The sequence below is a fragment of the Colossoma macropomum genome, unplaced genomic scaffold (assembly GCF_904425465.1).
Source record: "Colossoma macropomum unplaced genomic scaffold, Colossoma_macropomum, whole genome shotgun sequence".
Taxonomy (NCBI): Eukaryota; Metazoa; Chordata; class Actinopteri; order Characiformes; family Serrasalmidae; genus Colossoma; species Colossoma macropomum.
The window spans coordinates 29,328,348-29,581,779 of NW_023494800.1; the positions used below are offsets into that span (position 1 = coordinate 29,328,348).

The 253,432-nt window shown below is 40.4% G+C and overlaps 5 protein-coding genes across 8 annotated transcripts; 3 read left to right on the top strand and 2 right to left on the bottom strand.

Annotated features, from left to right (window-relative positions):
• Positions 1-28,591: 28,591 nt before the first annotated feature.
• On the top strand, positions 28,592-50,469 carry tbca (tubulin cofactor a). The gene is made up of 4 exons (XM_036588034.1): positions 28,592-28,762; positions 41,419-41,524; positions 44,131-44,217; positions 50,181-50,469. The coding sequence occupies exons 1-4, from the start codon at positions 28,710-28,712 to the stop codon at positions 50,259-50,261; spliced, it is 327 nt and encodes a 108-aa protein (XP_036443927.1). The 5' UTR covers positions 28,592-28,709; the 3' UTR covers positions 50,262-50,469.
• An 11,742-nt stretch (positions 50,470-62,211) lies between these two features.
• otpa (orthopedia homeobox a) lies at positions 62,212-69,333 on the top strand. Its single transcript, XM_036588692.1, has 3 exons — positions 62,212-62,248; positions 62,679-63,103; positions 68,803-69,333. The coding sequence occupies exons 1-3, from the start codon at positions 62,212-62,214 to the stop codon at positions 69,331-69,333; spliced, it is 993 nt and encodes a 330-aa protein (XP_036444585.1).
• Positions 69,334-83,445: 14,112 nt separating this feature from the next.
• wdr41 (WD repeat domain 41) lies at positions 83,446-109,608 on the top strand. Its single transcript, XM_036587846.1, has 14 exons — positions 83,446-83,627; positions 83,862-83,952; positions 88,051-88,166; positions 92,158-92,206; positions 93,168-93,296; positions 93,474-93,536; positions 96,178-96,289; positions 96,423-96,485; positions 98,357-98,458; positions 99,345-99,529; positions 100,163-100,284; positions 100,913-100,998; positions 104,242-104,378; positions 106,749-109,608. The coding sequence occupies exons 2-14, from the start codon at positions 83,905-83,907 to the stop codon at positions 106,887-106,889; spliced, it is 1,353 nt and encodes a 450-aa protein (XP_036443739.1). The 5' UTR covers positions 83,446-83,627; positions 83,862-83,904; the 3' UTR covers positions 106,890-109,608.
• Positions 109,609-122,784: 13,176 nt separating this feature from the next.
• Positions 122,785-205,150, bottom strand: pde8b (phosphodiesterase 8B). Its single transcript, XM_036587956.1, is given in 24 exon segments — positions 122,785-124,014; positions 129,980-130,064; positions 130,066-130,110; positions 131,098-131,265; positions 132,833-132,971; positions 135,838-136,055; positions 140,006-140,204; positions 140,288-140,417; positions 145,076-145,133; positions 147,540-147,704; positions 150,765-150,841; positions 153,058-153,135; positions 157,256-157,307; positions 158,377-158,431; positions 158,526-158,614; positions 160,218-160,358; positions 162,145-162,223; positions 163,159-163,247; positions 165,358-165,415; positions 165,665-165,724; positions 167,156-167,253; positions 167,255-167,347; positions 174,190-174,246; positions 205,005-205,150. Coding segments are annotated over 24 exon segments (2,376 nt in total). The 5' UTR covers positions 205,038-205,150; the 3' UTR covers positions 122,785-123,904.
• A 3,110-nt stretch (positions 205,151-208,260) lies between these two features.
• On the bottom strand, positions 208,261-242,062 carry aggf1 (angiogenic factor with G patch and FHA domains 1). 4 transcript variants are annotated; one of them, XM_036588643.1, is made up of 16 exons: positions 242,003-242,062; positions 241,850-241,916; positions 240,467-240,847; positions 239,122-239,221; positions 237,726-237,922; positions 235,461-235,601; positions 232,607-232,810; positions 225,151-225,565; positions 223,093-223,195; positions 221,740-221,791; positions 221,265-221,366; positions 219,655-219,826; positions 217,694-217,773; positions 216,564-216,691; positions 211,417-211,516; positions 208,261-208,977 (listed from the first exon to the last, which is right to left on the bottom strand). In XM_036588643.1, exons 3-16 carry the CDS (start codon positions 240,809-240,811, stop codon positions 208,789-208,791), a joined length of 2,328 nt encoding a protein of 775 aa, XP_036444536.1. In that variant the 5' UTR covers positions 240,812-240,847; positions 241,850-241,916; positions 242,003-242,062; the 3' UTR covers positions 208,261-208,788. The 4 variants fall into 4 exon arrangements, with proteins under 4 accessions (XP_036444536.1, XP_036444537.1, XP_036444539.1 ...); XM_036588644.1 differs by having other exon boundaries at positions 208,758-208,977; positions 240,467-240,821; XM_036588646.1 differs by lacking the exon at positions 225,151-225,565 and adding an exon at positions 228,349-228,418 and having other exon boundaries at positions 208,758-208,977.
• Between the last annotated feature and the right edge of the window lie 11,370 nt (positions 242,063-253,432).

The window sequence follows — 253,432 nt, forward strand, 5'->3', positions numbered from 1 at the left end:
CTCTTTTCTTCTAATACTCTCTTTTCAATCTCAGCATGGTCTCAATTTTCATCAGTATTCTTCTGCATGATGCCAGTTCTCTCTCTCTCTCTCTCTCTCTCTCTCTCTCTCTGACACACACACACACACACACACACACACGCCGGCTGGTTTGGATAGTATGTAGTGTATGTATACATATATGTGGCATGTGTTTATGTTTGTGTGTAGTGTATGTGTGTGTAAAATGTAGTGTACTGTGTGTGTAGTGTGTATTTGTTTCTGTAGTGTGTAGTTTATGTGTGTGTAGTGTGTAATGCACGTAGTGTGTAATGTGTGTGTAGTGTATATGTGTTTATGTAGTATGTAGTATAGGTAGTGTGTAATATGTTATGTGTGTGTAGAGTGCGTAGTGTATTTGTGTAGAGTGTGTATGTGTTTATATAGTGTGTAGTGTGTGTTTCTGTAGTTTGTAGTTTATGTAGTGTGTAATGTGTGTGTGTAGTGTATATGTGTTTATGCAGTATGTAGTGTGGGTAGTGTGTAATATGTAGTGTGTGTGTAGTGTGTGACTGTGTAGTGTGTACATGTTTATGAAGTATGTAGGGTAGGTAGTGTGTAATGTGTTTTCGTAGTGTGTAGTGTATTAATGTAGAGTGTGTGTAGTGTGTATGTGTTTATGTAGTGTGTAGTGTGTGTAGTGTGAATGTGTTTATCTAGTATGTAGTGTGTGTAGTGTATTTGTATGGGATGTGTGTACTGTATATGTACACACATCCCATACAAATATGGGTTGGGGGGGGGGCTCGCTGCTCACTGCTCACTGCTCACTGCTTTCTTACTTCAGTAATTCATCTTTCCTCTCACCCAGGAGGCTCAGAAGAGCGAGTTAATTACATCTCACCATGCTGCATCGCTTCATTACAGACCACAAACTCTGCTCCCGTCTCCGAGCAGGACCTACAGAGGGCAGGAGTGGGCGAGAGAGACGCTTTTGCTGACCACAATTAGCCAATTACTTTTTACACATGCTCCGGTAAAACTCTAGCTCCTTATTGTTAACAAAAACGAGTTGAAACCGAGTTCTCAATTTAAAACGCAGTCTGAGCGAGGTTATTCAAACAGGTTAAATAAAGGTAATGAAGGAGCAGGTGAAGGAATGGATGGAACCTCAATGAAGCAGCACTGGAACAAGAGCCAATCGGTCCAGGAGGACCAGCCTTTAGAGCTTGTACTTCTACTATTTTATCCCAAGATCTCCACATTCTTCTGTTTGTGTAGCTGATGGATTGAAGGTGTGTTAGATACCTATGTCCATTCGACTTGCAGAATCTCTTGCAACCGTTAAGAAGCTCAAGACCTCAGCTCTTCCAAGACCACTTGATCATTCGATCCTATTGACCCACTGCATCATAAATGCATCAAGGGCTTAGGTCAGAGCTGGTTTATGAGGAGGCTGGCCACTTCTTATTTCCCCCGTTATATCAAAAACAGGACTGCAAAATAGCAGAGGGCGCCCACAGCCAAGTCCTCAATGAATGGAGCTCAATGGCTATTAGAAAGTAGAAGGATGTATTTCAGTAAAAAAACAAAGAAAACTCACCTGTATGTTTCCTTTTTTCTACAGCAAACGGGTTTTGGGCAGCAAGACACCAACATTACTGCTACTGAGTGCTGATTGGTTGGCGAGCGGAGCAGCTCATTGGCTGTTCGCGCTCAAAGACGTCATGAACGTACATGAGGCGCCGTTTTAAACTCCTATAACGGAGTTTAAAAGCTCTTAAAAATATAACAGCAGTGTTAAAATGTTTTATGCTGCTCTGTGTTCAGGAAATAAAAGTATTCTTTTACATTAAAAATGTTTAAACATTTATAAAGTATGATTTTGCTCAAATGCTCCATATTAACCCATTTATTTTGGACTCGGGGGCGCCCTCTAGTGTTTGAGAAACCCAGAAGACATTACCGAGTGTAATTCTCCTCTCTGCAAGCTCTCTGGGCTCAGGTTGACCAGCAGAGTATATTTCTTTAAACTTCTTTTATTCATCTATATTTCTTCGCGGCCCGTGTCCCCGCTTCCGCTCACCTCTTTTACTGCATCACATACAAGACTACTCAATAAACATAATTCCATGTGTGACACTGATAAGTTCTTGTTGAATGACAGCAGCGCTAATAATGCACTACATGGGCTAAAATTAGCGGACACCCAAACATCACATCCATATGTGCTTGTTGAACATCTGGTTGAACAACCTTTAGTTAATATAGAGTTGGTCCCTGTTTTGCTGCTATACTAGCCTCCAATCCACTGGGTGCACCTTCTAACATAGTTATGTTGTAACTGAAGTTTTGGGGAGGAACATGCCCTCCTTCTTCCAATCTAACACCCTGTAAATTCCCATCCTCACTTTCCGTTCCCATGTCAAAGGGTCCGCAATCCCCACCGCCTCCCCGTTTCTTAGTCCTACATCAGTCCTGCTGCAGCTATGATGGGGATCTGGCCTTCTAGCTACAGGCAGAAGCTGCCCAGAACTCCAGCCCAAGTTCTCAGAGTTCTCCTTCCTCCCTCAATCAGTCTTCCCTCATACCACCACCGCCATGTTGAAGGCATGGTCTGTATTCACAAACTATATTTGGGAACATGGCAGCTGACAATTCCAGGTCATTATTCTCCTGGACCAAATCTTTGAAACTTGATGCATGAGTCATCACTCCAGAGAAAGTTTCCACTGAGTCCAATGATGGTGTGCTTTACACCACATCAGCCAACGCTTGGCATTGCACTTGGTGATAGGCTTCGGCCATGGAAACTCTCTCTATTATGATGAACAGGTCTGGTTGTGACGTTGCCTCCAGCGGTAGTTTGGAACTATGTAGTGAGTGATGATTCTGAGGACACATGATTTTTTATGTGCCTCAGCACTTGGTGGAACTGTTCCTAGAACATAGATGTTTCCACAGCACTGACCGAAGCAGCTCTACCTGGGCAGAAATTTGACACACTGACTTGTTGGAAACGTGGTGCTCTATGACCGGGGCAGTTAAGGCACAGGCTTGCATTACAAGTTTTCCCATTCATATTTCAACTAGTGAGCAGTCTCCTCCTTTATAACTGAAAGCTTTAGTGCAAGTTCTGCCAGGGAGACTCCAATGCTACATCATTCATTACTCTGACCAATCACAAGCTTCCACCTGTCTTTAAAATGACTCCACTTACACACCTGCTTTACTGCTTTCGGATGCTGACATTTCGTCGTTCCCCTCCTTCCTCACAACCGCAACTAGTTGGTACCCGCCCGGTCGCCCAGGGGGTAGGCTCCGCCCCCTGCCGTTTCTGTATGGCAGGATCTGTGACGCTCTACACGTTTGAAGATCCGGACTGACGACAGGGCCCACGCCAAGGACTTTAACTTACCAAAAATTGTTATTTATCGAATTGTTGAATATTATCAAGATCATTTTTCTTCCTTCACGTTCGTCACTGGAATCTTTCTGGTAGAACTTAAGTTCAGCATATGTTTACATTTTACATTCTAACATACTGTAGTTGGATGATTATACTGGAATTCTTTTTTTCCAATTTCAATTTTGATAAAATTTGTGGATTTGTCACATTTGGTATCAGTTAACTCACTCTTCACAAACTCAGCGTTTTCAAGCTAATAGGTTCAATGTGAAATGTGACCAAGCTCATAATGTTAGCTGAGGTGAAAAAGATGATTAGCACTTGTAGTGTTCATTTTGAACCTTGACCACCAATGGCTGTTTGTGGTCTCTGGGTCTGGGTTTAACTTAATGCAGTAATGGACAAATGATGCATAGCAGTGCCAGAAGTTGCTGACTGTTGGTGGCGGTGCGAGCGCCTTCAGTAAAAACAAAGATTTTGAGTTTTTGGACACTATGTTGTTAGACGTAGACATTGGTTCTGCGGATTGTTGGCCAAATGACTTCCTCTTGCCATATTTACTAAACCGGATGTAATTTGTCCACATCAGTTAGTAGGGAACTTAGTTGTGCAGTGTTGATTTATACTGATTTAACGGATTTTAACTACACCCATAGGGCCCACGACCAACTGTAGCCCCCAATACCCACGAGCAGGTTAAAGTGCCCCTGCCTATGACAGTGCCACACTGAATGTGCAATTCAGTGCAACCTATTCTCTTTGTATATGGAGATTCCATGGCTTGAACTGGGTGCAGCTAAAATAGCCAAACCCACTAATTAGAAGTGGACTATACTGCAAGAAGTCTTTCATCTAAGTTTTACTGATATGGCAAGAAATATTCTCGACGTGACCTCTGTGGAGGCCTGCATGCTGTCTAACACCTCGCTGTCCACCAGAGCATACCATTCTATTGGTCACTGCTTTCCTATTGAAAATAGGAAGGTGTGTCAGCACCTTAAAGTAGCTGAAAAGGTGTCTAGATATGTTTGGTACCTTGTCCTTGTACCTGGTCCTTATCTCACTGTGGAGGTCTGTATCTCAGTGTAAGTCAGTCTGCTCCCTGTGATCCTCAGAGCAAATCGGCTCAATAGTCATTTTGATTGCAGTGATTTGGTTAATTAGATCCAATCAGCTGCGGCCATCGATCCCGTCCCCTCCTTCTCTGGATCGGCTCGATCAGGTGATTGACAGCTGGAAAAAAAGCCTCTGGAGCTGTGGAGTGCCAGTAAAACTTCTCAAGTGCATCCTTCTCCAATTTTCTTTACTTGTGTATGTTTTAGTTTAAAGCAATGGTTACACCAAAAATCAAATTGGCCGATCTTGTGCAATCTTACCCCTAATGTAATTGATCAGCAATGACATGCTTGGTGTTTGAAGTTTGCCTCTTTAATGGGGTTAGTGCTAGGCTAGACTACTGATTTTAGCCATGCACTGTACCTGCTGTTTTTTATGTGTATACCCTACCTGTACCTCTCAAAACATTCTATTACCATAGAACAAGAAAACGTAGCTTCAGTGATGTGAACCACTACTCTAATAAAGCATTTAAAGCTATATAACTGCTAACAGCAATTTTCTTTGGAATTTTGAACCTGCTAAACATGAGTGAGTGAGTGAGCAAGTGAATTTCAACCAATTTCATGGGATGCTTAACATGTAACAGTATCTCAGTCATCAGGCAACATATTCATTAACATTTCATGTAATAACTTTCTGTGAGGGAGGTTTTAGAGGTGGACGTCTGGTTCCTATCACCACCACTGTGAACAGACTCTGTAAGTTTCTCTAGAACAAAGCATTTCAAACCAAACCAGTCTGAATGACTCTGTTTCCATCTGAGGTTCAAAAAATGATTAAAATCTCCAGAGAAAATGGGATTCCTAACAACCACCTGCAAGATCTGGTAGACCACCAAGCCTGTCCCCATCAGATAAACAGCACTGAAAGCAAAATTAAGGCCTCATCATCACTGAATGTGTTTGATTACTTCAGAAAATGCTAAACCAACTTATAACACTGAACTTTGGAGGTGTGGCTGCAGAAGCTGTCATGTGTTTTTTGACCCTGAACAATGAATACCTTGTACTTAATGGCTATTTTAACTGGACATTAAATAAATGAAGGGTATCTGAGTTCTGCACAGTGTTGTATGTATGGAAGTGTTCTAGGTGGTGGAGCACTGAGCTGTGGAATAGCCCTGTCTGCTGCTCCACTCTGATATCTGACTGGACGCCGGCGGGTATGTTTCCCCACCTGTCGTTGCCGTGGGTGACGGCAGTGACCCGAGCGAGGCCCGGCCCTCGTGTGTGTGACGGAGCTTCACTGAGTTTGTGTTTCGAGTCTTCACACTGAGACTGCAGGGACATCAACACTCTCTCTTTCTCTCTCTCTCTCGCTCAGTCTAAGTCACCAAACCCCGGGGAGCCAGTAGGAGCCTCTTCACTGGCTACTGATATTGTTTTATTTCTCACACAGAAGTAAACTGTCATAACACATCAAATTATGTCGGCGGTCTCCTTCTTAGGAAAAGAACGAGTGAGCTGTCTGCAGTAGCTTAGCAGACTGGACTTGCTGGTGGTAGCAGTTCCCCACATACAGGAGACAAGTCACTGCAATATCATAATAACTCAAATGAAGTGACAGTGAATAATGAATAGTGAACTGTATTTAATACTATAAATCTTCAGATGCCAAACATGTCTTGGCTGATCCATTACATTTATAATAAAGGGGGATATACTATGTGGCCAAATGTATGTGGACACTGCTAATGACTGAGTTCAGGTGTTTCACCCATTGCTAACAGGTGGATAAAATCAAGCACATAGTCTTGCAGTCTCCATAGACAAACACTGGCAGCAGAATGGGTTGTGCTGAAAAGCTCAGTGACTGTAAATGTGACACTGTCATAGGATGCCACCTTTGCCATAAATCAATGTGATATTTTTTGTCCTGCTAGATCTGCCCCAGCCAACCGTAAGTGCGATTGTTGTGAAATGAAAGCATTTAGGAGCGACAATAGCTTTGCCACGAAGTGGTAGACCACACACACACACTTCAGCACAAGAACTGTGCATTAGGAGCTGCCGAAATGGGTTTCCTTGGCCTAGAAGCTGCACACAAGCCTAAGATCACTATGTGCAATGCCAAGTGTCAGCTGGAGTGGTGTAAAGCACACCACCACTGGGCTCTGGGGCATTGGAAACATGTTTTCTAAGCATTTGTGAGGTCAGACACTGATATTAGATGAGAAGGTCTGGCTCTAAATGATTCAAAAATGTTCACAAGAGCATGCCAGCTCTGTAGGGGGTGATAATGACGCATAAAATTTGATGTCATAACTCTCAAGAAGAACATTGCATAAAAATATCAAGCATGCCGTGAAGCTGATTATTATCTAACAAAGCCACAGTGGCAGCTTGCAAGTGCTGCTAAAGTCCGATTTCTGCCAGAAAATAAAAGCTTATGCTTGCTGCCATGAGGTTGTTTGCATTGCCACGTCTTCTGAGGCGTCCACAAAGTCCTGATCAGTCCTGAGTTTTCAGAGGTCTACACCCTTGAGAGTTTTTTTTTCTAAAAGCTGTTTCCAATCACCAAAAAACACAGTTCTTTGTATGGATGGAAGGCCAAAACACAAAGAAGAAACTACGTTTTTTGCTGTATTGTAGCTGATATTTGAAAGCCTCTGTCGATGCAGTGCTCAAAACTGGACTTGCCAGCTGCAGTGACTCCCGACTGAGTCTTTAGACCCTGATGTTTTGCTGTTAATTGCTTTTATTTCACCAACTGAAGGAATGAGTTGAATTAGCAATGGGCTGAATTGAAACCGAAGGGCCCTGTGGTGGAAATAGGGATTGAATTGTATTGTTGTGGGAGCCGATCGTTACACTCCCAGGCTGGGAGAAAAATCGCCTGCACTGGGTCTTTGAAAATCCCCTTATAAACAAAGAAAAACCTACCGATTCCAATCTCGGTTCACTGCAGTTGTGCATCCCTGATTGTTAATAAGTGAGTTTATCAGAGATTTCTTTTCCGTCCAGCTCTTATACTGACCAGTCAGTCAACCTCCCTCAGTATTTATGTTTCGATTTACGGTGTTGATTTTTTACAAACTGTATTAAAGCTTTCCAACTATTTTAAAGCCCGACATGTTTTTCTCAGAAACGTACAAAGTTCAAATAGCAGCCACTGTTTAGCCAAGAGGTGCAAATGACTCACAAATGTGAGTGACACGATCTCACGCTGGGTGACCTGCTCTTCAGTCTCCAATTAGCAAACCAATCTTGAATGCCTTTGTCCCTTCCTCAAGCAGGAAACATGTAGATCTATACTAATTGCTGAATATAATCGAAGGCAAAGAGGGAAATAACACGACTCTTCACTTATTCACTGTTTGGGTACGACTTAATGCTTACGCTACATGTTTTACAGTTCTTTACAGACGGAATAACAAATATGACATTTGTAGAAGCCTGATTACCAGAGGCCAGAACACACTGACCAAGAAAACAAACAAACAGAAACACGTACTTGCTTGCTCTCAGTGGTTCTTCCTCATGTTCTTAAGGAGTTCCTCCTTTTGAGTCTTGGTTCCTCTCAGTAGTTCTTCCTCGTGCTCTTAAGGAGGTTCTCCTTTGAGTCCTGGATCCTGTTAGTGGTTCTTCCTCATGCTTTTAGAGATTTTCTTCTTTAGACTCTTGGTTCTTCTCAGTGGTTCTTCCTCGTGCTCTTCTGGAGTTTCTTATTTTGCATCTTGGTTCCTCTCAGTGGTTCTTCCTCACGCTCTCACAGAGTTTCTTCTTTTGAGTCGTGGTTCCTTTCAGAGCTTCATCCTCATGCTCTTAAAGAGTTTCTCCCTTTGAGTATTGGTTCCTCTCAGTGGTTCTTCCTCATGCTCTTAAGGAGTTTCTTCTTTTGAGTCTTGGTTCCTCTTTATAGTTCTTCCTCATGCTCTTAGGGAGTTTCTTATTTTGAGTCTTGGTTCCTCTTTATAGTTCTTCCTCATGCTCTTAGGGAGTTTCTTATTTCGAGTCTTGGTTCCTCTTTATAGTTCTTCCTCATGCTCTTAGGGAGTTTCTTATTTTGAGTCTTGGTTCCTCTTTATAGTTCTTCCTCATGCTCTTAGGGAGTTTCTTATTTTGAGTCTTGGTTCCTCTCAGTGGTTCTTCCTCATGTTCTTCTAGAGGTTCTCCTTTGAGTCCTGGTTCTTCTCAGTTGTTCTGTATAGTTCCATATAGAACCATTTCATGCTTACATGGTTCTTTGCATGGTGAAATTGTTTCAGATTGGTGGGGAATGTGCTGTATATGGCTCTACATAGAACCTTTTTAAAAATGGTTGCAACTGCCAGAGGAAAATGATCAAATCAGGACTGTTTTCTCTGTGGTATCTAGGTAGATACAACCGAGCGAGCCCTCCCATTGGTTAGTACTTCAGGAGTTGAACTGAAGCCCTCACATTAGATCAACTTCCAACATAATTAAGAAGTTAAACAGTCACTCTAGTCCTTCTGAAAGTTCTAGATACATCACTGACTGTTAATAAGCAAATTGTTAGGAATGTTAAACAGCAGCAGCAGCAGCAGCTCTATACCACTCTTTAATGAAAAGGGTCACTGTCAAACTGATACAAGCACAAACACATGACAATATCTGTTACAAGCTTCAAATAGAACACATGGAATGTCTTTTACAAACTGTAAATGTCTGTGTTTAATCTAGAACAGCTAAAATAATGTTAATCTAACACTAATATAACACTAGAAAACCCATAGAGGTGCTAACAGAGGTGTTTTTGTTCACATTTGTGGCCTGAACAGATGCCCTAGTCATGGTTCACAGTCATAGAAATAGAGAGTTTTAAAGCCCCTTATTTAGGCATCATTAAGAAAAAGATGTGCAAATTAAAATGAAAAAGGGAAAAAGAAGCAAAAGGAAAGAAAGAGAGAGAGCTCCCCTAAAAACGAGAACCCTAAACAGCCAAAGTGTGGATCGATGCCGGACCCCGAGCAGTATCTCTAAAGGTGAACGTTCTAAACAGCTCTTCCTGCTTGTTACCAAGAGTGGTCTGGATAAGGGCAGAGAGAGAGAGGGAGAGAGAGAGAGAGAGGGAGAGAGAGAGAGAGAGAGAGGGTTCAGGCAGCTGGGTTGTTTCAGTAATAAAGAAGGAGAATCAATAGGGCATGCAGTGGAGCCAAGGTGCTGCCATTCATCACTGCATCTCCCAGACTCCCATCATTCATCAAACTCAATGAGGCAGCAAATAGGAAAATGACTATTTGTATCAAACACATCTGCACTCATCCACCCAGGTATTTCATTCCCATTAACTCCCACGCTAAAATACGCTCACCGCCATCACAGCGCACACACGTGTGTGTGGAGAGAATTGTCTTGTGCATCTGTGTGTGTGTGTGTGTGTGCGTGTTATGTTTGTGCTGGTGCTTGTAGAGAATTATCTGCAGAGGAACACTTTTATGGGAGGTCTGTGTGTGTGTGTGTGTGTGTGTGTGTGTGTGTGATGTTGTTTTTGAGGAACACTTTTTTTTACGAGCCCCCACTCTCTTAAAACCGCCCCCTCCCCGTCCCCCCTCCCCCTCTGTCCTCACCCCATAATCTTTTATTGGCTGTCATTGGAGGACGGTTAGTGTACATCTTCATCTGACTATTTCCTCTCTCTCCCTCATTGTCTCTCTACCTCTCTCTCTCTCACACTATTTCCTCTCTCTCTCTTTCTTTCTCTCTCCTTTTCCTCTTTACCTCTCTCTCTTCCCTCTCTCTTACTCTTTTCACACTCTCTACCTCACTCATTCACCTTTTTCCTCCCTCTCTCTCATTTTCCCCTTCTTCGTTATCTTTGCCTATATATATATATATATCCTCTCCTCTCTCTCTCGTCTCTCCATTTTCTCTTTTTATCTCATATCTTTCCATCCTCTCTCTCTCTTTTCCATCTATATCTCTCTTCTCCCCTCCATCTCTTCACTGCTTCACCCCCTCTCCATCCTCTCTCTCCTTCTCTCTCTCCTTCTCTCTCGCTCTCTCAGTGAGCTGCAGGTAAGATGGAGCTGGCTGATGCTTCGCATGCAAATGGCGGCCCCATCATCATTATAGCCTAACGCCCCATGAAATGGCGGGATCGTTATGGCCTGCTCAAAGTGGACGGGCAAACGAGCGGGCGATCCTTTACTCCAGTGAGTGGAAGAGGCTGAGCTCTTTATGGCACTCAGCCCCTCCTGAGCTCACATTACAATAATATACAGTGGTGTTCTCATGACAGCACTGCGTGCTTTACATTAGGCCTGCTCATCTGATATATGTGGAACATCTTCAGAACATATAAACAGACCTCATATCTGTAGGCCTTAGTGGCTAAACGCTAGCGTGGAGCTCTGAGAGGCAAAATAAAGTTAAAACATAAATCAACCATAAACATCAGAATTTACTACACAAAAATGTCAAAACCAAAATACACCCGCTAGTGTTTGTTATTCATCAACAATACTATTACTGCTACTACTGCTACTACACTACTACTACACTACTACTTCTACTACTGCTACTGTACTACTACTACTACTGCTACTACACTACTACTATTACTACTGCTACTACTACTGTACTACTACTACTGCTACTACACTACTACTATTACTACTGCTACTACTACTGTACTACTACTACTGCTACTACACTACTACTATTACTACTGCTACTACTACTGTACTACTACTACTACTGCTACTACACTACTACTATTACTACTGCTACTACTACTGCACTACTACTACACTACTACTTCTACTACTGCTACTGTACTACTACTACTACTGCTACTACACTACTACTATTACTACTGCTACTACTACTGTACTACTACTACTGCTACTACACTACTACTATTACTACTGCTACTACTACTGTACTACTACTACTGCTACTACACTACTACTATTACTACTGCTACTACTACTGTACTACTACTACTACTACTGCTACTACACTACTACTATTACTACTGCTACTACTACTGCACTACTACTACTACTGCTACTACACTACTACTATTACTACTGCTACTACTACTGTACTACTACTACTACTGCTACTACACTACTACTATTAATACTGCTACTACTACTGCACTACTACTATTACTGCTACTACACTACTACTATTACTACTGCTACTACTACTGCTACTGTACTACTGCTACTACTGCTACTACTACTGCTACTTCTACTACTGCTACTACACTACTACTGTTACTACTGCTACTACTACTGCTACTGTACTACTACTACTGCTACTACACTACTACTATTACTACTGCTACTACTACTGCACTACTACTACTACTGCTACTACACTACTACTATTACTACTGCTACTACTACTACTGCTACTACACTACTACTATTACTACTACTACTACTGCTACTACACTACTACTATTACTACTGCTACTACTACTGCTACTGTACTACTACTACTACTGCTACTACTACTGCTACTACACTACTACTATTACTACTGCTACTACTACTGCACTACTACTACTACTGCTACTACACTACTACTATTACTACTGCTACTACTACTGCTACTACACCACTACTATTACTACTGCTACTATTACTACTGCTACTACACTACTACTATTACTACTGCTACTACTACTGCTACTACACTACTACTATTACTACTGCTACTATTACTACTGCTACTGCTACTGCTACTGTACTACTACTACTACTGCTACTACTACTGCTACTTCTACTACTGCTACTACACTACTACTATTACTACTGCTACTACTACTGCTACTGTACTACTACTACTACTGCTACTACACTACTACTATTACTACTGCTACTACTACTGCTACTGTACTACTACTACTACTACTGCTACTACTACTGCTACTTCTACTACTGCTACTACACTACTACTATTACTACTGCTACTACTACTACTGCTACTACTACTGCTACTTCTACTACTACTACTACTACTGCTACTACTACTGTACTACTACTTCTACTACTGCTACTACACTACTACTATTACTACTACTGCTACTACACTACTACTATTACTACTGCTACTACTACTGCTACTGTACTACTGCTACTACTACTACTACACTACTACTATTACTACTACTACACTACTACTATTACTACTGCTACTACTACTACTGCTACTACTACTGCTACTACACTACTACTATTACTACTGCTACTGTTCTACTACTACTACTGCTACTACTAATGCTACTGTACTACTACTACTGCTACTACACTACTACTATTACTACTGCTACTACTACTGCTACTGTACTACTACTACTACTACTGCTACTACTACTGCTACTTCTACTACTGCTACTACACTACTACTATTACTACTGCTACTACTACTACTGCTACTACTACTGCTACTTCTACTACTACTACTACTACTACTACTGCTACTACTACTGTACTACTACTTCTACTACTGCTACTACACTACTACTATTACTACTACTGCTACTACACTACTACTATTACTACTGCTACTACTACTGCTACTGTACTACTGCTACTACTACTACTACTACACTACTACTATTACTACTGCTACTACTACTGCTACTACACTACTACTATTACTACTGCTACTACTACTACTGCTACTACTACTGCTACTACACTACTACTATTACTACTGCTACTGTACTACTACTACTGCTACTACTACTGCTACTTCTACTACTGCTACTACACTACTACTATTACTACTGCTACTTCTACTACTGCTACTGTACTACTACTATTATTACTACTGCTACTAATACTGCTACTGTACTACTTCTACTACTGCTACTACTACTGCTACTACACTACTACTATTACTACTGCTATTACTACTGCTACTGTACTACTACTACTACTGCTACTTCTACTACTGCTACTACACTACTACTATTACTACTGCTACTACTACTGCTACTGTACTACTACTACTACTGCTACTACTACTGCTACTACACTACAACTATTACTATACTATTATACTACTACAGCTACTATACCACTACTGCTGCTATTACAACAGCTCTTACTGCTATGCTACTATAACAACTACTGCAACTATACTACTACTACTACTGCTACTGTACTAATACTACTACTACTGCTACTACACTACTACTATTACTACTGCTATACTACTACTATGTCTACCATTGCTGTTACTACTACTGCTTCTACTAATAGTAATACTACTGCTACTACTGCTATTACTTCAATACAACTATTATTATCACTGCTATTACTGCTTCTACTACTGCTACTACTAATGCTACTGCTAATACTGCTACTAGTACTATTGCTACTACTACACTACAACTACTAATACCACTACCATTAGTATTAAAGTACTATTATTATTTTACTACTACTGCTACACTGTGACTACTAATAAAACTGACTACTACTATAGTACTCTTACTACTGCACTACAGTGATGACTACTGCTACTAGTATATATATACCATAACATTAATCCAACTTTTGGTTTCTGTTTTCTATATTTATTGTCCATTTTATCAGCTCCACTGACCCTATAGTTTCACTTTGTAGTTCTACAGTTACAGAATGTAGTCCATCTGTTTCTCTGCATACTTTGTTACCCTGTTCTCTAATGGTCAGGACCCCCACAGGACCCCCACAGAGCAGGTACTATTTGGGTGGTGGGTCATTCTCAGCACTGCAGTAACACTGACGTGGTGGTGGTGTGTTAGTGTGTGTTACGCTGGTGCGAGCGGATCAGACGCAGCAGTATCAAAAATATCCAGCCAACATCAGGAAGTAATAATTCTACTATTAATACTTCAACTACTACTACTTAATACTACTTAATACTAATGCTAGTAATACTACTAATATTAATATTATTGCTACCATTAGCAGTAGTACTACTAAAAGTTATTGCTACTACTTTTACTACTATTAATATTGCTACTATTCATACAATTACTAATACTACTAATAATACTATTAGTACCATTACTTCTTTTATATGATAGAGGTTATGATAAAGGAGTTCAGTGCTGGAGTCAGTATAGCAGCTGGACTGGGCAGCCTGAGTTTGGACTCTAACGACTGTAGCCTATAAAGATTTCTCTCTCTCTCTCTCTTTCTCTTTCTCGCTCTCTCTCTCTCTCTCTCTCCTCGGGGAGCAGCCGGCAAAGTCACCGCTTCCAGGAACAGACCTTTCAAATTCATAAAATTCATAGGATTTTTCACAAACGAATGAACACAATTTTCTCCCAATTTCCTCATTATGCAAATATGCAAAATATCACATTTAGGCCAATTACAGAGCCGCGCGCTCCCAAACCCACCCGGCTCGGCCCATAATTGCAGAAACTATCAAATAATTACGCCGGCTAATTGGGAATATTTGTGACAGATAAAACAAATTCTCGCACAAATTACATTTCGTTCGAGGAAGCACTGCGCACCGCTGAGTTTTCCTTTTTTTCACCCAAGTCTAATTTATCTTACATAATGAACTGAACTGAGTACTTGTTATCGAATTTGAACAATTCATATGTCCGTAATGTGGAATGATGAAATAAATTAGAGGGAAATTTATACAATATTTTCCTGATCTAGTCTCGCTCTCGCCATTCACAGGAAAAAAAGCCTGCATGGAGGCCTGAAAAACTCACCCACTGTCCTCTGTTTCTTTTTCTTTCATCTGAAGACTTAAGGTGAAGTGGGATACTTTTTGGGGAACATGACCACCTTTAACTCAGCTAATTTGATTTCACTTAAATTAGTGCTTATATAGATTCTTTGATGTATTTGATTTGAAAAATGCAACTAACTAGCAACATCTAACAAATGGTCACATTAGAATGTATATGTTATTCATGTTCATCACACATATAAAAACATCTGACTCACATCTATTCACATTCAGCACACAAACAAATATTTATTCATATTTATCACACAAAACAAAATCTAATGGACTTTTAATCATATTCATCACACATACACAATCTAACCAACACTTGTTCATATTCATCACACACAGCAACATCTAACAAACATTTATTCATATTCATCACAGTGTCATACAACTAACATGTATTCATATTCATCATGCATACATAAACATCTAACTAACATTTCTTCATGATCATCACACAGCAACATCTAGCATTTATTCATATTCATCACACACAGCAACATCTAACTAACATTTAGTCACATGCATCACACATACAGCAACATCTAATGAACATTTATTCATATTCAGCATACAGCAACATCTAACTAACATTAAGTCACATGCATCACACATACAGCAACATCTAATGAACATTTATTCATATTAATCACACATATCTAGTGCACATACTATTTTGCCTTACAACACCCATCATCAACATTCCATATAAACTCAGAAGACTCGTGTAGGTTCACTGGTGGTTCTGGATAGTAAATAAAATGTCTATATTTGTGTTGTAGTCATGGCGACCCCTGGTTCCTATCACCACCACTGTAAAGAAACCTGAACACAAAACCACTCTGAATTACTCATATTTACGTCTCAGATACTGAGTTATGGAGAAGTTTTGAAGTATCTGGAATTCTCCTTTAACCAACTCAACAGTTCACTTTAAGCACTGTGTTGCTATGTTGTTATGTAAACAGAATCTGGGTTGTGTTGGTCGGACAGGTACTTTAGGCCAAATAGCCGTACAAACTTTTAAAGATGCTGCTCATGTTGGGATGTCTGTCTGAGCTTCAATTCGCCACCGTGGCCCCTAACTCATTTTAATGGCCAAATTAGCGAGTTCTAATCTGCTAGAATTTAATTGTAATTAGCTGAGCGGCTGCTCGAGGTTCCAACATCGCGCCCACTTATTAAGAGGTCAATTTATTATTTGTTAAGGGGGTTGTGTGAAATGAAAGGGGCTATTTTTCAAATCTCCTCGCCCTTTAACCGTGTCGCGCTGTTTGTGGGAGTAATTATGAACTCGCTTTGAGTCTTAATACGTGAATAATGCGGTCAGTAATGACTGCAGCGCTGACGCTAATGCTAACAGTCAACTGTACAGAGTGGCAGAAATGGATCTGTAGTACAGTTTAAGGGTTTGTTTGCTCAGCTGCAGTGACAGAGGGTCGGCTAAAGGGAAATCCCACCCATTTTTTTTTCCAAATTCAGGCCTAATTCAGAGTGGTTTGGTGTGAAATGGATCAGATGTCTTTACAGTGGTGGTGATAGGAACCTGGGGTCGCCATGACTACAACACAGCTATAGACATTTTATTTACTATCCAGAACCACCAGTGAACCTACACGAGTCTTCTGAGTTTATATGGAATGTTGATGATGGAAAATAGTGGAAAATCTGAAATAATAAGTTTTCTTTGGGGACTATTTTGCCTGACAGCGCCCTGCATGTATCCCTCCACCATGAATGGAGTTTAAGTTCTCTAAACTATCATAAAACAGTGTCTCAGTCATCAGACAGTGAATTCATAACCATGTCATGTAGGAACTTTCTGTGGGGGAGCTTTTAGAGGTGGACGTCTGGTTCCTATCACCACCACTGTGAACAGTCCTGACTCAGTAGTTAGTTTCAGTTTCTCTAAAATGGAGCATTTCACGCCAAACCACTCTGAAAGACTTTGATTACATCTGAACCATTCAATTATACCAAAACCTTTGAAAAAGTCGGTGGGGTTCCCCTTTAAATGACAGCTCCCGCGTGAAACGGTCATTCGGCCTTAATAAATCTCATCTTTGAGATTTGCCACCGTGCGCAGTCCGTGCGTAATTCTCCAAATTGAGTTTAATTCGGGGCTACTAGCCGTGTAATTTCGTGCTCTCAAAATATAGTCCTACCGCACTGACTGCCTGCAGAAGCGTTGCACACGCACGTGGGGGTCTGGCTGTGTTCTCTGGGTCAGCGATGCACTGCGCGCTGCGTTTCCTCGACAACATGAAGCGGACATCATCTGCGCGGCTCTCTCTGTCTCTCTCTCTCTCCTTTCTCTCTTTCTCTGTACTCTCTCTCTCTCTCTCTCTCTCTCCTCTCTCTCTTCTCTCTCTATCTGTCTCTTTCTCTTACTCTCTCCTCTCTCTCTCCTTCTCTCTATGTCTTCTCTTTCTGTCCCTCTCTCTCTCTCCTCTCTCTCCCTCTCTTTCATTCTCTCTGTTTCTCTGTCCCTCCTCTCTCTATCTGTCTCTTTCTCTCTCTCCTCTCTATTTCCTCTCTCCCTCTCCCTCTCTCTCTCTCTCTCTCTCTCTCTCTCCCTCTTTCATTCTCTCTCTTTCTCTCACTATCTCTCCTCTCTGTCTTTCATTCTCTCTCTTTCTCTGTCCCTCCTCTCTCTGTCTCTTTCTCTCTCTCTCTTTCTCTCTCTCCTCTCTATTTCCTCTCTCCCTCTCCCTCTCTCTTTCTCTCTCTCTCCCCTCTCTCTCCCTCTTTCATTCTCTCTCTTTCTCTCACTATCTCTCCTCTCTCTTTCATTCTCTCTCTTTCTCTGTCTCTCCTCTCTCCTCTTGCCCTCTCCCTCTCTATCTCTCCTCTCTCTGTTTCTCTCTTTCTCTCTCTCTCTCTCTCTCTCTCTCTCTCTGGATGATGAAGAAGGGGATATTGAGTGACTCTATCTTCCATCCAGGACATACCAGCGGTGATTGATGGAGGACAAAGTGGGAACAGCAGGAGGGGAATGGTGTGGTGGTGGCAGTGGTGGAGGTGGGGTTCAGAGGGGGGGGGTCCACCACTGTCCGCATGCGAGTTCGAGTCTCGCGAGGCAGGACCAGTCTGTGATCTATTTGTGTGAGTAATCAGCACCACTCCCCCCTCCAACCAACCCTGCGGCCCCACCATCACCACCCACCCCTCCCATGTTTACTCACTGATTCTCTCCAGCAGACACCGACACGCTCCCCTTCACCTCATCTTCCGCCGAATATTTATCGCCATCAATTGTGCGACATTAGAACAGCACGCGCTCCGGGGAATCGATCCTCTCCGCTCAGGACAGACGGGGTCACGAGCGCTACAGCGGCCCATCACACTGCAGTGGGCCACAGCTCGGCTCTACTGCTGAAACCTGACGCTCTGGTTAAAGGTGCAGTGTGTAAGATTAGCCACACTGTTTTACGTCACCGCTGTGTTCCGTGATTACATCTGGTTAGGGAACAGAAGTGTCATTTGTTACTGTTTATAACGAATTTAAAGAAACTGTGCTACAACCCCATTTCCAAAAAAGTTGTGACACTGTGAAAAATGTAAAAACAAAAATGCAATGAAGTGCAAATTATTTAAACCCTATACTTCACTGAAAATAGTACAAAGACATTTTATTGTTTTTTGAAAAATATTTGCCCATTTTGAATTTGATGCCAACAACACATTTCAAAAAAGTTGGGACGAGGGGGACAAAAGGCTGGTAAAGTTGTGTAATGCTAAAAAAACAGCTGGTGGTTGATTGACAACAGGTCAGTAACATGATTGGGTATAAAGAGCATCTCAGAGGCTGAGTCTTTCAGAAGTAAAGATGAGGAGGGGTTCACCACTCTGTGAAAGACTGCACAATCAAATAATGCAACAATTCAAGAATAACGTTTCTCAACATAAAATAGCAAAGAACTTTTGCTTTTCATCATCTACGGTACATAATATCATTAAAAGATTCAGAGAATCTGGAGAAATCTCTGTATGTAAGGGACAAGGCCAAAAACCAGTATCTGCTGGCCATTTTTGGGCCCTCAGACAGCACTGCATTAAAAACAGATATGATTCTGTAGTGGAAATCACTGCATGGGCTCAGAAACACTTCTGAAAACCACTGTCTGTGAAAACAGTTCATCACTGCATCCACAAATACAAGTTAAAACTCTGCAAAGAAGAAAGCAAATATAAACAGGACCCAGAAACACTGCCACCTTCTCTGGGCCTGAGCTCATTTAAAATGAACGGAGGCTCTGTATTATAAGACTCCGGATGCTAAACTGACCTGCCTGCAGTCCAGATCTGTCACCCACTGATAACATTTGGCACATTATGAAATGAAAAATACGACAAAGGAGACCCTGAACTGTGGAGCAGCTGAAATTCTGTATCAAACAAGAACAGGAAAATATTTCACTTTCAAAACTACAGCAGTGTCTCCTCAGTTCACAAACACAGAGTGTTGTTAAAGAAGAGGTGATGAAACACAATGGTAAACAGGCCCCCGTCCCAACTTTTTTGGAACGCGTTGTTGGCATCAAATTCAAAATGGGCATATATTTAAAACAATAAAATTTCTCAGTTTCAACAACTGATTTGTTGTCTTTGTGCTATTTTCTATTAAATATAAGGTTTAAATGATTTGCATATCACTGAATTTTGTTTTTATTTACATTTTTCACAGCGTCCCAACTTCTTTTGGGGTTGTACTTTTTAAATTATTATTTTGTCCTATTAAATGACTCTGAGGTGTTTCTGGGACGAAGTGCAGTTTGCGGCTGTCAGTGCAGCCGAGTGAAGATGAAATTACAGCAAGATCAGCAATGACACAAGCATAAACAGCACAGAGCTTCAGTAGAGATGACACTGCGGCTAGAATTTGCCATCACCACTGGACAGGTAGCAGAAGGCTAACCAGCTAACAGGCTAACGCTACAATAATAAAAGACAGACTTTAAGTGTTACTTAAAAACAGAGACATATAAAGAAAAGAATGTAACTTACATGCTTGCTATGAGCTAAAAATGTCTAACATTATATTTAATCTAGAGTTGAAATAAAAATCTCCCGTATTGCTGTGCTAACCCTGCTAGACGCTAACATAGCTACTGTGGTGAAAATATGAGGAGTGTTATTGAAGCGCTGGTGTAAAAACAGATTTCTACATTAGATATAGCTGTGAAAAGGTAACACTGCACGTTTCTTCACCTGTATGTGACTCTCAGTGTAAACACAATTAAAATATTTAAATGAAATAACCTTATTAGCATGTGTAACGATTCATCAGAAACCAGACGCTCGCAGATTAACAGGGCAAAAGGGGTTTTAATATGGCTAGGCAGATGTGTGGTCAAAAAGCAGGCAGAAGGTCCAAAAACACTGATCAGCAAACACAGGCAACAGTACAAAAGGGCAAAGGATTCAAGGAACGAATCAAAGGTCAAAACGTACATCAAACAACACTCAGACATAACGCTCAGTATGTGGTGGAGAAGCAACACCTCGCAAAGTCAGTCAGTATTCAGGTGAGCATGACCGCTGATAGGAGCGCAAGATCTCATCAGAGGTCATGTGATTTCCCATAGCATTGTGGGTAATGAAGTCCGTTGTGTTTTCCGAGTCGAAAGGAAGTTGCGTCGTCACGTGATCTTCCTGAGGGTTCTGGGAAATGAAGTTCATGTTGTCTTGTGACAACTCATGACAGCATGAGTTATTCATGTAGGCTATAAATAGAACTAAAGCAATCAGGTTCTGATTATGCTAGAAATATGAGCACACAACTATTCAAACATCCCAACAATAAAGATCATTTATAGTTTTATTTATTCACATAATTCTATCATGTTAGGATGTTATAAGCATTGGACGTGTTGTCTGTTGGAAGGTCTGTCCATAAGTCACTCAGAGTATCAGGAGGTGCAGGAATTAGGTGGATCTTTTGGTGATTTTCTGGTGTTTTTATTAGCTTAGAATGGCTGTTTACATGCAAAGATTTTTGATCTGATTAAAAACACTCTGATTGTAGATTAAGACTGAGGTGTTTATATCTATAAGTAATCAGATCCAAAATTACATGCATGCATAGAGAACCACTTAGTGTAGATGCTACCATGACAACCAGCATCAGGTGAGTCCAGTCAGAGTGAGAGATGAGCAGCAGTGAGCAGTGCTTGTGTTTTTAATGACTTTAAAATGATTTCAGACTCAGGAAAACGTCCTTCACATGTCCTTATTAAAGAAAGCCGAGAGGAAGACATTGTGTTCTGGGACACATAAGCTGGACGTCCGTCGCACCGCCGTCTTTTAAAGTTGCTTAAACGGTTCTCTGCATGGTGAAATGGTTCTACAGATTGATGGGCAAATGTGCTGCATATGGTTATTTTTGAAAATGGTTTTATGCTGAAACCAAAAAGAGTTCTTCTATTGTCACAAGCTTGACATCCTAACAATAGCAGAACCCTTTTTGGTGGTAGATAGAACTGTATACAACATATTCTCCATCAATCTGAAGTGCTGTTTCACCATGCATAGAACCCTTTGAGCATGCAAATGAGTCTATATAGAACCATTCATGCTTATATGGTCCTTTGCATTGTGAGATGGTTCTTCAGACTGATAATGAATGTGCTGTATATGGTTCTTTTTAAAAATGGTCCTATACTGAGCCAAAAAGAGTTCTATTGTCACAAGCTTGACATCCTAACAATAGCAGAATGCTTTTAGGTGCTAGATCCATGTACAAGGTACTCTCTATCAATCTGAAGTACTATTTCACAAAGAACCATTTAAGCACACAAATGGTTCTATATATAACTCATGGTTCTAAATAGAAACATTGCCTTTACTCTGCTTTGAAGATACCCCTTGAAGAACTATCTAAATGGAACCATTGCCTTTACTCCCCTTGAAGATACCAGTTGAAGAACCATCTCAATAGAATCATTGCCTTTACTCCCCTTGAAGATACCAGTTGAAGAACCGTCTAAATAGAACCATTGCCTCTACTCCCCTGGAAGATACCCCTTGAAGAACCATCCAAGTGTGTACCTTTACAAAAAACATTTGAACGGTAATGCCCATGGTTCCATAACCGTTTCCCTTACTAAAGAACCCCTGAGGAACCATTTTTAAGAATGTATGAAACGTAGTTCTATCCTTACAAAATGGGTTCTTCAAGAGTTCTTTAGTAAAGGCATTCTTTGAATGGTTAAATGGCTCTTCTTTATGATGGGAAACCTTTAAATGTTCTTTAAAGACCGTTTTAAAAGTGGTTCTAGACACCTCAAAGAAGGGGTGCACTATTTTTACAGTCATAGAACCTTTATGTGATACAAAATAGAACCATTTTTGCTAAAACTGTACTCAAGAACTCCACACAGTTCGAAGCAAGCGTGTCTTGATTTAGGTGTACCGCTAGCACTATGCTAATTGGTGCACATAAGCTTCCATTGTTTGACAGCTACGTTGGTCTTGTAGCTCCAGTGCTAAATTTGAAGAAGCAAACTTCAAACACCAAACACGTCTTGTCTGATCAGCTGCTCTCAGGGTGAGGAGTGAAACTGTGTAGAAGAGATTTTTCATCAAACTATCGCTTTAAAAGTTTATTTACAGGCTCCAGCACATTTCATACACAGACGCAATTCAAAGTATTCACAAATAGAAGCAGAAGATGCATAAACATGTATACATATATGCATATATATATAAATATATATAGAGAGAGAGAGAGAGAGAAATACACATGTGGCAAGAAGACTTTTTTAATCAGGATTTAAAAATAGCTAAAGTATATCTGAAGATTAGTAAACAGATTTAATGCAAAATCTGTGAAGTGAAGATTAGTTTCTTTCTCCACTCTGGACAGAGTCGCTCAGAGGGCTGGGTCCTCTATTTCAGCTCCTGGACAGAGCGCTCAGAGGGCTGGGTCCTCTATTTCAGCTCCTGGACAGAGCGCTCAGAGGGCTGGGTCCTCTATTTCAGCTCCTGGACAGAGCGCTCAGAGGGCTGGGTCCTCTATTTCAGCTCCTGGACAGAGCGCTCAGAGGGCTGGGTCCTCTATTTCAGCTCCTGGACAGAGCGCTCAGAGGGCTGGGTCCTCTATTTCAGCTCCTGGACAGCGCTCAAGTGCTGGGTCTCTATTGCAGCTCCTGGACAGAGCGCTCAGAGGGCTGGGTCCTCTATTTCAGCTCCTGGACAGCCGAGCGTCTCAGAGAGAGCTGGGTCCTCTATTTCAGCTCCTGGACAGAGCGCTCAGAGGGCTGGGTCCTCTATTTCAGCTCCTGGACAGAGCGCTCAGAGGGCTGGGTCCTCTATTTCAGCTCCTGGACAGAGCGCTCAGAGGGCTGGGTCCTCTATTACAGCTCCTGGACAGAGTGCTCAGAGGGCTGGGTCCTCTATTTCAGCTCCTCATTATGATTAATATAATTATTAGCTTTTTCTTTGCTCTAACATATAAAATTTCTTAACCCATAATGCTTTTTGGTGAAGGGGGTTAAAGTCACTCTCTCTCTGTCTGTAACTGAGAGGACGGCAGGTCGGTATTAGAAACATCTGCCATATATATCTGTCATATTTCCAACTTCATCCTTTTGAGATGGAGAGAAAGAGAGTAAAAGACAGAAAGGCAGAGAGAGAGAGGGTGAGAGATAGCGAGAAAGAGAGAAAATGGACAAAGACAGAAAGACAGCGAGACTAAAAGACAGAGAGATAGAAAAAGAGAGAGGAGAGAGAGAGAGAGAGAGAGAGAGAGAGAGAGAGAGAGAGAGAGGGCAGAGACAGAAAGAGAGACCAAGAGAATATGAGGAGAGAGGGAGTAAAAAACAAATATATAAATAAATAAATACATAAATAAATAGAAGGGGGTGCCGATCCCCCACCTCGAGGATCCAGCAGATTCGGCCTCCCCGCGCGCTAATTGACCGACAGTGTTCACACACACATTCACACACACACACACACACACACACACACACACACACACACACACGTCCGCACTAATTTGCTATTTACTATTCCGCGAGTAAGCCGTAGCGCCGCCCCCCTCCTCACTCGCCACCGGAGCCATCCACCAGTTATAAATAAATAAATAAATAAATAAATAAATAAATAAATAAAAAATAAATTAGCGGCTTTGTTTGATAATGAGGGCGCGAGGATTCACACTCGTTCCCCTCCTAGCCTGCTCGCGCGCTGCACGAAAGGAAACGGAAGCTCACGAGCCCTTGTTAGAGTTTACAGATCAGCAGCCGGGCCTTCACATCAGGAGGGCTAAACAATGTAAACGAACAAACAAACAAATAAACAAATAAACAAATAAATGATCAGATTAGCTCTCTAAAAATCCATACATTAACGAATTAATGAATTAATGAGTGATCGATTAAGCAAGCAACCCAATATGCAAATAAGGCAAGAGATAACCAACCAATCAAACTGGAGAGCTTGAGCGCGAGCTCTTTTTCGGGCGCCGGCGGTTCTTCAGCCTCCTGAGCTGCTGTTTCATTATCAGATATTTAATTGAATATTAGCAGAAAGGGTCTTTGTTAACGCCAGACATCACACACACACACACACACACACACACACACACACACACACACACACACACACCGCGCTATCCCGCTCCGCTATAATCAGCGCCATTAGGGCTGCATTACGGCGCGCGCGCTCGGCCAGCGCGTCCCATGTAGCTTCTGTGTTTTATTTTTCCAGCGCGCGCTAATCAGCCGCTCTCATTACGGACGCTGATTAAAGCGCTAATTAGAGGCAGCAGCGGCCCCGCGCGACGCGCGCGCTCAATATCAATTAAGGGCCAAGCGGCTTGCGCGGGCGCTCACACACACGCGCCTCTGCCTGCTTGATAGTGCCACTTATTGGTTTGGAAAAGTAGGAAAATACCAATAATCAACAGTCGTGTAGGGAAGAGTGGGAGAGGGGGAGGGAAACAGAACGAAAGAAAAAAAGAAATAGTGGCTAAGAAAAAGAGAGAGAAACAGTATATTGAGACAGAATGAAAGAAAGAGAAAAAGAAAAAATAAAGAGAAAGAGAGAACAACAAAAGAGAGATATAATGAAAATATAGAGAGAGATAGGAAGAAAGAAAGAAAGAAAAGAAAGAAAGAAAGAAAGATTTAGTGAAAAAATACAGAGAGAAAAAAGAAAAAGAGAGAAAAATAGAGAGAGAAGAAATAGAGAAAAACATACTGTGAGAAAATGAAAGAAAAAGGGAGAAAGAGAGATAAAAAAAGACAGAGAGACACAGAGAGAGAGAAGGAAGGAAGAATGAAAAGAAGGAAAAGAGATTTGGAGACAAAAGGAGACACACTGAGAATTATAGAAAGAGAGAGAGAGAGAGATACACGAAGAAAGAAAGAAAGAAAGAAAGAAAGAAAGAAAGAAAGAAAGAAATGCAAAGAGTGAAAAGAGGGAGATACATTGAAAAAGAATCACGAAAAAAGAGAGAAAGACAGAGATGGGGAGAGGAGAGGTGGAGTGAAAAAGAGCAAGTAGAGAGAAACAGAGTGAAAGAAAAACAGAACGATAGAGGTTCAGAAAAGGACAGAAAAAAATAGACATATTGAGAGAAAATGAGAGAAAAAAGAAAAAGAAATAGGGAGAAAAAGAGACAACGACGAAAGAAAAGAAAGAAAAAAAAGAAAGAAAAGAAGGAAAAAAGAGGGAAAGAAAGATTCAGAAATATAAAGAAAGAGAAATGTGAGAGAAAAAAGAGATACACTGGGAAGGAAAGAAAGAAAGAAAGAAAGAAGAGGGAAAGATTTAGAGAAAGAAATATAGACAGAAAAGCAGAGAGAGAGAGCAATTGAGAGAGAATTAAAGAGACAAAGGAAAGGAGAGAGAGAAATAAAGATTAAGAAAGAGATATAAGAGAGGGGGATTAAGACAGAAAGAAAGAAAGAAAGAAAGAAAGAAAGAAAGAAAGAAAGAAAGAGAAAAAAGAGATACATTGAGAATGAATTACAGAAAGAGAGAGAGAGAAATAGAGAGACAAAGAGATGGGGAGAGGAGAGGTGGAGTGAAAGAGAGCAAATCAAAGGGAAAGAGAAACAGAGTACAAGAAAAAATAAATAGAGGTTGAGGAAAAGAGAGAAACAGAGAAAAATAGAGAAAAACACTGAGAGAAAATGGAAGAAAGAAAAAAGTAATACAGAGAAAGAGAGATAAAGAAAAGAGAGAGACGAAGAGGAGAGGAAGGAAGGAAGAAAAGACAAAAAAAAGAGAAAGAAAAAGATTTAGATACAAATATAAAGAGAGAAGTTCAGAGAGAGATACAGAGAGAAGATTAAAGGGAGACTAAAAAAGGAGAGAAATAAAAGAGACAAAAAAGATAGATAGAGAAAGAATTAGAGAGAGAGAGATTAAGATGGAGAAAAGAAAGAGATTTAGAGAGAATAGAAACTAAAAGATAAACGAATGAAATCCCGTTTCTGACTCTTTTCTTTCAAAACTAATTTTTGTTCACCTTTTATACAGTTGTGGGGGCTGTACTGACCCCCGCCCCCCCCCCTTCTGAGGGGGGGTAAAGTGTATTAGACAGGCTAATATCTCCGGCTTTTTCAACTCACTTTTGGCTATAATGAATCGCATTAAGGCGTGACAGCTCTGAAATCCTACATCATTAGGTCGTTCCGGTAGCAGTGAGAATGAATAAGTATTCTCTCTCTCTCTCTCTCTCTCTCTAACCTCTTTAGCCTCGCCCAAACAGGAGTTAATGGCGACTGATTTTATTTATTTATTTCATTAGAGAAAAATCATCTCTTCTTTCTTCTCCTCCTCCTTCTCTTGTAAACGTGTCCGAGCGATAAAAGCAAACATGAAATAGGGAATGTAAGGAAGCCTAATGGCCTGTTAATCCGGGAATGAATAGCGTGTTAAGGAGAATTAAGGTAAATAATTCATTTTTCAGTAAAGAGCATCGGCCTTACATTTGGCTCCACGTGAGGCCAGAAAACATGCAGCACACTTTGCACACTCACTGGGCTGCTTGCAGAACATGCACATCAATAACACGTGCTAAATGCAGCAAGTAAGGCTTAGCATATAGCATATATGCCACATGCACTCTGACAGAGCTTCCAAAAGAATCGGTGCTGTAAATAAAGACTAAAACAAATCTGGATTTAATCTGCGTAGTTTAGACCTTTGGTTTATACTGTACAACAGCTAAATGATGAATAATGCATCATAATACACAACTACATACATAAGGTACAGACTGTAGTCCATCTGTTTCTCTGCATGCTTTGTTACCCTGTTCTTCAGTGGTCAGGACCCCCATGGACCCTCACAGAGCAGGTACTATTTGGGTGGTGGATCATTCTCAGCACTGCAGTAACACTGACGTGGTGGTGGTGTGTCAATGTGTGTTGCACTGGTACGGGTGGATCAGTTTTTAAACACTGTGTCCACTCACTGTCCACTCTATTAGACACTCCTACCTTGTCAGTCCACCATGTAGACGTAAAGTCAGAGACGATAGCTCATCTGCTGCTGCACAGTTTGTTTTGGTCATACTCTAGTCCTTCATCAGTGGTCACAGGACGCTGCCCACAGGACGCTGTTGGCTGGATATTTTTGGTTCTCAGTCCAGCAGCGACACTGGAAGTTTAAGAACTCTGCTGTTCCTGAAGAAATGATTCATCTTGTGAGCCTTTTCTAGTCCTGTATAGGCCTATTTCAACACACCTTTCATGACTTGCTAATAGGATCATGAATATGCAATATTCATATTATATATATATATATATGTGTGTATATATATATATATATATATATATATATATATATATATATATATATGAATATTGCATATATTATGTATATTATATTGCATATAATAAAGCTATCTGTGTGATTTTTGTAGCCAGGGTTTTAGTGAGCTGGTTTTCTTGCTACAAATCCACACAAAAGCGTTCACTGTTTTCCATGGGACTCAACAGGGATGCGCATGCGCAGTATCTCTCTTTCGCTGAGGTCGCATGGAAAGTTCGATTCAGTTTACAGAACCGAGTCTTTCCAACTGTACGTTTCGGTGAGTCGAACCTCCGATTGAACGATTCATTTTTACTCAGTGATGGGTTTACACAACGATTAGTGTCAAATTTATTCGCCTCCGCAAATTCATCAGCTTTATTCTCACCCCCACAATGACTGGAGGAGTCAACTTTATTCCCAGCTTCTCAGTGATTTGCTGAGTCGGCTCTTCTCTCCTCAATAAACTGGAAGCAAGCCACAGAGAGAAGTTTTGTTACAGTGCTGTGTTTTATGTTAGACTATTTCAGGATTTTTAAAATATTTTTTCAGCCTATAGCGTCCAGTGAACCTCAGAACATGATTTAGACTCATTTGGACTAATGAGCCGGTTCGCTCGGTTTATTGAAAGGAATCGGTTGAGTCGATTCGTTCTGGAGTGGGCTGCTCTGAGCTAGCAGGTCTGTACTGCTCACGGCTTTTTTGTTTTTCTGTTTATTTCACTAGTCAGTCACAATTCATTTCCAAAGTCCATTTTAACTATGGCAGATCCAAGAATACGACAGATAAAGATCAAGACTGGGGTTGTAAAACGGTAAGTGGACGAATGACCAGCGTTCTTTCAAACCTTCGTGTGGGTTAGCGTATGTGCTAGTTTTCCCACGCAAGGCCGCGGCTACACCGCGCTGTGAAGGGGCTCTCTTACCGCGAATAGGCGTGCTCTGACGGCAGCGCTCAAAATCTAGTCCGGTATAGCGGAGCATAGCATAGATTGAGGGCTAGAAGCGCGAAACCAGCCGTGCTTCTCTTTTATACCAGGCTGTCGGAGGATTAACGATTAATTTACAATGTACGGTATCAGCAACCGGACAAATAAACGTAACCTCCGTTAAAATGCTGCAGGTTAGCAGTTCGGTTAACGGTAAAAGCCAAGCTACTGTTTTGTAGCATTTCTTACCACAAGGCTTATCTTACAGACAAAGGGGAATTCCACCGATTTTCCAAAATTCCTGCGCAATTCAGTTTTTGAAATGTAACGGTTAAACAGTCATTCAGATTGGTTTGTGTGAAATGGTTCGTTGTAGAAAAGCTTCCAGACTCGGATTTTTTTCAGTGGTGGTGATAGGAACCAGGGGTCGCCATGACTACAGCACAAATATAGACATTTTATTTACTATCCAGAACCACCAGTGAACCTACACGAGTCTTCTGAGTTTATATGAAATGTTGATGATGGGAAAATCCGATAATATATTTTCATTGGGTGCCTCACAACACCCTGCATGCAACTCCCTCCACCATGAATACGTTTTAGACCAAAACTTTGTCACAAAAACTCCTGTAAAACAATATGTCAGTCATCAGGCAGTGAATTCATAACCATTTCATGTAGTAACTTTCTGTGAGGGAGCTTTTATAGGTGGACGTCTGGTTCCTATCACCACCACTGTGAACAATTCTGACCCGGTAAGTTTCTCTAGAACAGAGCGTTTTGCATCAAATCATTCTGAACCACTCTGTTTACATCTTAACCATGAAATTATGTGGAAAGTTTGAAAAATTTGGTGGAGTTTCCTTTAAATTTGTTCCATTTGTGTGGTGCAATGGCTGTTATCTGTCTTATGTCAAGCAAAAACAGATTAAGGAATCAATGGGCCTGTAAAAATAACAGCAGTAATAGATTATGGGCACTACGGATTTGATTAATTACTTGCATTGTTATCTAGCACCTGCTGTCTAATTAATCAGTATCACATGCAACGCCAAATCAGGAGAAGTGTAAAGTAAGTCACATTATGTGGTCAGTTAGGCGAAGTCTTAATGTCACCCAAATAAATTAGAAAAAAAAAACTTGTACCTTAACTGAAACGTCATCGTGTTTATTAGAGAAGTCTTCTTTTACAGCCTAAGTTGTAACATGATTTTCTAATGTCACACAGTAAGTCTCAAAATATGACCTATTGTGCTAGATGAACAGCTAATTGACTGAAGTTAGTTAGGTTTTACTGATTTAACTGTTATAGTATATTGCACTCATTTACACTGACAAGTACTTATTTCTAAGTAGGGTACTTTTGGACTTGGTATTGGCAAGTGCTAAAATATGTAAATGTACTCAACCTGGAAAAATGGTTTTGATGTATCCTGAGGAATTACTCAGGTTTGCTGAGTCATGGTCATCTTTTATGATCTCATCGCTAACAGCATGTGAGGGTAACGTAAATTGTTAATGGTAAACTAGAATGTTTTCCTGCAGATGTAAAAGGCTCTTATGCCACTGTATTGATTGTAAGTGTTGGATCAATCCACTGACGTCCTCTGTTTTGATAGTAGGGCTAAATCCAGGTATGCACTGTCATGCATGATGTTGATGATGATGGTAGGAGGGAGTAAGTTAGTATGGATCACCTGAGCTCTCCCTGCCCTTCTCAGTAGTACAGTAAAGAGAGGCAGGTTTGGAGCCTTGGTGAATTCCTCTGTAGATGTGATGGTTGTTCTGTCAGTGTCATCATCAGAATAGGCTGATGGCTGGTGGCGTTATCATAAGTAGCCTATTACATAGCAAGCTATGGTCCACGCCCTTGCAATCCCACAAAGCTCTTCCTCAATATGTTTTATAGCCTTTGACTGTTCAACAAAGCAGATGGACTTTAAACCTGCTTTCTAGCCAGCTGTTTTATGGGCTGTGCTGCGATGCCTGGATTAAAGGCATATGCCAGTACTTTTCACCCTGGTCTCTTTCTGCCAATCCAGTAGCGCACGATCAGTTAACGAAGGCAATCATTTTAACACCTTTTCCTCAAACTTATTAAAAGCAGAGAAAATCCATTGACTCAGTACGTACTTCTCTGTGCTTACTTTATTCACCCGTCACAATCGTGACATTCTAGCCGACAATTAATTGCCATATAAATAATTACAGTAAACACTGTAATAGACCAATTGTCCAATACATAGTAGCTCCTAACTGATGACAAACACGCATTCAGTGCTATTCACAATCAATAAATAAACATTACTCACCTCTGCCTGCTGAATGTGTTATGAACAAAAATCAAAAAAACACTCGTTACTCATCGCCGCCCTCTGAAGGCCGTCGCACCACGGTCGCGTCGCGTCACAGTATCCAAAAATTCAAAACCATTGTTTTTAATGGAAATACGTGCTGATACCCTGCGTCGACATGAGCTGGCGCTCTGTGACTCTGTGTTCAGTTTCTCAGCGTGCCATGCAGCATTTTTCCATTCCTACTTTAAATTAAAGCTATATGGAGACCACAGAAAGCCACAGTTGATCACATGTGGCTTAAAATTTACACAGAGAAAGGCAGCCTCTTAGGTAAACGTTCATCCTAGCCTTTTTTAGTTTGTATCTTTCAGCTCACAAACAGCCAATTTGTAAAGAAGTAGTAAACTGATAGCAAGTGAGATCAGTTATGCTGAATGCTTTATTTTATTCAGTTTATATGAGTACGAATATAAAAATAAACTGGAATCTGGTGTTTATCGGCTCTGCCTGCCTACGCTGCACAGCACGACGTGGCGCGTCTGGTGTGCGGTGGCCTTAAAGGTGTTTTCAGCAGACATCCGATAAGTGAACATTACTCTCCTCCGTCCTCTAAAGGTCAGATAAACAAACATTACTCACTGCTGCTTTAGGCATGTTATTTTAGTAGTTGTATGAAATAAAAAAGGACCATTAAATGGTTAATTGCAATTGTTTATAAAGGAAATTGTAAGCTAAAATTTCACGATTGTGACAGCTCTCTGTGAAGCCCATGACATGTCTTACTAAATGTGTTGTCTGATTTATATTATTCACCTGTTTTACCTAAACCCAACTGGTGAACACACACCCAGTTCTCATTCTGTTTGCTGCAACTTTAACATAGTATTGTGGAAGTTTTTGGAAATAATTGCAGTCAGCTTAAATAATTGTGATCAGGCGATTATGTAGTAATCGTGACAGGCTTATTCCACTTGAAACAAGCTCACTGTCCCCTAAAGGGGACGGCTGATTCTGTAACCCTGGCTCAGTTTGTACAGACAATATAAAGGCCTAGAAATTGAAGCTACCTCTGACTGCCTTAAACACCCTATCATTGTTCCAGTTCCAATTTGATTACAGAGCAAACAGGCCAAAAAAGCAAAACCATAAACGCAGCCCATCGTTTTCTGGAGATGCACCTTGACAGTAGAAGCCCGCACTATGTTCTCTGGGCTACGACTGATCCAAATGTCACAGAATGAAGGTTAACAAATGGATCTATCACAGGTTTCTCAAACTCCGGGCATGCAGAGATACAGCCCAATTTGGTTTGTTTGCTCTGCTCCAGCACACCTGATCCAGCTTATCAGCTGATTATCAAGTTTAGGTGCATTCACACGTAAGTTAGTGTGTAGAAGAGCAGTGAAACCTCTCACCTCACTAAGCTCTGCAAACAATATTGAATTTCTGCGAACTTTAGTAAACAGCTCTTTGTCTCAGCACGTTAGAACGTAGTATATACGTTACTAGAATTCATTAACGTTAAGAATTGTGAGCATTTTATCTTATTATATAATCATAATGAAACCCATTACCCATTGATAATTGCATCTTTGCTGTTCCAGAGTTGTGTTATTCTAGATAGATTCCATGATCGCAACACATAATGGGGAATTACATGGATTTTGTTTCTGATCGTCAATATTCTTAATCCTGCTTTACACTGTGCGATTACAGCGGTCTTACACGTTTACCACATGTCACACTGCATGAGAGGCAGCAAATAAAATTTAGGCCAAACTCTGTCAGACTGTGCAGTTATGCTTCATATCAGATTAGCCGATAAAGATTTTCTGGTGATAGATTTACGATGCAAGAAAGCTAATGTTCTGCAAGCGCTTTCTCTTTTTTTTGCTGAAAAAATAATGGGGTGGAAAAAAAAACCCCTCAGTGAAATAGTGCCAATGATTTGTCTGAAAAACAAGAATTAAATGGCAGTAAGAAGGAGAGGCTGGAGCTGTTTTTGGCTGGGGAAAAAGGCGACATGTTCATTCTCTAAAGTGAACCTGAGGTCAGTAGGCTAGTTTTTCTGTCTACTATGCAGTAGCTATCTCTGCTATTTCACTGCAGGTCCCTCTACATGTGAACTGAGGGCAGAGCCAGATTCATAACAATTCTTTAAAGCTTCAGATTCTTAAAGCTCCTGTCAGCATGGTTTGAAACGTTTACATTTTAGTTTTAATAGTAAATATGCCACAGAAAAAGCTTAACCAGCATTATATTCAAGAAATATGTATGTAAATCTCAATCTCAAAAAACTCAGAGCTGCTGCTGCTCAGAACTGTGGGTGTGTCAGTGTAAAATGATTGACAGTAGCGCCTCACGGGCAAGGCAAACAACCCGCAACACCGCCATCAGGGTGGCTCAGCCCACCCTGCGGAAAAATAGACCACTTCGCTTTTCTTGAGTGCTTTCTGAACAGTGAGGAAAAAGTGCGAAATGGAGAACCTACTGTCTGATGGTCATTTTAGAGATCTAATTACATATTATAGATAATTTTGGAGAGCTCAGCCTTTTATCCTAGGACAGTAGATCAGAGATATGTCTAAATATTTGAACACGTAGCACTTTACAGTCGTGGGCTGGAGGTTAGGGAACCAGCCCTGTGACCAGAAGGTCGCCGGTTTGATCCCCTGAGTCAACAGTATGTGACTGAAGTGACCTTGAGCAAGGCACCTAACCCCAGCTGCTCCCTGGGTGCCGTGGATAGGGCTGCCCACCACCACAGGCAAGTGTGCTCACTGCCCCTAGTGTGTGTGTTCACTAGTGTGTATGTGGGGTTTCACTGCACGGATGGGTTAAAATGCGGAGGTGAAATTTCCCCATTGTGGGACTAATAAGGTTGCAGGAAAGCACTGTGAGCCTTGGTGTTGGGGAAGTATCTAAAGTAGCTCTAAGCTAACAAATCAGTTTATTCCTACAGTTAAGGTGGACGGCTATCTATTGCACTCCCACAAATGAAATTAATCGCTTATGTTAGGCTACTGCAGCAGGTGGCTAACACAAGTAGGAAGCAGCATCTAGCTACGCTGAGACAGCACTGTAATAAACCTTCATGTCAAGCACCGTTAACAAATTTAGAAAAGTTTAAGTAACCTGTTTGCTGGGAGTTCGTTCATATTTTAACTGGTGACTGATAACTCTGATTGATACTTCGGCAAATCTGACGTCACATGCACCAAATTTAGCCCTGCCCAACTCTTAACTGAACAGATGAAAATGGCAGAAAAAAAGTAACTTAATAAATCTCTTAATTTTATGCATCATTATACCGTAATATATACCGAAACCTTCAGTCATTTTAATTATGCCGTGATATGAATTTTTGCCCATACCTCGTGCTACTGACTAGAACGCATGTAAATCACAAAATTATTATTCTGCTTATTTATGTGAAGTTAATCTAACATGTTGTTTAGTATGGCTGAAAAATGAATCGTTTTTATATCACAATCTAAGAGAGTGCGATTTACAAATCGCAAGAGCTGCAATTTAAAAAAAAAAAACAGTGATAGCCGACATCATCAAAAAGTCTGTCTTAAGTTTTAAGAGTAACGTTTATAACGTAAAATTTCAGAACTGTCTTCATAAGGTGGACCAATCAGAGGGAACTGAACCTCCATGTTTTGTGACATCACAACCACAACTTACTGGCAGTCTGGCTCACTACATTAAGGGATCAAGCCTCACGCTAGTAAAGGTTATTTTGGTCTTGTCCAAAAAAAAATACCTGGACCTTAATTTATAGAATATAATCACAGTTTAAATCGCAATTAGATATTTTATCCAAATCGTTCAGCCCTATTCTGTAGTGTTCTCAATTGTTGATGATTTAATAAAACCCGGAATTTTTTTCCCAGTTTTTATGTTTTGACCCCCCCAAATTATAATTTGAAATCATAGCTAAATAAAAACAAAGCAAGTCATTGTAATATGTAAATCATTTTAACAGCTGGCTTTGTGCTGGATGTCATCATGTATTGTTGTATGTGTGATTTGTGCTTTTGTCTTTTTGTACCTGCTCAGGAATCACAGCTGAAAACTGGCCAAATAGTGCTAAAGCTGAAAAGTGATGTCATGTTATGTTCATGGCCTTATACTGATAAAGATGGTATCAGCCAGCCCTAATGTTTATGCTCAGAGTTATTTATGGCACATCTGGCTGTCCTGTTTCTAAACCGGCTCCCTCTGTATTGGACTGGTCCTGCCGAACCTCAGGAAACTGGCCCAGCGTGACCCCAGACGCGAGACTCTGTAAAGTGCGTGTCCTGCTTGTTGTCCAGCTCTCTGTTATCACTGAGCAGTCGCTATTGATCAGATCAGAGCTGCACCAGCTGCTGTATGTTTTCAGTTCTTTAGCTGCTATAGATTTCCCTCAGCCTGAGCCTTCCAGAGAGGGAGCCGGGTCTTCCACCCCGCGCTCACATTCTCAAGAGCAGCACCTCCTCAGCTGCAGGTCACATTATTGATTTTGTCCACCTTTGGCTGGCGAATTGCTGAATTGCATTTCTTAATTTGTCAGGAGCGTAAGATGTGCAGGCTGATGGACTCGCTCATGGATTGTGCACGTTTTCCCTCTCTCCTCGCGAACGCTCTCTCTCTCTCTCTCTCTCTCTCTCTCTGTTGCTCTCTCTCTCTTTTCTCTCTCTTTCTCTTTTTTTTCTCTCTCTCTTTCTCTCCCCCTTTCTCTCCCTAATTCTCTTTCTCTCTTGTTCTCTCTCTTTTTTCTCTCGCTTTCTCTTTCTCTCTCTCTCTCTCTCAGTTCAGTTCAGTTCAGTTCAACTAATTTCAATTCATTTTAACTCAATGTTGCTTTATTGGCATGACAAATATTAGCACTTGTATTGCCAAAGCGTTTTGCGGGGAGTTTAAGAGAAAAGTAAAGAACATATATGCAAAGCAATAACAGATATAAAGCCATAACAGTTATAACAGGTGTTATAATATTAATAATACTAATAACAGCAGAATGTATGTGTTTTTAGGTATGTATCTCTGACATGGTGTGGTCACACTTTTTCTCTCTCTCTCTCTCTTTCTCTCTCTCGTAGCAGAAGTGTGCAGGTTTTGTTAGTCTGTTCTAGCTCATCTCGCTGAAATCTATATTTAGTACCTATTTTAACACTAATGAGCAGAGAGTATATCAGCCTTCCTTATATGTGTGTCATGTTTAATCAGCAATGCAAACTCCATAATTATTTTCATCGTACTCTGTGCTTGATGGTAGGTTTGGGTGATATGAACTCATGTATATCACAATATTTTCCTGCTTTTGGACCATAATGATTTCACGTGTGATCTCTATATATCAGGGCTGTCAGACTGTTGAAATAATGAACCTTGATTAATCACATTATTTTGCAGTCGAATTGCGTTTGTTTTATCTGCTCAGATGCAGGGTTCACTTGAAACTGAACGTGAAAATCATCTGATGTCAGCAGCATGGACAGTTTCTGGTTTTCTTCACCGACATCCAGTGAGAGCAGCCGTAGTTTCTTCTAAACAATGATAGCCACTAGCAGTGCGCAGCAGCTGGGCTTTAGCCTCAGGGTCAAGCTAGGAAAATATCATCGCTGTCCAGAGAAAAACAAGTATCTCAAATAGTAACTTTACAGTGAAAAAACATAGCCACGAAGTAAAGAAATTTGCGCACGATTAAAACAAAACGAGAGAATGAATGGTGACGAATAAAAGAAACGTGCCTACGACCTGGAAAACGTTCCCTCAAGTTAATTTTTATTTTTACCTCAATCCCCTCCGGGGCTCCGTGGTTTAATCACCAGTGTTGTAGAAACTGGAAAAGAACACCACTTAATATATGCAGACTTCTCTGCTTTGATGAACAGTGGTGAAGATGTTTGTGCACTGAATTTGATCATGATTCTTTAGCGCATTCAGTGCATGGTGATGTCAGATCACACCAGCTTTTGATTTGATTACTTTGGCATGGTTCAAAATTATTTTTAAAAATACACTACAACACAAACATGACTGCAGCACTTCAGCCATTTATCTGTACAGTGTGTATATTATGTAAAAATAGCCTAAGCTTTTTAGTGTTTAAAACAGCTTGACAGCTTTATTTTGGTCCAAAAAAACGAGCAGATGCTTGAACTGAATGCTGTTTTAATTGAGTATAATTGACTATAAACACTCCAGAAGCAATGCAGTGGAATCACTACTATCAGATCACGATGCATGAATGCATGTTTGCGCTGAAGGTAATAAGTAGTGAAGTTGCCTGTCCGCTGTTTAACATACTGATTGATTCTTTTAGCTGTGTCCATCCATAACTACTGCTGCTACCCTTCATAGTGTATCGTCGCGCAGCCTGACCCCAGCCTGTGGTCAGTCTTTTAGCCCAAGACAAAATGACAACGTGAAGACCCCTCTCACCTCATTCTCTGGCCTCCTCATCTCGCTCTTTTTCTCTCTCAAGCTTTCTCTTTTTCCTTCCACTCTTTCAGCCCTTCAAGGCTCAAATAAGCCTCATGTATTTTTATTTATTTATTTATTTGTGTGTGTGTGTGTGTGTGTGTGTTGTAATGCAGCTGCCCGATTCAGGCCTAGCTCAGCGGATGCCCTTAATAAAATGACAACAGTAATTTGCTTTTGTCACCGGGTGCTGCCGGCGGCTCGGGTGCCTCAAAAATACAGTATTAGAGGAGAGCGAATGTGTGTGTCGCCTCTAATTCTTTTCTCTATTTTCCAGAGAGATGCTTTTTCCATTATGGTGAGGGAAACCGTGCTGGCAGCCCCATTTAAAAGTCCAGCCCGGCCCAGCCCGGCCCAGCCCCACCCCTGCTATAAGGAGCCCCCCCACCATCCCGTCTCACCCGGGCAGAAATAAGAAATTAACATCAGCGTGGCGCGGTTTCATTAGCCTGTCCTTCAGTTTCACTGGAATTATTCAACACCTTTCGCCTTCGCCAGCCACCCCTACCCCCACCCTCCCACAACCCGTCCATCTATCTCTCCACCCTGCCTTCCTTTCATCTTTCCCTCACCAGCTCGTCTCCGAACAGGCGTGTGAGAGAGAGGCGGCCTCACCTGAGCATATGTGGAGTATTAAAGCGGCGCGTGTCGATAGAGGCCTGTTAAATAAAGCGTAATTGATGTAAAATATGAGTGAGAGTTGCGGGCGGATCTGCAGACCCTGCCGGAATGTGTCTGATTAATGAGGAAGAGCCTCACACGTACGCGCACGCACACACGGCTGATTTTATGAAAAATGAATTCCGCGACGCCATGTCATCCGGACGAGCGGCGGCGGGCAGACGGAAAAAGACTATTAGCCCGAATCATTATCAATAGTGATATTTTCAAACTCCATTACGACCATCGCTGCTCGAATTTATTCAATGCATTTAGTTCATTTGGCCGTAATTGATAAATAATCAAAATTTATCAATGTTCCCGCGGCCCGTTTTCAGTAACAATCAAGTAAAAGTGGCCCATTTGCCACCTGACTTAGTCCAAATTAGGGGCTAAATTGATGATCAATTAATCCTACAAGGGGCAGTACAGTGTGTGTGTGTGTGTGTGTGTCTGTGTGTGTGTGTGTGTGTGTGTGTGTGTGTGTGTGTCAGATAAATGGAGTTAAGAGACAGATTAGCGTAGCGATCAGGAAGTAAGTGAAGCGCTGCTGCTCTGTGTGAGCGTGTGCGTACCGTACAGTGCTGTGGCTAACAAGCATGTAGCTGTGATTGACGCTTGCAACAGACACAGATAAACGACAGGAGGAAGATGTGTAGCCTTCCAGTGCCTGGAATTTCAGCCTCTATGTGACTTGGATAGGGATGCGGACTGAAGTTTCATCCGGAGGGGGGGAGTTTTAAATACAAATCAGCCACATTTTAGCAAATCACAGCCACAGAGAGGGGATTTGCCGCTCTCAGCCACCCCCTTTTACCAGCATGAAAGGCGATTGACAGCCATGTTTACTTTAGTTTTTAACTGATGATAATTTTTCTTTTTTCTTTTTTTTTAATTTTCACAATTATTTTTCAAGAATTTACACTTCACCTAGATTCATTTAAATTTTGAATGATTCAGAATATAAAAAACAAATGTTTTTAATGAAGCTAAAAATGAAATACTACAAGGTAAAGAAATATCAGATGGTTAGATTAATATTATTATATTAACTAGGTTTTGTGTGCAATCTGGCAACCCTGATCAGGTTTCTGGCTCAGGCTGGACACACGCAGTACAGCAGCATCTTTTTAACCAGCATCTTAAAAATGAAAACGTTTTTTTCTGAACTGAAGTCATCAGTGAATCATAGGACCTCCAGTGAGTCCAGTGTGCAGAGCTACTGTGCGCTCTGCTGGTGGTGAGTTAGCATTCAGCTTTGCGTGGGCTCATAGAAGTGGTCCATCTGTCTGTTACTCTGTTTGCTTTATTTTTCAAAACATTTTAGATTTTGAATTTAGTTTGACTACTATGAAATATCTGGATACATACATGTGAATGGAGGAGCTGTTCACACCACGGATTATTAAAGGGAAAAATACAGAGCTTTTTATGTTTGAAAATGGCCAAAAAATGGGAATATTTGATGCTATTGTAATCTGACATTCCAGAAAAGTGCAGACGAATCAGTGATATCAGATCATGACGCCTTAAGTTTTAACATCCCAGGTAATGAGTAGGAAGGGTTACTGTTTTATATTAGACACATTTTTCAACCAATAATGTTAGTTTTTCTTCTTCCTGCTGAGTAGAAATCTATCTGTGATGACTAACCATCGTGGTCTTTATATTCTGATGTATGCCACATCACTATGTTCATTAAATTTTCATTATTACACGTTTTTTATGTTTCTTCAACATTCATTCGACAGTGCACTATATATTCATTCATTTTCATTACTACAGTTACTGTATCATAATTAAATATGACCTACCAAGGAGTGACATTTACGCTCTGTGTGGTGGTGGCCATAGTTAAGGAACGTAACAGTCCTATATTTTACTGCATTATGTGTGGGTGTGTGTGTGTATATATTATATAGTATATATATATAATATATATATATATATATAAATAAACGTATATCACATTAATATATCAGTATTAATTAATTAATTAATAACCTTTACCACTCATTTATGATACACAATAGGACCTTAGGGACTGTGTTGTACCTTTAAGGTTACATGTACATTATTTTAACAGAAATGTACACTTTTTAAGGAAAATAGGAAAGGAATATTGTGCACACTTATGAATTCACTAATGAATACACTAAAATATTCAGTCCACCAATAACAAAGCCTTATGGATATGTTATGACGTATGGACCTATAAAAATGCTCCAAAATTAGTAGAAATAAAACCTCATTATACAGCTGTACAATGAAGTTAATGATATTTTTCTCTCTTTCTGTATGTTTACTGTAATTTAGAGATGTTCGGTTCTGATTCAAGAATAATATGGAGATATAAAGAATAGCAGTGAGAAGCAAGTGAAGTATTTGATGCTTAAACTTCTTGAAAGAATGAGCTGGGCATCCAAAACATTGTTAAAAGAAAGATTGCAAAGATTGTTCCTATATATTAAAATTTGTACTTAAAGTTTTATTTTATTTTTATATGTATTTATTTTGGTGTACAAACAACGTCTGGTTGAAATAAATCTGTATTATTTAATTGATGTTAGTTATTTTAAGTAACATTTCCCAGTTTAACTGACCAAATTCACATCATGGCAACACAGTAATATTTGAAGATAAATCTGTAAATAATGTGTTTTTTTTTTCCCCTTTTTCCCTTAATCTGTATACTGTTGTCAGAGTAAGTATTTTAAAGCTAATTAATAAAATATACATATTTTCCATGTAGTGTTTTGTTGTTTTGGTTCACATTTTTAAAGTTTACAAGGAAAACATTAAAGTGAAGAGTTTCATCAGTTGAAACAAATCTCATTATTTTGTTTCAAATAAAAAGGCTGAGAAATTATAAATAATGGTAATGAGAAACGCACATCGACACACTGCGTTAACAAGGATTAGGTTTTTATAAAATGGCACAAAACTTTAATGTAGAAAAATGAGCTCCACAAACTTTTCTGCTGTACCTTATTGAACTCAGATTGATCTGCTAGTTTATATGAACGTTGTTTATCGGCGTGATGCTTATGGGCCTGTTTTGAGGCTGTTTCTCGTGAATTTTGACCATCTTTGTCTGTCTGTCTGCAGGTTGGCTAAAGAGGAGGTGTTGTATATAAAGGAGGCGAAGCAGCAGGAGGAGAGGATCGAGCGGCTGAAGGCCGAGGCGGGGGATGAGTATCTCATCAAGAAACAGGTCAGTGTTTCGGGCCGAGTGACCAGGTTTGGGGTCTCTGTGATATTTACTCATTTTTTTTTAAGAGTTTTGAAGCTGTTTTCATCCTGTGCCCCACCCCCAGCAGAAACCAGAACAGTGCAAAATGCTGCACAACTCAAACTCAAAAAACAATGTTGGAAAATATGTATACATTATGTATATCTGATATTAATCAGCTGGAGTGCTGTGAATAATCATGATTTATTGCTCCCTTTAAAATGCATTCAGCGGAGTTTTCCATTTGAGAAGCGCGAAGCAGAGTGTGGAATAGTCCAATTAAAAATGCATGAATATAAATAATGAAATACTGTTTGAAAGCTTTGTTAACAGCAGTTTATTCAGCGGCTCAGAGTTGTTCATTCCAGTGTTTGGTTAATGTTAGGAATGAAGGAAGTAAACTAAACTGTGGAAAGCTTGGTCCTCCCTGTAGTACTATCCATTAGTTGGATCTCTGACTTGAACTACGTTTTCACCACTTACACAAATCCTTAGCTTGTTTTACTGAGGATAGACAGTTAAACAGTTAATAGCAGTATAGTCTGTTCCTGGCTCACACTTCTGTAAGACTTTAATTTGGCAGTGGAGTGTAGAATTAGTGGAATGAGTCCAAATTAGTGGAAAGAGTCACACAATGAAGTTCTCATTAACAGTAATCAGATGAACAGAGAAGGTGGAGGTGTAGTGCAGGTATGTACAGTAGAGCCTGACCGATATTTCGGCCAGTGTTGGCATCAGTATTGGAGAACACAGCTGAAAATGACTGAGTTTCTCAAAACAAGAGGTGAAATAATTTGTCAAAAGTGAGTTGCTTGTGTTGTTTAATATGTCTGTGTCTAATTAAAGGTTTTAATTGCTTTATGAGCTAATGGGGGATGAATGGGGGTTCTGATGGGGAATACGATGATTTACACGATAGTAAAAGTGCATTTCTCCACCATAGTTCTTCACATCTCTCTCTCTCTCTCTCTCTCTCTCTCTCTCTCTCTCTCTCTCTCTCTCTCTCTCTCTCTCTCTCTGTATCTAATCTCACATCTGGACTGGATGCGGAAAAAGCTTTGCTTTGATGTGTGTGTCTGATGGTGTTACCTGAGACGTCCTCACACCAGAGGGGCCGATCGTAGGGCTGAGTGTGTGTATGTGTGTGTATGTCTGTGGTTTGCTGTGCTGGGTGTGTGTGATGGGTTTGCTACTGTGTGTGTGTGTGTGTTGTGACAGGTCGATAAGCCAATACAGCATTCACTCGTCTCTGAGAACAGCTCTGGGGATGTAACCCTCACACACGTCTCCTTTTGTATTTGATGGGTTACCCACACACACACACACACACACACACCCCGAAATAGGCCTGAACGGTCTGGTTAAAATATCAGTACCACATCACTAGGGATACACCAAAATGGAAATTCTCAGCTGGCACCACCTGTATTAGCTGTATAAAAGAATATATATAAATAAAATTACATTTAACTGTATATATATATATATATATATATATATATATATATATATATATATATATATATACCAAAGTAGCCCTACGCTTTTATATGTTTACAGTTAGCTTATTATTTATTATTAATTATGTTGTAAACATCTTAATCATTAATAAGCAGTTATAACTTGGACTGGGTTTTTGTTAATTTTTTACATTATTGATACCAATACTGTGGTATTGAAAACTCCTGAACAATACATTTATCAATACCTTTTTTCATCACAAATCAAGAGGGTGTGGCTTAAACCAGAAATGAATGTGAGAAACCAAATGTGGGTATATTCACTGACCACAGTGGACCACAGAGTGATCAAGCAGCGCTTCATTAATAACATGCGTGCAGAATTTAATTTAGACAGCCATCCAGCAGTCTAGATTATGAAACAAGCGCACCTATTGGCTTAGAGATAGTCCAACAGCCTAGATACTGCAATCTGGTATTGATTGAGACAGTATAGGTAGTATTGAAGAAATTCAGTACTGTAATATTAAATTTCGATACCCTGTACTAGTTATAACACACAAATAAAAAAAGGATAACTCTTCTCTACTTATATTTGGTTCACTGTTCCTTTTATAACTGCTTTTTATTGATTAAGGTGTTTATAAAATTAATAATCATTACTAAACTAATTACTATACATAAACTCTCTCTAATTGTGATTTTTCTTATTCGTATTTTGACTGTGATTTAAACTGCAATGTTTTTCTCTAAATTAAGATTCAAGCCTGTGTTTTTGGCCACTCGTTCAGGTAGTTCACAAGCTCTGTGTCATTACGTTCACTTTCCCCACTTAAGACAACATTGTTGATGATTAAAAACTCTTTCAAATTTCATTTTGAGTATTAAAAATGATTAATCTCTCAGCCCTACACAGAAAATAAGGGTAACTGGCTCGTTGTCAGCTTTGTGTTTTCTCCTGGATTGTGATCTGTTCCAGCCCGACGGTTTTCTTGTCCAGAACAAGCCTCATATTTTGCTCGGTGTTGTTTTAATGTTTGTGTAATGAATCTCTCTTCTTTCCTCTGTGTGTGTGTGTGTGTGTGTGTGTGTGTGTGTGTATGTGTGCGATCATGTGTGTACGGACAGATGGAGGTGCTGCAGGAGTCCAGAATGATGATTCCTGACTGTCATCGCCGTTTAGCCATGGCTCATGCTGACCTGCAGCAGCTCCTGGTGAGCTCTCGCACATTTTCTCACTTAGAAGGCGCACACAGGGAGAGGTTTCTGTTACAGTATTATGGGAATATTCCTTTATTCCTCGGTGCGGAAACTAAACACATCTACTCTGTACCAGATGGGCCGAGGAGTACATACTGGTCTCGTTAAGTCTCAGGAAAATGCATGTTTAAAACTGAAAGCACACAAAGGAGAGGTAACATTAGTACTGCACACCCATCATGAATAACATCAGTAGGAAATAATATTAAAGGTTTATTGCTACATCCGATTTCTTTTAGGGCCTGACCAACAGAGATGCACTGATACAGGCATCATCAGCCAATGCGGTGTCCGCTATTTTTCATTTACATATCTGCCGATGCATTAACATTCATACAACGTTGAAATTAGAACTAGATTCACCTGCATGAGTGTTAAAATGAGGTAAAATGAATAAAAATGCAGCTATTTTAGCGTGGTAACCCAGCGTCGTCCACATGTTCTGCTCTTCTGGACTTCGGTGATTGCATCATCATTGCTGATATGTTATTATATATTATTTTTTTAGGCAAATCTGCTGATACCGACGAGTTCACTATCATTGTGCATTCCTACCAATCAGTATAATGGTCGGCCAGTAATTTAAGCCACTGTTTTTTATTGCCATCATCAAAAATAACACTGATTTTAGATTCAGGTGTGATAAATGAGAATTGACAATCAAATCTATCAGTTAAGCACTGTTTAACTAAAAGTATTTGCATGTTATATTAAAATAATCATTTATATAAGCTGGCATGTGGTTATCAGAATTTTTAGCCCACTTTTTATATCAGTCACAAAATGTTTAATTTGGTTGGGCCGTAATGTCTAAAGCGAGTCGACCACTGGCCCGTCTTACCCTACATTTTGCCCTCCCATTGCAGACATTACAGATTGATGGATTGGCGATTATTTGTCTTATTTTATATATTTTTCAAATAACCAAAATGTGTAACCATAAACACATTATTGCTGCTCAAAACTGACATACAGAAAGCTACATTTATTATTTTTTACAGGTATTTTTTTTCCTAAATACATTGTGATTTCATAAGATTAGACAATTGTTATATTTAATTTTTTATATTTGCACATGCCCATTGGTAAGACTTTTTAGAGTGGGAGGAGTTTGAGGGCTCCACTCTTTACTTTTTCTGTCTTTTTAATGATGTGGATGTTCTTTTTGTTTTTCTGACCAATATTGTGACTGCAGTATAAAACGCAATACAAATGAAGGTCCAGCCCTGTTTTTTGGCCAAAAGATGAGAATATCCAGGACCACCACTGAGCATACTGTGCAAGACTGGCAGTTACATACAAATAGAAGCAAAGCAGTTGGGTTTCACTGTTGTTGATCTGTCTTTCCGTGATGAAACGTAATGAATTCCCAAATAATGATTACAGTGCGCATCCCTAGTTGTTAATTAGGCCGTGATCATAATTGCAGCTCTTACGATTTGAAAATTGCACCCTTTTAAATTGAGATTTTGATGTGAAAATGATTAACCTTTCAGCCCCATCTCTTCCCTGGTGTTTCCTCCTTAAAGACACATTTTAACAAGGTATTTGTAGAATTAAGTCAAAGTCAGGCTGTAGTCAGTCAGTTCGCGTTTTTGTCCTGAACTTCCTGCAGTTAAGCCTCCAGTTGGCTTATTTAAAACCTTGTCTGAAAAATCTTACCTGAGGCACACAGACACACACAGTTAAGAGGACCCTGTGATTAACCAGAAAGGTGTGTGTGTGTGTGTCCTGTCTGTCTGTGAGACATGTAGAGAGCAATGTCCACATGCTGTCTCTCCCTGCTACTTCCTCCATCCTGACATGCAGAGGAAGCGGAGGATCGGAGACAAGAGGGTTACGGTAATTAGTTGGGAGGAGGGTCATAGAACAGAGCTCAGGTGTGTGTGAAGGAGCATATATGTGAACATTGACAGTATGGTATACATTTCTGTGCAGAAGTCAGAGACTCGATTTCCAGTCCGAACAGCCATTAAGTACAAGTTATTAATTTTATCAGGAGAGATTTCTGAGGAGTTTAGATCTGATAATCCACACAAGTAAGGAAAGAGAAAGTGTGGTCAGGAGGGACAGGGATGCAGCCTCACTTCCTGCTCTAAAATGCAGGGGCGTGGCTACAATAAAGCTCTGCCTACAGACTAAACCTGTTTTGGTAATGACAAGCATTTTTGCATAGTTTTTTTTATTTAAAAATTAAACTCACAATAAATCTAAATCTTTTCACTTCACTTTAAATGAAATCAATTTTTTTTAAAGAAACATTTTGTATTATTTTTCAAAAGTGTAAATTTAGGGGTTAGGATTTGAAAATACTCTATAAAGTGTTCGGCCCTTAGCATTGTATTTCATTCTATTTAAGGCGGTGTCAGAATGAAAATATATATATATATATATATATATATATATATATATATATATATATATATATATATATATATATATATATATGTATGTGTATATGTGTGTGTGCGCGTGTGTATTATTATCTTTTTTAGTAAATTTTTTGCACTTCTGCTAATATTGGAGTTTTTATGTATAATGTCTTCCACTCAGCCCTGAACACGTTCACACACTTATTTAATTGCATACATCAACCAGTTGTGAAGGAGGACAGGATTTCTGGCCTGTTGCACTGCAGCAGGGAAGTGGCTGAGCTGACATACATCAATCACCACCTTCTTATCTGATGAATTAACAAATAAGAATAAAGCGGCTAATTGAACGAAGGCACTACTAAATACCACTGCACTATTAAATGTCAGTCAGGAATACACAGGTGAGCAAAATTGGCATCAAATGAAAATGCACTGTTTTGTACAGCATAAATATGAAGATGTTAAATCTATAGTCTCGAACAGGGGCTCACTGATTTATACCAGGAGCAGGGCTTGACCGATATGAGAACTCTGTGGCTGATACTGATTTAAGGGGAATGAAAATTCTAACGGCTGATTGATTTTTCTTATGTTTCTGTTATTTTAATTTTACATTCCAATCATTTTACTTAACAGTGCTTTACTGACCTGATAGGATTGTTCTAACTCATCAAACTTATAAATGCAAATAAACAACAGAAGCTTACAGTCTTAAATTACACACATGTTTTAGCACTGGGTGCAGAGCTACCCAGAATTCTGGCTTTGGTGTCTGTTAATTATTGCTTACTTTTCCTATTTTGTCAATTGTTCTCTTAAAGAAATAGGTTATTAGCGCTATACAGTCTTATATGAACATTTGAGTGCCCCGATCAAATTAGATGTTTTTGTAGATTTTTTTTTCTTTTTTTAATGAAAATGTGTAAAATGTTAATGGACAATTACTATTTCTTTGCAGAATTCGTAAAAAAAGGAAAGGCACAATTGCTGTTTATTTGCAGAATTCATAAAATTTTAATTTGCAATAACTGTTCATTTGCAAAATTGGTCAAATTTGAATGTACAATTACTGTTTATTTGCAGAATTTGTCAAAATTTTATGCACAATTACCATTTATTTGCAGAATTTGTCAAATTTTAATGCACAATTGCTGTTAATTTGCTGAATTTAACCTAATGGAAAAACTGAAGTTAACAGATTTTGCCAGTTTGTTGAACATAGCAGACAAAGACATTTAGCACTAAAATTTAAATCTGTTATTTAAGTATTTACTCTTTATATGAAGTATTATTTCACTTACAAAATCAGCAGAACATCTAATTTGATCAGGGGTGTTCAAACTTTTGCACCCTTCTGTAACATATATACATGCTAAAGTGTGAATCCAGCAATGCCACAACAGAAAAAGTCAGTAATTATCAACAATATTTTTGTCAACACTGATAAAACAGCGGGCGGCACGGTGGCGCAGTGGGTAGCGCTGTCGCCTCACAGCAAGAAGGGCCTGGGTTTGATTCCCGGCCGGACGACCGGGGTCATTTCTGCGTGGAGTTTGCCTGTTCTCCCCGTGTCTGCGTGGGTTTCCTCCGGGTACTCCGGTTTCCTCCCACAGTCCAAAGACATGCAGTCAGGCCAACTGGACATGCTAAAATTGCCCCTAGGTGTGAGTGTGTGTGAATGTGTATGTCTGTCTGTCTGCCCTGCAATGGACTGGCGACCTGTCCAGGGTGTATCCTGCCTTCCGCCCAATGACAGCTGGGATAGGCTCCAGCACCCCACCACGACCCAGAAGGATAATCGGTTTAGATGATGTATGTATGTATGTATGTATGTATGTATGATAAAACAGCGAGCCGTCAGTATCAGCCAACCGATATATCGATGGCAGCAAACTGAACGGCTGGACGTTTTCACAGATTCAGCTGATTTAGCTTTCCGTATGAAGGCCTGTGCTCTGATCGTTTCGGCTCACCAGCAGCATCGTCACGGCTGCTGGTCTCCGCCAGTGATCGATCAGCATTGACGTGACCTCCGCTTTCCTAACCCGCCATCACATCTGCACAGCGTGAGAATCGCAGCACACAAAGGCTTTTATTCCGCTTTGTTCATCGGATATTTTATCCTTTTTGGCAATCGTGCTTCACCAAAGCTGAGCTGATTCGTCGTGAGGTTAATTACGCGTGCTGTGAGCCTAGTTCGGTCATCTTCATCATATTAGGTCATAGGTTCATTTAATGTCTGTTCAAAACTGACCAATTTTCCAAGTTTCTTTGTGAGGTTTTTATCTTTTCAGAGCAAGATTTAAGATAATTCCAGTTTTTGTTGGGCAAGAAGGTATTAATGGAGAAGATCAAATCTATTTACAGTGATTTTCTGCCTTGAGATCTGATCACTTCACGCGCCCGACGTTCTGCGTGTTGATTTTATTAGAACCTAATTATTGACGTTCTGCAGCTTTCTCAGTCACTGTGGAATCAGCAGCTCTGCTCATTATTCTGGACACATCTGACATTTTTAACAGCTTCCTACAAAATAATTGAAATATTTGAAGTTGTAGCATCATAAAATCATTTTATAGTGGTATCTGAAATAAATTGGTCTTATTATTGAAAACAGTGATTCCAAACTTGTGTACTCATGTGTTTTCACACTAACATGTAACTGTAATGGTGCAATAGATTAACACCAAGGATTAAACTGATTAAACCATTTTGGAACCTCAGACATTTACATGTCATGCCTGTGGAACCTGTTCAAATAGTGATTTGTTGAATTACGTTTCTGTAAAAATGACCAAGTATTTGGTTTATATTATAAATGAATGTGTTAAACAAAATAAACATTTCTTACTGCAGCCCTTTAAGGATATTAACAAACATCAAATAAACATTACTCACCACTGCCCTCTAAATGTGTTAACCTCAAATAAATTTTACTCACTGCTGCACTCTAAAGGTGTTCTTAACAAGCATCTAAACATTACTCACCAGCGCCCTCTAAAGGTGCTATTACAAACATCACAGAAACGTTACTCACTGCTGCCCTCTAAAGGTTTTAACAAACATCAAATAAATGTTACTCATTGCTGCCCTCTAAAGGTTTTATTAACAAATATCAAGTAAACAAATGTCTCTCACTGTCGCCCTCTAAAGATGTTAAAACATCAAATAAGCGTTACGCACCGTTGCACTGTGTTAACTACAAATAAACGTTACTCACTTAAGCCCTCTAAAAGTTTTATTAACAGACATTAAATAAATGTTATTCACCGCTGCCCTCTGAAGGTGTTAACAAACATAGAATAAACATTACTCACCTCTGCCCTCTAAAGGTGTTAACATAAAAATGTAAGGTACTGTTGTAAAAGCTAACATCTGTGTAAAAATCAGTTCATCTAATAGGTGATAAATAATCAGGTGATTATGTAATAATTATGAGAGGCCTAACATCAGTCTAAGTCGTGTGGTGATGTCTGTATCATTGTGATATTCCCAGATGTCTGTCGGTGATGTCTGTCTGATTGGCAGGATTCTGTGTTTCAGGAAACGGAGGAGGATCTGGCAGAAACAGAGGAATACAAGGAGGCCAGAAGCATTTTAGACTCTGTCAAGCTGGAAGGATGATGTAAACACACAGCACACACAGTCCCGAGTGTCCATTCCATTTGTCAGGACTTGTTAAGAAGTGTCGATTCAAGCCAGATGTCTCTTCCTCCCTCTCTCTCCCTTTCTGTATTTATTTTTAACTCACGGAATGACGTGCCACCTGATCCTTAACGTTCTCTGATGATCAAATTTACACAAAACATCAAATAAACTTCCTTTCTTACGACACCGTTTCAGCGCCATTTGTTCTCATTTGCTTGTGTTATCAGGTGACGCGTTCTTGACTGACGCGGCCTCTCGGAGCGTTTCAGTGCGGTTGTGCTGCGCTCAGTTATTCTATCCCTCTATAGCGGGGCTGCCAAATCTGAACTGTGAGGACCTTTGAGTTGACCTGCCACAAGTAACCACAACCCCACTCACTCCTCCAATGAGAGAACTTACTTTTATACTGTGCTTAACTTTAAAGCTGCACTATGTCATTTTTGGGGGTTTTGGAGACCTCTCTGGTGGAAATGTGTAACTGTACGCCAGGGGCGGAAGAATTTTGGAGTGGGGGGTTCAGGATGGGCAGTATTTAAGTGTCGTGATATTTTTGAAAGGCATTTTCATGATATTCAATAAGCATCATGATATTTAGTTTTAAGAATTTTCCTGTAGTAGCACATATAAAAATACTCTAACAATAATAAAATTTAGTGATTTTTATTCAGTGTTTCAGAAAGTGGCGCTACTTTCAATTAAACAGGCCTAATTATGCTCATGTTGTATTGAAACATGAAGTTAATGTTCCCTAAGTACTGATGACATCCACAATATGCTCAGAAAATCTTATTGGGACACAGTTTATCACGATAACAGTGAAATATCACAACATGGAGAAGATGGAAAGTTTGCTCTGTGGGGGTCCTGACCGTTGAAGAACAGGGTAACAAAGTATGCAGAGAAACAGATGGACTACAGTCTGTAACTGTAGAACTACAGAGTGTAACTATACGGTCAGTGGAGCTGATAAAGTGGACAATATAGAAGCAAGTAGGTGGACCTAATGAAGTGGACAGTGAGTGGACATGTGTGGACATTCCTGTTTATGGATATCCACTTATTCAGTCTACAGCAGTTTAGCCCCGCCCATTCAGTCTACAGCAATTTAGCTCCGCTCATTCAGCCTACCGCCGTTTAGCCCCGCCCTTTCAGCCTATAGCAGTTTAGCCACACCCATTCAGCCTACAGCCATTTAGCCCCGCCCATTCAGCCTACAGCAGTTTAGATCCACCATTCAGTCTACAGCTTTTCAGTCCCGCCCATTCCGCCTACAACAGTTTAGCCCCACCCATTTAGCCTACAGCAGTTTAGCTCCGCCCATTCAGTCTACAGCTTTTCAGTCCCGCCCATTCCGCCTACAACAGTTTAGCCCCACCCATTTAGCCTACAGCAGTTTAGCTCCGCCCATTCAGCCTACAGCAGTTTAGCTCCACCATTCAGCTACAGCTTTTCAGTCCCGCCCATTCCGCCTACAACAGTTTAGCCCCACCCATTTAGCCTACAGCAGTTTAGCTCCGCCCATTCAGCCTACAGCAGTTGAGCCCCGCCTATTTAGTCTACGGCAGTTTAGCTCCACCCATTCACTCTGAAGTCATAAGGAGTGTTTCATCCCAGACTGCTTTCTGAATGAGGCAGCCAATCAGAACAGAGCTCTGTAACGTTAGACTGAAAGGCGCAGTAAGAACAATAGCCTGTTTATTCGAAATGGATAAAGAGAGGCTGGAAAAATAAAGTGAAAAATCCGTATAAACATGTACTGAGATGTGGAATACGGGCTCTTTAAGAAACACAAATAGGAGTGTGAGATCAACGCAGCGCTGTTAAAACCGGGAGGAAGCGGCGCAGAGGAGCGAAGTTTCTCCGTGTCTATTTCGGTCTCTGGCTAAAGGCTACATTAGCGTGTTTATTTGGCTCGTGCGCGGCTCCGTGTGTGCGCCACACAGAGAGACGTGCTGCCGCTCCGCGCCTTTAATTGATATTTTCAGCTTTGCTACATTTTCCAAACACGTCTCCTCGTTCTCACCTCTGCGCGAGGAGCTTGATGTGAACCTGTCAACCTTTGGCGCGTGGGGGATTAAAAAAATCCTGCGTAATCTGTCAGTTGATGGGAGAGAGAGGCTGTTCTCCCCCACTGAGCTGAGCTGAGTGGGACCTGAGCTGAGCAGAGCTGAGCTGAGCTGAGCTAAGCTGTGTGGGAGCGCAGAGACGAAAATACGACCAGCATCAGATCCAGCCTACCGAGCAGAGCCGGGCCTGTCCGCGCATGCGCACTGCCTCACACTCGCTTTTAGTACGCGTTAAATACACTCTTTAAAAAGATGGTTCTTCAAGGGTTCTTTACTGAAGGCAATGGCTCGATTTAGACCCGTCTGCATGGTGGAATGGTTCTTCAACTTGATGGAGAATGTGTTATATATGGTGCCATATAGCACCAACAAGGGTTCTTCCATTACAAGCTTGACATAACAGTAGCAGAACCCTTTGCGGTGTTCTATGGAACCATTTCTCCATGTGTTGAATGTGTTGTATAAGGTTCTGTATACACTCTTAGCAAAAAGGGTTCTATATAGTACTAAAAAGGGTTCTTTGGTTTTTAACAACAGTGGAACCCTTTTCAAAAAGGTTCTGTATAGAACCATCTACAGCACATTCTCATTCAATCTGAAGAACCCTTCCACGATGCATGGAACCCTTTAATCATGCAAAGGGTTCTTTGAGTCTTACAGTTCTATATAGAACCATTTTCTGTACTAAAGAGCCCTTGAAGAACCCTCTTTTTTAAGAGTGTAGAACCAAAAAGACGTCTGCTATAACAAGCTTGCCATTGTAACAATAGAAGAACCCTTTTTGGTGCTCTGTAGAACCATTTTCAAAATGGTTATACATAGAACCAGTTCACCATGCTAAGAACTATCTAAGCATGCAAATGGTACTACACTCTTAAAAAAGATGGTTCTTCAGTGGTTCTTTAGTGAAGGCAATGGTTCTATTTAGAACCATAAACTCTATATAGAACCACCTGCATGCTTAAATTGTTCCTTGCATGGAGAAATGGTTCTTTGGATTGCTTGAGAATGTGTTGGATGTGGTTCCAGATAGAACCAAAAAGGGTTCTGCTATTGTTACAAGCTTGCCATCATAACAGTGACAGAACTCTTTTATTTAGAACCACATTCAACAGATTCTCCATTAATCTGAAGAACCATTTTGCCATACAAAGAACTACTTAAGCATGCAAATGATTCTATGCAGAACTCATGGTTCTATAAAGTACCATTATCTTTACTAAAGAACCCTTGAAGAACCATCTTTTTAAGTGTAGATCTGTCTTTTTTTCCTTTTCTGATACCGAACAATGAATATCCTGCACCTGAACTCCGTTTTGACTGGAAACTAAAACTTTTGCACATATACAGTCGTGTGCAAAAGTTAGCGCCCCCCCGGTCGAATGACTTGTTGAGTGTAAGTAAGAGAACACATCCTCGCCGGAGAACGCGCTCCTGTAAATGAGCAGTTATTAAGTTGTGGCACTCTGTATGCAATATTTTGAACTGATTAATTAAGCAGTGATTGTGTATTAACCTTATTTTCGCTTCGAAAATCATCAAAAATGTCATTTTTCTGAGCACACTTTTGCACGACTGTATATGAGTAATATGTAACATAAATAAACAGCGCTGTGCGAAAGTCAGAGATCCCTAATTTATTTAATTCCAGTCAAAACAGTCATTAAGTACAAATTATTCAATTCTCAGCATCAGCAATAAAAAAAGAAACAACGTTTAACAGAAAATTACACTCAACCACTAAATATCATTTCAGATGTTTCAGTATTTAATATCTTCCCCTTTATTACAGCTTGCGTTCTTCTCAGGAGACTCACTTTTTCGGTGGTGTCTCTACACCAGATGCCCAGCACCACCAGATGTCGCTGTGGTGCACTACACAGCATGATCAATAATTCAGTGTAACAACTAATATATGTGTAGTTTTTTCTTCGTAACTAATATTGTTGTGCGTTTATTACATATGATAATGGTAGGCTCCCTATTTCTCGGGGCCCCTCAGCGCTCGTCTAACCAAGTGAGCAGTTAAACACACTCTGCGCATGTTCAACACGCTTTTGGTCACCACTTGTGGGGCCGATCACGTTGGCCCCATGCTGAGCGCAGCCAATAAAACATAATACATTTACATACGTCCAGATGTTTAGTAACATCGTTTTTTATGGTATGAGCATTGCTACGCAGCTAGCCACTGTTCCTCATCAGCTGTGGTAGCCACTCATAATAGCAAGGCAAAATAATGAGTTGAAACATAATAAAAGTAAAATTTTGTTCCAGACATTAGAGCAGAAATTACAGATTAAACGTTTGGGACACACCAGACAGAGAATTTCAACATCATTCAGTCTGGAATGGACAAAAACTGCTCCTTCAGTCCAGAGAGGTTCAAGAGAAAAACATGGCTGACTGTGAGTGTAGCTAAAACACTCATCTGCTTTCCTTGCCTGCCCTCGCTATGGTATCACTCGAATTCATTCATGGATTGGTGGACTTTGGTGGAGAGGAAAGGTTTTGACGAGTTTGTCCAGATGAAAGATCATCGTGCATCTTTTATTTTCGAGCACTGAACATCACTGGTGGGTCATTCTGCATTATTACAGGGCGAGTTATTCCTAATGCCCGGAAAGCGTGTTTCCCTGCTCTGATACATTGTTTTGGATATGTATTTGCAGACCGCAGTGATCATTTACTGATAGATGTCGTTATCATAGCACTCATATTCCTGCTTCCACCAACTCCGGCACCGTTACGTTAACTTGTGAATGTATGATTTTATTGATGAAGTGCATTTGTGTTTGATCAGGTTTGTATGTAGTTTCATTGACGAATCGGCTGCTTTCAGTTTCTCAAAGAATCTGCAGACACACCTCCAAAGTTCTGTCTTAGAAGCTGGTTGATCATTTTCTGAAGTAATCAAACACATTCAGTGATGTTGAGGTCTGGACTCTGTTCTGGATACTGTTGATCTGATGGGGAACCCTTTTTGAACTCTTCCTTTTAAGCTTTTCCTTTGACTTTCTATCCCGAGTGGATTATCATATCTAATCTCCTCAGTATAGCAGTGCTGTGCAAAAGTCATCAATCATGTATTTAATGTGTAGAATGAGAATTGAATGTTGAATATGGCTCATAAGGTGTTTCGGTCATTTGTTACCCCCACAGTCTTTATCCAGCTTGTTGAAATCAGAGCTGAGCAGGTTCAACATTACATTTTTCCTCTTTTTCTTTTTTAATATGAGCCCTGTTATCATTTTATTTTGGTGACACAGACATGATTTCACTCGTGCTTATATTTAAGGTCTTTACACTATATTATTATCATATTATTGCATATTATTACAGTGTTATTATACTGTTATTATACTATTCCTATTGTATAACAATCCTGAGTGTACCCCTTTTAGGATTGTTGTATAATGACACTTTATAAAATTTGAATATGTAAATAAAAGAAAGAGTAAAACTACTGTACAACAAGCACAGACATTAATTAACTAGTTCTTATATTTACACTATTATCAGTATTAATACTGTATTATCATATTATTATTACATTATTATACTATGTACTTGCTATTGCATTTTTATTATTTTATTATTACTGTTATTACACTATATTGCATTTATTGTTATTATATAAAAACACTGAATTTACCCTACTTGGTGGTCTACCAGGTCGTATGGGTGGTTGTTAGGAATCCCATTTTCACTGTAGCTGTTAATCACTCTTTGAACTCTTCACTTATTATGCATCTAGGCATATTACCATGTTATTATACTGTTAGTATGATAAAATAATGTATTAATTTATATAGTAATGTACTATATATTATATTATATATATATATATATATATATATATATTGGCAATTATATAGTGTAATAACTAGTGTAGTAACTACAAGTAGTATACATTACTAGAAATATGTGTGTGAATATATGTGTGTGTATAAATATATATATATATATATATATATATATATATATATATATATATATATATATATATATATTTAATGTATACTACTTGTGGTTACTAAGTTATTACCTTATATAATTGCTATAATATTTTTATTATCATATTATTACTATGTTATTATGCTATATTGCATTTATTTTATTATATAGCAATCCTGAATGTACCCAGACACCCAGTTCCCAGTTCCCAGATGAACAAAGCGGCCTAAACCCAGACATGGTCAGCTGCTTTTAAACACACTTTCTACTGGAAGGTAAAGATTCATTTACTCTGGACTGAATTCATAGCGCTTTGTATTTGTTTACTCAGCAAGAGCAGGGAGTCCTGAAAACGCTCACATTCATCCATTACACTCCTAACTTCCCTCTGATTGAAGCCACCTTTTCTGATTTGTGCCTCATTTCGGGGAGATGCTTCTGTCCGGGGAGGAATATTAATCGCCTCACTTAATTACTGATTTGCTTATGTTGTTTGATGTTGGTGGAGAGTGTATGGAATTCGTGTAATTGTTATTTTATGTTGAGCAAAAGCTCACTTACACTTATTTAATAGAGTATATATGCTTTACTGTGTCTCCAGTGGAGCTACACAAGAAATCAAACCCATTTTCCCCCATTGTGCAGCATCAGAACGATCTACAGGGGAATTCCACCCATTTTTACTTTTCCCATAATTCAGTGTTTGAGTGATTCAGAGTGGTTTGGTGTGAAATGGTTCAGATGTCTTTACAGTGGTGGTGATAGGAACCAGGGGTCAGTGAATTAATAACCATTTCATGTAGGAACTTTCTGTAAGGGAGCTTTTAGAGGTGGACGTCTGGTTCCTATCACCGCCACTGTGAACAGTTCTGACTCTGTAAGTTTATCTAGAACAGAGCATTTCACACCAAACCACTCTGAATGATTTTATATCTTAAATGTAGGGAAATTTTGGAAAAATGGACGGATTTTCCCTTTTTTAAAGCTCGGTGACTGAAAAACGCTGCAAATTTGAGACACATTTACATTCACAGCTTTAAAACGGACCTCTGCGCTGAAGCCTATAGCCTTTTCTTTTTAATCTACGTACATTCGTGTATTATGGCACGTTCATTTGTGCGCTTAAAGGGGAAGTCCACCGAGTTCTGGCCTTGAATGTTTTTTTTTTTTTTCAGATTTTCCACTATTTTCCATCATCAACATTCCATATAAACTCAGAAGACTCGTGTAGGTTCACTGGTGGTTCTGGATAGTAAATAAAATGTCTATATTTGTGTTGTAGTCATGGCGACCCCTGGTTCCTATCACCACCACTGTAAAGACATCTGAGCCATTTCACACCAAACCACTCTGAATGAGGGAATTTTGGAGAATGGGTGGCATTCCCCTTCGTCTCCTCGGCGGGCTGTGCGGCTCGCGGCTCCGGAGTGAGTGCTGCGGGTTCGGGCCTCCGCGCTCCGCACATTCCCGCTAATTATCGGCTTCACCCCCAAAACTCTCATTACGGCGCTAATGAGGCGCCGCGCGCTCCGTGACACCGGGCCGCTCCATCTCGTTAAGGAAATCGCTCCTCACTGCTGATTATTTTATTTGGGAGCGTAATTATATTTCTTTCGGATAAAGCACGGGCGCTAATCGAGTCCGCGCCGAGGGCAGCAGCGCCGTAATTGGCGCGCGGGATGCGGCCGCAGCTGGACACGCGCAGAGCGGACGGATGGACGGACGGCACCCTACCATTACCAACCACCCACCCACGCACAAAAGCGCGCACGTGCCCACACAAATCCTCAGCCCCGCCACTGTCACCGCCGCGCGCGTGGGTTTTTGTTTAAACGGGCGTTGCTCGCGGACGGCCGATCGATCCCGTCTCTCTCTTTCTCTCTCTCTCTCTCTTCAGAAAACCTCTAATTGAGGGAATGCAGGCCGCATCGTGTGTGCGCGCGCGTGCGTGCCTGCGTGTGTGCCAGAGGGTCCCAGATCAGTCTAACTCCCCCCACCACGCACCAGAGGGGGCATTGTTTGGGGGGGGGGGTGTTCTCTGAGCTCCGAACTGCAGTTGTGTTGTTGTTGTTTTTCCTCTGTGTGATGTTATTAAAAGTCACTCTTCATCTCGAGGGCGCGTGAAAATGTCTACTTTCCGCCCAGATGCGCTGCATTAACTTGCGGCGCGCGGATTTGTTTGTTTGTCTATTTTTATTTATAGGTGCCCTAAAGATTGATGCGGGCTTGTTAGCGCAGCGCGCGCCGCTCCACAAAAGATGTGACTCAGCTCTGCCTTTGATCCAGCCGCAATTACGCGAACCTCAGGAGCGCGCGCGGGAATGTGCCTCACGCAGAACTCTTTTTTTTTAAAAAAACTACAGAAGAGTCAAAGCTTCGTTACACTGTTATTAACAATAACATACAATAATAACAACAGTGTTCCTCATATATATATATATATATATATATATATATATATATATATATATATATATATATGAGAAACACTGTTGTTATTATTGTATGTTATTGTATGTTAGCTCATTTTTACTCTGCATCATTAAAAGTTGTTCACGTTTTATTTCAGAAAAAAACATTTTACGTTTATTTCTTCATTTTTTAATTTGATCGCTTATAAATTCATACCAGAGATAAACGGACGCGCTGTCACTCTGTCAGCCTGTCAGTCTGTCAGTCTCATCTCAATCAAACATTTCTTACCTAACAAAAACAAGCGAAACAACAGCGATTTCATTTAAAAATAACTGTAATTTTAATTATAATAATTCAAGCCAAAAAACTGATTCAGAAACAGCGGAGCTCAAAAATCAGCTAATCAATAAATGTTGCTTTAGGAAATTCAGTATTGATTTTTGGAAAATGTGTGAAAAAGTTAGTGCTGCTTTTGACTTCATTACTAGACTTTTATGGAATACTATTTATTTATCTATTTATTTATAAAATATTTCCTAAAATTATAGAATATTCTCGCCTCCGAACTTCTCCGAGTGAAATATATCGTGTAAAAATCCATTTAGAATTTTAAATGAAATTTAGAAATGAAAGATTGAAATGTATTTTTTGTTTTATTAAATTTTGTTTTTATTAAATTAAAAATGGTATTTCTATTTTTGCTGTGGTCGTTTATGTTGTATGACGTGTTAATGTTACTGAGCTGTTTGTCCTCTCGCGCGCGTCTTGTTTCTCCGCGCGAGCAGATTCCTCTCACGTTATTTTGAAAGCTCGCGCATTCCCCCCCCAAAACGCCTCTAATAAAATGTTTTTGTTGTTTTTTTTTTGTGTTTTCTCCTTTCTTTTGTTTCGCGCTCCGCGTGTTTTGCAGCTAATCCCGGGCGCGCGCAGCTCCACCGGCGCGCGGAAATTCAATTCTGTACAGTTTCGCACGAAGATAAACAGACAGAGTGAATGGATGAATGAATGAATGAGTGAATAAGTGAATGAATGAATGAACTGCATTAAAGGCAGCCAGTGCGTTTCCAGCCGGGGCCGCGCGCGCCTCCGCTCTAAAACCCATTTATTAGGGAGGAAAAAAATCACTTGTTCCGCCGCAGAAGATCCTCACCGCGCGCAGCGAAGAGACGGAGATTTAAAAATAAATAAATAGAAAGAAAAGAGAAAGAAGAAACGGCGCGCGCGGCGGTTTATAGCTTTGATGTCTCTGTGGAAGAGATTCGCTTAAAAGCTTAAACCGCAGCGCTCCCGTCGACAAAGCCCGGAAAACCGGGTGCGCGAGAGTGCGCGTGCGCCATCAATCAAGGAGCGCGGCGAGCGCGATCATGTAGCATCATGGTTATTGCAAAAAACTGTTCAGGCTGCCTCTGCGCGCGCACGAGAGAGAGAGGTCGGGAGGGGGCTCTCAAGGTATCGCGCGCATTTGCGCCGCGTTTAACCCCAAGCGAGCCCCCTTTTTCCTAATAATAATAATAATAATAATAAAAATAATAATAATAATAGTTAATATTCTTTGAGTCCTTACAACGCACGCGATGTGGTGTGCTGCTGAAACCCGGATGGGTGACGTATGTACTTTAGAGTGAAGTGAGTGCTCCGAAAACAGGAGAGCTCTTCGGTCGCGCGCTCCTCAGCACCAAACCGCGCCCACGTCTGACCCCCCTCCCAAAAAAGCCCCCCTTTTCTCACTCGGTCGCCTCCTTTGTGCGCCCCTCAAAAGGCTCCATTGACCCCCATTGAAAAAAAACGGTTTAGTTAAAAGAAGAGTCAAACACATCTCCCTCTCTCTCTCTCTCTCTCTCTCTCTCTCTCTCTCTCTCTCTCTCCCCCTCTCTCTCTCTCTCTCTCTCCCTGTCTCTCTCACACTCACTCTCTCTCACTCTCACTCACTCTCTCTCTCTCTCTCCCCCTCTCTCTCACACTTACTCTCTCACTCACTCTCTCTCTCTCTCTCTCTCCCTCTCTCACACTCACTCTCTCTCTCTCTCTCTCTCTCTCTCTCACACACACACTCACTCTCTCACTCACTCTCTCTCACACACTCTCTCTCTCTCCCTCTCTCTCTCTCACACTCACTCTCTCTCTCCCTCTCTCTCTCACACTCACTCTCTCTCTCTCCCTCTCTCTCTCACACTCACTCTCTCACACTTTCTCTCACACACACACTCTCTCTCTCTTTCTCTCCCTCTCTCTCTTTCACACTCCTTCTCTCTCTCTCACACTCACTCTCTCTCTCCCTCTCTCTCTCACACTCACTCTCTCTCTCTCACACACACACTCTCTCACACTCTCTCTCTCACACTCTCTCTCTCTCTCTCTCCCCCTCTCTCTCTCACACTCACTCTCTCTCTCACACTCTCTCTCTCTCTCTCTCTCTCCCTCTCTCTTTCACACTCACTCTCTCTCTCTCTGCCTCTCTTACAGTTCCTCTTTTAGACCCTCCGAGGGTCGTTCGTCGAAGGTCCAGTTTTGGGGCAGTTTGGCTCGTGCGTGTCGTGCACAGAAGCCCTTCCACTAACCCTCCCTACCCCGGCACCCCTCCCGAATTACGCACTTCATTTGCTCTCCTATCATTTACAATAAGACCCCCCCCACGCACCTCTTCCTCGCTGTGCCGGCCGAGTCTCTAAACAGCCCTAATTCATCCTGATCTGCTTAATAATCGCGATAAAAAGCGTATAGATTATTTTTTGGGGTGTGTGTGTGGTGTGGTGTGTGGGGGGTGTGGTGTGTTGGTGAAAGAGGGGGGTCTCTAATTACATAAGAGCCTAATGAGCTCGAAAATGACTTCCCCGGTCCGGATATGTTGTGGCCGAAGACTTGGAGGAAGAGGAGGTTCTCTTTGGCTGAAAAGGCGCTGGACACGATGCCGCTGGACACTGGAGTGGACACTACAACAGGAGGAAGAGTCCTGCTCTGTTCATCCTCCTCATCATCATCATCATCATTATACTAATATTACATGCTGGAATGTCCATCCGTTGATCTCTACTAACGCTCACGACCACAAACGCGCGAGCTGTTCACCTGCGCGTGCTGCTACAATCACGCTCAATTAGACGAGTGTGTTTTAAACCTTTTCTGAAGTTTGGAGTGATATAAAAAAAAGAAAAAAAAACACCCCGGATGAACTGGTGAAGGCTCCTTTGGTGAGTGGCTGCCTGGGCCCCGCTGACCGTGTCCGGCCTTCAACGCTGATTGGCTCTTATTTGAAGAAGCTCACGGGTTCATTCAACTATTAAGCGCCTCCCAGTTCCTCTAAAGGCCATTATAATGCAAGGGACCCTCCTCTTTAAAACCACAAACCGAATTTGCTTTCATTTAGGCCATCTATATCTTGTTTTTCCTTTTTTCATCCCTCCCTCCTCCTCTTTTTTCATAAGTCGTAGAGGGGTGCTTGGTGGGCTTTTTTTTGGCCCGAGCCTGTTCGGCCCCTGGAGCGGTGCGCGATGCTTTCGCACGCCGATCTGCTGGACGCTCGCCTCGGTGAGTTACCGGCCAACCCCGGTCTACAACTCTACTGTAAGCTGGAGGACTCTTATTCTTATTCTTACTGTTATTCTTATTGAGTCGCGCGAGCGCTGCTGCTTTTCTTTTTTTAACCTTCTCGTTTCGGGCTTGATGCAATCGGAGTGATTTAATTCATTGAGAAGAGTAATCATTATTATTATATTATAGAGTAATTTGATTTTGTTCTGATTTGATTTTGTTTGTTGTTGATCAGAAGAGCAAACACCTCTTTCATTTCTGCATGTTTTCTTTTGGATGCATTTGCGCGCGCATGCTTTTCTGTGCCTAAAACAACAAACAAGCAAAATGTACAAAAAAAAATTCTGCTTCTAACCGTCAAAAATACAAACGCAGCTGTGTCCCGAAGTCTGAGCCGAGCGCGTGCGTCTTTGCGTTTCTTCCTCAGGGATGAAAGATGCCGCCGCGGCCGAGCTGCTCGGACACAGGGAGGCGCTGAAGTGTAGGCTCGCCGGAGGAGCTGACCCCGCCGGACACCCCGGAGAGCTGGCGCCGGGCTCGGACGCGGTGGAAGGCGCCACGCTGCTCCCGGGAGACGACATCGGCGTGGTAGGCTCGAACGCCGCGGGAGTGCCGGTGAACGGGAAGGAGCAGGACAAGCAGCAGCAGCAGCATCAGCAGCACCAACAGCAACAGCAGCAGCAGCAGAACCCCAGCCAGCAGAACCCCCAGAAACAGAAACGCCACCGCACGCGCTTCACCCCGGCGCAGCTCAACGAGCTCGAGCGCAGCTTCGCCAAGACGCACTACCCGGACATCTTCATGCGCGAGGAGCTCGCGCTGCGCATCGGCCTCACGGAGTCCCGCGTGCAGGTGAGCGGCTGTGTAGGCTGGTTGAGATTCACTACATTCGCTACTTTCGCTGCATTATTATTATTATTATTAATATTATTATTATTATTATTATGCAGTGTGAAACTAACCCGAGCCTTATTGCGATGACAGGGGAAACCCACATACGGGTCCTTCCAGGCAAGCGTCTCAAATCGTTTTATTATTTGTAGTACAATAATAATAATAACAGTAATTATTAACATTGGCTAAATTTAAGTTCTTTAATTTCTACCGTGTTTGCGATTTTTTTGCGAATTAGCAAAATCTACAGCTCTGCAGTGAAGTCGCGAGGCAAATGTTTCAGCTCATATTTCTACATTCATCAGATTATTAAGGTTCACTACCCCTGTACTTTTCGCTACACGTCCTCCAGTATGAAACTAACGCACTGATCCAACCGCGAGTTGTAAGTTACGCTAATTCGCATACATTCGCAAACACGTTAAAAATTCAAGAATTTAAATTTGGCGAATAATAATCATTTGAAACTAATCTGAGCGTTATAGCGATGAAAGTGGAGATGCACATACGTGTCATCGAAGGCATAAAAACTTCTGAAATAGTCCTGAAATAGTTATTTTAATAATGGTCATAGTAATATCAATAACGATACGTATTATTTGCTAAATCTAAATTCTTGAATTTGATCGTATTTGAAATTTTTTCTTTCTTTTTTGTTATGCAAATTAACATCTTACATCTCACTCCGCGATCGAAGCGCAAGGCAAATGTTTCAGATCATATTTCTCCATTCTTTAAATTATTAACGCGCGCTGATCCACCCGCCAGTTGTAAGTTATGCTAATTCGCAAAAAAAAAACACGTAAAAAAATAAAGAATTTCAATTTAGCGAATAATAATCATTTGAATCTAATCTGAGCGTTAAGGCAATGAAAATGGAGATCCACATATGGGTCCTCGAAGGCATAAAAGCTTTTGAAGTAGTCCTATTATTATTAGTATTATTAGTATTAGTATTAGTATTATTATTAGGTAAATCAAATTCGCTAAATCCCTCAAATAATCATTGCACATATATATATATATATATATATATATATATATATATATATGTATTGAAGGCTTGTTGTCGTGCAATCATTACTTGAGGGATTTAGCGACTTAAAAGATGTAATAAAATGACAGCGCAATTCGGCGCGCTCAAAATAAAAGGAAGCAGTAAACAAATAAACAAAACCAACATCAAACGCAGCCATAGTTATTAGTGCAGCGCTGAGCTCAAAAATGACAATAATGATAACTCGTTTGCGTGAACTTAATTCAGTTATGCCGCACATTTCCGTTCCGACTCGAACATTTCACTGCAATTGATTTCAGTTTCACTGCAATGCAAATTCTCAGTTTTCAGTGAGCGAACTGCACGCTTTCCATTTTACGTAAACCAGTTACTCGAATGCAGCGCTATGAATGTGCTGGAGTGTAAGTCCAGCAGCCCCGTTGGGTCATTTTTATAATTCTGTTGCATTGCGCGCGAGTGAAAGAGGCGCGTGCCTAAAGCGATCACAGCATAAACACACAGATCCGCGTTAGATCGAAACGCTGTTCATCATCCAATCAGATTAATTTACTTGTTATTTTAATATTTATTTGCTTACTCGGATCAAATCGGCTCATATATTCATTCATAGCATCTCTTATCGCGCGCAGCTTCACAAGCCAAATGACCGCTAAATTACCAAAACCGTTATTACAGCCTAGACCCTTAAAAAAATGGTTCTTCAAGGGTTCTTCAGTAGACAGTGGCTTATTTGTATGGTGAAACGGTTCTTCAAACTGATGGAGAATGTGGGTTCTATAAATCAACAAAAGGGTTCTGCTATTGTTACTACATACAACAATACATAACAATGCTCTTAAAAAGAACGATTCTTCAAGGGTTCTTTAGTAAAAGCAGTGGTTCTATTTAGAACCGTGAATTCGGTATAGAACCATTTGCATGCTTAAAATGGTTCTTTGCATGGTGAAACATGCAAGATTCATGGAGAAAGTGGGTTCTGTAAAGCACCAAAAATGGTTCTGCTATTGTTACGATGCCTAGCTTGTTACAATAAAAGAACCCTTTTTCCAAAAAGGCTCTTTTTAGAACCATACTCAGCCCACTCTCCATCAATCCGAAGAACGATTTCACCATGCAAAGAACCAGTTCAGCATGCAAATAGTTCCATGAGGGAGTCGTGGTTCTAGATAGAACCATTCCCTTTACTTTAGAGGTGTTGTATCAATAGAAGAATCCACTTTGGTGCTATATAGAGCTATATACAGCACAGTCTCCATCAAGCTGAAGAACCATTTTACAATACAAAGAACTGTTTAAACATGCAAATGGTTCTATTTAGAATTCATGGCTCTAGATGGAACCATTCCCTTTACTTTAGAGTGTTGTAACAATAGAAGAACCCTTTTTGGTGCTATATAGAACCACATACAACACATTCTCCGTCAATCTGAAGAACCATTTCACCATGCAAAGAACTCTTTAAGCATGCTAATGGTTCTTTGAGCGTTCTTGTTTCTATATAAAACCATCGCCTTTGCTAAAGAACCCGTGTAGAACCGTCTTTTTTAAGAGTGTCGATTTTAGCGGTTTTGTTAGTATAGAAATCGTTAGTTTGCGAATTTTGTATATGTTATGAATTTGTCCTGACAGGTAGAGCCCCTCAAGCTCTTTTGCCGCGCGACCCCTCCAGCCCCCAGACCGAGGGTCACTTTTATCCCCATTCATTCTCAACCGCAATTTTCGTGTCTTAATAGCGGCGCAAATTGCGCTTTTTTTATATGCGCCAAATGACATTTTAATGCAGAAGGAAAGTGAAATGACGGCTGATGAGTGTCCAGCTCGCATTCCAGCAGCCTCGAGCTCATCAAACACGCACGCCCTTCTTGGGCGCGGCGCCGCCGTAAAAGCCAACGGCGTTATTACGCGCCGATTTCGGCATTGCTTATATCCGCGCGGGCTTATTAAGTTTCGTTCAGCGCGTGAAAATAATGACCTCCATAATTATCACCGGCGCTCGCGCCGCTGTTTTATTTACATTAAAACTCGATCAGTGGTGTGATGACCACCATCACCATCACCATAACCCCCAACTCCTGACCCCCACCTCCAATCCCCCCACCACCCCCACCTCTAGAATAAGCCTGTCAGGCTCCACGTCTTAATGGCGCGCGCTCCGAGAGCGTGCTCTGTCTTTTTTCTTCTTTAATAGTATGAGAAATTGCATTTTCTTTGTTCCTCTCAAGTGCAGTGCGCGCGAGGCCGGATTTCACGGCTGGTTGCGTGGGGGGCTCCTATAATATGACACCCCTCTCTCTCCCTCTCTCCCTCTCTCCCTCTCTCTCTCTCTCTCTCTCTCTTTGCTGGACCCCGAAATGGGCTCGTTAATCATCGCGCGCTCGGCTGCGGCCACGAGGTCTCTATAAACCTCGGGAAATAAACACCTCCCCCCCGACCGCACACCACCACCACCCCGCGTGCCATTTGCAGCCCAGATCTCTCTCCTCGCGCCTCACGGTGTGGAAGGCACGACGTTCCCGGTGAATAAGCTATGCGGAAGGCGCGCGAGGAGCTCGCGCTGACGTGAAACGAGATGATTTAGCTTTAAATGGTAAAAGCGCTGCACGAGCGCGCTAGCTCGATCTGTGTCTGTGTATCAGTGTGAGGTTCTGATGTTTGTTTAAAAAAACTGTAACGGCACCGAGAAGAGCGTCTTCCGCACTCATCGCCTCTGACAGCTCGGCTCCTAGCTTTACTCTGGACCGCATACAAACTAATAACATCAATAATAACGATAATAACGATAATAATGATAATACTAATAATAATAATAATCTCAAATGAGTGAACAATCTTTGCACTAGAGTCGGCTAATCGTCCATTCCAGAACAGATCGTGTGAGAAAGTTTTGGCACCTTTGGTTTTATCTGCAATTATTGTTTATTTGCTGAATGTAAAAAAAAATAATAATAAATAAATACATGTTTAAAAATAAAAATCAGAAAAGCATGTGCATTATATATATATATATATATATATATATATATATATATATATATATTTTTTTTTTTTTTTGTTGTTTTTTTGTTTTTGTTTGTTTTTTCCCTATATGTTAATTTCAGCAAATAAATCTAAGATTGTGCACTAAATTTTGCAAAACAAACAAACAAACAAAAAAACCCGTAATTTGGCCGGGGTGCTCAAACTTTTGCACGTACGATCCGATCTATAGCCGCGCTCTTTGATCGTCACCTAATCGAGCTGTAATATCATCACAGACAGCGCAGATCATACCGTGTTTACTGAACGCGGCTTTAAATTCAACTGAAGGAGGAAAAATATATCAAATTCATTTATTTCTGGAGTCCTCAGTGTCCAGACTCGAGATCCGATCATTAAGAGCAATAATAATACAATTGGATGTCACGCGCATGTCCATCTATGTATTCATAACAAATAGAATAAAATATAAATAATAAATAAATAATAAATAATTAAATAAATAAATAAATGGAATATCATTCATCAGACCATTCATAATCCTGTAGATGAATCAGTCATAACAGTGTTCACAGATTCAAAAGAGTGAGAATAATAATAACAACAATACTAATACTACTACTAATAATAATAACAACAATACTAATACTACCACTAATAATAATAACAACAATACTAATACTACTACTAATAATAATAACAATACTAATACTACTACTACTAATAATAATAACGCAGCTGAAAGCTAATAATAATAATAGTACAGAAGTGAACACCGTGCTTGTCCTCTACTCTGCTGAATATGAATATATATATATATATATATATAGATGTTATCATTTTCATTAATTATCTGCTCCTCCTTCATACATTAAAATTAAAACACTCAAATAAATAAATAAATAAATACATCAATAAATAATAAGTAGATAAATCAATACGTCAGATAGAGGCCAGACACATAAGGGCATTTTAGGCCTCCTATAGATAAATCAATACGTCAGATAGAGGCCAGACACATAAGGGCATTTTAGGCCTCCTATAGCCCCGCCCCTTTCCCTCTAAAGTATTAAAACGATCTTTTAAATGAACAAATAAATAAATAAATAAATAAATAAATAGGTGTCAGATGTGTAAAAGAGATTAATAATCGTCAAAAAAAAAAAAGTTCAGGAAAAAAATCAGTTCAGAATTAAAATTTAAAAACCATCTGTGCGCATCAGCTCACCGCCTGATCACCCCTCCTCCTCCTGATCAATGCACCCGATACAGAAATCAATAAATAACTGAACTAGTAAATATCAGCCTCAGATCAGTGATCGATTAATCAGCCCGGAGTTCACACGGTTAGATCAGTGTACAAGTCTAAGGCAGCTCTGCTCTCTGCTGTGTTCTCTCTTCAGTGTTCAGTGTTCCCTGTTCTCTGTTCTGCGTTCTCTGCTCAGTGTTCTCTGTTCTCTATTCTGTGTTCTGCGTTCTCTGCTCAGTGTTCTCTGTTCTCTATTCTGTGTTCTGTGTTCTCTGCTCAGTTTTCTCTGTGCAGTGTTCTGTGTTCTCTTCTCAGTATTTTATGTTCTCTGTTCTTTATTCTCTGTTCTGTGTCCTCCGTTCTGTGCTCAGTGTTGCTCTATGTTCTGAGTCTGATGTCCTCTGTTCTGTCCAGGTGTGGTTCCAGAACCGTCGCGCGAAGTGGAAGAAGCGCAAGAAGACGACGAACGTGTTCCGCGCGCCCGGCACGCTGCTGCCCACGCACCACGGCCTGCCCCAGTTTCCCGGAGCCGCCATGGGCGACGGCCTGTGCTCCTTCCACGCCAACGACACGCGCTGGGCGGCGGCGGGCATGCCGAGCGTGTCCCAGCTGCAGCTGCCCCCCGCGCTCGGGCGTCAGCAGGCCATGGCGCAGTCGCTGTCCCCGTGCAGCCTGGGCGCGGGCCCGCCGCCCAACTCCATGGGCCTGTCCAACATGTCGTCCAACGGCTCGAGCCTGCAGTCGCACCTGTACCAGCCCGCCTTCCCCGGCATGGTGCCCGCCTCGCTCTCCGGACCGACCAGCGCGGCGGCCGCGGCAGCGGTGGCGGCCAGCGGCTCCCCGCAGCTCTGCAGCTCGCCGGACAGTGACATGTGGAGGGGCACGAGCATCGCGTCGCTGCGCCGCAAAGCACTCGAGCACACGGTGTCCATGAGCTTCACCTAATAGGCCCGTCCGATCGCTCCTTCTCCCCGCCTCCACCTCTCCTCCATCACCTGGCCCTTCTTAAAGGGACGGTTCAGCGAAAATTCAAAATTGCACTTTTTTTTCTTTTCACTTCAAATGTACCTTCTTACAATAAGACGGTTCTTCACTGGTTCTTTAGTAAAGACGACGATTCTATACAGTGAACACTCTCTTTTGGTTCTATATAGCACCAAGAAGGGATCTGCTATTGTTATGATGTCAAGCTTGTAGGAGAACCCTTTTTGGTGCTATATAGAACCTTTTTTTTTAAAAAAGGTTCTACATAGAACCGTATGAAACACATTCTCCATCAATCTGAACTATCGTTTTACCATGCAAATAGCCATTTAAGCAGGCAAAAGATTCTTTGAGTGTTCATGGTTCTACATAGAACCATTTACTAAAGAACCCTTGAAGAACCATCCTTTTTAAGAGTGATAGTCACTCAGCTGAGGTTGGTGTCTGAAGGCTGCTTCAGTAGTTTTAGCACTAGAGCTACGAGGCTTTTAGCAGCTCAGTCCTTGCACTCTTGCTTCAAACTGTATCTTATATGTTTCTTATATTTTATTGTTTTATTTATTTATTATTTATTTATTTATTACCTGAAACAGTCATACTTTATCTTGACAAGACCATTTCCAACCTCACTTTACCCCTTAGCATTAAACAGGCTGCGTTCCTGCGCCTTTAAAGGGCCCATATCATGGAAAACCACAGTAAACAGTCCCTACAGTTCATATGTGGAAAGAGCTTCTGTGAAGTCACAAGAACCAGCTCACTTACATGTATTCACCTGTTTAGTTTATAGCAGTTTAGCCCCGCCCATTCAGGCTGATGAGGAGTGTTTCAGGCACAGTAACAAAAATGTGATAAAGAGTGGAAATCAAATGTTTTAAGAGGCCCTCAGGGGGGAAAATAAAACAAGGAAAATGTAGGATATTGGCCCTTTAAGACTGGCTTATGTACATGAACTCTGTTCTGATTGGCTGCCTCATTCAGAAAGCAGTCCAAGCTGAAACACTCCTTATAACTTCCTTTTTGGTGAGTGGGCAGAGCTGAACTTCTGTAAGCTGAATAGGTGAATATATGGAGGCTAAATTTGTTGGTTTTTGTGACATCACAGAAACAATGAATTCAAAACAGCCTGTTTTTTTCAGCTAGTTTCCATTTATGGACTGTAAGGACTGGAAAAGTGATATGATGAGCTCTTTTATTTCAAAGTGGTGAGAAAAATGTTGTTTTCCATGATATGGGCCCTTTAAGTAGACCTAATGGTTCTATAAGGGTTCTTAAGTAAAGGGAATGGTTCTATTTAGAACCTTGAGCTCTGTATTGAACGATTTGCATGTTTAAACGGTTCTTTGCATGGTGAAACAGTTCTACAGATTGATGGAGAACCTGTTGTATATGACTTTATAGAGAACATTTTGAAAATGGTTCTAGATAGCACCAAAAGGCTTCTGTTATTATTATTATAATGATGTTAACAATAGAAGAACCCTTTTTGGAGCTATAGAGAACCACATACAACACATTCTTCACCAATCTGCAGAAATGCTTCTATAAGGGTTCTTAAGTAAAGGGAATGGTTCTATTTAGAACCATGATTTGTGTATAGATCCATTTGCATGCTTAAATGGTTCTTTGCATGGTGAAATGGTTCTTCAGATTGATGGAGAATCTTTTTGAAAACGGTTCTAGATAGCACCGAAAGGGTTCTGCTATTGTTGTTGTAATGACATTTAGCTTGAAACAATAGAAGAACCTTTTTTGGAGCTATAGAGAACCAAATACAACACATTCTTCATCACTCTGAAGAAATGGTTCTATGTAGACCTCATAGTTCTAAATAGAACCACTGTCTTTACTAAAGAACCCTTAAGGAACTGACTTTTTGAAGACTATATTCGAGATTAGGGCCACTTAAAGGGCCCATGTCATGGAAAAATCATGGAAAACTAATGTTTCCGTTTTTTGGTACATTTACAAACAGGTGCATTAAACACAGCCACCTTAGAGCTGGAAGTTCCTCCATAATTCTGCCTAATATTTCTATAAACTATCGCTTTAATGGGTGGTTTTTAGAACCCAAGTTCAAGGCTGCTGTCAGTTGAGTTCCCATAAGCTTGGTTTAGCTACGTTAGCCTCTTAGCTCTGGTGCTAAAGCTAAAGAAGCGAGCTCCAGACGGCGAGCTCGTCTCCGGGGGTTTACATTTGAGAGAAGGGGCAAATTCTGTGAATGTGATTTTTCGTCGAACTTTCACTTTAACTGACCCCCCAGCGGCACCACGGAGTCTCAGGATGCGGATCTCCTCAAGCAATGCCAGTCAGAACAAAACAAAACAAAACAAAACAAACAAAATAAATATCAGAGACTTGAGTCGCGTGCAATTTAGGGAAAGAGGAAAAAACCTGAACGTAATGCTTTGTAAATTTCTCCTGTTTATTTAAGGCACATTATTTATTTATTTATTTACTTATTTATTTATTTCGACTGAAACTTTTATTTGATCGTTTGCAGCGCGCGCATTCTGTAGCGTTTGGGTTGAGAGAGAGAGAGAGAGAGAGAGAGAGAGAGAGAGAGAGACTGATAGAGAGAGAGAAAGAGTAAAAGAGAGAGAGAATGATAGAGAGAGAGAATGAGAGAGAGAGGGATAGAGAGAATAAGAAAGAGTAAAAGAGGGAGAGAGATAATTAAAAGAGTAAGAGAGAGACAGTAAGAAAGAGAGAGAGTATGAGAGAGAGAATAAGAAAGAGTAAGAGAAAGAGAAGGAGAGAGAGAGAGAGAGAGAGAGAGAGAGAGAGAGAGAGAGAATAAAAGACTAAGAGAGAGAGAAAGGGAGAGAGAAAGAATAAAAGAGTAAGAGAGAGAGAGGGAGAGAGAGAATAAGAGAGAGAGCAAGGAGAGAGAGAGAATAAAAGAGAGAGAGAGAGAGAGAGAGAGAGCAAGGAGAGAGAAAGTGTGTGTGTGTGTGTGTGTGTGAAAGAGAGAGAGAGAGAGAGAGAGAGAGAGAGAGAGAGAGAGAGAAGGCCAAACGGGCTGCTCAGCTGCTGGGAGTTTCTCTTTAGAGAAAAAAAAAAGAAAAGAAGGAGAAAAAGAAGAAGAAGAAGATTTTTTACAATAAGAAGGAGAATAAAAGAAAAACTCATCTTTAAAAAAGAAAGAGAGAGAGAGAGAGAGAGAGAGCAGCACTCGGACTGCATGTGCCGACGGGTGGAGGATTTGGGGGGATTTCTCATTTCTGATCTCTGACTCTGTTCTATGCTGTTCTGTAGGATGTTTGGTGTAGATAAAGCATTTCGGTCGGTTCCGTGATTTGTTCCGAGTTATTGTCTGTGCTCTGACCACCGATATCGATTTCTTAAATGTTCGACATTTTATTCTTATCGAGCGGATTTTCCCTGTTTATTTATTTATCTCTTTATTTTGTTTTTTGTTTTTGCTGAACATGTTTATATGATTGAATGTAATGACGAAATAAAAAAAATCATTTTCAGTATGTCACTCCGGGAATCCTCGCCGCCTAATTTGTCCGCCAGAGTCGCAAACATTCAGCACTGAAGCGTTTCAATACGAGCGGGTTGCCAGATTGGGAGAATTTGTACGGTCATTTTTGTAGGAGATCTGCATTCACACGTTGACAAACCTGAGTCTTGTGATTCATGCTGACTTTAAATTTCAGGCAGCAGAAAATCTGTGATTAAAAACAGCAACAAAAAACAGAAATGAATCTCATGACGTTGTGATTGGAGCCAAGCAGTGACGTCACCTGCCAAAGCTGGCCTCATGTTGCACACCAGCTGCGTCTGTCACCGTGTCCTCCCTTAACCAGGATGACAGTTATGGGTTTTGATTCACTCTTTATGCACCTTCATCATTTTCTGTTCTTCGATTCTTTTCAATTCAATTCTATTCTATTCAATTTGATTCTTGGACATGAACTTTTCAAATTAATAATTTATTTCTTTAAACAAACACCAAAAATTCAGCTATGAAAAGAAGAATTGAATAACGAGCAATAATGGTAATAATATATACACACAGTATAATACACACACACACATACATACACACATATATATATATGTGTGTGTGTGTGTGTGTGTGTGTGTGTGTGTGTATTATACTGTGTGTATATATTATGATGTTTGATGGGGTTGAGGTCAGGACTCTGTGAGAACCAGTCAAGTTCTTCCACAACAAACTGGTCACTCCATGTCTTTATGGAGCTGCTCAGTCATGCTTGAACAGGAAAGGCTCTTCCCCAAACTGCTGACACAAAGCTGGAAGCAGATAATATAAATGTCTTTGTGCTGCAGCATCAACATCAGCCTTCACTAGAACTGAGGGGTCTGAAAAACAGCCCCCACTCATTATCCCTCCTCCACCAAACTTTACTGTTGGCTCTGTGCATTCTGGTAGGTAATGTTCTCCTGACATCCACCAAACCCAGATTCATCATCAGACTGCCAGATAGTGAAGTGTGATTCATCACTCCAGAGAACACGTTTCCACTGCTCCAGAGTCCAGTGGCGGCGCTTTACACCCCTCCAGCCAACGCTTGGCATTGCACATAGTGATCTTAGGCTTGTGTGAAGCTGCTCGGCTGTGGAAACTTGTGGAAATTTCTCCTGTCCTGATGCACAGTTCTTGTGATGATGTTGCTTCAAGAGACAGTTTTGACCTCTGTCGTGAGTTTGTGTCATCTACTGCTTCATGGCTGAGCTGTTGTTGCCACTAGAAACGTCCATTTCACTATAATAGCACTTTATATAATGCTTTATACAGCACTATATCTATATGTCGCTGTTGTTGGAAGAAAACATTGTATCTCCAAAATGGTAACTTTACAGGAGAAGGAAAAAACATACTTTACTTTTAATGTAAGTCAATGGAACCAGACTTATTTCCAAGTCATTTTGGGTCATTTCTTTTAGTCCATTCATCATGAAATTTACACACGATGTAAAGGACAACAGGCATTTTCAAATTATGTCAAAAACTGAAAAACGACAAAAATGGAGATACAGGGTTTTCTTCCGACAACAGCAATATATATGTGTATGTGTGTGTGTGTATGTGTGTGTGTGTATATATATATATATATATATATATATATATATATACACATACATATAAATACACATATACATACTTGTGTGCGTATATTTCTCTATATGTATGTATGTGAGAGAGAGAGAGAGTGAGAGAGAGAGTTCTGATGATGTATTCAGATGAGTTGATGAGTTTTTTTTCTCCTGTTTCTTGCAAACAGATGTGAGATGATATTACATAAATATTATAATTTGTCTCAGTACCTGCCGGGTTAATTAGTTTGTGGAAATGCGAGGGGCCGCTCCTCGTTAGCTCATTTGTCACACGCCGACGGGGGAGGCGAACGCTGACCCGACACGCCTCACTTCCCTTCTCCCACAATGCACTGCGGCGGCGGCGCCATCCCGGTTACCTCCGATTCATCTCCCACAAATAAATGAAATCGGTCAATAGAGCGCTGGAGGGTGAATCTCTCTCTCTCTCTGCCTCTCTCTCTCCCTCTCTCCCTCTCTCTGCCTTTCTCTCTCTCTCTCTCGCTCTCTCTCTCCCTCTCTCTCTCTCTGCCTCTCTCTCTCTCTCTCTCTGCGTACAGGTTATGAATGAGGACTCATTTTTGCTGGGCCTGTTTGTGTTTGTGTTTGGGTGTGTATGTGTGTATGTGATACTCTGTGGTAGTGTGTATGTCTGTATATGTGCCCAGTAATCAATATGACACATACTGCACTACATTATCAGCCATCTGTATGAGACACTTCACCGCACTGCATTAACACTGTCCTCACAGCACCTCTCTGCACATCAGCGCTACAAACTCACAGCCTCAGATAAAACACTGAGGCCAAAAAATCAGGTTCCTCCTTAGCCTAACTGTACTTTTGGTGTCTGAAGTTTGCTTCTTTAGTTTTTGGGCTAATGTGGCTAACAAGTGACAGAAGTTAGCATGGTGCTAACTGCATAAACTATCATACATTTGCAGTCTCTACTAGACTGTATGACTCACAGTTACCTATAAACATGGACTAAAGCACATTAGCATAGCTAACAACATACACTATATTGCCGAAGGTATTGGCTCGTCTGCCGTCACACGCATATGAACTTGAGTGACATCCCATTCTTAATCCATGTCGGCCCACCCTTTGCAGCTATAACAGCTTCAACTCTTCTGGGAAGGCTTTCTACAAGGGTTAGGAGTGTTTATGGGAATTTTTGACCATTCTTCCTGAAGCGCATTTGTGAGGTCAGACACTGATGTTGGACTAGAAGGCCAAGTTCTTCCACACCAAACTCGCTCATCCATGTCTTTATGGACCTTGCTTTGTTCACCGGTGCACAGTCATGTTGGAACAGGAAAGGGCCGTCCCCAAACTGTTCCCACAAAGTTGGGAGCATGGAATTGTCCAAAATCTGTTGGTGCTGCAGCATTAAGAGTTCCTTTCACTGGAAAAACAACTCCTGAAAAACAACCCCACACCATAATCCCCCCCACCAAACTTTACACTTGGTACAATGCAGTCAGACAAGTACCGTTCTCCTGGCAACCGCCAAACCCAGACTCATCCATCAGATTGCCAGACGGAGAAGCGTGATTGGTCACTCCAGAGAACACGTCTCCACTGCTCTAGAGTCCAGTGGCGGCGCTTTACACCACTGCATTCCACGCTTTGCACTGCGCTTGGTGATGTAAGGCTTGGATGCAGCTGCTCGGCCATGGAAACGCATTCCACGAAGCTCTCTACACTGTTCTTGAGCTGATCTGAAGGCCACATGAAGTTTGGAGGTCTGTAGCGATTGACTCTGCAGAAAGTTGGTGACCCCTGTACACTATGCGCCTCAGCCTCCACTGTCATTTTACGTGCCGACCACTTTGTGGCTGAGTTGCTGTCGTTCCCAATCACTTCCTCTTTGTTATAACAACACTGACAGTTGACTGTGGAATATTTAGTAGTGAGGAAATTTCACGACTGAACTTGTTGCACAGGTGGCATCCTATCACGGTACCACGCTGGAATTGGACGGGGTAACAAAAGGCTGGAAGTGGTACTAATAAAAAACAGCTGGAGGAGCAATTTGCCTCTAACTCACATGACTGAGTATAAAAAGAGCATTTTAGAGGGGTAGAGTCTCTCAGAAGCAGAGATGGGCAACCTGTAAAAAGCTATGTCTAAAATTTGTGGGACAATTTCAGAAAAATGTTCCTCAACATAAAATTATGAAGACTTTGGATTTCCCACCATCTACAGTACATAATATCATCAAAAGGTTCAGAGAATCTGGAGAAATCGCTGTACGCAAGGGACAAGGCAGACGGTCAATATTGGATGCTCGTGATCTTCGGGCCCTCAGGTGTAAAAACAGGCATGATTCTGTACTGGAAATCACTGCATGGGCTCAGGAACACTTCCAGAAATCATGGTCTGTGAACACAGTTCGCCGTACAATCCACAAATGCAAGTTAAAGCTGTATCATGCAAAGAAGAAGCCAAATGTCAACACAATCCAGAAACGCCGCCGTCTTCTCTGGGCCAAAGCCCATTTAAATTGGACTGACGCAAAATGGAAAACTGTTCTGGATGAATCAAAATTGGACCTTCTTTTTGGAAACCACGGACTCAAGAGGAGAGGGACCATCCAGCTTGTGATCAGTGCTCAGTTCAAAAGCCTGCATCTCTGATGGTTTGGGGTTGTATTAGTGCCTATGGCATGGGCAGCTTACACATCTGGAAAGGCATCAATGCTGAACAGTATATAAAGGTTTTAGAACAACATATGCTCCCATCTATCTATCTATCTATCTATCTATCTATCTATCTATCTATCTGTCTCTCTGTGTGTCTCTCTGTCTGTCTGTCTAGTCTAATCTAGTCTGAGACTAAACTAACAGGCCAAGACAAACCTCCAGGTCATTAAGCCTGGTCCAGTTTAGGTCCAGATTGTCTGCATTTGGAGAGAGAGAGAGCGCTGCCACCACAGTGTCTATCTTAAAGTTGAAGTCCACTTTATGGACATATTCATTGTGTGTATGTGCAGCTGTGATGAAACAATAATAATAAATCAAAAATGAGGCGGCCCCACTGTCCACCTCTCCACTGGAATGGACACTGGGTTCTCCTTTGTTTTTGGGCACATATATATGTACATACACACACTTTATATATACGTACAACATGCATAAATGGAACTCATAGAGGAATTTGCAGTTGCCGTGACAACTAAAGCAGGTCTCAGGATATTGTTTTCCTGAAGTTCTGGATGTTGTGTTTTCATTGCTTATTGACATTGTTCATTGTTCATTGTTTGTTGTATATATAAATCATAAATCAATGTTTGTATGATGTCACAAAGGGCAATGCAATTACATATATCCACCTATTCAGCCTACAGCAGTTTAGCCCCACCCACTCACGCTGAGGCACAGAACGAGGCAGCCAATCAGATCTGAGGTCATTTACATATATCAGTCTTAAAGGCACAGTAACAAAACACCCTGATTTATTCTAAGAGTTTGGAGGGGTTGCAAAAACAACATCCATTACTACTACTACTACTACTAATATTATTATTATTATTATTATTAATAATAATAGTTTTTATCATTAATATTAGTATTTTTAGCAGTAGTTGTGGTTTGTGGTGACAGAGGAATTGCTAATAAATATATTGACTAAGATGCACTTAAATGAGTCTCTCTATTATGTAGCTCAAATTCATAATAATAAAAAAAATCCTGCATTTTTTCACAAATAGCCCCCTTTGGATACCCCACCTGTCCAGTGCTTCCCAGGTAACTTGTGTTCGAGACCCCTGCTCCACAAGCTTATGAGATAACAGACAAAACAGCAGAAGTGTAGAATTACATTTCTACACTTTCTGTGTGAGTGAGTGTCAGCGTAGTAAAATAATTCTGATTATTTTGCCTTATTGATTCGGTCAGTTAGTAATGTGTAGTGTGGACTATCCGATTTGGAGCTGGACTGGAAAAGCAGAGGGAGTTTAGCAGCTTTATAGCAGCACTATGTAATATTTTCTGATGAAGCTGAAAGAAGTAGCATTACTGAGTACTGAGAAAAAAGAGCACACTAGAATGTGGTGAGTGTGCACGGCTGCGAGTCGCCATGCAAAGCCTGGTATGATCATTTAAACGTCAACGGTACCAGGGACGGATTTGGCGGGAGTTTTTCGGACCACTTCATACGTCTTTACACATTAACGTCACATGCACAGGCTCGAAAAGAAGGTCCTACTTGATGTTGAGGTCTCAAATGTCTCCAAAATCAATATTATACTGATGAAGATATGATGACAATAGTGGACAACTCACTCACATCCCTTTCAACAAGTTTTGACTGAGTTTGAGTTTTCTTTCTACCCATCTGCAAAAGTCAGATTCATCCGCTTGTGGGGTCTGAAGCACAACCCACGTTACAAAACGGTCTTCCTCACGTTGTGTGCAATTGCATATTTCCACCAGAGAGGTCTCCACATCCCCAAAATTAACATAGTGTTGCTTTAACACAGCAAGGACCCTGGTCACCCGGCCGGGGAATCGAACCCCCTCCACTGTGATGCCCCTAATACTGAAGTACTGCTTTATAAATAAAAACAGACAATGCATTAGTGTGTAACTGCAAGATATTTCATCTGAAGTGAGATTTTTTCCAAGAGGAATTATTTGTGCCATGTCTTCCCATATGAAAGTCATCAGCATGCCTTTTACTGTAGTAGGCCTTGCAGGGGTAGTTGTCACAGGTGGGCTCAGTTTAGAACAGATTAGTCGAAAAGTGTTAAATCTTCTCTTAGACATGTTTTATGCATAAATGTGGATTCTGTGACTTTTCTGTGATTTTTCTTTACTTAAGCTTTAAAAACAAAAACTAGATTAAATGATCTTCAAGGAACTGAATTAATTAATAAATTAGAATTCAGTCTCTATTCTTGTCCTTGCTCTTTGATGAGAAGTAAACTTTAGTACAGCTATTCATTAGAAGTTTAACATGAAGTATAATGAGTGTGACAATCAACCCCACAACCAGATCCAGGAACATGTACTTGGATCAGCATGGATGCGTTTTCCCTGACATCACTTAATGCGTTTGCAAGATAAGTGAGACAGACTGTTACAATAATATGTATCGCGGCTGTCGATACAAAACCTTGTATCTCCAAAATGGTAACTTTACAGGGGAAGGAAAAACATACTTTACCTTTAATGTAAGTCAATGGAACCAGACTTCTTTCTAAGTCATTTTGTTGTTTGTTTTTGGTCCATTCATTGTGAAATTGACATGTTTATGTCAAAAACTGAAAAGTGACAAAAATGGAGATACATACTCACATTTATACAGTAGGTATTTAACCCATAAATGCATACAGGTTCTTAGAAATACAATATACACTCATCCTCTTTCAGCCTGTTCTGTTCTATCGGTCAGGATATATATATATATATATATATATATATACACCAAAGGGACATCACATCGTATGTCATATTACACTCTTATACCAGTGTAGCAGCATCTCCACCAGAGATTAAATCCATTTACTCCATCTATATTCATCTCTCTCTCTCTCTCTCTCTCTCTCTCTCTCTCCTCTCTCTCTGTTATCATTGACTGTGTATGTGGGTATTCACTGCATTGCTCATGTTTGACACTGTGTTCTCTCTCTGCACTGCACAATTATCACTGTACTCACTCGCTTTGACTTGTTCTCTTAGTGATATTTTTGAGACACACCGACTCTCTCTCTCTCTCTCTCTCTCTCTCTCTCTCTCTCTCTCTCTCTCTCTCTCTCTGCCCTTGAGCTTTTCTATTACCGTGTGGAAAGCACCTCAGCGGCGTGACAAGCACGGCGGATCGACACTAAATCAGAAATCAGTGCTGGAGCTCCGTCTGACCCGCCATGAAGGTCACACTTCTCACACAGCCGTCTCTATCTGTGTGTGTGTGTGTGTGTGTCAGAGAGGGGCCTGTGGGAGTGTGAGAGGACAGGAGCCGTGTGCAGTGACAGTAATCCTCAAATAGTTACTCTGCTCCTCATACAAACCATCACTCTCTCCATTCTCAGACAGACTACAGATTACTGCAGGCCTAGTGGAGGCAAAAAAAGCCTGTATTTGCAATGACTTATAGGGGAATTCCACCAATCTTTCAAAATTTCTACATAATTCAGTGGTTAAGATCTAAACAGAGTCATTCAGAGTGGTTTGGGTGTGAAACGCTCTGTTCTAGAGAAACTTACTAAATCAGAACTGTTCACAGTGGTGGTGATAGGAACCAGACGTCCACCTCTAAAAGCTCCCTCACAGAATGTTACTACATGAAATGGTTATGGATTCACTGCCTGATGACTGAGACACTGTTTTGAGAAGATTTTAACCTTAAAATGTATTCATGGTGGAGGGATACATAATATGCAGGGTGTTATGAGGCAAAATAGTCCCGCAAAGAAAACGTATTACTTAAATATTTCAATTCGTACAATTCGTATTATTTTCCCACTATTTTATCATCATCACTATTACATATAAACTCAGAAGACTCGTGTAGGTTCTCTGGTGGTTTTGGATAGTAAATAAAATATCTGTATTTGTGTTGTAGTCATGGCGACGCCTGGTTCCTATCACCACCACTGTAAAGGGTCTCTTCATGGAACCATTTCACACCAAACCACTCTGAATCACTTTGTTTACATCTTAAACAGTGAACTAAGGAAGATTTTTTTTAAAAAAATGGGTGGAATTCACCTTTAATTGTTTAACTTGGTTAAACTGAATGTCAATACAGTGACATTTTATCTCATCATTTCAGCTCTGTGTACTGTGATGGTCTCAGATGGTCAGCTGAAGTGTTTCTAGACTATTTCAGCCCAGTAGTCTGCACTGGACATCTTTTTCTTCTGCTTCCTCTGCAGCATCATTAGCTCATTATCAACCCCTTCATGAGCTGAATCAGGTGTGTCTGAGCAGGTGGAGTAAACTGAGCCTGCATGGTTGATACAGGCTGCCATCTAGTGCTCATAAGTGGTACTGCTTGACCTCAGGGGCTGCAGGGATCACTTCTGTAGGTTATTTGATTTGATAGTCATCATATGCCCAATCAAAATGATCATGTAGCACAGCAGATCATCTGTCTATAACATAGTGCCATGAACCTCAGTAGTTACCCTCGTTAACCTCTGTGAGACAGAGATGCTGTCTTTGTAATACATTTATTCATTATATATTCACTGTAAAACAGATTTTAAGCTGTTGCAGTAAAGCTATTTTTAATATATTTGCCTTCTACATAAGCTTTACCAGGCAACTTCTAATATATTTGAATAAATGTTTATATATTTATATTAAGGACATGCATAAAATGCTGCATATAAAAAGATCATGTTTATTTTATTTTCCTGCAAATCCCAGTACATCTCTATTTGGTAGGTTTGGTAGATTAATAGTATTTATTTAAAGGTGTTTTGGTTAAACATTCATACAGCGCAGTTTTAATTATTCACTAGCTTCTTTTTACTCATATGAAGATTCAAATGCATGAAAGCTCATTTCCAGCTACAGACCATATAGTCACCTATGTGTTCTGCTCTCCTTCTTATTTTCTGGCAGCATTATGTCAAAATGTTGACTTAGTATGTCTTATTAGACATAATTACACAATAACGGCTTACCTTCTTGTAATTTCTTCAGAGTCACTATTTTTGACATTAGAATTCCTTATTTTGAGATATTTATTCAAAATGTCAGGACAGTAAGCCATTATTTTGATACTATAAGCTGTTATTTTGAGATACTAATTCATACTTTCTAGAAAATAAGTAATTTGTTTTAACGTATAAAGTCGTTTTTCCAAGATAGTAAGTCAAAGGTCTGAGTCTGAGAAAGTAAGTAATTACTGACACAGAAAATCATATTTCAAGAAAGTAAGTCATTATTTCAACGTAGCAAGTCATTATTTTGAATATTAATTCAAAATGTCTAGACATTGTCATTATTTTGACATAGTAAGCCACTGAGATACTAAGCTAAAATTCTGAGAAAAATAGTAAATTTTGACAAATTTAGTCCAATGTTTGGGAAAATAAATCATTATTTTGGCATTATTCCAAAATTCATTATTTTTTTATACTAATTTGAAATTATTTCGACACAATAAGTCATTTTTAGATAATAATTAAGATTTTCTAGAAAATAAGTCGTTATTACAACACAGTAAGTCATTGTTTTGAGATACTAATTCAGATTTTCTAGAAAATAAGTCGTTATTACAACACAGTAAGTCATTGTTTTGAGATAATAATTCAGATTTTCTAGAAAATAAGTCGTTATTACAACACAGTAAGTCATTGTTTTGAGATAATAATTCAGATTTTCTAGAAAATAAGTCGTTATTTCGACACATAAGTAATTATTTTGAGATACTAATTCAGATTTTCTAGAAAATAAGTCGTTATTACAACACAGTAAGTCATTGTTTTGAGATAATAATTCAGATTTTCTAGAAAATAAGTCGTTATTACAACACAGTAAGTCATTGTTTTGAGATACTAATTCAAAATCTCTAGAAAATAACTCATTATTTCGACACTGTAAATCATTGTTTTGAGATACTAATTCAAAATGCCCAATAAGTTGTTCGAAACATATCAAGTCAAAATTTCAAGATACTAAATCAAATTCTGAGTCATTCTAAGTCAGTTTCGACGTAGTTGAAAGTCATTATTTCTACACAGGGAGTCATTATCTTGAGGAACCGCTCTGAAAGTTTGACCTTCTGCTGCGAGAAACAGAAAAAGAGGAACACAGTTTTTCTCCTCCCCTGTCTGGACTCAGAAACCGCAGCTGAACCTGATACTGAAGATATGAAGCTGTGCTTCAGAAGCCGCATTCGCTCCCGGCGTCTGTCAGCCGTGCTGTGTGTGAACGTGTAATATCTGATAAACGTTATGCTGAAATGCTGAGCATGTTAAAAGGGGAGGGGCCGAAACGTTGCCGCAGACGCAGAAACGCGCTTCTGCTCGTTCTCGGTTGTCCGCTCTACGCTTCCGTAGTCAGTCACATGAATGCGGGTTGTTGTGGTGCGGAGCCTCGCTAGCTCGACTGTAATGAGCCTCTGTTTTGGTCCTCCGCTCGTGTTTAAAGTGTATTTTAAAGGCTGGTCAATTCTACATTTTAGTCAGTCATTATAGTTTCTAAGACAGGGCGCCGAATGGTCAGGTAAGGACTGACCGAGGTTGGCTTCTTGTTCGAATTTTCCGTTCCACCGTAAATGCTGTACCAGTGACATTCTGTTGCCTGAGGCGTTATTATAGTAACTGCTGCACCATTTAAGGTGGAACGGGAAGTTCGAATGAGAAGCTGGAGAATTTTCCTAAGACACAATGTTATGACCGTCTTTCTGTGGGTAGCAGCAGCTCGGTAAGGTCTGGATGTGTTCCTGTGTTCTTTTAGGCTTTATATTCTGCCCCCTTTCCCTCAGTAAAGACCCTCAGTCATGCTGCGATGGATTCTCGGGGGTCGTGGCACTCAAGGCGCAGTCGAGGTGAGTGCAGAACGTCTGGAGAAAGTTCTAGAGAGGAGTTTTAGTCCTCTGATCATTCTTTAGTTTTTTAATTACTGTGGAATACTTCATGAAGATCCATGGAATGTCTGGAAATTGTCTTTATTTTGAGATACTAATTCACAATTGTCTAGAAAATAAATCATTGTTTCGATACAGTAAGTCATTATTTTGAGATACCAATTCAAAATGTCTAGAAAACAAGTCGTTATATTGACCTAGTAAGTCATTATTTTGAGATATTCAAAATTTCAGGAACTGAGTCACTGTTTTGAGAAAGCAAGTCATTATTTTGAGATACTAATTCAAAATTTCTAAAAGCTAAGTCACTCTTTTGATACATTAAGTCATTATTTTGGGATACTAATTAAAAATGTTCAGAAAATGTCATTATTTCGACAAAGTAACTATCGTTTTGACATGCTAACTCAAATTTCTAAAAAAATAAGTCATTATTTTGGCACGGTAAGTCATCATTTTGACATACTCAGAATTTCTAGACACTAAGTCACTGTTTCGACACAGTAAGTCATTATTTTGAGATAGTAAATCAATGTCTAGAAAATAAGTCACTCACCAATTAAAAACACTTATGATTAAAAAAAATAAAAACAGGCTTCAGAGTGAATCTGTAGAAACATCTGTCTGACTGCTGGGAAAACTCACAGATGACGTTGCTATGAGAACACGAGAAGATGACCAGAAGCACGTTCTGCTGGAACCTGTTTAACTACATAAAACATTCAAGCATCCAAACATCCATACTAAGTTATGAATATGAAGGATATGAATAAGTTAAAGGAACAGTCCAAATATAGTACACGTTTTGTTATTTTAATCATGATATTTAGTGTTCAGTATTACTGAAATGTATTTAATGAGGGTGACTCCTATTGGCTTCTTCAGTGGCATACCTGTCTAAGGTTTCCTCTCATGGGTGGGAGATCACAAGTTTGAAAGCTAATCTCGAAACTGTGTCCAAGAAGATGGTGCTTTATTGACAATATTTTCCATAAAGGTAATAAAAATCTAGTTGAAGCCTGTATGGCCAGAATACAGGCTGGAAAGTTATTAGGTGCTAATTTTGTGCTATTTTTTCAGCAAAAAGCTAAAATTATTCAATTCTAATTCACACATTAACCAAACGACTTTTGTTGGAACTGCTTTTGCTTGTAGTTGTACAAGAACATTTTGCGCCTGAAACCAGATGCAGCTCTGTGCCCTTCGGAAGCCAATGGAAGATCATTTTTACACCGTATCTTACTTTTGAAGCACGCATGAGAACCCAAGGAGAACTGAAATTGGTTTACAGAGATGTCAGACTAGGCCTGGGCGATAGGGCAGTATAACCGGATATTATTGATGATGGACAAGTAACCCAAGAGGCGTGTATGAAAGGTGATTATCGCAATATTGGGAAACTGATTGAGAGCTAGAGAGAACTAATTTACCATTAAACAGCTACATATTTAGGGAAATTGGGGTGTATGTTCCTTTAAGAAGTGTACAGGCATGCGTCCATATAGTCATTCCTTCTGTTTAGCGGAGAGAGACTGCACTTAAGCGTCTAGTTGAATTATGAAAACTGTGAAAACATAATAATACAGGGTTTTCCAAAGGCATCTGTAGCTGAACTCTGAAGTGACTCCACTATAATGATGGAAAGCATGCTCTTTTTTAATAGGTAAATCAGAGTGCATGGCTTTAGAAATTGCCTGCTGTCTGAAATAGAGGTCTGCACTCCCGTGGGATTCCCACTGGACCTGCACGACCCACCACGATATCTTGTGGCGCGGGACTAATTTTCACTGTTGTGGGCAGGAAACCAGCCCACGGCAGGCGGGAGCGCGATGAAGCAGGCATGAAGAGAAATCCTGCAAGTTAATACATAAATAAAGTAGAACAATCACTACATCATATGAGTCATTCTATGGAAACGTCCATCTTTGTGTCTCTAGGGTTTACGGATATATCACACCTGAAAAACATGTTAGGCTTACAATTTGTTTATATTTTAAAATAAAACAATAAGCTATTTTAACAATTACACCTTCTTGAGCCTCAATTTAGCAATATTGGTTTTTAAATCAATCATATAGAATTCACCACAGAAGAGCTCGTCCCCACAGCCATGTGTGAAGGCTGAGGCCACATTTTGAGGTAAAAAACATGTTTTTCTGTAATTTTAACTGCAATAATCTATACATGACTATGAAATATATGACTTCAATGACATAAAGAGAACAAATGCCAAATAAATATTATAAAATGTATAGTGAAAGTCCTCAGGAGTCGTGTCACTGGTGTTACTGCATAACAAAAAATCTCTTATTTTGAAATAAAAGTCACACTGATGACATCACTCGACTTCCTTTTACCTGTTTTCTGAGGATCTATGAGGAAAAGCTCATGGTGAGTCCACTGTGTCTTTCAGTTATCAGAGATTTTCTCATTTAGCTCATGATTTCATATGAAGCTTTTAGCTGAAGTCACTGGTGTGACCCACTTTATTCTGAGGTAACTGTGAAAAAATAGAACACAAATGGATTAAATTCCATATTTTAGTGGATATTCCATGATTGACAACATGTGGTTCGATGCTCTGTAGCAGCCAGTTTAAAATATATTTTTCATTAAAAATGTTTCTGATGTTTCCTTTATTATGTGTAACACCAATGAGGATCAGCAACACCCGTGACTCCTATGGAGAGACAGAAAAGTGGACGTTTCTGTAGAACGACACTTATAAACAATATAAAACGATGACAGTAAAACAGTTAAAACGAATGAAGTCACTCTAAAGAGCTGTGAAGCAGCCGATCACGTGAACAACACGCAGATTCTCGTAGCTCACAGAGACGGCAGGGCCTTCAGTCCGACAGCCACAGCTGCCCAGCAAACCACCAAAAATAACCACTCTGAGGTTTAATTCCTGCTCTGTGTTTAAATGGTGAATAAATGTCGTTTGGTAAAGCCACTGTGAGCCTGATGACCACGACTGCCGCAAATAGACTGTGTCAGATATTGGATGTCAGTTTGCCTGGACGGGACTGCGTGGGCGGGAACAGGACAAATGATTCCGATATTCTGTGGGAGCGGGACTGAAAGAATAATCCCGCAGACCTCAGGTCTGTAATTTCTCCAGAAAGGGGAGCTATTAGCACGCCAGTCATCATGAACCCACACCAGAAGGACCTGATCAATGCACATGTCTGCAGTAACATCTATTAAAACGACAGGTGAAGCAGTTTTCAAAATGTGTTGGGTTACTCAGTGTTATATTACTTAATACAGGGCTGTGAAAAAGTATTTGCCCCCACCTGATCTCTTCTGTTTTTGCTAGTTCGTCACACTTTGTTTCAGATCATCCAGCTAATTTTAATATAAGATAAAGACAACGCAAGTAAACACAAAACGCAGCTTATAAATGATTCTTCCATTTATTGAAGCTAAAGATTTATTCAAGACCTGTATCACCCCTGTGAAAAAGTAATTGCCTTTTGTCTTTTACAGCCCTGTGGAGGAGTTTTGGCCCACTCTGTTTTGCAGAATTGTTTTCATTTGGCTATATTTCAGGGTTTGCGAGCATGAACTGACCATTTAAGGTCCTGAGATGGGATTCAAGTCAGGACTTCGACTCGGCCACTAAAAAAAAACCTTAATTTTGTTCCTTTGAGCCATTGATAGGTGAACTTGCTTGTGTGCTTCAGATTGTTTTCCTGCTGCATATTTGAAGGATTTGCAGTAAACAGTTAATGTTTAAAAAAGCGCTTAAAGTTAAAAGAGAATAGAAAGCGGTTTAAAGCTGCAGCCTTGGGGGTGGGGTGGAGCGGGTGATATCATTGATAATAGCAATTATTAAAGAAGATGTTTAAGCATATTTTGCTGATCATGTAGATATCGCCCAGGCCTACGTCCTTGTTTAAGCCTCCAGTGAGGGAATGTGTGGGAGCAAAGAGAGCTAGCTAACCTGACCCGGCCAGGCCGGCAGCAGTGATTTCAGCAGACGTGGGCTGGTGATTGAAGCCCCTCTGCGGCTCTGATCCGTTTGTCCGTTGTGTGTTGTCTCTGCGGCTGCAGAAGAGCGCGGCGCTGTGCATCGGGGAGGAACAGCCCAAAAACTGTTTCACGGAGTTGCAGGTGCTGAAAGGACATTTTGACATTGTTCGATTTCTGGTGCAGATTGATGACTTCAGGTAAGCAATCCTCTCCTCCATTTCTTTCTCTCTCTCTCCTGCTCTCGCTCTCCCTCGCTCGCCAGCCCAGCCGACCATGTGATTGACAGCTAAGCCTGAGCTAGATCCTCTCCAAAAGCAAACTTACAGAGCGTGACAAGAGCTTAATCATCACAGCCGGAGAGAGCTTTAGAGCACGCGTATGTGTTTGTGTGAACCCCCTGCTTGCTTCTACCCCTCACATAACACCCATCACCTCTGTCCTGCAGCCCCCCGCAACCCCCTACCACCCCTCCCCCCAAACTCGAGATGCATTAAAACCTGGCCCAGCTGTAATGGTTTGTGTGTGAGTGAATCTCCTGTCTGGCTTGGTGTTTGTGAAAGTAATGGGAAGTTCAGTAGAGCAGACAGGAACGGATTCCACACCCGACTTCAATTCCAGCACCACCCAAACCAGCTCTCTTAAAATTGCACTAATAGCAGAAGTTTTAAGGACGAGTTCAGATATTTGTGAGGGGATCAGATATCAGACAACTTGCGTAAGGGAGGAGAAAGTCAAAGTGGAAAAACAGGAGTTCAAAGCTTCACAGAATCGTGTAACGAACGCCCCTCTGTACAAAAATTACTTCCAATTAACAAAGAAAATTACGTGGTATTGTTACGTCTCAAACAAGCTGATGGTCTCAAGGCATTCCACTCCTCCCATTAGCATCCAATGTATCTGGTCTGCTACTGATCAGTGGTCAGCAACGTGTGGCTCCCGTGCTGCATGCACCTCCTCTACTGCCCTGTTGTGGCTCCACAGCTGAATTAGAGTTGTAGGTAAAAATAAAATAATCCTCCTTTACAGTAAAATAAAGCTCTGCTGATCATTCAACACAGTTTAACAGTAAATGGTCTTAAACTCTGGAGTTAATGTAGAACTGCTAATTCACCCTTTAACCCTGAAGATCAGCACAGACTGCTGGTCACCATAGCAACACAGACACCAGTCTCGCCTAGCTAGTAGCTAACGAAACGGCAAAGAGAGAGATTTAAGACGAACATCGATAATTTGGAGACGAATGGACTTATTTGTGTTTCTAATCACTCCATCTGGTTTCCTGATACGTTTAATCTGCAAACTGAAACGCTAAAAAGTTGTGAAGCTGAAGTGAGTTTCTCATTCAGATTCTTCCGTTCCACCTTAAATAGTGCAGCACGTCCAATACAAGTTGTGTAAGGTGAAATGGGAAAATATGAACAAGAAGCTGGCGAATCAGAAGCGACTTCAGCCTCGTAAAAAGTCGCATGTCGAGAGAAATTTTACAAGAAAATAATCTGATTCTACTTCTGAGGAAAAGTTTCCTGTGGGAGATGCGAAAAAAGCGGCTGTAGCTGAGCTAAAGATTAAAGCAGAGCAAAGTAAGTCTGGGTTTTTGTTTATATTTTTTATTTTATTCCAGTTCATCAGCACACACTGAAGCATATTTACAGCCAAGATGGCAAAATGGGCATAAAATATTGAGGCTCCCAAGGTGGTTAGATTTTCGTTGAAAGGACAAATGGCTCTTCTAAACATTTGGCTTGCGACCCCTGATATAGACCATTTGAATAAATACAAATACAGTAGAAATGGTGTGTTGTTTGGCTGTGAGGTGAACTGCCCTCCAGCCGTCGCATTTGTTCAGTTCCATCAGCGGCACGTGAGTAAATTCAATGAAGGATTGGTTTGGATAAATTAGGTATTGGACAGTGACTGTAAATATCAGACCTCGTCCAGGAGAGATTTAGAAAATGGCTGAGTTATTATTTGTATTTATTCTAATGTTAGTGTTTCTGAAACAAATAAACACTTAGGGCCTAGATAAATATCTTTACATATCATTTTCTAAGATGCCTGTTATTGTTTGTTTAAAATTAAGAAGTGATTCCAGGCTTAAAATGTGTATCGTGATAATAAATAGCCTTATTAATATGATACCCATCCATTAAGTATGACGGCACCATAATCAGCTCAGTCACTTAAACATTCCAGTGCAAATAATGTTCTATTCCATACGATATTTTAAATACTTGGACAAAGTTAAAGCTCAGTGATGCCCTTGATCCTTTAAATGTAACAGTATTTTGTACGTATGATGTAATATTTTTTTAAAAAATAAACTTTAATCAGCCTGAGCAGAAACTACAAACGTAAGAAGAGGTTCCACACGATTGAAGACTGTTCTGACTGTCCTGCTGATTATAGTTCTGTTTGTGTAAAATCAGTTGTGACGGCTGCTCTAGGAAGCAGAACCTGAGCTGTTTTTCTAAGCGAATGGCAAACATGTCACTGTTAATGAAAACGAACAGCTGGAGTCTGAATATCAGTAATGGGGATCGACTTGGTCAGTGGCGAATTAATTTGATATTTTCTTAATTGAGAGAAACGGCCTGCAGCAGTAGCAGCCAGCTAAGTGATAAGGTGAGTATAGGAGGCTAAAGACTGACCTGTGGCTCTCGTGCTGAATTAGCTTTTCTAGAACACTCTCTCTTTTCCTCTCAGCTCCACCTTTCTCTCCTCCTTTTGTCTGTTTTGCAGTTATGAACACAAACTGTGGCTACGTTCACATTACAAGCCTCATTGCTCAAGTCTGATTTTTTGCTCAAATCCGATCTCTCTGACAGGATGGTTCACACTCGTTTAGGTAAGTGACTCAAATCTGTCATTAATGTGAACGAACCAGCGTCCTGAAATGACCCTCATGAGCACATCCTACTCAGTAACGTCACGTGAGTGAATCATGTTCATCATCAGTACAAACTAACGAGCAGAACGAGCTTTGCTGAGAAGATCATTAACTCTGATCAGCTCTCAGCTTCATTATTAGAGCGAGACGAAGGAGAAAAAGGTGAGATGAGCTGCTTTTCCACCGTTTACAGGCTTTAACTTCTGTTCGGCGCTGCAGCCATGGTAGTGCTAAATGATGGCGCACGCGCAGTGGAAAAAAAAGCACATGAATTCTGATCTCAGTCCTGAAAACAACAGATCTGAGTCACATTAGGGCAAAAATGGGATTTGTGCCACTTCAACCTGGTAATGTGAACGTAGCCTATGATTCTGTAGGCTTGTGAACCAACTAAGCCGTCTAGCCAGTAAGGTGTACTACACATCTCTGATTTCATATTGTTTATTCCGCACATACATATATATATGCATGCTCATGTTTGTGCAACTTACGAGTCAGACTACCAGACAGAACATTTCCCAGTACTTTTAATAGGCAGTCTGAGGCAGGAGGGCCTAATAAAAGCATAATCCGCCACAGGGCCCAGTGCGACTGGCCATCCTGTCCCCCTCCCCTTGTTGCACCACTGGGACTCCTTACAACCACTTGGAAGACCTGGTAGACCACCAAAACTGTCTAATGTGTAATTTATAGTTAAATATTCTGTACTGTACTGCTTTTTTCTTGACTCTGAACAATAAATAACTTGTACTTTAGAAGCTGTTCTGGAAGTCATATGAATGGTATGGTGGTCTCTGACACAGTCCTGTAGCTTTAACGCAATATACTACTTTATTTTGCGTTTTAAAACATTGGGGTGGAATTTGAACAAATAAGTCAAATGTGTGACAAAGTAAAGTGATTACATGCTATTACATATTTTAGTCATGACTGCTTTAATGTTATATGATGCTAAAGAGACATGTTCTCATTGCGTTTAGCTAGTTACATCATACAGACGGCACATTGGACATTATGATAATAATAATAATAACAACACATGATGTGTTATCATTATAATAACACTAAAAACAAACAAGTAGACACAGTAGTAGAGAGATAGACAACACTAGGCAGGACATATGGAAGGCCTAATGGAGTAGTTTAGGTTGTATGTGAGAGAAAATGTGGATATGTTTAATGATTAGATTTGAATGCATGAAGAGAATCAGACTGTCGGACTTGCGGAGAGAGAGTTCCGGATACGAGAAGCTAATTATGTTTAATATCATTTTTTTATTTCGTTTGTGCTTGTTTTTCAGGTTTGCGTCTGCTGGGGATGATGGGATGGTGCTGGTGTGGAATGTGGAGGTGGGAGATTTTGGATCGTATACTAATATTCATTGATATCCAAACTCATGGTTTGGAATTGGAAAAAATAGTTGAAATACAAGCAGCTGATATTGTATCTCATGTTATGTGAAATGTGCCCTTGTTTATAACTAAATGAAAATATTGAACAATTTCTCGAATGGGACAAAATGACATATAGAAATGATTAAAATGGGACAAAATATAGTTGGGTGGCTGTTTGTGAGGGCAGCCCAGATATATGTGTGGGAAACACTGGTATCATATTCCCAATGAGAAAATATGTAATATTGTTATTACTAATCACAGATGTTTACAAACTGAAAGGAATGGTTTAGCAAGAAATCACATTTGCACAGTTGTCCACTTGCCCCAGATGTAGTCAATCCACCAAGACATGTCTGGAGTCCAAATGCTTCCTTAGTTTTAGAGCTGGAGCTACAAGGCTAATGTAGCTAACAAATACTAGAATCAATAGTCACCCAAATATTTTCTGTAAATACATCCCCAAAATATCCCCGCATCTGGGTCTTCGTTAAGATGTTACAGACTGGTAGATGTGGTTTAGAGCATAGTATGACTTACTGAGGGCTATAAAATGATCAAAACGTCAGCATATAGCTGGATACTGCAGGCAGACACTTTAGACAGTGGGTGTTGTGCTGAAATCTGCCTCTCCTGCAGAAACTGGCTGCCCTTCATGCACATGCGTGTCAAATGGACACTAGATTACTTTCGCTTTGAATGCCTTTGTGTTCAGTCACTACAATGCCCAGCATGCACTGCGCAAATATGTCAAACACCGCCCCCCCAGTTTCTTTCACCTTCAAGATACATCATCAGAGGGGGATTTTATAATCTTTAAACTGAACGAACACCGTAGGAGGCGAGTTGGCATGTTTGCAACAGATGTAGCTCTACGTTTTTCAGCTGCACATGATTTGAACTCTGTGTGTTTCAGACTGGGGAGCGGCTGATGGAGCTACGAGGTCATACGCAACAGATCACGGCCATGACGTCATACACCTTCATCAGAGGAGGAAAACCCCACACAGGGCTTATAACGGCATCATCAGACCGCTCACTGAGTGTATCCTCATACTCGTACGCGTGTGTTAGGGGTGTAAAAATGCAGCTATGAACTGAGATTCATCACTCTGATCATGTTTTCATCACAGCCAGGCTCATGTATGTAGTCAGTGTGTTTTTCCAAGCAATTCTGAATTGTTTTAAAGCTGGCAGTGTGTGTTCCTTAATAGTGGTGTAGCTGTGGGATCCAGACACAGGAAACAGAGTGCAGACCGTATCCAATCTACAGTCGTCTGTGAAGGTACAGTGTATGATCTGATTTACAGTACGCTGTGTGATTTACTTTACTGTGAAAAGCTGCAGTGTATGGTTCAGAGTCCTCTGATAAGCAACCACAATCTGATTTGATCCACAGATCAGGTATATTTTAATGAGTTTCTGGTAATTTAAAGCCTCAGGGAACCTGAATCTAAGTAGGTTTATCTTATTCTTGTGCGGACACAGTATACACATATATGTACAAAGTATGTCCTGTGAATTTTTCACTGATTGACCAATGTATTTGGCAAAATTCTCCTCTTTCGATGCAAACTGGGCTTCCTAATAGACCCTTTTTACAAGATGCGGAAGTGTGTAAGCGCTGGGTAAAACAAGTTCCTCTTTTGCCTTTCGGACAGTTACTAACCTCAGAAACACAGGTGTTCATATCACTTCAGCCACCACAGAAAGGTGAGTCACATCTTTGTTATAGTTGCCAAGATTGAAATTCGAGGATGTGTCTAGAACTGTTGGAGAACCAAACACACAACAATGTGGAAGTCCAGACTAAATAAAGGATATAAATGATTCGTGGAAAAATTCCTTTACAGCTATCAGAGCACAGTAACGTCAGCTGACGCCTACAGAGTGATAAATCGATGGAGGTGAAAATAAGTTTAACCAAAATGCCAGATTAGCCATGTTCGCTGGAGATGCTGCAACAGCTCACTAACAATAAACTAGTTAAAGCAGCAAAAAGCTAAACACACACACATCCCAGCAGGGGGCGCATGCGTCGTCAGGGTCTGCAGCACCACTGTAGACGGTTTCTTATTTGCATTTATAATCACTCAGCTGGTTTCCTGATACGTTTAATCTGCATCGAGAAACTGTCAAAACACTAAAAAGTCGTGAGGCTGAAGTCACTTCTTGTTCGAATTGTCCCGTTCCACCTTAAATGATGCAGCTGTTACATACTAGCGGCTCAGGCACCATTTAAGGTAGAACCACCGGGACCAGTGAACAAACATCTGCTCTCCGCTGAGCTCTCGCTCTCTCAGTCGCTGATCATTTTTGAGGGAGAAAATGAAAACTGTTCCTCTGAAAGCGGCTGCAGCAGCAACTTTAAAGCTCGAGCTGCATTCAGTGTAACGTTAGACTGCAGCGCTGAAATGCAGACACAGAGGTTCTTTTCCTCTGTATCACAAAGTTTTTCCTTTATTAATCACACAAACTCGTTTTTCCTCTGATCATTGTCAGCTGACAGACCACTGAAACTGAGATGAGGCTGTTTTTGCTTCAAGCTCTAATACTTGAGTGAGCTGTACACACTCAACTCGTCATTGTTGCTGTTGTTATTGCTTTAGCGGAAGCAGCGTCACCTTACAATGACTACTTTCAGCAGAACAAAAACACGGAAATGTGAAAAGGGACTATTTTGAGTATCGCATAGGTAAGCAGTGTCCTCACTAATCACAAGGCTCGTTTGGGTTGTCCCACCCAAACAGCTTTACAGAATGGCCTCTCTGTGAAAACTAACCACTGAGCGAAAGCTAACCTAACACGCGTAACTGAGCTACCTCACTTCCCTCGCACTGTTCTCTTTAGTTCTGCTTCAGTGCTGTAGCAGGCTGGACCGAGGGCGGTCAATCATGCATGCTCATTAGAATATTAGGCCACACCCTCATAGTGTTTCAATAAATCCAACCAGTTTATTTTATTTCTGTTTCAATGTAAACTTCGCTGGATGTTTAAAATAAGTCAAAAGTTTCCTGGGAACCAGTACAAGTCTGATTCTTTATCGTTTGTCGTGATGTAAATGTGACAGAACCTGACCTTGTCCACACCTGCATCAGTGAGGCACGTTTCTAGAAGTTCACAAAGAGATCTAAGGCAGGTAAAAGTGGCCCAAAAGTGATTTTCTCACCAATTCGATTTCTTTGTTTGGCTGTTCACATTATCTTTTAAATGTGATCTGTATGCGACATCAGTCTGAACAGATCAGCTCCTAAACCGACCCGCATTCGCCAAAGTGTGAAGTAAACAATCACGATCGCCAACGAGCGCCAGTCGCTCCCGGAGGATCAGCTTCATCTTCACCAGCATCACAGGAGCCATCATGAAGATTCACTGACTGACAGCTGGACTCATCACCCAGAATGTGTTCGAGCCGTAAAAAGGGCGCGGTCACTTCTTTGGTTCGTGTCCTTGGATTCTGTAAACTTTGCTTTCAGACTTTTAACTGTTCTTTGGCGCTGCAGCCTCGTTCTCTTGCAGCCACGTTCGGCCATTTCTTCCGAAATCTCTTAGAACACGGAGGGTTTGGATACGTCTCATCAAATTTTTTGGTACAGAACCATCAGCCTAAATGTTTATGAATCTCACCAGCATGAAATTATGACGAATGTCAAGTTGGATTGACGTAAAAGTCGCATGAATTCCGATCTGGCTGTTCAGACTGAGTCACATTGCCGCAGATCGGATACGTATCATCACATATGAAAGTGTCTCAAATCGGAACTGAAAATGTCAGATTCATTGTGTTTATCTGTTGACACAGACACACAGCCACACATGTGTCACATATTTGTCTGAGGTGTGGAACTGTTCTGTATGCCTGTTGTGGACATTGAGTGACGCTCCCTCTCTCTGTGTGTACTAACGCTTCTTTCTCTCTTTCGTAGTGTCTGTTGGTGTTGAACGATGTGGATGTATGGCTCTCGGGTGGTAACGATCTGTGTGTGTGGAACAGAGACTTTCAGCTGCAGTGTAAAAGCGTACATCACAGAGATGCAGGTTCTCTTCATTCAGATCCTAAAAAGATTCATCATCAGCTGATGAGGTGTATCAGAGCATGGGAAGCACTAACCTCTACTCATCTGTCTGTCTGACTGGCTGTTTGTCTATCTGTCTGTCTGTCCTACTGCAGGCATCACTGCGATGGTGGAGTTACCCAAAAACTGCGTTGCTGCTGCCATGGACAAAGAGATTGGTATGTGATGTCAAAATCTTTGTTTACGTATTATTTTAAAGGGACATAGACATAATATTCCTTCTCAGACTGTTTTTAGTGATGTACGCCATCCAAATACATCTTTCTTTGGAAATCAGTCAAATTAATTCTTGTAGTCGGACACCGATACTTAAACCTGGGGTGCATTTTTGATAAATATCTGATTTCTAGTTTTGCTTGTAAGCACAAATATGAAGGGAAAAATGAAAAATTCTAAAATCAATTATTCAGGTAATCAAGTCATATTGAACTAGAGGTTTGTACAGGCTTGATTATTAATGCCTGAACCCACCACTTCAACCAAACATTACATATGCCTGTACCCACAAAACCTACACTGCAAAAAATATCTTAGCAAGTAAAAAAAACATATATGTAGTCAGTATATCTATTGTTTCTCTTTGTGAAATTTTTGTGAGAATATATTAAGATTATTCCATCGAGACATTCTCTAATTAAGGAATTTTATTTATGAAAGTGTCTTATTTCATTGGCAGATCATTTTACCTGTTTTGAGCATTATTTCTTGCAATAAACAAAATTATATTCACTCTTTCACTAGTTAAATAATCTTATAATATTCTTACAAGTCTTATAATGAGAAATATTAGATATGTGATCTACATTTAAGATGTTTTCACTTGCTAAGATGTGATTTTTTTTAGCATAGTGCTGTTCCTGACCACACCCGCCCACTTCGACCCACTCGTACTCGTCTGCTTAGGGCTGTGGTCCTTAATACACAGCCCCCGTGTTGCGGCAAAACAGCCTCCAGACCCACCGCACCTCCACACACCAAGCCCAAAATCAACATGTGAATGTTGGAAAATATATGTTAATATTTGTGCATTTTTTGGCTAAAAAGAACTATGAGAAATCACAAATAGCACCACACAACCAAACTTTATTCGCATCTTATATGTGTCAACATTATTTTATTGGCTAACTGTGCTACAAAGCATCAGCCAAAATTAAATTAAAGCCAAAATAGATATTATGCCATAACTTAACTTGAAAGCCAAAACAATGTTCTTGGAAAAAAAGCAGTTGGATTTTGAGCATAAATTATTTAGTGAAGGTTAATAAAGCTGCATTATGCGTTTCATCATGGGTTCAGTAATATGCAGCTTATTTGTAGCCAGTCCATGTCGACCAGGCACCAGGCTTGTTTGACTCAGGGTTGATTGACACCTGGCTGGGTACAATGCATGCTGGTTAGATTTATGCATTGGCACCACCACCGTGGCACAATGTTGTACACCATTATAATTTTTGGGAGTATTCATAGCCAGCTGCTGCCAGGCTGAGTTTAATGGCAACAGAGCTCAATCCTCATTGGCTTGAAGTTCCGCCCACAACCACAAACTGTGGTGATTACAGCGCGAAGCACGCTAAATTGTGTTGTGTTTATGGCTGTTATTTCCACATTTCATATGTCTGATATATGACCGCCGTGAGGGAGGGCTCTCTTTTCGACTCTTCCGAAAACTGTAACCGGCTACTCTCGCTGACCGCCAAGGTGAGGCACAGCATAGGGAAGTACTTGTTGGACTTCAGCGCTATATTTCTGCCACCAGTTACGTCACTTTTGTGCTCCATGTGTGAGGTAGTTCCGTTCTGTCAGCACCGGCTGATGTTTATTGTGGAAACTTATATCATGATAACGAAAAAAAATATGATTTCTTTTGCAGCTCTATGCTACATTGAACTCCATATTCAACAGTACTATAGTACAGTGAAGCAGAATTTGTCCAAGTGACTCGTATGCACTGTAAACCTCTAGAGAAGGTGGATTTGAAAATGTTTACTGTATTTTATCTGTGAAAATTGATTGTTGTTTGCTGTTTCAGTTATTTTTAAGTTAAACCTGTCTGAAGTGGAGATGTCAGTCTTGGCCATTCGCCACCTCGCTGACCACCAGGACACAATCAGAGCGCTCATCAGCATCAACGGTGAGACTACACGACACAGACTAGGGCTGTACGAAAAATTACCACAATAACAAAAAGTTAAAGTGGGACAAAACCAGCGGTTGGCATATTTCAGTGCCTAATGTACAATTTCTAGTTTGCTCAATTCCTAGTTTGCTGACTGGTCGAGCTCTAACTGATCAACAAATCCCCACGTCATAAAATAAGATAATCCTTTATTTGTCCCACAACAGGGAAATTCTCAGTGTTAGAGCAGCAAAGGGAGAGCAAGACAATCAAGAAAATAAAAGAAGTAACAAGAAGAGATTTAACAAGCATGTAATTAACTGTTAATTACTTAACAAGGTTTTACAGTTTGTTACTTGTTACTTTATAGACAGTATATATAATACTAAAAGTAAAAAATAAGAAAAAAAAAAAACCTCTATCCTTCACAAAAATTAACAATATAAAGGATTATAAATAAATAAATAAATACATACATACATACATAGATGCCTACAGGCCTATAGTCTGCCACACTACTTTGAGTGTTGAAGCCAGGAAACGTGGATATTCTGGCCTTCTGTCCAGAAAAGCCGACCCCATTATATAACAAAAAATAATCACATTTAAATCACACTAAAATATTGGTCAGAAAAACCGCAGTCAGATTTTTCCCCAAACGGTTTAACTGTGAATTGTAGAACTACAGATTGCTTCTGCATCTGTATGTATCTATTTAACTGGACAGGGAGTGTATGTACACACCATAATACTTAGGAAGCCATGACACTCATACAGGCTTCAGGAACAGTGTGTGGCTTTGCTTATTGTGCTGAGGAGATGATGTATTTCTTTGAAAAGCTGTTGTGCTTTGCATAGTTTGATTTATTGTGATGACTCGTCTTCTGCTCTGTATTCTCAGACGGCCTGTTTGCTAGTGGCTCTCATAACGGTGAACTCATCCTCTGGGATGCCGTGGATTGGACGATCCAGGCTTATGAGCTCATTCTGTGGGAGGAGCCAGCAGGAGATGCCCAACCAGAGATCAGAGTGGGCCAGCAGAAACAGACCGAGATGTCCATTCAGCACCTGGCCACAGATGGAGAGGTGGGTTGATATGTGACAGGACCAAATGGTAACACCTCCCCCCCCCACACACCTGGTTCAAGTGTTCACTGTGGTTATTTACCACACGGCTACCTGAGTAACAGGACGCTGTTACCAGCCCAGGCCTAGCGAGAAGTGTCTGTTGCGTGCCGAACTGTAGCCTGAGCAACTTTTTGTGCAGAAAAAAGAATCGTCAAATAAGGATGCATGCTCTTTCCATTGGCCTTTAGCCCCCCCCAGCCGCTTCCTGAGCCCACACAGAACATGAGTGGTCAATCTCTAGAACAGAAGAGAAAGTTGACCCGAATATTCACTCTACTCCAAACCCAGCCATAGATGCGGTGAGCAGCAGCGTATGTAAATTTTCATTGGTATTTTTACCATGATTGTTGTTATTCGCTTCCTAGGAGTTTTCTCAGGCTCTGATTTGCTGCTGCTCATTGCTCCTCCTACTTTATTTTCAAACATGAGACAGAATTACACATTTTCACCAGGTCTCCAAATCCCCAAAAATGACATAGTGTAGCTTTATGTTAGGAAAGTTTCAGCAGCTTCTCATTCTGGCTATGCTGTCGTTTTTGCTGTCAAGGATATTTTGAAATGATTTATGATTTGAAGTTATTTTTCTCGTAGCTGGTGGTTGCAGCAGTAGGCAGTGGCCTGTATGTGTATAATGCAGTGATGAAGATGGTGGTGGCGTACAGGAAGATTGCTCATGACTCTGATGTTTTGCATACCATGCTGCTGGACAACAGGTAAGCAGTTATTGTACTATATTAATATTAATGCATTGATCTGAAGCTCATGGTTTCTAATTATTGTTATACATCGAAGTCTGTATATATCGATGTAAATTTGGTCATATTTCAATAATGAAATGAAGGGTCAGTAATATGTACTCTTGAAGTTTTGCTCCATAAAGTAAAATGTTAAAGCTGAATTTCCATCTTTATAATTGCAATACTTCATTTTGTAAACAAACCAAATTTTAATGTCACCCCGAAATCAAAATAGACCTTTTTATCTTGTTAGTTCAAGTCTCTGTTCATATTAAGCACCATTCATCACATCATTTAAAAGACTAAATTCTTCTATCAAAATGCGATAACTGGTAACAACTTTAGACTTTATTTAGCTAAATTGACTTTAGACATCTTAAGGCAAATGAATTATAAATTGCTGATGAACAGTGCTGTTTTTTGTTGTTGAGCAAAGTAGAGAAAATTTCATTTACTACTGACATTGAAATGCTTTGGGATGATTTTCAGCTTTTAACAAAACTTGATACATAAAGCAATACATTATATAACGTGAGAACTGTCTGTTGTCTTTTTAAACCAGTGACTGTTTTGCTGATGTATTTGTGTTCTCTGTTGTGTGAAGTCAGGTGATGTCGTGCTCTGAGGACGGCAGTGTGAGGATCTGGGAGTTACAGGACCTCCCCCTACCTGCAGAGCCCGCCCCCTCAGGTGAGAAAATACATGTCTCTTTTTGCCTTTGTGATTCTCTGTCCTTGTTCCCTAACTACAGGAAGATTCACTCAAAAGAGGCCCCGAATATGCTGTAATAAATCTTGCTAGGACGAAGCAATCTGAATGAAACAACATGCAATGTGCTCCTCAGTAAATGTTATATGAGGTTTCATAGGCGAACGCTGCAGACGATGTTGGACGTCATAGATTGTGTCCTGCGACATTTTCAGACGCCATCCACCGTGAAAAGGGATCAGTGATCCCGTCGTTTCCAGTTTCCGTACCATCTTCTGAATAACACTTTTTGAGGGTACGTCACTAACACCATATTTCTTCCTGAATTCATACTGACATTGCTTAAATGAATTGGTGACCCAATAAGTTTGCACCATGAAGATGTGCTGCTTAACACTGTACACCACCATCCTGATGAGAAGTTGAGTGACTGAGTGAAGGGGTATGGCTCCGTTGCAAACAGAGGTCAAACGTTGCAACAGCTGTCCGGCCCCTACCTCATCGCTCCGACGCAAGGGCATCCCGGCTTGTACGAAGCTCCATATACTGAGGAGCACATTGCATGTTGTTTCGTTTAGATTGCCCCGTCCTAGAGAGAGTAATTATAGAAAATTCGGGGCCTCTTTCGAGTGAATCTCCCTGTAGTAGTGGGTCTTTTACTGGGTCAGATTCTTCTTAAGGAATGATTTTTTTCTCAGATGCCTAAAATGTTGGCACAGTAATGTGTGTGTATATATATAGACTATACTACTGTGGTATACATATATACACACACTGAAAATAATTTTTCCAATATTCTGTGAAATGCATGTCCACTGCTAGTTCCACCTTTCTTTCCTCTCTTTTTTCCTCCCTCTGCCTGCCTCTTGCTCTTCCCTCTCTCTCTGAGATTGATCCAGATGTTGGCTCTGTTCCCTCTTCACATCCATCACTGTTGTGGAGTGGAAGGCGTGTGCATGCGTGTGTATTCTCATCAATCAGCCACTTCACTGTAAACACTGCAGCTCAGAGTGCTCTGCTTAAAGCTGCTCACTCCACTGTAAACCTACAGCTCAGAGTGATCTGCTTAAAGCTGCTCGCTCCACTGTAAACGCTGCAGCTCAGAGTGCTCTGCTTAAAGCTGCTCACTCCACTGTAAATCTACAGCTCAGAGTGCTCTGCTTAAAGCTGCTCGCTCCACTGTAAATCTACAGCTCAGAGTGATCTGCTTAAAGCTGCTCGCTCCACTGTAAACCTACAGCTCAGAGAGATCTGCTTAAAGCTGCTCACTCCACTGTAAATCTACAGCTCAGAGTGCTCTGCTTAAAGCTGCTCCACTGTAGCTGCAGTCAGAGTCTGCTTAAAGCTGCTCGCTCCACTGTAAACACTGCAGCTCAGAGTGCTCTGCTTAAAGCTGCTCACTCCACTGTAAACACTGCAGCTCAGAGTGCTCTGCTTAAAGCTGCTCACTCCACTACGCTGCAATACAGCTGCAGCTCAGAGTGCTCTGCTTAAAGCTGCTCGCTCCACTGTAAACACTGCAGCTCAGAGTGCTCTGCTTAAAGCTGCTCACTCCACTGTAAACGCTGCAGCTCAGAGTGATCTGCTTAAAGCTGCTCGCTCCACTGTAAATGCTGCAGCTCAGAGTGCTCTGCTTAAAGCTGCTCGCTCCACTGTGAATGCTGCGGCTCAGAGTGCTCTGCTTAAAGCTGCTCAGTCCACTGTAAACACTGCAGCTCAGAGTGATCTGCTTAAAGCTGCTCAGTCCACTGTAAACACTGCAGCTCAGAATATTCTGCAGAAAGCTGCTCGCTCTACTGTAAACACTGCAGCTCAGAGTGATCTGCCTAAAGCTGCTCAGTCCACTGTAAACACTGCAGCTCAGAGTGATCTGCTTAAAGCTGCTCAGTCCACTGTAAACACTGCAGCTCAGAGTGATCTGCTTAAAGCTGCTCAGTCCACTGTAAACACTGCAGCTCAGAGTGATCTGCTTAAAGCTGCTCAGTCCACTGTAAACACTGCAGCTCAGAGTGATCTGCTTAAAGCTGCTCGCTCCACTGTAAACACTGCAGCTCAGAGTGATCTGCTTAAAGCTGCTCGCTCCACTGTAAACCTACAGCTGTGTTTAACTGTATTGTAAAAACAGGTATTATATGCTTTATCTAAGCAGAGAGGAGGTTTATTAAGAGTTTTTAAAATGATGTAACATCTGGTTGAGTTTTGATTAAGAAAAATTAACTCTTTGCTCTGTTTTGTTGTGAACATTTCACATTCCTTCAGAACACAGTGGTGCATGTCATATAGTCATATATAACACACTATATGGACATATAGGGCACTTACACAGTATATTTACAGGAGCTTTTATGAACCCCATTCTAAATCCATTAGCATTAGTATGGAGTTGGTCCCCCTTTGCAGCTCTAACAGCTTCCACTCTTCTGGGAAGCTTCTACAGATGTTGGAGAGAGTCTGTGGGAATTTCTGCCCATTCATCCAGAAGAGCATTTGTGAGGTCAGACACTGATGTTGGACGAGAGGGTCTGGCTCACAGTCTCTGTTCTAGTTCATCCCAAAGGTGTGTGATGGGGTTGAGGTCAGGGCTCTGTGAGGGCCAGTCAAGTTCTTCCACACCAAACTCCCCCAGTCAGGCCTTTATGGAGCTGCTTTGTGCACTGGGGCTCAGTCAGGCTGGAACAGGAAAGGTTCTTCCCCAAACTGTTCCCACAAAGTTGGAAGTGTACAGTTGTTCTAAATGTCTTGGTGCTGAAGCTTTAAGATTTCCCTTCACTGGAACTAAGGGTTCTAGACCAACCCCTGAAAAAGCCCCATATCATCATCCCTCCTCCACCAAACGTTACAGCTGGCACAGTGCACTTACAGTTGATGGGCAGATCTAGCAGGACAGAAATTTCACAAACAGACTTGTGGGAGAGGCGGCATCCTATAACAGAGCCATGTTTAAAGTCACTGAGCTCATCAGTGCGACCCTCTACTGCCAGTGTTGGTCTATCGAGACTGCAAGGCTTAATTTTATCCACCTGTTAGCGATGGGTGTGGCTGCAACACCTGAACTCAATAATCAGAAGGGGTGTCCCAATAATTTTGTTCTTATAGTTTAGCTTTATCTACAGTAACACACTTGTTGGATAAACAACTAAGTGTTTTTTTTTTTTACTCCTCCTCCTTCTCTCTCTCTCTCTCTCTCTCTCTCTCTCTCTCTCTCTCTCTCTCTCTCTCTTTCAGGGTTTTTTGGAATGTTTGGCACTTTCGGCCGGTCTGGTAAACAGACAGGTGTTCCTGTGAGGAAGCTTGTGGACGTTAGCGGTCTTCGCTCACTGGAGCTGATCGGTGATCTAATCGGTCACTCTGGTGCTGTTCAGGTACGTGTCCTGCCATACCATAACACTGAAGGGGTGAGAGGTGAAAGGTCTCCTCTGTGCCAAGTTCAGCACTCTGATTTTGGTCTTAAACGTGTTGTAGTCCGAACTCTGACTGCGCTGCTGCTATCAGGTATCTATTAGACGCTTTTATGAAGTATCTGATGTGTCTGCATCAGAAATAGCAAGCTGAGTAGGACTTATTGATCGGTCAGACACGTGTCAATATCGATGCGTTTAACATCGGCTTAATTAACGCAGCTGCCAGAGTGAAGGATGTGATCTACATGCGGCTCGACTTTCCCATCGATTGCCCGCCTGCTGATACTAAGCAGGAGAACACGCCAAAACCCACAGTGATCCATCTTTTGGAGTTAAAATGAGCTAAAGTTCAGTGAAGAAGATTTCGGTTTTGGGGAGCGGGGAGGGGGGGTTCACTGCAGCCCCTACTGGACAGAGATGGAATGGTCAAACTTGATCCATTAATGTACTAAATTACACCCCATCTGTAGTAGTGCAGGCTGAAGCTCAGCTGCAGTGCGCTGTATGTTGTTCTGATAAAACTTGTGATTGTATCGCTTTCGTTAAAATTCAGCTTTTAAATGTCTTTTAAAGTGAAACGTTCAGCACCTTCAGCAGGCCACACTGGACAGACACTCACAGGAGACCTGTGGATAAATCAATGAGCAGCAAACTAACAAAAGCAGCAGTTTGGTGGAGCTTCAGTTACCCTCGAGAAGCTCCATTGTAACTACTGTAATCCACGAGATGTATTAATGAGAGGCTACAGTCACAGAGAAGCTGAACCAAATACTCTAATTGACTGTATATATGAGATATATGATATATATACACTCACTCACTGTATATATTGTGACATCTGGTGAAAAAGGAGACGCAGGAAACATAGAGCTTTCAGGAAAGGCTCTTTTATTGAACCAGCAGCAGTGGAGCACCGCCACCAAGTACTGACTGAATTGGGGCAGAGCAGAGGGGTCAAGGATAACCATACAAACACCCCCCCCAATCAACCCCTTAGCTCAGCACCGATCCACACATATATCACATAAACATGTCAGTAATGTCCACATGACCAAACATGTATAAATTGAAGTCCCTCCGACCACTTTCCCATGATGCTCTGCACGTCCACAGCTGAATGAGCCAACAGCAGAATGCTACAACATATGTGATGTACACATACCTTGACTGTATATATGATATATACTCTGTTTGACTGTATATAGGAAATACATCGCTGCTGTTGGAGCAAAACCTCGTATCTCCATTTTTGACATAATCTGAAAATTCATATTGCTCTTTACATCGTGTATAAGTTTAATGATCAAATGGCCCAAAGAAACGGCCCAAAATGACTTTGAGAAAAGTCTGGTTCCATTGACTTACATTAAAAGTAAAGTATGTTTTTTCCTTCTCCTGTAAAGTTACCATTTTGGAGAGATGAGGTTTTGTTCTGACAGCAGTGATATACAGTCTCATTGACTGTATATATGATATGTATATATGTTATAGGGAACATGCAAACACTGTTGCTCTCACTGGACGTTCACTCTGTGGAAATCAAGTGATCAGATTCTGCCTTCAAAATAATGTTATTAAATTACTGAAGGTAAAAATACATTCTGATCAGAGAAGATTCTTTTGTCTGCTCATTTTTTAAGTGGAAACAAATCTGTCTTTAGGCCCAAATTTGAGCAGATTAGACACAAGCAATCAGAAACAAGTAAGTATTTTAACTGGTTGACAGCTGTAGTTAAATTAACACAACTGCAAAGCATAAGACGTAAAGAGTGGTGTGATTATAGAGAAAATAATGGAGGGAAAAAGAGGAACAGCGATTTTCCTCTTTGTCATTTATTTGTTGAGTTGTTTAGTTGTTTAGCGCCTTTTAGCCTGTAATTTGTGACGAACTCTACTTCAGAATATTGAGCTCATCTAAGTATTAATGATGTATTAAACACTTATTAGTTCTAATGCAAAGAACTCCAGAAGTCACCCGACACCGTCGAGAACCTACAGGAATTAAATGCTGCCAAGTAAAGTGATTAATTGATGCTCATTCATGCATGACTAGGTCATAATGAAGCGTAATGGACAGTGAATAAAGCTGGTTAGAAGTGCCTAATTTGGGCTTTATTGAATGAATAGCCTTTAAAAGACCACAATAAACCCCCAGTATGTGTCCTGAAAATAAAGTGGGGGGAATTCATTTAAATATATGCATCAACTTCACTATTTACATGTCTTAGACAGACATTTAGACACAGATTTTAGACTTACATCTTTTAAGATGATGAAAAACATGGATTCGGCTGTGTTTTCTGACCAGCACTGAACTGCTCTGTGCTGCAGATGTTTGCAAGTTTCGGCGAGAAAGGTTTGGTCACCTGCTCCGCTGACCACCTGCTCATCGTGTGGAAGGACGGAGAGCGAGAGTCGCAGCTGCGCAGTCTGGCGCTGTTCCAGAAGCTGGAGGAGATGCAGGGCCTGTAGAGGGCGCTGTGGACCAGAGCCGATCACTCATTTAACTCCATCTGGTTCTGGAGCTCCCAAAAACAGCCCGTCACACTTACCTGTGTCCCAGACGAACAGGTAAAGAACACTCCGGTTTACCAAAACGCAGCATGGCACAAAGAACCGCCACACATCACCATTAACAAAAACCCACTGAGGGTCAGTTCACAGTGGTCCTGTTAAAGGGGGAGTTTTTCAAAAAAAGCACTGTTTTAACCCAAATGTACTCAGCCAGCCAAGACATGGTGGGTGTTTTCAAGGTTGCTTCTGGTGCTACGAGGCTAATGTAGCTAAACATACTATATATGCCCTTATATAACAATATATAAGACAAATGGTTACAGCAGAACAGCAGAGTTTAGTTCCAGTGCTGCAGTGATGCACAGGATTTTGTACTAATCCTGAGTAACCAGGATTAGACCAATACTGGAAAACCAGAAAGTTTGTGATTAAATATCAAAATTTTTATAAAATACTCAAGTTTGACAAGCTAGATGCTCCTAATGTCGTTGAAGGCTGTACGATTCTAGCTCTTGTGGTCCAAAGTGGACATAATTTTTAAACTGATCTTCCCAAAGCTTCACAAATCAAACGAAGCTTTTACATTGTGTGTGAAAATATGGGCAAAAATTCTCTTTTTATGAGGGTTAGCATAAATGCTAATGGTGTTAGCTTCCTCACTGGCCACCTAAGTGAATTTTTTATGTTCTAAATGTTTTATTTATTATTTTTTAAATTAATTTTAAATTTCATTTGTAATTCTAAAAAACATCAACACCAAAGTATTTAGCTACATGTAGCAGCACTGCCATCTTTAGAAAGTGAAAAAGTAAAATTCATTATATACTTGGGTACAGTTGACTTTACAGCCTCAAACATTACAAGATTTTACTGGTTTTGTTTTGTCTGTTTTTGTTTATATACTGTTACTGAAATTAAGCATCCAAGCTGATTGGATGCAAGTTATCCAGCCAACCTTCATGTTTATGTTCTGATTTGGTTTATACATTTAACATAACATTTTGGAAAAACCTGCACTGTCAGAAACCAACCTAAGCAAGTCTACGCTTACGTTACCTGTTAGTTATGTTAGCCTCGTAGCTTCAGTGCTAAAACTAAACAAGTGAACTTCGACGCCAAACATGTCTCGGCTGATCGACTACATTTGGGATCAGCTGGGCAAAATGAATTTTCCCTGAGCTATTCTTCTACAGTTCGGTGGTGAGGAGAAGACGGACGCCTTCGAATACGAATTGTGAAAATGACCTTTTATGTTCTAATGAGCACCGAACGACTCCACACTGACTGAACCGAGAGTGCGAACTTTCTGATCCTGTATCAGCAACTTTACTATGAAATGTTCACAGCCATCCTGAGCTCAGGACACGATTCCTGCCTTACACAACCAGTATTTGCCTGTCGTTAAGATGTTTTAGCAGAAAGTTTGTCGTCCTTTTTTAAATATAGTGTGTTTTTAAGCATTAGGCAAATCATTTTGTACTCATTTTAATTTAATGTTTGATTGCATGTAGATTTGTGTGCAGAATTATTGTAACTTGTGTGAATGATTGATTTGAGAATCACATGCATTCTGAGATGTGTTTATTTTAAAGGGCCCATATTGTGGAAAAGTGAATTTCCTCACTTATTTTGAGTTTGTTTACATATTACATCATTGTTAAATCTACCAGTCACAGCTCAGATGTGGTCACTAATGTGCACTAAGGTTTTTTTTTTTGCCATGTCACACAAAACATTTACATAGTCTACCCATTCATCTTACAGACGTTTAGCTCCGCCCACTCAAGCTGAAGTTATGACTGTTTAAGCCAGGCTGCTTTCTGAATGAGGCACAGCCAGTCAGAAGAGAGCTCATTTACGTACATCAGCCTTAAAGGCACAGTAACAAAACGGCCTTTGAGTATGTAAGAATGAATTAGGAAATTAGCAAAAAACAAGTTGAACCTATGGAGAAAAATGTTGGATATGGGCCCTTTAAAAATGCTCGTTTGCACATTTTGGTGTCCACTGGAACGTAAACTGATTGTATTTTTTGTAAACAGTGTTAACTGCCACTGATTAAAGCCTGCTTTGTGAGGAGGTGCATGAGAGAAAATGTTATTGCAAGTTTCTTTTAATGTGTTTCACAAATACAACATAGTAACGCTTTAAAATCAGGAGCGGCTCCTCTGAAACAACAGCGGATTCTCAGACAGACGGAAATGAAAACTGAAGCAGGACTTACAGTCTGGGTTGTTTTTTTTTATACAACTGACAAAAATAAAAAAATAAAAATAAAAACAGGAAACAGCTGTGGCTGGCAATGTCAGCACTCCCCATTCCTACCCTTAATATTGTTGTTCTTGTTTATTAAAAAATATAGCTTATGTACATTTCTGCAAATACTATCGTTCTCGCTCCTAAAGATCAGTGTAAAAATACAGCGATTGGCACAGACACACGACCCGTACTTTCACTTCCGTCTTCAACAAAAATGAACATGTCTGACACCAGGTAGGGCAGGAAATGGACAGCTGGGTCCAAAATCCCCACTCTGTACTGACCAGTGGGTTGAATGAACCCTTAAGCGCCCTCTGGTGGTGAAGTTCCCCACAATCAAATGACCTCACAGTAGTTTCATCTAAAAAAAAAAAAAAATTACAGTTCAAATTACAGTACTGTTACACACCTGTCCTGCCCAACACAACCCTCCTAATAATAATAATAATAATAATAATAATAATGATAATAATAATATTAACAAAGCAGACGATAAACAACCAATATGACAGACGGGTCAGGTGACAGAACTGTGAGAGCATAAAAAGATGTAATAAACACGTGGTATCCATGGTAACATTCTCAGGAACCCCTCCGCTGGACCTTCAGAAGGTTGCGGAGATACTGGAGCGTTTAAAGCTATGAAACTAGGGCTGGCCTGAATAATTCCAATACTTTGTTAAATTGGCATTTGATTCTGTGTTCCTGTAGTCTACAAGTTTCAACTTCAAAGCAAAGGCCCTTAAAAAAATGACACTGTTACTTCATGGAAAATGTTAACATTAAATTAATTATAGCTGGTTTAGTTCAGGCATCCACATCACCTCACTTTAGATTACGTTCACACAGCAGGTAAAAGTGGCCCAAATCTGATTTTTTACTAGGCTGTTCACAGTGTCTTTTAAATGTGACGAATAAGTGACATCAGTCTGAACAGATCAGCTCCTAAACTGACCCGCATGCGCAAAAGATCAATGGTTCACTCATCCAGAGGTAAACAATCACAACTATGAACGAAGGCCAGTCGCTCCCGAAGGGTCAGCTTCATCTTCACCAGCGTCACAGGAGCCATCATGAAGCTTCACTGACTGACAGCTGGGCTCATCACCCAGAATGTGTTCGAGCCGTAAAAAGGGCGTGGTCACTTCTTTGGTTCGCGTCCTCGGATTCTTTAAACTCTGCTTTCAGACTTTTAACTGTTCTTTGACGCTGCAGCCTCGTTCTCTTACGGGCGCGATCGGAAATCTCTTTGAACGCGGGGGTTTTGGATGATTTCTAATATTTTGGTACAAAAACAGAAATGTTTATGAGTCTCAGCGGCTGATGATGTATGTGGAGTTGGATTGACGTAAAAGTCCGATCTGGCTGTTCAGACTGAGTCGCGTTGCCGCATATCGGATACATATCGGATTTCAGTATCACATATAAAAGTGTTTCTAATCAGAACTGAAAATGTCAGATTCAGTGTGTTTATCTGTTCACACAGACACACATCTGTGTCACATATGAAGAAAAAGATCGGATTTGGGCCACTTTTACCTGCTGTGTGAACAGAGCCTTAGAGTGCCACAAACTGCCTCAATTCAAAGCTAAAAGAGCAAAGAAATCACACTTCACAAAATCAGAAAATGCTCAGCGCACAATTTACAGTAAGAGGTTCATATGGAGGCATGAGGCGTTTGATAAGTGTAGTGATCCCTAGTGCTGAGCTCAACTCAGCCTCAGAAAACTAGCCAAATAAAATAACTCAATAACTTAAATAAAACCAACAAACTAAAATGAGCTAAAACTGAATCTGTGATGGTGATAAATAAAATGGTAACTCTAATTTGGTAGCATCTGTGTGATTTTTTTAAGGCTGTATTTGAACGGAAGGGCTACACCTGCGGCTTCTATATCAACGTACGGCACCCGAGTGAACTGCAGTAACGAACATAACATGAAACATTAATATTATTGTTTTAAGGCTGGTTTGCGAGTATTTGGAAATACCAACGGGTATTCGAAGACGCTGTTCAGGCCAGCCCTATATGAAACGGACCTAAACATTCACCTCCTTATCATGTGTCAATCATGACAGCACCATACATGCTCATATATACACACTCCTCTTCACATATTGGAACAAACACACTCGCACACAACACAGCCATCAGGGAAAGAATGACGAGGTAACCTGGGAGAGCCGGATGGTGTTGGCGCAGGGCAGTAGGCAGTCTTTGTGTCTGTGTATGAGAGAGAGTGCCTATACATTAGAACTGTGTTTGAAAAGATTAAGGCAAGTATGTCAAGTCTGGTGACGCGCTCGGGTCATCTGAAAAACAGTCAGTATTAATGCACACACACACACACACACACACACACACAATCACAGCCTAAAGGGGACAGAAATGAGAGCGTGGACTTACGAAGTGGGGACTCGGCCTCTATTAATGTTAAATCTCCTGCATGTGTCCAGAGGAATCTAATTGTTTCCTATTTTGTAGAGCTGGGCGATGTGGACAAAATGTTGGCAATAATTACCTTAGCAATGACAAATGTGGTAGTTATTAAGAATTAAACTAATACAATTCAATGCTAATTAAATACTGTGCATAACAGTAATTAACACTTTGGCTGCTGTTGGAACAAAACCTTATACCTCCATTTTTGTCGTTTTTCAGTTTTTGACATAATTTGAAAATGCCTGTTGCTGTTTACATTGTGCGTAAATGATGAACGGCCTAAAAGAAACGGCCCAAACGACTTGGAAAAAGGTCTGGTTCCATTGACTTACATTAAAAGAAAAGTCTATTTTTGCCTTCTCCTGTAATCATTTTGGAGATACTATTTTTTGTTTCGACAACAGCGACTTGTTGAATAACTTAATAAGTAACGAAGTGACACAAGATGGGAGTCTAAGTGATACATTTGTAAATGCTTGAGATTATCTACCCTCAACTCTTTAAGGCTGATGCAAAAAAGGGGGTATTTCCGCTATTTTGTCCACTCTTTTCTGCTAATAATGCGCTTTCTGGGGTGGGTCTGTTGTGTTTAAAACCAAAGTGGCTCCAAATTACAAACACATCATAGGTAAAGTGTTGACATTTTGTTTTTGTCCCATTCTGTATTGAATTCAAATCAGTTGTGTATTGATTAGAGCTGAAGTCAAAATATGCTCTGGCTCTGCTTAGCTTTTAGTAGAGAGAAAGAATTATTGAACTTGAATTCTTATCCAATAAGGACACAGTATCACTGATGCAAAGCACTAATCTTTTAAAGCAGCAAAATATACTCGGCCTGCTAAATGTGAGTGAGTTACAATCTAGGTCTATGAGGTGCTTCGCATCAACTTACAAGTTACTAACAGGGTTGGGCAAAATACTTTGAAAAAGTACTGATGGCTGAATTCTGAATACAACGAGTGCTACATGCACTCAATAATCCCATCATAATCGCGTTTCTGCAGTTATCTGATTATTCAAATAGTCATATAAACACCACGCTCCGTTCTAGAAATCCGATTAAGAAATCAGATAAAGATTGTGTAAATGTGCAAACAATCAGATTTCTCAGTGCTGTAAACTCTTACTCTGATTTCTTTCAGATTTCTCAGTCTGTGCATGCGCGAAAACAGGCGGCAGTACCGGAAATAAGCGAGCAGCGTCGCCGCAAGATGCAGCAGAAACACTTTTGGAGTGGCACTGAAACCATATACATGCTTGACGAAATGAATTATTTAAATATTCATCATCTTCTAGATGATGTTTGTTCATATTTTCAGGTAAAGTGGCGCAATGTTAGGTGCAGCATGAAGTTTTTGTCTCATTTTACGTCTCGTCTTCTGTGAGTTTACTGACTGGTTGTAAAGCAGAAATCTGATTACTGTCTGACTCATGTAGACCTGGAATTTCCCCTTATCTGATTACTCAAGAGCATGTAAATGTGTTGATCAGATTACTGACAATTCAGATTTTCTGCAGTTATCAGATTATTAAGTGCATGTAAACACACTCAGTGTCCTGAATGTATTCAGTAACACAACATAAAAACAAAAATATTCAGAAAACATTTAGAGTTCATTTTGTTAAGGCACATGGGAAAATCGTATTTTTCCTTTTTTTAAACTTAACACACTGTTCTCTGCTCTTACTGGTTGGCAGTTTTCTTCATGTAGCTAATTATTCTGTTAACGTGCTTCAGTAACACAGTAATAACTGATCATCACATTGATTCATCAGTCTATTCAGGCTTTAGCAGAGCTCAGTAACAGATTAATAACTGATCATCACATTGATTTATCAGTCTACTCAGGCTTTAGCAGAGCTCAGTAACACTGAGATTAATAACTGATCACATTGATTTATCAGTCTATTCAGGCTTTAGCAGAGCTCAGTAACACAGATTAATAACTGATCATCACATTGATTTATCAGTCTACTCAGGCTTTAGCAGAGCTCAGTAACACTGAGATTAATAACTGATCATCACATTGATTTATCAGTCTACTCAGGCTTTAGCAGAGCTCAGTAACACTGAGATTAATAACTGATCACACTGATTTATCAGTCTACTCAGGCTTTAGCAGAGCTCAGTAACACTGAGATTAATAACTGATCACACTGATTTATCAGTCTACTCAGGCTTTAGCAGAGCTCAGTAACACTGAGATTAATAACTGATCATCACATTGATTTATCAGTCTACTCAGGCTTTAGCAGAGCTCAGTAACACTGAGATTAATAACTGATCATCACATTGATTTATCAGTCTACTCAGGCTTTAGCAGAGCTCAGTAACACTGAGATTAATAACTGATCATCACATTGATTTATCAGTCTACTCAGGCTTTAGCAGAGCTCAGTAACACTGAGATTAATAACTGATCATCACATTGATTTATCAGTCTACTCAGGCTTTAGCAGAGCTCAGTAACACTGAGATTAATAACTGATCATCACATTGATTTATCAGTCTACTCAGGCTTTAGCAGAGCTCAGTAACACTGAGATTAATAACTGATCATCACATTGATTTATCAGTCTACTCAGGCTTTAGCAGAGCTCAGTAACGCTGAGATTAATAACTGATCACACTGATTTATCAGTCTACTCAGGCTTTAGCAGAGCTCAGTAACACTGAGATTAATAACTGATCATCACATTGATTTATCAGTCTACTCAGGCTTTAGCAGAGCTCAATAACACAGATTAATAACTGATCATCACATTGATTTATCAGTCTACTCAGGCTTTAGCAGAGCTCAGTAACACTGAGATTAATAACTGATCACACTGATTTATCAGTCTACTCAGGCTTTAGCAGAGCTCAGTAACGCTGAGATTAATAACTGATCACACTGATTTATCAGTCTACTCAGGCTTTAGCAGAGCTCAGTAACACTGAGATTAATAACTGATCATCACATTGATTTATCAGTCTATTCAGGCTTTAGCAGAGCTCAGTAACACTGAGATTAATAACTGATCATCACATTGATTTATCAGTCTACTCAGGCTTTAGCAGAGCTCAGTAACACTGAGATTAATAACTGATCATCACATTGATTTATCAGTCTACTCAGGCTTTAGCAGAGCTCAGTAACACTGAGATTAATAACTGATCACATTGATTTATCAGTCTACTCAGGCTTTAGCAGAGCTCAGTAACACTGAGATTAATGACTGATCATCACAATGATTTATCAGTCTACTCAGGCTTTAGTCGGAAGGTCAGTGTTTGTAAAGAAGCCGTTAGTTTCTCTTTAGAATTCATCTAACAAGCATGTTTGCTACATTCTGTAGTTAGCAAACAAATGTTGTTTTTTTTAATTCATTCTAAAAGTTCTCTCCTAATATTGTAAAAGGTAACTGCATCCTGAATACAGCTTTTTCAAAATATAACTTGGACTGAATACAGATACTTAGTTTATGTCTTCTGAATATGTATACGTAATACTTGTATTCCTTTACAACCCAACCCTGGTTACTAATGTGCTTGATATCCATTGCAAAACAAGCTGGGAACAACTGTTGTGTTCTGATTGGCTATCCACACATTCATGCGTGTACCCATGGTGCTAGATTGAAAAACGTGTGAACGGGTGAAGTTCACAGCGTCACAGTTTTAAGTTATTAAAGAACTTGTCTTTGAAGATTTCAGTAGGTAGTAAATGAGATCTCGCATTTTCTGCTGCATACCCGTCAAAGTAGGCCACAAAATTATAATGTGACTACAATAATCCTATCAACAGTATTTCAAAATGTATCATCAATACCGTAAGTGAAATGTCAAAATATGATTATCACCCAGCTCTACTATGAGCTTATTATTGGGTTCTTATAAATGGGTCTATTAGTTACACATACTGTTAGATTCTATGTATGGCATGATGATCACAGCTACAGTGAATAAAACTAGACCACGAGGTTGAAGTGGGAACCTCCTGGACACCAACTAAAGAAGGACATGAACGGTAAGGCACCTCAAAGACTGTTTGCTGTGCCTTTGGTCAGTTAAACCCATTTACATGTACAGACAAAACACTTTAGTGGTGAGACATTAAGCTATCCATTAGAGTAACGTACAGTAGAGTGCAAAAGTCAGAGACCCTTCATTCTTTTCAGGAGACTCACACAAAGAATCTGCAGACACACCTCCAAAGTTCAGTCTTAGAAGCTGGTTGATCATTTTCTGAAGTAATCAAACACATTCAGTGGTGTTGAGGTCTGGACTCTGGGGTGGTCAGTCCATTGTTCAGCTTCTTTGTTTGATGTGTCCGTCTCCTTTTCTCAGTGAGGTTCTTCTTGATCAGCTACACATCCTTTCAGACCCACAGCGCTGAGTCGTCTTCTCACAGTGGAAGGATGGACAGAAACACCTGTGGATGTTTTCAGATCTGAAGCAGCTTGATTTTCTCCTCTCTGTCTGACAAATGAATAACTTGTACTTAATGGCTGTTTTGACTGGAAATGAAATAAATGAAGGGTCTCTGACTTTTGCACAGTGCTGTAAATCACCTGTAATTAAGCTGCTAGATGAACTATAGCCCATAGTGTCATGTATATACATGTTGGTAGTTCTTTTTCACCAAAGGTGCTGGATCTCTACCAACAGGACTAAGTGTAAGTCCTACCATTCACCACTAGGGGGGGACAAGTGAACAGCTATTGTCTTTCTCACTTCATGCTCACTTTGCCCAACTCTAAACTCTACACTACACTAAAATGTCTACAGTTGGAATGGAGTTAGATAAAGGGGAAAAACAAGGGCAGAAGGCCTGAGCTAACAGCTCTCCTTGCCCTGCACCTCCACATTTACACCATGCAAAGACATTTAAAACCACGTTAGTTCCTCCGGTTGTGTGTTTAAGCCTCAATCAGATGCATATGCATATAATTGGAAGAAGATGTAACTGGGAAATGTTTCTTTTTCAGTGCATTATGCTCATCCTGGTTTAGCTGCTTCCCCAGATACTTATAAACATCTGGTATCTCATTTATAAACCGTGCATATCGTCAGTTTGATGTATAAACCTCACGTTAGCATGTTTAAACGCCTAGGACATGATTTACTGTATTTTTTCTTGGGCGTGAGATTGTTTGTGTGTTTGGAATTACTCATAACTGTGAGTATACAGAAACCTCTAGTGGTAGAAAAGTGTAATTGTGGGTAAACTCGCATTATCAGCTATGACTACTGTGCTCTGACACAGTCAATTCAGCCTGATAACAGAGTAAAATAAATACTTTGACTGAAATGAAGCAAAAAAGTACTTTAGATGAACAAAAGCAATAATTTTCGTCAATTTAAAATCTCAGAACTTCTTCCACTGTTTACAGTGTATAGATGAAGATTTAGGTTTGCAGTAAAAGTAAAATCATACAAAATGAACATCTACAGATTGACTATTGTGATGAACACAGTGGCTGACCGCTCCATGCCCAAAGCTTTGGCACAGTCGTGTTAGGCGTTTTAGCTTTAAATCCACGATTTCTATATCAGTAATTCAACGTAAACAAGTAAAATATTATTATTACTCATGAAGAATTGAGTTTTATTAGTTGGAATTATATTCTGACGTATAAATTCAGTCTGAGTAAACATGTCAAAAGTAAACATCTGAATTGAAACACTTCAGTAATTAATATTAAATCATTTTTGTTTAAATTGAATTATTTTGAATGAAAATTTAAGATTTAATTCTTACATGTTAAAAAAAATCTTACATGGAAAGTAATAAGTATGTTTTTTTACACTTTTTATCAGCTTTTTATCTGCTTTATCAGCTACTGGGGTCTCTTAAAAGGATCGTAATCATGCTCAGCATTTAGGGGTGTGTCTTTATGTAAATGAGTCTGGCTGTGCAGGAGCAGAGCAGTGTAAGATTCATCGTTCACTGCATACAGCTGTGTGCACGTTTGATAAATGCCATTTTTCTAGTGCGCACTGTTGGTTCTAATGCATATAGAACACGTTCTACACACGCTCTGATAAATGAGACCCTAGGAGTCCTCGAGAGGAAAACTGTCCATGCTCTCATTCAGCAGTGACCCACTTTCAGATTACTCTCACAGCAGGCCGAGCCTGTTTACACCGTGCATCGATCGGATCGCAGAAACCACGTTCAGAGGAGACGGATCTTCACCACATTTAACGTAAAAGTGGAATTTGTTTTCATTATCCCTTCACAGTTACGTGAGTGGAAACGTGTCTGTCTAGCGCTGACCAGCAGGTGAGAGAGTAAACAATTAATTGAAATGTGGATGCGCGAGGCTGGAGTTCCCCAAGCCAACAGCCTTCTCTCACTTTGGGCCGATGAGAGCGTCCAGGCCGAGCTCGTCGCATATCGTAACTGGAAATGAGTAAACAAAAGTGAAGTGGAAGCAACAGATGGTGGACGTGCTTTTCACACAGACAAAGAACAATCAGATCTCATCTGGTCACACTGGGGACGCATTTTAGTGAAAAGTGAAATGGAATCCGGGTGAAGTTTATCTGTAAGTTAATACAATGTGTATTTCGGAGAATCTCTTATAAACAAACGTGACTTCAGATCAGAATGCGTGTAGATCAAGATGTGCAATATGGCTGGGAATTGATCCCAAAACACTGATAGTCCTGCTGCTATCTAAGCGTTGACGCTGTCCTCAGGAGATCGTGAGTTCAAGCCCCAGTGATACTACAGCCATCCATAGCCGGGAGTCCAAGAGAGCACAAATGGCCTCCCCATCCGCCAGCGCAACGCTAGCCAGTTAACTGACGTAACAGAACTGGCGGTTAATGTTCTCCTTTGAGCGCGTTCAGCTGTCCAGTGACGCTGCGTTAGCGGCAGTTCAGATGATGCGATGGAGCTTCACTGGTCTGTGAGGAAGCCTGTAGTAGTTTTTACCCCCCTAGTGCTGGTGGTATCGTGTGATTGGGGAAGTCCTGACTAGTGGGTTGAATTGGATACGTCTAAATTGGGGGAAAAAAAAAATAATAAACCTACACCTGATTTATCTGAAGTGTGACCTTATTCACAAAAAAAAGCTTAAAATTAATTACACTATAAAATTGTGTATTTTGACAAAATCGCAGCATCAGGTGAGAATCAGGTGCAGTTCAGCCCGTTACTCAGCTAAATTAATTTAGCTAGCACTAGCTCTATAAACGTCCTGTCTCAGGTCAAATATAGACAATATTATACTCTGTTTTTGCCAGATGTTCTTCTTTATGCTACAGTTTTTGGAATAGAGATCAACTCTTGGAATCAGAGCCGCCTTTACAATCTGTGGGATCGAACAGCCCTGCTGAGATGTGTAGATAAGGATAATTGATGTTTGATGTTTACGATTTGGTGGGTCACAACTGGACTGTGAAAGGATCTGAGTGGTAAAGTTTGGGTTGCACGCTCCACAACACTGGATAAACACTGAAATCGAGACCTTTTGTGACCTTCAGGAGCGGCGAATCGGCCTCAGAACCGACCCGACTGTCCCTCTGTGAGGGCAAAATGCTGAATTTTGTATCACCTAAATCAGAAATATACTGCAAACATCCAACACATCACCCTACACCCTTAAAAAAAAACGTTCTTTAAGGGTTCTTTAGTAAAGGGTTAGGGTTCTATACAGGACCATTTCATGCTTACATGGTTCTGTGCAGGGTGAAGTTGGTCTTCAGATTGATGGAGAATGTGTAGAACCTTTCTGAAAATGGTTCTATATAGCACCAAAAAAGGGTTCTTCTATTCTCACTGTGTCAAGCTTGTTGGTTCAGTATAGAACCGAATACAGCACATTCTCCATTAATCTGAAGAACTGTTTCGCCATGCAAAGAACAATGTAAGTGTGAACTGTTTCCATATAGAGCTCAAGGTTCTAAACAGAACCAATCCTTTTACTAAAGAACCATTAAAGAACCATTTTTTTAAGAGTATAGGCCAAATGTGGCCAAAAAACTACACCGATTTGTCTGAACAGTGAGACCGTACACAAAATAAATATGTACTTTATTATGTAATACTAAATTAATAACATGCGTATTTGACTAAATCTGAGCTCTGTGCTATAATTTCTCCTTCAGGGATTTCTGTCAATGTCCAACTTCACAACAGTGACTATGAAAGGACACGTTTGTTGGCGGAGAATAAACTGATCTGTTCACTGTTTTGTGATGCAGCATGAGAAGCCATTAGTAACGACAGAGATCTGTTACAGAGGAACTTCACACTCTCCAGACCATGGGAGACTTAGAGCCAGAGGAACCTGATTAACTGGAACTAAACTAGGTGTAAAAATAAACGAGAACCCTAAACCACCTATTACAGACGCACAGGCGCTCACAGTGCTCGGGGGAACGTCAGTACGGTGCGCCGGAGGCGTCATTTAGATTCACACTCTGTCTATTACTGAATCACACAGAAGCACTGAAACAACACTTAATGGACTTACTCACTCACTCACTCACTCACTCACTCACTCACTCACACACACACATGGACAGGTTGCTATGGAAACTCTGGAAGCTGTGGTTCTCTCTCCCACACACACTCTCTCGGCTGGAGGACTGTGAAGTGTGTTACGACAGTGATTCGTTCTCTGTTTGTTGTGTTAATGAGACGCTGTTTAAAAATGGAGCCTCACACTTCAGCGTACATTCATCACCGAACCGTCTGTGGGGTACGAAGCCCATCGCCTGCGTTTTCCTCTGCTCGGTTTCTGACGGCAGTGTGTCACACATACTGACATTTTCACAAAACACTGGAGTCAAAATAATGACTTAGTATCTCATAATAATGGCTTATTATCATGAAATAATTCATAACTTTCTTGAAATTACTCATTATTTCCACATAGAATCTCAAAATCTCACCAAAATCAGTTATTTCAAGAAAATGTTGTTTTTTTTTCAAAATACTACATCAATATTTTAAGAAAATTAAGGTAATTTTTAAAAAATACTAAATCAGTATTTAGAGAAAATGTCATGTCAAGATGCTCTCAGTAGAAAAAATAAGTAATTATTTCAAGATATTAAGTCAATATTTCAATAATCACCACACTGGGTGAGGCTTGCAGGTTTGTTTGGGGCATTTGGTCACCAGACTACGCTGTCAATCCAGTTTGCAGCTGTAATCATAATAATTGCACTTCAAATCCCTAATGACCTCATAAATCAAAGGATCCAGTGATACTGGGGGAAAAATGCAGTGTCGGCTCTGGAACGTTATTGTTGAGCGCGGGACGCAACAAACTTTTTTCTATAAGGAAATCTGTTTAGATATTGACAGCAGAATGACGTCCCGACTTCAGGCATTTATTTACGTCATCATTTCAAGATACTAAGTCAATATTTCAATAAAATATTTTTTAAAAATAATGCTGTCAACATTTTGAGAAAATTAGTCATTTTGAGTTGCTGAGTCAAAATTCTGAAAAAGTTATTTGTTCATGACACAATACTAACTCAGTATTTACAGAAAATAAGTCACCATTTCACACTAGCAAGTCAACATTTTAACAGACTGCTGCCAGAAACGGAGAACCTCTATACGGCGTCTCTGTACGGACGGAATGGGCTTCCATAACGGACAGATGGAGATTCAGAGTGAAAAATAAATATATAATTTGGTCTCTCGTCACGCACACACACAAACTAACAAACCAGCTCACCTCTCTGTCGTCATTACAGTAAGTGTCATAAATACAGTTTCTCTGGAAAGTGCTCAGAAATCTACAGTAATCTTTGATATTTCTATTATTGATTCCACACACATTCTTCAAACCCTGATGGAGAGAGAGAGATAGAGAAAGATAGAGAGAGAGAGAGAGAGAGAGAGAGACAGAGAGAGAATCATTAGTGTACAGAAACTTCTGGACAGATCGTGGACTCCGGAGAGCGTGAGCTCCCCTGGAGAACGATGCAGATGTACGAGCAGCCTTCAGGAAACACTGAGGGGCTTTTCTTCACATGAACAAGCCTAAACACCCTGATTATATTCCCGCCAGCAAGCAGTAAACAAACAAAACAGTGTGGGATTTATCTGAGATCTAACTCCGTCTAGAAAGGTCGCCTCACTGCCAAAGCGAGTGCTGCCCAGCAGGAGACGTCCTGACCATTTAAAGGTTCTGTACGTTGTCAAATGTTGTTCTAGAACACTGCAGTGAGTCGTGTAGTCTGTAGTCGGTGTCATGGCCATATTAGGAACTCCAGGGGCCGGATTCACAAAAATGTTCTTAAGAAAAAACTCGCAAAGGTTCTTAAGACAAACACTAAGAAGTTCATTCGCACATATTCTCTAAGGTAATTATTTTTCTTCAGATTTTCTGAAGAAAATCGTCCTTGTTTTCTTCTGTAGACTATGTTGCATTTTACCTCGTAAACAATGCAAGATACACTCTGAATTTGTATTAACTGTTATTTCCCTTATTGGGTTGGGGGAAAAACATCAAAACAAGCAAGAACTCGAGGTGGTGGAAAAAACAGCGAAGAGGGAAAAAAATCCTCTTTAGAAAATACAATAATTATGAGGTGATGGCAGAAAGCAAGAGACCAGGATGGGCAGGAGTAGATAAACTGATACATTTAGATGCTCACCTTGTCAACTCTTACAGCCCAAGACAAGTGTGAGGCTGTCATAAGGTTAAGAAAACATTTAAGAACATAACATTTTCAAAAATATCACTTATTCTTAAAATGATTCTGAAGAACTTAGTTTAAAAAAAAGAAAATAAGAGAATTCTTAAGAAGTTATTTGAAGAACAGCAATTTTTGTAACTTTTTTCCTTAAAAATGAAGTTCAGCAAAAACACATTTAGAAAGATTTTCTTTCTTAAGACACTTCCGTGAATCCGCCCCCAGGTTCCGGATTTCTCTATGGGAAAAATGAATGGCGTTCTTGGGAATCTCTGCTGTGTTAAACAGAAAACTGGGTCCAGTGTACGGTTTTACCTCTGAATTCCTGAATGTCATTGAATTACACAGTCAAAATATGAATGGTACAAGCAAGCTAGCACTCCTGCGCACTAAAATGATGTGTATTAAATTCTGCTGTTAATCTTCAACACTATTATGCTACCATGTTTCCTATCACTGTAGAAAAGATGCCTGAGGCTCCTTTATTGTTGTGTGATCCTGAGAGCGCAGTTGGGATTAATAGGTGCTTATTATCGAATAGTAATCAGAGCAGCGTGACTGCTATATACTCCTATTTGTGTGTATTCCTGTTCGAAATACCAGTTTCATGCTAATAAAAGACAAGAGCAGTTAAATCAGCAGAAACAGCCTCAACTTTAAAGGATTAACCACAACACTGGATGAGACTTGCTGATTTGTTTGGTCGCCAGACTTATGCTGTCAATCCAGTGCGCAGCAGCAATTGTGACAATCGCACTTCAAAATCCTTAAAGGCCTCATAATTCAAAGGATACAGTGACATTTGGGGGGAAAAATGTATTTGGAACGGTTTTTGTTGATCATGGGACACAACTGTGGTTGAATTTCGGAAAAGCTTAATTCATTTTTCCCATAGGGAGATCTGTTTAGACTCTCCATGTACAGGCATGACGTCGACAGCAGACTGAGGACCCGACTTCAGACGTCTATAGCACAGTCAGAAAAACGTCACTGACACCCGGATCTGGTCTAATCATCTTGTGATAGTTGTGATAGAAAGGTAATAGAGGAATGGCTTGAATGTGAAAATAAATGTAAGTGTCGAGCTTCAGTACACACCAACACTCACTCCTGCTTCCTGAGCACGTTGTGCGACCCACTGTATGTAAATATCACTCTCTCTACATCCATTCATGTGTTTAAGTCCGACTGTCCTTTTCATAAAATGTAATACACTATCGGTCCGTACGGAACGATTTTATAAAACAGTCCTGTAGAACAACAGCGTATCAAAGAGAACCAGAGCTGGGCGCGAATAGGGGAAAAAGAAAGGAGTAAGAAATGTAGAGGAGGTTGGTCCGCTGCTAAAGTGCGCTTCATCTTTTCCTTCATGTTGTCCCCTTGTAACCGGGGCGATTGTCGTCAGGGGTGAGGGCATCGGCTGGGTGACTGCTGCCGAAGGTGCGCCCCTGGACTGTTAGCCTGCGTTTGGAGTAGGAACCTTCACGATCCAGCTGGCATTCTACCATCACAGTGGGGAGGTTGATTAAAGAGACACGCTACATTCAGGTCCCCGGCATGACCTCTGACCTTTTGGCCTCAGGAGGGGAGCGGACAGTCAGGGCTGGTCGGAGAGGTCACGGAGGGGGAGACGGCCGGAGGCTTTTACATTTCGTCTCGTCCAAACTCTTCCAGTACTTGTAGTTCTCTGCCAGGTGCTCCAGTAAGCCGGGCAGGCCAGCGAATGCTGATAGAGAGAGAGAGAGAGAGAGAGAGAGAGTGAGAGAGAGAGAGAGAGAGAGAGATACATAAAACTTAAAAACATTATTTATGTATCTATTATTATACTGAACTGGTTCAAAGTCAGAGCTGAAACAGGACATTTAGGCTAAAATCCTTTTGCTTTGAGTGACCCTACATCTTAATTATGATTATTTTATTAAAACTAATGATTGAACATTCCAAAACAATCATAACTCCATAGTTTCAGTAGTGAATGTTTCCATGTAACAATTTTAGCTCATTTTAAGCAGAACTTGAGAACGCAGCCAGTACATGAGTAGCAAACACAGCTTTCAGCAGTTTACACACATAAAATCTTCATATTTTTAATTAAAACACTAAAAAGTGCTGAAATGCAAAAAAATGATAATTCTTAATGTTCCAAACTGATTTTAAGACTTTGGGACACAATTACTTCAAAACAATAGGGTCTAACTGCTTGTCATGTGGCCATGAGGGACAGGGATGCAGCCTCACTTCCTGCTCTAAAATGCAGGGGCGTGGCTAAAATAAGGCTCCACCTGCAGACTAAAGCTGTGTTTCAGTAGTGACCTGAGTATTTTATGAATAAAGTGTTTTTTTATATTAAAAAATTGCTTTGAGTGACCCCATACCTTAATTATGATTATTTTATTAAAACTAATGATTGAGCATTCCAAAACAATCATAACACTACTGAAACTTTACCAAACGTTTCAGCAGTGACTGTTTCGGTGGTGACAATTTTAGCTCATTTTGAGCAGAACTTGAAAAATGCGAGCCAGTACGTGACTAGCAAACACAGCTTTGAACAGTTATACACACCTAAATCATCATATTTTTCATAGAAATACAAAGAAGTTTACTTAACTGCAGAAAATGTGTTCCAGTAGTGACAATTCTTAATGTTCCACACTGATTTTCAGATACTTCAAAACAGTGGGATCTAACTGCTCACCATGTAGCTGTAAAATACCCCCCCCATAGACTAAAACTGTGTTTCAGTAATGACATGAGCATTTTTGAATAGTTTTTTTTATATGAAAATATTTAAAAATGACATAAAAACTCCTGATAAATCTAAATCTTTGAACTTCACTTTTAAAGAAATCAAACCGATCTTTAAGAACAACACTGAAAAACTATTTCACAAGTGTAAATGTAGGGTATTTTATAAATGATGATTTTATAAATATTAAGATTATTACTATCTATATTCATGTCATGAGTGTAAAGAAATGATTATATATTGTTTATGAATATCTAAGGTCTGAATACTTGTTTTGTTTTTTTTTTTTACTGTGTTCAAACTGCAGTTTGAACTAATTCAGTAGAATCGTCCATTTAACAGGCCCCAATAAATATACATAGCAACTTAATCATTATCTAATACTTCAATACGCTCTTAGGATTGAGACCAACTAAATAAACCAATGAAATCAGGTGAGCCTCTTAGTGGATAAGATAGGACACACTTCACTCTAATACTCAATAACTCTGCTTGGTAGTTAAAATGAGGAGGTTATTGGGGGAAATTCTGATTGGGACAGAGCTTTTGGTGTTTTTGCACTGCAAAGCTGGAAATCTGAAGTTGTTGTGAGGTCCTGTAGCTCACTGGTAGAAGCCATGCCTCCAAAGACAGGAGGTTATTGGCTCAAATCCCAAACAGGAATGCTAAGTCATGGCTGCGAAGACATGAGATGCACATTAGGTGATGAGGAGGCCGGAGGGTGATAATGGGAGAAATGTAGACAGGACAGAACATTTCAGTTTTGGAATGTGTTTGTTTTGTTACTTTCACCAACACTGTAAAGAATCTGAGTCTCTGCGATCAGCCATTTCACACCAAACCACTCTGAATGACTCTGTTTACATCTCAATCAGTCTCAGCCAGTTATGCTGGGATTTTGAAGCCTTTGTGAAATTCCTCTTTAGGTCAGTATTCTATGTCGTCCTGACTGGCACCACAAAGCATGAGGAAGTGAGCAGTGTGTATGATAGAATATAAGTGTGTGTATTTTAAGCACATCCTATTGATTATATTTCGTCACTTCTTCACTGTGTCCTGACACCAAAGCATGGAAACGCATCCCCCCCTCGGTTTTAAATTTTCCGTGACATCAGCAGAAGATTGTGCTGACTGTAAATAGGCTTTGACTCTGGGGGGTGAACTCAGTGGGAAACTGGACAATTAGACCTTAAACATAGCCACAAACCAACATGACCTCTACAGAACCTAAAACAGCTTATAAACAACCCTGACACAGCTTATACACAACCCCAACACAGTTTATACACAGCCCTGACACAGCTTATACACAACCCCAACACAGCTTATACACAGCCCTGACACAGATTATACACAGCCCCGACACAGTTCATACACAACCCCAACACAGCTTATACACAGCCCTGACACAGATTATACACAGCCCCGACACAGTTCATACACAACCCTGACACAGCTTATACACAACCCCAACACAGTTTATACACAGCCCTGACACAGATTATACACAGCCCCGACACAGTTCATACACAACCCCAACACAGCTTATACACAACCCCAACACAGCCTATACATAACTCCAACACAGCTTATACATAACCCCAACACAATCTCAACACAGCTTATATACAATATCGACACAGCTTATACACAACGCCGACACAGCTTATACATAGCCCTGACACAGTTTATACACAACCCCAACACAGTTTATACACAACCCCGACACAGCTTATACACAACCCTGACACAGCTCATACACAGCCCCGACACAGATTATACACAACCCCAACACATCTTATACACAACCCCAACACAGCTCATACACAGCCCCGACACAGATTATACACAACCCCGACACAGTTTATATACAAACTTGACAGTTTATACACAACCCTGACACAGCTTATACAGAAACCAACACAGCTTATACAGAACGCTGACACAGCTTATACACAACCCCGACACAGCTTATACACAACATCAACACAGCTTATACACAGCCCCGACACAGTTTATACACAGCCCCCACACAGCTTATACACAACCTTGACAGTTTATACACAACCCTGGCACAGCTTATACACAGCCCCCACACAGCTTGTACGGAACGCTGACACAGCTTATACACAACCCTGGCACAGCTTATATACAGCCCCCACACATCTTATACACAACCTCGACAGTTTATACACAACCCTGGCACAGCTTATACAGAACCCAACACGGCTTATACAGAACGCTGACACAGCTTATATACAACCCCAACACAGCTTATACACAACCTCGTCAAAGCTTATACACAGCCCCGACACAGTTTATACTCAACCCCGACAAAGCTTATACACAACCCCAACACAGTTTACATACAGCCCAGACACAGATTATACACAGCCCCGACACAGCTTATACACAACCCCAACACAGCTTATACACAACACCAACACAGTTTATACACTAACCCAGCTTTTATATAAACACAGCTTATACACAACCCCAACACAGCTTATACACTAACCCATCTTACATAAACACAGCTTATACACAACCCCAACACAGCTTATACACTAACCCATCTTACATAAACACAGCTTATACACAACCCCAACACAGCTTACATAAGCACACCTCATACACCACCCCAACACAGATATATAAACACAGCTTATACGCCACACCAACACAGCTTATACACCACCCCAACACAGTTTATTTAAACACAGCTTATACACAACCCTGACACAGCTTACATAAACACAACTTATACACAACACCAATACAGTTTATACACTAACCCAGCTTATATAAACACAGCTTATACACCACCCCAACAAAGCTTTTTTAAACACAGTTAATACACAGCCCCAACACAGCTTATACACTAACCCAGCTTATATAAACACAGCTTATACACAACCCTGACACAGCTTATATAAACACAGCTTATACGCCATCCCAACACAGCTTATACACCACCCCAACACAGCTTATTTAAACACATCTTATACATAGCCCCGGCACAGCTTATACACTAACACAGCTTATATAAACACAGCTTATACACCACCTCAACACAGCTTATACACAACCCCAACACAGCTTATACACTAACCCTTCTTATATAAACACAGCTTATACACAGCCCTGACACATCTTATATAAACACAGCTGGTACACAATCCCAACACAACCTATCAACAACCCCAAAACAGCTTAAATACAAAGGCAAAACATGTTACACAGTCTCAACACAGCTTATACACAAACACAGCATATACACAACCCCGACACAGGTTGTACACAAACACAGCTTATACACAACCCTGACACAGCTTATACACAAACACAGTTTATACACAACCCCAACACATCTTATGTATAATTCCAACACAGTTTATATACATCCCCAACACAGGTTATACAAACATAGCTTATCCACAACCACAACACAGCCCATACTGAACCCCAACACAGCTTTTTGCATATGCAGCTTATACACAACCCTAACACAGCTTATACACAACCTCAACTAGCTTATTTACAAACACAGTTTACAACCCCAACACAGCTTAAGTACAAACACAGCTTATGTATAACCCCAACACAACTTATACACAATCACAGCTTACACACAACTCAAACACAACCTCTTCATAACACTTCCACAACCTATAAAACTAATGCCCTGCCGCACACACACTCACTCACTGATACACAAACAAACAATAAACACAAACAGACTCAGTCGACCTTTACTGCTGCTAACAGTCCATTTCACGGAATTTAAGTGGACAAGTCCCCTGATAACAAGTCTGGGAAAGAATCTCTCTCTCTCTCTCTCTGTATCCCTTTCCTTTCTCTGTCTCTCTCTCTTTTGTTCCTTCTTTTCGTTTTATCATGCTCTCTTCCTTTCCAACACTCTTACTGTTATGGCTTTCTCTCTCTCTCTCTCTCTCTCTCTAGGTCATGGTTCTTCTCTGAATGATTAATCCAAACACATGTATTCTGAAAGTGCAGGAGGCTTTTTTGCTAACTCTTCTCATCAAACAGCTCTGTTCAGGATCCCCCTCCCCAAACAACCCAAAATGCTAGTACTCAATGCACCTGTGCGAAAGAGAACAGCTCTCTCTAGCAGGAGAAGTGAAATGGGTATCTCATGGTTTGTTTTACATTAATGTGTCATCTGAGCCCTTTCAGAGACGCCCATGTTTGTTCTCAAAATATTCATTTTCTTCTTGATGAGAAGACAAAATCCAAATATTATTTCAGAGTAACAAAAACGATTCAAACGTCCATCTCTAGTGATACTGTAACAGGTGAGGGTGTTCTCTGTGTGTACGCTCTGTTTCCTTCTTCCCTCTCTCTCGTTTCTTTCCTCGTGCTCCCTCTTATGGCTGAGGCCGATTTGCTCAATTGGCCAAAACAACGCAGACCAGAGCCAATGGTGCAGGACACCCTGCACAGACTAGGGGCAATGGTTGTCCCCCAGTACTCACCAACCACCTGACTTTTGCCTTGGAGTCTCAGGGCTCTTATGCTTGGCCCACACTACACGATTTTTTGCCCGATTTTAACCCCGATTTGCCCCTTTGCGAAAGATTTTCGCAGTCTTAAGCGATTCTCCAGGTCGGGAGCTCGATCAGAAGTGACTGACAGCGCTGATGAGCTGTAGTGTGAGAGGAGAAACGAGTGAATCTTTAGCCCCCCGATCGAACTCTGGAGTGATCAGAGACCCTCCGATATTATCAGGCATGTTTGATATTTACAACAGCAGTGAGTGACTCAAATAGCCAGTCAGAGAAAGGTCACTTCAGTCACTTACTGTTGGCTCAGGGGTTCAAATCGGCGAACTTCCTGTCACAGGGCTGGTTCCCTAACCTCCAGCCCACCACTGTCCCCCAACTGTGTAGCTGCTTTTGTGTGTGTGTGAATGTGTGCTTACCGTCCCAGGCGTGAAACATGTCTGTGATGAAGTAGTCGATGAAAGAAATCTGGGATTTGGGAATGCTGCAGGTGTTCCGGTCAAAACACAGGCATGACCACAGGCAGCCCCTGCCTCTTTTCTTCATCCGTCTGTTAGACACAAAGACAGAGACCCACACGTGCTCAGTAGAGACTGAGGATAGAGAACACATGGCTCTTCACAGTGAGAAGAAACAAGTATTCAGACACGTTAATGCACTTCCAGTGCAGATGTCCACTTCGAGGTCAAAACTGGTCACGATATGAGTGCAAATATGTTATTCATCAGATTCATCATTGGCGTATCTGTATGAACAAGCTCATGACTGGTAGGAGTGCATTTGAGCAGTATAATTTAACAACCTGAAAAAATGCCTGATCTGCAGTTATCTAAGCAAAAGTATTATTAATAGGAATAAATGAAAATAGGAAATAACAATGTTAATAATTTGTTCAGTTAAAGTGGACGTACTCGTTTTACATGCACATTAGTATAAACAAATGCAACTATTCCATGTTCCGTTTAAAGGCATATCACGCTGTGCTTTTGTTTTATACTACTGACTCCGCCCCCAAAATAAACAACACAAAACACACCTACTGTCATACGCTGCATTAATATAGCGTTTAAACATGTTTTAGGAAAATGATCACATCATTCTACTGTCTCAAAAACATTAAGACATTCTGTTTATTTCACATTTTATTTTTCCAGTGGTCATAATTTTAATATTATAAAGTTCCGTCAGTAGGGGGAGCAGTGCACTCACTGCTCCATCTCAAACTCCACCCACAAGCACAGCCATTGGCTCACTACTGAAACATCTGTATGAATTAGGGCGTGCTTCATGTAAATGATATGTAAACGAGGTGCTGGTAGGCTGGCGCTTGATTTCACGCACTGAAGCTGATCAGTCTTAAAGGCGCAGTAACATTTTAAGGGGTAAAGAGAGGCTGAAAAACGTTCATGTCAAAATAGATTGTGCCTATTTTTGGTACCATATGAAGTCTCTGAGAGAAAGAAATACAATAAAAATGTAACGGTCCTTTAAAAACACTGAGGAAGGTTTTGATGTTTGTATATCCGTGTGTACGTACCTGAGCGAAGTACTCCTCTGAGATGCGACCGGCCCACTCGATGCAGAGCTCCAGGGGTCTGCAGGGATTTGCCACGTCAGCACATTTTATCATCATCCTCTTTATCAGCAGACGATTCTCCGGAGAGTTCCGCATGTTGGCCTGGCCCTCACAGTCACTGCCATCACTCTGCCACGGAGACACCCACACATACGGTTACACAAGAACAGAGCTGACAGTAACTGAATACATGTGACAGGGTTAATCAGGACAACGCCACCAAAAAAGCACAGTAATTAAATTACAGGTGTGATACAAAAACTGAGAGATTAGTAGCAGAATTAAATTAAAAAACACTCAGTGGCTTTCTTGACTGTGTTTGTCTCTATGAGTAAAAAAATCAGCCAAATGCTTTAAATATATACAGAGCATTATATACAAATAATATGAAAAATGTTAGTGACAGCTGCTGTTACTGATGTAAAAAAAGGTCAAAACAACAATAAAAAGTGTGATGTACTGTGAGAGCGCCCCCTGCTGTTTAACAGGGTGTCACCACTCCCCAGTTTCAGTCTCCATTTCCCAAACGCTTTAGCCGAGCGCGCTAACGTTACTCCTCCTAATAAACAGACGCACGTTCAGCTCCGTCTCCTCATTATTCACCACCATCACTGTAATATTTCATCATCAACATTAACACACGAAGGTAATCAGAGGGGCGGTGGAGATCGAGTCTGCAGCGTCTGAGATCTTTAAAACGCAGAGTTAGAAAAGAAAATCATCTCACAGTGAAAGCAGCGTTTTACAGTAGAAATAAATGGAGCTCATTATGCTGGTAGTGAACTGTGCTGCTGACTCAGCTGCCTAAAAACCATAGAATATACATATATTGCATATTTGCACTGTCCGTTTTGCACTATTGCTACTATTTGCACTTCTGGTAGATGCTAACTGCATTTCGTTGCCTTGTACTTGTACTGAGCAATGACAAATCTATCTCTATCTACTGAATCTATCTGTCTGTCTGTCTATCTATCTATCTATCAACCTAACAAAGATGGTTCTTCAAGGGTTCTTTAGTAAATAAAATGGTTCTATATAGAACACTCTTAAGCACCCTTTGCATGAGGATTCTCTGCATCGTTAAATGGTTCTTCAGATTGATGCAGAATGTGCTGTAGATGGTTTTATATAGAATTTTGAAAAAGGGTTCTATATAGCACCAAAGAGGGTTCTTCAATTGTTACAGGCTTGACATTGTAACAATAGAAGAACATATAGAACCCTTTTTTAAAAAGGTTCTATATAAAACCTTCTACAGCACATTTTCTATCAACCTGACGAACCATTTAACGACGCAGAGAGAGCTCTTTGAGTGTACATGGTTCTATACAGGACCATTTTCCTTACTAAAGAACCATCATTTTACACGTATGAGAAAATGCATGCTAAATGTGCCTCAATGCAGCCACAGCATGAGCTCACAGTCTGTTTTACAAATTCTATTTGTTCAATCTTAGCTAAAGAAGTCCTACGTGCAGTTTGAGGTTCTCTGTGCAGCCTTAATGAAATCTACACAATTAATGAGTCTACACAAACAGTCGCACATGCATTCAGATACACACACAACTGATGAATTAAGCCACAAATTTGTCATGTTTTCACACTAAACCACAGGAGAACGACTCGCTGGGATTTGGGAAAGTGACAAACTCCCAATGTCTCTCTCACAAAAACACACAAACACCCATCTTACATTAGAGCTGGACTCTTCAATGGCAGCCATGGGCTTGTTGATGCTGTTAACAAACTTGTTAACATGCTCAAAATGACGGGTCATCTCAGTGGCCAGCACCATGTCTATGATAGCCTGCCTCAAGGTCCGAAACTGAGTCCTGAAAGAATGAGAGAAAGAAAGAAAGAAAGAAAGAAAAAGAAAGAACAGTGATTTCACCCTACTTCACTCTGGTGGGAGAACAGTGGCAATACACAGCCTCTCACAACTTACTGCCTTAGAATATCACAATAGATGACACAAGCCATGTGGTCAGTTAGGTCAGGCAGTTAAGACAGTTTAACGGAAATCATTAAAACCAAATGTACATCATAAAATATGCACTAGGGTTGGGCAATAATGTCAATTTAGACAAACGATTATCGTCTCCAGAATTATCGCCAAGGGAACTCGAGTGGGCCTTTCAGTCACGTGATCATTTTATTGCAGCCTATGTAAGTGAACTGCTGCATCTCAGTGGAACAGCAAAGGAGAATCATAGCAGAAAATCTTAATTTGCAGTTATGTTATATTATGAAAAAACAGTTATGTTAGATGAAATAATAATAATAATGTGGCATGCGCCCGCCCCCCGGGCCCTGACGATGACGGCCATGAGAGCCGGCAGGAAGGCGGGGCCCAAACACAGAGCGGCGTCGAACCTCCGTGAGGGTGGCAGGGAGAGAGCTGCGAGTGTGGAGGGGGCGGAGCGCAAAGACGAGCTCCACCGAGGGACGCAAGTCACGCGAGTGACGGCGGGAGGAGGGGGCGACGGTGCTCCGCCGCTGGGCCCCGAGGTGACGAGGAGGTGGAGCAGTGAGCTCTCGTTCCCTCTTGGCTCAGTTTAGCTAGTGAAAGCCACTGAAAAGTGGCAAGCATAGCGTTGGTTTTGGTAAGTTTATTTTGTGTGAGTTTGAAGCAAATATTAAAGGAATGGCTGCTGCAAAAGTTTTTCCTGCCTCCAGCGTCCTCCTCGAGCCCGGGGTAGCGCATGACGTGCTACAAATAATTATTAATATTATTATGATTATAATCTTTAACAACCTAGACTGTTTCATACACAATTAACATTATTACACACCTCAGGCGCCGCTGTCTTGCTGAAGTACTTACGGCTTGGCAGCTCATACTGTGGATTCAAGGTTTGTATTGCCGCCTTTGGTGATTATCAGTTTTCTGCATAGACGACATGTAACACTTAACATCTAACGGTTCTCCGTGTTCGTCTGGTTGGAAACGAAATATTGCCAAACGGGCGCGGTAACACCCTTCTTCTGTACAAGCTCATCCATTTTTCACCGTCTAGGGAGACGGTCACATGTAGCGGAGTGTTTCATTTGCATATACCCAGCATTCTTTGCCAGACTGAAATTCTACATTCTAATCTTTTCAAGTGGCGTTTTAAAACGTATATTTGTAGTTAATTAGTTATGTTTGCGTGGTCTATACTTGAATGCCGTCTTTTCTGTTATAGCTTAGTTCTAAAATTCCAACCTACCATAGATTAGAATGCTTGTACAAAGTCAATGGTTAAATACAAATAACGATAATTTGCTTCATATCGTCACTGGTTGAAATTATCGCGATATTCGACAATATCGTTTATCGCCCCAAGGCTATTTATATGCACAATCTGACTTTTTCCCTGGATGATATTTGTTTACACATTTTGGTTTGATGTCAAAAATGTGAACGCTAAGCGAACCAAACTAAAATCGAACAGTGTATTGTTTTCTGCTTTGGTCGGGACCAAAGGAACCGAACTACAAATGTAAACACACTCTTGAGCTCATCTCACTGAAGACGTGGTTACTGCACCACATGAGAACACTCTTCTATATTAATCAGTGTAGCCTCTTTCACAGCTGCATGCGTCACGGAGCACTGTGGCGCTAACGTTCTTGCGAAGCACAAAAACAAGCTTGGTGCATGCCTTGTGCTGCACTGTAGCAGTTTGAAGGGCTGTCCCGAATACCATCTTTTGGGCTCTGGAGCTTCGGCAGTAAATGGCAGTGAATATTTGAATTCCGCCCTCTAGTGGGGGAAAAAGTTGCTCAAAAAATCTGCATCCAGCCCCAGTGTTGAAAGCACATCTGCAGCTTCATCTGCTGTAAAATCGAATCTCCAAGCTGGCTTCTTTCCTTGCAGAGCATGGCTTTGCTCCATCTACCAGGCCTGCTAGCCTCTCTTAGCGTCAGGCTAGGGAGTAACAGCACAGTGCATGCATGGAGGTGGTCTGAACTGAGGTATGATAGGCATAAACTGAGGACTTACTAAGGGTCCTGTACAGCAGGGCACTGTTTACAGCTGCGCTGGGAATACATGCTGTCCAGCACCACGTTAGAGTGACGTTCACTGCTTTGAGTGAGCAGGATTCAGGCGCCTGAGTTGAGATGGTACATATTTCCACATGAGGAAATATGAGGTTTTGTTCCCACAGCAGCGATATGTAGAGAAACTGCAGGCTGGATAATACACTAGAAATAGTCTAATAATCATATAGCGATACAGAACATGGTGAGCAAGTTAGCAACAGTCACGCATCAAGTTGTTGATCTGCTTCAAACAGTTAGCAGCTAGTTAAACAGCTACGCTCCTACTGCCGTCCATAAAAAGTTTATTTAAACAGTAAACAAACAATAAAGACATCTGTAGCTTATATGGTGGGAAAATGCAATGAAACCGCTTTCGCAACGTGTTTGTTACAAAAGAGTTCTGTGTATCACATGGTGTGAAACTGGCCTTAATCAGTCTACCTGGCTCACCAATGCATGCATGTTTTATTTTATTTGAAAGGTTTGTCGAGTTCTTCAATGTTCTCTTGTTGCTGGTATGTGTGAGGGGGCCTTACTGAAACTGATCCTGCACTTCCAGCAGGTTATTTCTCAGCACTAAGTAGAAAATAATGAAAAGACCTGCTTTTTTATGTTGGTCGTGGTAATCTGAAAGGAATTTTTATGACCGAGAGTTCGTGAAGGTCAGCGTACCTCTCCATGTTCTTGAAGATGTTGCACTTGCTGTCTCTGACGGTCAGCTGGAAGGCGAGTGCAGCGTGGTGGCTCTCGAGGACTGCCGTGTCGTTGTACAGGATGGCCAGTTCGCTCCCGGCATTGCACAGGAACGAGTTTGTCCGGCCCGGGTGGTCCACGTCGTGAACTGTCGCCGCTAGCAACGACGCTATCTCGTCTAGCTGGTCCAGGCTGCCCTAAAAACACAGCTCAGAGTTCATCTGTAGGTCCCACAGGGTAAAAAAAAAAACTATTCATAATAAAAAAAAAAGTATTCAGATACTGACAAACATTTTGCAGTGATCTATTTGAACCCCAGGGATTAACAGAGATAATAATAAGCTAAATATATACAAAATCATCATTTATAGGGTACTTTCTACTGGGAGGAGTCTGTCCCAAACCTTAACCCCTTATTGTTTAGTAGACTTAGACTTATAGTAGACTTATAGTTTGTAGGCGGGGGCCACATTTTAGCCACACCCCTTCATTTTACACCAAGAAGTGAGACTGCGTCCCTGTGGTCATGGTGAGCAGTTAGACCCCATTGTTCTGAAGTAAAAGTGTCCCAAAGTCTAAAAAATCAGTGTGGACTGTCAGTTAAGTCAGTTAAGAACTGTCACTACCGAAACACATATTTTTTGCAGTAAACCTTTTTTGTGTTTTAATGAAAAATGTTATGATTTTATGTATGTACACCTATGCTATGTTTGCTATTTATGTGCTGGTTAGCGTTTTTAAATTTTGCTCAAAAATTGTCACTACCGAAACAGTCATTACTGAAACATTTGGTGGTAAGGCGGGGCCTTTTTAGCCACGCCCCTTCATTTTAAAGCAGGGAGTGAGACTGCATCCCAGTTGAATCCAATTGTTTTGAAGAAAACGTGTCCCAAAGTCTGAAAATCAGTGTGGAACATTAAGAACCATCACTACCGAAACATCTATTTTTTGCAGTGAACTTTTTTTGTGTTTTAATGAATAATATTATGATTTGATGTGTGTATGACTGTTCACAGCTGTGTTTGCTAGTCATGTACTGGCTAGCGTTTTTTTGAGTTCTGCTCAAAAACTGTCACTACCGTAACAGTCATTACTGAAACATTTGGTAAAGTTTCAATAGTGTTCTGATTGTTTTGGTAGCGACAAAACGGAACGTTCAATAATTTGTTTTAGGAAAATAACATAATTAAGCTATAATTAAGCAAATACGTTTCAACTCTGACTCTGCTACATCCTTAAGGTCATTTCAGTCAACTCAGTTCACTACTGTATTCTGGCTAGTCTGTGTTGTATCTATATAAGGGCGCCTCAGACCCTCACAGCTTGCGTTCTGCATGTCTGTTCTCTGCTCTCATCATAAAACACACACATAAACAAATACCTGTACAGTGTAACACACATTCAACCATGACATCACTGCATGCTGACATAATGCCCAAACACACCAGGTGTCAGTATCCCTCAAATACGCTAATAACACAGCCAGATTTGTTTCTTCATGCTGCCTCAAGTATTACTACATAAGAGAAAAATCCAGAGTCATCAGCGTTGAACTCCTCATACAGGCCAAGACAGAATTTAATATCTGCAGATTCGCATGAGTAAAACTCAAAACATCTGAAATGAACTGCATGACCAGCAATAAAGAAAGACGCTGAATGAAGGAACCTTGAAACCAATCAAAACAATCACCCACTAAGGGAAATATTACAGCCGCTCTGACCACATAAATATGAATATACATACAGTATATGCTCCACTGACCGTATAGTTCCACTTTGTAGTTCTACAGTTACAGACTGTAGTCCATCTGTTTCTCTGCATACTTTGTTACCCTGTTCTTCAGTGGTCAGGACCTCCATGGACCCCCACAGAGCAGGTACTATTTGGGTGGTGGATCATTCTCAGCACTGCAGTAACACTGACGTGGTGGTGGTGTGTTAGTGTGAGTTGTGCTCATCTGAGTGGATCAGACACAGCAGTGCTGCTGGAGTTTTTAAACACTCACTGTCCACTCACTGTCCACTCTATTAGACACTCCTACCTTGTCAGTCCACCTCCAGAGGTGTTTAAAATCTCTGCACTGCTCTGTCTGATCCACTCAGACCAGCACAACACTCCAACACGGCACCACCACCACCATGTCAGTGTCACTGCAGTGCTGAGGATGATCCACCACCCAAATAGTACCTGCTCTGGGAGGGTCCATGGGGGTCCTGACCACTGAAGAACAGGGTAAAAGGGGGTTAACAAAGTATGCAGAGAAACAGATGGACTACAGTCTGTAATTGTAGAACTACAGAGTGAAACTATATGGTCAGTGGAGCTGATAAGATGGACGATGAATGTAGAAACAAGGAGGTGGACTTAAGTCATTGGTCAGTGTATATCTAGTGTATATCTACTATTGTAACATCTTATATTACATTCATATTGTATATCTTGTATCTCCGCAATGGAAACTTTATAGAAAAAGCAAAAAAACTGGAGTAACACTTTACTGAAGAGCAGCATTCAGACTACACAACATCTACATAAGCCTTCCATGGCAACTGACATAAACCTACCCAATCTTTTACAAAGGCTTATTCCAACAAGCGTCAGATGGCATAAAGGCTGCCTCTGTCCATTTTGGTGTCATTTCATCTGATCCAGTGCTAAGACAACTGGAATAAGCCTTTATAAATGTCTATAGCTGTATTTCAGTTGTCATATAGATGTTGTGTCGTATTGTGTGATCACTGCCCTAAAACAACATGCTACTTCCCGAATTACCAAATGTATGTTGATACACGTCTTATCCCAAGTAATTTTGGACCATTTCTATTGGTCCATTTATCATGAAATGACATTACTGGAACTTCGACTGGAGCTGGGTTTGGTGGATGAGAGAAGAATAGAGCTTTCTGGCTACAAACTATCAAGGAGGGTTTAATGTTATAAAGAACAATAGCTATGGTGATGTTTTGGGGCAGTTTATTCGCCAAAGGCCCTGAGAACCTTGTCCATGGCATCATGGACTCCATTATGTACCAGGAGATTTTTTAATAAAAATCTGGCTGCCACAAAAAAAAAGATAAAACAGTGATTCAAAATATGAAATAGTCATCATTTGTTTTCTAGAATGATGTAATTTTTTAATTTATTGTGGAATACTGAATATTCAATATGCTGTTGGGTGAATAGACAGTCAAGGGAAATTCACTATTAATTACTGTATTTTGTATTTGCCTGCGTTTCAAACAATTGGCTTGGTTGAATCTTCTTCACGGGCCGTGGACGTTTTGGTGGTTGGCTGTGTGGACTACAAGTTGCAAAAGGTTGGGAGCTTTAGGCTAAATTTACTTCAATTCAAGGTTAGATTTCAGTCATATTGATTTCATTAACCACAGTGACCTTTTTTACCGACTGTGCCAATCATTAAGGAGCAGGTATCTGTTACCTATATACTTGCTATTTCACCCATTTTATCTGTGCAGGTTCTGTATATTTTTGTAAGACAATTAAAGCTGTTGTTTCCAAATGATTTCTAGTGTTGTCATTGAGATTCACGCATGTGTACAGGTGAGTTTTATGAATCGGTGACTTTTACAAAGTAATACAGTACATCCTGGCTTAGTACATTATAATGTACATCATGTTCTAAAACTGCAGAAGACAGCTGATTGTTCAGCTATGTACACTTATGTTGATTAACTTAAAAAAAAAAAAAAAGAACCAAAATTAAAAGGCGATTTAACCTTGATTCACAACATTGACACAACCATAAATAAACGCTGAAATGCCGGCTGGAGTGCCTGACGTATAGCCCATAACATGGTACTTTCGTCTGGCCCATAACATTGCCGATGCAGGGTAAGTGTATGGCATGGCCCTGATTTGGCACACATCTGGCCCATTTTAGGTGAAGCTGAGGTTAAGTTCTTTGGACCTGATTTGGCCCAGACATGGCCCATGTAAGATGAGCATTTGGTAAATTTAATTTGGCCCGGATTTGGCCCATATATGGTTGACCTGTGGCTGAGTTAAGGCAGCCAGACTGACCCTGAGTCAATGCCGTGCATCAAGGCCAAATGTGGGCCATAACAGAACTGCAGATTTGGGCCACATTTGGCCCAAAAATTCATTTCTGTCTGGGGAGCAGTACCTTGACTTTGTCCTTGCGCAGGAAGTAGGCGGTAGCATGGAGGACGTCGGCAGCATGCGTGGAGTTGTGGTAGGAGTTCGAGGCGTGGTAGTTGGCTTCGATCATCTGCAGCCACGAGCGCAGCATCGCCTCCGAACAATTCAGAAACTCGCAAACTCCGAAATTAGCAAAGATCTTCAGCCCCAGATACGTCAGCGGCCTGAACAGACAATGGGTACAGCTCTGAGTGACTGACTTTTAAATACCCAAACACTCTCAAACACGATCTCTCCCTCTCTTTACCTCTTGTGTGTAGCAGCCTCCAGCTCTAGGATGCTGAAGTCCCAGTCTTCCTCCTTGTTCAGTATCTCTGCGATGGAGGCTGGCACGTCCGTAAGCGGCACTGGTACTGCCAACTGGCTCTGACTCATATCTGCCATATTACACACACATATATATGTACATATCACACTCAGTAATGTGCTATTTAAAGAACTGTATAACTGTTCTGCAACAGCAGGAACAATAGATAAATAATAATAATAATAAAACCTTTTGTGGTATTTTGCGCATAAAATATTCCTGTTGACGCCAGTTATATTTTTGTTTTTAGGCATTATTTAGACCAGTGGTTCTCAAAATTGGTTTAGAGCTCCCCAGATAGTCCACATTTTTGCTCTATCCCTCTATACCTCGGTTGGACCATCGTCTGGGGATCCCTGAAGGCTGGTTTGAGAACCGCTGATTCCAGTACTGAGCTCTGGTGTTGAGCTGCTGCCACTTTTATCTATTTCTAACAGCCCACTGATTAGGTTGCCACTCATATTCACAATCAGTACTGTATCTAGAACTTCCAGAAAAAGGTTCTCACAAAATTCATCCCACCCACTGGAAATCAAAGCATGATCGGTTGATTCCTCTGGCACTTCCTGATTATGTTGAGAGTTAATCTACTGTGTTAGGACTTCTCTTCAGCTCCTGAAGTCCTAACCAGTCAGAGAGTTCGCTTAGCTATATCTGTCAAGATGCCATGAAGATAAACAATTCCTGATTGGTCAATTTTTCCCCCTCAGCATTTAAGGAATGCATGCTTTTGGTTTGTATCCAAAACTTTACAATAAAATCAGAGTAGTACTGTAATACTTAAGTTGTTTTCACTCTAGTTACCACAGTGCCAGTAGCTCCCCCTGTGGACAATCTTGTAAAATGTGAGTGACTGAGTGAGTGAGTGAGTGAGTTACAAACCAGGTCCATTCGCGACTAAAGATTACAGTCATGCATTTTTTTTGTTCCCAGAAATCATTAGGCCTTTAATGAAGTCCCCTCTGCTGTAGCTAAATACTACAAAAAATGTTAAGCCTACAGAAATAAGAGCTTAAATCTGTTTCAGAGGAGATATAACAGTGAGAGGTGACCCAGGAACAAGTGTGAGGCTGAAATCAGCTTACACAATCGCTCACAATGCACCGTCAGAGCCCTCTGTACAGGATTCATAATAAATCACTGAATCACACGGCTAGTGGGGAAAAGCCACACCATCCTGCTTTGCTCACTAAAGCCTGTTTTTGGGACTGCTATGTTTTAATTTTAAACGTGTTGTTGCTCGTTGCATGAACAAACCCAGTAAAAGTGCAAAGTAAATTTGTTTACTAATATTTTTCTTCATTCTTACTTATTTTACTATGAATATTTCACAAAATATTTACACACAAATACTATTTCATGGTATTTCTTGATGATGAATTTTGCTTTTTTTTTTAAAGTCTCTTGCAGGACAGACATAAAACTTGTCTGAAACTCAGTAACAGTAGTTGCAATCTGCCCAACTGTGAAGTTTCATGAAGCAGCTCATCAAAAAAGTGTCCATATTTATGGGCGGCCATGGTTACTCAACGTAATCGATGTTAATATTAAGCATTAAATGTGTCAATGTTAGTATTTTAAACTGACACATCAATGAGTTTACATGCACTCAATAATCCGATCATACTCGGATTTCTGCAGTTATCCGATTATTCAAATGGTCATGTAAACACCATACTCCAATCTAGAAATCCGATTAAGAAATCTGATAAAGAGAGCTGGATTTTAGCTCAGTAATCAGATTTCTCAGTGCATGTAAACTCTTACTCTGATTTCTTTCAGATTTCTCAGTCTGCACACGTGCATACAGATGGTGGATGTCGCGAGACGCAGCAAAACACTGTTAGAGCGGCGCTGAAACCAAACAGGAAACGAAGGATTTAAATATTCTTCATCTTCTAGATGATGTTTGTTCATATTTTCAGGTAAAGCGGCGCGATGTGTAAACAAAGCCACAGTATGAAGTTTGAGTTTTACATTACATTTATGTCTCGTCTTCTTCTGTGAGTTTATTGGCTGGTTGTGGTCTGATTACTGTCTGACTCATGTAGACCCAGAGTTTCCCCATTATCTGATTACTCAAGTGCATGTAAACGTGTTGACTGGATTACTGACCAAATCTGATTTTCTGCAGTTATCCGATTATTGAGTGCATGTAAACACACTCATTTACTTTTCTAAAATCTGATTTCTAAAACGTTGCAATTCAAATAACATGCGTCTGTTGTTTTCAGCTCCATCAAAGTCCCTGCTTCAGTTTTAAAAAAATCATGGCGGCTGCAGCAGAGGGGGACTCGGCTGCGGAAGAGATTTCGCAAAGTTTCCAAAGGCCCAAGGCGTCTAAAGTTAGTACTTCAAATTAGCACAAAACAAAAAGGTGGTTTATACAGTGTGCAAAGTTTCACTGGGACACCACGGCAGCACTAGCACGATGCACAAGCACCAGAAGAGAAGACACACAGACGCTGTTCTGGATGATGGACTGCCGGTGTTGCAGCCGATTCAGTTCCTCCTTAAATTCACGCTCCCCTTCACAAATCACTTCAACTATGGAAAGTGAAAACTTTAGGTTGACAGAATAAATAATAAATGGCTGCACATCGTTCACCTTTACTGAACCTTCACTTTCCGTTGTTGCAGTGTTGCTTGGTGATTTAATCTCTGTTTAGTGACCGTGAGTCCCTGAGGACTTGATTTGTAAAGGGACACATGAATTTGAGGTGGAACTGGGTCAAATGCTACACTGAAAAAGGCAAAACCAACATGTTTGTCTATTCATGTTTATTAAATGTCCATTACTAGGGAGAGCTTTACTAAATCTGTCCTTGTAGCTGCTAAATACACTCATTATTAAAGCCATAAGGTCGCCTGCCTGTTACCTGAGAATTTCCACTGAATAAGTGTTGGAGAACGTGTTTAGGCCAGAATCTGGGCTTATTCTGTGTTGATGGTGCCAGTATGTGTGCTCCTGTACGTTGGGCATACTGGGACATGCACCTTACCTAATTCCTTTATTTATGGCATTATTTTAAGCACACTTCTTTGTATAAGGTTTCAGTTTGTTGTTGTTGTTTGTTGTTAAATGGTCAATCTGATTTTTTGGAGTAAAGTTAATTGTTTAAATTATTCAACTAATTGGTAAATAGTCGACACATTAATTGATAGAGAAATAGTTATTAGTGGCCCTACAATATATGATTACTTTTTTAAATACATAATTTTATATATATATATATACACACATATATATATATACTCATGTGACCTCAACAAACTAACATGTTGGACAACCATCCAGAGAAGAAAAAACTTTATGTAGACAAAGATTCATCACCAGCGACTGATCAATAATTAGCTCATACAAAGCAGCCTCAAGTGCAGGGACCAAAAAATGCTGTTTGTGCTGGCTGTTTTTGAATGACAACACATTTTCAGCTAGGCCTGTGCTGGGTAGGGGGGGTGCAGGGTGACTCTCAGAGGGGATTTTTCTCAAAACAGTGTCAGCAAATGGCCTCTTTCACATTTTCTGGTTCTCCTCAATCGTTCAGTTTATAACTAAAATGGTTCCAGACGGCTGAAGTGACATTATGTTTTGAAACCAAGTCCAAGCTGGAGGTGTTTATCTGGTCTTCTGATCAAACTCCCTGATAAAGGTCAGCAGGGACGGGCCCTACTGGGTGCCAGGATGAGTGTAGGTTTAAGTCAGCCTGGATTCTGAGAACTGATAAAGATGAACGCAGTTATATTACGCTGTATATTCTCACATCGTATTACGATGGTTGCAGTGTGGTTCACTTTAACTGCATTCATTCAACCACAGGCAGCCTATTGTGCAGGCACCAAGCCCACCCCAACCTAATCGCTGAGTATGTTCAACCACAGCAGCTCAGCAGCCACGTTCCTGAATCAATCATTTATATTTTATGAGCAAAGACGTGATATTAATGTAGAACATCACATCACTCCACAGTTTAGTTATGATCGGGTAAGGGAATTACTACTGTCAGCGGAAAATGAGTTGTTACCGTAACTGGGGTCTGTTACCATGGAAACTCAGTTAAATGTTCAGGCCTATTTTCAACTGATCAGTTTCAATGATGGGCATAAACATCTAAAAGGGGGTGGTGGAAAAGGAGGCGCTCCTGATGGACTTTGTGTTGTTAATAACAAGTTTTTCATTTTGTCAATCATCTGAACCAACTAACAAACATGATCATCACTAACATTTTTGTTAAAAAGCTAGCTCAACTACCGAGCCAGTAGGGGGCATAACAATACACAAAAGTGAGAATTAGATTCGATACAGAAACATTAATTAGATACTCTCTTTGATACATTAACAATAAGGAGTGCCTTCGGTTAACATGGTAACGTTCATTAAAACGTTATATTATAAACGCATAATATTTGAAACAAATTTTGTGTTCTACAGTGTCTAACCACAAGCTAATGTGGGCCCCAGGCTAGCATACTAGTCACCATAAAACAGTACAATACAATACGATGCATCACGATATGTTGCATTGTTATACTCCATCTAGCCAGCTAAGCCTAGACTGTGCTAGCATTAGTTCTACATTGTTAGCCTGCTGTTCATATTCTACATGGCTGTTAAGCTTGTTAACATAACGTGCTGCTTTCTTTTGTTTTTAAGGTGCTTTGTGTCTGTGTATACTAGCACAGAAGGGTCAGATCAATGTTTGGGTTCTGCTTGTGTTGAAAACTTACTCTGAAAGGAGCTTTTGGAGAAAACATACTCGTTTCCCGAGAGACGTCGGAGCCCATCCTGAGAGAGAGAGAGAAAAGAGAGACACTTGTATGAAATAAAATAGTTTACCACATTATATAAACATTAACTTTTAAACTCTAACCACATCCACTCAGCCTGCAACTTTTATTAATTATTGGATTAGTTGCTTATTATTCAAGCTTATTGTAGCTGTATTTTCTTCTAGCTATTATTTCTTTTTTACATATTTTTACTATTTTTACTGTGTTTATTGCCTTTATTTTTGTTCATGTTTTCTAATTTTAACATCTCATAACTTTTAGTTATGTAACTTTTATTTTTACTTTTGCAATGTCTGTTTATATCACTGTATTACTGTCCCACTTGACTACGTGGCAAATGCAGGTCACCCTCAATGTAGTTCTCAAAAATAAAAGTTGATTGATTAAGTTTACTGATTAAAGTTCACATACTGGTCACTTATTAGTCCATATATGGAAAAGGAGGCTGCAAAAAAAACTGACATCACAAAAAACAACACATTTACATATATCTGCCTCTGCAGCTCACAGCAGTTTAGCCCCGCCCATTCATATTGAAGATGTAAGGAGTGTTTCAGCCCGGACTACTTTTTGAATGAGGCACAGCCAGTCAGAATAGGGCTCATTTACATACATCAGTCTAAAAGGCACAGTAACAGAAACAGCCTGTCTAATTCTAAACAACAGAAAGATGTGGAGAAATGGCCATTTAAAAACAAAAAAAATCACAGAAATATGTATGTATTGGCCCTTTAACTGCGTCTGTGTAAGTAAGAAGCTGTAACATCCTGAAAACAAGTTCCATAACTCCAAAAATAATGACCTGTGCTCCAAACAAAACCCCTGTGACGAGCTGCAGGCTTCGGCTAATGGGAGCTAACATATACAAACTCTCCAAACACACACACGCGGTCCAGCTGCAGCGTCTCCTGAGATTTTTTTTTTTAACTGTGAGAGTGACCTTCAACCTCCATGCAAAGGTCATTTGGGGAAAGGTTGCTTGAGTCACACGCTCGGTGCATCTCCAGCAGTTTTGGACTACAAACTAATAAACCTCTAATGAACTTTCTTGGATCTGCGACTGGGATCACAACAGCACAGTGTCTGCTTTTGTTGGGCTGTTGAAGTTACTCAGCTTCTCATAAGGGGCTGAAAACAGAAGGAAGTGCCAGCTTGGCAGGATATTTTTGGATGGTGGACCATTCTTGACCCAGCAGTGACACTGAAAAAACTAAAAACCCCGGCGGCGACTACTAAGTGGTGCACCAGTCTAAATCACTATTGGATTTATACTTCGACAACAATTTTAGCAGGAAAATAAAATGTACTATAAACCTTTTAGAATATATTGCATAAAAATATGTCTGTTCTGATACAGGGTGAGGGGTAGGTATGTTGGGCTACATCAAACAATCATCACCTGTCAACTCTGGCCACACGTTAGACAGCCCTGGTCTAAGTGTTGACCTCATCATCAGGAGATCGGCTTACTTTGAACACAAACTCCAGTACCATCTACAGCCTGTAGAAATGTAGTGTGGGGCAGTTTTGAGTTGGTGTTAACCACTACACCATCCAACCTTTAGAATGACTGAGCTATGCCTTAGCAAGCCACTAATGCTTCTTAGAGCCCAACAATATGTTTGGATGCTTTTAGCCGTAGCATCACATTCCTGAACGTAGGGTTTCTTAAATACCATTTAACCTTTAGAGCCACAAGCAATTCCTTGGTTTTAGCTCAGAGTGGATCCATTTTCGATATGCAAGCGTTGCACATCTTTTTTAATATACTACAAGAAATATGAACACATCAAAGAGTGACATCTTTTGAAACACAACATGTATAAACGCCAACAGGTCTTATGAAGCTCTGAAAAAGAAACTGGAGCCTAAACATGCTTTTTCCAGGTAACAGTGCAAACGGTCTTCATAGGCACTTTTTGTAGAGGCCAACAGGTGGTGCTATAAGCTTCTTCCCTCTGCAGTCTGCTGCAGGATCAGGCAGCTTAAAACAAGGATATACTGCTGGTCATTCCCACTGGCTACTGAAAGTAATGACACTGATAATGTGTAACACAAGGTTTCATTAGCTAGACTAAGTGCTGAACAGACCGAAAACAATGAAAATGTGTGTGATTTTAATGAGCCTTTGTGGCCTAAATTTGCCTATACAGTTGAAAGTTAGCTACAAGCTGTAGAGAAATAATTCAGCAGTCGTCTTTTCTGCTGACGGCTCAAGAATCTAATGCATTTGGCCAAATCTCTCATGAAAATGGCTCAACTTCTGGCAGTCATTTTAATACAGCATTCACTGGACTAAAGAGAAGAGCTTTACTGGTGGGATCACTAATGATGCCAACACAACTGTGGATTCTTAATATCACTGATTTTGTAAGCAGAACACATATTTTATATGACTCACACTCATGAGTCCTCCAACAAGGTCATTGGTGTGGGGGTCATCCTCTTTGGAGCCCAGCTGTGGTGAGTAGAGTTCTGTTGTGCGTAAAATCTCCAAAACACGGTCCAGGGCTTCGGCAACTGTTACCGGGCTACTCTCCTGTGCTGCGTTTATGATGTTTATCACCTACAGAGAGAGAGAGAGAAAGATAGAGAGAGAGAGCTTTACTTGGACAACAGTGTAAAAAAAGAGGTGAACTGCTATTGTTAGTGTTTTCTATGGTTTTTCTAGTGGTTTCTGTCTGTGAAGTTTGACTGGGCTGTGAGCTGGGAGATTCTTCATAGCAGTAGTGGAGTCTGACTGGGCCGAAAACCAGTACAATTCTTTTTTTCTTTTACAGTGGGGGTGGAGTTTGACTGGGCCGTGAGCCGGGACACTCTTTACGGTGGAAATGGAGTCTGCTAGCCAGGAGATTCTTCATAGCGGTAGCGGAGTCTTACCGAGCTGTGAGCCTGGACACTACAAAGTGCAGTCAGGGGAGAGTTTTCTCCCTGCCATCTGGGGAACTGGGTATACATTTCTGTATGTTGTGTTTGCTGTGGATTTGTAGTGCGGCTGGAACTGTATTGCATCCTTGGGCTTAAGAAAGGCCCTACATAAACTTATGATTATTATTATTATTATCTTATTATCTTCCTCCCTAAAATGCACACCCTCACACACAAATCCACATGAACATACAGGCATGCACATTCACAAGAACACACACACACACCCCCTTGTACAGAACAACAGCCTCTGTGAGTGGAATTACGTAATGTACTTACACACGAAGATATGATCTAACATCAGTTTCCTTGCTCATGTAATCTAATTGATAAAGACATTACAGACAGAAACTAGATCTGAGTGTTGTGTGTCGTGTATCGTTCCAGCAGTGACTGAACGCTGAACACACACAACTCATTTATTAATATGAACTGCACAGAACATGAAATGTGTTCCATCATCTTTTTTCTGGTTTGTTTCCAATTTAATTTTGCACCCTTGAAGCTGGGGCGAATACTGACCTCAGCACTGTGCCAATGTTCTGCCAGCAAATTCTGCCAAAATTAGGCCTGTATTTAAATAGCATTATGCCAACATTCTGCCAGCAATGACAGTGTTTAACTAACATTATGCCAACATTTATCCAACATTAAGCCAACACTCTGCCGGTGTTTAGCTAGTATTATGTCTGTGTTTAACAAGTATTATATCAGTGTTTAAACTGCATTATGTCTGTGTTTTGCCAGCATTATGACAATGTTTATCTAGCATTGTGCCAATTTTTAAAAAAATTATGTTTAAATAGCATTATTTGCTAACATCCTGCTAGTTATCTGACACGCACAAACCCAACTAAACTCAAACTACTCCCCCAAAAACTCAACACAGTCATACTATGTTATATGTTTGCACACTAGTATGTCATAGATGTCAAAATCATTCTGGCATTGCCCTCATTTTAGGAGGGGCTGGTTACAGGCGAAGGGGACAGCTGGGAAGCATTCTGTCCCAGAGACATCGCTATAAGTGAGGATGACGACCACCGACTAGCTGACTTCACTGTAGCTGCCATGACCACAAACGATTTCTGACCGTGCATTTAACCACCTAGTTCAGGGGTCGGCAACATGCAGCTCTGGAGCCACATGCGGCTCTTCTACTGCCCTGTTGTGGCTCCACAGCAGAATTAGATTTGTAGGTAAAAAATAAAATAATTCTCTTCTGCAATAAAGTAAAGCTCTGCTGATTGTTCAACACAGTTTTAACAATAAATGGTCTTAAATGCTGGAGTTAATGTGGCCTATAACTGCTAATTGACCATTTAACCCTATAGATTGGCGCAAAGACTGCTGGTCACCATAACAACGCAGACAACAGTCTAGCTCCCGCCTAGCTAGTAGCTAACAAAACGGCGAATGGACTTATTTGCATTTATAATCACTCCAGCTGGTTTCCTGATACGCAAAGACTGCTGGTCACATAGCAGCGCAGACAACAATCCCGCCTAGCTAGTAGCTAATGAAAAGGTAAAGACAGATTTAAGATGAACATAGATAATTTGGAGATGAAGGGACTTATTTGTGTTTATAATCACTCCAGCTGGTTTCCTGATACATTTAATCTGCAGTGAGAAACTAACAAACACTAAAAAGTCGCAAGGCTGAAGGCAGTTTCTCATTCGCCAGCTTCTTCTTTGAATTTTCCCGTTCCACCTTAAATGGTGCAGCAGTTACAATCTGGCACCTCAGGTACCATCTGAGGTGAAACGGAAGATTCAAACAAGAAGCTGGTGAATGAGAAGCGACTACAGCCTCGTAAAAAGCTCAGAGACATTTTACAAGAAACTGTTCTACTTTTGTGTTAAAGTTTCCTGCCGGAGATGTGAGAAAAGCGGCTACAGCTGAGCTAAAGCTTAAAGCAGAGCAGAGTGAGTCTGTTTTTTGTTTATATTTTTTATGCTATACTAGTACATCAGCACGTTCTGAGGCATATTTACGGCCAAGATGGTAAAATGGACATAAAATGTTGTGGCTCCCAAAGTGGTTTAATTTTTATTGGAAGAACAAAACGGCTCTTCTTAATATCTGGGTTGCCGACCCCTGGACTATTTAAATTACAGCAGGCTAATTAACCACAGTTCTACCTTTTATAGACATCTAAATTGAATGGTTGAACATCAATTCCTCTTTTGTATGCTTTATTACCACGTTTATCTGTACTACTTGTTTATTTGCTACAAAAGCAGCAGCTTATGCTAGGAACTGGTTCAGCTAAGTTCGCACAATCTGCAAAAAGAATGGAGCAATGTAATGCTATGTTTACATGCTGGTGCCCCCATTAAAATAAAAATAACATGAATACAATATTGATTATTTCCAAAACTCTCATCAGGGAAGTCCACTGTTAATTGTAATCATCATCGAATATCTGGTTTATTCAAGAAACACTTAATTCAATCAGGTGATGCTGAAGGAATTTAAGAAATCCATATGATGGCTGGAGGTGACAAGGAGAAAATCTGAAGCCACACTTTGTTCATCAAACCAGCTCACAAGTTAAGATAAGACAACTATTTATTCCATGTTACATTTTTACTGTATTTATGTTAATTAACATTTATTCTAATGATGTACAGTGACTTCACAAGCAAAAAAATAAGTTCTTAGGAGCACAGTTACTGTATACGTGTGACTGTACCTTAGTGATTGGAGCCTCTATAGTCATAGAGTGAATTCGTGCCATAGAGGAGTATCTCCGGGTCTGCAGACTGGGGGCTAGAGAGAGAGAGAGGGAGTGAGAGAGAGAGAGAGAGAGAGAGAGAGAGAGAGAGAGAGAGAGAGAGAGAGAGATTGATTAAAATATACTAATGACTAATGACATAGGTTGCAATATACCACTTCTTCTCAGGCAAAAAACACACTGTACCAAATCAGATCATCCGATTGGCCAGCATCTTTGATCTGAAGCTGGGTCTGCTGTATATAATTTCTCATATCTAAGGCAGCCACTGTGAGCACTTGGATTTTTACGCACTCTCTCTTGCAGACCTTGGATTGGATTGGAGTCCATTGGTATAACTAAGAATAAATATATATATAGGTTTCTCACAATATATATATATATATATAAAAAGATTTCTAAACTGATTAATAAATACTTTATATTCTAAATATTAAATATAATAAATATTTTCAAAGTATGATCAAGTTCATAAAAAAACAATGATATTTTGATATTTTAGTTCAGTTCATTTTTACAGAAGATGCCATTAATTGTTGACGGCGCTGATAATTTATACAGTTTTAGTTGTTACCACTAAAAATACACTAATATGTCTGTGCCTTATTAACATTAAGTAAGTATTCTACACACATTACACTGTTAACAATGCAATTAATCAAGAAATAGGAAACTGTCAAGATAGAAAGTGAGAGACAGCATGAGAGAGAGCGGGCGAGAGACACAGAGAGAGACTAAAAGAGAGAGAGCGAGAGGGATATAGAGAGAGAGGGATAGAGAGAGAGAGAGGCTGGTCTTTAAATAGCCACTCTGCCTGCGTCAGAGAGTGCTGAGGCAGTGGGAGTGCTGATGTCATCACCGCTCACAACATCACTGAGAGAACTCCCCCCCCCGCTCACGCACATATGTGTGTGGGAGTATACACACACCCACGCATACACACACATACACACACATACACACACACACACACACACATTTCCTTTCATGCGATTTTCACTATGATTAACCCTCCTTACTCAGACACACACATATGGCTTGTTTTTATACAACGTCAGGACATGATATATATATATATATATATATATATATATATATATATATACACACACACATACACACACACACACACATATTTATGTATATATACATATATATGAAGTGGACACATATACCTCCACCTCCTTGTTTCTACACTCACTGTCCATTTTATCAGCTCCACTGACCATACAGTTTCACCTTGTAATGCTACAGTTACAGACTGTAGTCCATCTGTTTCTCTGCATACTTTGTTACCCTGTTCTTCAGTGGTCAGGACCCCCTTGGACCCTCACAGAGCAGGTACTGTTTGGGTGGTGGATCATTCTCAGCACTGCAGTATCACTGATGTGGTGGTGGTGTGTTAGTGTGTGTTTACTTTATTTTAGTGTGTGTTGTGCTGGTACGAGTGGATCAGACACAGCAGTGTTGCTGGAGATTTAAACACTGTGTCCACTCACTGTCCACTCTATTAGACACTCCTACCTTGTAGATGTAAAGTCAGAGACGATAGCTCATCTGCTGCTGCACAGTTTGTGTTGGTCATCCTCTAGTCCTTCATCAGTGGTCACAGGACGCTGCCCACAGGACGCTGCCCACAGGAAGCTGTTGGCTGGATATTTTTGGTTGGTGGACTATTCTCAGTCCAGCAGTGACACTGAGGTGTTTAAAAGCTCCAGCAACACTGCTGTGTCTGATCCACTCAGACCAGCACAACACACACTAACACACTACCACCACATCAGTGTTACTGCAGTGCTGAGAATGACCCCCCTCCTAAATAATACTTGCTCTGTGGGGGTCCTGACCACTGAAGAACAGGGTAACAGAGTGTGCAGAGAAACAGATGGACTACAGTCTGTAACTGTACTACAGAGTGAAACTACATGGTCAGTGGAGCTGATAAAATTATTAATCAGTGTAGATACAGGGTGGGTGTATTTAATGACGTATTCTATACTCACGTTATATATGTGTAAGTATCTTTATTTATTAAGTAATTATCCATAATTTTGTAATCCTAATACTAATCCTTACCTCAGCAACCAAGAAGAAAAGGTGTTCTTTCAGTTTTAGAAGTGAAGGATGGAGCTTTCAAAGCACTTTAGGAACTCAGGATCGTAAGTTAGCTTTATTTTTAGGATTTCCTACAAAGTGAAGCTATTTTAGTCCTAGAAATGCACAAAAACAAAACACAAGCACACACTCTCACCGTCGCTGCTGCGTGAGCTGATCGACCTGACGTCCACAGACTCTTTCCTCCGGTCCTTATGACGTAGGGAATTGCAATCTGGGAAAAGAGGCAGAATGGACAATGAGTGCACACGAACACGCTCACATCTGCGTCAGTTAACAAGCATCTTCCTTCATTACACTGTCAATGTACAGCAGCACTGAAGAGCCAAAGAGCCTTAGTTTCATTATGATTATGTTGATTAGTGAAGCTGTGTGCAAGTATATGATAACAAGCAGACAAGCCTAGTTTTCACAGCTGATGACTTCTAGAGACAGTAACTCTTATTTCCACAGAACTAATAATCACTACAAACTGTGTAGATCAGGGGTGTCAAACTCAACCAATAAAAGGGCCATATTAAAATTTTTTAGCAAATCTGTGGGCAGCTGTGTGTTTATTTCATTTTGCCATGACCTGAACTGGCCACTGTTTATTCAAAATATGCCAAAAAACTGCAACAGCAAAATAGTAACTGAATCCTATACAAAAATAATCCTAAATAAAAAGTGTCCAGTAGTTTTTTTTTAAAACTGCCTATTTGCTTGAACTAGACATGAGGCATCTTTTTGTGCAATCGCTGCCCCAGAGATTGTTGTTGGTGGGAGGGTTTCAAAATGCACTCTATGTTGCAGTGCATGCTGGGGACTGTAGTGCATCTTAGGGTGAAATAGCTTGTAAGAATAGAAAATTAAAATCATTTCGTGGGCTGAACACGACTGTGTCATGGGGCTGACTCGGCCTGCGGCCCTCGTGTTGGACACATTAGGTATAGAAAATAAAGAAAAGAGAGCGAGCAGAGTTGTTCTGTGATGGAATGACATAACAGAAGTGTCTGATGAGGTGAGACTGAAAGGTGGATGTGCCTTTGTTGCCATATTTTAAGTCAGTTCTACTCCAGACGTGACAAATTTATTGCTTTTTTTACAATCACATCGAAAAACAAACTGATTACAGCATAACGATTTTAAAATTCCAGTTAGAGTGATGCTCTGATTTCTCATCTCGTTTTTCACTTGAGGAGGAAGCTATGACTCCATCAACATTGTACACAATAATAATAATAATAATAATAATAATAAATTACAATATTATTTTTAAGAAAGTCAATTTACCTTATTAAAACAGTACAATTACCCAGGACTCTTATTATGACAGCAGCAGCAAACGAGGCACTATTCTATGCAAACTAAACATTCTTTGATCAAGGGTTTTTTGCGTGGATAAATCTGATAATTCATTTCTTTATTCTATCATTGTCCTTTTTCTCTTGAGTGTGTAAAAATATCAGCAAAAACCACTCGTCCTCCAGCTGCTAGCAAATATGCTAATAGCGCTAGCATTCGTTTCTGACCCAGCTACCGTTACAGTAGCAAATACATGTAAATTTACAATGTGTTAATTCTAAAAATACTGACAGAAACATAATATTATTCCATTTTACATTCTGGTCATACTTATGAATAAATATGATTATGCAGACAAAGAAAAATTTCCAACTGTAGTCTAGCAGAAATACTTACCGCTGTGTTATTAATATCTTCAGTCATTGTCATCATAGGACACATTTCAACTAATGTGTTTCGGCTTATTTATTGGCCTTATATTGGTGGCGTTGGGAGCATATTGAGGTGATATTTAAAGATGTACAAATGGCCTCAGTCAGGCAGTCAGTGACTCAGTGAGAAGCACTATTGCAGGCTGGCTTGCTGAGCAGTCTAGCAAAAAACGTGATAAACTGTGCATATATTTAACCAGGGCAGTTACTCAGTTCCACACATACACACTGGAACACAACTCATTCACATTTTAACAGGCTGTTGTCCCAGGATGCTCTGCAACCATCTGTGCAGGGGTACTAAGACATGCTCTCTCTCTCTCTCTGCCTTCTGCTGTCTGTTTTCATGTATTTCATCTACACTAGCACTCAAAAGTTTGGAATCACTGTTTTTAATTACAAAAACCACAAAAAAAATCCAGGATGATGCTGTAAAAGATTCCAAAGAGAAAGCTGTAAAATATCAAAAAAGAAATTCATTTCCAGCATAGACTGTATTTGGAACATGGCGTTCAAATCTAAAGGCAGATTACTTGTCAAGAAATAGCCAAAAACACACAACTACAATATTTTTCTACCATTTAATAGCATCTCAAAATATTAAATGAAACATAATGAAATACCTTCTGGTGTTTAGCTTACAGTCGATCTCCACTGTAATAAATTATTATTAGTGTTAAGTTAATGCATTAATAATGGGTGAAGTTAGAGCAAATAACAAATGCAAGTAATCTCGATTAACTACAGAAGCTACTGAGATTAATCAATATTGCTTGTTTGAATCGTTTGACAGCCATAGTTATTATTGATAAAAATGACATCCTTTGAATGCTTCTATATTCAGAAATGTCACAAATTCAAGATGGTGTGTTCAGAAATAAGGCAATAAACCAAAGAAGTATAACAGCTATGTGTACATTTGTGTGAAGTATTTCATTTTTGCCTTCAGAGCAGTTTATGTAAGTATATGAGTTGTATTTCTCCTCATCTTGCCTATTATAGAAACTTGAATTTTCTCACTGTTGCCTTGGACAAAGTTAAGGAGTGTCTAATAGAGCATAAAGGCAGAGACGAGAGCTCCTGTTAATGCACAGTTTGTGTCGGTCCTTTTCTAGTCCTTCATCAGTGGTCACAAGACGCTGCCCACAGGTTCTCAGTTCTCAGGTTCACAGGTTTTTGGTTCTCAGTCCAGCAGCAACACTGAGGTATTTAAAAACTCGTTGATCCACTTGTACCAGTGCAACACACTAACACACCAACACCACCACGTCAGCACCACACGTCATGTTTACATGCAGCCTGTTAATCAGCTAATAATCTGACTAATAGCTCAATCGGAATAGAACATGTCCATGTACATATGGACTAGACTAGTCCGATTGAGGACATTCGGAATACGGTTTCTATCCGACTGATCGAGGTGGGTAATCCTGTTAACAATCCGTTAAATAGAAGAATAATATCCGTGTAAACGCCTGTATCTGATTACATTCCCTATCTGAAAGTTTAAGTACGTTCTGCGCATGTTCGTCATGCGTCACGTCAGGCTGGTTGTCATGGTAACATCTACACTAAGCGGTTCTCTACGTATGTGCGTAGTTATGGATCTGATTATTGTAGTTAGCATGTAAAGAGATTTTCCATCAGATTGTTGAGTAGAGTGAGAATAAACACCTCAGTCTTAATATATAATCAAAATGTATTCAATCGGATTGGAGAAAATCTTTGCATGTAAACACAGCCAGTGTCACTGCTGTGCTGAGAACGACCCACCACCCAAATAATACCTGCTCTGAGGGGGTGCTGTCGGGGTCCTGACCACTGAAGAACAGGGTAAACAAATTATATAGGCAAACATGTGGACTACAGTCTGTAACTGTACTACAGAGTCCATCTATATGCAAAGCAGAGCTGAGAAAATGGACAGTGAGTGTAGTAGAAAAATAACAACTCAGTGAATAAGAGTATATAGTGGCAATATAAGTCTTATTTAATTGAAGTAGGTGGACAAAATATGTTAAAATATGTATTATTACAATATGTTCTTAATTCTAAATGGTATTTATTTGGTATGCATGTGAAAGTTCACACTGTTAAGATAGGTCAGATGTAGATTTTCTTCGTGTGTAAACAAGCTAACATTTGTATGGTGGAAATTTCTTTGTTTTTATCCCCTTAAATGGCCAGAGTCACCGGTGGACCTGCACTTCTATACCCTAAGAATAGCTCCACTAGTTAGCACTGAAGTCCCTGTAGTTAATGAATAATAAGCCTTAGTGTGTAATAAGATGGGTTGACTTGTGTACACTGTATAAAAAACCACAAAAACACACAATGCTGTAAAATGTACAGTAAACTAAGCTGCCAGTAATGTAGTGTGAATATACAGTACTTTGAGACATTTTACAGTAATAATACTGTAGTTCTACATCACTAAAATCACAGTAACTATTGTGAACACTCAGTTTGTCCCTGTATATCTACAGTAACACTGGACATGTTTTCACAGCTGGAGTAAAGAATGTGTACAACTATAGTAAACAGATGAAAATACTAGCTGCTGTGTAATATCTGGACTTAAATTTGACCACACCGGCTGGTGTTTGTCTGCGCTGGTACCTGACTGTGCGTTTTCTCCGCAGCATCTCTCATCTCTACTGATCTTGTGGACCTGCAAACAAGTACAACAAATCAGGTTAACCCTTTAGCAGCCACCTCTGCATTCTGATCTGCTCTTCTTCCTCAACAGTGTGATTTATCAGTGCTGTTACATTTATTTCGATATATAAAGAACGAGACCTAACGCAGCTAAAGATTCATAGACTTTGGTTTACAAACTTTGACTTTGAACAAGAATTACAGAGCTGCCATTTGTAGCTGCTACGCTAGCATCTATTTATGTTTTCCCTGCTTTGATACAAATAATTAAGCTTCACAACGAGGTTCGTAATTAGCAGTATGAATCAAAATACAGCAGTGGAGAGGAGCTCAAGAACTGCAGCTTTGGGTTATATTTATAAAAATAGTGCCTATTCATGCAGCGACACAATGAATCATCAGTGGTTTGTTTTTTATGACTGGTTTGGTATAATGTTATCTTCAAATCAGCATGATCTGCTTTTACTAACACTAACCAATTTAGGTAGCGAAAACTATGCTAACGTTGTATTGCAGTGAACTTGCGTTGTAATGGGTTTCGTTTTCAATGCAGAGCAAACTGCACCAAAGAAAACAAAGGCCAATGTCCACCTTGAACGCCAAGCATGGAAAAGTATTGTGAGGCTGAAACTTTCATGCAGCTAGTTGCATCTTTTGAGCATCATTTCTGTGCAATTTAACAGTTTCACAAAGCAATTAAAACAAAATTTCTTCACTTCTTAGCTGAATTAGCAGGTCATTTTGCTTGACACATTATATCCATCTTGCTTTAATGTCATCTGCAAGATATTATTTACAGCAAATTTATCTTCCTATTTTTTCACCTGCAGCTGTTGCAGCTGAGTTTCAAGCGAGTTGCTGGATGCGACCCATTACGTAACTTTAGTGAAATTTAGTTGCGTGTAGGTTTCCAGCATCTAATTTTGCAGGAAAGTTTTAAAGCTAGCCTAAGAGAAGTCTGAAATCCAGCAGCACACTCAGCATGGTAATGACTCTGAGGTTGCCATCTCTTGACTCGCCTCCAATGGTCTCAACTACAGCACTACTCACCACTCGTCTATCTGAGTGAAGCAAAGCCTCACCTGTCTGTTGCTGTCACAGTGAGGCCTCTTGATTGCCACAAAGTGACGGATCTTCCTGTAAGGGTCAGAAAAGAGTCGGGTGATAAGTTGCAGGTTAACTTCAGTCAGAAAAAGTTAGAAACTGATGGTCACAGAGAGAGCGGACTCACCCTCCCTGGCCAACAACAGGGGTGATTTTGACGTGTTGCTGGATGCTGTCTCCTGATTTCCTCCTGGCGTAATAAATGCCCTGCCACTCCTACGCATACAGACCCGACCAAACAACATGAGTTATTTTTCATTCTCCATACTCAACATCAGACATAAACACCCAGCCGACATTGCTATTTCTGTCTCTGTTCAAATATCTAACATACCGATTAAGTTACCCTACATTCTTAATAAAGATGATTCTTCAAAGGCTCATTTATATTATATTATATATACATATATATATATATATACACACACACACACACACGTACATATATCTTAGTGGTGTCAATTGATTAAAAAAATAATCGAATTAATCTCACTAATAGGTTGTGATTAATCATGATTAATCGTGAAGTTTAAATAGTATTTACTTGTATTTTTGGGGGAGATAAAACAAATAAAATGAATTGTATGGAAGTGAAAAGGCAGGGCTACACTGAGCTTCTGCTGTGCCAGCGTTGCCTTCAGTGTGTCTTTGTTTCGTCTGACCCGCTTTATCATTTTGAGAGATGAATTCCAGATCGTGGTACATCCTGGACGAGCGTCTCCTTTTCTTGACCATGAGAGGCTGAACTTTCAGCTCTGCTGTGTTCGAAATGTCAGACTATTTTTTATACAACAGTCAGTTCCGGCCACGCAAGCTGATTGGTTGAGAAGCGTTCTAACTGTGCTGTTATTTCACCATAACATCACGTTTTTTTTTCACAAACACTGTATCACTCCGCTGAGACCTGCTGTCACGGAGAACCACTGTGATGACCCTCTGTATAATGTGCTCGAATAGTAGGTTCCTTGCTGCGGCAATCTTACTGCGAGCATCTGTTCCTATTGTGGTGACCTTTAGTCATCCAGTTCCTGAGGGAACTTTAGTTTTATCTAAACTTCCATCTGGAAGCTTTTTAAAACGAAACTTGCCGTTTGGTACACCAGGGGATGTTTGCTCAGTCATCCTGTTATCTATGCTTGTGCCTTTCAGTAAATCCATGCGGAATTTATGAGAGGAAGTTCGGGTCAAACTTGATTAATATGATTAATTTGTGTTAAAAAAAATAATGCGTTAACACTGACAGCCCTAATGCATAAATATATCCCTGCTGGCGGAACAAAACCTTGTATCTCCATTTTTGTTTTTCAGTTAGTCTGAAAATGCCTGTTGATCTTTACACTGTGGGTTAATTTCAGGATGGTTCCATTGACTTACATTCAAAGTTTTTTCCTTCTCCTGTAAAGTTACCATTTTGGAAATACCAGGTAGATATGGAAAATGTACAGTAGATGATTCTATATAGAACTTTTTCAAAAAGGGTTCTACATAGCTCCCAAAAGGGTTCTTCTATTGTTACAATGTCAAGCTTGTTACAATAGAAGAAGCCTTTTGGGTGCTACATAGAACGCCTTTCAAAAAGGTTCTATGTAGAACCATCTACAGTACATTAATACATTAGTACATTAGTTTAATCATGCAAAGAGTTCTTTGCGTGTTCATGGTTCTGTATAGAACCATTTTCTTTACTAAAGAACCCTTGTAGAACCATCATTTTTAATAGTGTAGACTTCGTACTCTTGGTGTGACTATTAGTGGGCTTTGATTGGTTGAAGTGTTGGTGGACTGGTAGGCAGCGATGGGTGCTCTGTGATTGGCTGACCTTGCCCTTCTTGATGCAGGTGTTGATGGACTCCAGCAGATCAGCACAGTTCTTGTCACTCTTGGAAAACTCGGTCAGCTCCTTCCCGATCAGCTCCCCCTTATGGTAGCCCATCATCCGCTCGAAAGCAGGGTTTACATACTAACATACGCAGACACGACCACAAAGACACACATACATATAACTGTAAAACATATACACATACATCATTCCTTCACACTGTGTGAACACATAACGATGGATGGGATAATCTTATTATATTTACTTACCTTAAAGAAGCGTTTTCCTTTTCTATGCAGTTACCATTTCAGATACTGAAGGCTTACTTACAGTGAGAGATAGAAACCTCAGAATCCTGCTATTCAGGTAACTGCATGGAAATTAACTGTGGTGGATGGTGAAACTAGGTTGGAGTGGGGGGGGCTTTGTGGGGCTTGCGATTTTTCTGACCAATATTGTGACTACGATCTAAATTGCAGCTGTTTATAACTAAGGTGTAAACTGAGGTAAGGGCATTTTTTGGCTAAGAAAACCAGCGTATATATTTTCTGGCTTGAGACTTGAACGGTTAACACAGAGCGCACAGCCAGTTATTCGAGCCTGTGATGTCACAGCAGTTCACAAGCTCCATGTTATTAGCTAGAATTTCCCTACTTGTAACTTGCATCGTATCAACGTTGATGACAATAGACTGTAAGATTATAATAAAAATTGCGGCTCTTGCGATTTGAAAATTGTGATTTCAATATAAAAACGATTAATCTTCCAGCCCTGTCCTCAAGTGTTTACACAAAGGTTATTATAGTCAATTAAAAATATCATGGTGACACTTTAGAATTAGATGACCTTTATAAAGCGGTTATGAAAGATTTAACATTTGTTTAATAATGGTTATTAGTTAGGTTATAAACATATCAGTAACGTAAATCAAGCTATATTTCACCTGATGCGCCAGAATGTAACTGCTGCACCATTTGAGGTGGAACGGGAACATCTGAACAAGAAGCTGGAGGTGAGGAAGCCAACTTCAGCCTCGTCATATTTCTTTCACTAATGAAAAACGTTTTTTTTTCTGAAGTATCTTATATATTTGGCTCCTATTTCACGGTAAACTTGCTGTGTAAATGTTTAGAACTGTATTTAACGCTAAATAAGCTTTTAGGACGTTAGCATCCGAACGCGAATCTTAGCTTAGCTTACACTGCACTAGTTTTGTGGCCTGCAGCCTTGGAAGGGTTTGAAAATAAAAATAAGATCCAGAGCTACAAAAACATTGTATATTAGCCCTTTTAGCCTTTTCAGGACATTTAACAACCCATCCGTGAAGCAGAAGGACTGTTTTGTTTCAATGGTTACGCTAGCATGAGGCAGCAAATGCTACTGCTGCACCATTTAAGGTGGAACGGGAAAATTCAAACAAGAAGCTGGTGAAAAAGAAGCTGACTAACTTATTTCTGCTGTTTTTACGTCAGTATTGTTTTGTCCCATCTGCTAATGTTTGTGGTTAGCTTAGCGGTAGCAATTGTAGCAACAGTTTGCCAACCCACAGCCTAGCTAACAGATCAGTTACATTACTTGCAGTGTTGATGTTCAAGCTAACATTATCTCATATCATTTGTCCTTACAGTGTTTGCGAAGGGTTTTATGGCCATGAGAATCTAAAAAAAGTGTCGTTTGCCTTGTCAATGCGCGTACATGAATTTAGGGGGCGGAGCTTCTGAAGGAGCACTGAAGGGAGGGGTGTGCTTGTTTTGGGAATGCTGGGAATCGATTCTGCGTCTTTAAATGTGGCATCCAGCCCCGCCCTCGATTGGTATTGGCTATCAGCGATTGGTATCTCCCCAAAAACACTGACCGGTCCATCTGTAGTACTATAGTTAACACCTGTTTCAGGCTCTGAAAAGGTCGTAGGCACTTCATCACCCACCTGTATGACATGATCTTCACTAGTGATCTCTACAGCTTCCTGACAGTGTTCCAGCGCTGTGAAGATAGAGTTACAGGCTCTGTCTCACACACACACACACACACACACACACACACACACACACACACACACACAGATTCAGAAAGGAATAGTATACATTTAAAACCCCACACAATTAACAAACGATGAATCTTCAGGTGGTGAAACTGTAAAGGCCCCAGCAAACTTCTTGCGAAACGAAATTCTCGAGGGTTGTGCGAAGCCAGAAGTGCCTTCGCGAGCTTATAAGCTTGAATACTTTCTGCGGCTTCATGTTGCCTGATGCTCCACTATTGCAGGTGACGCTATGACATTTTATGATGAGTTTCATGACTGCTGGAGAACGACTCTTTCACAGTTCTAACTATGGTGACGTTTGAGTACAGAATGCTGCCACCATTTAAGGCGGAATGGGAAAATTCGAACAAGAAGTTGGTGAATAGGAAGCCGACTTCAGCCTCGTCCTCTTGTGAACCTAAATATAAGCTAACCTGTATGTTTTGGTGCTTAGTACTAGTTAGTACTACCCTAACAGACTTAACATCTCACATTTAGGAGGTTTTCACTGTTTATTTAACAAATCTGCGTTTCACGGTGAAATATTAGTGTGTCTGCCAAAGCCGAAGCTACTCAAAGTTGTCCACCTTTGTTTCACACCACGCCTCTTTTTAACCAATCAACCACAGACTCTGTCTCTGTCATGAAGCGTCTTCGTCCACAGAGTTCGTCCAGCAGCCATGTGCACAACGCGGCGAACGAAGCCTCCGTGCAACATCTGAGGTTGTTCGTTTTCTCCGCAATTACATCATGTTGTTCGCTGAAGTCAGGCAAACTTCGTCTCCGCAAGAAGTCTGCTGAGGCCTTAAGGGTCTGTATGTGGGTCTACACTAATTTCTCACTCTAATGGCCAAAGTAGTTAAGGAATAATTAAGTTATAGAATAAGTGGGTCGCAGGGTCATGGTTTAGGCCCCTACCTCAGTTTGAACTGGGAGCGAACCTCCACGTGCTCTATTTGTATCAGCTCATTATAACAGGCTGACACACTGGTATTCTCCATAAACCTCTGAGGGACAGAGAGAAAGAGAGAGCGAGAGAGAGAGAGATCATTATAAATGAGAACCTAGTATTCATTTGTAGTTAAACAGGAATGACATAATTCTACAATTAATTATGTTGTTCTGCAACTTATTACATTTATATTCAGTTTACATTCTTCACTGACAGGTTCAAGTCTGCTTTTTCCCCATTTGATCTGATGTCAAAAACTGACTGCAGAGGTGCAGCAGGGATGAGCATTTCAGTCGAATCTGATATTTGAATTTGTAAGCTATTATTTGACTGATGTGCAGAAAATCTCTAAACTTTGCTTTTAATGAAGGTGCATAACATCCTGAACGGTTCACTGAGCTCAGCTTTTCTCTATTACTGCATTACATTAACCCAGAACCAGACCTCAAGAAGTCAGAGTAGGTGATTTGTGGCTTGAAATTTACACCAAGAAAGGCAGTCGATCTATAATCTTTAAGATAAACAGACGAGAATGACCACCGTTGCTAACCTTGTCACTAGGGCTGAACGTTTTTGGGGAAAAAAAATCATCTAATTGTGATTGTAATTAAAATGCAGTTTCTATAAACTGAGCTCAGCAAGGAAGATCAGCACATTCATTCCTTCAGGCTTGAGGCTTAAATGTTGAATGTAGTGCGCCTAGGCTAGGCGAGTTCACGAGCTCATGGGCTTCATTTATGACTTAGTTGAAGCAACACTGGATAATATAGGAGGTTTAAAGTTGCAGCTCTTGCAATTTGTAAATTACAGTATTTCAAACTGCAATTTCAAGTTAAAAAGCGGAGGAAAACCGTTCCAGTGGCGTTTCCACGCGGACACATCTCGATACAGAATGCTTAAAAACCAGGCTCGGCATGGTTTCAGCATGGTTAGCTAACCCTACTCAGGGCCACAGAACCATTCGGTGTTGTGGCATGCTCCCGTCCCCCTGGCCGCGATGACGGCTGCGAGAGCCTGCAGGAAGGCAGGGCCCGAAGACCAAGCGGTGACGAACCCCGGCGAGGGCGGCGGGGAGAGAGACGCAAGTGAGTGGGGGACGGAGCGCAAAGCCCGAGCTTTGCCGAGGGACGCGAGTGACGGCAGGAGAAGGAGGACGGCGATGCTGGCCACGAGAGGCACGAAGGCAGGGTGCAAGTCCCGAACTTCACCACAATTTTAAAAACACCACTCAATAAATACTGAAACACAGCTTCAATCTAACACCAGTTTCTAAATATTAAACAGTGCTGATAACCAGGAGAGAGTAGCTGGTTAGCATTAGCCTAGCTAGCACGCTGCCAGCTCTGCTCAGAACAGGTTTGATTCTGACTAACAAGAGCTCTACTGATACAAATTTAGATGATACTGACTCAGAAAGTGCTGTAAGCTGTACCCTGCTAAGCTAAGCAGTGTGTGGTTCTCCCACCACAGTGTGGGATGATTAAAAACACTCGTTTAGAACACATATTCTTATTTTCACTAATCGTGAGTAGCAGAAACCTCGTGTCTCTAAAGTGGGAACTTTATAGGAAAAGAAAGAACATTTCAAACTTCGAATGGAAAGTTATGGGACTAATTTTGGACTGCTTATATTGTTCCACTCATTATGAAATTTTAATTCCAAAAAATACAGAAAACATACAGAGACTCTTTCTGTTATTCTGCTTCTAAACTATTCAGCTCAGTTTACCTGTTATTACACAGTCAAGCTCAGAGCTCACTTTTAATAAACACCTAACATTCTTTAATTCAGCGTTTAATTAAAATTCTACATTTGTTTTGGTATTTATCTTTTTAATTTGATCTGCGTCACTGTCTAATATAATTTTATACTGATACACTTTCTTAGTGTTAAGCTTTATCACCTGTCTGTAAAGCATTTTGAGCTGCCACTGGTTTGCAATGTGCTCTAAAAGTATCACTATTATTAATATTATTATGGTTATTAGTACACATTAGTACAGCTAAGAACAGTAGAGACAGACGTCTGAAGTCTGCACTTCGTCCATACTGTTGTTCAAACATGGAAATACGGCCTGTCTGAAGGACTAAGTTTGGGGAAAGTTTGATATTTTTCTACTGAACTTCAGTTCAATGGTGTTAAGTTGATGAGGGGGAACACTCACTCTGGAGAAACCAGAACACAGCAGAGGCAGCACGGAGGGCTCCTCTTGATCTAGAGGGCTGAGAGAGACAGAAGGGACACAGGACAGAGAAGGACAGAGAGTGAAAGAGGAGTGAGAGAGAGGAAACTGAAGTTAATTCCACAGCTGCACAAACGAACGAATTCTCTGGTAGGCTGAGTGAGAGAAGGCAGACTGGCATGGTCACATTATTTTAAGCTGAGATGTAAAGGGTGAAGTTTTGGCTGGATAAGGAATTTGTACGATTGGAGGAATGACTGAGTTTGAGTGACAGCTGGGAAGTTCTTACATTTGTGGCACCACAGCAAGAATAACAGTGTGTTCAGAAGGCTTGGTGGCTCGGATCAACCTGGAGAGACAGAAACAGACATGCAGGTTATATACAAACACAGTCCACCTCCTTGTTTCTACACTGATTGTCCATTTTATCAGCTCCACTGACCATATAGTTTCACTCTGTAGTTCTACAGTTACAGACTGTAGTCCATCTGTTTCTCTGTATACTCTGTTACCCTGTTCTTCAGTGGTCAGGACCCCCATGGACCCTCACAGAGCAGGTACTATTTGGGTGGTGGATCATTCTCAGCACTGCAGTAACACTGACGTGGTGGTGGTGTGTTAGTTTGTGTTGCGCTGGTCTGAGTGGATCAGACATTGTTCAGCTTTGTTTGATGTGTCCGACTCCTTTTCTCAGTGAGGTTCTTCTTGACAGCTACACATCCTTTCAGACCCACAGCGCTGAGTCGTCTTCTCACAGTGGAAGGATGGACAGAAACACCTGTGGATGTTTTCAGATCTGAAGCAGCTTGATTTTCTCCTCTCTCTCAGAGATGAAAGCTTTAAGTGCTGTTTATCTGATGGGGGCAGTTTTGGGGTCTACCAGCTCTTCCAGGTGGTTGTTAGGAGGCACATTTCCTCTGTAGCTTTTAATCAGTTTTGGAAACTCAATTATTTTCTTGTGACTTTGTCCTTCCTTACGCAAGTGGATTGTTTTATATCTGATCACAGAAATACCTCCTGAAACATGAATACCTTGTACTTAATGGCTGATTTGACTAGAAATCAAATAAATTAATATCTCTGACTTTTGCACTGCTGTACATTGAATTTGTAACTGTAAAACAACAAAAATATCAAAATCTACCAATAATTTTGTCCTGATTTATCGATTTTTCATACTTACTTATTGTCCCAGGCTTATTTACTTAATAAAAGTATAAAATGATTCTAATGTGAAACTGTCACAGAATTCATATCCAGTGGTGATCAAGTCTTAATCAAAATTAGTTATAAATAGATAATTACAGTTGCATGCATCAAATGATGCTGTTGATTTTGTTGCTGAATTAAAATATTGGGAGAATAATAATACATGAAATGTGGCCTGTGCAAATGTTATGATATATTTTATATTTTACATTTATTTTTTCCCCCTAATATGTTACATTCAGCTAATAAACAGTAATTGTGTATTAAAGTGTGCAGAGGTGTGTTCTCGGTAGAGGACGTGTAACTTCAAATCAACAATAACATGCCATTTGATCAGGGGTGTGTCAACTTCTGCGTACAACAACAATGTATAATGTATTATTCATCATTTAATACATTTTTCTTGATCCCACAGTGCTCACATTTATTGAATGAGAGATCTACAGACGTTGAAGTATATAATCCATACAGTTATGTGCACTGTATGAGTTATTATTGCATATAAAATAACAAAAAAGATCAGTACAGCAGGTGTAAACAGAACAGTACAGTATGTGTCTGTGAGGCTCACCGACAGACCGCTTCAGCTTCGAAGTAGCGTGAAGGCCTCCCGTCGATGACCACGATCTCATGATGTTTGTCCAAGAAGCATTCGACCGCAGACTCAGGGCGTACGTGCGACACTACATCTGAAGCCCGCCCGCTCACACGCCCACCAGAACGCATCACTCTGTCCATCCTCTTTAGCGAAGACCAGCAGCACCTGCAGAGGTGAGAGTTACACAGGTTACAAACACATGAACACAATTATGTTTTACACTTAAAGGAACTCACAGAGGGAAAACGACATCAGACGTGTAAATATTTGTGCAATTTTAGTAACAGTGCTACTTTAGGAGTAAAACCAAAGGCCACGCCCATTTTCTCTCCCGGTTGTGATGTCAGCACTCATCAGCAGTCAGCTTTTAACAACAGTTTGGGAAAGAAAACTGTCATATCATTCTTTCTAAACCTGCTCTTCATACCAAGAAATATGAATATGAACAACAGCTGATCAACCAACACCTGCACAGGGATTTTTCTTATAAGTTGAAATAAAATAGTCACTGCAATTCATTCAGATGTCAATACATTGACCTGAACAGATGCATTAGAGATGGACCGATCAGTGATTTTGGGGTTGATTCCGTTCAGCACAATCGGCTATTAGTTGATACCGATCAAGGGCAGAGCTGTTAAGGCCTATACAAATATCATGTATTGGCCAACCTACAAAAATCAGATATTTTTTTTGTTGTTTTTTTTTTTTTTAGGGGGGGTTTCCCCAATTTTCTCATATCCAATTCCAGCCACTAGTCAGGACTCCCCCAATCACACGATACCAACAACGCGAGAAGGGCGAAGGCTAGCACAGGCGTCCTTCCAGTGAAGCACCACCGCATCTTTTCAAACAAATCTCGCTCGGAGGAGACGCTAACCACCAGTTCTGTTATGTCAGCTAACAGACGCCCGCACTGACTAGCATCACGCTGAGTGATGGGGAAGACGGAGGGGCCATTCTACCCACCCAGAGAGAGAGGACAACTGTGATCTGATGCTCCTTACTGCAGAGACGGTACTGATCTCCTGCTGTCTGAACTGTGCTGAACCACATCACTACATCACCTCTCCTTAATACACACTGTGCAATATATCTGCTACTGTAATGACTCACTCCACACTTTACACGGTAATACTGCTGCAACTCCTAGTTATGTCTATGTTCATTGTGCTTTTAGACTTCCTCATACCACTCAGTGCCTGCTATCATGTAAATACAGCAAATCTGTCTTATATGCTATGTAAATATGCAAACACACATACTTTTTTTTTTCTACTATCTTATACTTTCACTTATATCTATTAGGGGTGCAACGATTATTCGGCTTAGTTGACTAAAATCGATGACCAAATTAGCTGACAACTAATTTAATAGTCGATTAGTTGGTGAAGTCATTACGCGTCCTTATTGCGCTCGCTAGGAATGTTTTGCCATTACTGCTCACTGGAGAGTTAACAACAGCGTGATGGCTGCCTCAAGAACAAAATCCTCAAAAGTGTGGGAGCCAAACTCAGAAAATAAGGTTGTCAGTTTAGTGTTATTTGTAAAGCCGAGCTTAGCTGGCACGGGAGCACATCCTCCATGTTGCAGCATCTTAAGAGGAAACTTCCCCATCCACTCCATCAGAGCACATCTGCTCTCAGAGGGGAGCGAGACTCTCACAGGAGCACGGAGAGACGCTGACTTTACTTCGTTTCAATAAAGACCTGTGACTGTGTGGAATTTAGTTTCAGCAGAGTGAAGACAGACAGCAGAGTGCAGAGCACAGACTGCACTGTTTACATTTAACATTTAAATTTAGATTGACTGTTTTTATTTACTTGATTAAAGGAAACACTGATTTAGTTTGTTATATTTTATTGTTGCTACTTTGCACATCATTGGTTATAAATTTTGACAGGAAAAATACATTGGAGTTTTATTTTTCCATCTTTTGTATTAGCAGGAAAGTTCATTAAAACAGTGAATTCTTGAATGTTATTCATCTTCATTGTCTTCATCGTTAGTTAACAAATGCATAAAACAACCTCCAGCTAAATTTAAAAGCTAATAGCTACATAAAAGTACTTCGGTGATGCAGTGATTCATAATCCAAATAAATCGATTATTCGTTTTCGGAATCGATAGATTATTCAACTATCGAATTAGTCGTTTGTTGCAGCCCTAATGTCTATTTTTATTTCCATTTTTTTATGCATAGTAGATGTAAGTCTACATGCAATTATATGTCTTGCTACTGAAACACTGCAATTTCCCTTCGGGATCAATAAAGTTCTATCTGTCTGTATGTCTGTCTGTCTGTCTGTCTGTCTATCTCTTGGACTCCTGGCTGTAGGATCACAAGGGACTGCACTGAACTGATCTCCTGATGAAAGGGCCAACGCTTAGACGGTTGTGCCACTCGGGAGCCCAACGGATGCGATATAAACACAGACCTTCACACAAAGTCCAAGGCGTTTTTCCATCTAAACACTCTGAAAACTTTGTTTTCTTTTAAGCACTGCATTTAAGCAGTGCATACACCGGACACATCCCATTCTACAAAAAAAAAAAGACAACAACACAGGGAGTCCCAGTGCTGCATAACGAGCGATTCTGCAGGTATTTCCGTGAGGAAGTACTGACGATATATATGATACGTTCAGAAATGCATATTATACTATATTGACATAATAGATCATGATAACAATATATATTGTCATATTGCCCAGCCCTAGAGCCTATATAGCTTTAATAGCCACTGCCCAGCAAACTACTACACTAACTTCAGTTGCACAGTACCCCATGAGAACCTGTGTAAGCTACATTTGACGCTGTAGTTTTAATCTAGATGGAGATTAAAGAAGTTCACTTTAGCCTTTTTGGGCAAACAAAAACAAGCAAACAAAACTAGCATAACACAACACACAATATAAAGCCATAACTTAGCCCTGATCATGGTAACATAAGTGTAACACAGCTTCAGGTGGCTTATTGTGCTTATACAATGGCATCTACAAACCTTGTTGCATTTAATATTTACGTTTACATGCACTGTACGAGTTATTATTGTATATAGATGAACAAAAATGATAAACATAAGAGGTATAACAGCCCTGATCTAGGCTTGCCCGAATAATCTGAATACCTGAGTATTCACTGGTTATGTTGGTATTCGTTCATGTATTTCATCTTTTGTTTTCCCCTTTAGACCCAACGAGAAATGTGGATTCCTGACAGTTTTTTAGGTTACGGCCTTCACAACTTGAGCGTGATTCATTTGTACAGCAATAAAATAATTTCAGAACGTGAACAACTTATGCTAACCCACAATGAATAAAGGCTCAAATCGGACTCAAAGGCTGCTCAAACTGGACTACGAACGTACGAGTTATGTGTGCAGGCACACAAACCTTCAGCCTCTAAAACAGCTCCAACTGAGTAATGAAAGTCCGAGCTGGGAGTGAAAGAGCTCAAAGTTTCGGCTCCTGAATGAGGCGGGCATGTTTGGTTTTATCGTAGTGCAAATAATGGTGGAAATAACGGCCCATTGTGTATTGCTTAGATGCCAAAAAATCCGATTACTGCACATTTTCCTGTCATTTATTTGCTTCACATATGGTGTGTAACCACCTTTAAAGGCTTATATACAAACCATTTTATGACAAATGGCAATTACTTAAAGATGGACGTAATAGGCTATGAAAACGATGTCCTACACCACTGCTGTGTCCCCATCATACAAGCTGGCCCACGAAAGATACTGAAAAAACAACTGTGAATAAGTTTGTGTTTGGCCTCGTAATGTCAGCTACAACTAAGCCATCTTTAGAACCTCATCAGTTATGTTACTGGAATATAAACAACAATAAACAACACATCAGCCCAAACATAAACAGACAGAAAAAAAAAACACAGATCTTACATGTCCTTATCTGTCTCTCTCATTTTCGCTCTCATCTACCCTTCAGTTTTTCCCTCCACCCACTCTCTTCCTCTCTCTCTCTCTCTCTCTCTCTCTCTCGCTCTTTGACTCTCTCCCAAAACTAACAATCTGCTAAAGCTTACTGTTTACTGTCCCACAGCATCATCACTGCTCCCTGAAGTTCAACTAGTGATGTATGAGAAAGAAAGAGAAACGGAAAGAGCTTAAAATTAGAGACTACACTGTGTTGTGCATAAAAAAAAAAACAAAACAAAATGCATGTATCTTCTCCTTTGCTATGGTGATGATGATGAAAGTGGGAAGAAAAAGAAAGAGAGAAAAATGCTGTGGTGTTGGTGGGTGGGTGTGAAAGTTCAACACTCTTTCATCCTGAGCAGCGCTGGGTAACCACAGAGCCCGAGTGCGAAATTCCGCATGGGCCCAGTCACGCAGCGGACTTTTCCCCACTGCCACCTCGCTCAGAAGGCCCACCCACTTTGCATCGCCGCACGTCCACCTTCGGGGGGCGCAGTAACCTCACCCTGCTCTCGCTAGACCTGCCAGCACTGCCATCTCAAAAAAAAAACAAAACAACTCACAATATGGCAACAATCACCAAACTGTGCTGCTGTCAAGGATGCAATATAGCACATAGTGCTGGGCAAAAGTCAGAAACCCCTCATTTAATTAATTTCCAGTCAAAGTGGAAATTAAGAACAAGTCATTTTTCAGCATATGTTTGTGAGGACATTAGATATAAGATAATCCACTTGCATACGGAAGGTGGAAGTCAAAGAAAAATAAGTGAGCTGCAGAGAAAATGGGACTCCTAACAACCACCTGGAAGACCTAGTAGACCAGAAGAGCAAAAAATGAGAACTGCAGTTTTTTTACGTATTTTGCCAACATTCTCCTCTTGTGATGTAACCTGAGCGGCCCTCATCTTGGGCCACGCTTACATAAGCAGTATCCTCACCAATCACAAGGCTTGATGTGGGTTACCCCGCCCACATAGCTTTATCAGAACTGTGTTCCTTTACAGGCGGAGAAACTTACAAAAAGAAAGCTAACCACCAAGCGAAAGCTAACCCAGCAGGCCTAACTTATCTATCAAGCTAGCTCTTTTGTCTGCCTGTCATCCATCCAACGTTCAATTGTTCAACCCCATGTTTTCTGAAGTAACTCTTTTATTCACTTTTACTATTAAAACATTGGGTTATTATGGAGCCTTTAAAGGTCATTAGGCTGCGGTAGGGCTAAATCCCCACTGTCTCTGCTGTGGGCATCCCAGAGTGTGATTTACTGTGTGAGAAAAGTTTACAATATTTTTCATACAGCTTTACTGTCCTAGTAGCTCAGATGAGTTAAATCACTAAAATTGTGAAAATATTATACTACGTGGTTTTCCAAAGGCATCTATAGCTCCAGAGTGGCCTCCTCTATAACGACGAAAATCACCTTGTTTTTTATTATGTAAAAGCACATGGGCGTGGTGTTGGAAATCACTCATTTAGAGAGTTGCAGTCCAACGTTTCTCCAGCAGGGGCACTATTAGCACACCAGTCACTGTGAGCTCACACCAGAAGGAGCTCATGTATGCACATTTGCAGTAGTACACATTAAAATGACAGGTGAAGAAATTTTCAAAAGATGTTAGGTTACTCAGTATTATGTTATTTAAAGAAACAATATCTACTCTACTAAATCATAAACTGAAATCTGTTCTTGTTGGCCTGTGATCCCACCCACTTCCCATTTCCCAGTCCTACACTGACACCCTGGGTTGCCAGATATGAAACAAATTGGCTGGCAAAAACAGTGTGCCATGGAAACAAGCAATGAAAACAAATTGGATCTACAGACATAACGTTAGATTCCAACAGAGATAACGTTAGATTCCAACTTTCTAAAATACTGAGATGTAGTAAAACATGGGTAAATATTAGCAAAGATGAAGACAGCTCAGGGTCCAGAAGGACTTTAAAACGGATCCCGAGTTGGCTGATTTTCTCCTGAACAGGTAAGCATTGTGCTTCAGCTAACCTTAAACTGAGCAGTATGCTATCGAGGCCTGGAAACTAGTAACTCCAACTCCAGAGTGTGTATTTTCAGAGCAAAGGGCTTTTGTTTTCGGGGTAATCCCAATTGTAGATAGCCAGCCATGCATCTAGCTAACACAGAGTTATAAAAAATCTATAGAAAGAATACACAGGTGAGCTCAGAAACACCTAAAGGCTTCGACCTGTGGTAGACAGCTAAAATAACGATAACTTTGTTGGTGTCCAAATATTTATGGACCTGACTGTATGTCACATGCTAATTTTTGCAGCGTACCATAGTCAGGCATCATGTATCACGTACGGAAACGTATCAGTATCAGTAGATATTCAAAACTGAAGACCTTGGAGTGACATTTTTAGTAATATTTTTATACACAAAAGGGTGATCAAAAAAATCCGATTTCAAAGTGCCATATTTTTACAACTGTGAGGCACCTAGGAACCAATCACAATCCAATTGAAAGAGGGGGTCATAGAGTTTCTGACTGTCACCGGCAGATGATTCCCTTCAGTCTCCTTCAGGAGATGGAGACCCTGAGCAGAAAGGCGTTCTGCGTTCTCCACTTCAATAAGAGTGAATCCGTCACAACTGTGCAGTGTGATTTTCGTCAGCAGTGAACGTCCAACAGCTCAGAGCGTTCGTCGTTGGTTCCACAACACTGGATGATCTCCGAAATCCCACTGAAAGAGCCGTGAGTGCAGCGACACCCGACACGCTCAATCCAGTATGGGATGAATCTGACTATGGCGTTGATGTTGTCTGTACAGCTGGAGGAGGTTCATACTGAGACCATGTACAATTACATAATAAACTTTATGCTCATTTAAACCATTTACAGTTTACTGCATTGTTCTGTAACGATTTACAAGTGAAATAAATCATTTTGATATCGGATGAATCTTTTTGAATCACCCTGTACGTTAAAGTATATCACAGACATAAATGCTAGTTCCATCAGCCTTACAGCTACAGTGCAAAACACCACTGTGTTTGGGGAAAATTCTGTAACTATGAAGTGCAGAATGCTGAGTTGCCGTACCTGCGTAGGTTCCTGGGTCAGACGCATCGGCCCAATACATTCTTCAGTAGCAGACACCTGAGAGAGGGACGGAGAACACAGTGAGAAACAGAGGAACATAAACAGAACAGTGTCCAGATCTGTATTTTCTTCTCTTTCGTACCATTCCTGCTGTTCGGAGAAGCTGTTCCACACACAAGATAGTGCAACCATGTCAAAACAGCAACGCCATCCTCCCTAACCCCAGTCCACATGCTTGGGAAAAGCAGGATGTTCCAATGTTCTCCAAAAGTTGTCCAAGCATTGGTCCTACCACACAGCCAGCAACTGGACAATCCTTTCTTTGCATCCAACTAGCAAAAAGCGCTGCTTAGCCTTCCAAACATAATTTCCCAGAACTCGTTCTCAGCTAAAAAGCAGGTCATCCTAACGTTCTCTAAACATTGTGAGGGGTCTGACAAGTGAAAGTAAGGTAGTGAAAGAGGTTCTGATGCTGCAGTGCGAGCGTGCTAAGCTTAAAGTCTCCTAACCCGCCTGTCATCACCACTTAACACTCCGGATAATCCGCTCAGGCACACGTAAGCTCCTCGACCAACATATGGCACACATACCACATGTCTCTCTCTCACTCCCTCCCCCCTCTTCGTTATAGTAAGAGAAAATGGAGTGAAGCCCACCTTAAGAACAGAGGGCCTCATTCACCAATATCTTAAGTTTTTTCCTAAATTCATTCTTGAGAAAGGTTGTAAGAAAAAGTCTACGTCAGATTCACGAAGTGCAGAACTGTTCTCAACTTTGTGCTCTTGAGTGTGTGTAGACGCTGTTCCTACATAAGAACAAATCCCAAATAAGAAAACTGCGTAAGGGCGTTTTAAGAGGAAATTTCTTCTTAAGAACAGTTGGTGAATGAGGGCCAGAGTCTTTTTTTACTGTAAATCTAAATCACATCTTTGTATGTATTTATCATGTACAGGATGACGCTGCACAAATCTGAACACAATCAGAGCAAATAAACAGGAACCTGAAATCTGTTTACACAGCATACAAAAGAACAGCTTTAAAATGGGAAGCCTGACCCACTATTGGGTCGAAATGCCCCCCTACCTGGGGTAAGCAGCACCCTACCTGAGGAAAGAAGCTCGCCTACCTGAGGTAAGATAAGCCCACCTACTTGAGATATGAAGCTCCCTTATCTAGGGTAAGAAACCCCTCTACCTGGAATTAGAACCCTAACCTTAATCCTAAGAAGGCAGGCTTTGATAAGCCTGAGATAAGAAGCCCAGGCTTTGATAAGCCTGAGATAAGATGCCCATCTACTTGAGGTAAGAAGCCCCTCTATTTGGGGTAAGAACCCTCTTTAACTGGAGTACAAGCTAATAAACCAGAACAGCAGACAATTCTGTTTATATTGCACACAAAAGAACAGCTTTAAAATGGGAAGCTTGACCCACTGCTTGGACAGTATGCCCCCTAGCTGGGGTAAGCAGCACCCTTCTTCCTGAGGTAAGAAGCCCCTCTTCCCAAGGAAAGATACGGCTGCCTACTTGAGATAAGAAGCTTACCCGTGATAAGAAACCTGTCTACCTGGAATATGAACCCTGCCTAACTCTACCTGGGGAAAGAAGCCCACCTTCTTGAGGTAAGAAACCCCTCAACCTGGGGTAAGAGGCACACCTTCTTGAGGTAAGAAACACCTCAACCTGGGGTAAGAACTCACCTACTTGAGGTAAGAAACCCCTCAACCTGGGGTAAGAGGCACACCTTCTTGAGGTAAGAAACCCCTCTACCTGGGGTAAGAATCCCACCTTCTTAAGTAAATCCTTACTTAATTGGAGTAAGATACCCCTGCCTTATTAAAAAGCCCACGTACCTGGAGTAAGAAGCCCCCCAACCTGGGGTAAATGTAATTGATAGATGAATGCTGTTCAAGAGGGCAATCAGCTGATCAGCCTAGACATGTTTGGTGTCAAGTTAGTTAGTTTAGAACTGCAGTTATGAGGCTTATTTTGCTAACAAAAACTTGAAGTCAATAGTCTCCCAAACTGTTTCCACCAATACATTCCCAAATTGTCTCTCAAGCTGTTTAAAAAGCACACCCAGGTCTTCATTAAGGTCACACAGACACAATGTGGTTTACAACACAGTATCAATGACTATGAGCTATAAAATCAGAAATAAACTTTTCCAAGACGCAGCCATTCAGAATAACTGGAATCACTTCTTTCCTGGCCACAGTTTGGTATCATTCCACGCAAGACAACCAAAGACGAGACTAAGAGAATTCACAACACAGTATGTGGGCTAAAGTAGGTACAGGAGCTGAGTCAGCGTACTTAGAAAACCAACACAATGTTTGATTACAAATCTTGGGACCACATTTTCTGCACAAATGAGCCTCAGTCGTATGTGTCTGAACCTAAATATATATACACTCCTGTGCAAAAAAATGGGCTAAGCCCAAAATACAGTTTTTACTGATGGTTATGGGCTGGCCAGTTAAATTAGCTTGCCAATGTTTTTCAGCTGTTTGAAGCCATTAATGCTGAGTGGAGCAGTATGGACTCTGTCAAATTCTGTGAAAGGTTGTCTTCAAGTTTACCCCCAAACTTTAACATTTAGAGAAATCAACGGGAAAAGCTTTCATGCTAACTTAATTTGTCTATTTGTTTAATGATTCGTTGTTAAGTACATTAAAAGCTTAATGTTTGGCCATTTCATGCTTTAATACCGGAAAGCAGGTCGTTGTGTGGATGATAATGTTCCAGTTTCAATTTAAATGTGTAAATAAGGTCCACGCCATTTTACTAAATTATTTCGTTTGTAAATGAGTTTACGCAGCTTATCGACATGATTTGAAGCAAATACACGAAGATTTTGATTCTTTGTGGAAACTTGTGGAAATTGGACACCAAACGTGTCTTGGTTAATCAACTGCATTTGGGGTAAGCAGAAGGTCAGGCACATTTGACTTTTTACCAAACTACTCCTTTAAAGGGGCCATCCTTTCTAGAAGACTGGCCACGCCGCTGTGGATGGGTGTAGATGTTTGAGTGTGTAATGTATCCCTAGAAAGCTCATTCATCTGCCTCTCTCCCCTCTTTCCAGGAATCATAAAGACAGAGGGTAGACTGGGGAGAGGAAGAATGAGAGAAAAAGAAAAGAAAACAACAACAAGAAAAAAAGTGGTAACACTTTACACTAAAGACTGCAAATAGGAATGTCAAGATCATAAAAGTTTAGCTGACAAGGCCAAAATGGCAAAATGGCAAATTATGCTTCTAATGGTCATTAGCAAGTCATTAGTCAGTAAATTAGCAGGAATTAAACAAATGGACAAATTAGCAGGGATGGAGCTTTTTCCTTTGACTTTGTTCAGCGTTGAAGTCTTGTGGGTAAACTTGCCGACAGCCTTTTAAAGAAAGAAGAGTCAGTATTGATCCACCCAGCACTGATGGCTTCAAACAGCTGAAAAACACTGCTGAGCTAGCTTGTGTTTAATGTGAGACCAAATATTCACTATAGGGTTTCAATCAGGGGCCATATTACAGAAACTTCCCGTCTTTTTGTCTTAAGATCTGACAGGGTCAATATAAGATTTTTCACTCATTCGTATTTTCACAGAAGCAAATTTTATCGTAATTTAGGAATTTTATCGTATCTTACGGCATCTTCTCCAGTTAAGAAATCTTAACTCACTCGATCGAAGTTGACAATCAACTGTCATGACAATCAACTGTTACCTAGCAACTGACCATATGCGCACAGCTGAAACATAAATACGTAGTCAAAATAATCAAGCTAGTTAGCCAGGCAGCTAACTACCGTTACTGATGTAAAAAGGTCAAACAAAGCTAAAGTGTGATACACTGTAAGTTGTGAATACTGTGAGAGCGCCCCCTGCTGTTTATCAGAGCGTCGACGCTCCCCAGTTTCAGTCTCCATTTCCCAAACGCTTTAGCCGAGCGCGCTAACGTTACTCCTCCTAATAAACAGACACACGTTCAGCTCCGTCTCCTCATCATTCACCACCATCACTGTAATATTTCATCATCAACATTAACACACGAAGGTGATCAGAGGGGCGGTGGAGATCGAGTCTGCAGCGTCTGAGGTTTTTAAAAACGCTGAGTTAGAAAAGAGAATCATCTCACAGTGAAAGCAGCGTTTTACAGTAGAAATAAACAGAGCTCATTATGCTGGTAGTGAACTGTGCTGCTGACACAGCTGCCTAAAAACCATAGAAACGGATCTTAAACAGAAGTTAGGACCCTGTTGGGGTTCATCCTAAAGTTAGGACAGGATTTAGGAGGTTTAGTCTAGTTAGGATGTTTGTGTGATGCTGTTTTCTTATCTGGAGTTGATGATGAGATTATGAAGTCAGGAACTGTTATTCTGGAATAGCTACTGTCCTGAATTCAGTCCGTAATGAAGTCGTCATGGAGACTAAACAGTTTAGATTTCAGAGTTAAGATGTTTCTGTAACACAGGCCCTGGATTCTAAAATCCATGAGCATTTTTTGCGATTTGGCTCATTTTTTAAAGGAGTGTACATGCTGAAAATGTTAGAACTGCCTACATAGCTAACAAACAAACAAACAAACAAACAAATGTTATTCAGCACTGCCCTCTTAACATGTTACATAAACACAGTTATATGAGTTCCACAATATGTCTCAATGAACGCAAAGAATATACTGCTTTTTACATTATTTATTTAATGAACTATTATTAATTGTTAATTCTGGTGTCAAAATTGAAATTAATTACACATTATTAATGCATTAGATGTTCAGTAAACACTTCTTATTGCTTTTCCAGTTAGCAAAATTTGACTGGCCCACTTGTGGGCCACATCCTTGATTTGCTGCTGTCTGGGTAGTAAATGATTAAGCATTTAACAAATATTAATTGAGTATTTATAATGACGTAATAAAATGTATATTGATAATAATTAGGCATGCACTGAAATTTTGGATGCACAGTACTGGACAGTAGGAAGATCTATAGAGGTCAAAATGGTCCAGAGGGTGGGAGAGCAGGGGCACCTGATCAAAGCAGACGAATAGGTTACTGAATGTGTACAGTATATCTGATCAGTATTTTCAGGGGCCCTTGGCTCATAGGGGCCCATGGTGGCTGCGTAACTTTGCCTAGCGCTAAGTCCGCCTCTGGTTTCAGTTTTTGGCCAGATGTGTCTTGAATTTCAGTTTTGGTTTCCAAAAGTTTACAAAGAGATTTTCACACACACACACACACGTTCCTCCGAATGGTACAGTGTGTGTGTGTGTCACTGCTCAGTCACATGTTCTGAGTGAGGACATACACACACACTGAACAAAGCGGCCCCTTCACACAGCACAGGGGGTGTGATAAAACCAGCCTCCGCTAAATTTAGCCTCCCGGCTGACATGGCCTGCCGACCCACCGGCTCACTATTGATCCACACTCAGTCAGTGTCACAGAACACGTGAACTGGACATAAGAAACACACCTACACACAAACACACACGACTGGAGGACGTATGACACATTGATGTCCTATAACTGGTGTCTGTAGGTTAGCTTAGGACTGTGTATCAGTCAACAGACTGCTGATTAGCACACAGACGTTTAGATCATTTACTGATCAGAACTGAAATGACCATTATTCAGTATCTACTATGAACTATTCAGCATCTACTATGAATTATTCAGTATCTACTATAAAGTATTCAGTATATTCTATAACCTATTCAGTATCTACTGTGAACTATTCAGTATCTACTACGAATTATTCAGTATATTCTATGACCTACTCAGTATGTATTATTTAGTATCACTACAAATGTTTCTATATGGTCTATGAATTACCCAGTATACACAATGAATTTTTCAGTATATTCTACAATCTATTCAGTACCTACTATTAATTTATTCAGTATCTACTATGAACTATTCAGTATCTACTGTGAAGTATTCAGTATATTCCATAACCCATTCAGCACCTACTATGAAGGATCCAGTATATTCTACAACCTATTCAATATCTACTATGAACTATTCAGTATCTACTATGAATTATTCAGTATCTACTATAAAGTATTCAGTATATTCTATAACCTATTCAGTATCTACTGTGAACTATTCAGTATCTACTATGAATTATTCAGTATATTCTATGACCTACTCAGTATGTATTATTTAGTATCACTACAAATGTTTCTATATGGTCTATGAATTACCCAGTATACACAATGAATTTTTCAGTATATTCTACAATCTATTCAGCACCTACTATTAATTTTTCAGCATACACTATGAATTATTCAGTATATTCTACAACCTATTTAGTATCTACTAAGAATTTTCAGTATACTCTATGAACTATTAAGTATCCACTACGACCTATTCAGTATATATGAATTTTTTAGTATGTTTCATGAATTACTCAATATCTAATATAAACTATTCAGTATCTACTAGGAATTATTCAGTACATCCTAGGAATAATTCAGTATCTACTATGACCTATACGCTATCTAGTATGAACCATTTAGTATGTACTATGAATTTTTCCAGTATAGTCTAAGAAATATTCAGTATCAACCATGAAATATTGAGCATCAACTATGAACTATTCAGTATCTACTATGACTTATTCAGTATCTAATACTAAATATTCAGTATCAGTTATAAATAATTTCAGTAACCATTCAGTATCTACGACAAAATATTCAGTTATTATTCAAGTACTACAAAATTAATGTCTGTAGTTACAAGAGAAACTGATTTATGGATTCACATAATGACACTTGGGGTTTAAGGGTTAAATACTCAAGAAGTTCAGTAGGTAGAACAGGCTTAATAGCATTGATGTAAAAGGAAAATTCCACCAATATTTCAAAATCTTCGCATAATTCAGTGTTTTGAGATGTAAACAGTCACTCAGAGCAGTCTGGTGTGACATGGTTCATTGTAGAGGAACCAGGGGTTGCCATGTCTACAACACAAATATGGCCATTCAATGTACCACCACAGAGCATTTCACACCAAAACCACTCTGAATGACGTACGGACCGCTGCTGTTGGCTGCAGGACAGTCCTTATAAAGACAGGAGGCTTTCTCCACGGTTCTATTATGGATCACATTAACAGAGGGTGTTCCAGATGAGCTGGAGTCAGATACAGATGCCAAGTCACTGGGGTTATGCCAGAGGTCAGCGTATGACAGCTGGACTAACAGCGAATGCTACCACAACCATGCCCATGAACTATGGCTGTATGAAATAGACAGAATAATATATCATCACTTTGCACCTACATTTTGTTAGTGCTGTCTTTTACATCATTTCAAAATTTAATCCCAAATCACAAAAGAACCACTCAGATGACTCAGAATGAAATCTGTTTACATTAATGCACATTAAAACTTAAGAATGTTTTTTCCTCTCCTGTAAAGTTAGATTTTCGGAGATAAAATGAACAATACTGTGTTTTTACAGATGTAATTATAATATACTATAAATGCACTTTGAATCAATAATGTGTTACGATTAAAGATGTTCCAGAGGGGCATATTAAAGCAATAACCACGACGGCGTGGGTTACTGTGATTTTATCGCGGGGAGTTCTTAGGCATGACCCGAAGCGGAGTAAAGCTCCCTTCCCTGTGATAAAATCGCAGTAACCCGCTACCTCGGGTGGCTTATTGCTTTATAATACGGTGGCCAACATAAAATATATTAAAATACACAATGTTCTAGATAAATATTCAAGTTATTATTGATAATAATCGACATAAACAAGTATTCCACCAAGAAATGTAGCTCCTTTAGAGTACGGTATTGTTGCTAAGCAACCACTGACCGCTGAATGAGGAGAAGAACGTTCAGTTGCCAATCTGTAAACTGCAGACATTTCATGAATTTTAAAACTTTTTTCGTAGAACAGTGAACATATGACAACACAGCACTGTTTAATGCAAAAACTTTCAGTTTATAAGTACTTTTGGTCACCAAATCACCACCGCGAGTCTTCTGCCAGTCTGACAATGCCACTTTTCTCAGGCTGGGGCTGAATCTCAAACGGCTCCCTGCTCCCTACACTACGTAGGAATTTAAATACTGACTCCTGCAGCCCAACAGAGCAAAATACCGCTAAAAATGGTCATTTGGGATTCATCCACATTCACACTCGACAGGCAGTGCACTATTTGACAGCGGAAGCTAGAATTTCTAAACTTAATGTAACACAGCTCACTTTTTAGCTAGGGAGTACGGAGCCGTTTGGGATTCAGCCTGGGTTTGACACGACTTCTGACTGAAACACGGACATTTGAAGTGTGTAAGACATTCAGGTGACATTCTTTAGCCTTTGTCGTTTTTCAGTGAATCATATCATAACTACTTGAATTCAAGCCTGTGATATTAATGTTGGAGTTGTTTAGCATGTTTGCTATCTTTTAGCCTGTTAGCTAGCTGACCAGCCTAGTTCTAGATAAGAAAATACCTTTTCAGCCCCTCAGTTTAAACAAAAAACGGGCTCTTACTTAAACAGTAAGTCACACTCGGTGCTCCGTGTGAGCAGCTTTAAAGTCAAAGATTAATCCATTAACAGCAGAAGGGGTTTTTCGTGCCGTGGCGCAGTAACAGAGTTCGGTCGCTGTGAGGCGGTCATAGTCATGGTATATTGTGGATTTTACAATGATTTCGAACGCAGCTCAGCCAATCAGATTTTTGTAATTTTTCGTTTTATAAAACATCATAACATTTTCACATCCTCAGAGATGTGTTGTAAGTGTCATAAGTGACGTAAAAGCATTTATGACGCTTTTTGTGCCGCCTCGTCCTGCGTTATCTCAAAATAGATCAAAAAGTGTAGTGTTCAGTTCGCTTACACGGTCACTAAATAAGTAAATGCAGTGATTATCAAGTTATCATTCACTAAATGTCTAACCATCTATCTAACAATCGCTAAATGTTATTAACTAGGAGAGAGGAGCTGGTTAGCATCAGCTAAACTAGCATGCTAACAGCTCTGCTCACCACAGAACATGTTCTGTGTTCTGGCTGACTGAAGTTTAACACAAGTGTAGATGATAATGACTCAAATCTGAGGGAGTGAAGTGGAGTATCTGGCACTGAATGGACAGAAAGGAGAAATTAAACCTGCTCTGTGGTGTTTGGATCTGTAGCCTGATCAGCTAACTTAATGTTAGCTTAGCGAGCAGCTACAGACCCAAACAGAGCCACCCACCACAGCACAGGCTTGATTCTGACTAACTGCAGAGACATTAGCCAGAACAACACGAAGAAACATGCTTTTGTGTGTTACTGGGCCAACAGCTACAAGAATTTATGAAGCTTTAGTCAGATTTTATCAATGATTTCAAATATGTATTTGAAACGGTAATTTGACCTTCATTTTCAAGTATTTTGGTCTCTTCCCTTTCAAGGAGAGAGGAGCCTGGTCTTGTATAACTGGAAATACCCACCCGGTGGTGCTGCAAAGATGGCTGCCGAGTGAATAGACTTTCCAATAAGCACTTTGCTAAATGCTTTGCTGAAACAAGTGTAGATGATAAAAACTAATGTCTGAGAGTAAAAGTGGAGCGACTGACAAAACACTAAAATCTAACCTGTTCTGTGGTGTTTAAGACTGTAACATTTTGGCTAAGCTAATGACAGTTTAGTTATCAGGCCGGACGTGCCTCACAGCCATAGATATACATACGTAGATGCCGTGTTGTCTGTTGTTCTCTATCTGAGGTGATACGCCTGCGCGTCCGCCATGTTGGAGAGGTCAAGATTCGCTTGTGAACAAATTCACTTGTATTGAGAGGCGATGAGTCTCAGGATTAAATCAGCCACAACTTCCTTATTACTCAACCGATTTTCACCTAATTTGTTTAGTTATAATCCTCAGACACAGATTAATCTAGGCTGGACTGCTCTCGGTAGCTTTTATTAACTTAATAACTGATCGTGATAATTAGCCGTCCAGACCAGCAGGAGAGTATTCAGTCTGCACCTGACGTTAAAAACCGAGTCTAGCGTGAGAAACACAATCACACACACATCAGCAGATCCATCAACGTGTGAATCACTTCTAATATTAATACACATAAAAATAAACTGAACCCTCAAAACACAGAAAGAAGGATGAAGCTGAAGTTGGCTTCCTAAAGGTGCAGCAGCTACTTTCTGGTGCCTGAAGCTGCACCATTTAAGGTGGAACAGGAAAATTCGAACAAGATGCTGGCTTCAGCTTTGTGTAAGAAGGCGCTAACATTAATCTATTATGAATATCTACACAGATTAAGGAATGCTGTAACCTACCGCTACAAAGCATTAACCATCACTGTAAATAAAGAAGTACTTCATAAAGTTAAGATCCTGAATAGACTATTAAATGAAATGAGCTTAATATAAATCCAGAGGAAAAACAATCACATCAACAGGTTCTCTGTGCCTCATTAACCACACGGCCATATCTACATAAACATCACACAAACAATACACATCACACAGACATGAGTGTGGATCGCTACGTTTCCTCCGTTACATAATCCCATCACACTTTCTGAGTGTGATAATCTTGAAATAGTGTAATTACAGACAGTATCTTTCTTAAACTGCTGCTCTGTAATGGTACTGAATGCAGTCCAGCAGCGTTGACCGCCCTAAAATGGCCCAGATGCACCCAACGCAGCATCTAGGTATGTATATCTATGCTCACAGCACAGTAGAGAATCAGTTTCCTGCTAACTGAAGCTAAAACAGCACCTATTTAGGGGATCTCAAAGAGCACAGAGTGGAGTGCCTGGTGTTGGAGTGAAAGCTGAATTTGTTCTATGGTGAGTGGAGCTTTTAGCCATTGCTGGGATGCTATCATATTTAGTTTCGTTGAGGTTTTTCCTCCCCTGATTTTTCTCATCTTTCTACCAGCACTACCTATCAGTTCCCACACCATCAACCAGTGACCCTCTAAAATATAAACTGGTGGAATGTGTTAATATAGCTGTTTAGACCTGGATGATAAACGTCATGATTTTTACATACTGCAGTACACCTTATTACTGTTACACAGCCCAAACTTAATATATCACTGTTGTCGGAAGAAAACCTCGTATCTCCATTTTTGTCATTTTTCAGTTTTTGACATAATCTGAAAATGCCTGTTGTCTTTAACATTGTGTGTAAATTTCATCATGAATGGACCTAAAGAAACGGCCCAAAATGACTTGGAAAAATGTCTGTTTCCATTGACTTACATTAAAACTAAAGTAGGTTATTTCCTTCTCCTGTAAAGTTACCATTTTGGAGATACAAGGTTTTCTTCCAACAAAAGCGATACATATTTTATTTCAGCAAATTTAACCACATGAGAATTACCACCTTACACAACACAGAGGCCTGCAAGTATCTCAGAAAGACATTAAATAATTGAGACTGCTATTCCTAAACTTCCTTAAATGTGGTTGTGGATTCACACTTTGTGTCCATTTCATAAAAAGAGATATTTTACATTTATCGATGCCCTCTCACTATGAAGAATATGTTTTATTCAAAGGATAAATAAATGTTTCTAAACTAATAATATAATAATAATATAACTAAAAAAAATAGATTTATATGTTGAATAAAATGCGTGTGTGAGTGCTGACATTCATATTTCATAATCATTTCACCTCCTTTTTTAGCCGCCGTCCTGTATCAATTAATACAGTGATATTTTTGAAGTACATCATCATAACAAAAAACTTTCAAACCGTAAAATGCCTAAACATCATATAAATAAACAGAAATAAATCAAGAGGGTTTTAAATATTTACAAACCAAAAACTTGATAAATGAATACAGAATACCTGCAACTAACACTGCTGATAGAGAGAGAAAAAGCGAGAGGAAAGAGAGAGTGATAAAGAGAGACAGAGAGGGAGAAAGATTAATGATAGAGCGTGAGAGTGAATGCAAATGAGAGAGAGACATAATGAGAATGAGAGAGAGAGAGAGAGAAAACAGAAACTTCACAATTTAATTACATCCAAAACACGCGGCACTATTACATCACACAGTGCAACAGCACGTGTGTGAGAGTGGGTGTGTGTGTGTGTGTGTGTGTGTGTGTGTGTGTGTGTGTGTGTGTGATGAAGATGAACCATAAGAAGGCCACAGTAGAACATCACACCATGATGAATGGCTCCAAACTCCAAACAAACCCCTGTGAGAAGCTGCAGGCCATGGCTAATGGGAGCTAACATATACAAACTCTCCACACGCGCACCACGTTTACACGTCCACGTGTTGAACAAACAGATTAACAGAGCGAAGAATCTCCTGTGTTTCAGGACTCAAATACAATTATGAGAACAAACGCAGGACCAGGGTGGGTGATATGTAGTGCTGGTTAGGGCTGTCAAGTCAAGTCAAGTCAAGTCAAACAGTAGTAAGACATACAGCTGTGTTTCGACATAACACTACATAACACTACACCTAACCTAACCCTAACCTCAGTATCCACAAGGCAATTTTTCTGCTCTTTTAGTTTTCAAATAAAGTAACTGTAATGAAAACAACACATGAAAAAATTTCATGTAGTCCTATCATAGTGAGGGGTCCTCACAAGTATAGTAACACAAGAACACACACACACACACACACACACTTTCTAAGCCGCTTATCCTTCTGGGTCGCGGGGGGGGGAGCTGGAGCCTATCCCAGCAGACACTGGGCGGAAGGCGGTACACACCCTGGACAGGTATTAGGGGCAATATGTAGCCTAAAAAATGTATTATCACAATACTTCAATAACTTTTCACGATACATTATATGTTTTCGTTATGACATCTGCTAAGTTGGAACAGATAAAGTAGTACCACATAAAAAAAACGAACAAAACTAAGAATCCAATTATTTTACTTAACATCTCACCCACTGAGCTGCACTAAATCCAATCAAACAAGACTAACTGGCTCTCTTTATAATCAAACATGCAGAAGGGAACTGATGTCCATGATACTCTCAGAAAAACACATTGTGTCATAATATTTACTGTTACAATGATACATTTTCATATTAAAATGATAACAGTATTTCAAAATGATGCATGTATTTCAGAGGGGTCACTGACTGGCACCGACAGGCAGATGAGAAAAATCAGAGGCAGGAAAAACCTCAGAAAAGCTAACATGGTAGCGGCTCAGCGACGACTAACAGCTCCACTCATCACAGAACACGTTCAGCTTTCGCTCCGCTGCGCTCTCAGTTCTCCTCTAAGCGGGCGTCATTTTAGCTTCAGTTAGCTGGAACTGAGCCTGTGCTGTACTATCTGGCACGTTCAGCCTGCTAACTAAGCTTTCGTTAGCTTAGCCAAAACACTTCAGTCCCAAACGCCACAGAACAGGTTCAATTTCACTCCAACGCCAGTCACTCCAATCAGACATTAGTGTTTATCATCTACACTCGTGTCAGCAGAGCAGCAGTTAGTCAGAATCAACCTTTGCTGTGGTGGGTGGCTCTGTTTGGGTCTGTAGCTGCTCGCTAAGCTAACATTGAGTTAGCTGGTCAGGCCACAGATCCAAACACCACAGAGCAGGTTTAATTTCTCCTTTCTGTCCATTCAGCACCAGATACTCCACTTCACTCCCTCAGATTTGAGTCATTATCATCTACACTTGTAGCAGCTGTTAGATTTAACAACCCTGCATCACCTAAACATTCTGTTCTTTTGGAGTTCAATAAATGCAGGAAGATTCACTTGAAAGAGGCCCCGAATATTCTGTCGTAACTCCCGTTAGGATGAAGCAATCTGAACCATAAAAATACACTACGTACCTTGATGTTTGCGTAATCGATTGCATTACACGCGATGCTGGAAGGGATCTCTGTTTACTGCCAGACACATGAAGGGGTATGGGGGTCTGCACCCGGAAGTTGCAAACGGAGGTTCGTCTTAGAGAGAACTATTAGAGAATATTCAGGGCCTCTTTCGAGTGAATCTCCCTGTACATCCTCACATATCAGTCAAATCTAAATATCCCTCCAATGGTGATACATTTTTTCTAGACAACTATCTGCCGACACTGATACGATTAAGATATCATTGTGCATCCCTAACCAGGAATATATCCAGATAGAGGTTATCCACATATCCACGCTCCCAAGATGCATCTAAAACAGATTTAAATCTGCTCACTCACCACTTCAGAAGGTCAGAGAGTATTCTCATTTTCACTGGTCAAAACTGAGTTGTGATAATGTACCATTTTTGATTTTTTTAATAGATTTTTAGTATTTGTATTGTGCATCATCAAAATGGCTTTACGTATTGTGCCGTTACGTTTTTCCCACCGTGACGCAGGACCTCTATCCACACACGCTCCAAATGGAGGAAAATGCATGCACCATCTGAACGCACTGATCAGAAGCAGCACACCACACATACTCGCATACACCTGGAAACCATGGCAACCAACATAGGTTGCTCTTTCTCATAATTACGCACGTCCAATTTTCACATCAGCAGAGGTCAGCAAGGACGACTTCTCTGACCTATCACTCCTCACCACCTTCCACCCCCAATGTACACACACAGAATAAAGCAGCACCTATACCGTGCCTATATCGCCTGATTACCATTGAACATGCCTTTCAATAATATTCGAGGATGCACAACAGAATCGTTTCTCTTTAAGAGCTCCTTCACTGTCATTTATTATTTATTAGTTATTATTTAAGTGTGTCTGGCTTGTGCAGTCAGAGAAATCAGAATCATCTCTATTCGCACAATTGTGAGGCACATACGATTTTAAATTACAGCTTTCTTTCAATAATATTTACCTACTTCACAAAAACTCTGAATCAGCGATCTGATCCGTAAAGGGCTGGTGTGGCTACAGAAATAGAATCACATGTGCTCCTGCTGGATTCGAACGAAAACCTGCAGCCAGATGAGCCAGATTGGACAGTGGTGATCAGTGCTATGAACAATGCCTCCACAACATTAATACAGTTCGTCACAACACCGTAGCCCCACAAAGTTCTGTCTGTACCCGACTGTAGCCGACAAAATTGAGTCTGAACCGACTGTAGCCCACAAAATTCTGTCTGAACCCAACTAGCCCACAATATTCTGTCTGAATCCGACTGTAGCCCACAAAATTCTGTCTGAACTCGACTGTAGCCCACAAAGTTCTGTCTGAACCCAACTAGCCCACAATATTCTGTCTGAATCCGACTGTAGCCCACAAAATTCTGTCTGAACTCGACTGTAGCCCACAAAATTCTGTTTGAACCGACTGTGGCCCACAAAATTCTGTCTGATCCGACTGTAGCCAACACAATTCTGTCTGAACCCGACTGTAGCCCACAAAATTCTGTCTGATCCCAACTGTAGCCCACAAAATTCAGTTTGAACCCGAATGTAGCCCACAAAATTCTGTCTGAACCAACTGTAGCCCACAAAATTCTGTTTGAACCGACTGTGGCCCACAAAATTCTGTCTGAACTGACTGTGGCCCACAAAATTCTGTCTGAACCGACTGTAGCCCACAGAATTCTGTCTGAACCCGACTGTAGCCCATAGAATTCTGTCTGAACCGACTGTAGCCCACAAAATTCTGTCTGAACCGACTGTAGCCCACAGAATTCTGTCTGAACCGACTGTAGCCCACAAAATTCTGTCTGAACCCAACTGTAGCCTACAAAGTTCTGTTTGACCCGACTAGCCCACAAAATTCTGTCTGAACTCGACTGTAGCCCACAAAATTCTGTTTGAACCGACTGTGGCCCACAAAATTCTGTCTGATCCGACTGTAGCCAACACAATTCTGTCTGAACCGACTGTAGCCCACAAAATTCTGTCTGAACTCGACTGTAGCCCACAAAATTCTGTTTGAACCGACTGTGGCCCACAAAATTCTGTCTGAACCGACTGTAGCCCATCAAAATTCTGTCTGAACCGACTGTAGCCCACAAAATTCTGTCTGATCCCAACTGTAGCCCACAAAATTCAGTTTGAACCCGAATGTAGCCCACAAAATTCTGTCTGAACCAACTGTAGCCCACAAAATTCTGTTTGAACCGACTGTGGCCCACAAAATTCTGTCTGAACTGACTGTGGCCCACAAAATTCTGTCTGAACCGACTGTAGCCCACAGAATTCTGTCTGAACCCGACTGTAGCCCATAGAATTCTGTCTGAACCGACTGTAGCCCACAAAATTCTGTCTGAACCGACTGTAGCCCACAGAATTCTGTCTGAACCGACTGTAGCCCACAAAATTCTGTCTGAACCCAACTGTAGCCTACAAAGTTCTGTTTGACCCGACTAGCCCACAAAATTCTGTCTGAACTCGACTGTAGCCCACAAAATTCTGTTTGAACCGACTGTGGCCCACAAAATTCTGTCTGATCCGACTGTAGCCAACACAATTCTGTCTGAACCCGACTGTAGCCCACAAAATTCTGTCTGATCCCAACTGTAGCCCACAAAATTCAGTTTGAACCCGAATGTAGCCCACAAAATTCTGTCTGAACTGACTGTAGCCCACAAAATTCTGTCTGAACCAACTGTAGCCCACAAAATTCTGTTTGAACCGACTGTGGCCCACAAAATTCTGTCTGAACTGACTGTGGCCCACAAAATTCTGTCTGAACCGACTGTAGCTCACAAAATTCTGTCTGAACCGACTGTAGCCCACAGAATTCTGTCTGAACCCGACTGTAGCCCATAGAATTCTGTCTGAACCGACTGTAGCCCACAAAATTCTGTCTGAACCGACTGTAGCCCACAAAGTTCTGTCTGAACCCAACTAGCCCACAATATTCTGTCTGAATCCGACTGTAGCCCACAAAATTCTGTCTGAACTCGACTGTAGCCCACAAAATTCTGTCTGAACTCGACTGTAGCCCACAAAATTCTGTCTGAACCGACTGTAGCCCACAAAGTTCTGTCTGAACCAACTAGCCCACAATATTCTGTCTGAATCCGACTGTAGCCCACAAAATTCTGTCTGAACCGACTGTAGCCCACGAAATTCTGCATGAACCTGACTGTACCCTGTCAAAATTCAGTCTGAACCCAAATGTAGCCCACACAATTCTGTCTGAACCGACTGTAGCCCACAAAATTCTGTCTGAACCAACTGTAACCCATAGAATTCTGTCTGAACCGACGGTAGCCCACAAAGTTCTGTCTGAACCGACTGTAACCCACAGAATTCTGTCTGAACCGACTGTAGCCCACAAAATTCTGTCTGAACCGACTGTAGCCCATAAAATTCTGTCTGAACCGACTGTAGCCCACAAAATTCTGTCTGAACCGACTGTAGCCCGACAAAATTGTTTGAACCCGACTGTAGCCCACAAAATTCTGTCTGAACCCGACTGTAGCCCACAAAATTCTGTCTGAACCCGACTGTACCCCTTCAAAATTCAGTCTGAACCCGAATGTAGCCCACAAAATTCTGCGTGAACCGACTGTAGCCTGTCAAAATTCTGTCTGAACCCAACTGTGTTGGCAAAACATATATTGAATCTATAAGGTGTGTCGAGCTCATAAAGTGGCCAGTGAGTGGAAGCACATGTTAGGTGTTTCCAATAAAGTGGCCAGTGAGAGGAAATCCGAGGTCGGCATTTCTGATAAAGTGGCCAGTGAGTGGAAGTACAAGGTAGGTGTACTTGGCAAGCAGCCACTGGGCTGAAGTAAAAGGCTGGAGTTTCCAGCAAAAAGTAGCTCACTATTTTTTTTTTTCCTTAACCTCCTGCTTATGATTACTAATAACATTCAAACACAGGTAGGTAGCTGCGGGCAGATGCTATTTACACAGCTTTCAGCTCAGCTACATAAACCTATTCATTACTGTCATCACAATCAGGTTATCAACTGATCCCTCCACCCCTCCTCTAGTCCTGTGGTCTGTGTGAGCGCATCGGGAACGGTCCATGCCTCATCATCCTTTTTGCATGTGATTCTTCACACCCCGCAAAGCCTTAAGCCAGAGGGGTAAACAGACAGCATCACAAAGGGCAACTCAGCTCATGATGCACATCTATAAACAGGCCTTAACCCTGAGCCCTTAGTCTTTAGGGATAGGGGTGGGGGGACATGTTTATCTACAGAAAAAACAAATAATGGACAAACAGAAACTTATGAGTGTCTCCTACTCGTTATGTCGCCAAAAATTCAGATCAGTATTTTATTGGTTCGCATGTGGTGTATATATATAACCAAACGAACATCAGTGAAAAGCTGACTAACACATCACTGCAGCCCACTCTGGACGATTTTGGACACACAAATATATCTCAATTCCAAAAAAGTTGGGACAATATGTGAAATGCTAATAAAAACAGAGAGCACTGATTTGTAAATCCACTTTGACCTGTATATGAACTAATATAGTACAACAAGACATTTAATGTTTTACGTTACTTGCCAGTTTATCCCAACAATACGTCATAAATAATCCAACAGTATAAGCACAATGTTCCTCAATGAACGACTGCAAGGATTTTAGGTATTTCACCCTCTAAAATGCTTTTGGATTAAGGGAATCCAAAAACCGCAAATGAATGACCTTTCAATACCAGCGTTAAAAAACAGCAAGCTTCTGTGATGGATATCACCACATGGGCTCAGGATTACATCAACAAACATCGATAAACATTGTTTGTCACACATGCATGTTAAGCCGTTTTGCACACAGTGTGAAGCAATATATCAACAGAATCCAGAAACACCGCTGACTTCTCTGGGCTTGAGCTCATCTGAAATTGGATTGAGGCACAGTGGAAATGTGTATTGTGGCCTGACGAGTTCACCATTCAGATTATTTTTTGGAGATAATGGATGTCGTGTTCTCCAGGCCAAAGAAGTGTAAAGTTCAAAATCCAGTTTATCATGGTATGGGGGGATTAGTGGATAATCTGCACAACTATAAACATATCATTAATGCTGAAAGATGTATACACATTTTGGAGCGACATGCCTTCTAGATGCTGTCTTTTTTCAGGGACGTCCATGCTTATTTCAACATGACAGTACCAAGAAACACTCTGCACGTTACAACAGCCTGTCTGCGTAATCAGACAGTGCAGGTACTAGACTGACCTGCCTGCAGTCCAGAACTGTCTCCCTATGAAAAAATTTAAATCTCAAGATCTGCACTTTTAATTATAGCGTACATTATCAACAACACTGTCTTCATTTTTGAGTGGGAAAAGAAAAAGTGGATATTCTGGCATTCTTTGTCTGGACTCTACATTGCGGAAAATAAATGAAATTTATATCACAGTTGATTTCTTCGTTAAATCACAATTAGATTTCTTCATCAAATCATTCCTGTACGGTTGCACACTTGCATAAGAAAAGAATTGCAAAAAATTCCACTTTCAAACCTGGATCAATTGGTGTCCTTAGTTCCCAAACACTCATTAAGTGCTGGTAAATGGAAAGGTGATGAAATGAGGTCAACATTTTTGGAATGTGATGCAAGAATCAAATTTGCAATGAGCACATATTTACAAAAAAGAACAAAGTTTAATATGGTAAAACAACAAATGTTGTGTTTTTGTACTTTTCTGAGTTGAAAACAACTAACCACTGCTTTCTGTTTTAATTAGCCTTTCGCACACTGTCCCGCTTTTCCGAGATTGAGGTCTGTACTCCTACAAGTGTCCCCATTGTGAAAAGCATGAGACAGAACTGTGTGTAAGTGTTCCTTTGCCTTTTTGCCTTCTGGCTTTCAAGCGTGTTACATAATGAAAGACCTCAGCTGAACAGAGCTGAACAGCATTAAAACCTATCAGAATTTTCTGAATAACAATCTGGCTTCAAGCCTCCTGGACATATGACTGTAACAATAATTCCAATGATGTTAAAAAAGCAAACTTGACCCTGGAGCACTCGCTCTCTCAGAGTTCTGAGAAATAAGTTCTGACATTAGATAACATGTACCGAGTTAGAGATCAGTGGGGCTGCTACACCAGTTTTCTGCACTGCAGTGAACAACTTTTCAAAAAAAGAAAAAAAATACCCGACATATGCGATGTCTGTCTGCGTTTTATCATACATCACTGTGTGATTTTCAGCTGTGTTTTGTGCCAATTTAATACATATCGCTGCTGTCAGAACAAAACCTTGTATCTCCAAAATGTTAACTTTGCAGGAGAGGGAAAAAACATACTCTACTTTTAATGTAAGTCAATGGAACCAGAATTTTTTCAAAGTATATTTTGACCATATCTGTTGGTCTATTCTTCAGGAAATTTACATAGAACGTAAAAGGCAAAAGGTATTTTCAAATTATGTCAAAAAACTGAAACCACACTGTTACTGATGTTGGCGACAGTAGTATTGCTATCTATTATTACTAAACCTATTATCTTCATCACCAACAACAATAATGATAAAACACTGCTAAAGATTATATATTAGCAAGTGAAATCATCTTAAATCTAGACAGAATATCTAACATTTCTAATACTGAGATTGTTGTGAGAATATTACAAGACTATCCTCAAGACTTTTTACAGATGTTTTAATTGACTGCCAAAAGATTAAGACACTCTGACTAGATACAGTGACTTAAAACAAGTAAAAAAAAAGGTAAAAGTAAGGTTTCACTACGTAAAACGACTCAAAACAAGTAAGCAGTCTAGAAATAAGTGGAATAATGTTGGAATATTCTCACAACAATCTCATAATGAGGAATATTAGACATTTAGACAAGATTTAAGATGTTTTCACTTGCCAAGATATGATTTTTGCAGTGTGAATATGACTTATTATAGCTATTGACAGCAATGATGATCATTATAAATATCATCATCAACAACAATAACAACACAGTTATTGCTGTTACTCCTGATAGTAACACTGATCATTGTTTTAATTATTAGGCCTACCATCAACAACAACTAATGATAATACAGTACTACAAATCATGCTGGCAAGTAAAATCATCATAAATCTAGTTGATCTATCTAATATTTCTCATTTTGAGATTGTTTTCAGATTATTATAAGGCTTGTTTCTAGCATTATTTTATTTCTCCATAAAATTCCTTGAATTAAACAGCAAGCATCTAGAAATGCTATAATATTCTCAAAACAATATGATAATGAGAAATATTATGCGTTTATAATACATTTAAGACAACTGCACATGCCAAAATGTGATGCAAAAGATAGTTTTGCAGTGTGCATGATGCATTGGTGTTGTTCTTGTTGACAGTGTTTTATTATCAGGCCTACCGTTATAAACAATAACAGTAATCATAATGCAGTGATACAAATCATTCCTGCAAGTAAAATCATTTTAAATGATATTAACAGGTATAGCTATATCATTATAGGTGATATCTAATAATATTTCTCGTTTTGAGATTGCTTTCAGAATATTACGAGGTTTAAGTTAGTTCAAGCATTTTTTTTTTATTCCTCCATAAAATTGCTTGAAACAAGCAGCAAAGCAGGTATAATTAAGTTGTAATATTCTCAAACCAATCTCATAATGAGGAATATTAGACATTTAGAGCAAATTTAAGATGATTTTACCTGCCCAGACATGATTTTTGCAGCGTGATCACTGTTATTATTAGGCCTACTTATCATCATCTTCATCATCATCATCAGCAGCATTACTACAGTAGAAATGGTGCAGTAAGTGTGTAGAACCCTGCACAGCTCCACATGCAGGACTGAACGGTGACCAAACAAACAAACAAACAAACAAGCGGTGTGCTTCTCTGGGACAGACACACCGGTGCGGTCACGCACCTTCACGCTGGCGTGGCTGGTTTGGGTCTCCGCTTCGGTGCACGCATGCGCAGTGCCGCCGCAGTCCGGCCGCTCGCGCCGGGAGCCGCTGCGCGCGCGCCTGCCGCTCTGGTAGGCGATGACGGAGGGCAGCGCGTCCGCCGCGTCGCTCTTGACGAACAGGCCGTGCGGGAGGGCGGCGGTCTGCCGCGGGGAGTTCGACTCGTCCGAGTCTCTGCAGTAGATCACTCCGCTCTGTGAGACGTGGATGCTGGGCGCGCAGCCCATGGCGCGAGCGCGAGCCCCTTTCCTCCTCCGGCGCTCGTGCCCGCTGTGCTGTCTCCTCGGAGACGCCCGCTACTGCCGCTACTGCCGCTGCTGCCGCCGTTGCTCGCGCGCATCAAGCAGACCCCGCGCGCTCCATCTTCCTCCTTCTCTTCCTTCTTCTTCGTCGTTTTAATCCTTAACGCGCGCGCTCCCCCACGCTCATAGCTGCGCCTCAGAGCCCCATCCTTCTGTACGCGCGAGAAAAATAATAATGATGATTATAATAACGATAACTCAGCTCGTGCTGAGCGCTGCTGCTGTTATTCGGGTCTTTTTTGTTTTCTTTTGCACGAGGCCTCTACCTCCCTCCCTCCCTCCGGCTCGCGCTCCTGATACACGCGGTGCTCCTCTCATCTCATCTCATCTCAGCAGCACCGCTACGCTACGCTGCGCGCACGAGCCGTGGTCGAACGCGCGCGTGCATGCGGGTGCGCGCGCCTGGCCAGCTCACGCTAGCTCCGCCCACACGCACAAAACACCGTTTTAATGATAGTTCAAAACGAGAGAAAAAAATATAAGAGCATATATATGTATGTGTAGGTATGATCATATATATATGTGTGGAAAAACGTCTGGTTCCATTGACTTACATTAAAAGTAGTGTGTTTTTCATTCTCCTGTGAAGTTACCATTTTGGAGATTTTCGACGAGGTTTTCTTCCGACAACAGCGATATATAAATATATATATGTTACAAGCACTCTTCCCTTATGGGCCCTTTGAATGTCTCAAAATCAAAATTATGGATGGTGGGGGGGCACTTTGGTATTCGTAACTAACTAGAGCTGCAGCACTGCTCTGCCTCAGGGTGGCGCTGTAGCAGACTGGCACACCCAGTTTGTCCTTCATAGCCTGGAAACGGTAACCAGAGCTGGTTTATGAGGAGCCTGGCCACTTCCTATTTCCCCCGTTTTATCAAAAACAGGACTGCTAGACAGCAGAGGGCGCCCACAAGCAAGTCCTCAATGAATGGGAGTGAATGGAGCTAAAAACGAAAAGTTAAAATAGTTTCTAATCACTTGCCCAGTACTTTCCTTTAATTTTAGGAAGTAGAAGGATGGATTTCACTAAAAAAGCAAAGAAAATTCACCCGTATGTTTCCTTTTTCTACAGTAAACAGGTTTTGGGCAGCAGGACGCTAACATTACTGCTACTGAGTGCTGATTGGTTAACATTACTGCTACTGAGTGCTGATTGGTTGGCGAGCGGAGCAGCTCATTGGCTGTTCGCGCTCTCAGCCGTCATGAACGTACATGAGGCGCCGTTTTAAACTCCTACAACTCGAGTTTAAAAGCTCTTAAAAATATAACAGCAGTGTTAAATGTTTTATTCAGTGTTCAGGAAATAAATGTATTATTTTACATTAAAAATGTTTAATCATTTATAAACTATGATCTTGCTCAAATGCTGAATCTTAACCCATTCATTTTGGACTCGCTCAGGAGCGCCCTCTAGTGTTTGAGAAACGCTGAAGCCATTACAGAGTGTATTTCTCCTCTCTACAAGCTCTCTGTTGTAACTCTGCCCGGATTCCTCTGAAAAAACTTTACAATGTGCTGCAGCAGATCTGTAAATCTGAAAACACCCAGTTTCCCAAGAGTTTGGTGTGAAAGTGACTGTTCCTCATTTCTCACACTGACGGCAAAAGAGATGAGGAAGATCTCAGTTAATGTGTGTAAAACTAAAAAAGAGCAGAAGAAGAACTGTTGAACCAACCATTTTTTTGCCGTTGAAGCTAGCATGAGCGCCGCTAAGGCAAGTGAGTTAGCAACCAGCCTACGCTGGAGTGGCCAGCCAACAGGGGACCTTCCGCATACCAGGGGGTATGACACACACTGGCCGAGCCACGTTCGAAGCCGATGAACACTCGAGTGCTCCACCTCACAACAACTGCGCCAAGCCACTGAAAACCCCATCTGCTGTTAACCTTTCTGCTAGGCTGAACAGCTAGCTAACAAGCTAAAAAGCTAACAGACTAAACAGCTCCTCTATTAATACCACAGGCTTCGAATTAAAGTAGTCACTGTATGATTTACTGTAAAACTGCAGTATAAAAATGTAAAGAATGTGTCAGATGCCGTAAAGCGGAATTCTGATCAAAAAAAATGGAAAAAAGTCATTATTCATTCATCGCCATTCGGAGCGGTGATGTGAAACAGCACTAAAATACTAAGCTTTCTTTCTTTTTGGGGACTATTTTGACTCATAGCACCCTGCATATTATGTATCCCTCCATCATGAATGGATTTTAAGGCCAAAATCTTCTCAAAACGATCATAAAACAGTGTCTCAGTCATCAGGCAGTGAATTCATAACCATTTCATGTAGTAACTTTCTGTGAGGGAGCTTTTAGAGGTGGACGTCTGGTTCCTATCACCACCACTGTGAACAGTTCTGACGCGGTAAGTTTCTCTAGAGCAGAGCGTTTCACACCAAACCACTCTGAACGACTCTGTTTACATCTTAACCACTCAATTCTGAAGGAATTTCAAAAAATAGGTGTAATTACCTGTTAAGTAGCACTAAAGTGGATGTACCACACTGTTAGCTTGATGCTAAATTAGACTGAAAACCGCAGAGAGGGGCTAATGGAAATTAGCACTGCTGCCACAGTGGTATTTTGAGCAAAAACAACTTAGAAATAGAAGTGAACATCCCCTAAAGGAAGGATATTTCTTGGCAGAATAGTTGTTTATCTTGATTATTATTAATAATAACCAATAAGGTAGGCTTTACTCTGCTAATAGCAGAGCCTAATAACCTTACTGGTGATAAAATCACTGTAAGGTTCTGACTTATTGCTTTACTTCATCTCTCAACGTTAAACAGGATTGGCTGGCCTGTTTTGTACCTTGTTTATAAATCAGTCTGGGCTGAAACACTCCTTATAACTTCAGCGTGAGTGGGCGGGGCTAACGCTGTCTAGACAGAACAGGTGGATATATGTAAATGAGGTTGTTTTTGTCACATAACAGCGTTAAAAGAATACAAAGGTTCATGTATTTTTCAGTATTGCCTTAAATGGTGCTCGTCATGAAGGTTTATTAAACTTGTTTGTAGCCACTTGTTCCTGGATCGTATATGAGATTAACTTTTTTTTTAGATTCATTCTTTTTATCTTTATTTTACAAAAGCATGATTGATAGCAGTCCACCTTAACTGTAGCAATACAAAGACTTCAAAACACGTTAGCTACACCTCACGCCCAACGTCAATCGCAGAAAATCTGATTGTGTCAGTAACTGGTTCAGTGTGTTTACACTTAATAATCCGATAACTGCAGAAAATCTGATTGTGTCAGTAACTGGTTCAGTGTGTTTACACTTAATACTGATAACTGCAGAAAAAATCAGATTGTGTCAGTAACTGGTTCAGTGTGTTTACACTTAATACTGATAGCTGCAGAAAAAATCAGATTGTGTCAGTAACTGGTTCAGTGTGTTTACACTTAATAATCCGATAACTGCAGAAAATCAGATTGTGTCAGTAACTGGTTCACTGTGTTTACACTTAATACTGATAACTGCAGAAAAAATCAGATTGTGTCAGTAACTGGTTCAGTGTGTTTACACTTAATAATCCGATAACTGCAGAAAATCAGATTGTGTCAATAACTGGTTCAGCGTGTTTACATTTAATAATCCGATAACTGCAGAAAATCAGATTGTGTCAATAACTGGTTCAGCGTGTTTACATTTAATAATCCGATAACTGCAGAAAATCTGATTGTGTCACTAACTGGTTCAGTGTGTTTACACTTAATACTGATAACTGCAGAAAAAATCAGATTGTGTCACTAACTGGTTCAGTGTGTTTACACTTAATACTGATAACTGCAGAAAATCAGATTGTGTCAGTAACTGCTTCAGCATGTTTACATCCACTTGAGTAATCAATGAAGGGGAAACTCTGGGTCTACATGAGTCAGACAGTAATCAGATTTCTGCTTTACAACCAGCCAATAAACTCACAGAAGACAACGTGATGTAAACGTAACTCGAACATCATGTTGCGTCTTTTTTCAATATAGCGGAATATATGAATATGCATCAAGCAGAAGATGAATTCTCCATTTCGTCAAGCATGTAGCTGGTTTCAGCGTCGCTCCCAAAGTGCCTTGTTGCAGTCTCGCCGGACCCAACTAAAATCCAGCTCTCTTAACTGGAATTATAGAAATCTGATAACAGCCTTAATCCGATCTAAGAAATCGGAGAATGCTGTTTACACAACCACTTGAATAATCAGGTAAGTTCAGAAATCTGATAATGACCATATTATTGATGTGCATGTAAACACACTCAGTGTTCCCTCTACTTTTGTAGTTGTACGATTGTATGTTACAGGTGCAGCAACAAAATCAGCAGCTCTGAGCTTTTGGAGGATATATCTACTACTAAATTTTTATTTATAGTATTCATTTGTACACCTTTCTTGAGTATAACACTGACCAACGCTTTCTCCGCAGCATGTCTTTACTTTCAAAACAAAATCTAAACATTCAAAACCATGTTTAGAGGGGCTTTAAGTAAAGACAACTAATTTAAGTTGCTGAAACGACTGAGCACATGAAGACCCACCCAGCACGCAGTGTGAGCGAGACCCGTTTCAGAGCAGATTCGTTACAGAACTAGATCATATTAATTCTTCTATGTACCTCCCACACCACATCCAGAGGTTCTCACCTCATAGCAACACATCTGATTGGTTCCATCTCTAATATGTAGGCCTATTAAAGGGAAATTCCACCCATTTTTTAAAATTTCGCAATGGGCAGGGCTCATCTGCTGTAGGCTGAATGGGAGGGGCTAAACCTCTGTTTGCGTATGACGTCACGTGGCGCAAACTGCAGTTCGAGGGCAGGAAGTGATTGTCTACACAGGAAGCACTATCACAAGCTCTCAGAATGCCTGTGGTTTGTGTATTTTACAGTTGCTCAAATTGATCTAGCTGAGAAAGCACAAAGAGCTTTTATTAAGTAGCGAAAGTTGTTCATAAGGGAGAAAAAAAATGCAAGAAAATGACCACAAACGCTGGCAAAAACGTTGGTCTGCAGGCGGGAGGATCGGGGTATTGTTTTTTTTGTTCAGTTCATCTGTGTCTCTGTGCTGGTGATGGATTTAAAACAATATCCACAAGCAACACCACGAACAATTCGGGGTTAGCAGTTACACAAAAGACAGACAAATGTAAATAACTTAGCCTGCTGCGCCAGCTTCTTCTTAGAATTTTCCCGTTCCACCTTAAAAAGTGCCACAGTAACAGTCTAGCGCCAGACTTTATAATAATAACTGCTGCACCGTTTAAGGTGGAACTGGAAAATTTGAAAATAAAGCCAACTTCAGCCTCGTAAAGTTGCCTCCGCACTTTTGTATGCTTTCATTTGTTTTGAGCAGAAGGGCGTCTGGAGAACGAGGTAGCTGCTTATATCTACTGCCTCGAAAGCAAGTTTTTCAATTCAGCTGAAAAATGTTTATTATAACATCATAACATAAAGATCACGTCCAACGCGTGCTGTAATTTTCTGTTTATATCATTCTCTTGCAAATTGCTTTACTCCTGCTTTTTCACTTCCCGCCCTCTATCTGGAATTCTAATGTCATCGAAATCATGTGACTGCAAAAGTATCTGGACAGGCCTTCTACTGAGCGAGTTCAGCTACTTTAAGGTCACCCATTACTAAAATAGCTTGTATAATCTCCATAGAAAAGCACTGACCAACAGAATGGGGCGCTCTGGATCAGCTGCACGTGATCCTAAGGTCTCCATGTCCAATGCCAAGCGTGGGCTACAGGTCTATAAAGCCCCCCCAGCACTGGGCTGTGGAGCAGTGGAACTGTGTTCTCTGGAGTGATGGAGCTCCATCCAGTACCTTTGGGGTGAGCTGGAGTGACCCAGAACTGACCATCCAATATCAGTACCTGACCTCACTAATGCTCAATCAAATCCTCACAGCAATGTTCAACATCTAGTGTAAAGCCTTCCCAGAAGAGTTGAGGCTGCTACCGCAGCACAGACTCCCTATAAACGCCTTCATTTCAGAAGAAGAACTCTTTTGGACTGGAGCTGGTGGAGCTTTTCCCCCCAGCTTCACTGAAAATAACAGAGCGTATTTAATGTGGATTAGGCCTGATCGGCATGCCGTTACCTCAGAAAGGCTTATAAAGTCATTACATTAGACCTACGTGGTCTAATAATATCCCCCCAACACAAAACACTTTAATCTAGAGGCGCAGGCAGGGGCTCTCCTGGTTCCCTACGCTTTCACGTTCAGCCTTTGGCCTAAAACCAACTAAAGGAACAGTTTGGTGAAAACTCTAAATCACACAGCTTCCTCCTCACTCAGGAGAGACGTGCCTGGGGTCGGCTGCTTCTTTCAGCTTTAGCACTGGAGCTAAGAGGCTAAAGCAGCTAACAAACACTGAAAGCTTGTGTACTCTGAAGCTTATGGACTCTACAGATGGAACAACAGTTAATTAAACATTTTCAGTCTGATTACAGATTATAATAGATAACAGAACCAGTTTGAGCCGCCAGCTGTAATGAAAAGCACTCTATGGACGAAGTTATCATTATTGCTGTTTTCAGTCTAGTAAAGAAAGCTGAGGAATATGCAAATGAAACAGATAAACGTCGGTATGTGACACAAGCTGGTGCTGAAGAAGGACCAACGCACCAGTTTGGCAAAATTATTTTGGGTTTCCAACTGAATGAACTGAGAAAGCACTGGATGTGAACAGTACTGTATCTCGAAACAGTGACATTTTCAAGAAAATATTAATTTAATATCTCCAAGAATGACTGATTTTCTCAAAAATAATGACTTAGTAATCTTAAAAAAAATGACATATGTTGCTCAAAATATTGATTTAGCACCCTCAAAGAATTAGTTTCTTGAAATTAAAAATTTGACTTAGTATGTCAAAAAATGACATTTTCTTAAAGATATTTTGTATTTCAAAGAATGACTTATTTTCTCAAAAATAATGACTTAGCATCTCAAAATACCAACATGTTCTCGATATATTCACTCAAAATCTCAAATTACTTATTTTCTTGAAATATTGACTTAGCATCTTGAAATAATGACTTATTTTTTATGACTTCTGATATCTCAAAAAATATTTTTTATTTTAAAATTTTAATTTAAAAAAATGTAATATCTTCTAGAATACTGACTTACTATCTCATAATAATAATTTATTTTATCTAATCATTAACTTAATATCTCAAATTAACTACTTATTTTCTTGAAATATTGACATGGTATCTAAAAATAATGACTTTTTTGAAATTGAAAATTTGACTTAATATCTCAAAAAAATGTATTCAAAGCATGCCTTATTTTCTCAAATACTATCTCAAAAAATATTTATTTTCTCAAAACATTAATCTAACATCTAAAATAATTACTTATTTTCTTACAATTTTGACTTAATATCTCAAAAAAATGACATTTTCTCTAAATATTACCTCAATATCTGGAAACAATGAATTTTCTTGAAATATTGACTTAATATCTCAACATATTTGGCTTAAATATTAACTTATTATTTCGAAAAAAATGAAAATGGCATTCTCTAATTACTGACTTAGTATCTCAAAGAATGAATTACTTTCTCAAAATAGTGACTTATTTTCATGATTTTAGCGATTTTGAGATACTACATCAAAATAATGAGTCGTTTCTAGAAAGTAATTCATGATGTCAGGATAGATCATTATGAAATACCAAGTCATTATTTCAACATATTCTGAGAAAATAAGCCAATTTTCAAGATACCAAGTCAACATATTGAGATATTAAGTCAATATTTAGAGAAAATAAGTCATTGTTTCAGGACAATCAATCATTATTATGAGAAGTCATTATTTCAACATATTCTGAGAAAGTGTCATTTTTTGAGATAGCAAGTCGTTCTTGGAACATACTAAGTCAACATTCAGAGAAAACAAGTATTTCGAGATACTAAGTCAAATTTCCGTTGAGGGGCTACACCTGGAGTAAGGAGGGACTGATTAGGTGAACAGAGGATTCCTTTAAGTCAGGAAAACAAGCGGAGCAGCGACAGAGAACCGAGACAGCAGACAAACAGCAGTCTTAGTTCGTCCTTGACCTTCACAGTCGTGAACACCCAAGGACTGAGCTTCTCAGCCACAAGGTAACAAACACTCAAGAGTTTAGACTGATCACCCCCCCCTTCCCCGTTTCTCTGGATCGTATGCGCCCCCTGGCGGATAAACAGAGATACTGCAGTGTGAAATCACTTCAGCTTCACTGATGTTTATTCTACCTGACTGTAAAATGTGAAACATCTGCGAAAAAGCAAAAAATCTGGAATAAGGTGTGAGAAATCAGAGCAGGTGGACGCTAAAGAACCGCAGCCCACAGCAATATGACGCTATCAGCTAACGGGATCTGAATAACGGACACAAAAGGAAAAATGAGTGATAAAAATGTTTTAAACACATGACTGGATGGCCGAAAGGACAGTCAGAAAATATAAAAGCAGAATGGTCCCAATACACCTCGGACGACGCTGAAGTTGGCTTCTTTTTCGAATTTTCCCGTTCCACCTTAAATGGTGCAGCAGTTCCATTCTGGCGCCTCAGCAGCTACTACAAAAACGCCCGAGGCACCAGAATGTAACTGCTGCACCATTTAAGGTGGAACGGAAAAATTCGAAAAAGAAGCCAACTTCAGCTCTCGTGCCCTCGAAGCTGGACTTACCTTGTGCTTCACGTGCTCAAGAACTACCCTAGCGGTGTCTCACCTTTCTGACGGGTCCGTTGGCTGGCTGGTTCATCTCTTTGAGTCGTTTATTTCCACGAGTCGCTCACGAATCGCCGTCTTTCCTTCACCATTCTCTCGAGACCTGAACAGGAACTTTCACGGTTTTACCTCAAACTTTTTTTTTTCACCCCGACAAATATCGCCGAGCGGTCCTAACGCCGGAATGAACGAGTCTTTACGGAATCGGATCTTTTGAAGCGGTGCTTCTCGGCTAACCAGCTGAATCGATACACAGGTTCAGCTGAATCGAAATGTTTTCGGAACATCAATTAACGCTCAAAGGGAAGCTTTTTTTCCCGCTGCATGATTCAGTATTTCAGATGTAAACAGTGATTCGGAGCAGTTTGGTGTGAAATGGTTCAGATGTCTTTACAGTGGCGGTGATAGGAACCAGGGGTTTACTATCCAAAACCACCAGTGAACCTACACGAGTCTTCTGAGTTTTTATATGGCATGTTGATGATCGTAACAGTGAAAAATAAGTCTTCTTTGGGGACTATTTTGCCTCACAGCACCCTGCATATTATGTATCCCTCCACCATTAATGGATTTTAAGGCCAAAATCTTCTCAAAACTACTGTAAAACAGTGTCTCAGTCATCAGACAGTGAATTCATAACCATTTCATGTAGTAACTTTATGTGAGGGAGCTTTTAGAGGTGGACGTCTGGTTCCTATCACCACCACTGTGGACGATTCTGATTCAGTCTCAGGAACGGCGTCACTCTAAATTACTGCGTCTTAACCATTTATTTATCCTGGGATTTTGGAAAATTGGTGGAATTTCCCTTTAACCCACATCTAAATGTCTTCTTTCGGCATGTGGGCTAAAACTTTGTCCTTGTCTGTACGATACAGAATTCTGGGTAGGCCACTGCTGAGTTTATATAGTTATTACCATTTATTTGCTGAATTTAACAGATTGGAAATAAATAAACAAATAAAATTTGGTCTGTAAAAAAGCTGTCACATTTTATATTTTAATGTTTAATGTTTTTTATTTTATGTTATGTAAATAAATAGTAATTGTGCAGAAATATACCACATTTAAGTTTGTCCCCTGTAGAGGATGTCTTAAAGGGCATTTTATTTTTCCTATGAGGTCCTCTTTTAACATTTGTGTGGTTTTATGAACTCACAACCTCTCATCATCACTTAGCATTAAACAGGCTGGTTTTGTTACTGTCCCTTAAGCAAATGAGCTCTATTCTGATTGGCTGTGCCTCATTTTAAAAGCAGTCAAAGCTGAAACACTCCTTATAAGGTCAGTGTGAGTGGGCGGAGCTAAACAGCTCGAAGCCGAACAGGTGGATGTAAAACGTGTTGGTTTCTCACTAAATCAGTGATTTTAAAGCAGGCTGTTTTTTGCCATATGTGGGCTGTAAGGATGAGAGAGTGAACAGAATGTTTTTCCATACACGACCTGTGCAGTGCAACACCCAGGGAGCACAGAGGCCTTCCAGATTCAGCCAGAGATTAAGCAGGGGTCCCACTGTGGGGGGGGGGTTTGGGTAGTGATTGTTGCAAGTCACCGAATTGCTTAACGCAGTGACATTCTTAAGCAGGTAGATACAGGCAACAATGGACCACTGCAGTCTGGGACACTCACTGCCCTAAACACTTTAGTTCTTTTCTGGATTGAAGGAAAACTACAGCACTTTTCAACCTCATCTGTATTGCACTGTCAGATCACAACAGGCAAATTGGGCTCCTGTCCTCTGGCTTCTATTATAAGGGCTTTTTTTAACCAACAGTTTGCTGTTTCTTGTTGAAACTGTCTGTGTTAATAGAGATAAACGTAAGGATGAACGTGGTTCCGTGAGCCAGTCTCGTTGAACACGGCCAAGAACCGTCTACTTTAGCTACGTTCACATTACAACTCTCATTACTTAAGTCTGATTTTTTGCTCAAATCCAATCTCTCTGACAGGATGGTTCACACTCATTTAGATAAGTGATTCAAATCTGTCATTAATGTGATGAACCGGCGTCCTGAAATGACCCTCGTGAACACATCCTACTCAGTAACGTCACATGAATGAATCACGTTCATCATCAGCACAAACTAACGAGCAGAACGAGCTTCGCTGAGAAGGCCATTAACTCTGATCAGCTCTCAGCTTCATTATTAGAGCGAGACGAAGGAGAAAAAGGTGAGATGAGCTGCTTTTCCACCGTTTACAGGCTTTAACTTCTGTTCGGCGCTGCTGCCATGGTAACGCTGAATGATGGCGCACGCGCAGTGGAAAAAAAGCACATGAATTCCGATCTCAGCATCACATTAAGGTCGCACGGCCACGAATTGGATATGTATGCGATCAAGGACCACATATGAAAGTGGCTCAGGTTGGATTAGAAAAGGTTAGATTTGTGTCCACACAGCCCTGAAAACATCAGATCTGAGTCACGTTAGGGCAAAAAAGTCGGATTTGTGCCACTTCAACCTGGTAATGTGAACGTAGTCTTTTGACAGGAAGGGGCTGCTTGACATGCAAACTGAGCAATCACAGATCATTTTGTGTGACCGACATGTAACTCAAAATGACCGACAGGTAACCCAATAGCGACGCTTTGAAGGTGATAATCACTGTGCTGTTTAAGAAAACTGATAAAGAATTAAGAGAGGACAAATTTGACCTTAAACAGCTTTCTGAGTAATATTAAATAATATGTACCTGGAATTTATTGAATTGTACTGTTGTAAAATTAAGAAAAAGTTTCTAATTTTCATTACCGTTAAAACGCTGCTTACAAAAGTGCCGTTCCCAACGGACTGACTTAAACAGGTGTGCCAAAGCTACAACATGGACATGTACATAGTCAATCAGAACGCAACTGAAAGGCAAAATCGCAATAACTGTGGCCAGCTTAGCGTTCAATGAACACTGGACGCATTCTGGTACGTCTGTGGGTGGAGCATTTGAGGCCGAGACTGGGACAAAAATGCTAGAGTATCACTTTAGTTCTCCCAATTCAACTCACTTAGGGCTGGCTCTGTAGCCAGCAGGTGAAATCAGGTGTGTCTGCTGTGACTGACAGGTTGAAATGCTCCTCATACCGTCAGAAGTGAGTGGGCGTAGCTAAACTGCTGTAGGCTGAATAGATGGACATAAGCTGGTTTTCGTGACATCACAAAAACAAATTTTAAAACTAACCGTTTGCTGGAGGGCATGGACTGAGGGGTAATATTAAACACTTTTCAAACAAATATTTAAACACTACATCCACTCTGAAAGGGTGATTTTCCAAAATATGAGCCCTTTAATAGTGTGACAAGCAAGAAGAATTTTTATCAGTAAAGTTACTGATATGTTGTGAGCTGATAAGAAGGAAGCAGATTCGGTTCTAGCCTTCTCGCTCCATCAGCAGCACCTCATTTAATGTAATCAACTTCACTGAATTAATGGCTCCAGCTCTAAAACCTGCCCTGCACATTCCTCTCAGATGCTTCACGTCCATCTGTCGGGCGAAGCGTCTGAAGCTGAGGCTGGGATGAACACATTTCTGAGGTTTTCTACATATGTTATTATTTTTTGGCTGTAGTTTTATTAGGAAAATACTGAAAATGAACAGAATCTTGCTGTGGACGTAACCCTTCAGCTGTAACAGTGAAACACACAGATCTCTCAGCCACTCTCTCTCCTGAATAAGCTCCTCAGGACCGGTCGCTGTCTGAGGGCGGGTCCTTCTTTGAGTCCAGTGACATCCCAAAACCCATATGAACACCATGAATTCGTTCCCTCTCGTTGGGCAGCCCACATCGCAGTCACTCGGCAGGCTGCCCTTTGACCCAGGCTTGAGGCTTCTTGTTGGAGTGAGTGACTTCCTGTGAGAAACGCTCTCTCGCCCGCTCCCAGTTCTGCTGGTTCCTGCTCCGGCCTATGGATGCCTCCTCCATCGAAAGAGGGCCGACGGAGCCCAGACCGGACTGGACCGGCCGCACCTGCACCCCGATCTGAGAGAGAGAACACGTTGAGTATAACCGTGTGAGTCTAAATTCTTCAAGATTTTTCAAGGGTTCTTTGGTCAAGAAAATGGTTCCATGTACCATGTACACTCCAAGAACCTTTTGCATGATTTAAGCGTTCTTTGCATCATAAACCTTTTTGAAAAGGGTCCTATATATATCAGCAAAACTGTTCCATCCATTGTTACAAGCCAAAGAACCCTTTTATGGTACTATATAGAACCACTTTTGCTAATAGTGTCATATAATAGTGGCATTTTCATATCCTAATATTTTTAATTTAATATTTAATATCTTCCCTTTTAAATCTAGTGCTTTAATCATGTTTTTAATTTCTATTCTCCTACATCTTTAATTTTTTATTTTAATTTGGGTTGTATTTTCTCATATGTAAAGCACTTTGAATGACCGCAGTGTATGAAAGGCGCTCTGTAAATAAACTTGTCTTCCCTTCACATGACCATTTTCCAACCTTTTTATCTTTTTATGTATTTTTTTCGGTGCACATATCCACTTCAAAAGGTACACAGGTCTTTTGATTTCATACTCATAAACACAAACACTAAAGTGCATTCATATGTTATGAAATGCATTCATAAACACATACAAAAATAAGCTTAAAGCACAAAACAGACAGATTTCATGCAACAAGCAGCAATCATGAAGGTGAATGAGCTTCCTCAAGTACAACTGGCCTGTTATATGCAGGTGTGAAGCTCATGAAACCACAGCTATCATCCCCAGACAGGTGCGTCATGCAGGATTTAAACCCAAGAACACCCACAGTGAAGCATGATGGTGGGAGCATCATGATATGGAGCTGTTTCTCTATAAACACTACTAGAGCATTACACGCCATCGAAGGAAACATGAATTGAGTGATGTACCGAGAGATATTAGAGGAGAATTTAATCTCATCAGCCAAGAAACTGAATCTAGGGTTGGGGTGGAGGGGGGGGTGGCAATGGCAACAACCCCACAGTACAGCCAGAATAACTCAGGACTGGTTTCTGAAGAAGGTGAAGGTGTTTGCATGAGCCAAACCTCTGACTCCTGAAAAATGTAAGGAGAACACTGAAATTGAGTTCATCAGTGGAACCCTCATAAGCTCAGGGAACTAAAGACTGGAGGCCAAAACTGAACCACAATGCTACAGAAAAGCTTATTACTTCTTAAAGTGCACATCTCAAAGCTGTAATTGCCAACAATGGCTTTGCAACAAATTACAAATGTTATTAATTTGTGGTGTCTGAATATTTTTCCTATGATATTTATATCTTTGTTTATACTTATAAATACATGCTTTGCTGTTCATATTTATAAATACAAAGTCAAAAGACATTAAAAAGGAATACTTGCTTCCCCTCACTACAGGGTGATTTAAAAAGATTCATCTGATTTCAAAATTATTTATTTTACTTGTAAATCATTACAGAACAATGCAGTAAACTGTAAATGTTTTAAATAAGCATAAAGTTTATTATGTAATTGTACAAGGTCTCAGTATGAACCTCCTCCAGCTGTACAGACAACATCAACACCATAGTCAGATTCATCCCATACTGGATTGAGCATGTCGGGTGTCGCTGCACTCACGGCTCTTTCAGTGCGATTTCGGAGATCATCCAGTGTTGTGGAACCAACGACGAACGCTCTGAGCTGCTGGAGCTTCACTGCCCACGAAAATCACGCTGCACAGTTATGACTGATTCACTCTTATAGAAGTGGAGAACGCAGAACGCTTTCTGCTCAGGGGTCTCATCTCCTCGCAGATTGAAGGGAGCCGTCTTCCACTGACAGTCAGAAACTCAATGACCCCCTCTTTCAATTGGATTGTGATTGGTTCCTCGGCGCCTCACGGTTTGAAAAATATGGCGCTTTGAAATCGTATGAATCTTTTTGAATCACCTTGTATGTTCGGACTGGCTGCCCTGTATTACGCCTCACTCATAAACAGCAGTCCGGGCTGAAACACTCCTTATGATAACAGAAGAGAGTGTGCGGGGCTATACTGACATCACAAAAACAATGAATGCATTCAGTGAAACATTGTGTCTACATATCGCATGTTTGGAGAAAGTATTGTGGAGCGTATGACCACAAGAACACCCACAGTGAAGCATAAAGGTGGGAGTATCTTGATCTCGATCGAGCAGAACCAGCAAAACCAGGTCCTAAACTATGTTTAGTACTGTTTTCGTGCCATTCACGCCAGGTTCCATCTATCAGTGTGCTCATCGGTCCTTGCTGCGCTGAGAATGATCCACCACCCAAATGTTATCTGGTCAGTGGAGTAACTGTAAATCTAAATCTAAGTGCACCTTTGGATGGTAGGTGTTTCTGATAAAATGGACAGTGCAGCTACAAAGCAGGACTAACTATGTGTCACTCAGTGTATAAGCTGTATGTGTGTGTATGTGTATTTACTGGTTCTGTGATGCCGGCTCCGTCTTTGCCCAGTCCCTCTCCGCTCTTCCAGCCCATTCTCTCCAACATCTGCCGTCCTTTATTCTCCTCATTGATTTCCCTACAAACACAAACACATACCATATCAGAGTTCAGAGGAATTACGGCCACAGCTCAGTGCTACAGTGGCTGCTGGCAGACAGGAGATTCAGAAACGGCAGTAAAAGAGGAACTGCAAACTGTGACAAAGGACAAGCACACATTTCCATTTGTTTGTGTGTGCTTGTCTTCAAATTTGTTTACTTAATCGGCTATCTGGCCTTGGGTAGGTGCAGTTTGGAGCAACCTGTGCAAGAAATTAGTGTATGTTCCTATGGCTTTGACTGAGTGTGTGTGCTGCAGAACTGCAGAGAACGTGGGGACACAAGTAGCTGATTTTGCCTCTCATGTTGAACTACATGGAACATCTAAAAAGGAGTCGTAAATAGAACCATTTCAAACGAAAAGCTGACGTGCGTTTCAGTTTTTTTAAAAAGTTTGCAGGGATATTCTTCCACAACTCCAAAGTTCAGTATTAGAAGCTGGTTTAACATCTCACAATTCAAATAATCCCACATTCAGTGATGTTGAACTCTGGATTGGTCAGTCCATTATTCTGAAAACATACGTTTCTGTGTATTTAGCTTCCTTTAGCTGGGATTTGTAGTCTCTTTAAGGCTCCCTTATTGACTAAAGCGATGGTGATCTGCATTTCAGAAACATTCTCAGAACTTTTCATTTAATTCAGGCTCAGGTCAGGTTCAGACTCAAAACAAGATAAGGTAGTTTGGGTCAGTTTCAGACAGAATTTAGCTCTACTTGGGTCAGCTTCTGACTTAAAACTCAATGATGTGGTTTGGTTTTCTGCAGTCAGGTTAGTTTCAGACAGTATTTTGCAGCACTTGGGTCAATTCTAGCCTCAAAACATAATGTGGCTCGGGTTCATTTCGGACCAAATTTTGCTACCAAAATCTGTGACCAAATTTGTTAGTCAGTTTTTGACTCAAAACGTGCTGTGACTCAAGTTAGGTTCAGAAAGACTTTTGCTAGACTCGGAATAGTTTCCGACTCAAAACATGACGAGGTGGTTCGATATTGCTACACTCAGGTCAGTCTTAGACAGAATATTGCTGTTCTTGAGTCGATTTCTGACTCAAAACATGACCTGACTCGGGTCAGTTCCTGACTCAAAACTTGATGTGGTTCAGGCCAGTTTCAAACAGGCTTTTGCTATACTGGGTCAGTTTCTCCCTCAAAACATAATGTGGTTTGGGTCAGTTTGGGACTGAATTCTGTCAGGTTTGGTTTGGCTTTAAACTCAAAACACACAGTTGTTCCAGACAGAATTCTGCTGTTCTTGGGTCAGTTTTGGGCTCAAATCACAAGAATGTGGCCTGGGTTGAGCTTAGACTCAAAACAAGATGCTCGGAAGGAAAATTCTCGGTTTGTATTTGGATCTGGACCAAAATGTCAGGTCATGATCAAACTGGAGTGCGGTGACCAGCGCAGTCCAGTCTGATCATACAGTCAAAACTCAAACACAACAAAACTGTCAATTTTACACCTGCTGGTTTTATCAGAAATGACCACACACCGCTAAGATAAATTATGGCTACCGACTGAGTGAAGTTCTCACAGGAGCATGGCCTACAGCTGATCTCTGCTCTGCCCGGCAGGCTAATTTACTGTAAGGATGGCAATCTATAATCGGCTTAGCCTGGCGCGACTGCTCATGACACCCAGTTCCTAAAATCAGTTATTAATAAAGTCCTGAGTTCCAGCCTGGACAGAATCAGACACTAGGCAGGATATGCTCTGTCTCTGTTGGATTGAGCTCACTTCCCCTGCTTTCCTACATCCAGTAAGTCTGTGGCACAAGGACAAATTAGCTTCTGTTTTTCTTTGGGACTGAAACAGTGCCAACAGTTCTGTCATTGTTCCTTTCCAGAGCTCTCAAAGATGAATAAACAGCAGAAATGTAAAAATGACTCTGCATGCTGTGGGTGGGAATTGCAACAGGCCTCACGATAAGATGGACCAAAAGCGATATTACTGTGGTACTTAATCTAGATACAATATAATTCTAATAAAATCTACTGGTCTAAGGCCCAATCCCATTTCTGTTTTTTACCCCTACCCCTTGTTTTCAAGTGTCTCCTTGCCTCTTAGAACTGAGTTACAGGGTAGTGGTTGAAATCTTCCCTCTGAAATGGGACCCTGAAATAAAAAGAGCATCACTTCATTAACAGCTACTAGCGCTGCTCTGTAGGCGACCCTGCCAGTCTGCAGTGACAGCAGAGGAGGGTAAAGTTCAGCTCCTCACTGCTGGGCTTTAGTTACATTTAGGGGGTCATATGCCTTCAAAGAGGGGCAATTATTTATTATCACCCACCCCTAGTTCTTCAGTGATATGAAGCTGAAGTCAGATATTCACCAGCTTCTGATTTGAATTTGATTCCACCTTAAATGGAGCAGCAGTTACGTTGTGGCACCTCTGAAAAATCTCTGTTTGGAGGACCATGTAGCCCTAACACTTCACCCCACACCTCTATCTCAAATAAAATCAGGACACTCTACCCCTAGGCGTAAATGCCCAAAACAGAGGGGCTAACAGAGTAGGGCTAAGTGGTAGGGGCAAAGGGTGAAATGGGATTGGGCCTAAGAGTGGGCTTCACATATGTTAAAAAATATTAGAAATAATCTACCCATATATATAGCAAAAATAAAATGTTATATTTTTCATGATGCACAAAAAATAAAACCAGAAGTGCCATATTTAAAAGATACTATCAAATACAAATGTTTTTTTCCCAGCGTTTCCCTTGCTGCACTGCACTAAATCCAATTAAACATGACTACACAGGCTCTTTGTAATAACACATGATGCTACTCAGTGTCAATACTGACAATATCAATGATATGCTCAGAAAAGCAGATTGTAATGCATCATGACTGCAATACATATCCTCATACTGCCCAGCCCTACCTGCATGTATCAATACTATAGTTAAGAATGTGCCAATACTATATTTTACCTTTTTTGGACCCAACCCTAGTGCAAGCTACCACCCCCCAAAATACAAAAATGGACTGCTCTGATTGGTCAAGAGAAGTTTGTTCTGGAATTAAACCTACAACTTTAAGATCACTTTCAAATTACAACCCTTACTGCTCAATTGCTGTTTTTGCTCCGATTCAATATTCATCTTCATTCTTCATATTCATGCCTGCAAATGGCCCTTATGTATCATTCATGCAACCTCACCTCTGTTCTAAAAAGACCTTCACACACACATCTCAAACTCAATATCAAATGTATGATCAAAAGGCATGACTAAACCAAAAAGGGTCATGTGTGTCAGATAAAATAAACAGCCCAGCAGCACAAGTGTGCATCATTTAGTCTATTTGCTGCAGAGGTCGGTTGGTGGGTTGCCAGCTGCTGAGTGATTGCCTGATATACCTGATCTAATCTTTTTCTCAAGAGACGTTTCTAATGAGGTTAGATGCAAGATAATCCACTTGCACACAGAAGGAGAAAGTGGAAGTGAAAATACATGAAATTATCAAAACGAGAGTGATTAAAATCCTAACAACCACCTGGAAGAGCTGGTCGACACCAAAACTGCCCCCATCAGATAAACAGCACTTAAAGCTTTCATCTTTGAGAGAGAGGAGAAAATCAAGCTGCTTCAGATCTGAAAACATCCACAGGTGTTTCTGTCCATCCTTCCACTGTGAGAAGACGACTCAGCGCTGTGGGTCTGAAAGGATGTGTAGCTGATCAAGAAGAACCTCACTGAGAAAAGGAGATGGACACATCAAACAAAGAAGCTGGACAATGGACTGACCACCCCAGAGTCCAGACCTCAACACCACTGAATGTGTTCGATTATTTCAGAAAATGATCAACCAGCTTCTAAGACTGAACTTTGGAGGTGTGTCTGCAGATTCTTTGAGGAACTGAAAGTGAGTCTCCTGAAGAGAATGGAAGCTGGAATGAAAGTAAAGAGTGGACCAGTAAACACTGAAACAACTAATATTGGATTTAATTGTTGAAGCTTCTGTACAATTTTCTGTTAAATAAGTGTTTTCTTTTTTTTTTCCTGACACTGAAAAATGAATAACTTGTGCTTGATATCCATTTTGACTGAAAATTAAATAAATGAAGGGTGATTTTGCCTCAGTACAATACACAGGGTGATTCAAAAAGATTCATCTGATTTCAAACTGATTCATTTCACATGTAAATCATTACAGAACAATGCAGTGAACTGTAAACGGTTTAGTTGAGCATAAAGTTTATGTAATTGTACAAGGTCTCAGTATGAACCTCCTCCAGCTGTACAAACAACATCAACGCCATAGTTAAACTCATCCCATACTGGATTGAGCATGTCGGGTGTCGCTGCACTCACGGCTCTTTCAGTGAGATTTCGGAGACCATCCAGTGTTGTGGAACCAACGATGAACGCTCTGAGCTGCTGGAGCTTCACTGCCTATGAAAATGATGCTGCACAGTTATGACTGATTCACTCTTATTGAAGTGGAGAACGCAGAACGCTTTCTGCTCAGGGGTCTCTATCTCCTCGCAGACTGAAGGGAATCATCTTCTGGTGACAGTCAGAAACTCTATGACCCCCTCTTTCAATTGGTATGTGATTGGTTCCTAAGGGCCTCACAGTTGTAAAAATATTGAAATCAGATCTTTTTGAATCACCCTGTATATACGTATAGTCAATGGTTCGGCGATTGTAGCCTCTCGTTCTCATTCATACAGCTTGTGGACTCTTGTTAAAATGGAAGATCTCAAGGGGAACTGGAGCTCCACCAAGCTGCTGCTTTGTTAGTTTGCTGCTGGTTGATTTATCTATAGTTCTCCCGTGAGCGTCTGTCCAGCATGGTGTCCTGAAGGCTGTAAAGGTTTCGCTTTGAAAGACGTTTAAAAGCTGTAGTTCAAAGAGAACGCTATAACCACGGATTCAATCAAAGCAACAAACAGCGCACTGCAGCTGGGCTTCAGCCTGCACTACTACAGACATGTTGGAGGGTCAGACCAGGAGAATGCACTAATGGTGTTTAAATAAACCGTCAGCGGTGTAAAGAATATATAACGTGAAAATACTCACACGTGCACGGATGCCGGAGCGTCGTCTCTGTGGAAGGCTCCCTCACTGCCCACCGTCTGTCTCCTGGTCTCTGCTCGGTCCTTGTACTTACTGTTCTTCAACACGCCGCTGTCCTCATATTCACTGCTCTGTACAGAAACACAGGGAAACGTTTAAAAAACAAACACACAGGCAGATGGTAAACATCATAAACATAAGCAGTATTTTCAACTTCTCTAGCATTTCTCAGGGTTTGTTTGAAATGGTGAAATTTTTTGTGAATATATTTTTATTCCAGATTTTTGCATATCACACAATAAACCAGAACTGCTGCTACTCAGTCCTTCATATTCTACTATTCTGTTCCTTCTTAAAATCAAGAGACTCTTGACAGGCTCACCAGCTGTGTATTTCTAAGTGGATGTCACAACAATTTCTATAACTAAATCAAGAAAATTGAAATATTGATCCTTGGAACTGAAACTCTAAAACTGCTTTATGAAACGTTCAGCCTTTTCTCTCTCAGAGCAACGCAGAGAAACTTGTAGCTGCGTTTGTTCAGCAGAGTTGATCACTGTAATGATCTTCTTACTGGAGAAAACAGTCCATCCTCTAGAACCCGTACAGAACACAACAGCACGGATCCTCACAGCACCAGCACAGAGAGCTCATATCACCCCTGTTACACACTGCATTGACCGCCTGGATCTTTGAGAGAATTTAAAGCTCTGCTGCTGGTTTTTAAAGCTCTAAATGACCTTAAGGCTCCTAACTGTTTTTTTTTTTGACACCACAACAAACTATTTTTATAATACTACTTTCATAATAAGTTGTCTCCAGATGTGAGCATTACTGTGCAAAAGTCTGACACTTTTTAAAAAGCTATTTCACTGGGCTGGTTTCATAACCAGAAATCCTTGTTACTTTTTACTGCACTAATGCTTGTTTGGATTTATTGCCACGTTATATTGTATTTTTACAAGAAGCAACACAATTACTGCACAGTTTAACAGTTACAGACAAAACAAGTGGGTGCCTGAGACTTTTGTACAGCACTGTATTCCAACAAGACTGACCAACTTAACCCATGTAGCACTCGGGCCGTAATCACGGTCCTGCTGTTTCATCAGAAATAAACAGGACAGACTTACTTCAAGGCCGTATTTGATTTTCATCTGTTTGAGCCCCTTCTGTCTCTGCACCTCTTTATCCTCTTTACTGAGCAAACACACTGAAAAACAAACAGGAGAACACAGAGGTCAGTCATCAGACGCAATCCAGCAACACTAATAATGTACAATGATGTTATCACAGGTAATTAAGAATCATAAGGCCTTTTTACACCAAGCGTGATTTTTTCATGCTATTTCCTCAGATTAATATGTTTGAATATGCTTGATTTTTGCGAACCAATCACAGTCAGCTCTGTGGTCGGCATGACGACAACCAAAATGACAGCACTTGACTGTTAAACAAAGCAACTAAAAAAAATAATTCAAGTTACACAAAACACGTTCAGTTACTCCACTAATTAGCCAAAGAAGCAGCTTGTATTTTTGGACACACCCCATCATTTTTACTGAATGGAGCATTCTACCAAATTAGTTTGAATTTATGACCATGATCTACTTTAAACACATTAATAGAGTTATTAATAAGCTAAATCTATACAAAATCATCATTTATAGGGTACTTTCCAGTGGGTGGTGTCTGTCTCAAATCCTTACCCCTAAACTGACTTTTGTGAAAATAATTACATCACTTTGTTTTGCTTTTATTTTATTTTTTAAGGCATTTTTTATTTATTTCAAAGTTGAAATACACCACTCAGGCATAACATTATGACCACCTCCTTGTTTCTACGCTCACTGTCCATTTTCTCAGCTCCACTGACCGTATAGTTTCACTCTGTAGTTCTACAGTTACAGACTGTAGTCCATCTGTTTCTCTGCATACTTTGTTGAGAATAGTCCACCAACCAAAAATATCCAGCCAACAGCATAATGTTATGCCTGATCGGTGTAGATTCATAATGAATATATATATATTTTTTTTTAATAAAAAACCTTCATTCAAAAAATGCTCCTGTCACTACCGAAACATAAAGCGCTTTGATCCATAGGCAGAGCTTTACTTTAGCCACACCCCTGCATTTTAGAGCAGGAAGTGAAGCTACATCCCTGTCCCTCATGGCCACATGTTGAGCAGTTAGATCTCATTGTTTTGATGAAAATGCATTCCAAAGTCTGAAAATCAGTGTGGAACATGAGGAATTGTCACTACTGAAACACATTTTCTGAAATTAAGTTAACATTTTAGTGTTTTAAAGAAAAGTATCATGATTTTATGTGTGTAAAGTTGTGTTCAAAGCTGTGTTTGCTGGTCATGTACTGGCTAGAGTTTTTAAGTTCTGCTCAAAATGAGCCACAATTGTCAATATTGAAACCGTCACTACTGAAACACCTGGAAAAGTTTCGGTAGTGTTATGATTGTTTTGGTAGTGACAAAACGGAATGATCATTTGTTTGAATGAAATAAACATAACTAAAGTTTAGGGTCACTCAAAGCGAAAGTGTTTTAGTCTAAATCTTGTACTTTACACATCTGCAGTTTTATCCTCTTCGTATATTTTTTCCAGCTATCATTGCCGTTTTTTCTTGTATCCGTCTTCTATCTAGAGTTATTTACTGTTGTATGTTAATCCTTAAAAAAATAACACTTAAGTAGTTGCAATGGTTACAGCCTACTTGATGAAGCACTGGAGCATCTCAGTCTCCTTTTCTGTAATAACTTTTATCATTTGGGTCCCAAATGAATCAGCAATCTGTTTAAAATTAGAGAGCGTCAAGAGGAAATGGAGTCTGTGCAGCATCTACTGTTTTATTTTCTTGTTTTGGTCATGTGACACACTACTCCCACTTTGATAGGCTGTTTCATGAAACTTGTTCCACGAAGTTGCGACGCTTGCAACTGCTGCAGCTGAGTTTCAAATGAGCTGCAGGAGGCTTTACCTTGTGCAACTCAAGTGCAATTTAGTTTCATGTAGGTTTCAAGCAACTAAAGTTGCATGAACCTTTCACCACGTAAGTAATTAAAGGGTCTGCGCTTGTACCTGTGTTCTCCTCCTGGCGGTGTCGGTGTCGGCTCAGGTGAGCTCTGACCTGTCCTGGTTCACAGCCGTCACAGGTGTCGGTGCCTGTGTGAATGTGGAAGGATAAAACCGTCTCCCCCAGCTTCACCTCATCGCCGTGGGTCAAAGGGTAAGGGTCACACCGCACCTTAGGCTGTGGACGCACAGACACAAACAGATCGTCACAAAACGTCCTCCCATTAAACACTACGGACTCTGATGTCCGTCAGGGCGTTCAGCGAGACTTGTGTGAAGTAATGATGCACAATGGTAGGGGTGGGCGATATGGCAAATACATTATATCATCATACTTCAAGACATTGTCACACTATGCATCATGATATTTAGGCCCTATTCCATTTCTGATTTTTACCCCTACCCCTTGTTTTCGAGTGTTGCCCCTTGGAACTGAGTTACAGGGTAGTGTTTGAAATCTTCCCTCTGAAATGGGAGCCTCAAATAAAAAGAGCATCACTTCATTAACAGCTACTACTGCTGCTCTGTAGGCGACCCTGCCAGTCTGCAGTGACAGCAGAGGAGGGTAAAGTTCAGCTCCTCACTGCTGGGCTTTAGTTACATTTAGGGGGTCATATGCCTTCAAAGAGGAGGGGCAATTATTTATTATCACCCACCCCTAATTCTTCAGTGATACGAAGCTGAAGTCAGATATTCACCAGATCATTATTCTAATTTTTAATTTAAGGTGAAACAGGAAATTTGGTTAGCTAGCTACTGAGACATCAGCATAATAGTAGCAAATTTTTATGCTTGTTATGAAGAAAATTACAGTAATAAACTGAAACAACATTAAACTAAGATAATGCGATGGTTATTGTAGTTTTCAACAGAGAAAAACTCACATCTGTGTGTTTCTTTGGTCTCTTGTTCAGCCATCTTGCCAGTTTTTCTGTTTTTTTATCATAACACTCCATTTGGAGTCTCTGAAAAACCTCTGTTTGGAGGATCATGTAGCCCTAACACTTCACCCTACCCCTCTATCTCAACAAGAATCAGGACACCCTACCCCTAAACGAGAACACGCAAAACAGAGGGGTGGGGCTCCGTGGTGGGAAAAGGGGTGAATTGGCATTGGACCTTAGTTTTTCTAAGATTTAATAAGTTGTAACTGACTAAACAGAACCTGAAGTACCACATTTAAATCAAGCTACAATGAGTTTTATTCAATGTTTTACAAACAGCTCTGCACTAAACCCAATTAAATAGGCCTAATTATGCTCACTTTGCAATGAAGCATGTAGTAAGTCAGCTTTATTTGCACTGCTTTTGTACATACAGTGGGTATAAACAAAATTTGGGTCAGCTATAGGAATTGTTTGCACCAACTTTTAATGATTTATTTATTTTCACTGAGGTAGAAGAGCAGTAAGCTCTGTAATCTGCCTCATTGGTCAGTGTTTTAGTTTTTGTTTAGTTTTTAACCAGTTTACTGCTTACCTTTGTAGCATTTCAGGATATTTGCTGGACTTGAACTGTATATACACACACACACACACACACACATATATACACCCACTGTACATATATACCCTGAGTAGATGTATAATATGTATACATAGTATGTACTGGGGTACCTGTAGGATTCTGTTGCCGTTGACGACTGTGCCGTTCTGACTGCCCTGGTCCACCAGCATGTAACACTGCTGATCTTGATCAAAATACACCTCCACATGTGACTGCAGGAGAAAAAAAAACACAAATGGGCTGCCGATTCTGATCAAAACAGACCCCCACACACACAAAACACACTTCAACACTCCTACACAGCAGAAACAACACAAGCATCAATCTTAAATCTTTTTCACATAAGCTATACAATGCAATTTCTGCCTGTTTTTGAAACTCCCTCAGTTTAGCCTTGAATTATTTTTTTTAATTAAATTAGAAATTGTTTAAATATTTTAATAACATTTTAACTTTGCTTTGAATCAAACTATTTTTATTTGACTCTATTAATACAAATATCCAAGGACTGCAGGTGGAACAGTCACTAGCAGGCGCTGCAGAGAGGGGTTCAAGTGGTCAGTCGCTCTCCGGCAGAGCTCATACCTTACTCACTCCCATCTCCGGAATCCGGATGGCATGGTTCAGGTCTTTCTCTCTGCAAACACACACACAGTTATTTATGACTTCATAAACAGCAAAGATAAACTGAACCACACATGAGCTACATGTCCAAATGTATCCAGACGGCCATTCTACTGTGAGAATTCAACTAGTTTAAGGTTCACCAAGGGCCGGGTGATGTGACAATATAATATACCATTATTGTGATAAATTACGCTACAATAACAATATGCTTTTGGGAGCATCTCAACGATGTCGTTGGTGCTTAAAAAACACTGAACTGCATGTTTTATTACAGGTAGAGCACACACTAACTGGATTTAGTGTAGTGCAGTAAGCGAAATGTTAGAATACAACATTTGTGCTCATATTTTTGGTAGCATTTATCAGTTTGTTTGCTGAAGTCCAAACCAGAGTTTGGGTTTTTGAATCTTTTTATTTGGTTCAGGTGGTTTTACACTGCAGTGCACCAAATTATACATGAGAGCTTGTTTACTGGACAGAAATTTTGCAGGGATACTCCGTTACGTTCACGTCCGCCACCATTTGAGCCAAAAAAAAAAAATCCAACTTTGCATGAAAAATGTTACAGTCAAAGCAATATTAATAACAATAATTAAAAATATTTGCTTCTTTATGATTAGTTTGTCAATTTGAATGTAACCCATCTGGTTGCTGATGCAATACATTCCATGATCCATGTGCCAAAATCAAAGGTATTACTTGACTATTATTAGTGCTCTGTTATTATGAGCAGCTCATGCAGCAGGAATGATATGAGCATCTGTGAACAATCAGATGTTGAAATAAGCAGATTATGGGAACAGTGCTGCGCTGACAAATCAGAGAAACATGCTATGATGTTAAATTCCTTAGCTTGGTGCGGACAATCACCAGCAGCAAACCGTGGTTCATTTGTTTAGGGTGCACCTGAGTATGTGTGCAGTGTTCACACCTGTCAAAACAAACTGAAATAAGGAAAATGTTGATAGGTCTGCACCAGGTAGGTGTGAAACTTTGTCTGTTCCAACTTACCAAACCTTAGAAAAATGAAATATCATGACATTTTGTGTATCATGAAACGTTCTTGAAATATCATAATATTCCATTTTTGCCGCATCAGCCACTCGGAGTGATGATATAGTCATCCTACATCAGTACCTGACCTCCCTTATGCTCTTATGAATGCTAAATGCAATCAAATCCTCACAGCAATGTTCCAACATCTAGGGTAAAAACTCAACAAGAGCACAATTTCATAAGTGCAAAGTGCTCCAGCTGCACAGCTCTTAGTTTGTTAACTAGAAGTAAAATCAGAACTGAATTGATACTGACCGGCCGATAGTTGCGACAGTATCAGCTGTGAGGATAAAGAGAGTTCCGGGCTGAAGGACAGGAGAACGAACCACTGTCACCCTCACGCACGGAGGCCATGCTTCTGCAACACATACACAAAAATGCATAACAATAACCTGCAGAGGAAAATAAACAGCAGGACAGCAGGTGGGCCTGAATTATTAATCGTTTTATGGCGAAATTGATTTTGAAAAAGTGCAATTTTCAAATGGCAAAAGCTGAAATTTTAATTAAAGCAAATTTTAATTAAAGCAACGTTTTCTTTCCAAGGTTAAGGTAGAGACATTTAACCTAATAAGGCTCAGTTTGTGAACCACCCGTAGGTGAGTCGACCAATCAGAAGCAACCAAGCAGCCATGTGTTGTGTATTAAACAACCACAACTAGCAGGCTGTCTGGCACACTAGTTGTCTTTAGGGCCAAAAAACAGGCCTGTATCCACTTGCATAAAGTTCTTCAACTATCTTAAGTTAAATGCTTAAGGGATACATTTAAAACTGCAAATTCAAACGTAAACTTTGCAGCTGCCACAAACTGAAGTGCTAAAACGTTCATGAGCTCCTTCTAGTGTGGGTTCAGTGTTTCCAGGCTAATAGTGGCCTTACTGAAGACATTTCAGACTGCAACACTTTAAACGAGTGATTTCCAAAGCCACGCCCACATGCGTTATTAAAAAAACAAGGTGTTTTCCGTCATTATAGCGGAGTCACTCTGGAATTCGGCTATAGATGGCTTTGTAGTAGACTATAGCTGTGTCCCAATTCAGGGGCTGCGTTCTTCGGAGGCTGCATTTGAAGGCCGTTTGGGTGACAGCGGTGCGACTAGACTGTCTCATTTCGAAGGCTCCTTAATGTGCGGCCGAGAAATGTGTCCTTCTTTTCCATGGCAACGAAGGATCCAGCAGGTGGAGCCTTCGCCAGCCAACATATCCCGAGGTTCACTACGTGGCAGTGAGAAATCCAGAACACAGCAGCATCAGCAGATGAGCGAACGGCGGCTGAGGAGACACTTTAAATGTAAGTATTGGATTTAAACTAATGCTTCGTTAGCGTAAGTTTTGCTTTGTCGGGAGCAAGGTGCCGACAAAGCATCTCCAGCTCTAATAAATGAAAAAGTAAAACACTAAAATCAAAGCTACTGGCTCTTTAAAGAACTTTCTGGATCTTTAAAACACTTTAAAGGAACTTGACGGGAGCGGTGTTTCGTGACGCAGCTGTAAGGGCAGGAACAGTGGTGCTGTGACGCAAACAGGAAATCCGCCGTAGAGCAGACCGTCTCATTTCGGTTCAGCCTTCGTGGGTCTAAGCAGCTTTCGAAGGACACGCCTTCACAGACCACATCCTTCGAAGGATGCAGACCCTGAATTGGGACACAGCTTATGAATTATAATATTTAGAGAATTTTCAGAATGGAACACTGAACTACTTTAACCAGTGTTTCTCAACCCTGGTCCTGGGGGCCCACAGCCCTGCACTTTTAGTGTTTTCCCTGCTCCCAACACACCTGATCCAATGAACCAGCCCATTAACAGCCCATTATTGAATTAAAGAGGGCGTGTTCAAGCAATTAAAGCATAGGGAAGTGGGCCACCAGGACCGGGGTTGAAACGCTGACTTAGGCTGTACGAGAAATGCTGTAAATTTCTCTCAGACTGTGTGAATCACACTCTACTATGGCCTGCTGGCTTTTAAAGACCCCATAATAACTCAACAATAAAAGTTCTATCAATAAAAGTGAATACAACACTGTGTGTATGTATTCCTAGGGGACAGCAGCACATCAACGATGCACAAACATAAACAACGGCACCTTCCGCTAATTAGTTGACTGATAAATAAAGCTGATAAGTCGTTAACTGATTATAAAAACTACTGTTAGCTGCAGCCCCAGTTTTCCGGGTCTCCACACCTCTGGCTCTTTCCACCCAGTGACAAGTGCAGCTCTAATACTGTGATCTTGCCATGTGAAAGGTGAGCACTCTCTCTCTCTCTTCCTCTCTATACCCTTCTTCCCTTATGTCTCTTTCTCACTCTCTCACCTTCCTGCGTCTCGTTCTCTACGCAGTCTGGAGCCGGAGAGGCTGCTTGAGAAACAGACGGCGAGGATGATGATGCTGGTGATGAAGGCTCTTTCTCTCCTTCTGACCCCGTGATCTCTCCTTCCTCTGGCTCGCTCTCATCGCTCGTGTCATCAGAGCATGACTTCCTGTCCCTGCGAGTTTTCCTCCTCCTCTTCTTCTTCCTTTTCTTCTTCTTTTTGCTGCTGCGTCCGTCGTCGGAATGCGACCCGTTCTGTCGCCGCCTTCTGTTTCCACGACGACCGGATCCATCTGAATGAGACGAGCGCTTCCTGCTCCGCGAGCGAGAGCGTCGCTCTTTTCTCCGTGTTTCATCCCTCTTTTCCTCCTCTCGATACTTAACAGGCTCAGGACCCTCCCCCACATTGCCGTGGTCCTGTCAGTCAGCAGACATTTAGCCAATCAGGACTGAGGATTGGTCTCCAGACTCTCCCCATTCATTGATTTATAAGACAATGGATTGAACGATTTATAGTATATGCTTGGTGGGGCAAAATGGTATTTATCATTAACTGGTTTTGTGTTTAACAGCCTAATAGCCGACTTATTCTGGCTCACACACATTTTAAACGTTTGTAGAAGTGTGTTACGAAAGCTTTTAGCCGTTTCTAGACTTTACAGTAACTGAAAATAATCTACTTACTTAATACTAAAAAAGTTTGAGTGCACAAGTTACAATGCTGGCCTAATGGCATGCTGCTTCTGCTTAGTACTATCAACTATAAAATTCCAGAATTTATTCTTAACTCAGTGTGTGAGGTGTAAACAGAGTCATTCAGAGTGGTTTGGTGTGAAATGGTTCAGATGTCTTTACAGTGGTGGTGACAGGAACCAGGGGTCGCCATGACTACAACACAAATATAGACATTTTATTTACTATCCAGAACCACCAGTGAACCTACACGAGTCTTCTGAGTTTATATGGAATGTTGATGACGGAAAATAGTGGAAAATCTGAAATAGGACGTTTTCTTTGGGGACTATTTTGCCTCACAGCGCCCTGCATGTATCCCTCCACCTTGAATTTTGAGGTTAAAATCTTCTCAAAACAGTGTCTCAGTCATCAGGCAGTGAATTCATAACCATGTCATGTAGTAACTTTCTGTGAGGGAGCTTTTAGAGGTGGACGTCTGGTTCCTATCACCACCACTGTGAACAATTTGGACTCAGTAAGTTTCTCTAGAACAGAGCGTTTCACACCAAACCACTCTGAACGACCCTGTTTACATCTCAACCATTTAATTGTGTAGAAAATTTTGAAAAATGGATGGAATTCCACTTGAAGGCTACTATAGATATGTAGGATAACTTAGCCACTGTTGAAACTTCAGAAAGCTTCTAAGACACCATACGCAAAGGGGCATGTTACTTCATGACAAATCCAATTAAGAGCTGTTAATAACAATACAGTTTAATACAAATTATTAGATTATTATAGACTCTTTTCGGATTGTGTGGGCATCAATCATATGACTCAGAGCCTGACAGTTTCCATTTGGAGTCTCGGGTTGGAAATTCAACACTAAGCTACTCAACCATACAGGTCTCAGCCTGCAGCTGTATGCACACCACCTCTTAACCAACTACAGCTTAGATAGATTTCACTGGAAAAATACTGAAACTTGCAGCCCAGTATAGGACTAAATAGTCAGTGTTGCGCATGTATAACTGTGACACATTCTCATCTACATGAGGGTCCACTGTGTTGCACAGGGGCTACTATGTGCTCCAATCAATTATGCATAAATATGAACTTGTTGATATGTTTGCAAGTTATCTGCATCAGGCTTCGCTTTCAGGTTGGATGTAGTGCGTAAGAAATGCAGAGGTTCACAAAGACATTCACTGTCTTATAAATTAACCACTACTGGAGAAATAACCAGTGACCTTACTTAACCTCAGTGGGGTTGCCTGAAGACTCCATACAGAGCCTCATGATGGAAGATGGACATAAAATGTGATGTTTAATGCAGCCGTTTTCACAATTGCACTCTATCAAATTGTGATTTCAATAATTATAATAATAATAACAGTAAAAAAGACTAATCGTTCAGTCTTATGTGAAGCTCTGCTCTAATGAAGTGTCAAAAGCTATCTGACTGCTAACAGCACCCCCTTGTGGAGAATTCATAGCCTGTGAAACATGAGCGAGTTACATTAGGAGATTAAAAACTGTCCCTGAACAGCTTCTCCTATTCATGTAAACATTCAGGCTATAATTGTGTGTAATGTATTTTAATTGTAGGCCTACAGATAACAAATAAATGTAAACTGAATTTCTTGAAAAGCTCCTCATGGTGATGCAGGTCTGTTGTAACAGTAGCCGTTAACGCTTCATACATTTTACCATACAGTCTATACATTTCACACAGAACACAGAATATTTTAAAACACTCCTACAGGCTAGTAGTTGAGGACAGAGGTGTGTTTGAACTGCCCATGTCTGTTTTGTGATTGGCCATTTAGCTGAATGGTTAAGCCACTTCTGCCAATCTAATAGTTTGTGGTTATGAACAGACTAGGATGCACCTAGACACACTAAAAAACAGTTAAACACAGTCACTGTGATGTACTCGGCGTCATTCTCCAACCTTACAGCTCTGATCAGCCTTGTATTTCCTTTAACCTCTGCAATTGTGTAGTCAGCAGGTTGCTGGCCTTAAAAGCCTTTGTGCTGTGCTACAAGCAAGATGACCTGTTCTACCGCCAACTTTAGGCATATTTGTTTGGCCTGCATCTGCATGCGACAACGGAGCTCTGATTGGTCAGCCTGAATTTTAACGCGTCCGTACAGCACAGAAAATTGAGTCAGCCCATCGGACTTGGTGTGAAAGACGGCATTTTTATACTTGTGTTCAGTCATTAAGTCTTACATCTATGAACTAGGGCTAAATTAATCTGGATTAGCATTACGGAGACATGTAACATTATATATATATATATATACATATATATATATATGTAACAGATATTTTAGGGCAGTAACCCAGCATCACCTAAACATTCCGCTGGTCAAATATGAACACCTGTCTAGTGCCAAGAGTCAAATTTTAAGCAATTATCTGCTGATATGAATCCGCCGCTTATGTCATTCTGAGGAGCAAAGCTATTTTTTGGAGGATGGGGGATCTAATGCGTTAAGGCGGAGGTGAAATCTACCTCTATGCGCTGGTCTCCTCCTACCCTGGGCTATCTTCAGCTTAGCCAAAGAGTTAGTGACCGCCTCAACCTACAGCAAGAAAAACAGCACAAAATCAGTCGCTGACCCTACAGCTGCACTAATAGCAGTCACTCCCTAAACCCTGTGGGCGAACACAAGTTTATATCACGGTTCTTCCTACTATTTGGGCGATAATGATGTGATATCAGAATCTAAAAAAATAGAATAAATTAATAACCGTAACAGTAAAAATATCAGAATGATGCCGCAATGACAAAATTATTACTAGTACTAATATTTTTCATACTGTTTCCGTTATCATTATAATTATTATTTTTATTGTGATGATTATTATTGTTAGAGCAATGCCTGTAAGTTAAAAATTATACTACAAGGTCCATTCAACTTAAAATTCCTCATTATGTAAATACTAGCATGCACCCTGCACACTTAAAATGATGATTCTTTAGAAAAGAAAATGATTTTATATAGAACCATAAACACTTAAAGAACCCTTTGCATGATTAAAGCATTCTTCACATCATGAAAGGGTTCTTCACACTGATGGAGAATTTTGAAAAGGGTTCTATATAGCACCAAAAAGGTTTCTTGTATTGTTACAAGCTTGACTTTGAAATAAAAGAAGAACCCTTTTTAAAAAGGTTCTATATAAAACCATCTACAGCACATTCTCCACCAACCTGAAGAACCCTTGCAGGATGCAAAAGTCCTTTAATCATGCAAATGGCTCTTTGAGTGTTCATGGTACTATACAGAACCATGTTCTTTACTAAAGAACCCTTTAAGAACCATAATTTTTAAGTGTGTAGTAGCTTCATCAGTTCTGTTGTGTGGAAGCAGTTTTTAGTGGTTTTTACCTCTTCACTGATCCTCAGTTCAACTCTTAGTTCGTGTGTAAAATAATTTCACTGTTTGCTGCATCTAACAGAGGCAGCTCGCTGTTCCAGGACTGCTAAGTAAAGCTGAGTCCGCTGGATGGGTTTTACCAGCTGATCATTTTTCTTTGTTGTTCGTTGTTATTTTGTCGATTTGGTCGATTACCGCGGTGTGAAAAACTCGCTGTGCAGAGTCAAACAAAGGCAGAATCATTCTCTCAGATGCAGCTCTGTGCGTGTGTAGAGGGGGAGGGGGAGAGAATGGAGAACATGGCGGAATGTGGTGACAGAGATTCGGAGATATTTCTGCCTTCTAAGAAGACCAAGTCTGACGTTTGGTCATGTTTGGGGTTTTATAAGAATGCAGAAGGAAAGTTAATTGAAGATGACCACCCTGTCTGCAGAACAGGCCAAAAGAAAATAGCGGCGAAAGGGGGCAACACATCAAACCTTACGAGTCATCTTCACAACCACCACCCGCTACTTTTTAGAGAATGCAAGGTTAACTTTAACGGAGAAGTCTGTGGGGACTTCGAAATAGAAGAGATGTCGTGGTTTGTGTGGTTTAACTTATGCTTATGGTTCGTTAATAATATAAAATGAAGCTTTTAGCGTCAAAAAAAATAAAAATAAATAAATAAATAAAAAAATCGGTGAATCAACTGTGAATCGAAACTAAAGCTTTTAACACATTTCTATGGAGCAGAGTCTCCAAAATAAGCTCCGAGTTAACAGTCACACAAGCTCCTGAACGAGACGCTGCAGAGGTTCAATCTGCACAGCTCCCCTTTCTCTTCTCGCTTGCAGTGTTTACTGTCTGAGAAGAGAATAACACCGTCTCAAATCACTCAGTGTCCCCTACATAGGGCGCTACTGTTCAAACAAACACGATCATCATTAACAAGCAGTTGAGTTTTAAATAGGGAATTTGTAGCCTGTTGTTAAAGTTGATTATAGATGACTTAGTCGAACATTTCCTGCACTCTTTGGGTGAAGGATTTGCTATTTCATGATCCACGAAGTGCACTACATAGGGAAGATAGTTTGCTCTGAGATGGGACCTCGTGCGAGTAAACGCTGTGCTGCTTTTGGGAAAAGCAGAGTTTCAGAGATTAAACTGTCAGGAGTGTTTCTGCCGCAGCTCAGCCGCGTGTTAATTTTAAGTTATGTTTTACTTTTAAAATGCTTTTAGAGAAGCAGCTCCACAGGTGAAGACACACTGTGTGAGTTCTACACTGTCTGCAGCTCACAGCGCGGTCACGCAGTTCCTCTGTGATTTTGGCTGTTTTTCCTGGTGCACTGTATTGATTAGGACAGTTAGGACAGAAATCCCCCGAGTGCAGCACTTCTTAGAAGTAGTAATTTTCCATTAAGACCCACCTCAGAGTTGGTCGAGATTTAATTCTCTATGCAGGGAAATCCCTAGTTATTGTAATTAATAATAATAATAATAATAATAATAATAATAATAATAATAACAAATAACAACAAACAACAACAAAACAACAATAATAATAATAAATTACACCAGTAATAATAATAATAATAGTAATAACAGTAATAATAATACATTTGCTATTCTTTTGTTTACAGAATATTGTAATACTAAAAATTTATTGACCTTATTTTTTAATGTTTATGCAAACAAAAAGTGCATACTGCTGCCAATTCTATTTGTGTTAATATAAAAGTTGGTGAAACGAGTTTCAGTTTGTGTATCAGTATTTATTCATTTATTTATTTTCCTTTTCAACGCATTTGAACAACATCGCGATAATATCGATAATCGTGGTAATTTTGGTCATGATAATCGTGATATGAAATTTTAATATCATTTCATCTCTAAAGCTTCCATTATTTGTTAGCTACATTAGTGTCCAGTCGGTTGAGCTACGTTAGCCTCACAGTTCCACTTCAAAACTAAAGAAGCAAACTAGATCTTGGCTGATCGAGTACAGTACCTACTACACCCTACCCTGCATTCACAACGTAGACTCCAAATGGAAAACAGTCGATACACCAGTGTTTCTTGCACACATATAGGGCTGAGACTCCTCTGTATGAGTCTGTATGAATAAGACACTAAACTCGTCTGTAAGTGTGCCAGAATACTCTAACCGGTCTCCATTAGTGTACTTATATGTGAGGAATGGGGAGAGATGCCTGGAGAACAGTGTCCATCAGATTATAAAAGAACACTACAGTTACACAGGGATTCTGACAGGTGTCCCCATCAGTTTATATCCCTTTATCATAACTTCACACTAGGCCTGGGCGACATCTAAAAATAATCAGCACTATTTTTTTTAGTTTAAAAAATCGTGCTCATCGATAATATCACCAATTTGATAATATCATATTTTCAATTGCATTCACTCAAGCTAAACTTATCATAAAGTAAAATAAGTAGAAGGTGAAGAGCCGTGCAGTAAAGCTGGCATCACACAGCACAGCAGAGAGCTTCTTAACAAATCTCTCTCTCTAATCATCTCTCAGCTCATTTTTCCCCAAAACGATTATCGCCTTTTTTGAGGATTTTTACCCAATTTTCTCCCTAATTTAGTATCCAATTCCACCCACTAGTTAAGACTCCCCCAATCACACGATACCACCAGCGCTAGGAGGCTAAAAGGCAGACACAGGCTTCCTCTGAGACCTGTGAAGCACTACCACATCTTTTCGAACTGCCACTGTGATCGGACAGTTGAATGCGCTTGGAGGAGACGCTAACCACCAGATCTGTTACGTCAGCTAACAGACGCCTGCGCTGACTAGCACTGTGCTGAGTGATGGGGGGAGACGGGGGGCCATCCTACCCACCCAGAGAGCGAGGACTGCTGTGCTTTCTTGGACTCCCGGCTACGGATGGCTGTAGCATCACCAGGGATCGGACTCACGATCCCCTGATGATACAGCCAACGCTTAGACGGTTGCATCACTCGGGAGCCCCCATGATTATCGCCTTTCACACATCGCCATTGGGTTACTTGTCCATGACTGATGATATCTGATCACATCACCCAGGCCTACTGCACAGTCTCCACCCACAGAGGCATCTTTTTGCAGTTACTCTTATAGACAAGCTTTACAGAATGCTGACAAACACAAACGTGTACGTTTAATAGTGCGTAAGAAACAACTGCTGTTTCGTATGCATGTGAAAGTCACGGGACACATCAGGGCCCGAGAAATAAAATATCTAAATGGGATTTTTTGCAGGTGTTCTATAAAGCTTGTCTGACCCTGCAACAGAGGGTCAGCCACAGAAGAATGCACTCTGGGGGTGGAGCAAGTCAATTAAAGCCCAAATATCTTGCGTTCAAAGCCAGTGAGGTCTCCCAGTCAGATGTGAGTGCTTTACCCTGTTATCCAGTTGGGCTGGTTTCTCTGAGGTCCTCTTGTTCCTCCTCTTGCTGATCTTCTCCTGGTTGTTGCTGGTCTGAATAGTTTGATCGGCAGGCTGTGCTGCAGGTAGCTCAATTCTGGAGTGGAACTGGTACTTTCCGCTCTCCTGGTCGTAGTAGTAGTACATGCCTGTATTGGCATCGTAATACAGCTGGCTGTTCTGGAAACAGCAAAACCAGGACTGCTTAGTCTGGATCCATTCATTCACAGAAAACCTGCTCTGTCAGCACAGTAAAGTACATTTATACTGTTTACTGTAAATACCAGTTAAATGTATGTATAGCCATATATTCCAAAAGAGTTGGGGCAAGGATTTAGGTATCTCACCCTCTACAGTGCATCATGCCATCAAAACATTTTGGGTATCTGGATAAATCTCAGTGTGTAAAAAGTAACGCTAAACATGTTTGCAGTAGAGGGACGACGGCAAACTGGATATTCCATGATTTACAATGGAGCCGGAATGGAAAATTCTGCCACCGCAAGTGGCAGAGGTCCCCAGACCACAGGGATGAGCAGAACTTTCCATCAACATCTTAATTTTCCCATCTTTAGCCATCAACCTCAGCGGTGGAATAAACTGGATGTTGATTTTTTGGGGAGCCATGGATGCCAAACGTCTCGCTGTCAAATTCCAGACAAACTTAGTATTAATCAACAAAAATAAATGCGTCCTCCTGCCTTTTTCCACCCTAAATAAACAATCTACGCTGCTATCTAAGCTCTCCTCTGATAATCAGCCGTTTTCTGCCACTGTGGTATTGTAATGAATATATTACTATTATAATCAATAAGAAATCCATAATTATAAGCTAAAAAGTTGATTAACAAAAGTGTATTAATCCTCTCACTAAGGATAGGCCTTGCTGTGTGTAAGATGAGAAAGTCCTGACGTTTAGAAGCATCTAGAAGCTAGTGTACTTTGTTGTGAAGGAAAGCTGACCCTCAAAGAGCGAGGTAAGCTGATAGGGAACCAGGCATAATCGGTTTTGGACCCAAATCAATAAGACAAGAAGCTAATTGGTAGCCTTGGAAGGATGGGGGTAGCCTGGGATAGCTGAGCATGGCAAGTTTTTTAAAAAATAAGGACAGGTGCGGTTGGAAATACGGGTTTCCAACTGAAGTGTAAAAATAAGAAATAATGGGAACCAAAGTGAACTGAGAAAAGGTGAAAGGGAGGGGGCGATTGCTTCATCGCCCCCAAACAGGGTATAAGAAATTATGTTTCTGTATTGTACTTTGCATTTGGCTGTCCGGGAGCCATCTTGCCACCTGAAGCTCAATAAAAGAAGAGGGCCTTTTCCTTCCTTCAAAAGAACTCAACGGCTGAAGTCTTTTATTCAACTTTCTTTTATTTTTGACTAAATTTTATTTTATTTTTTATTTTGCGTATTTTGTGCAAAAACCAAATCTGTGACCCCTCAGATGGCACTGCAATAAAAACTGCCATGTTTCTGTGATGGATATCACCACATGGGCTTGGCAACAACGACAAACTGCCGTCAATAAACACCGTCTGTCGCTGCATCCACAAATATTATTAATACTTACTATGTACAGTGGAAGTCGCGTAACGGAATCATCACTGACTTCTTTGGGCTGGTAAAACATTAAATATGTCATCTTCGTACTGCTTCTGTTTAAGTACAGGTCACAGTAGATTCTAAAATCATGCTTTCGGTTTTTATTTGCAGTTTACCTACTGCACCTGTCAATGAGAATGTTATTCAAAGGAGAAAAATCTCACATCAATTATTTCCACCCTTGGTTTTACTGCTTTCTGTATCCTCATCTGTCAGAATAACAGCCCTGAAGTCATCTCCTATAGTGCTGGATGAGGTGGGAGCACACATACAGTACTGTGCCAAAGTCAGAGACCATCTTTTGATTTATTTAATTTTCAGTCCAAACAGCCATTAAGTACAAGTTATTAATTTTTCAATATGAGAAATAAACAGGAAACACATTTTACAGAAAATCACACAGAAGCCTCAGCAACTAAATCTAATCTCAGCTGTTCGAGTGCTCAGTGAGTCGCTCTTTCCCTTTATTCCAGCTTCCACTCTTTTCAGGAGACTCACTTTCAGTTCCTCAAAGAATCTGCAGACACACCTCCAAAGTTCAGTCTTAGAAGTTGGTTGATCATTTTCTGAAGTAATCAAACCCATTCAGTGGTGTTGAGGTCTGGACTCTGGGGTGGTCAGTCCATTGTTCAGCTTCTTTGTTTGATGTGTCCGTGTCCTTTTCTCAGTGAGGTTCTTCTTGATCAGCTACACATCCTTTCAGACCCACAGCGCTGAGTCGTCTTCTCACAGTGGAAGGATGGACAGAAACACCTGTGGATGTTTTCAGATCTGAAGCAGCTTGATTTTCTCCTCTCTCTCAGAGATGAAAGCTTTAAGGGCTGTTTATCTGATGCGGTCAGGTCTGGTGGTTGTAAGGAGTCCCATTTTCTCTGTAGCTTTTAATTGGGTAGCTTTTTGAGTGGATGTTAGCATCTGTTTGAAGGGGAACATGATGTCATTGACATCTTTGGGAAGCTTTTGTTGGGAGGACTGGCTGGTTTTAAGATAAGTAAAGCAAATTAAATTCTGACAGACTTGATATTATCTTTAAGAATAAGCAACTTGTACTTAATGACTGTTTTGATTTGGATGTCCACTGCGAACGCTTGATTTTGTGGTCAATTGCCCATTTTTGCGTGGATTTGAGTTTGCTTTGGTCTGTTTAAAACATTCAAACAGTTCACTGTTTGCTTGAATGAAATGAAGGATGACATATACGAGTGAAGTGGTGCAAAAGCAACTCACTGAGTCGTAGTAGAAGCCTGTGGCGTGGTCGTAGTACATGCCTGAATTCTCATCGAACACAAAGCCTGTCTGAGTCAGAGCTTCCTCTGCCGTGGCTCTCAGCATGTCGGCTATGGAAGAACTGCCATCACCACCCACCTGCTACAAAATACACACAAGACACAGACATTCTGCCTATTATATAACTGCACAGTTTATTTAACTTTTGAAAAAAAAGCACCTCATTTTTTAAATAAATTAGACAGCAGCTGGGTCTCCATTCACATATGCATATTTAGGCATACTGTATAAGAAGACACTCAAAGATAAAAATAGTCGGAATAGGCCCAGGCGATAGGACTATGTAATTGGATATCATCGATGATGGAAAAGTAACCTAATCGCGATGTGTAAAAGGCAATAATCACCATTTTGGTAAATGAACTGAGAGACAATTAGAGAGGACTAACTTACAGTTAAACAGCTTGAAAATACATTGGGAAACTGGCATTCACGTTTAAGAAGTATGCAGACTCACACAAGTAGTTCTGGCAGAGAGAGAGAGAGAGAGAGATAGAGAGAGAGAGGTTTCTTGAGAAATGTTATTTCTCTCTGCTAAGCACTGTAATGCTAGTTTTACCACAAAGACTTCCCTTAATCTACTACGAATGCAATCGAAAATAAATGCTGCCACAAAGTGACCCCATCATCATCATCTTCTTTAACTGCTTAGTCCAGATAGGGCCGCGGTAGCAGTTGGGAGAGCAGAGAACCTAGATGACCCTGTCCCCCACAACTTCCTCCAGCTCATTCCGGGGGAGCCCAAGCCGCTCCCAGGCCAACTTGGAGATATAAACCCTCCAGCGAGTCCTAGGACAACCCCAGGGTCTCGTCCCCAGTAGGCTGTTCCTGGTAAACCTGAGCTCCTCACCCTGTCAGTAGAGTGTAGCCCGCCACACTGCGAAGAAATCTCATTTGCGTTGTTCATATCCACAACCTCTATTGGTTCGGTCATTATCCAAAGCTCATGACCACAGGTGAGGGTGGGGATGTAGACCGACTGGTAAACAGAGAGCTTTGCCTTATGGCTCAGCTCCCTCTTCACCACTACAGTCCGGTACAATGACCGCATTACTGCTGCCTGTCCCAGCCTGCGGCTGATCTCACCATCCCTCTTCCTGTCACTCGTGAACAAGACCCCGAGATACTTAAACTCCTCCATCAGGGCCAAAGTGACTTGCTCTCGTAAAAAAACGAGCTAAAATGACTGCATACTGATGCTGTGACTACAGAAAATTGCTTGTTTTTTAATGTGGAAAGCATGTGGCCACAGCTTTGGAAATCACTTGCAGTCTGAAGTTTTTCCAGCAGGGAGCGCTGTTAGCATGCAAGTTGTGCAAATCTACAGCAGAAGCAGCTCATTAATGCAGGTGTCTGTAATAACTTTAATTATAACATCAGCTGAGGTAGCTCTCAAAAGATCTTGGGCTACTCACTATTATTTAACATGTAAGTTTAATTAAAGATCTTTAAATTAGTTAAAAAATAAAATATAATATATATATATATATATATATATATATATATATATATATATATAAACTAAAATGGAATGGAAAGCACGTCAAAGGGCAAAGTCACTTAACCAGTCAGCAGCCTGTCCATGTTGTCCACCCTCAACATGGCATCAACACTCTCGCACACACGAGAGCTACTTGCGCGGAGACAGAAGCCCTTGCGCACAAGGAAAATAAGCCAGACACTCGTCTGCTCTTACTGCTCGCTTTTAAGCTTCTGCTTGCACAAGAGTTTAATTCATTGTTGACAGCTGTGGGCGGGTGCCGACATATGATTGGTTACTACTGATTTCTGCAATTGCGTTGTGATTGGCTGGCTGTCAGTGGTTGTCAGAGCTTTTGCTGCATATAAAAAACCGGGAACAGGACTTTTACTCTAGAAGAAGACCTTCAGAGTTCGCCAGTACAATGGCAGAATTCTATCTTTAGTTCAGTAATCATGATTTATTTCGATTTGCAGTGGATCTGCGCCCGAGTAGTTCTTTTCGCGTGCACGAGGGGTTTTCCTCGCGCAAGAGTAGTTTTCCCTCACACACAGGAGTAGTTTTTCATTTTGAATTGGATTTGATGCCATAGTAAAAGGTGCTGGAATCTTTACTGACGCAGGAGCACACAGGTGGTAAAAAAGACGGACATGGTGCATTCGGACAGGACTAAATTCACTGAGAACATATACATTAGTAGAAATGTGCACAAATACATGTCTTACCTCTGTTACCTCTGGCTGTGCCATACTGGTCATTTCCTCGGACTGCTGTGCACTCACTGCCGCCGTCTCTGTTGCCGTAGGATATGGCTCTGTGAGTTCAGAGGTTTCCTGCGATTCTGTGGAGATGCTTTGCTCGGTTTCTGCTGCTCCCTCTGCAGCAGCCTGATAGTAGCCCCCGTAGTAGTAATTGTAATAATCTGTTTAAAAAAAAAAAAGAACGGTTACAGCTTCAACTCACATCACATGAGTTCAACTTCAACTTCACTTTCTCCAAAGATGACAAACTGAATTACGGCTTAAGAGTTCTACTTTTCTTCCGTCTGATCAGAGAACAGTAGGGCAATTGTTGGACTTTCCAAGTGCATATTATTAAACCAGTCATCCTGACAGAGATGTTTAGGGTCTTTGTTTTGGTTCTGCAATGTTTTTTCCATCCAATTGAACTTTATGAAGCGTTCACGTTTCCTACTTGTTGCGTTAAATCTTCCCAACCAATGATAACATCCTTCATAATGACAACAGGTCACGAGAACATTTCTGTTTTGCATTATTTATATATATATAAATATATATATATATATATATATATATATATATATATATATATATATATATATATATATATATATATAACTATGTATATTTTTAAATAACGTCTGAATACAGTGTTTCCCTAACAATTTCACTTTCAAACCTCACCTTTTTGGTCGTATTTATAATGAGCATAAATTTGAAGTGGATCTATCCACCATTCAATTACAGGAAGTGTGTTCACATGAACGCCAATACTACGATCATTATAGGATTTCAGAAGTTGTCTGATAATTCAGGTGGTCGTGTAAACAGCATACTCCGATTTCTTAGACCGGATTAAGGTCGATAAAGAGACTGGATTTTAGCTCAGTAATGGGGTTTTCAGTGCATGTACACCTTTACTCTGATTTGTTTCATCTGAGTCTGCGAAAAGTGTTTAACAACCAACTACATGCTTGACAAAATGAAGATTTTAACACTTTTCTAGATGATGAATATTCATATTTTTCCATTAAGTTGCGACATGACATTTGAGATTTATGCTACATTTACGTCACGTCTTATTCAGTGAGTTTACTGGCTGGTTGCAAAACAGAAATCCGATTACTGTCTGACTCATGTAGACCTGGAGTTTTCCCATTATCTGATTACCCAAGTGTATGTAAACATGCTGAACGAATTACTGACAAAATCTGATTTTCTGCATTTATCGGATTATTAAATACATGTAAACGCACTCGGTGTCTAAATACTTGTTCTCACCGTATTTGTAAACATAACTGTAATCGCACCAGGAACAAAAGAGTTGCTAATTCCAGTGCAGTCTGTGTTTGTGAGATTAGAGAAAGCAGTGTTACAGCACCTGTCTCAGTCCAGGTGTACTCCTCAGTTTGAGTCTCTGCTTCTGTCCGGTTCTTCTCTTTCTTCTTCCGTTCATGGAGCTCCACGCTCAGCTTCTCAACCTACACACAAGTCCACACATATTTTTATCACTTATGATGCTCAAAGGCTTGACCTCAGGATAGATTTTATATGAAATCACCAACGGTCTTTTAACTGACCAACTATGGCGTAGTTTTTTGTCTTCAGTTTTCAAAAACAGTCTTCGTCCACACCAATAGCATTTTTGGAAATCTCTACATCCACATGAGAACGCAATGAGCATGCCAGCCCAGTAGGGCGCAGACAAAACTGCATAAAATTTGATGTCGTACACCTTAAGACAAATGTTGCAAGCACACTGTGCAAACGAAAGCAGAAATATTCTAACATCGTGGCGGTGGTGTTACAAACATTGCAGACAATATTTCACACAGATTCAACCTCAGATTCCTGCCAGAAAAAAAATTGCCATAGCTACACTACAGTTTTTGAAACATCCACAGAGTCCTGCTCAGGCACAGAAGCTGAGCTTTTCTAGTTTTTCAACCATTTGAATTTTGAAGTTAGAATTTATTTAGAATCTGACTTTGCTCAACGACGATCGAGTCACATCCCTTTAGAATGAGCGGATAGCGAGATATTTTTAATATTTATAATCGTGTTCAGACCTTATTTACAAGTACTGAGTTCAGTACATTCTGACGCCTCAGCAATAGGTAAAGCCAAATTAAATTATAAACATGATTATTACTTCTAAATCACCCTCAAAATGCTAAGCATACAAGAACAACCCAGGGGAAAACAGGCAATAGAAGGGAAATAGCAAGGAAACAGCAAGGAAATAGAGTGGAAATAAAGAGGAAACAGAGGGAAAACAGAGGGGAAAATGAGGGGTTAAACAACTACATTTTCAAAAATAATCAAATATGTGTAGATGGGGCCTCAAATTTGCTTATTTGGCACATTGATACCACATGGTACTTGTTCAAAGTCTCACAAAGTGAGATAACTAGTTCTGAGGCTAAACAATCAGCAGCACAAACATTTATTAGCAAGCAGATTGAAAAAGAAATTGCCTCTTCAGATGACCCAAAACTACAGCTAACATAGCACTGACTGCTGATGGACTGATAGCTGACTCGTCATCTTCTACACAAAGTCTTTTCTACTCAGTAGACGATGTGACGATGTGTTAGTTTGTCGGCGGAACACATTTAAGCCCAGAGTAGCTAGCCCAGTTAGTAATAAAGCTGTGCTACATTACGTCCTTAATGTTCACGTATTTGTGCTTGAGTGGCACAGTGTAATGTAATGTAATGTGTTACCTGCTGTCTGAGGTCCAGGTTGAAGCTCTCTGTGCTCTTCTGAAGCCTCTCGCTGTGGCTGAGCTGCTTCTGCACTCTCTGCAGTTCACTCTGACACTCCTGCAGCTCCCGCTGCAGCCTCTCCACCTCCATCTGCAGAACTGCAACCTCGCATCTGGAGCCCTCGTCCTGCACGTCTACATCAGCCTTCTCCAGACACGATGCCTCAGATCCAGGACCATCTTCCTCCTTCAGGTCCATCGCCTCAGAATCACAACCAGGTTTATCCTCACGGGACCCGAATCTCTCTCGTATCTCCAGATCCGCCAGCTCTGAGGTGGAGCCCTCCTCGGCATTGCTTGCCATCGCCCAGACCCTTCGATGTGAATACAGGACCCAGATCTTAATTTTGGAAAGGAATACTTCAGTATCTGACAACATAACCTCAGCAGGAAACTTCAGGTTCAGTCAGCAGCGCAATGACAGTTTGTTATGAGATAGTAAAGCCATAACCGATCCAGCAAAGGCAGTAAAACACATTTTTAGGGAATACTAACCAATATATTGGAGTGCACTGTCTTGATTTTATTTGATTAGTTGCTGAAGTGATAACAAATGAAAGCAACCCCCTTGCAACATCCTAGCAACCACTTAGCAACACCCTAGCTACCACTTGGGATACCATAGCAACTGCCTTGCAACATCTTAGCAACCACTAACTGTGGGATACCATAGCAACTGCTCAGCTAAACCCTAGCTACTTCAAAGCAACTGCTATGCAACAGCCTAGATACTTCTTGGGATACCATGGCAACTGCCAAGCAACACCCCTAGCTACCACTTGGGATACCATACCAACCGCCCTGTAAACTCCTAGCAACAGCTTAGCAACACCCTAGCTACCTTTTGGGACACCATAGCAACCGCCTTGCATCATTTTAGCACTCTTTATGTAGTATGGGGATATTCAAACTCATATCCGGGTTTTAGACAACAGGAATACACGCTTTTAGTGTCATATCAATAAAAACCTCATCTATCTACTCAACACACATTAAAAATTAAACACTTTCGGAAAATAAACGTTAGGTTTGATAAATAGCGGTAGTATCAATCTCACTACGAGGCTGAAGTTGGCTTCTTATTCTAATTTCCCGTTCCACCTTAAATGGTGCAGGAGTTCGCCTCAGCGTCAGCGAGAGACCGTAACTCCCGCACCATTTAAGGTGGAACGGGAAAAGTTCGAACAAGAACCCAAACTCAACCTCGTTACAACAGTTTTATGTTAAATTCTGCTTCTTTAACTACATGTTTTCCTGCCTTAGACCGTCTACAGTTGGTGTAGCTGCCTTCAGAGACTATTTATTTCGCGTTTATGGCTTTTAATGTGTAGAAGAATCTCACCGTTTTAGCCAAACTGCTCTCCCTCCAAACACCTCCGATTTACAACTGCCCCGCCTTTCGGCTCAACCTGTAAATCAGAGATAAACATCTTAGGACCACCCTGCATTGGAAACCCACCCGAGTACAACTTTGTTTGATGACAAAATGAGTTACAATGAAAAACCGGGCTGTGTTTATATTCCACTCCGACCGAAGCTGCCATTTTTCACTAAGTTCTTTCATAGCATTTGCTCTAAAGGCGCTCCTCTCCAGCATTACTGCCCCCTGCTGCCCGGGAGGGTGGCGCCCGTTAAAGGGGAACTCCACCGATTTTTTAAAATTCTGCATTAACTAAATGAGATGTAAACGAAGTATTCATTATTTTTTCAGATTTACGATTATTTAACCACCATCAACATCACAATAGATGGATCCGCTTACATTTCAAAGACCGAATTATTCAGAAAGTTTAAAAGCAGGTGCAGTTCCTCTTTAATGCTATGCTATTGGTTTGTACTCATAAACATTGTTTTTTATTTTTTGAGATTTTTTGAGTACTTGTAGAGTCGTACGCAGAGAACACACTTCCGCACATTTTAATGCACAACTACTGTTTATTTACTGAATTTAAAATATTGAGGGGAAAGAAATAAATTCAATCTACAAAGTGGTCTGTTCAAAAATTATGGCACATTCTGAAATAAACATAACTCAATGCCATATTAACTATTTGAATTGAAAGTGGGTTGTTTTAGGTGTGCCTACAGTGTACAATGCTAATCAGAGGCTAGCTAGCATCACCTGCTGCATTAGCCTCGCTCCAGTGTGAAGAACCAAACTTTGGTCACTAAGTGTCTTGGCTGACTGAATTAAGTGAAACTGGATGAAGTAAAACCTCATTTAAACCTGTGTAATTTTGGGTTTGTTTGGCCAAAAAGTTGTTTTCTGTATTTAATGTATGAAGTGCTCAGTCGTTAGCAGTTAGCAGAAGCTAAATGAAGCACTGTAAGGTCTGAAATAGTGGATTTCTGAGTTTAGTGCTATTAAGCTGCACTAATAAAGTCATTCTCTGGACGTTCAACACGCTGTGGCCTTCCAGGGGTCTGTCTCACGAAGGAGGTTCAACTTAGACAGGGTTCCTGACTGTTTCAGCTTTATGTAAACGAAGGAACCGCAGTTCATTCATTTTACAACGGCGGTTAACAGCTTTCTCTTTTTCTCACCCAGGTTTAGATACTCGAACTGGGATTAGACCTCATAAGCGTGCACATCTGACCCGGATCATCCCACGGGTTTTATGGGCATGTACCCAGGGACTGGCCACTAGGGGGGCCACTAGTGTTGTGCCAGTTCACACTGAAGATAACTAGTTCAAAGTTCAGTTCACGTTAATGTAAATGAACTAGTTCACATTCATAGCTCATTTTTCCAACTTTTTCAAGTTCAAAGCTTCAAAAATGAAGTAGTTCATGTTAATTTGATTCTTGTTTTCTTAATAAATCGGCCGCTATTCTTTTTTATAATAAAACCTCTTTCTATTCCACTGAACAATCACATACGTGAGTTACATTTAAAACATGGGATAACATTGGTTTTTAAAGTTGAGATTGGGAATATATTTTAATACGTAAACAATGTGTCATATTGTTCTGACAATCAAAAAGTATACAGTATATTTTATTTAGACAATATTAACTTATGCAGCAGCTCAAAACCACAAAATGGATTCATTGTGATTAATGAAAAAAACAAAAAAAAACCTCCAGAATAAACTGCACCGCTGTTACCGTGACAACACCAGACAAAAACTGTAATGTAAACAAAGGTAGCAGCTCAAAGTGCAACATTCAGCCAACATTTTTTTAATGAAAAAAACATAAAACTATTTCAAAATGCTCACACAAGCCGACTTCCGCAGTTACGTCTCTACAGCTAACACCAGACGTGCTTGGCTGCGTTTATGGAAGCGTCATGCCGCGTGGAGTAAAACGTGAGTGGTGTTCGTTCTCGCTCACGTTCACATTCCTTATTTGTAGACTGATTCATTCAGTTCAACGTTCACAAAATTACAATGACTAGCAATTATGACAAAATCTCAACAGCTGCCTTGACTCGAGGTGGAAACTGCACTAGCGGCACAGCTATTAAAATCGTTGAACCTTTCCGCTGTATTTTAGCCGATCATGATCCCAGCGGTGGCTGCTATAATCATTAACATACTTTATACCTCCATGCACTGCTTAGCAAATGTTCTGCTGTCTGCTATTATCGGCTAGCACCGATCAGCTAGCACTCCTTCTGAATGTGCATTGAACTTAAAGATCTAGATTTTTAAAAGATGTGCCTAGGAGGCTTGTAAAATGGAGACCTGCTGCTTGATGATCTGGGCCTTGCGCACATGAAACATGAGGAGGAGTTGAGCTGCTTACATGTTAATGGAGGAATGAGTTATCATACTACCCAAATATGAAGAATCTAAAGTATTTTTTATAGTAAAAATGCTATCTATGTATTATGATTGGCTCCATTCACCATTGAAAAGTAATATTTTTCACCTAATTGACACCAAAAAAGTCACAAAAAAAACTAAAGTGACCCGAAAAGGGAGCCAGAAAGCATTCCCTGATTGCTCCAAGAGCTCTTTATGATCCGTAATCCTGAATTTAGCCAGCCCTGCAGCAGGTTAGGCTCGGCCTAGATCGGGCTAAGCCTAAAGTTAGCTGGCTAAGCTTTGTGCGACAGGCCGCAGGCCTTTACACTTCCCTTCACAGCCAGCAGAGGGCAGCATAAGCTTGATTAATTTAACCCAGACAAACAGTGGTCTTTCTCTCCCACAGCCTGATAGTACAAGAACTACAGGAAAACAGCTCGTATGAATTAGCCAGCCTCTCTGGAGTTGAGCTTTACTACATCCACATTTCATAACATCTCGGTAATTTCGCAGATAGCTGCTCCGCCAGTTCCGGACGTGACCCGTAACAAGGAGCATCTATCAGCGCAGTGGCACCTGCTTCGGGCTCCGAGCTGCTAATGGCGTTCACATGAGCCAGGCGGCACGCAGAGCGGTAATGAGAGAGAGAGACGGAGACGGGAAATGGGAGTTAAACGGCTCGAGTTGCTTTATAGGGGACATAATGAGAGAGAGAGGAGAGAGGGACAAAGAGGTGGAGAGAGGGGAAGAGAGCGAGTGGAAAAGTGGAGGGGAGGCCGAGAACAGGACGTGAAATTTATGACACCTCTCCTCGTGCTCTTGTGTTAAATGGGCTTAAAGCATAATTGCCATTTACATCAAGAGCGTGTGAGTGTAAAATAGAAGCGCGTGCATGTTCCCCCGCACAGCTCTGTTGTAATCAAATGAGAAAACTTTTGATGAACGTGACTAATGCTTAAGGGAGGGGGTGGGGGGTGGGGGGGGTTATGCTGAGGCTGGACAATGTGTTTATTTTTAAAATCTCTGATTGGGCTCCTGGTACACGATACAATCTTTCATATTTTTGCATTTTATGAATTGGCCACCTGGTGGCTGAGCGGTGTAAATATTAAAAAGGTACAGGGCCAGTTCTGGCTTTTTGGGGGCCCTAAGCAGGATTTTTTGGGGCCCTCATCTTACTGTCTGATGTACTGTACAATTAGAGTCTAGTTAATAACAAAGAGCACCACAAGCCTTCTAAACCATACACGTTTATAGCTGGTTTATTGTGTGCTGCTGATGATTGAATGCTTGTTTAAGGTTCTAATAAGTTACAGTTTAAATTATAGATAAATATCCCAGAATTAAGCACAGCAAAACAGTATCTTAACCTGGATTAATCACAGTCTGAGTATCTAAACTGGATTAATCACAGTCTGAGTATCTAAACCTGGAATAATCACAGCCTGAGTATCTAAACCTGGATTAATCACAGTCTGAGTATCTAAACTAGGATTAATCACAGTCTGAGTATCTAAACCTGGATTAATCACAGTCTGAGTATCTAAACCAGGATTAATTGCAGCCTGAGTATCTAAACCTGGATTAATCACAAGATGAGTATCTAAACTAGGATTAATCACAGTCTGAGTATCTAAACCTGGATTAATCACAGTCTGAGTATCTAAACCAGGATTAATCACAGTCTGAGTATCTAAACCTGGATTAATCACAGTCTGAGTATCTAAACTAGGATTAATCACAGTCTGCGTATCTAAACCTGGATTAATCACAGTCTGCGTATCTAAACCTGGATTAATCACAGTCTGAGTATCTAAACCAGGATTAATTGCAGCCTGAGTATCTAAACCTGGATTGATCACAGTCTGAGTATCTAAACTAGGATTAATCACAAGATGAGTATCTAAACTAGGATTAATCACAGTCTGAGTATCTAAACTTGGATTAATTACAGTCTGAGTATCTAAACTAGGATTAATCACAGTCTGAGTATCTAAACCAGGATTAATCACAGTCTGAGTATCTAAACTAGGATTAATCACAGTCTGAGTATCTAAACCAGGATTAATCACAGTCTGAGTATCTAAACCTGGATTAATCACAATCTGAGTATCTAAACTAGGATTGATCACAGTCTGAGTATCTAAACTAGAATTAATCACAAGATGAGTATCTAAACTAGGATTAATCACAGTCTGAGTATCTAAACCTGGATTAATCACAGTCTGAGTATCTAAACCAGGATTAATCACAGTCTGAGTATCTAAACCTGGAATAATCACAGCCTGAGTATCTAAACTAGGATTAATCACAAACTGAGTATCTAAACTAGGATTGATCACAGTCTGAGTATCTAAACTTGGAATAATCACAGCCTGAGTATCTAAACCTGGATTAATTACAGTCTGAGTATCTAAACCAGGATTAATCACAGTCTGAGTATCTAAACATGGATTAATCACAGCCTAAGTATCTAAATTAGGATTGATCACAGTCTGAGTATCTAAACTAGGATTAATCACAAACTGAGTATCTAAACTAGGATTGATCACAGTCTGAGTATCTAAACCTGGATTAATCACAGTCTGAGTATCTAAACTAGGATTGATCACAGTCTGAGTATCTAAACTAGGATTAATCACAGTCTGAGTATCTAAACCTGGATTAATCACAGTCTGAGTATCTAAACCAGGATTAATCACAGTCTGAGTATCTAAACCTGGAATAATCACAGCCTGAGTATCTAAACTAGGATTAATCACAAACTGAGTATCTAAACTAGGATTGATCACAGTCTGAGTATCTAAACCTGGAATAATCACAGCCTGAGTATCTAAACCTGGATTAATCACAGTCTGAGTATCTAAACCAGGATTAATCACAGTCTGAGTATCTAAACCTGGATTAATCACAGTCTGAGTATCTAAACTAGGATTAATCACAGTCTGAGTATCTAAACCAGGATTAATTGTAGCCTGAATATCTAAACCTGGATTAATCGCAGTCTGAGTATCTAAACTAGGATTGATCACAGTCTGAGTATCTAAACTAGGATTAATCACAAGATGAGTATCTAAACTAGGATTAATCACAGTCTGAGTATCTAAACTTGGATTAATTACAGTCTGAGTATCTAAACTAGGATTAATCACAGTCTGAGTATCTAAACCAGGATTAATCACAGTCTGAGTATCTAAACCAGGATTAATCACAGTCTGAGTATCTAAACCTGGATTAATCACAATCTGAGTATCTAAACTAGGATTGATCACAGTCTGAGTATCTAAACTAGAATTAATCACAAGATGAGTATCTAAACTAGGATTAATCACAGTCTGAGTATCTAAACCAGGATTAATTGCAGCCTGAGTATCTAAACCTGGATTAATCGCAGTCTGAGTATCTAAACTAGGATTGATCACAGTCTGAGTATCTAAACTAGGATTAATCACAAGATGAGTATCTAAACTAGGATTAATCACAGTCTGAGTATCTAAACTTGGATTAATTACAGTCTGAGTATCTAAACTAGGATTAATCACAGTCTGAGTATCTAAACCAGGATTAATCACAGTCTGAGTATCTAAACTAGGATTAATCACAGTCTGAGTATCTAAACCAGGATTAATCACAGTCTGAGTATCTAAACCTGGATTAATCACAATCTGAGTATCTAAACTAGGATTGATCACAGTCTGAGTATCTAAACTAGAATTAATCACAAGATGAGTATCTAAACTAGGATTAATCACAGTCTGAGTATCTAAACCTGGATTAATCACAGTCTGAGTATCTAAACCTGGAATAATCACAGCCTGAGTATCTAAACTAGGATTAATCACAAACTGAGTATCTAAACTAGGATTGATCACAGTCTGAGTATCTAAACCTGGAATAATCACAGCCTGAGTATCTAAACCTGGATTAATCACAGTCTGAGTATCTAAACCAGGATTAATCACAGTCTGAGTATCTAAACATGGATTAATCACAGCCTAAGTATCTAAATTAGGATTGATCACAGTCTGAGTATCTAAACTAGGATTGATCACAAACTGAGTATCTAAACTAGGATTGATCACAGTCTGAGTATCTAAACCTGGATTAATCACAGTCTGCGTATCTAAACTAGGATTAATCACAGTCTGAGTATCTAAACCTGGAATAATCACAGCCTGAGTATCTAAACTAGGATTAATCACAAACTGAGTATCTAAACTAGGATTGATCACAGTCTGAGTATCTAAACCTGGAATAATCACAGCCTGAGTATCTAAACCTGGATTAATCACAGTCTAAGTATCTAAACCAGGATTAATCACAGTCTGAGTATCTAAACCTGGATTAATCACAGCCTAAGTATCTAAATTAGGATTGATCACAGTCTGAGTATCTAAACTAGGATTGATCACAAACTGAGTATCTAAACCTGGAATAATCACAGTCTGAGTATTTAAACCTGGATTAATCACAGTCTGAGTATCTAAACCAGGATTAATCACAGTCTGAGTATCTAAACCAGGATTAATCACAGTCTGAGTATCTAAACCTGGATTGATCACAGTCTGAGTATCTAAACTAGGATTAATCACAAGCTGAGTATCTAAACCTGGATTAGTCACAGTCTGAGTATCTAAACTAGGATTAATCACAAGATGAGTATCTAAACCTGGATTAGTCACAGTCTGAGAATCTAAACTAGGATTAATCATAGTCTGACTGTCTAAACCTGAATTAGTCCGAGTCTGAGTATCTAAACCAGGATTAATCACAGCCAGAGTGTCTTAACCTGGATTAATCACAGTCTGAGCATCTAAACCTGGGTTAATCATAGATCAAGTATCTAAACCTGGATCAATCACAGATTAAGTATCTAAACCAGGATTAACCACAGACTAAGGATCTAATCCTGGATTAATTGCAGCCTGAGTATTTCCACCTGGACTACACAACTACACAACTGACTACACAAACTGGGATTAATCATAGTCTGAGTATCTAAACTTGGATTAATCACAATCTGACTATCCAAACCGGGATTATTCACAGTCTGAGTGTCTAAACCTGAAATAGTCAAAGCTCAAGTATCTAAACCTAGATCAATCACAGTCTCTAAATCAGTATCTAAATCCAGATTAACCACAATCTGAGTATTTAAATCAAGATTTATCACAGTCTGAGTATTTAAACCTGGATTAATCACAGTCTGAGTATCAAAACTAGGATTGCTCATAAGATGAGTATCTAAACCTGGATTAATCACAGTCTGAGTATCAAAACTAGGATTGATCATAAAATGAGTATCTAAACCTGGATTAATCACAGTCTGAGTATCTAAACTAGGATTGATCACAGTCTGAGTATCCAAACCTGAATTAATCACAAGATGAGTATATAAACTAGGATTAATCACAGTCTGAGTATCTAAACCTGGATTAATCACAGTCTGAGTATCTAAACCTGGATTAATTACAGTCTGAGTATCTAAACCAGGATTAATCACAGTCTGAGTATCTAAACATGGATTAATCACAGCCTAAGTATCTAAATTAGGATTGATCACAGTCTGAGTATCTAAACTAGGATTAATCACAAACTGAGTATCTAAACTAGGATTGATCACAGTCTGAGTATCTAAACCTGGATTAATCACAGTCTGAGTATCTAAACTAGGATTGATCACAGTCTGAGTATCTAAACTAGGATTAATCACAGTCTGAGTATCTAAACCTGGATTAATCACAGTCTGAGTATCTAAACCAGGATTAATCACAGTCTGAGTATCTAAACCTGGAATAATCACAGCCTGAGTATCTAAACTAGGATTAATCACAAACTGAGTATCTAAACTAGGATTGATCACAGTCTGAGTATCTAAACCTGGAATAATCACAGCCTGAGTATCTAAACCTGGATTAATCACAGTCTGAGTATCTAAACCAGGATTAATCACAGTCTGAGTATCTAAACCTGGATTAATCACAGTCTGAGTATCTAAACTAGGATTAATCACAGTCTGAGTATCTAAACCAGGATTAATTGTAGCCTGAATATCTAAACCTGGATTAATCGCAGTCTGAGTATCTAAACTAGGATTGATCACAGTCTGAGTATCTAAACTAGGATTAATCACAAGATGAGTATCTAAACTAGGATTAATCACAGTCTGAGTATCTAAACTTGGATTAATTACAGTCTGAGTATCTAAACTAGGATTAATCACAGTCTGAGTATCTAAACCAGGATTAATCACAGTCTGAGTATCTAAACCAGGATTAATCACAGTCTGAGTATCTAAACCTGGATTAATCACAATCTGAGTATCTAAACTAGGATTGATCACAGTCTGAGTATCTAAACTAGAATTAATCACAAGATGAGTATCTAAACTAGGATTAATCACAGTCTGAGTATCTAAACCAGGATTAATTGCAGCCTGAGTATCTAAACCTGGATTAATCGCAGTCTGAGTATCTAAACTAGGATTGATCACAGTCTGAGTATCTAAACTAGGATTAATCACAAGATGAGTATCTAAACTAGGATTAATCACAGTCTGAGTATCTAAACTTGGATTAATTACAGTCTGAGTATCTAAACTAGGATTAATCACAGTCTGAGTATCTAAACCAGGATTAATCACAGTCTGAGTATCTAAACTAGGATTAATCACAGTCTGAGTATCTAAACCAGGATTAATCACAGTCTGAGTATCTAAACCTGGATTAATCACAATCTGAGTATCTAAACTAGGATTGATCACAGTCTGAGTATCTAAACTAGAATTAATCACAAGATGAGTATCTAAACTAGGATTAATCACAGTCTGAGTATCTAAACCTGGATTAATCACAGTCTGAGTATCTAAACCTGGAATAATCACAGCCTGAGTATCTAAACTAGGATTAATCACAAACTGAGTATCTAAACTAGGATTGATCACAGTCTGAGTATCTAAACCTGGAATAATCACAGCCTGAGTATCTAAACCTGGATTAATCACAGTCTGAGTATCTAAACCAGGATTAATCACAGTCTGAGTATCTAAACATGGATTAATCACAGCCTAAGTATCTAAATTAGGATTGATCACAGTCTGAGTATCTAAACTAGGATTGATCACAAACTGAGTATCTAAACTAGGATTGATCACAGTCTGAGTATCTAAACCTGGATTAATCACAGTCTGCGTATCTAAACTAGGATTAATCACAGTCTGAGTATCTAAACCTGGAATAATCACAGCCTGAGTATCTAAACTAGGATTAATCACAAACTGAGTATCTAAACTAGGATTGATCACAGTCTGAGTATCTAAACCTGGAATAATCACAGCCTGAGTATCTAACCTGGATTAATCACAGTCTAAGTATCTAAACCAGGATTAATCACAGTCTGAGTATCTAAACCTGGATTAATCACAGCCTAAGTATCTAAATTAGGATTGATCACAGTCTGAGTATCTAAACTAGGATTGATCACAAACTGAGTATCTAAACCTGGAATAATCACAGTCTGAGTATTTAAACCTGGATTAATCACAGTCTGAGTATCTAAACCAGGATTAATCACAGTCTGAGTATCTAAACCAGGATTAATCACAGTCTGAGTATCTAAACCTGGATTGATCACAGTCTGAGTATCTAAACTAGGATTAATCACAAGCTGAGTATCTAAACCTGGATTAGTCACAGTCTGAGTATCTAAACTAGGATTAATCACAAGATGAGTATCTAAACCTGGATTAGTCACAGTCTGAGAATCTAAACTAGGATTAATCATAGTCTGACTGTCTAAACCTGAATTAGTCCGAGTCTGAGTATCTAAACCAGGATTAATCACAGCCAGAGTGTCTTAACCTGGATTAATCACAGTCTGAGCATCTAAACCTGGGTTAATCATAGATCAAGTATCTAAACCTGGATCAATCACAGATTAAGTATCTAAACCAGGATTAACCACAGACTAAGGATCTAATCCTGGATTAATTGCAGCCTGAGTATTTCCACCTGGACTACACAACTACACAACTGACTACACAAACTGGGATTAATCATAGTCTGAGTATCTAAACTTGGATTAATCACAATCTGACTATCCAAACCGGGATTATTCACAGTCTGAGTGTCTAAACCTGAAATAGTCAAAGCTCAAGTATCTAAACCTAGATCAATCACAGTCTCTAAATCAGTATCTAAATCCAGATTAACCACAATCTGAGTATTTAAATCAAGATTTATCACAGTCTGAGTATTTAAACCTGGATTAATCACAGTCTGAGTATCAAAACTAGGATTGCTCATAAGATGAGTATCTAAACCTGGATTAATCACAGTCTGAGTATCAAAACTAGGATTGATCATAAAATGAGTATCTAAACCTGGATTAATCACAGTCTGAGTATCTAAACTAGGATTGATCACAGTCTGAGTATCCAAACCTGAATTAATCACAAGATGAGTATATAAACTAGGATTAATCACAGTCTGAGTATCTAAACCTGGATTAATCACAGTCTGAGTATCTAAACTAGGATTAATCACAGTCTGAGTATCTAAACCTGGATTAATCACAGTCTGAGTATCTAAACCTGGATTAATCACAGTCTGAGTATCTAAACTAGGATTGATCACAGTCTGAGTATCTAAACCTGGATTAATCACAGTCTGAGTATCTAAACTAGGATTGATCACAGTCTGAGTATCTAAACCTGGATTAATCACAGTCTGAGTATCTAAACTAGGATTAATCACAGTCTGAGTATCTAAACCTGGATTAATCACAGTCTGAGTATCTAAACCTGGAATAATCACAGCCTGAGTATCTAAACCAGGATTAATCACAGTCTGAGCATCTAAACCTGGGTTAATCATAGATCAAGTATCTAAACCAGGATTAACCACAGACTGAGGATCTAATCCTGGATTAATTGCAGCCTGAGTATTTCCACCTGGATTAATTGCAGCCTGAGTATTTCCACCTGGATTAATCCCAGTCTGAGGATCTAAACCTGTATTAATCACAGTCTGAGTATCTTAAACTGGATTAATCACAATCTGACTACACAAACTGGGATTAATCATAGTCTGAGTATCTAAACTTGGATTAATCACAATCTGACTATCCAAACCGGGATTAATCATAGTCTGAGTATCTAAACATGGATTAATCAC

Coding starts and splice junctions, on each gene's coding strand:
- tbca (XM_036588034.1), top strand. CDS start 28,710: ATGGCAGATCCAAGAATACGACAGATAAAGATCAAGACTGGGGTTGTA. Junction 41,525..44,130: donor AGTATCTCATCAAGAAACAG/GTCAGTGTTTCG, acceptor GTGTACGGACAG/ATGGAGGTGCTGCAGGAGTC. Junction 44,218..50,180: donor CTGACCTGCAGCAGCTCCTG/GTGAGCTCTCGC, acceptor TCTGTGTTTCAG/GAAACGGAGGAGGATCTGGC.
- otpa (XM_036588692.1), top strand. CDS start 62,212: ATGCTTTCGCACGCCGATCTGCTGGACGCTCGCCTCG. Junction 62,249..62,678: donor TCTGCTGGACGCTCGCCTCG/GTGAGTTACCGG, acceptor TTTCTTCCTCAG/GGATGAAAGATGCCGCCGCG. Junction 63,104..68,802: donor TCACGGAGTCCCGCGTGCAG/GTGAGCGGCTGT, acceptor TGTTCTGTCCAG/GTGTGGTTCCAGAACCGTCG.
- wdr41 (XM_036587846.1), top strand. CDS start 83,905: ATGCTGCGATGGATTCTCGGGGGTCGTGGCACTCAAGGCGCAGTCGAG. Junction 99,530..100,162: donor ACCTGGCCACAGATGGAGAG/GTGGGTTGATAT, acceptor TTTTTCTCGTAG/CTGGTGGTTGCAGCAGTAGG. Junction 100,999..104,241: donor TGCAGAGCCCGCCCCCTCAG/GTGAGAAAATAC, acceptor TCTCTCTTTCAG/GGTTTTTTGGAATGTTTGGC.
- aggf1 (XM_036588643.1), bottom strand. CDS start 240,811: ATGGCAAGCAATGCCGAGGAGGGCTCCACCTCAGAGCTGGCGGATCTG. Junction 216,692..217,693: donor AAATCAAATACGGCCTTGAA/GTAAGTCTGTCC, acceptor GTTTCTGTACAG/AGCAGTGAATATGAGGACAG. Junction 211,517..216,563: donor GCTCCGGCATCCGTGCACGT/GTGAGTATTTTC, acceptor TTGTGTTTGTAG/GGAAATCAATGAGGAGAATA.